Source organism: Crassostrea angulata, chromosome 2 (genome assembly GCF_025612915.1).
Source record: "Crassostrea angulata isolate pt1a10 chromosome 2, ASM2561291v2, whole genome shotgun sequence".
NCBI classification, from domain to species: Eukaryota; Metazoa; Mollusca; class Bivalvia; order Ostreida; family Ostreidae; genus Magallana; species Magallana angulata.
In genome coordinates this window covers 10,090,990-10,379,347 of record NC_069112.1, presented here as the reverse complement: position 1 = coordinate 10,379,347, position 288,358 = coordinate 10,090,990, and the positions used below count along the sequence as shown (strand labels likewise).

The 288,358-nt window shown below is 33.2% G+C and overlaps 15 protein-coding genes, 4 long non-coding RNA genes and 5 pseudogenes across 28 annotated transcripts in view; 17 read left to right on the top strand and 7 right to left on the bottom strand.

Moving 5' to 3' along the window:
• LOC128173883 (uncharacterized) overlaps positions 1-29,188 on the top strand; it is a 142,109-nt gene extending 112,921 nt beyond the window's left edge. Inside the window, exons 17-36 of the mRNA XM_052839560.1 lie at positions 18,829-18,969; positions 19,015-19,035; positions 19,649-19,763; positions 19,972-20,063; positions 20,924-21,096; positions 21,209-21,296; positions 21,401-21,474; positions 21,658-21,694; positions 21,873-21,970; positions 22,282-22,410; positions 24,356-24,504; positions 24,784-24,919; positions 25,880-26,038; positions 26,215-26,308; positions 26,487-26,557; positions 27,212-27,346; positions 27,535-27,668; positions 27,813-27,962; positions 28,323-28,458; positions 28,777-29,188. Coding sequence (XP_052695520.1) covers positions 18,829-18,969; positions 19,015-19,035; positions 19,649-19,763; positions 19,972-20,063; positions 20,924-21,096; positions 21,209-21,296; positions 21,401-21,474; positions 21,658-21,694; positions 21,873-21,970; positions 22,282-22,410; positions 24,356-24,504; positions 24,784-24,919; positions 25,880-26,038; positions 26,215-26,308; positions 26,487-26,557; positions 27,212-27,346; positions 27,535-27,668; positions 27,813-27,962; positions 28,323-28,458; positions 28,777-28,866 — 2,222 coding nt within the window. The 3' untranslated portion in view covers positions 28,867-29,188. The remainder of the gene's footprint in view (positions 1-18,828; positions 18,970-19,014; positions 19,036-19,648; positions 19,764-19,971; positions 20,064-20,923; positions 21,097-21,208; positions 21,297-21,400; positions 21,475-21,657; positions 21,695-21,872; positions 21,971-22,281; positions 22,411-24,355; positions 24,505-24,783; positions 24,920-25,879; positions 26,039-26,214; positions 26,309-26,486; positions 26,558-27,211; positions 27,347-27,534; positions 27,669-27,812; positions 27,963-28,322; positions 28,459-28,776) is intronic.
• Positions 29,189-30,364: 1,176 nt separating this feature from the next.
• LOC128172974 (putative leucine-rich repeat-containing protein DDB_G0290503) lies at positions 30,365-36,386 on the bottom strand. The gene is made up of 2 exons (XM_052838717.1): positions 34,524-36,386; positions 30,365-31,299 (listed from the first exon to the last, which is right to left on the bottom strand). Exons 1-2 carry the CDS (start codon positions 36,271-36,273, stop codon positions 30,878-30,880), a joined length of 2,172 nt encoding a protein of 723 aa, XP_052694677.1. The 5' UTR covers positions 36,274-36,386; the 3' UTR covers positions 30,365-30,877.
• A 2,768-nt stretch (positions 36,387-39,154) lies between these two features.
• On the top strand, positions 39,155-56,091 carry LOC128172971 (beta-hexosaminidase-like). 2 transcript variants are annotated; one of them, XM_052838712.1, is made up of 12 exons: positions 39,155-39,293; positions 41,360-41,550; positions 42,374-42,459; positions 43,248-43,803; positions 44,546-44,703; positions 45,418-45,869; positions 46,664-47,289; positions 47,940-48,024; positions 50,450-50,681; positions 51,453-51,705; positions 52,550-52,696; positions 53,988-56,091. In XM_052838712.1, the coding sequence occupies exons 2-12, from the start codon at positions 41,381-41,383 to the stop codon at positions 54,040-54,042; spliced, it is 2,820 nt and encodes a 939-aa protein (XP_052694672.1). In that variant the 5' UTR covers positions 39,155-39,293; positions 41,360-41,380; the 3' UTR covers positions 54,043-56,091. The 2 variants fall into 2 exon arrangements, with proteins under 2 accessions (XP_052694672.1, XP_052694673.1); XM_052838713.1 differs by lacking the exons at positions 51,453-51,705; positions 52,550-52,696; positions 53,988-56,091 and adding an exon at positions 51,355-51,443.
• A 1,386-nt stretch (positions 56,092-57,477) lies between these two features.
• LOC128173012 (calexcitin-2-like) lies at positions 57,478-64,329 on the bottom strand. 2 transcript variants are annotated; one of them, XM_052838762.1, is made up of 7 exons: positions 64,174-64,329; positions 63,652-63,791; positions 59,979-60,095; positions 59,745-59,797; positions 59,190-59,327; positions 58,853-59,086; positions 57,478-58,362 (listed from the first exon to the last, which is right to left on the bottom strand). In XM_052838762.1, the coding sequence occupies exons 2-7, from the start codon at positions 63,752-63,754 to the stop codon at positions 58,240-58,242; spliced, it is 768 nt and encodes a 255-aa protein (XP_052694722.1). In that variant the 5' UTR covers positions 63,755-63,791; positions 64,174-64,329; the 3' UTR covers positions 57,478-58,239. The 2 variants fall into 2 exon arrangements, with proteins under 2 accessions (XP_052694722.1, XP_052694723.1); XM_052838763.1 differs by lacking the exons at positions 63,652-63,791; positions 64,174-64,329 and adding an exon at positions 61,693-61,881 and having other exon boundaries at positions 57,480-58,362.
• LOC128173007 (uncharacterized) lies at positions 60,938-69,259 on the top strand. Of its 4 annotated transcripts, none has more exons than XM_052838757.1 (3): positions 60,938-61,071; positions 66,717-66,788; positions 67,795-69,259. In XM_052838757.1, exon 3 carries the CDS (start codon positions 67,798-67,800, stop codon positions 68,632-68,634), a length of 837 nt encoding a protein of 278 aa, XP_052694717.1. In that variant the 5' UTR covers positions 60,938-61,071; positions 66,717-66,788; positions 67,795-67,797; the 3' UTR covers positions 68,635-69,259. The 4 variants fall into 4 exon arrangements, with proteins under 4 accessions (XP_052694717.1, XP_052694716.1, XP_052694715.1 ...); XM_052838756.1 differs by having other exon boundaries at positions 67,792-69,259; XM_052838755.1 differs by lacking the exon at positions 60,938-61,071 and having other exon boundaries at positions 66,598-66,788.
• A 1,354-nt stretch (positions 69,260-70,613) lies between these two features.
• LOC128172999 (uncharacterized) lies at positions 70,614-76,225 on the top strand (annotated as a pseudogene).
• A 1,416-nt stretch (positions 76,226-77,641) lies between these two features.
• Positions 77,642-80,439, top strand: LOC128173004 (uncharacterized; annotated as a pseudogene).
• A 13,856-nt stretch (positions 80,440-94,295) lies between these two features.
• On the top strand, positions 94,296-101,415 carry LOC128173009 (uncharacterized). 2 transcript variants are annotated; one of them, XM_052838760.1, is made up of 3 exons: positions 94,296-94,371; positions 98,319-98,393; positions 100,467-101,415. In XM_052838760.1, the coding sequence occupies exons 2-3, from the start codon at positions 98,391-98,393 to the stop codon at positions 101,292-101,294; spliced, it is 831 nt and encodes a 276-aa protein (XP_052694720.1). In that variant the 5' UTR covers positions 94,296-94,371; positions 98,319-98,390; the 3' UTR covers positions 101,295-101,415. The 2 variants fall into 2 exon arrangements, with proteins under 2 accessions (XP_052694720.1, XP_052694718.1); XM_052838758.1 differs by lacking the exon at positions 94,296-94,371 and adding an exon at positions 95,051-95,180.
• Positions 101,416-107,223: 5,808 nt separating this feature from the next.
• Positions 107,224-110,112, bottom strand: LOC128173003 (uncharacterized; annotated as a pseudogene).
• A 13,936-nt stretch (positions 110,113-124,048) lies between these two features.
• Positions 124,049-127,565, top strand: LOC128173006 (uncharacterized). The gene is made up of 3 exons (XM_052838753.1): positions 124,049-124,187; positions 124,728-124,794; positions 125,406-127,565. Exons 2-3 carry the CDS (start codon positions 124,792-124,794, stop codon positions 126,249-126,251), a joined length of 849 nt encoding a protein of 282 aa, XP_052694713.1. The 5' UTR covers positions 124,049-124,187; positions 124,728-124,791; the 3' UTR covers positions 126,252-127,565.
• Positions 127,566-129,548: 1,983 nt separating this feature from the next.
• On the top strand, positions 129,549-141,416 carry LOC128172992 (uncharacterized). Its single transcript, XM_052838743.1, has 3 exons — positions 129,549-129,963; positions 136,733-136,942; positions 139,905-141,416. Exons 1-3 carry the CDS (start codon positions 129,588-129,590, stop codon positions 140,591-140,593), a joined length of 1,275 nt encoding a protein of 424 aa, XP_052694703.1. The 5' UTR covers positions 129,549-129,587; the 3' UTR covers positions 140,594-141,416.
• Positions 141,417-149,746: 8,330 nt separating this feature from the next.
• On the bottom strand, positions 149,747-150,547 carry LOC128173057 (uncharacterized). The gene is made up of 2 exons (XR_008242421.1): positions 150,392-150,547; positions 149,747-150,193 (listed from the first exon to the last, which is right to left on the bottom strand). It is a non-coding gene; the product is annotated as an uncharacterized LOC128173057 (long non-coding RNA).
• Positions 150,548-155,554: 5,007 nt separating this feature from the next.
• LOC128172972 (uncharacterized) lies at positions 155,555-197,221 on the top strand. Its single transcript, XM_052838714.1, has 5 exons — positions 155,555-155,682; positions 166,611-166,889; positions 190,782-191,670; positions 192,567-193,478; positions 196,588-197,221. The coding sequence occupies exons 1-5, from the start codon at positions 155,677-155,679 to the stop codon at positions 197,046-197,048; spliced, it is 2,547 nt and encodes an 848-aa protein (XP_052694674.1). The 5' UTR covers positions 155,555-155,676; the 3' UTR covers positions 197,049-197,221.
• LOC128173038 (uncharacterized) lies at positions 157,424-160,041 on the bottom strand (annotated as a pseudogene).
• LOC128173048 (uncharacterized) lies at positions 179,136-182,817 on the bottom strand. The gene is made up of 2 exons (XR_008242411.1): positions 182,551-182,817; positions 179,136-179,439 (listed from the first exon to the last, which is right to left on the bottom strand). It is a non-coding gene; the product is annotated as an uncharacterized LOC128173048 (long non-coding RNA).
• Positions 197,222-203,301: 6,080 nt separating the features above from the next.
• On the top strand, positions 203,302-204,755 carry LOC128173011 (tripartite motif-containing protein 3-like). Its single transcript, XM_052838761.1, has 2 exons — positions 203,302-203,550; positions 203,682-204,755. Exons 1-2 carry the CDS (start codon positions 203,548-203,550, stop codon positions 204,486-204,488), a joined length of 810 nt encoding a protein of 269 aa, XP_052694721.1. The 5' UTR covers positions 203,302-203,547; the 3' UTR covers positions 204,489-204,755.
• A 2,167-nt stretch (positions 204,756-206,922) lies between these two features.
• On the top strand, positions 206,923-211,021 carry LOC128173005 (uncharacterized). The gene is made up of 2 exons (XM_052838752.1): positions 206,923-207,164; positions 209,656-211,021. Exons 1-2 carry the CDS (start codon positions 207,162-207,164, stop codon positions 210,517-210,519), a joined length of 867 nt encoding a protein of 288 aa, XP_052694712.1. The 5' UTR covers positions 206,923-207,161; the 3' UTR covers positions 210,520-211,021.
• Positions 211,022-212,455: 1,434 nt separating this feature from the next.
• On the top strand, positions 212,456-223,112 carry LOC128173021 (cerebellin-3-like). Of its 2 annotated transcripts, none has more exons than XM_052838776.1 (4): positions 212,456-213,591; positions 213,914-213,992; positions 214,102-214,207; positions 222,215-223,112. In XM_052838776.1, the coding sequence occupies exons 1-4, from the start codon at positions 213,575-213,577 to the stop codon at positions 222,622-222,624; spliced, it is 612 nt and encodes a 203-aa protein (XP_052694736.1). In that variant the 5' UTR covers positions 212,456-213,574; the 3' UTR covers positions 222,625-223,112. The 2 variants fall into 2 exon arrangements, with proteins under 2 accessions (XP_052694736.1, XP_052694735.1); XM_052838775.1 differs by having other exon boundaries at positions 213,911-213,992; positions 222,215-222,927.
• A 3,848-nt stretch (positions 223,113-226,960) lies between these two features.
• On the top strand, positions 226,961-231,232 carry LOC128173022 (complement C1q tumor necrosis factor-related protein 4-like). Its single transcript, XM_052838777.1, has 4 exons — positions 226,961-227,046; positions 227,316-227,382; positions 229,756-229,858; positions 230,809-231,232. Exons 1-4 carry the CDS (start codon positions 227,030-227,032, stop codon positions 231,216-231,218), a joined length of 597 nt encoding a protein of 198 aa, XP_052694737.1. The 5' UTR covers positions 226,961-227,029; the 3' UTR covers positions 231,219-231,232.
• A 4,926-nt stretch (positions 231,233-236,158) lies between these two features.
• On the top strand, positions 236,159-266,191 carry LOC128172970 (cytoplasmic aconitate hydratase-like). 3 transcript variants are annotated; one of them, XM_052838709.1, is made up of 23 exons: positions 236,159-236,211; positions 240,502-240,600; positions 241,163-241,331; positions 241,980-242,117; positions 242,800-242,943; positions 243,968-244,037; positions 244,681-244,864; positions 245,550-245,689; positions 255,045-255,216; positions 255,612-255,712; positions 256,163-256,291; positions 256,680-256,827; positions 258,149-258,284; positions 258,693-258,777; positions 259,154-259,310; positions 259,460-259,524; positions 260,279-260,338; positions 260,804-260,908; positions 262,190-262,332; positions 262,633-262,780; positions 263,764-263,886; positions 264,439-264,624; positions 265,205-266,191. In XM_052838709.1, exons 1-23 carry the CDS (start codon positions 236,199-236,201, stop codon positions 265,313-265,315), a joined length of 2,826 nt encoding a protein of 941 aa, XP_052694669.1. In that variant the 5' UTR covers positions 236,159-236,198; the 3' UTR covers positions 265,316-266,191. The 3 variants fall into 3 exon arrangements, with proteins under 3 accessions (XP_052694669.1, XP_052694670.1, XP_052694671.1); XM_052838710.1 differs by lacking the exon at positions 242,800-242,943; XM_052838711.1 differs by lacking the exons at positions 236,159-236,211; positions 240,502-240,600; positions 241,163-241,331 and adding an exon at positions 241,420-241,447.
• Positions 246,333-249,620, top strand: LOC128173041 (uncharacterized). Its single transcript, XR_008242398.1, has 5 exons — positions 246,333-246,725; positions 248,319-248,361; positions 248,695-248,763; positions 249,115-249,189; positions 249,442-249,620. It is a non-coding gene; the product is annotated as an uncharacterized LOC128173041 (long non-coding RNA).
• A 676-nt stretch (positions 266,192-266,867) lies between the features above and the next one.
• On the bottom strand, positions 266,868-269,132 carry LOC128173040 (uncharacterized). The gene is made up of 2 exons (XR_008242397.1): positions 268,879-269,132; positions 266,868-267,290 (listed from the first exon to the last, which is right to left on the bottom strand). It is a non-coding gene; the product is annotated as an uncharacterized LOC128173040 (long non-coding RNA).
• A 5,607-nt stretch (positions 269,133-274,739) lies between these two features.
• LOC128173037 (multiple epidermal growth factor-like domains protein 10) lies at positions 274,740-280,491 on the top strand (annotated as a pseudogene).
• A 2,372-nt stretch (positions 280,492-282,863) lies between these two features.
• Positions 282,864-287,364, top strand: LOC128173882 (uncharacterized). Its single transcript, XM_052839559.1, has 6 exons — positions 282,864-282,966; positions 283,804-284,013; positions 284,487-284,726; positions 286,243-286,383; positions 287,153-287,217; positions 287,344-287,364. Exons 1-6 carry the CDS (start codon positions 282,900-282,902, stop codon positions 287,362-287,364), a joined length of 744 nt encoding a protein of 247 aa, XP_052695519.1. The 5' UTR covers positions 282,864-282,899.
• Positions 287,365-288,358: the final 994 nt, after the last annotated feature.

Below are 288,358 nucleotides of genomic sequence, written 5' to 3'. Positions count from 1 at the left end.
TTGGCCCCTTGAAACCCCTAATTACGTAATATATGACTTAGGTATGGTACTGTATAGTTGAACAACTGTACAATGAACATTTTTGCTTCTATAATAAATAACAAAATATTGTTCAGTAAAGAGTTTGGCCCCTAATTTGAGTGGACAGCCCCTTTTTCTTGATATCAAATTTAAGGTCTTGCAAATTTAAACATATTGCGTTCAACAAGTGTTCATGAAATGTTAACCGTTCTTGAGATATCTGTGCGAATGTGTTTTAGGGGCCGACCCTTTAACTCCTACATGGGGTCATAAACAAAAACATTTAAGGTAGCATATTGACAAGAACACCATTTTAAGCAACTTCTGTTCTACATTGCTTTTAAAAATATTTCTCCTTTTTCAGATATTAATGATCAAAGTTTTGAACTTCTGGCCCCTTGAAACCCCTAATTACGTAACATATGACTTAAGTATGGTACTGTATAGATAAACAGCTGTACAATGAACATTTTTGCTTATATAATTTATAACAAATTATTGTTCAGTAAAGAGTTAATGTGAGAAGACTTTAGAGCCCCCTTGGCCCCTAATTTGAGGGGTCGGCCCCTTTTTCTTGATATCAAAGGAAAGCTCGGGCAAATTGAAACAACTTTTGCATTACATGTTTTAACAAATTATGTGCACATAAAAAGGTATTACAGAAAATGTGCAAAAATTTCGTGAAAAAATTTTGTGCTAATTTTCAGGTTCAGGCGAGCTTCGAGGCCTTGAGCAATTTTCATAATTGGAAGCATGGGGGTACATCTACAGACATTCATCTACAACCCCTGAAAATTTTAAGCTTCTATCTTGATTAGTTTCGGAGGAGATGCGTGGACAAAATGACCCTTAAAAAATTACAAAATCGTCTATATCTGAAACCGGAAGTGACGTCATCAAGCAAAAATTTAATAATATGTAGCGTCGATGACGTTCTATCACCCCTAAAAATTTCGTGCAAATCGGTTGGGTAGTTTTTGAGAAATAACGCTCCAAAAAAGTCAGAAAAAGAAAAAAAAGAATAATAAGAACTAGAGCAAAGCTCGTTGCAAAGCAACGAGTGGGTCTTCCTTTAATGTCGAAAGTAAAGCTTTATGTTCCTGTAAGAAGCAAAGTTCTTGAACCAATAACAAGATCACCTAAAACGAAAAGAACAAAAATCGAATAATTCCTGGTACGACTTAACAAAATCCGAATAATTTTAAGTACGACTTAACAAAACCCTTTCCGATTTCAAGAACGACATAACAAAAAAAAAATCCGAATGTGTTCAAGTACGACTTAACAATTATTTTTGGTACGAGTTAATTTTACTTTTAACATTACGCTATTTTTTAAACCAATGACGCGGAATCAAAATTTCCGGAAAAATCAATTTTTAAACCCCGATATCTCTGTAATGCATCGTCCGATTTTCAAACGGCTTTCAGTGTTAGATTCAGCTTAATAAGCTCTACAAAATACATATTCATTTTTGATTTGATCAGAAAATTCATTTTTTAAGAAAAATTTGTTTCACTTCCGGTTTCGACCGGAAGTGATGGATTTTTATTTCCAGCCTTATTGCACATGTAAATTGCCAAATTCATAACCACAGAAAATTTCAAGACTCTATTTTAAAGCGTTTTTGAGAAATGTCGCGGACAAAATGACTTTTTTAAAAGTTTAAAAATGACGTAACGTCAAAACGGAAGTGACGTTGTTATGGACACTTTAATATCTTTAAGGCATTATAATTGCACATAATCCCTGAAAGTTTCCTTTAAATAAGTTCAAAACTTTTTGAGTTATGAAGCCAAGAAGGAGTCAGAAAAAAAAGAAAAAGAACTAGAGCAAAGCTCGTTGCAAAGCAACGAGTGGGTCTTCCGTTAATGTCGGAAGTAAAGCTAGAAGTTCCTGTAAGAAGCAGAGCTCTAAAACCGATAACAAGAGTAACTAAAATAAAAAGATGAAAAAATCGAATTATTCCTGGTACGACTTAACAAAATACGAATGATTTTAAGTACGACTTAACAAAAACCTTTCCGATTTCAAGAACGACTTAACAAAAAAATCCGAATGTGTTACTGTACGACTTAACAATTATTTTTGGTACGAGTTAATTTTACTTTGTACATTACGCTATTTTTTAAACCAAGGACGCGGAATCAAAATTTCCGGAAAAATCAATTTTTAAACCCCGATATCTCTGTAATGCATCGTCCGATTTTAATACGGCTTTCAGGTTTAGATTCAGATTAATAAGCTCTTCAAAACACATATTCATTTTTAATTTGATCAGAAAATTCATTTTTTCGAAAATTTTGTTTCATTTCCGGTTTCGACCGAAAGTGACAGATTTTTATTTCCGGCCTTATTACAGAGGTAAATCGACCAAATCATTACCATTGAAAATTTCAAGCCTCTATCTTAAAGCGTTTTTGAGAAAAGTCCGGGACAAAATGACTTTTTGAAATTTTTAAAAATGACGTTACGTCAAAACGGAGGTGACGTTCTCTTTAAAACTTAAACATTTTTGAGGGACGCCAACTCGCAAAAATCTCTGAAAATTTCATGAAAATCGGTTTAAAACCTTTTGAGTTATGAAGCAAAAAAGGAGTCAGAAGAAAAGAAAAAGAATAATAATAATAATAATAAAAAGAAACAATAGAATAACAAGAGGGTCTTCCGTTGGAAACGGAAGACCCTAAAAAAAATAATAATAACTAGAGCAAAGCTCGTTGCAAAGCAACGAGTGGGTCTTCCGTTAATGTCGGAAGTAAAGCTGGAAGTTCCTGTAAGAAGCACAGCTTGAACCAATAACAAGTGTAACTAAAATAAAAAGATGAAAAAATCGAATTATTCCTAGTACGACTTAACAAAATCCGAATGATTTTAAGTACGACTTAACAAAAACCTTCCTGATTTCAAGAACGACTTAACAAAAAAAATCCGAATGTGTTCAAGTACGACTTAACAATTATTTTTGGTACGAGTTAACTTTACTTTGAACATTACGCTATTTTTTAAACCAAAGACGCGGAAACAAAATTTCCGGAAAAATCAATTTTTAAACCCAGATATCTCTTTAATGCATTGACCGATTTTAAAACGGGTTTCAGTGTTAGATTCAGCTTGATAAGCTTTATAAAACACATATTCATTTTTGATTTGATCAGAAAATTTATTTTTTCGAAAAATTTGTTTCACTTCCGGTTTCGACCGGAAGTGATGGATTTTTTATTTCCAGCCTTATTGCACATGTAAATTGCCAAATTCATAACCACAGAAAATTTCAAGACTCTATCTTAAAGCGTTTTTGAGAAATGTCGCGGACAAAATGACTTTTTTAAAAGTTTAAAAATGACGTAACGTCAAAACGGAAGTGACGTTGCTATGGAAACTTTAATATCTTTAAGGCATTATAATTGCACATAATCCCTGAAAGTTTCCTTTAAATAAGTTGAAAACTTTTTGAGTTATGAAGCCAAGAAGGAGTCAGAAAAAAAAGAAAAAGAAAAAAAACTAGAGCAAAGCTCGTTGCAAAGCAACGAGTGGGTCTTCCGTTGATGTCGGAAGTAAAGCTTGAAGTTCCTGTAAGAAGCAGAGCTCTTAAACCAATAACAAGAGTAAATTAAATAAAAAGATGAAAAAAATCGAATTATTCCTGGTACGACTTAACAAAACCCGAATTATTTTAAGTACGACTTAATGAAAACCTTTTCGATTTTAAGAACGACTTACCAAAAAAAATCCGAATGTGTTTAAGTACGACTTAACAATTATTTTTGGAACGAGTTAATTTTACTTTCAACATTACGCTATTTTTTAAACCAAGGACGCGGAATCAAAATTTCCGGAAAAATCAATTTTTAAACCCCGATATCTCTTTAATGCATCGTCCGATTTTAAAACGGATTTCAGTGTTAGATTCAGCTTGATAAGCTTTATAAAACACATATTCATTTGTGATTTGATCAGAAAATTCATTTTTTCGAAAAATTTGTTTCACTTCCGGTTTCGACCGGAAGTGACGGATTTTTATTTCCAGCCTTATTGCACATGTAAATTGCCAAATTCATAATCCGAGAAAATTTCAAGACTCTATCCTAAAGCGTTTTTGAGAAATGTCGCGGACAAAATGACTTTTTTAAAAGTTTAAAAATGATGTAACGTCAAATCGGAAGTGACGTTGTTATGGAAACTTTAACATCTTTGAGGCATTATAATTGCACATAATCCCTGAAAGTTTCCTTTAAATAAGTTGAAAACTTTTTGAGTTATGAAGCCGAAAAGGAGTCAGAAAAAAAAGAAAAAGAAAAAAAATAATAATAACTAGAGCAAAGCTCGTTGCTAAGCAACGAGTGGGTCTTCCGTTAATGTCGGAAGTAAAGCTGGAAGTTCCTGTTAGAAGAAGACCTCTAAAACCAATAACAAAAGAAACTAAAATAAAAAGATGAAAAATATCGAATCATTCCTGGTACGAATTACCAAAATCCGAATGATTTTAAGTACGACTTAACAAAAACCTTTCCGATTTCAAGAACGACTTAACAAAAAAAATCCGAATGTATTCAAGTACGACTTAGCAATTATTTTTGGTACGAGTTAATTTTACTTTGAACATTATGCTATTTTTTAAACCAAGGACGCGGAATCAAAATTTCCGGAAAAATCAATTTTTAAACCCCGATATCTCTGTAATGCATTGTCCGATTTTAAAACGGATTTCAGTTTCGTATTCAGCATGACCAGCTTTACAAACCTCGTAAACATTTGAAATTAAAACGAAAAATTCGAAAATTCAAAAATTTTAAAACGCTTCCGGTTTGGTCTGGAAGTGACGGAAACTAAATTCCAACCTTATGTCCAAATAAAAACGATCAATGCTTCAACACAGAAAATTCCCAGTCTTTATCTTAAAGCGTTTTTGAAAAACGCCCTGGACAAAATCACTTTTTGAAAATTTAAAATTTGACGTAACGTAAAAACGGATGTGACGTTGTAAATAAAAATTTAACATCTTTGAGGCACAATAATGCTACATCATCCCTGAAAGTTTCATGTAAATCCGTTGAAAACTGTTGGAGATATTAAGCTTTAAAAAAGTCAGAAAAATAAAGAAAAAGAAAAAAAATAATAATAAAAGGAAACAATAGAATAACAAGAGGGTCTTCCGTTCAAAAACGGAAGACCCTAAAAAGAAACCGAAGAATAACAAGAGGGTCTTCCGTTGAAAACGGAAGACCCTAATAATAATAAAAAGACACCGAAGAATAACAAGAGGGTCTTCCGTTGGAAACGGAAGACCCTAAAAAGAAACCGAAGAATAACAAGAGGGTCTTCCGTTGGAAACGGAAGACCCTAATAAAGAAAAAGAAACCGTAGAATAACAAGAGGGTCTTCCGTTGGAAACGGAAGACCCTAAAAAGAAACAATAGAATAACAAGAGGGTCTTCCGTCGGAAACGGAAGACCCTAATAAAAAAAAAACAATAGAATAACAAGAGGGTATTCCGTTGAAAACGGAAGACCCTAATAAGAAATTTGAAAATTTTTCAGAATAATAGTAAGGTTTTCCGCTCCCAGCGGAAAACCTTAATAAAAAACAAACAGGTAAAAAAAATTATGTAGATATTGTATATAGTCAGACTATTGAATTTAAAAGTGGGAAATTACACACCTACAAACATGTACCTCCTCTCTCTCTCTCTCTCTCTCTCTCTCTCTCTCTCTCTCTCTCTCTCTCTCTCTCTCCTTCTCTCTGGGTAGGGGGTTGCGCTGTATGTATCATAACCATTAAAATTAGTACCTTTGACATACTTTTTGTAGAGCAATACTCTCTAAAAAATTCTTTGACGTTGGTTGATACCTAAATAAAACTATAAGTTGACAATGATGCAAGGTATGTGTAATTCTTGCTGCGCTCGCCAGAACGGTAGCACCGTAAAACATATTATTGCAAAAAAAAATTCTGATACACATATTAAAACTGTGCACAGTAGAATAGGCCCCTTCCCGCAAACAAATTTAATGTTGGATTGAAACTAAATTTAATAAGACACAATAATGTATTACATTTTTTTTAAAATCTTTATATATTGAGGATTTCTTCTGCATTATTATTTTTATAATGTAAATGCAATTCTATTTATACAGTTTATTTTTTTTTCATTTTATATGATTATTCTTTTAATTTACAGCAGCATTTTGCAAAAACGGGCTTTTGAAGTTATCAACGAGGTCAGAACTAGAACTGAACTAAAAATAGTGACCACACGCATTTATTGTGATTCGTTCTTCATCTGATTGGGAAAGGGGATGACTATAGGAGTAAAGAAAACAAATGAAGAATATTGAAGGGATGTGGAAGTATATAGCTCGACTATAAAAAAAACATTTGAATATTGATTATAGTTCTGTGAGAAAACAATAAAGATTATACCTACTGTTAATCTTTGTGAGATTGTTTTATAAGGACAAAGTTTGGGGAATATTGGTTGGAATAAATCGTTGCCCCAACATTCGGCCAACATTAAAACTGTCAATCTACTGACAATGGGCCAACGTCACGCCAGCGTGTTGGTGCAATGCTGCGCCGATGAGCAAAATTACATTGGGCCGATGTTATTTTCCGACATTGGGCCCACATAAATGATAACAACGGGCCAACGCTGGGCCAATATAAGCTTGCTATTTGGGTATAGAATATTTTGAACCTGTACAATGTACAATTTCATCACTATAAAACGTCAGCAAATTTAATTTTGAAATAAATTTGGGGAAAGCCGTTCGTAATCTCCTTGTCTAGTTTTATATTCTTAACGTAATTATTAAATGTTAATGTATCTTCTTCTTCTTCGGAATACTGAGAAGGGCTCTTCAAAGAGCATTAACACGTATACAAAGAAAGAGTTGTATTAAAAAAAATTAATGCGACTAAAAAACATTGAATGCCATCATAACTTGCTATTGAGGTCGCATTATAACATAACCTTCTTTATAAATCAAGCTGTCTTCCTAGCTACTATTATGCAACATCAATAGATCGAAGTCAGTTCATGGAGCATCTTCTTATGATTGAGGTCAGTTCATCGAGGTCAGCTGCATTACTGAATGAATCTTTCGATCGCAATTCCTACGCATGAGACAAAATGTGCATTCTTGAATTAACAGGTCGAACTGTATTTTATGTATGTTTGCACCTCTTAAGGTAAATGAATTGAAATAAAACTGAGTAAAATGTTATATAAATACTAAACCAAACTTCAAGTTTTTATAAGAACTACTTATGCAAGCGGAATGTGTGCGCACGTGGAAGCATTTGTCGGATGCCTCATATGGACACAACAGTGATCGGCCGAAGCCGATCACAAAAATTGTATGGTCAAAAGAGTTATGCAAGTTTTTTTTTATCATTTGAAACAAAATCAATTTTTTTAATAAACATGTATGTTTCTTAATAATGAAATAGTAACTAGTGTTTAGTTAGTATATAAAACATAAAAATATAAAACCTTAACATCTTGAAAGTTTATGGATAAATTATTTTGTACCAGAGTCTTGCACCTTTTCAATATCAGGTAACACACTCTTATATGATCTTTATGTTTTTTGCTAAAATAATAGGTTTCTTAGTCCTTTTTATAAGATTTCGGACAGGGGGGGTGGTCGTCACTGCGTTATTTTTAATCCAGAATGAAACTTAATGAAATGCATATTACAAACTCCTAGACAACTGTTTGTATGTGCTTTGGTACTCAGGAGACCGTTCAGGCCTATTGGCCTCTTGTTCTTGTCATAATCAGTTTAAACGTTTAGATAAAATTCAGTTTACCTTTAACAAGTTATGCGCTTTGTTATTAAAGGTACTCAGGTTGAACACTGTTAACAGTAAGCTTTGTTTTTTAAATTAAATTATATTGTTTTTGTAGTGCGGGAGTAGGACGAACTGGGACGTACATTGCGTTGGACGCCCTCTATCGAGAAGGGGAGAGAACTGGTAAAATCAACGTACCGATGTACGTCAGAACAATGAGGAAGGACAGGATGAACATGATTCAAGGAAATGTAGGATAAAATGTTACCATAGAAATATATCTTATTAAAGTGTTCTCTGTTATTCCTACAGCAGCATTTTATATAAAAAAGAAAAATGGAGGTTAAAAAAATATTTATTTTCTCTCCTTCTTGAAAAATTGTTCAGCTTAAGCTGTCAAACTGTGTTAAACTCTAAATCCTAAACATTATGCAGTTTATATTTGCCTTATATAATGAATTGCAGAGTTGGGTTTATGCGTAGATATAGTTGGGAGTACAATCAAAACACAAGTGAAATTTGATTAGAGCAATTTGTTTGTCAGTTGCGTCCTTATTAACTTAACAAAACATAATCAAAAAGGCTAAGACGTCCTCCTTATGTAAATCATCCGTCAGATAATATTTCCTACAATTCACATTGATTCTAATGAAAAAAAATATAAATTAAATGCCAACAGAGTATGGTCAATATACACAGTCTAATACTATAAATGATTAAGTATTATTATCATTCAGTTTTTTGTTAAATTGAATCAAAAATGGGTAGGGATTTTAGAATTGATAGAGGGAATTCGGACTAGAATATTTATAAAAATTGTGAATTAAAACTTAATGCTTTGTGTCTGTTTAGTGTAACTGCCATTCATAAAATGTATTTCATTCTTAAAAGAGTTTGACAATTTGTATTTTTTTCACAATTAAGAAAATCTCAATCATAGTGTAAATTTTCATTGACCTACTTTTTTAAAGTGAAAAAAGCACTACCATGATAGTTCTTTAACACACAATAGATGGTTTTACATTATCATCAGTGGATTTTTTTCCTTTCTGAGTAAATGTATACCTTAAGGAATTTATACTTGTCAATGAAGAAATGTTTCTGTACGTAAAAACTTTTTTGCTCCCATTAAAGCATTTCAAATACCACCAAATCGAATCCTATGTATGTTTAAACTAAGATTTGAATGAGATTAAAACATTTTTTACGATTCCAAATACTAAGTAATATAGCAAAATTTTCAATTTCTTTTCACTTCATTAATTATGTATATACGTATGCTGATGGAATCAAAAGAATATTTTGTTTATCAACGATCAGCAAAATGTTCTTTCTATACTAATTTTTGCAGCATGTGTACATTTAATAGTGAATGTAAAAACAGTATTTAAAAACGATTTCTGATATTTAAAAAAAATGCTTCCAGGAACAATATAAGCTACTCTACCTTGCACTTATGGAAGCATTCAGTGGTCCATCTCGATGTGTGACTTCGGAGAAGTTCCTAGGCGCCTATCAGGAACAAACATGTTATGCAAATTGTGGAGATGTTGTGCACAAGAGTTCTCAATCTTCTGAGTTTGAGGTGACTTTGAATGGTAGTAGAGACCAAAAAAGTTAGAAATTGAGTTCATCTAATAATGCTAATTTTTGGAATAATCTTTATATTGATGACAACATAAAACCATACCTTTATTGAAACCATATACTTTGGAAATAATGTGCGTGAGCCTAAAGTTTACAAAACTCATGTTTATTCTAATTTTATATGAATAAAGTAAATCTTAATTATTATCTCTTTAATCTAATATTCGTAACAACATTATATCTGACATTCTTTTTGAGGACATTTATTCTTAATAGGAGTTACTTTCTCTGAGAAAAGAGTATACACAGCACGATTACACATCTGGTCGTGCCCAAATATCGGCTAATTACACACAAAGTGTGCTGCCAGGTAACAAATAATCCTTCTAAGTCAAACATGCTCCAAAGATTATGAGTATGATATTGAAAAAGATTATATATTTGGTTTTGAAGTATATATTACCTAGTAATTATTAATACCATAATTTGCATTGATCTGAATCTAAATTTTAATCATCTTGGCAATGCTTCATTGTAAATGTCCCTTTCCTTTTATTTCAGTTGAAGAGTTCATGTGTCATCTGTCATATATAAAGGGACACAATACGTACTACAATGCTGTTCTATTCCAGGTTTATATATATATATATATATATATATATATATATATATATATATATATATATATATATATATATATATATATATATATATATATATGACATAGATATCGGATTTCAGTTTTGTTATTGAGCCAGCAGGAAATAATTTATGATTATCTGTTATATTTGTAAATACTGTAAACGTATTGTAATTGGCGTGTATGATATTTGCCGGGTACTAGTTTTTGAACAGATTGGCGTGAATTTTAATAAGTATTTCTGAATCTGACTATTCTGATACACGCTAAATGTCATGCAAATATTATATGCATGGGATAAAGCGACTTGACTGAGTGAAAGCCGGATTCCACCGAAAGCGCTAAATAGAATACACTACCAAATGTTGTTCGTTTACAATAATCTTTTTCAATAAAAATATATTAATTTTTCACAGTTGGATGTTCATGTGATTTATGTTTGAGACAATTATGTAATTGACAATTAGTCAGATCAATGCAATTCATAAGAATTGACGCTAAAAATAAATGTCTTTGATATAAAAATTTACACTGATGCATTCGTTCTAGTAGTAAACAGTTTCATTTATATAAAAAAAATCCACCCGAGTAAAAACTTAGTTTGTTTATTTAGTCGTACCTGGAGAAGGACTCGCTGATCAGTGCCCAGTACTCTCTACCAGACAATACCGAGGACTTGCTTAGACTGATCAAGGACTTTGACGCCCGTGTAGTCGTCTTCTTGTGTCCTCTAAAAGACATCGAATCCGTATGACAAGATATTTGCACTTATCATTTCCTACATTGTGACTGTATTAAGATATAGATACGATGTTCTTTGTATAATATAGATTATCAATTTGCATGATGCTTTACCAATATTTCTATATCATTGCTGTCTATTTATTTGCCTTTTTTCTATTCTATTGTCACTGTCATTTTTGCAGACAACAACATGGTTTCCGACAGATAAACAGAGCAAACTGAATGGATTTTTCTCTATTAAAAATATATCCACAACAAAAGCCCCTAACGTTACAAAGACCAAACTCAATATACAACCACAGGTTATCTTTCCTTATTTCCTTAAGCAAATTAATTTAAAGAAATCAACCTTTACACAACAATTTAAAATACTAAAATATAAATGTGTATATGTACCCACTGATTTTTTCTCTTAAAGTTTGTTTTTGCGGACGTTGTTTTAACGTTTATATTACATAATTTCCAGGGATTCAGTGAAATGAACATCACTGTAATCGAGTGTCCAACATGGAGAGAAGGAAAAGAGACAGCTGATAAGAGAGTTCTGTTGGACGTGATTAAAGCAGTCAAAACAGAGAAGTCTGACCAAGAGGGACGCATCATAGTACTCTCGAGGTAACATTTGTTAATTTATTCCACATTTATATGGAATCCTTCACCATGTGTTTATATGTACGAGGGTTGTCCCAAATTAGCTAGACAAGTGGCGTTATTCAATTTATCGAAGACACAGAAAGATGAAGTTTGTGTCAGAAAGGGTTCAAGTAATTTGCATTCAAATAATGTTTTAAAATTATATATTGTTTGATATTAGTTAGTTAAATAAAAGCATGGTAGATCAGAAATTCGATATGCGGCGCAATGTCAAAAACAAAAAGTTAAATTGAACATATTGAAAAGAAAATTGAGAGGAAAGGTACTTTTTGAATGAAAAATTAAAATAAAACATACATTTAATATTCAATAATTATTAAATCATTTACTGAAAAAATGTTTTGGATATAACAAAACTTTTAAATATTTTATAGCGCGTTTTGTAACAAGTTTAAGAGTTAACTCGTAATAAAATCACGACGTCAGCGTTTAAGGCGGCGCAGCAGTATCTGATCAAATTGTGCAAAGACCTTGAAACAAATCCTAATCGGCTTTTCTACTAAATAAAATTAACAAAATTGATTCGAAATGCGTTTTGTGAATAAGTAGTTTAACAACATTGAAAATATTGAGACGAATATGATGAGAAAAGGTGGAAAAGAGAAACACCGACCGATATATGGACGTCAAAAATGTTGAACAACACATTGCGGACGTTAGACAACAAGTCATAGAGGGCAATTTTGGAGTCGTCAGATCGTTAAGACATAAAATATTTTTTTAAAAATCGAAATGTATAATGAATGTGCACTCATGGTACACGTTCAAAGAAAATGTTTTTCCAAGACATTTTCGGAAATAAAACGCAAATGTTATAGTAAACGTTAACGATGTGGAGGGATTTAGCAACAATGTAAAGATTGGAAATTTCTGACGTCGCACATTGCGCCGCCTGACAAAACCTGTTGTTACTAATAATTCATTTTCTCAAAAATTCAATAAATTACAGATTTGAATATTTCAGTATTGTTTACCAATTGGTCATTGAACAAAACTAAAAAGTCTAATGAAATTGCAGTGAACAAATGTTCAGTTATGTGTCATGTCTACGCTATTCTTGGACAACCCTCGTATAATGCAATGTTAAAGGGAATTCTGAGATTTAGTTATGGTAATTGGACTGTATCAACACAAGAGTTATTACCTTTCAAACAGATTTGTTAAATTGCAGTATGCAAAATTAACGAATGAGCATGATTATAATAATATTTTTCTACCAATTTAATTTGCTTGCTTAAATTATCGCGGATATTCAAACATTTCTGTTTATACTGAGCATTGCATGATAATACCGTGTGCAAAATTAATTTCAAAATTATTCAAATTTAAAAGGGTTGGATGATTATGACAATTGTATTAAGTTCCACAACACTAAGATATCTATAAAGACATAGACAAAAATGCAAATTTTAGAGCTTTAAAATAGGGATTATTTTCATAACATAATGAAAAAAAAATATTGTATTAAAAATCTTATGAGTAATTTGGTGACCGCGTCCAATCTCTAAAGGGTTTTCTTTTTAATTTTTTTTGTTAGTGACGGAGCTACACGCTGTGGTCCATTCTGTGTTGTATACAACGTGTTAGAACAGATCTCCATGGACAGAGAGGTGGACATATTTACTACAACACGACAGCTCCAGGTCCGGAGGCCGGAGTTTGTGTCCACTCTGGTGAGTTCAGCATTTGAATGGTTAACAATAATTATTAAATCACTATGTAAAGATTCTAATTGAACGAAGTTTAAAAACACATGATCAGGTTTTTACATGGCCCATAACCGTTCTAGGTTCACACGATTTACGTTAATGATGACATGAACTAAACGACGCAAGACCATTGGTTTCATCCAATGTGTCTGATGTGTAAAGGAACATAATATAAATGGGTTAAAATATTTCAGTCAATATAGTGAAGATGAACTTACATTTTGCTACTAGCAAAAACATTAATTACGTTTTTATATATAATTTGTGTTTTTAGGAAGAGTACCAGCTTTGCCATGACACTGTAGCAGAATATCTCCTGAACGATTGTGTGTACGGAAATTGTTAAGGGGACATTAATGACACACACGTAGTAGACATCAAGTCAATTGAACAGTTATCGTTGTAATTTTCTTTTTCTTTTAAGTTGCTTTTCTATGTTTTTTATGTTTTATTTTATTGACTGTTTGTGTTCTTTGTTTTAAGTAGATGATATATTTGCTTATAAATTTATTGTATTTGATGTGATTTTATTTGCGATTGTTTTGTGACTAACTACATTAGATTGTTTCCCCAATTTATCTATATGTGATTTTTGTTATTTATTTAATTATGATTTGTTCTCTGTTTATGATGTCACTGATGTTATAAACATTCCTATCTCGTATATTTTCGCGTCTGAATTATTTTAGTCTAGTTCCAAGTTAAAACATTAAATTTATAGTTTTGTTTTGCTTAACATGCGTTTATGTTAATTTTTAATGCATTTATTTCAAGAATATGAATATCTTTCTATTCCATTCAAAATGTCAAAACATGCATTTTCCTAATATTTTGAAGGTTCTGGCACTTACATTTACAGTTTGATTAAGTAGACTGGAGGTCAACATATAAACCATCAAATACCTCAATTTTAGCATTTTCATAGATTTTTATAAAGACCTCTTTTCTAAAGGAAATTAAAATAGTCAATCAAATCTCATAACCATCGAACCTTCTTATAGAAAAGTGAAGTTCATTTAGTAATTACATATAAACACTGCTTCAAACAGCAAATTATGTTTCTAATTTTCTTTATAGTTTATAATTGCTAGACAAAAGTAACGCTGCTTTTTGTTTGTTTGGTTGGTTTTTTGGGTTGGTTTTTTTTTATTATTAACAACTTCATATTTACACATAATGAAAAGCGCGTAAACACGCTTATCTTTATTTGTCTATAAAATTAATGTAAAATTTGTTGTGCGTTTATTTAGCTGCTATTAAAACTTTTTTACAAAATATTTTGTATTATTTTGTTTAATTTATTAAGCAAAACCAAAGTAATATTTTCCTGTTTAAGAGCAGTCTTAGCCATTCTTCCTCTGCCTCCCTTTTTTATTGTTAAACTCTATAAAAAAAAAAATGTCATCTATAATGTTTATTCAAGGAAGAAGATAAAAATATACAGAATATGCTAATGTTAAATGTTCCTCTTACCTTATCTAGTAATGTCATCTATGTAGTACGTGTACTGAAAAGTGCAAATGGAAATCATTTGCTTACATCATTTATTTCTGATTACCGTCCATGTCAGTTAAGCACATAAGCAAGTTATGACATTTATAGAACCCAAATTTTAAACTTAAGAACACTTTGTGTCAAACAATGGTAGGAACTACTTAGAAAGTTTATTCAAGAATTTGTTTACTTAGTTGACACTATCTTTCATTCTACATAGTGATTTCGATCAAACAAAGTTGATTTTAAGTTAACAAATAAAATACATTTTATTCATATCACATAAAAAAGTGTTTTTTTTTCATATAAAGCATTTACTATCCATGAATATACCTATCTATCTATCCATCCATCTATCTGTCATTCAAAAACAACTATCCATTTATCTTTTAGCAAACACCCAAAATGTTTCAATCGAAAGTCCAATCAAAATTTGATGGAATGTTTTACATCAAGAAACTATCTAACACTAAAGACACAAACGTCACAAGACAAAGCTTAATTTGCAATCATCGGTTAATTTTATTGTAAATTGCAAAATCACTAACACATAATAGATGTAAAATAAAGGTATATGGATAGCATCAAGATGCACTATTAATACAGTTTAACATGTGCGCTTACTCATGTTAAATAAATTATTTGTTATTACAAGGGTAATAAAAATTGCAATGTTGGAATGTCTAACATGGAAAGAAAAAATAGACAGCAATTGAAAAAGAAATCTACTGAATGTAGTCAAGGCAGCTAAAACTGAAAACACAAATAAAAACGGCCTTCTAGTTTTGTCGAGGTAATATTTAATAATGAACTGATTCGTTTTAACAGGACTGAACTTTTTTTCGCAACTAGTTCGAGGACATACTTTATTGCATTTTATTTTCCAAAAATATACTATTGAAGCAACAAAAATAAATAATGTTTAGATTATGTATTTTTAACATATATTTGAAAAGCTAAAAAAATAGGATAGTTAAATGCAAACAATTTAAAAAACATGTATTCTTCTAAAAGCAATTATTATGGAATGTGACCTTTATTACGATACAATATGTTTCACAGACTTCGTTTGTTGGTTAGCCTTTCCGTATCATCTCAATAGCAGCCAAATCAATTATGAATAAATTGAATATTTAGAAAACTATTTTCATTAGATTTTTTTTTCAGGGATGGCTTATGAGGAGGGTCATGTCTAACGTAACAAAGCTGCATATTGACAAATGAGGTCATTTTATGTTCCAGGAAACGTGAGTCAGTAACAACACCTATAGATCTCTAGCAATGCATAGCAACACTAGATGACTTTTGCTATGTTTGTTGGGTTATAAGAAAATTAAGAGAACAACGGGAACAATTAAGGAAACTAAAGTAGCAGATACTTAGTGTTGTTGGAAATGCCATTGCCTATTTTAATTAATGGTTAATTGTTATCTTGTTCAAAATAATAAATGAAGCACACAAAAAAGGATATATTATGATATATATTGATCGTTGGGCAGTAGTGCTGACCATATGGATTTATTATGTGACAATAATACGTGATAACTATAAAACGAAAATAAATGTAAAATTATTAGTAGCAAAATATTTTGTCAAAAAACTTAAGGAGTATGTGTGTAATAACTTTCTTCTAAAGAGTTACTAGTACATCCTCTGTAAGAATAATAAAAAAAATATCAAAAGGCATTCTTCAGGTTCGTTTACACCAAGATACGATTAAAATATGAAATATAATATGACATTGATCGTTGTTGATGTTAATAAAAAGGAATGACATTAAATGCAACATATTTTTCGAAAATACAAAACTAATATCATGGTGTTCAATGGAATATGCATCATCTAAATTCTTGAGTTTTACTTTAAAGTTTTCATTATCATATTAATCATATTATCGGCATATAGTGAGAGTTAAAAAAAATTACATGCAATGCGAAGTATGCATAATACAGATTAAGTTCTTTCAGAAATATTTAAGGACAAACAATCATTCAAAAGTACATTTGTTTTGTATCCTCCTATAAAGTATGTACGGCGGAAAACATCCTTCTTTAATCAAGTTCTTTTCTATACTTATTGTATTATTTCAAACGAATAAGCGTTTTCGGACACACGTTCTTTTAAACCCAATTTACGTGTTAAAAATGAATGTCCGCAAAGTACCGTAAACGTGCAATGTGAAACTTTTGAAAAACGTTAAATACATTCCATGAAAAATACGGAATAAAAACGTTTTCGATTTTTGTTATGCCAGAGCATTGATCACTTACTTTGCTTATTCATGTTTTGCTTATATTTCTCTTTATAGATAGTTCACAGGGTGGTACAAATGTGTAAATACACAACTAACAAATGTCATCAAAGCCTAGGCTTTGCATTTATCATCTGAAATAAAATACATTTTATAAAGATGCTTAGGATTTATTTTACAGAGCGGACGGAAAAAAATCCCTAAAAATCCTTTCTTAGTATAACATTTATATATGAAATATTTTCAATAATACTTACCAAAAAAATCACTATTATTGATTGAAGCTTTCATTATGGCAAAATAAAACAAATTGATAGTCAGGCCAATAAGTGCATTATAGCCATATTAATCCAATACTGATCCTGAGCTTACTAGTGATTCTAAACAGGAATGAATTGTGAATGGGATACAGCGAATAAATGAAGATAAATTGTATCACATACAGGGTGTCCAAAAATACTGTAAACCGACTTTATACAAGAAATTTCTTTCCGAGGTTTCCAGTTTGCGAGAGCCGTACTGTCGCGGACCAGTATCTGCCATAGACTTGAAATGAAGACAAAATAGTACAAATTAATCATTGAATGCTTACTTTTGTATATCGTCTTATAGTTCTCCAGATCGTGTGGACAAGTTACCACACCGCGTTAACGAACTCCCTGGTATATTATAGGACTGCCAATATCCTAATACATGTATAAGCATTTATTGATTAAATAATACCATTTTCTCTTTGAATAACTTTTAATTAATTTTATTTCACAAAAACATTAGTCCATTTTAATTGATGTGAATGATGTAGCGGTTTACTTTGCGAGTTTCACATATATTTAATAGGTATTGATAATATGAGCAGTGTTTACAAAACACACCTAATTCAAACAGAATATTTGAAATGATGTTCTTTTTATCGATAAAAAATGTCACGCGAATGAATTAATTTCCTTGCAACAGCTACTGAAGGAATTTCATGTTCTTACAGTAGACCCCCCCCCCCACTATTCAACGAATGTAATGCTTGTTGGGTTGTTTTTCTTAATATCTTTTTTGTGGGTTCGTATTACTACTACTGGAAATTGTTTTGATTATGCACATTATAAATTGAAGCTAGCCTGTTCTTCTGTCAGATTCATAATGCCTAAGTATTATTTCTTTCAAATTGTAAAGGAAGAACCAGCTCTTTTTTAAAAATGATCAGAGCCAAAATAATTTACAGTAATGGCGCACCATATAACATAAATAACTTGAGATTATTTTACTTCCTAGTTTGCAATGTTTGTTTGTAAATATTGTGTCCAGTGTTGATAATAAGATGAGTTTACGTTCCTGTTTCCTAAGTGTTATTGGATTATCTTTAGCTTTTGAATATGGTAGAGTAGTTTTTTTCTTTATCAAAATGTCTTTAGAATACACTTTATCAGATATTTATACATATTTTGAACAAACCGGAAGAACCCCCTTAGGTACATTAAAAGCAATCCATGTTTTTCATACCTTTTTTCCGTAAAATTTGAATTGGATTTATCCGTGTTATATGAAGTATATTTTTATCTAATCACTATGCATCGACATTATATTATTAGTATATATTTCAAATGTGAACCTCATTAACAGAAAATTATGCACTTTGATAATCACTTGGATACGAATCTGTTACTAGTAAAACTATTAAAAGATATATTACTTCAAATTTAATTCCAATACTGAATGAAAATATTACAATCTGTCGAGAGAAAGATACTGTTGGTTGACTTCAAATTTCACGAATTTCTTTAAAAAAAGAAAAGAACGTCAAAATTCAAAACAATGAGGTTGCCAATTACTTTGTAAAACTTCACAGCAGTAAAAATAACATTGATACAGTATTGTTTAATGTTTTTGTTTGAACGATTATTACTACAATAACACTGGGTTTTTTTCCCCTGATGCAGAGTGTCCAACTGGATATTTTGGTAAAAGTTGTAGAGAACGTTGTAGTGGACACTGTATAAACAATGAACCATGTGATCATGTCAGCGGAGAGTGTTCTAATGGTTGTCAGGACGGGTATATTGGAACACACTGTGGAGACTGTAAGAAAATGAAATAAGCGAACAAATTTAAAATGTACTATATAATCAGCTATGACGATTGCCTTGGTAATCATTTTTGTATTACATTAGTATTTGTTTGCTTGTTTACATAGCTATTACAGCAAGACCAATTTTAAATCGCAAAACAATGACTAACACAAATTGAAAAGAATCAATTCAGGCAAATTTTGGGGCACGCGAAAAAATGGGATATAAGGTGGATTAACCATTGTTATTTCCCCGATCAAAAAATTTAAGTTGTTTGGTTACAGTTTTGACAACGGTAGGTATCGTGTTGAGCTAAACTTTTAGAAATCACAAATTCCTATGATAAATATCATGTATGTTTCAATTTGCTAAAGATTTATACTAAGTGAAAATACAATATTTAACATGTTTGTTATTATAATGAATGTTTTATTACTTTTCGGAAAAATGAAATATTCTTTGCAACTATTAATGTATTGATCAAATCTGTGATAAAAACTGAAGCTACATAAATAGATGTTAGAAATATATAAGGTTTAATCCGAGTAGCTTAGGCATATACTCCACTTGACAAAACACAGTATTCTATTCAGCTGGTTATGTTTTATTCAAACCACATATGATATATATGAGATAAAAAAAAAACGGGTTTTTTTTACAGTAAAAAACGCAATTATTACTATTTATCCAGCTTATGATGCAATTCCCACATCAACTGCAAATGTTTGCCGAGCTACAGTTGGAGTAGCAGTTGGCACCTGCGTACTTTTAATCATTGGAGTTGTGATCGCTGTTTATGCTACACGGTAGCCATTTTGTTTCATACTCAACATACATTAAAAATTGTATATTGCTATTATGATATATTTTAATCAACATATGTGGTCATTCCTATGAGAATTCTTTGAACAAGCATGAAGAAATTATTTCATTATACTGTTGTTCAGCTGTTTGGTAACTGTGTTATAAGTGTTTGCATATAACTATATACATATCTCAATTTTTGAATTGTAGAGGAAGAACAAAAAACGTTACCCAAAGAGTTGCAGTTGGCATGGAAACTAAATCCTCTTTTGCAAAAAACCAAGGTCCACCTTTTACAGTTGGTAAGGTTAAACCAGGAGTAAACTATTAACTCCGCTAAATAATAAGACCTATTTTTACCCGAAAGTGACCTACGAGGTGGAGATAACATTTAAATTCTTTCTTCAGTGCTAAGATTGGTTATCATCGTCCTTCTCGTCTCCATTGAAATTTTGCTTTTTCTCTTTGTTCAATTATACGTGTAATATAGACGACACAATTTCAAATAATGAGGTTTTCTTTGCCTGATAACACCCAGGTTGATATTTCTGTATTAAATTGTCACTAGATCATATAATAAAATTAACAAAGCTGAAGTTTTTTTCAACCAAAGCGATGATTAGAGATTCATTCTGACTCGATTAATATGGTACTTCTCGGGTTGCTTAATTATTGTATTTAGCGCAAAACCGCAAACTATTGCACAATGTTTTTACATTTCTAATATGCAATATCTCTTATACTTAATGAATTAAAATGAAAATAGTTTTTGATGTGTGCTAGTTTATAAAGTAAATGATATTCATACTGTCGAATTTCTTTATCAAAAGTTTTCTACTGAACCTCAAGTATATCTTGCGAACGAGAATTTTTGTTATCCCACGTGTTATGTCATATTTTCGTTGAAATGTGAAATTACATGAAAGTGTGGTTTTACAATTCAGAGAAAATTGCGATCTTTTACTTAATGTCTATTGACCAATGGGATTTATAATATTTGTATGAATTTAACACTTATATAGTATCAAAGTTAGAATTGTAATTTTGGTTTTGCAAAAGAAGGTTTATCTTTTATTTACAATGACTATTTAAGTCTGCAAAGTCTGATAGTAAAACCAAAGTCAGTTAAATAAATGCTAGTACGAGAGCTAATTATTTCTAGATGACCGATTTCGAAATGAACATGCTGATGTTTCCATCGTGTATGAACACGTTTCTTATGAAAAATCAGAAAGCAGCTCTCCTTCAAATAAAACTATATATGTTAGGAACATCAAAGATCAAATTGCAAACATGTCTTCTAATGAATGCGCTGGATTCAAGAGTGAGTATCAGGTAGGAGTTAGTATTCTAATCTTGTCTTTTTTTATGACTTGTATGCAATTGTGAACGCAAGTTACTGTATGATTTATAAATCATTAGGTTCTGTAAATTATATCATTGAAAGGGCATTCCTCGAGGTGAGCTCTATCCCAGTTTGGAATCAAGAAAACTTCAAAACAAGGTTAAAAATAAATACACCACCATTCACTCGTGTATGTATATGATTTTTTTTAAAATACAACTACATTTATGTTGATAGTAATGTAAAACACATAGCATTTCATTCCAGACATGATGATGCATTTTCTAATCATAGATGATCATTCACGAGTCATTTTAAAGACACCGTCGTCGGATGAAGGAGATTATATCAATGCAAACTACATAGAAGTAAGGACGAGCAACATGAAAAATCAGTTGTATAGTGCCTTTTCTGTTAATCTTATGACAATCAAAAGCAAAATCACAATATGATTTTACTTTCATTACGAATAATTAGAAGACTACTATTTCAATTAATTGAAACATAAACATTAACATTTTGTTTTTTTTTACTTTTTTTCATATTTATAGGATGCACGAGGGAAACGGGTTTATATTGCCACTCAAAGTAATATAATTATTTCAAAATATGTTAACGTTCTTATCATTCGCTCACAAGCATTGTAAAAAAGTATGAATTATATCGAGCTCCGCCCTTGTCCCATATGAAATTTGCTGACTACGTATAAATCATATTTGGTAAACTACAAATCATGCAACTATCAATATTGACTTATTATGGTCAGGTCCAAGGCCGAAGACAATTTTCGATTTCTGGAACATGATTTGGGTGGAAGAAGTCTGTAACATTGTCTGCTTGCAAAATTTAGAAGAAGGAAACACGGTATAAATAAAATATATTTACTTGTTGATTGTAATAAACAAGAAGACATAAGCCATTAAGAGACATTGGATATAAAATAATGATACACGTATAGTAATTTTATTTCTTCAATTTGCGTGAACAAACCATACCATTGGAAAATGAAATATACTCAGCAAAAAAAAATGCTAACGGAATTAAGCAAAACACTTTCTATTCAAATAAAATGGTTGAAAATTATCCTGTGGTATCGTTTGGTATGTTTTCATAAACATCCCTTTCGATATTTTTGTTCTTCTTTTTATTATAACCATCAATTTTATTTTCCCTAGAATAGGATCAATTATTACTGGCCAGATGTGAACGACAAATGTAAAGGAGGTCACTTGACCATCAGACATCTAGAGAATAAAACCTACGCCGATTACATCATCAGACGATTTAAAATACACAACAACACGGTATATGAAATAAGATCCTAACAATTGAATTAAGTCCACATTTTATCATGGTTGTCTAAATTTATAGTCTACATAATTTTGTAAAAACAAAACGCTTTCTTCTTACAGTTGTATAAAAATTGCCAAACAAAATATAGGAAATTATTTTTATTTTATTGGATTATTAGGAAGAAGGACATCTTGATTGTTTGCTTTTGTGGGTTTTTCGTTTTCATAGTGTTTCTGTGTTGTTTTTTTTTTGGGTTTTTTTCTTTCTTTTTTTTGGGGGGGGGGTTACGACATAAGAATATAATAAAATAAACTCCGCTATATGTAACGCAACATGATTCACTACATATGGAGAAATGGTGTACATTTTACTAATTTGCATAGCGGCCATATCGTTATCATAATGGCGATTTTCAGTACAATAGAATGTATAGAAGGGAATGAGAAAAATTACTAATTTAAAAAAAATAAGTATTTCAGAAATATTTTCTCCTCATTTGGTTTTGTCATTTACTTCATCCGGGATCGGAATGCGCTTGTTTTGTTTACATTAGAAATTGAGATGGCGGTTCCTTTTGAATCTGAAAAATCGAAGCGGTGCGTTGTAGGAATAAAGTGTGTTTTTTGCGATGAAAGGCGTCATGAAGGGATTTTGGAATTATTTCTAAAATACTTGCCATTCATGGGTAAAGTAGTTCCTCATATATATATATATATATATATATATATATATATATATATATATATATATATATATATATATACAAAGTTTACATTGCAAACTAAGTGTGTCAGAAATCTTGACTCAAATTAGAAAATTCTTGTCGGTTCCTTTTTGCTTTCAATTAGCATTTTTCAAGACTTTCTTAGTAAGCTATCGGACTTGCAACTAGGCATTTACGCTTTATATTGAATCATTAGGCATATTGCATATTTCTATTTAAGATTTATCATTAAAATTGAATGAGATTTTTCAGGTTATAATTCTATTCTTTTTCAAGCTGATATTTTTAGCTGTTTATTTATTTATTTATTTATTTACTCATTTTAGCCGGTATAGTCCTATTTTTAGATGATTTATAATGGTTGGATAGATAAGCATTCAAAGTGTGAATCATTGATTGTGGTGACAAAAACATACACTGATAATTTATGCATTGCCCCAACACATGTTCGATAAAAATGAAAGTTTTGAAGTAATCACACAAACTCCATACATAAAAGGTATGTAATTTTCATTCGTAAGGGAGACAGTTTGAAGACATGAATATTAATGAGAACAGTGTCACGTGTCATTTAGCTCATGAATAAAGTGTACGTAATTTCTCCATATGACTTAAATGCAAAAAAAGATATTACAGTTAAGAAAAATGCTTTCTCTGGTTGGATTTTCTCAAAGAGATCATACTAAAACGTAACGTCTATTCTTCTATAAATCTTCATTAAAATGAGTGTTTAAAGACGAAATCAATGATAACTCTTATCGATGAATAATTTCTTGATATACATTGATGGAGTATAGAATTTACATAATTATTTTTTCAGTACATGCCAAAAAAATCCACAAAAATATAAAGAATAAATTCACTACAGTAACTGTTATCATTCCGTTACATGGACACATTGCTGACTTATATGCATGCAGTGCAAAATATGTTCAATGCTGAGGTTTCGTGCATAAATTGATGCTGAAGTCCTTTTACAGATGTGATGGTCTAGAACAACTGAAAAGGTGGCTGACTGGGGTTGATCTAGAGTCAAATCTTTATTGTAAATCTGAACATATATTATGCTCACTTGATCCAAAGGCTACTAGTAACTAGAGTACAAAAGCATGGTGTTTCTGCTTTTGTTATGATAAATTATATCATTCAATTTACGTTAAGTATTTATTGTTGGGGTTTTTTTTTTGTTTTTTGGGGTTTTTAACGTTTACGTCGATATCATGTTTATGTAGACGACCACAAACCGTCACGTGACGATATTCAACTACACCACGTGGTCATATCACGGACTGGCTGATCCCCTTAGTCTGGTTGTGTTCCATCGTCACGTGATCAGAGCCACAGATAACTCTGTTGGAAAGTACACAGTGGTACACTGCAGGTAATAGTGTGGGAAATTCAAATCATAGCATGATAAAATTTCGTACATCCATAATACATTTTCATAACCAAACGCATTAAGCTATGAAATCCTTGTTATCCGTTACCAAATTTTATTTCGTTAGAATTATTTAAAACATTCAGGTGCAATTCACTGTTAGCTTATAACATATTAAAGTGTCATAAGTATAATGAACATGTTATCATATTCGGTACACTATGTAACTTTTGATTAGTCAATTTAATAAAAATATAATTTAAATATATTTTACTTTTGTAGTGCAGGTGTTGGTAGAACTGGAACATACATTGCGTTAGACGCCCTCTATAGGGAAGGGGAGAAAACTGGTATAATCAACGTACCGATGTACGTCAGAAGAATGACGAAGGACCGGATGAACATGATTCAGGGAGATGTAAGATAATATGTCACTATAGAAATATATATAATTAAAGTTCCAACAGCTGTACTTTACACTAAAAAAAGAAGGTATAAATGATAACTTTATCTACTTTTTTCTATTCATTTCCTCCTGAAAATTACTCCAGCTAAAAGCTGCCGCACTGTGCTCAATTTTAAATGATGAATAACATGTATTTTCACATTTTTGCCGTTAGCAGTAAATAGCCGAGTCAAGTATAGACGGACGCTGTGAATATGGTTTAGGAAAACGATGCAAACACGAGTAATATTTGCTTTGTAAAATTGCTTTGTCAATTTCTTTCTTGTGGACTTTACAAAACATAATTAAAACGACTCAAGAGTCATAGATATTTCTTCCCCCTTTATTTTCTCTTAGGTTTATGTCTTACAATTCCCATGACTGTCATTGTATCATTTTGATAAATATTTTCCTGAGAAAAAATTACTAAATTATGCTTTGTCTACGTTTGCTTACAAATGATATCAAACACTTCCCCTTCTTTATAATATTGAGTTACGTGATGTAATTTTTATCTAGATTTGAAGTAAATTCATTTCAAGCATTTTCAATGGAATAGACACAAAGTTAAAATTGCTTTTTTTTTATCAAGGAAATGACTTTAACCAATGAAAGTTTTTAAATGAACTCCTGTTGCCAATATTTTTTTCCTTTTACAAAAGATTGGTTATGACATTACATTAAGCTTTATTATTAAAAGCTTTTTTTTTCTCTCTCTCTTCACGTGTTTCGAACTCCTTAGTGTTCTATTGTTACAATTTTAAAAATAAACAAAAACATACGATTTATAATGACAACTGATTAAAGTTATGGTGTTTATCAATTATCAACAAAAGGTGCTCTTAATGCTAATTTTCAATCCATACAAACGATAACTATAACATGGTAAATTGTTTATATGAATTTATAAAATTAAAAGAATTTTGCTTCAAGGAACAATATAAATTACTCTACCTTTTACTGATGGAAGCATTTAGTGGTCCATCTAGATGTATGACTACTGAGAAGTTTGTGGGCGCCTACGAAGAAGAAACATGTTATGCAAATCGTGGAGATGTGGTGCAAATAAGTTCTCAGTCTACTGAGTTTGAGGTGATTGAGACTTGTGCGAAAGAAATATACGAAATGATGTGTTCAATTAATCAAACTGGAGATTGTGTGTATCTAAAATGTGTACATGTCGCTAATTACAACATTGCATGAAAATCAAAACTTTACAAATTACGTATTAATTAAAAAACATGAGTAAAAGTAACAACTCATTACAGGAGTTACTGTCCATGAGAAAAGAGTATACACAGCAATGTTACACTTCTGGCCGTGCACAGATATCGGCTAACTACACTCAAAGTGTGCTGTCCGGTAACAAAGCCTCTCATTAAGTGTCAACAAACAACATATTTTATTAGTTAATAATATATAACTGAAAATGAAGTGTAAAACATTTGATTTTTAATTGCATGACCTGCATCTACATCGAAATTTGTTTCATGTTGATCATGCTTCATTTCTAATCTAAAACATTTCTCTTTAATTTCAGTTGAGGAGTATATGTGCCATCTGTCCAATATTAAGGGACACAACACATACTACAATGCGATGCTTCTCCAGGTTTAAAAAATATTATTATCATTTTTGCTATCAAGCAAGCAAGAAAAATATTTCATTCCATATATCGATTGACAAAGGTTAAATACAAATTACACAATTTAAGGCATAATTTTATATTATTTGCGTTTCGAAAAATATTGCAATTTACAATTGGTCAGCTGCATATTCTGTGTTTTCTGGATATGCTAAAGAAGTTTTGGTTGCTAATACGAAAAACACTGACAGAGATACATGTTGTAATCAGTTGTATTATAAAGGTATAGCAAGGTGGATAAATACTCCCCGCACATGTATCTAGAATATAATCACAGTTTTATTATTCTGCGATATTTGAATATTAAATACATTCTAAAGATTCGTATAATTTTGATATATCTAAACCCATACGGGTTTCGAGCTAATGACCCGCTGACATGGAGCTGACGCTATAGCTCTTGAGACTTCAAATGAATAAACTCAATCGCTTACTTTGAAAAAAGTACTTCATAGTATAAAGATGGTGCATGTTTTTTTAATCAGTAACACGCATAAAAAATAAAAAAATAAATCTATATTTATTCCTTTATAGAGACTAACTCCCTCATTAACGCCCAGAACCCTCTACTAGAGTTCTGTGTTACTTATACTATATTTTTTTTTATTTATTTTTTACAGTCGTACCTGGAGAAGGACTCCCTGATCAGCGCCCAGTACCCTCTACCAGACAACACCGAGGACTTCCTCAGACTGGTCAAGGACTTTGATGCACGTGTTGTCGTCTTCTTGTGTCCATTAGAGGACATTGATTCGGTATTCAGAAAACATTTACCTTATTGTCACCTTCATTATGACTCTATAAAAACACAAATTTCATATCATCCTTTGCTTAATGCAGTGTATCAATTTGCATGAAATTAATGTTTTTTAATGTATCTGTGATGTCATTTTGTCGATTCGTGTGCCTATTATCTATTTTATTGTCAAAGTCATTTTTGCAGACACAAGCATGGTTTCCAACAGCAAACCACAGCAAATTAAATGGACTATTCGTCATTAAGAACATATTGTCAACACAAGCTTCCAACGTCAGAATAACCAACCTCAATATTCAAAAACAGGTTATTTTTCCATGGTCATGCAAAAGATAACGATTAAAGAAAATAGCAAAGCTTAACATTTAATGAACAGACATGTGTGTATGTAGCCAACGTCAATCGATTTTCAATGTCAACCAATCTTGACGCTATTTTTTATGTGTATCTTACATATTGTACAGGAATTCACTGAAAAAAAACATCACTGTAGTCGAGTGTCCGACATGGAAAGAAGGAAAAGGAACTACTGATAAGAGAGTTCTGCTGGACGTGATTAAAGCAATGAAAACCGAGAAATCTGACCAAGAGGGACGCATCATAGTACTATCGAGGTGAAATTTGATAATAATGCAACATTCCATAGATTTCTTTCGCATGTAGACATATATATTATGCAATTATAGAGGAAGATTCCAATATTCCATGATTTCCATGAGAATTTATCTACATTATGGTTAATATCATTCAATTTATTTTTTTCTTTTTATAGACAATAACATTTGGTTATTTAAAAATAATTATATCAATTATATTGTATAACAAATCTCTTTCGATTTTTTGTGGGGGGTGGGATGTTTGGGGGATTTCAGCATGTCATGTATATCACAGTTCTTAAATACTAACAAATTCATACACAGAAATTTGGCATTTCATCACACAAAAACTTTCAATGTTATATGTCATTCTTTAAGTGACGGAGCTACACGCTGTGGTCCATTCTTTGTTGTATACAACGTGTTAGAACATATCTCTGTGGACAGAGAGGTGGACATATTCACCTCAACACGTCAGCTCCAGGTCAGGAGGCCGGAGTTCGTGTCCACTTTGGTGAGTTAAGTATTAGCTAGGATGGTTTTTTCAATAGCTATATCCATTTAATCACTATTCAAAGATTCTACTTAAGCAAAGTTAAAGACACAAGATTATGGTTTTTTTCATGTTCTAAGTTTACTTAATCAACGTTCGTTGGGGCATGAACTAAACGATTTAAAGGCATTTGTTTGATCCTTTGTATCCGGATCCGATGTATAATGGAACATAATCATCGCAATGCATGAATACATTGATATCAACACATTAGAGATTAATATCTCAACACCAGCAAAACAATGTTTATATTACTATATCTATTTTAATGAATTTTAGGATGAGTACCAGCTTTGTCACGACGCCGTCGCAGAATATCTTATAAACGACAGAGTTATGGAAACTGTTACGTGTAAAGAGAAAAAATGAATAAACGATTACTGAGTAATAGATGGCCATGGTGTTGAACTATTTTTTTCATATGTTATATACATTTTCAGTTCATATTTTGTTGAAAAAACATTTCTGCTCTTTGATTTGAGTGGATGACTTTTGTTCATATTACTTTAGAATCGTGAATTTTATTATCAATTTCCTGTCAATAAAGGATCTCCTTTTTCGTGTATGTTTGCATCTAGATTATTTGCGTTTATATCAAATGCATAGTTTTGTTTTGCTTAAGATCTATGTATTTTTATTTCTATAAAATTATTTCCAGAACGTGAATTTGATTATTTTATATAATATATTTTGTAAATTTTAACATTGCGTTAACGGTTTTTTTAGCTTACCTGAACTGTAGGTTCAAATGAGCTATTCGGATCACCTGTTGTCCGTCGTCCGTCTGTCTGTCTGTTAAATCCAGCTGGATCAATACTAGGGCCTCAGAAGAGGTTCAAAGTTTAACAAATGAATGCAAAAAGAAAATGTTTAAAATCTTCTTCTCAAGAACTGCAATGTATCAGTGTGTAATATAAATATGCATGAATCATATATCATAGTTACATGTAAAGTGTATACATGTATTCTAAATTGTTATAAGAGTTTAATGCTTAACATAGAATATTTCAAGAACTATGGCCTGTCCCAAGATATTAGTGCTGCATATTTGGACGATTTCAAATAAAATACACATACCTGTGAAAAAAGTGCAAGACAACCGGAAAAATACCTAAGATAACTTCATTTACGCGTTATCATTTTTCACTTGAAAAAAATTCACAGAAACAAAACCTGATTACTTATGGAGATTTATAATGAGAGATTTTGACATTTTTTTTTTCCATTCGAAGGACACTAAGAACACAACGCATAATTTAGCAACGTTATTATCCGGGACTGCTGCAATACAAAATATACGTAGATATTACCTTTTTAGTCGTGTATTGAAACCTGATGCCTCAATGTCCCTTATATTGTAAACATATGCATTAAAGGAACAAAATTAATACAAATATCACGTGCTAGGGTAACTATTCCTGTAACTAAGCCAAGTAGCTGTGACACTTACTTAGGACGTGCTCTGAAGAGTGTAAATAAAACCATTAGCTTACGTTAACTTATTTTCTGCTGACCTTCCATATCAGTTTAGTGCATATGCAAGTTTTTGACATTTATAGAAACACAATTGTACATTTCATTACATGTGCCAGGCACCTGTTAGCACTGCTGAAAAAGTGTATTTAGCAAACGTTTAACTTGGTAAAATTGCCTTGACTTTCGGAAAATGTTCTGTGGTATATCTGATTAACGATAAATCCCCGGATGTTAGTTGTAGCAAGACTTAATTAAATTCTGAAAAATGTATATATCCGAAACTTACGACTACTTTTATTTTAAAATTGTCGTTAAAGACTTTTTTCTCTTAAAAAGTAAATGCAAAAGATCAACAATAACAAGTTTTTAATGGCGTCATATATGGGCTTAATTTTGACCATGATTCATAATAGCATATCCATGTATCAGATACTTATTTTAAACAAAACAAAGCATCTTTTACATACATGGCTTGTTTAAATAGAAATTATATTCATCCTTTTTGTCATTCAATCATCCATTCAATCTAAATGACTTTTGTTATTCAATTTGTATTTGTAATATGAATCATTGACTACGTATTACCAAAGCCAGAACAAATGAAGGCTTTATAATGTTGTTAAAATCAATACTGCCTGCATTTACTGAATTCAAGAGAATTGAACAATGTTAAAGGTAACACATTGATACAGCTATCATACAAACATTTCATCATTCTTTATTTCAATAAAATGACATCGTGAACATGATGCACTAATAACGCAAAATGTCTGAAATGAAATAATATATACAAGACAGTGTACACGATATGCAAAACAATAGATACAACTAAAATAAATATTGATGTAAAATAAAATGGTTGTAAATATTTATAAAATGTTTTTAAAAAAGAAGTCAATGCTTTTTAATCTGAATAGAGAAGGAAACCAGCAAAACTATTGGCAAAGCTGGACAGCATGACACCAGGGGGCGGATCCCGGCTCTTGTGGGCGCGGACCCAAACCTCGTCCCCTTGGTTCAAATGTACGACCACCATGTTACTTCCGTTCACACTGAAGTTAGGATCCGCGCCCGAGTACGCGCATGCGGATCTGGTCTCTCCGTTGATGGTTAGATCCACGCCTAACCTCATGTGAGGGCGGGTCAGGATGTTGAAAAAGAAGACGTAAGTCCCGGATACTTGAGCTTTGAATTTCCCGGTGGTCGGGTCGTAAGCCCCGCCCATATTGTATTCCACTAAATCGAACACGATCGTCTGGTTCCGCTTGACGTCAGACATTGCGCCCTCTAGGCTGATCTGTGACGTAAAAGCCACACGTGGTGTATCTAATGTACGAAAATAAAACCAAAATTGAGATTTCATTGCTATAAATACTTTTTTTTTCTGATTTAAAAACCCCTGGATTATACAATTATTCTTGGTAATAACTACACTTAAACTTTGATCATACCCTGGCAGGTTATACCAATTTAAAAAAAAAAGTAATAATCCTGGTGAGTAATTCAAAGCTAGCTAAAATACTGCACTATATATCACAAAGCTACTAGCTGCGTTCATAGTTCATACTAGTAATTACACTGTACATCCACCAAGTAAGATTCCCTTTACTTCTTACGGAAATGGGAATTAATAGAAATTCATAGCTCTGTAGAAACAAACAGGAATTAAATCTCGCGTCCCGTTTTTTGACTGGTAGAAACCTTCGTTAACTTAAGAAAAATCCCTGATTGCACCAAAACATCATGATGATGTCAGACTCAAGTCCCCATAGAAGACGATTCAGTCTTTTCTTTTATTCAGCGTACTGATGTACATCAAGAACAGTTTAGTTAATTTTTCGGGGGGGGGGGGGGGGGTGCGACCAGTATATTAATTTATTAATAAAAAGATCTAAATATAAACAATGAAATGATTTTTGATGATTCATGCCGGTTATGAAGGTAGAGGTCATTGCAGAGAAAAAATTACATAAACAGCTAACCGCGGGTTATGCATTTTTTCTGCAATGTTTCAACATTCATATCCCGCATGGATCAGCAAAAAAAAACATTTCATTTGCTGAAATGTATGCAAATATAACAATATTTGAAAATTCTTTAAAACTCAAATCTAAGAGAAAACAAAGAGTGGTCAACCTATTTTTGTTCTACACTAGGCATCAGTGGATTACACATGCAACTTTAGCAGTTCTAATGTGAAACAGATATGGTGCATGTACTTGTAACACTTAAAAACGTTATTTTCGCCGATCTGTTGAGTGCGTGTAGAATTCGTTGAATCGGCGTGGTAATACATGTATATGTAAATTGTAGATGAGTCCTGAAAATTACTCCAATTTCAGAAAATTATTAAAGGTAAAAACACACGCGTTTCAAAGTCCAAGCGTGTGGTTAACGTAAAAGAGGTTCCAAACTGTAATTTTTACTTATAAAAATTAATTATACAGATTTTCAATGATGATGTAATATTTCCTTTTCGAAATAAGATTTGGATGCGTTAAAATGTATGATACACCATTCTTCAGGAACCATGGAAGGATTATTTTGATGTCGCATTATTTTAGTCTTCTTAAAATAATGTAACTGAATACATCTTCTTATTATCACTGACCCTAAAAGCCATAAAAAATTGGGCCCTATTTACATTCTCAACAGTCAAAAATATGAAGGCAGAGCGAAATGTGTAAAGGAAAACGTTCTATTACTTTAGTAAGAGTTATGTAATTAATTACATCTTATTAATACAGATACGGGGCGTTCTGCCCTAAGTTGACAATGCATTTCTCACAACAAGATAAACTTCTTCTTATTTGCATAAAATGTGTAAACGTGATTTAATTACTACCTTAATTATAGTCCTTAGTCGCTATAAACAGTCCCTTAGCCTCGCGTTGGTTTGTAATTAATGCTGAGGTTAAAATTAGTATAGGGAATAGTAAGTATTTAAGGATTATATATTATTATTATGACTGTTTTATATATATGTACTTATGAAAACTTAAGTGTGTATGGAAATAGTGATTGTGGCAAGCTAGGGAAAATAAGTCAGAAAATATACATAGCATCAAAAATTACCAATTCAGTAAAATCCAGTCGAAATGAAGATAAAAAAAAAACTTTCTGTATTTTTTCTAAAAAAGTGTTGTAATCTGTAGGTGAATTAATCAAATGGATACTCAATGACATTACTTAGTCATCTGTTTTTAGTTTAATTTTACTTAAGTTTCATCATCCTGCCATTTACAGGTACACGAATGTCATTCTATTCTTATTCAACTTCCTGTAAAAACATTAACATACTTTCGACTTCGCACAGTACCTATAAAACTTTCTTTAATTTCTCATAATTTAGAGATTTGCATTATAGAAAAGCAGGAAACCTGACACACTTTTTTTCTTAATTTCTAGAAAGTTAATTCTTTGTCCCTCTCTGCTCTGTAAGCAATCCCCATTTGTCACACCTTGACACACAATTACATATTTACAAGTCAATTAACAACAATGTCGACAGGTGTTCCTTCTTCTAATTTGTTCTCCTGCCAACAGCTGGAATTAAATCGGCTTCATCTCCTTGATCAGGTATTAAAACTTTCACAAGAAAAAGAAAGGTGATGAATTTTCTCCGTAAAGTCTGCACTATTTACTTCTATATCTGAACAAACAGGTGCCGAAAGCATTTGTTTACGGGAAAATTAAAAATAAAAAAATAAAAAATTCAGAAGTTTTGGAATATATCAAAGATGTGATTCGTGTCGTCGGACCGTACGATTGTTGTACCACATTTAAGTGCCTTTGTGTAGGTGGAGGGGGTAAAAGGGTGGGGTGGGGGGGGGGGGTCATTGAACAAGGAGGTTTTTTTATCATTAAAACATTATTACGATCAGTTACGGAATTAATGAAACACTGTCATTCTGTTATATAAACAGGGAGTGTTCTAGGCTATGAAAATGTAATATCAACAGTACAAACGTTGTGTATTCGTTCATATTCTCGCTGCAATATTAAGCATTGAAAGTCTCATAACTGCAGCGGTGTGTGCATACAAATTTGTATGCGCACACCGCTGCAGTTATGAGACTATATCTTTCAAAAAATAATGATTTACTGCTTATATTTACATTTTGTTCAACTTCTTGCCTTGTCTGAAAATGTGATTTATACGCAAAATTTCTGTTTTATACTAAGGGTAAGTTCAAATTAATGGAAAAGCCACTGTAACAGCCAAAGCGTGAACTTTGATTCTCGCTTGTGACGTTGCATTTTACAGCGTTCAACGTTTGTGACGTCATAATGAAACTAGTCATTCTAAACTTTGAGTACCCGGTGTGTGTTACAGTCTTATAACTGCGGGTGGCTTTTCACACACTTTACATGCAAAAAATATTTGGAATGTAAATATATGGCAGTATACAGTCGCATCACGTTATAATTCCTCTGCATATGCATTTCTACTGAACGAAATGGGGTATTGTAGTGTTTAAGTGTTTAAGCGTTGTGCGGTTTTTTTGCTATCGATAATAATGTTCTGTATTAGTTTGTGTTCTACTTACTTGCGTTCCTCGGCAGCGCCACCTGTGTGGTGGTAGGGCGTGGTCTGACATCTCCCACGCTCTCCTTCTGCTTCTGTAGGGACTTCACGTTGTGACTCAGCTGATCTATTGCGTCATCAAGCAGTCCGTTCCCTCGTTCTATTGACGTCACGTTATGCATCAGGTTCTCAATGACGCCGCTCAGTGCGTCAAATCGCTGCTGAATGGTTGTGACGTTGTTCTCAATTCCAGTCAATGAGTCGGCGAGCTTCTTGCTTCGGTCGTCGTAAACGAAAAGAGAGTTTTTAAGGTCGAAGAGTTCTTCGTCGAATTTGTTGCTCTGTCTGTAGACGGAGAGGAGTTTCTGTGAGATGTGATCAACCTTGTCATCCGTGTTTCTGTTCTTCTCGCTGAGTGACGTCACATTCTCTTTGAGGTTCCTGACTTCACCTCTGAGAATGTTTTCCTCTTCGTTCAGCTGTGTGACGTTATGATATATCTTAAATAGCGCCTGTTCGAGTTTCTCGTCCTTCTCCCTTAATGACGTCAGATTGTTCGTCAGCCTGAAAATAACCACCGCCATTCCCTCGCTGCTATCTTTCTGAGAGATGAGATATTTTCTCATTTTGAAGATATCGCTCTCAATGGCGTTCTGAACATCTTTGATAATGGAGACGTTTCTCTTTATGTTCCTCAGAGAGTCGTCATGACGTTCACTGTCCAGTTGGAGTGACGTCACGTTACTTTCCACTCCGGTGATGGTGTCTGTTAGTGTTACCGTATTCGTTTGCAGAAACATCATATCGTTCGTAAGTCTCAAAACGATTTCTCCCAGGTCCGCGCTACTCTTCTGCACTAAACTCAGATCGCCTTGCATTTCGGAAATAACTGTGGTCATTCCTTTAGTACTTGAATCAAATGACGTCATATCGTCCGTCATGTTAATAATACCTGATTCTAATTTGTCGCTTCTTCTTTGCAAGGTTTGCACTTTTTGGTTAAGATATAACAGATTGTTGTCATGCTTGGTTTGATTGAAAGTTATGGTGTCCATCTCATCTTCTATCTCACTTATAGCGATACTATTGTTGACACCATGCTCTCTGACGTAATCAAGTTCTTCCTCCAACAGCGAGTACTTTTCATTGAAATCGTCATTGCTAACCTTGGACAATTTGACCTTGTTGACCTCCTGTTGTAGCTCCTCTATAACGAGACTGTTCATACCGTTAGCTGTCTTAATCTCGCCCATTTCTTGTGAAATCGACGACACTTTGTCAACGAAGACCCTGTCATCCACTGTCGACCGCTGTAGCTGCTTCAGATCCACCTGAAGTACTTCTATATCGTTATTCTGACGTGAAATCTCTTTCCTAACGTCTCCTACATCCCTGGCGAGTGACCCAGACTTTTCCTCTGCTTTGTCGTCATTCTGGTCAATCATGTCCTTAAGTCTCTGGTTAGATTCAGTCAAGTTCTGTTTCACTTTGTTTAACTCGAAATTCAACTGGGTGTTCAGTTTGGACAGAGCCGCCACCTGCTGCATCAGCAGCTTAATGTCGTCGTTCTGTTGTTTCTGCTCCGTGATCATGGTCGACAGCTCCAGCTGCACGACGTTCACGCTGTTCATAATGGTCGTCGTGATCATCGACTCACGCGAAACACGCTGTCTCAGCCTCTCATAATCACTGATGCTGTCGCTCCCCATGGCTGCTGCGTTCAGCGCCAGAGGAAATTCGAAAGTAACGAGAAGTAACACTAGAGTCCACATCGTCTTTAGAATTCACTTAATTTTTTTTTCTGATGGAGTAAAATAATTTTTCATGAAAATCCGGAGCAGACGTGGCTCTCGTTCATAATGCAGACGACCAAGTGAGGAATGAAGTCGCGCGCAAACTGTGAAGAATGCTCGCTTTCATTTTTTATAACTCAGGCTCCAAATTTAGTTTTAATTTTATGCGCGGAAATTTTAAGTTAAATTAGTTTCGTGTTGCAGCGTAATTATTTCAGATGTGTATTGTATTGTTTTCGTTCTATATGGATGGAGAAAATCTTAACTGCAAGTTTAATTAATTAATCTGCTGTCAAAAAGTCTAAAATGTCTCTGTGTAGACTTTTACATAACGTGGGCATCTTCTCTGTTCGCCTAAAAAAAATATGTTTGTTAGTGACATAACTGTCATTGCAGAGAGCGAAGAACATCAGTAGGAAACGTTTTCCGTCCCCTTTATAATATGTTTTAGGTGTATATTTTTTGCATGATAATAGATTATATGACTTTTTGTTGAAAATCAGCTGTACGCTTTAACAGAACTGTGAACTGTAAGCTGGAGATGACATCAGTATACACGTCAGGTTTCCTTCCATGATGAATTCTATGTAGCCTTTTTATGTAAAAATAGATTATGTAGCTTTTTTTAAAAAAATTCAGCTGTATATATCAGTTTATCAAAACGTGGCCATTTTCTCCATGCGTAAAATACATAAAAAAATAATTGTTGTTTGCTAATGACAGAACTGTCATTTCAGACTGCAGAGGGAATCAGTAAACTGCCTGTGTTACGGCTGTGATACAGTGTACTACAGAATGGTCTAGAATATTGAAAAGTAGATTACATACAGTAACTTATTTTATTCTTTTTTTATTCAATTGGGCACTAATTTTTACACAACTGCCGTAAATTGAGCAAACCTCGTTAAACATTGTTTCACCAAGTGACGGCATTAAAAAAATTGCTTATCTGATAAAAAGGAACTTCTTGTCTTTATGTTCATTATTCATAGGTATTATGATAGCTATTACTCAGATTATATAGCTATCCTCGGTGAGTGGCAGACCTTTGACTAATACTGCTAATCATACTGTGGTTATACGGTGATTCAGTCTCAAAGATATGTCGTTATCATATATAACTCTCTAAGCTATGGAATATTCATTTGTGGATTTCCGAAAGATAAGAAATATAAAAATCGTAAAAATAGACGGATAAATAGTGAATGTACTAATTGGGTGTACTAAATTGTCCTTAAATGTCCTGTGTACAGATTTTTTTCACAATAATATTGTAAATTTGATATTTCAGGGCTTCCCAACCCTGACATCAAATGTTCAAGTTATCTGAGACAATACAATATCTAAATAAAAAAAAAAGAAGAATTTTCCATAAATGATTTACAAGAATAGGGTTTCTTTGAAAAATAATGATTACATATTGTTTACATGGGCGTCGGAAGCAAATTGAAAATGGGGGGGGGGGGGGGCAGACTTATCCGAAATCTTGTCACGCAGAGAAAACAAAACTTTCATTTATCCAGAATGTTACTGTTTAGTAGTTATTTAGGAACTATTATTTTCCGATTAAAACACTTAGTGCTGATTTCTAGGTTAAAGGTTATTGGCACATTAAAGACAAGCAATGTCAATCATCCGATAAACCACCATATGAACGACCACATAAAGATAGGGACTTAAGATGTTCAATGATTTTTTTTTTTACCCATGTCACATGCAATTTAAAAAATATATATATATGGGGCCACAAACAGAAATGATAAATCTATTTCCTGAAATAATTTGCCATGGAAATTGATTGTTTGAAGGAATTAAACAAGTACATGTATTTAGTTTGAACTATGTAATGGAAGTATATAAAAGTGATATTTAAGTCAAAATTTTAATGGACCCGCCTAGTTATCGCTTTTAAATGCCAAAGATTAATTAATAAACGGGAAAGAATATGTTAAGATTAATTGCTACACTACACAATATTGAAGTAGTCAAAATTTAATGCAAATAAAAAAAAGGGTTATTCTCTTCAAACTAAAACAAATGATAAGAACAGGAAAAAACACGCCTTAACGTCCCTGTCTGTCAAGTATTCTTTTTCAAGCGTGCCTACAGGAATTAAAAAAAAACATCACTTGGAAAGAGTCCCTGAGACATATTTGGACACTGTTTAAACAAATAGAAAGGGTTGCACGACTTTAACAAGACATCCCCCCCTTCCTCCCTCTCTTTACTTTCCCAAAGAAATCACCTGCATGACATTATAGATTTTTCTCATAATAAAAATATATGTCATATGCCTATCAATACACTATTATTGGGTAAAGGACGTTTTTTTACGGTGAGAAAAATATATAACGTCAGGTGCCTGTGGCCCCCCCCCCTCCCCCATATTTTTTGTCGTAGCAAACATTTTTCTTTTTACACATACAGTTTAGAAAATTAAATTACCTTGGAATTGCCCCCTTCCATACAAACACTTCTTGAGGAAAGTTATAAGAAATCATGAATTAGCTATAAGTCTCTCTCTCTCTCTCTCTCTCTCTCTCTCTCTCTCTCTCTCTCTCTCTCTCTCTGATTGTCATTATTTGCTTTTTTTAATTAATTATTTAATCGTTGATTTTTTTATTTTGCTCTGCTAAGTTTTTTTAATGAGTACCACACTTTCCACACACGCACGGCACTTGAAAAAACGATGCTATGTTCGTGTATTCACTGGTCAGGTGAATGAATTTGGTTTCACTTAGGACATACAATAAACTTTGTGCAGAATTAGATCTAATGATAAGCGTATAAGACCGTTAAGACATAACTTCAATGTTGGGTGATGTAACGTTACGCGCGGCTTTGTTATCAAGGACGAGATTAGACATGTTATTTATATAATAGAAACCGGACCCGGGAACTAAAATAATTAACGATAAAGAACGATAACTCTGGTCGCTTCGATAGCAAAAAACCTGACTTCTTCGTTTGATGTTAACACACACATGGAACCAAAATGTGTAAGTGAGGAAGCACATGTTTGTAAGAATTCATGAATGTTATTTCAATTCGTGAATTTTCTGTCACAATGCAACATGCCAGTGTGCGGAATGTCTAAAAAAAATGTTTGCATTGTTAGCTCGAATTTTCTCGGCGACAGTGCCACATGTTAGTTTATTCTTTATAAGCTGTTATCACTGTAAATGGCTACGTGTTTATATCCATACCAGGTCAGGACGCGCTAGAGTTAGAGTGGTATCCACTGGGCTATTCTTTTCTCGTATGTTTTTTGGTAGAATTATGTTTTACCTAAATGTTTGCAGTTGGGAAGTGTTGATACGTTATTTTTTCCAGGAAGCTGGCATTACCTACGCTCTTAATGAATGCAGGACAAAATGCATGCAAAATAATTTACTGTTTTGGCACTGGACCAGTTATTGGCTAAGATTTGTGGGTTATGTATTTTTGCAATGTCGCTGCACCTTCTCTATATTCCACATGAATCATAAAGGAAAGCATTTTATTGTTTAAATAAATTAAAATGCATATCATAACATGTTTCACAGAGATTCTGAAAACCTGAAAATTCTGTCAGTCATTCGATGTGATGACTTAGCATGTTCTGCCAGTCCAGAGCAAATTTAATCAGTCCGAATAAAACTTACAGTAACATGTATTAGTGTTATAGTCTGTCCCAAGAAATTTATGCAGCACATTTGGACGATTTTTAATAAAAATACACATACCTGTGAAAGAAGTGCAATTGAAATACTTGAAAGGGATATTTTCCAAGATAATTTCATTGACACATTATCATCTTTCACTTGGAAAAATTCACAGGAACGAAAACAGATTCCTTACTGAGATTTGTAATGGGATATGTTTACATCTTTTCTCCATTCGGAATACACTCGGAATGCATCGCGCAATTTTTCAACGTTATCATCCGGGCTTCCTGCAATACAAAATCTTTGTAGACATCACATTTTTTAGTATTGTATTGAAACCTGATAAGCTAACAGGGGCGTTTCGACTAAGAAATCTTGGAAATTTTTCATACTTTTGAATGAACATCGTTTGAACCATGAGGTATTTATGAATATCAAGCAATTAGCCAAATGTAAATCCAAAATATCTTGGGACAGAGTATAGCTGTTGTTCGGTGTTGTGTAATTACTAGACAAAATATAAAGAGCTTTCAATGATTGCAAAAATCTCCAAAATATATGATAATTTAAAGAATTAATTTCTGTTGTGATTTTAAATAATTAACTCCAAAATATGTATTATTTGATTTATTTATGTTCTGTCTCCATTGATGACTCTTTTACAATTTCTTTTATTCATTTTTAAATCTACTCCATGTCAGATAAGCATATGAGTAGTGTTTGTGCTACAAACTCATAATTTTTAGCCGCTGTGCTGGACCGGGTAATTTTCATTAAATCTAATCAAACATTTCATGATCATATACTGATTACAATCGAAAATTTATGGAATCAAAAGTGATCGAGAGTTGATTGATGAAACAGCCATGATTGACCAAAGGTTCTCTATTTTACTAACAAGTCATGCCATTAACCTCGCTACATTTCAATCATTCCCTGCCGTTCTGGTTTGTTTAAACTATCTTCATACTTTTTTTTTTATTCTTAATCCTCGAATAGCTTTTAGCCTCGTACAAACAGAATAGTGATTGACTGCAACCACGACATAATGCTATATCAGTGCTCAAAAGCAATGGAAATTAAACACTCCCTTAAGCGTTTTAGAGATTAATAAAGACTAAAAGACAAAACAGTGCTTGGAAACAGAAAATTTCTGGATTGTGAAAGTGGAACTTACCGGTCACACAGACCGATAATGTATCAAATGTTAACGGACTTTCCGAATTTCTATTAGTTTTGTCGGTAGGACCGATAGTTTTCGGAAACTCTGGTTTCATGGTGCGACCGTTAGAATATATATATATATTAATAAATAAATCAAAAAGTAATATATACTATATGGTCCAGAACAAGTAGAATAAATTTTTAAAAATGGAAAACCTTAATACCAAGATCACTTTCATACTCTGTATTAACAGGAATTACTGGTAACGTAATGAATGCGGAGGAAAGTCATCTATTCACCAGAAAACCAACCAACGCCAGGGACTAACCCCATAACAAGGATGACCAAATTGAAGCTGTGTCTCCGCCTGCTGTGGCACAGGAAGCTCACTCTGTGTGTCTGTGGGGCCATACTATTTATAGTGCTAAACTGGTACATGCAGAGGTAAGGGGCCAACTATTTGTGGGGTTGTTATATTTTTACTGCTCAACTGGTACATGTACATGCAGAAGTAAGGGGCCAACTATAAATGTCATCAGGCGTTTTGATTATATTTATCATTGTAAGATTAAATGAAATATTCAAACTTACATATTACCGTAACCTATTTGATGTGCACTAATGGAAAAAAATCGTTGAATTAAATCAATTCTTCCATAAAAAAAAATTTTTTTGGACAAAGTTTCTGGCACTATATTTTGTCTTTATGTTTAGTTGAGGAAGCAAACTGAATAACATGTCAATATGGCTGTTCTTAATATGTTTCATATCCCTGACTAAGAGTGTATAAAATGGCTTCAAAACGACCATTCACAAATATTTTATGCAAATTAATAGACATCAGTATGAATATAAAGATAAGTGAATGCCTTTTTTTGGATGTAGTTGGTCCTATAACCCTATGAACCGCTTGGTCTATTATAGATACGACGACATCCAAAAATAAGCATGCTGAATTAATCATGTATATTCCATTTTCCATATGACACTCTGTATCATCCCTCGACCAATATCAGCCCTCGGGACTTTGGGCTTCAGGCTGATATTGGTGTCTCGTGCTGATACAGAGTATACAATGGAAAGGGCATGTATTATTCTCTATACATTCAGCATGTATATGCCAGTAATAATGCTGTATTTTCAACTTTGACTCTATGAGATCCATTAGTAGCTGATAGAGAAATAAATCAACAGAATAAACTAGAACAAGCTTTCATCACTCCGTCAATCTTCCCCTATGTAATATTATTTTCTTTTTTTCTTTAAGTGAGTCTTTCCTGATAGAAGAATTTAAATTCCCAGTTCCACCAACGACGATGTCACGCCAAGAAAAGGGAAAGTTCTCCCCAGAAGGTATGTACATGTATATTGTATGTGGAATCATTACTTTAAATAGTCTAGAATTTGTTGTGGCTGGTTTTCACGGTATGTGTGGGTATCTCTACAAAAATGAAATTTGAAAGAGTTTTCTGACTGAAACCAAAGATCAACGCATTCATGAAATTACGTCTCAACAAAGAAGCAAAAAATTCACAATCCACAAATTTTAAATACTCCACAGTATGTGGAATTTTTTATTGACAATGAATTCATCCTGTGTGATTATGTCAGTTATTGTGTTACATCACAGGGGCATCGTATCCACTCTACACTCTATGACATATATATAAATAACACACAAGGGAAGAATCGAAAGTAGGACACGATTTGTAAACAATGTCAAAAAACAACTTGTTTGACAAAAGTTACGCAAAAGTTGTGTATTATTTATAAATATGTCATAGAATGTAGAGCGGATACGATGCCCCTGTGGTTACATACTAAACTTTCCATATAGTGAACAAAATTAAGATGTTCATGTATGATAAAAAGTCATGTTTTGAAAAAATTGCAATAATTGTACCAAAAATTTAAAATCAAGTTATGTAGTACTGGATTCATATTGCATTTTTCAAAAGACATAATTATCAAGTTTGAGTTCTTTTACGGAATTCTTTTAAAGAACTTGTACCGGTAATTATTTTTGTTGAATCCAAGATTAATTATAAAAAGAACTTTGTCAATGAGCATTTTTATGTTAAAAAAAGGACCATATATTCGAGTGATTTTGTTGTCATGAGTATTGAATGTTTATTTTGTAGAAATAGAAGTCATGAGGAAGAAATCTCTATCCAAGCAGGAATCCCAGGTCTATGTGAACTACATGGCCGACAACTTTGTCATTAATTTCACAGTGATTCAGAACAGTGCCAGAACTTGTATCAAGAAATTCTCCATTTATAACGCCGGCCAAAGCAACATCCCCAGCTTCTTCTGGGCCATCTATTTCTATGACAACGGCAAGGTTGGACACAACAGCTTCCCCTACCCCCGGGGCTTGCCCGTCGATAACTCGGAACTTCTGATTTTTCACGAGGCGGGAAACCTCTATCGTCTCAGTCCCACCGAAAAGTTTTCTCCGTACATTAATTCTCGGGACACCATCGAGGTGCCATACGAGTCCTATGGTCCTCACGTTTCCCGCCATTATAGTTTCCCGAACTGGTTTGTGTCGTGTGACATCTGCTCCCCTCGCATACTAAAGAGTACCGCCGGAGAGGACCTGAGCTTTGTGGAGACGTTCAGTAAGCCCCAGCAGTTGAAGCGAGGCTCCAGGGACTTATATAGGGCTTTTACAGCAAAAGACAGGTTCTCAAGGTATTTCATTTTAATACTTTTCTAATTTGAATACCCCCAAAAAGTAATGTATAGACTAGTTTCTCAGGCCAACAATTTTGAAGTTTTATTGGAAGGTACATCTTTTGATATTGAAATATATCTAAATTTTACCAACAACAAAAAAATGAGTTATTCCCCTTTTCTTGTGCAATTTATAATTTTATTTCTGCCTTTTGAGAGCTTAACTTGTTTACTCATATATATGTATAATTTGAAAATATTTGATATACAATATTCGCCATATTCATGATATTGGTGCCAATATTGAAAGAGTTTAATGATAAACTGTTTTAACTGTTAGAAACATGAAACTGAATCTTTCGCATTGTCCTTGTAATAATAGATTATACGTTTACTTCTTTCAAACATCATTCTCAATGGAGCCAAAAAAAACCCAGTATTTGAGATATGAAGTTTGAAATACAAAAACTGTTGTTGAGACTTCCAACTCTATAAAACATGTTCAAGATTATTAAGATACTGAGGTTCTAAATGACCAGCTCTAACACTGTATAGTATGCTCTCTTACAGTGTAGTTAATTAATGGAAATTAGGCATGCAAAAAATTGAACTTCAAATTCATCTATTAGTTGATCAGAATATAGATTTAGGTAGAATAGTTAGTTTATATAAATGATATATGGTAACAAGTTGAATTTCGAGTTGATATATCAGTTGGTCAGAATTTAGACTTAGTCTGTAAACCAATTATTTATTACAGAAATTCAGCAGCAGCCAAAGCCCCTAAACCGTCCGTGCACTCAGTGATTCCCACCCCCCTGCGGGTAGATGCTGGGGGAGAGGAATCTCTGGTAGTGACCCCCTCAGACTGGGTGGTCAGTACCAAGGACTTTGTGGAGGAAGCATCTCTTCTTGCAGGTAAACACCTCCTCTTACAGATCACACAGACAACTACTGTAAACGTAGTACATTTGGCGTGTACGATATTTGGCGAAAAATAGTTTTTTAATAAGTTGACGTGGATATGAATTAGCGTATTCCTGAATGTGACTATTCTTATACATATATGCATGACTTTTAGCGATGTACTTGATTTAGCAGAAGCCGCATTCCGCCAAAAACGCTAAATAGAGTAGACAGCCAAATGTAATACGTTTACAGTATGTTGTTAATGTGTACATGTACTCTGGTGGAGCAGGTGGTTTAGTTTAGAAGTTTGTAAATATTGTGGGATCAAATCCTGCCGTGAGCGCCTGATTCTTTGTATTGTGTACATGGACAAGGCCCTTTCTCTGCAATGTGTCAGTTCATTGAGTCCACTTCAGATTTGCATTAGCAAATGCTGGCATACAATCCAGAGCGAGTTCAAAGAAAAGGTGTATATGGGCTATTGTTAATGTATGGGTTTCATGATCAGACAGAATAGAACTTATAAGTAAAAAATTAAAAGGGGTATTTTTGTTGATTTTTTTTATTACAATACATGTACATATAATATGATTAATCTACTGTACAGAAATATTTTATCAGTGATTAATCATACATACATGGAAAAGATAAAGTGAAATGCATATTATTATAGTTTTAAAAGCTCATGTATAAAAGAACAATCATGTATTTTTTTTTTTTTAGAAAAACTTCACCTAAAGCTTGCTAAGTCTGCAACATCAAAAGTCATCACTTTTAGTCAAGGAAAGGTGAACCTTCCCAAGAACTCCAGTCTCTCCGTCTCTGAAGCATACCACATTTACATCAATCCAAGCAAGAATACCATTGAAGTTACGGCCAACGAAGCATCGGGGGCGTTCTATGCCACGCAGACACTTCTCTCTCTCACGGAGAAAGACAGGTCAGACACCAGTAAGGAGAAGGGTCACAGATTTCCCGGGATGAACATCACGGATGCCCCCCGCTTTGAGTACCGGGGACTGATGTTAGATGTGAGCCGTAACTTTGTACAGAAGGCGACGGTTCTGAAACTGTTGGATCTTATGGCGACGTACAAGGTCAATAAGTTTCACTTCCACCTGACAGATGACGACGCGTGGAGGCTGGAAATCCCAGAATTCCCTGAGTTGACAAAGGTACATAGCACTCATTAGTATTGTAGTATAGAGTACTCTATACAGGGAATTATTTTTATTGTCTCCCTTTTCGCCCTCGTTGTCAGAGGGCAAATTTTAGACTGGGCAAACTCTATATTACAAATAATATCTTTGTTAACACAACTGCATCTGGGCGATTTCAAGACAGGGCGAAACTGTTTGCAAGCGTAAAAGGGCGAAAATTACACGGGCGAAAATAACCCTGAATACAGTATAAATATATCCCAGAATTCTCTAAGGTGACAGCTACACAGCATATAGTATTGTTGAAAGTTTATTTATAGCTTATAGAAAAGTTTCGTGTATTGCCTCTGTGATAAATCCCAGAATTCCCCTGAGTTGACACAGGTACTGAAGAGTATACTGTAGGGGTATGTTAACTGCCTTAGGTGCTAGAGATTTAGCAGAGTGACACAGGTAAAAACTTATTGTATGGTACACACAGTATATGTTTGACTTGTTGATAAAAATTATAAAAGGGAGGTTTTCTCCATTATTCTTGTTTGGACTTTTCATTTGAAATGAGAAAAATAAAAAAAAATGTTTAATTTGAAATTATAGTGGCAGTATGCATGCATTTTTTAATTGAAAGAAAATGGTCATCATTACTCTCTTCTTATGTTAAAATTACCTAGTTACATCATATCTTCTTATTTACTCATTTGTTAGGAATTATGTCTAAAACACAAGGGATGTGACTGACAATTTCTTTACGTCAGATTAATTGCTGCAGTATTTTCTAATTATCTAATGAATCATTCAATCTTTCCCAGTATGCCTCCAATCGCTGTCTGGATCCATCCCATGAAGTCTGTCTTCCACCTTCGCTAGGATCTGGCCCCTTTGTCAACACATCCGGATCTGGATTCTACACTGTCAGCGACTACAAAGAAATCCTGAGGTACGCAAAATCCAGGCACATAGAGGTCATTCCAGAAATAGACGTTCCAGGCCATGCCAGATCCGCTATCCAGGCGATGGAACTGAGATATAGGAGAACTAAAAACTCCATGTATAGGCTGATAGATCCAGATGACAGATCCAGATATCTCTCTGCTCAATCTTATACGGATGACGCAGTCAATCCATGTGTTGATGGAACATACCAATTCTTCAAAGTCATTCTACGTAACCTTCAGGAATTACACAAGGATATTCAACCTTTGACCTTTTACATGTTGGGTGGTGACGAAGTTGCAGGAGGGGCTTGGGAAAAATCCCCGGCGTGTGCAGACTTGAAGCAGAAACACGAGTTAAGGGATTATCATGATTTGAAGAAGTTTTTCTTTAAGAGGATGATGGAGGAACTGAGACAGGAGGACTTGACCTTTGGATTATGGGGAGATGCTGTCTTGGATAAGTCACTGAATCCGAATCCTCTGGAGGAAGGCATGAAGGGGTGAGTTCTGTAGAGGCAGGGCTCTTCATTGTCTAAATCTGGGGCTGTTGAAAGGCCCCTTCTCAATTTAAAATAATTATATTCCAACTTTGTTATCTCAAACTAGATGGGATGGTTTAAAAACTTCGAGATATTCAAGTTTTTGAGATATTGAGGGTAAAAAAACAATAAAAAATACAGTCTGTAAGTTGTTGAAACTTACAAATCACTTGGACATATGCATTGCATTCAAGTGATCAAGATATCGAAGTTAAACTGTATATACTATTGTTTCCAAATTAATTTGTTAATTTTTCAAAAAAAACCTTACTCCTCAAAATTGAGACCACATGTACATGTATGTATATATAAAAGACAACTAAATTAAGGGGAGTAGTTCAGGGTTATTATGAATCCCTAAATCAAAAATAAAATCATGAAGGGCATTGAAGTAGACATTGTTCATGTAAGTCATATTTGTGACACATGGATTTGCTAAAGTAAAGGAAGAGATGGTTTAAGTTTTTGTTATGTCTATTTGCTGTCCAAGTTAATCCAGAAACTGTGTCTTATTGAGTAACCTTTAACTGTTTCATTACTAAAAATCTACATTTTTAACTTTAAATTTGTATTCTCTGAACTATCTGAACGATTTATTTTTCTCTGAACAGAAAGGTCTATACATATAGTTGGTCCAACGTCTGGGAGTGGAAGAGAGGCTCACTGGCTTACAAACTGGCTAATGCTGGCTACAAAGTAAGTACATGTAACTTAAACCTGGCTAATGCAGCATGGATACATACTGTAGCATCTAATTGGGTTCATTTGTCCAACTAATGGTGGATTCAGATCAAAGATTGAAACATTTTTTTTTTATTGAACTTTCACATACCCGGTATTCACATACCAAAGTTTAAGTATTGCACATAAACATAGATATTGTTGCAATATATGCATAGTATTTGTGTGATACATTGTAGGATTGTAAATTTTGTCAAAAGCTTGATACAGATTTCACATATACATAAACCTGGTTAATGATAGCTGTAAAGGATGCTTCTGTACTAAAAACATGCTGCCCCTTATAAGTCTTGGTTTGTCAAATGGTTTGGAGGGTTAACCTCAAACCCAGTTAACAAGAATCATTTTAACAAGACCCTCAACTTTTGTTAGAATGTAGCTATTTCTTGCATCAAAACAGGTTAAAAAAGAAACTGGTTTTGAATGAAATAGGCACTGGATGCTTAGTCTTAACTTAAAAATCAGAGAAATTTTTGATTTCAAAGAGCCATGGCCGAGTGCCCAGAAGGCTTTGGGCAAATTACATTGCTACATTGAAGTAATAATACATTACATAATCATTACTTCATGAATTAGGGCATTGAATTACCATAACCATTACTTAATTTTGTTGAATTAACACATGACATTAGCATTACATGATTAAAGTAATGCGTTACCATTACCATTATTTTGTGAAAAAGTTTTTAAAATGTAGAGCTAAATAAAGGGGCATAGTTCTAACTGGGTTTACTCTCTGTGTCCACTCAGGGTTTACTTTGGGTTTACTCTAGGTCCACTCTAGCAAACTCGAAGTAAACCCAGAGTAAACCCAGAAAGTAAACCCAGGGTTTAGTTGGGGTTTACTTTCTGTTAGGTTGGGTCTGATAGGTACTGTACTTTTAGTCAGATGTAGGTAAGATACATTTAAGATTGTCATGATATGATTTCAGTATTCTCTTTTGTCTCAAATTTTACGTGTTGTGAATGGTAAGCAGTCAGATTTAGCTCTGAGGATCTTAAGTAATCTTACCCTCACATGGTGTAGTCTTACCGTCACATGGTGTAGTCTTACCGTCACATGGTGTAATCTTACCCTCACATGGTGTAGTCTTACCGTCACATGGTGTAATCTTACTCTCACATGGTGTAATCTTAATGTCACATGGTGTAGTCTTACCCTCACATGGTGTAATCTTACCCTCACGTGGTGTAGTCTTACCGTCACATGGTGTAATCTTACTCTCACATGGTGTAATCTTAATGTCACATGGTGTAATCTTACCCTCACATGGTGTAATCATACCCTCACATGGTGTAATCTTACCCTCACATGGTGTAATCATACCCTCACATGGTGTAATCATACCCTCACATGGTGTAATCTTACTCTCACATGGTGTAGTCTTACTGTCACATGGTGTAATCTTACCCTCACATGGTGTAATCTTACCCTCACATGGTGTAATCTTACCCTCACATTTTGTAATCTTACCCTCACATGGTGTAATCTTACCCTAACATTTTGTAATCTTACCCTCACATGGTGTAATCTTACTGTCACATGGTGTAGTCTTACCCTCACAAGGATGTAAAATCTTACAACCACATAGTGTAATCTTACTGTCACATGGTGTAATCTTACCCTCACATGGTGTAGTCTTACCGTCACATGGTGTAATCTTACCCTCACATAGTGTAGTCTTACCCTCACATGGTGTAATCTTACCCTCACATGGTGTTATCTTACCATCACATGGTGTAGTCTAACCCTCACATGGTGTAATCTTACCCTCACATGGTGTTATCTTACCATCACATGGTGTAGTCTAACCCTCACATGGTGTAATCTTACTGTCACATGGTGTAATCTTACCCTCACATGGTGTAATCTTACCCTCACATGGTGTTATCTTACCGTCACATGGTGTAATCCCGTAATCTTACCCTCACATGGTGAAATCTTACTGTCACATGGATGTGTAATCTTACCTGCACATGGTGTAATCTTACCAGCACATGGTGTAATCTTACCAGTATATACCATCATATAATGTTATCTTACCCACACATGGTGTAGTCTTACCATTACATGGTGTAATCTTACTAATCTTCATAAAGTTGTCAATGAGATCATTTAATTCTTTATTCATAATTTAATATAGATACAATATAAATAATTACATTTTCCATTTTCCAGGGGATTATGTCCCCTGCGACCTATTACTGATATTGTTATTTTTATACACATTAATTTCTGTCCCCAGGTGGTGATGTCTCCTGCGACTTATTACTTATATTGTTATTTTTATACATATTAATTTTTGTCCCCAGGGGATTATGTCCCCTGCTACCTATTACTGATAATGTTATTTTTATACATATTAATTTCTGTCCCCAGGTGGTGATGTCCCCTGCGACCTACTTTTACTTTGACCAGCCCTATGAGCCGGACTTTGAGGAGCGGGGCCTTTACTGGGCCACGCGGTCCCTCGATTCTCGCACCGCCTTCAGCTTTGTGCCGGACCACCTGTACTGGAATCGTGGACGGACTCAGGATGGAGGCGAGATGACGGACGAGATACTGTGCACTGGGGGGTGTCCCCCACTCACCCAGCCCCAGAATATACGCGGTCAGTACTCTGTCTTATGTTGACAGTATGAGCGATTTTAAATCAGAAGGTTCACAAAAACATTTCTTGTCACAAAAACTTTCTCAAAGCAAACCAGTCCTTTGATACAACTTCTGTATATAAAATTTTATGACCTACACAGGATGTATTGCAAATCTTTATCATCATGAATAAGTTTATCACTAGTGAATTGCAAATTAAAGTTACAGCTAATAAAAATTTGTTTCAGTATTGTACCTAAATGTATATTAATAATTGGACCTTTGTATACATTGTAGATATTGATATCCTTGATTATATTCAGAGCAAATACTGTGGAATCACATTTTTCGTAGGTGACCAATGTTACATCTTACATGAATTTACATCCCTACGAGCATTATTTTAAACTTGATTAGAATTTTCCTAAATACGCTACCAACAAAATTAAATCCCCACAAAGCAGTAAAACTAACTTAAAAGGCTATACCCACAAACATTGGCCACCATGAATAAAATTGATTCCACAGTAATGGTTTGAATGTGCTATGATTGCCTGTAAAGTACTTACAGGAATATTATCAGTGGAAACATTATATACATACAAGTTTAATACTCTTATACTTATGTCCACCTGTACCGTACTGACAGGTACCAAGGCCGACCGTACTTATGTACTGTACTGTAACTGTAGGTATCCAGGCCGACCTATGTTATACTTTAGTACTGTACTGTAACTGTAGGTATCCGGGCTGACCTGTGTTATACTTTTGTACTGTACTGTAACTGTAGGTATCCAGGCCGACCTGTGGACGGAGACCATTAGGACCCCCCAACACCTCCACTACATGCTCTTCCCAAGATTCTTGGCATTTGCCGAGAGGGCGTGGCACAAAGCATCATGGGAAGATCTGACAGACGTGGCCCAGCGGGACAAGGAACAGCAGAAGGACTGGGAGAGATTTGCAGCCATATTGGGGCAGGGGGAGTTAAAGAGGCTGGAGAGCGAGGGGGTGGAGTATCGACTGGACCCCCCGGGGGCAAGGTAGGGAAGTTAAAGAAAGTCGTCCATGTTTGATCATCGGTCTGTGATTGCTATATCAGCTGTGTATGTAAAAGCAGGCATTCTCTGTAATATCAGTCACTGTGGTGCATTACAAACAAAATCCCAACAGTGTCTTTTATACGTGTCACGTACTATTTAACATTTGTGCATTTATATTATTTAAATTCTGAGGGGCTGGGTAATAGGTTTATTACCTATAGAAGCTGTCCTTGGGTAAAAATACAGCAATACTTGTAATATCATTGGTACATTACAATTCAATATCCCCAACAATTTCTTTATGCATTTCTGTAATTGTTCCTACTTTGCTGTTGTGTATTGCTGTCATTTTAATACAAGAGGACAGGTACATTAGACTAAGTAGTCTTGAAAAAGGTGTCCATGTTATAAAATCAGGCATTGTTAGTTATATCAGTGATACATTACATGTAAGGTTCCAACGATCACTTAGTTCTTTGTAATTACATGTATTTAAACAATATGTATTCTTTTAATAGTTATAAAAATAATTTCAGTCTGAATCTATTGGTCCACGATTTGATTTTAAACAATTATTTCTGTTTTTTGAGTTAAAACTATTATAAGATACAATCATTGCTTTGTTGAAGTTAATTCTTTGACAATGATTTAGTTACTCTCAAAGTCTTGGTGAGGCCTTATACAATGTAGGCAAGGTGAATGTTGTATTTTGAGGCTTGCTAAATCACTGTGTCGATCTAAAACAGCAATAACTTCTTCGACCATTTATCTCAGAAATAAAGATGCACAAAAGTTTGATTCATTATTGAATATTTGATGATCTCTTCTTACTTATTTTTCACAGATTCAGTAATTCTATTCTGGAAATAAACACCATATTTCCTGGACTTCCAACGGAATACAGTCTAAACCAAGGTGCATCCTGGGAAAAATACAACCCCAAAATCACAACCAAACTCTCCAATGCCGGCAAAATCCTGGTCCGATCTTCGTAAGTTCAACAAAATTTAGGTTTTGTTTATCAGGAAATCTGATATGATGTTGTAGAACCATAAATGTAAAGTCTTGTTTGAGCCTTTTCAATGAAAGGAAAATTTAAAAATTTGCATCCTCATTTTCCTTTTGTTGCATCTTTATATTTACACAGAGTTCTGTCTTCAGTTATATATTATAATTAAAACTTAAACATACTCAGCATAGTTTTAATTTAGTTTGTTATCATAAAAATAAGATGGAAGCATTCATGAAAAAATCCAGCTATTTAATTTTTAGGTTTATTATTTTTTCCATTCCAAGAAACGTGCATGTATTTTGCGTAAAAAAGATTACCATGTACGTTTGTTTTTAATTTTGTGTTTTTCACAACTTAATTTTTATGGAGTTAGGTCAGAACTATAGTTTTGCCCACACTGGTAACCTAAAATTTCAGTGTAGTTAATACTTATAATCATATGAATATAACATTTGACATTGTAGAAGCTTTCATTTACATGACATTGTATAACACATACAAGGGACTTGTCTTATGCCATACACACACACGTCCTGCTGAAGGTATCCCACTCCTCAATGTTTTTGTATTGGTACCCATCTTGTATCAAGAATTTGTTGAGAAGTATATCATTGAAATCTGTAGACAAAACATACTTGAAAAATGCAAAGATAATGGGAAGTCAGTGTTCATCCCTCTGAGATATGGCCAATTTGATTTGACCTTTATGCACCTAAAATGCGACTTCAGTGTGAACAGGATTTTTTTTGTCAGTATTTTTGATTAGGCAAACTTTTTCCTTGAAATATCGTTTTATTTATGCACAATGGTAACCCTGAATAAAGGGATTATGACAAAAATTTGTAAGAAGCTGCATACATTTTTGTGTGACCTTTTTGCACTTAAATGGACAATTTTTGTAATAGTTACAATTTGATTTGAAATAACATTTTATGACATACCTCCTATCAAAATAGACAATAAAATCAAGTTTGATTTATAGATAACTTCTTTCACAAAATTGTTACCTACATGTAATAGCATAGCACAATGGGTAAGAGCATCAATTACAAAACTGTAAGTCATGAGTTTAAATCCCACTCAGGATTTTATAACATTTACCTTTCCAATATTGTTTTGTCAAATATTTTACAATTAGAAAATTCTAAACTGGTGAAATTATTTTGATTACAATGTACTTTTATCCAATAGGTCTCCCATACTAGCTTTTAGAAAAGGTACTTGCTCCTTCCCACCTAACCTTACTGAACTTTTATTTACTGCTTTGTAGGTCCTTTGATGGAAAAAGAAAGAGTCGAGTGGTTTCTGTGGAGAATTCCAACTGATTCGCGATGGTGCCTGATGTAGCGTACCAGTGTGTGAACTAAGTGCTATGATCTCATGACTAACAAAGTGTGAGAGGTAGGAATCGTCTGATGTCTGTCTATTTGTCTACATGCATCAGGGTATCTGTCTTACTTGTAACTGAAGAAGAAACTGTAACATTAGAGGGTCATATCTGGTGCAAAAAGGTCATGCATGACTTGGGCACCATTTTGTGACCTTAACCAGAGGGGTAATTTCACAGAAGTCATGATCACATTATTTTTATTGACACAGAAAAGAAAACGAAGTGGTAGTATTCCTTGTTGGACCATCATGTTAATTGTGTTGATTAAATGAATAAGGAATCATTCTTTGAGTATTATGAGGTGATAATTTCGGTTGGGCTGTGGTCAAATCCAATAAAGCCCGAATGGCTTTATGAGAGATTTGATCACGCCCCAACCGAAATTATCATCTCACGATATTCAAAGAATGATTCCTCATTACTTATATTTATATTATTTCCAATTTGTACACTTTAAAACAACATTTTAAAACCACTACTTTTTTATGTAGCACATGTATGTATTACTACGTGGCGCAGCCAATACCATTTTTCGTTCTTGCAATAAGACACACCCATTTTGTGTCACTCATTTTTTATGGGTTATAGGCTTCAAATTGATTCTTTATGTTATCACAGGCAAAGAGGTTGAAAATGTAAATATTTTATAGTAAGTGAAGTTTATGTCTTTTGATTTGTCATACTCTGATATCCAATGAATTTTGATTTTAGTAGGGAAAACTTTTTTGGCTATATCTTATTGTGAAGGAAATAAAATTGATTTTCTAGAATAAAAGAGCAATAAAATTTATAGAGAAAAATCTCCTGTCTTCAGATGATTGTATATTTGGTATATTCTTGACCTGAGCATGTACGTGCAGAAAACTTCATTCATTCCTTGATATTCGTTATATAATTAATCTATGTATACTTATATATTTTTGGTGTATTTTTTTTAATGATTTTTCTATATACAGTGGCATACTATATTATCATTTATTATTATATTACATGTTTAGATAGTACCATAAGTTAGAGGAGATACAGGAATATTGGTTAAATTAAAAATGTGCCAGATTTTCCCCATTTTCGCAAATTTTTAGACACGCGAAAAAAAAATGGATATTCGGTATAAACAGGTTGGGTTACATAATGAGTATATCATAAACTATTTTATACTTCGTTCTCTTTGTAATGTAGATTATCATGAAAAGTAATCCTTTGATCTTTATTTTGATGAGTCTTCATTTTGAAAAAAATACTCTAAGACTTAGTCTTTCAAACTCACAAAGTCCATGAATTAAATCAAAGATACTGTGTACAGGAATGAATATGTCAGCCATGTTTTACATTGCAAATTACATTCAACAGATTTTGCCAGCCGAAAACACCATCAAATTTCCACTTCCACTGCTATGCTTACTTTAAATGTTTTGGGTTTTTTTTGTTTTGTTTTTTTCATCTGTTTGTCTTCTGATATGTTTATTTTTGCAATTTTTATTTTTCATTTGCTTTTTGTTTTTCTATATCCTAGCCATATTCATGTATAGTGATAACCACTTTAGGTTGGTGAGAGTTATGAATATTCATGTATAGTGATAACCATTTTAGGTTGGTTTGAGAGTTATGAATATTCATGTATATTGATAACCATGTTATGTAGATTTGAAAGTTTTGAATATTATTCAATACATATGTTTGATTTGCAGTGAAACTGTATATGAGGGATATTAGTGTTAAATACTGTGTTTGACACGGTAATTATTTATTTTGTTTTGAAAAATTTGAGAAGAAATATAAGCTTGATTCATTTTAATTATATTTTTCTACTGTAAGAGAGAGAGAGAGAGAGAGAGAGAGAGAGAGATGTGCAAAATTAAATAATAATGTGTGCAAGTTAGCAAGACTTTAAGTCTTAAAATAAAGATACATACAATGTGTATTATTTATACATGTGAATGAAAAATGTGTACTTTGTGTACATGAAATAAATGCATAATTTACACGTCAAGTGTATTGTTTTCTTTGCAAAATTTTAGTTTTAGTAAATGTTCGTCAGTTGAAGTATTACTGCAGCAAAGTCTATTTGGCAAACATTTCTTCACTTAAAATGAGAAGCTTTCCAAATGTTGATGATTTCTTTGATTTTGTTTTACTTGGATTAAAGAATGCTTTTATTAAATGCCATGAAAATCCATAGAACCCTAATACCCTATAAAAGATAGGGTGGATGGAAGAATTGTCCTAAAGAAAGGTTGTCCAATAGAAGGATTGATAAATACGAGTGTTGTACATGGAAAGGAATATCCAATACAAGGTTTGTCCAATACATAGGTTGTCCAATAGAAGGATTGATAAATACGAGTGTTGTACATGGAAAGAAATATCCAATACAAGGTTTGTCCAATACATAGGTTGTCCAATAGAAGGATTGATAAATACGAGTGTTGTACATGGAAAGAAATATCCAATACAAGGTTTGTCCAATACATAGGTTGTCCAATAGAAGGATTGATAAATACGAGTGTTGTACATGGAAAGAAATATCCAATACAAGGTTTGTCCAATACATAGGTTGTCCAATAGAAGGATTGATAAATACGAGTGTTGTACATGGAAAGAAATATCCAATACAAGGTTTGTCCAATACATAGGTTGTCCAATACATAGGTTGTCCAATAGAAGGATTGTCAAATACGAGTGTTGTCCATGGAAAGAAATATCCAATACAAGGTTTGTCCAATACATAGGTTGTCCAATAGAAGGATTGTCAAATACGAGTGTTGTCCATGGAAAGAAATATCCAATACAAGGTTTGTCCAATACATAGGTTGTCCAATAGAAGGATTGTCAAATACAAGTGTTGTCCATGGAAAGAAATATCCAATACAAGGTTTGTCCAATACATAGGTTGTCCAATAGAAGGATTGTCAAATACGAGTGTTGTCCATGGAAAGAAATATCCAATACAAGGTTTGTCCAATACATAGGTTGTCCAATAGAAGGATTGTCAAATACGAGTGTTGTCCATGGAAAGAAATATCCAATACAAGGTTTGTCCAATACATAGGTTGTCCAATAGAAGGATTGTCAAATACGAGTGTTGTCCATGGAAAGAAATATCCAATACAAGGTTTGTCCAATACATAGGTTGTCCAATACATAGGTTGTCCAATTAAGGAGATGTCCAATACATAGGTTGTCCAATTAAGGAGATGTCCAATACATAGGTTGTCCAATACAAGTGATGTTCGATAAATGGGTTGTTCAATAGAAATATTGTCCAATACAAGGATTGTTCAATAGAAATATTGTCCAATACAAGGATTGTTCAATAGAAAAATTGTCCATTACAATGGTTGTCCAATAGAAGAAATGCTCAATTAGATAGAGAGCAAAAAAAACAACTATCTCAAATGCTCAAAACTCAAATTATTTGATAATGTTGTATTAAAAATATAAATTTACACATTATCTATATAATTTACACATTTTAACAACATTAATTTGAATTGTTGATCAGTCATTTTTAGCAATGCGTTTTATTAGCGATCAGCTCCTTTAATTCAGTTCAAAGGAGATATGTATGTTCATTGAACTTAAAAAGATAAAAGCTGTATTGTGAATAGTACTATGATGTCTAGACCAAATTTATCACTTATAGCAGTGTTTCTTGAGTACCACGACGTTCTCAAGAAAACCATTTCTAACAACAAAAAGTCAATAGTAGGGAGAGCTTTATTATTTCTATACTTCATAGGGGCAGATACTCACCATCCCAAGTAAAATAAAACAAAGCAGCTTCACAAACTGCATACATGGTATGAACATTGTGTTAAGATAAGCAGGCTTTACAAGCAATAATATCGTGCATTAACTATAGCATTTCAGCATGAATTTTTTTCTTTAAGAAAATAACATTTGTCCAAAATCAATCTCCCCTAACCACATAAAACGAAACATTATCCTGTAGATTTCAACACGTGAAATTGGTTCACATCGTGTATTAAGTCTATGTTGTAAATTCATCCGAACTTTCAGAATCACATGACTGTCAATATGACGTCATCATAATCATTTTCCTCGCATCATCACCCAAGTAAGTGTTCTTGGAGTACATTTCATCAGGATTTCGGTTCCAGAATCATGAGAATCATGTATCGCTGAACACTAGTTTGCCCGTTATAAAATTCCCAAGTGCACTAGGGTCATTTGACCGGAAGTAGTCAGTACATAGGTCTTTATAGTATTCAAAGTCCACTTTCTTCTCATTATTCTGCAAATATGATTGAAAAAAAAGTAATAGAAATTTTTTTTAAGTTTTCTTAGTGTACACTTCTGCAAATCTGATATCACAATTAGAAATATTATGTATTGACTATATCTTGTTTCGATAAACTTGTTTAACAAATACATGGTATTTAATGGATGGTTATTATATTATTTTCAATATCTAATGAAACCGCACTGAAATGCGGGGTTTCAACCAGGTTCCCTAGTAGATTACAAATACCTATGACCAAATGATGACGTTGATTTGTGAACAAATGTATGTGCATCTGTAGTACAGCTTTGTGAAAACCTTTAAGAAACCTGGGATTCACCATTATTTCACTATACTATGAATAGCTCTGATATCAATAGATGTATGAACTGACCTGCGATATCAAAACTTTGTGAAAGTTACTTGAAAACGTGGGGTTCTCTGCTGTTTCACTATAAATGCACTATAAATAGTTGTTAAGTTGATTGGCATATGAACTGACCTGTGATATCATCAGGAAGGCGGAGCGTGCATCTCTGGCGGGAACTCCGAAATCTCCAAGTACATACTCAAACTCATCACAGTCCAGATACCCGTCCCCCGTGCGGTCAAAAAGGTCAAACTTGTACCGGATGTACTTCTCTAGCCAGTCCGGAAGTTTCCGTTCGTAGGAGACCTCGTCGGCCTTGCTGGCCTGCTTCAGGCATTGCTCGTTGAATTTTTGCCACATTCGAAGCTAGAGTATGGATTAAAAGTTGATGATTCATTTATGGCCGCGGAGCTTGAAAACCAGTAAAACTAATTTGAAATGACCTAGATATTTGATCACGTGACATTACCCACTCCTCCGCTGTGATGAGTCCATCGTTGTTCTCGTCACCTTCGTCCTGTAACTTCCGCCATATTGTTACGAACAGCTCGTGTGTTTGGATGAACTTGTCTGTCCCCGGCTTCCAACCGCTCATTTCACAAATTTTCTACGAACAAGAACAATATGTATAAAGGCGCCAATGTTTATAGTCTTAATTATAGAATGATTTCTTTCGCATAACCATACAGATGGATTGCCCGACAATTTGAGCAAGTCAGTTGCATAACAATGTGCATTATGAATAATAATTTTTGTAGAATATTGTATAACGTAATACTAGTAGTGACGTGTGCTTTGCTTAGATAGAGTGTATATATACTGTTTATAATTCATATGAATTTTAGCAAATAAACAATATAACAAATGATTTAGAGTCTAGAAATAACAACATTGTTCATAATCATATTGTAAATAGACAAGACTTATGTTTACATAACCATATGACGCTTAGTCGAACACGTGAACGAGTCAGTTACTCATAAAATTATTAAAAGTTACATAAATATTGTGAAGCAATAATTACCTCTCTAGCCATATCAAAATCCTTCCATTCAAGCTTCCCATCCTTATTCAAATCTAGAAAAGTAATGATGGGTAAAAAGCAAGATAACACACTAAATTTAAAAGATGAGCGTACTTGCTTGAAAATAATTCATATAAATATTATACAGTTCATGATCACGTTACATTAATATGCACGTTAATTAAAATACTCGTGATAATATATGTTCTCCGAGAGATGGAACGTGAGCTTTACCAAAGAACACCGTAAATTCGTGGAGAAGTTTCTTTTTCTGGAAGGGAGTCAGTTTTGTGTCGACCAATCCTAACACAGCGCCCATCTTCTTCCCGCGAAATCGTAAAGAGTCCAATACTGGAACATAGTAAAAGGGGAAACATCGTAAAGAGTTCAATACTTGAACATAATGAAAGCGGCAAAAAGGTAAATTGTCCAATGCTGGAACATAATACCGGGGGTAAAATCGTAGGAGAACTATTTTAACAGGGTCTTGGACTTTCAGTAGGACGTAACTATTTATTTCTTGCGTCAAAACAAGTTAAGCACGACGCTGTTTTCAAGTGATATATGCACCGATTGCTTATTCTTCGCTCAAAGCCTGATTTCAGAGAGCCATGGCTGAGCGGCCAGCATTGAAATAGACAGACCTACGTCACATTGCAAATTGACACAATTACCCAGAGTGTAAGCTCTTGGAAAAAATGGTTCTAAAGAGTCTCATACTGGAACATAAGAAAAAAGATAAACTCATAAATTGGCTAATACTGCAACATACTTTGTTTCACGTGACTTATGTAAACTAAGTGATCGATCCAGAAATAAAAATTGCGGAAGATGGTGGGAAAAGTCCCTTATGATGTAGAAAAAAATGTTAGCAGCAATATGTGGACAGTTAGTCGTGCAGACTGCTTCCCTGCCCAGTTGAATCATCAACACTGCAGATGTTGCAACGATCTGAAAACTTTGCAATTATTACATACACGCTTCACTGCATGTGTGTTTAAATCATCTTTTTACACAAACCACACCTCCTTTCAGTTTTAACATTATACACGTATATCCTTCATACTAGATGAAGTACATTCGGTATCTGCCTAAATGACTGTTAATGGTATACTAGTATATGTGTCCATTAAACATAAACATTTTAGCTATAGATAAGATAACAATTATACAAACATACATGTACTTGTAAAATAAGGTGTGACTAATGCATGCATGTACCTATCTCTGATTGTAGAGAGGTATAGATTGCTCGTGACTAGTACATGTATTTATCAATCACTGATTCTATAAAGATAGAGAGTGCTCGGGCTACACACATCATCAGGTGAGTAATGGGGAATAATTGATTTGTAATTTTTAAACGGATGATTTCAGTAGGTAACATATGGCGTTGACTCTTTAACGTGATTCCATTTCTTTAATTTTAACTTTGCAAGCTGTAGTGCTAAATCAAAATTAACTTGCATAAGGCGCCCACCAATGCACATCCGTTTCAGGTGAAAAATGATGACAATACTTTCTCTCTCTCTCTCTCTCTCTCTCTCTTTCTCTCTCTCTCCCTCTCTCTCTCTCTCTCTCTCTCTCTCTCTCTCTCTCTCTCTCTCTCTCTCTCTCTCTCTCTCTCTCTCTCTTAATATTGCCCTTTTTACAGTTAGTTAACCTTACATGATATTGCATGACCTTCCTTTATCCTTATATTTGGTAAAATTGAGCTTGTCAAACAGAGCACAACTTTAACATACAAGTTTATATAAATATTTTTACCTATATGTTAATACATGAATTAAGCTGCGAAATAAGATATCTTAAAGGTTTGCATAGACGTATTTCACAATATTACAAAACATTGTTTCATCAGGAAGATTAACAGTGTGAAATGAATCTAATCTACAATTAACATTGTTGTACATGTATTACGTCACATTATACAATTTCACTAAGGTACCTTTAAAAACGCATTCGGCGTTATCGTAACGTGTCACACAATCATAGACACTTCCCCACGATTAAAGTTAATCCTGACACCACAAACAATTAACAAACTGTCCACGTGTAATTCCTGACCCCACAAAGAACACACTGGTCGTGGCGTACGGTGCGCGTGCAGTGTCGTCTGCTTCCTCCTTGATAGGGAAAGACCAGCTGTTACAGTGAAGAAGTGTCAAAAAATCAATGCACGCTAGATTTACCGAATTACAATAAACAGATGTACCTAAGTTCAGTGAGGTGTCGGTCGCTATAAGATCTTAATTACAATAGGACGAGTTCACGACGACCGAACGATCGGTGGCAGTACAGATATGAAGATGATACGAGATTCAGTCAGTATCTTGTCACTATAATCTCTCTTAGGGTGGTCCGTCTCTCCGTGACGTCCGACAACTCTTGTAATCAAGAAATTGTTTAGAGGTTTATTATATATCATATTTAAGATATGTGTATAAAACCTTAAAACGCAACATGTAGAAGGGAAGGGGGTTATCAAAAATCCCCTCCACCCCCACTCCCTAAAAAATAAACCTCTATCAATTTCAAATCTTACGCATGCTAGAATTCTAGAATTCTAGGTTATATTTCTAAAGAATATAGGAATTCGGACTTGCATGTGGAACGTGTCACAAAGGTCATGAGGAGCCTCAACAATTATGTATCCTTTCCAACGTATCTCCGATGCTGGAGTCCTTTTGGTTTGGCTAATACATTTTTTTAAACATTACATTCGTTTTGGTATAAACGATTGAAAATTACCGTTAGTAGTAAATTAGGTATGAATCACCAGCCTATATCAGATGATATATTATTACATTACGGTACAACAGCTGTTTATAATCAGTCTACACGAGACTGTAAAAACCCGATCGAACATTTGTGACAATTTTACTTAATGACACCTACTTTTGATAACAATGTCGGGAAAACTATTGTCTCGCCTCGAGTACACACACATACACACAAAATTAGCACCACGTGCAAAGTAGGACCTTAGTGTAAAGTGAGACCTAAGTGTAAAAAAGACCTTAGTGTAAAGTTAGACCTTGGTGTAAAGTAAGACCTTAGTGTAAAGTAATACTTAGTGTAAAGTTAGATCTTAGTGTAAAGTAAGGCCTTTATGTATAGTAGGACCTTAGTGTAAAGTAAGACCTTAGTAAAAAGTTGGATCTTAGTACTAAATAAGACCTTAGTACAAGGTAATTAAGATCGGTTTGAGAGGCGACTTATAAATCAAAATATTTTACTCGTATGTCTTATGTATTGAACGATTAAAAACACTTGAGTTTTTTTTTACTAAGGATGATAATAAACATACAGGAGAGAGTGTTAGAAGTTTTCAGAAGTTTATGTATATGATCCAGACTTGTCTTGATGGGACATTCTTTTTCGGTATCGAGGGAAGAAGGTGGGTCTGAAAGAGATCCAAAGCTTTACTATTTGAAACTGATGTCTGAATTTGCCAGGAAGGATCTGAACCTTGCTCCTTTTCCAAATCACTCTCTAGATCTTCGCATGGTGTATAATAAACGCAAATGGCGATCGACCTTTATTTCTTTATCAAATTTTCCAAAAAAAACGTTTTTACCAAATCTGAAAAACACTCTACGCTTCCATAATCATACATATATACTCTCTCATATGTTAGATAAGATCATGTGGTTTTTCTACATGTATGAAACATGAAAATAGAATAATGTATTCTTATTTATCAACACATCATCAAATTTGTTTTCCAAATCGACAAAGTACATTTAATTCAAATCTAGGTGATAAAATCACAATCCCGGATGACATGTAACAGAGCGTAAACGCACAAAAAATCTTAATAACATGATAACTTAAGTAAATGATGAATGAGAGAGAGAGAGAGAGAGAGAGAGAGAGAGAGAGAGAGAGAGAGAGAAAGACTTACAGTTCCGGAAAATTCCTCCCTGCTTTTGTTCTTCCTGATACTTCTTCTTTCTTACATTCCGAGCAGACTGCGTGTCACTCATTTTAAGAAAATCCCAGCACATGTTTTATTAATTTACATCAGATTATACTCCAGACCACCTGTTAAAAGAATCGATTGGTGTTTCTATTTATGAAACTACATATATCATAGCAAGTGTGGACATGGAAATTTATGTTTATTTTATTTAAAAGCAAATGTGGTTTTATTGTCGAATTAATGAACAAACACGGGTTCAGAGAGAGAGAGAGAGAGAGAGAGAGAGAGAGAGAGAGAGAGAGAGAGAGAGAGAGAGAGAGAGAGAGAGAGAGAGAGAGACACACACACACACAGACAGACAGACAGACAGACAGACAGACAGAAGGAGACATATCATTGTGCTTTCTAATGGTATTCACTTATACTAGTATACGAATGTATTTTTACTAGACGTTTTGCAGTTATTCATTACATTTTCAGACTATTAAAAAGGCATTTACTTACCAAACGTGTGCACGTACATGTAATTGCTACTCCAAAACAGAAATAGTGTCCCCAACATTGTCAATTACATTTATTTGATACATAATGCTGTTATTCAAGATTCCCTAATGTTTGTTTACATATTCACAGTTTTCGATAGACTGTGTCCTTCAGAATGGAGACCTTTAAATTTGGTCACGGTTCATTTGTAAACTATAGGTGTGCAGTCTGTGTAAACAAACAGTGTACCATGTGTGTGCCTAGCTGAATCACTTTCAATGACAAACAATTACATTAATCAATTTGTTTAGTGTTCTCTCTCTCTCTCTCTCTCTCTCTCTCTCTCTCTCTCTCTCTCTCTCTCTCTCTCTCTCTCTCGTTTACCAGTAGACTTCTGTTCAATTGTAACTCTTAGACCGGATGACAACCTACTTGTCGATTCCAATTATGCGGTGTGTTCTATCTGGTCAATATAAAAATAGAAAAAAAATTGTTCAAATTTCAAAGCTTATGTATTTGGACTTATTTAACTCAATATTGCTTTAATAGCCAACATGATAATATTTAAGAATTTAAGGTAAATGTGATGTGTTTTGTGGCTGCCATGTATGCATGGTGGTATATTTCTACATGCAAGCTAAATTATGTCAACATGCACGATAACTATCTCAACATGCAAGCTAATTATACATACATGGGAGATAATCATGTTGAGTTTTAATTAAGTTATAAATCTTTTTAATGATTTGGTTTTTATATGGGTAAAATGACTTACTTTTACCTGACTCTGACATCATAGATGCACTTGATGCAACATAATTATGACAACATTCTACTTATTTATGTCTACATGCGAGATAATTATGTAAGCATGCAATATATTTATGTTGACATGCGAGTTAATTATGTCGATATGTATGGTGTTCCGATGGGGCCACTTCGACCTTCGCACTTTCGCCTTTAGGTCGAGGTGCGAGAGTGCGAAGTTGCGACGGCGAAAGTGCGAAGGTGCGACGGCGAAGGAGCGAAAGTGCGAAGATGCGACGGCGAAAGTGCGAAGTTGCGAAGGCGAAGAAGCGATACTACTATCGTACCTTCGCCATCGCAACTTCGCACTCTCGCCTTCGCATCTTCGCTCTTTCGCCTTCGCCTTTTATATTTGTGGAGCTCTCTTTCGTTTAAAGACAATTTTAGCTGTATAAAAGGACATCTAAGGCAGACGATTAACTTTTTAGAATTTATTTTCAACAGCCTGCGCAGATCCATAACTTTTTCTAGGGGGGGATGGATATTTATGTTCCGAGACATATTTTGGAGATTTTATTATATATAATTAATAAAATTAAATTTTCCGGGGGAATGAAATCCGGACCCTCTCCCCCTTTACTGCATGTGTGAAGTTATTTATATTGAATTCTCCGGGGGGGGGGGACCCCTCTCCCCCTTTAGATCCATACATCAGCAAGCAGTGTCGCATAATGAAATTAGAATGTTACTGTGTTTGATCCACGGTAAACAGACAGCTGGTAAGTGACAGGAGTCTGGAAGTGCATATGTATGCATTATGGCGCGGACATTACATTTTTTATTGAGTATATGTATATAATGATTAGGCATAGCCAGCACTGGTAAACATATATATATATATATATATATATATATATATATATATATATATATATATATATATATATATATATATATATATATATATATATATATATATATATATGTCACATATACACATTAAAATATTTATAAACATTCATAGTAAGCACAATGGCCTAGCGCATGCGTACCAATGATATCATGGATTAATCGGAAAACCTTGGCGAGTACGGTGCCTGCATCAAATTCTATGTAATCGACCGAGACTTTCTGAATGCTATCAAAAAGGCGAAGGCGAAAGTGCGAAGGTGCGAAGGCGAGAGTGCGAAGGTGCGACGGCGAAGGAGCGATAGTAGTATCGCTCCTTCGCCGTCGCACCTTCGCACTTTCGCCGTCGCACCTTCGCGCTTCGCCGTCGCATCTTCGCACTTTCGCTCCTTCGCCGTCGCACTCTCGCACTTTCGCCTTCGCAACTTCGCACTCTCGCATCTTCGACCTAAAGGCGAAAGTGCGAAGGTCGAAGTGGCCCCATCGGAACACCATAGATATGCGACTTATTTATGTCAACGTGCGAGTCAATTATGTATATACATGCAAGTTATCTCGCATGTTGTTATAAAAAAAACTTGCATGTAAACATAATTATCCCGTATTTTTACATAAATATGTCGCATGTCAACATAAATAAGTCGCATGTTTCATGGTAATGTTGCATTTTTGATATGTCAGATGCGGGCGTAAGTAAGTGATTTTATAAGGAATAAGGAATCATTCTTTTAGTATTATGAGGTGATAATTTCGGTCGGGGTGTGATCAAATCCAATAACGCCCGAAGGGATTTGAGATTAAACTTATGTAAAAATTTAAGTCTTTTTTGTGAAATCGGAGCCTGAGCATTTAAAGTGCACAAAGACGAGGCCAACTGATAATGCGTACTTTCGTTTTGTTGTTCTCAGAAATTGAAAAAGGAAAAACCATCACAGTGTCTGAAAATAAAAACAAGGGACAACATTGAAGTAGTTTGACAGGTAAGCATCTATTTGAATTTTTTTTTAACATGTATTTAATTAACCTGTGTTGATCCCATTGATAAAAGACGTTCTAAAGGATAGTTGAAGGAATGCTTAAAATATCGTGCATACAAATTGTTGTCACAAGATCTAATTAGGTATGTTCATTTACAGTGTTTGTAAGCTAAGCTGATAGAGAAAAAAAAAACTCATAAGCGATCCCAATCTTCAAAATTTTGAAAATTTGCAGCTCTTTACTTTTATAAAAACAAGTTTTATAAGTTGTGTAGTGCTAATTTTACATGCAAGGAGTCAACAAATTGCTTAGCTCAGTAGCTGGGTGGCTTCTAGTAGAACTTCTACACACTGTGAAAGGGGTTCAACCCGCCGATGCACCGGTGCAACCAATTTTTTAAATAATTTGATCTGAACTTGTATACATGTATCTATTCCATTATATCTATCGTGGGCGAAATTGCAATAACTTGAGGCTGGGGATCAGAGAACCTTAATACCAAAATTATTATGTTTAAGAATTTCAGGTAAATCTGACACCCAACCTTTTAAATTCGTAAATTTGAATGTTAAGCGTATAATGAATGTGATCGATATAAACATGTAAATATAGAATAAAAACACAATTTGATAGATAGATAGATAGATAGATAGATAGATAGATAGATAGATAGATAGATAGATAGATAGATAGATAGATAGATAGATAGATAGATAGATAGATAGATAGATAGATAGATAACTTCACAGTATGATAAAAGCTCCTCTCGACGCTCATAATTTCAGGAGCAAGTCTTTGTTATTTTTTATTTTTTTTTGCACTTAATACCCAAAGTTATCAGTATTTGGTTGAAAATAACTAGTTGCCACTGATAAATCTAGATATAGTACTGTAAAATAATGTAGTAAATATGCGGCAAATAATTATTTTTCTGGTTGCAAATAAAAACCTGGTGTCAACAGTCAATGTGGTAGGTAATATAATGTTAACATGTATTTGTTTTAGCAGGCAATGAATCAAGCTCAAGCCTTGTCATCGGTGGATTATAGGATTCTGAGAACAATTTCCTTGAATCAGCACTTCTACATAATTGATATTGCGTACAGCGATAGAGACACAGTCTGCTTGTCTGTATGTGCTGAGATATACGGATCTACTGAAATTACAAAAAAACACCCTGTTAGATTTGTCCTACCGACTGGATCTTATATAAACTATGGGCATTCGACATTTTATTATATAAATGATAATATTGTAAATGCCTGTTCCTGTACTGACAGTTATCTAAGTATAAATCGTCCAAACCTACTTCAAAATAAAGCAGATGTAAACTTCTTTCAAACCCATGGCATTGCGGTTTGCGAATCAGGCTACATCCTCGTCTGTCAGTGGAACCGAAAGTTCAAAGAAAAGAGCGCTGGGAAAATTGTTAAAATACAGTACATTAATGCTGGCAACAGGAATGATATAGTTATGGAAATTGAGTCAGACAAGAACCAACCCCTGTATATTTGTCCCACCTACATTGTAGAGAACGCCGATGGAGACATATGTGTCTCTGACGTCAGAACCGTGGTTGTCACGGACGCCGGCGGTATGCTGAGATTCCGTTACCACGGAAATTCCCGTGACTTTGATCCATACGGTATATGTTGCAATTCATCGTGCAACATTATCGTTGCTGATATGAAAAACGACAAAATTCACGTGATTGATAAAGATGGCGCATTTCTCCATCACGTGACTTATGATGGAATTAAAATGCCCCGTGCTATATGTATTGACGAAAACGACAATCTCTACGTGGGGGAATGGCATACAGATACCATCAAAGTCATTGCAGGGTAAATATGTCAGACACAGCCACTTATTTGATCAAGAACTTTTAAAGTTATTGCTTCCATCAATTTTTGATGATTTTTAATAAAAATACACATTCCTGTGAAAGAAATACAATTGAAATCGATGAAAGGGAATATATCCAAGATATCTTCATTGAACAATTATCCCTTTTCACTCATAATTTCACAGGAACGAAAACAAATTTCTTTCGGAAATTTATAATGGGAAATGTTTACACCTTTTCTCCATTCGGAAGTACTCGGGATACATCGTGCAATTTTTTAACGTTATCATCCGGGCTCATGTATGGCTGATACAATGCAAAATCTCCGTAGACTTTCAATTTTTGGATGTGTATTGAAACCCGAAGCGGTAAAGGGGGGCGTTTCAACACATATAATCTGGACATTTTTCATATTAGTGAATGAACGTAGTTTGAGATCAAATGTATTTACTATTATTGAAATATCAAGCAAAAAGTGGTGGAAGCAAAAACTTGGGACAGAGTAGTATAGTCAATATTCTTTAAAAGCTGAAGTGTACAACTAAGTGTGTAAATCTGATGAGAACCGCATCAAATGTACAATATAAATGTATTAACATAAAATAAAGCAGACTTATATTAATCAAACAGGTTGTTTTCTATCAACTGGCCGTACTGGCAATGTGATCAAGTATTTTTATGCACTTTTTATCAACTATTTCACACTTAATTATGCGTTTAGATTTATCGTATAAACTGAATACCGCTTGTGAAACATGTTGTCGCCACCACTTGAAAGAAATTCCTTCATTTGTCGATACTCTCTGTTTTGTTCGATGTCCTTAGGATTTCTCAATTCAATTCAATTTTTCTTTGATGAAGTTCAAGAATCCCATATGTTTTGTGCATTTAATCTTAACGTCGTTACCTTACTTTAAAAGTTTGCATCTATGTTATCAACATTATAAATAGAAAAATGTCAAAGACGAGAGTATATACAGGTATAAATACAATGTTACATTTCATGCGTGTAGTGTGTGTTGATTTAAAGTTAATATCAATATTAGTTGCATTTACGAAAAATGCAATTTAAAACAAGTATTCTTTTTAAAGGTATGATCGGCAATAATGATATATAGATAGCTAGAAGCAATCAACATGATCAGTAGAATAATTGAATAAGTACTGTATTTTTACAAAATATAGAATATTTTGAATCTGTACAACATAATTTCGTCATTATAAACCGTCAATAAATTTATTTTTGAAATAAATTTGGGGAAAGCCGTCCGTAAACTCCTTGTCTAGTTTTATATTTTTAATGTATAATTATAAAATGTTAATATATCTTCTTCTTCTTCAGAATACTAGATAGGGCTCTTCAAAGACCATTAACACGTATGCAAAGAAAGAGTTGTATTAAAATAATTTAATGCGACTGAAAAACATTGAATGCCATCATAACTTGCTATTGAGGCCGCATTGTAACGGAACCTTGTTTATAAATCAAGCCGTCTTCCTATTATGCAACCTCAATACATAGGCGGTGGCGGAAGAACGTTTGACCTAACCATTAGGCACATAGCATTATAGGGGCTTCAGCCCCCCCCCCCCCCCCCCCACACACACACACACACTTTTTCTCGAAGTAAACATAATTGATCTGAAATTCTGAAATTGACCTTGAATACATATAGAAATATTGAGAAGTTGGAGTTATAGGTATACCCCCCCCACCCCCCCCCCCACCCCCCTCCCCCCCCCCCACGGATTAGGAATGTCATGATTTGGGGAAAAAAATTGGTAGCTAGTTAAGAAATTTATTTTGGAACTATAGGTATCCTCCTCCCACACCCTCCCCCACCCCCCCCCCCCCCCCCCTGGATTAGGATATTCATGATTTTGGTTGTGGGAATTGGGTTTTGTCAATATTTATGAGGATTAGTCTAGCCCCCCCCCCCCCCCCCCCCCACTTTCAATTTGCTTCCGACGCCACTGCAATAGATCGAGGTGAGTTCATGGAGCATCTTCTTATGTTCGAGGTCAGTTCATCGAGGTCAACTGCATTACTGAATGAATCTTTCGATCGAAATTCTTACGCGTGAGACAAAATGTGCATTCTCGAATTAACAGGTCTAACTGTATTTAATGTATTTTGCATCTCTTAAGGTAAATGAATTGAAATAAAAATGTTATATAAATACTAAACCAAAGCTTCAAATTTTTATAAGAACTACATATGCAAGCGGAATGTGTGCGCACGTGGAAGCATTTGCCGGATGCCTCATATGGACACAACAGTGTGCCGAAGCCGATCACAAAAAGCATTTCAAAAACTTCTTTTAATGCAAAATCTAGTAAGTTTTGTTTAAAACTCTCACAAAATAATATACATGTTTAACTTTAAAGTATATTGCAACTTAAAAGTAAACTTATAACACAGGTAGAATGCAAAATTTACCAAGTAAAGACAAATATATAATCTATCTAATGAAAGTCACTTCAACTTGAATATTTGTTTGAAATTTCGATCTAACAAGGCAAATGATAACAGAATTAGTTTGATATTGATTAGCATGTATTTTTATAAATGCAGAAAAATAACGTATTCGATTTATTTACAACTATCAATTTAGTAATGAATTTTCATCACAAAACACAACACTGTTTTATTTTTTAGTAATGAATGTATATATGACTGCAATAGTAATAAAACATTGATGTTTTGAATTTTTTCACTGATATACTATCTCTATAATAAAAACCAACGTTTAAGTTTTAAAAACATGCATTAAGATATTAAAAAATTTTCTTCTCTGTTGAACAACTTAACGTTCATACTCTACCATAATCATTAATCATTTTACCCGTTTCTGTATTGACAGTTAACCTTTAGCCATACACTTCATATGATATAAAATATCAAAAATCAATAAGAGTGTACTTTGAACTAATCTTTCGTTTTAAATACAACAAATCCCAGGGAAAGAGAGCATCAGCTACGTCTTCGTGCATTACCTCATGTAAGATGCTTACATGTTATTGACTAATCAAAACAACTAGCAAGAGACTTTGACAAATTCTATTGTTATACTTTCATGTTAAATACTGAAATCTGATTGGTTAAGACGCAGTTCATAATCCTTTCTATTACCCTCAGCGTTAGCAACGCACTAAGCAACGGGTAACATTAAAAAATGTTACATGCGCGAAAATTATGCGCGTACGGTTCGCTGTAGAATTCACGTTATTCCTATATAAAAGAAGTGAAATTTTCTTAAAAATTAAGACATTCAGTATAACAAAATAAATAGTGCCTGTTTGGAAGGATAACAGTTGAAATTGACACCCCTCGAAAACCATTGTCAACCTCCGCTTCGCGTCGGTTGACAATGGTTTTTCTCGGGGTGTCAATTTCAACTGTTACCCTCCCAAACAGGCACTATTTATGTAATATCAACCGAATGCTACATGTACTGTTTTACACTTTAATCAATCAGCAACAACAATGTTTATTTTGTTATTTAAATTACAGAAAACGAATTGTGGAGTGATCATTCAATCCAAGCTGATCATTCAGGACATGGTTAGTTCATATTGTGTTTGAGTGATATTGGTTTTATTTCTGCAAAAGAGTGGGTGAATATTATTATGACTACAAATTATATGTACATTTTGGTAGTTATTGTTGGCAGTACTATCCGTAAAAATTGTTATGTAATCTAACCATAATTGAAATGATAACAGAAGGACGGTACTACCAAACATTTCCGCCATAGACATTACTTCGATGAAACGTGAAAATGCTGAACATTGTGTATTTGATGCGGCGGTATTAAGGGTTACTTTTTGTTTGTTTGTTTGTTTTTTTTTATTGTTGTTTTTTTTTGGGGGGGGGGGGGGAGGGGGTATTTTTTTTTACACAAATCCATAGTGTGGCCGGCCAATTGCAATGTTTATTTCAAAATAGCGATGCTCAGTAAACCAACTTAATTTAGCAAGCTATAAATAAGAAGTGTCATTTTACCCAAATCTAAGACTAGGATCATGGAATATATAAGACAAAAGTAGAAAAGTACATACACCGAATGCTTATTCATCATAGACTGAGTTGTATAGGTAGCATCACGAGAGGGAAAGCTATTTTTTATATTTCAAATTTAAATGTATTTATAAAACTTTTCATACACGCACAGTTCGATGTACACATTTTGACTTAAGATGAAGACATACTAAGGGATCTCAAATTCTTAACTCAACTCAATTCTATATGTTAAAACTTCTAAACGTTATCTATACGAACATTAAAAACTGTGTGGCATATAACTAATCACAGGTGTCTTTTTGTACGGTGCACAAGATTAAAACATCTATAAATCAAACCGAATTAAATAACGTTGACAAATTATTACTGTTAACAATTTATTTTTTGTAGTTAATTGACTCATTATTCATTGGTTCTCAAACTGGTTTGGGCAACCTGTCAAAATTAATGTGGACACACCTATATTATTATCAATACTTTTTTGGAATAGTAAAAATTATTATAGCCCCAGCGGGATTCGAAGTCAATGCGCTACGCTTTTAGGTAACTATTTCGGGGAAAAAAATAGTTTATAAAATTATTCTTGGCTTTATTGATTATTTCGATCGGAAATAAATGTACGTTATAACTTCGTGGTGTCCAATACCACCATAAGCTCCAAGAATAGCGGGGTTTACGCCGGTCAGAAATATTTGCTTTTGGTTTATAAATACAATGGATCGTGCGAGCCTATACTATAATAATTATTCATATCAAAACAGTAAAGGCTGGACAGGACTCTTTTAAAAATCCAGATGATATAATATACTGGGTATCGTCAAAATCTCCGCGTTTGAGTCAGAACCAACAATCATGAATAGCGGCGTGGCATTGTGACATGAAAAAAAAATAAACTAGTATTTGCACACCTGAAAATTACAAATTGGTACAAATGATATAACAATTTTATAACAATAAATCATTTTGTTTTATTCCATAAAATAACGAAATCCATTCTTACATATTTGATAATTCTAAAATATATGAAATTCAAAAATGCAAAATTGCAATGAGGTTATTGAATAAAAACAATGCACCATCCCCATATAATGTCATTAATAATGATGATGATGATGATGATGATGATGATGAATGAATGAATTGGACATATAACATCCGAAAAAAAAAATTAATATTATTTTTGAATGGTACACGTAACATGTGATTAACACGTTGTCTTGCATACTTTTACAGGCAATAATACAAGCGCAAGCACTATCCTCATTGGTGTATAGAAAAGAGAAGACCATATCTCTCGGTCAACGATTATATGTATTTGATATTGATTGTGGTAGAAATGGAAACCTGTGCATTTCTGCATCAAACAATTCTTCTGATATTTTTAATAATCCAAATAACTCAGATTCTTTTATTTTTAAATCTTCTTCTGGATCTTACATAGCACTGCAGGAACAAAACAATGATCATTTTAATTTCATATATGGAACGTATCATTCCATTTAAAGACAATCTGCAACTTTAACAACGCAACATTAATTCAACTTCGCCAAAAACTAGTGGATTTTCTGAAGACAGAAAACAATGGGTACTAAGCAGTCCTAGAACACTGTGGGGAGAAGATGAAGATTTTTTAACACCGTGGATGTGGACCAAAATTTAGATTTACAGCACACGGAATAACAGCCACTAAATCTGGTGGCATCTTGCTTTGTTTATGGATCAATGAATTTGGAGAACGGAGTTTAGGAAAAGTGATTTCGATAGATGGAAAACTCCAGATTTCCATGGATAAAAATCAACCTCTGTACATTTGTCCAACTTATATAGCAGAGAATGGCAATGGAGACATATGTGTCTCTGACGTCAAAGCTGTGGTTGTCACGGACGCCGGCGGGATGTTGAGATTCCGTTACGAAGGGAACTTCAGAGAAAGCAACTTTGATCCATATGGCATATGCTGCGACTCAAAGTAAAACATTATCGTTGCTGATATGAAAAACGACAAATTACACGTTATTGACAAAGACGGTGATTTTCTGCATCAAGTGATCTATGATGGAATAAAAATGCCCCGTGCTGTATGCATTGACGAAAACGACAGAGTTTTTGTTGGAGAATGGGATTCAGACGCCATTAAAGTCATTGCACTCAATGTTAGCGTTAGCAATCGGTCAATACTTTATAAGAGCTGTACAATTTACTAAATCTATTGAATAACAATTATATCATAGGCAAATGCATAATGTTTAATTCAAGCTTACCAAATGATTATTTCATATTTAGGCAACGGAATTTCCTTTGTCTTAATGTTCTTATATATCGTTGTACAAGTGCAATGATTAATTGTCACGCTTCTGCATCAACTCGTATTGCCGGTATTTCAAAAAGCTGGTAATATTTTTTCCCATAAAAAATAGAATATTCCTATAGAAAAATCATTTCCGATAGGATGTAATAAAATCCTATAGGAAATTAGAATTTCCTATTAAAAAAACTACCAGTCTTAATCAAATTCTTATAGAAAATACCATTCTCCTATAGGAAATACAATTCCTATAGAGTTACTAGAAAATCCAACAGGATTATGATTATTTCTTGTAGGAGAACTATTTCTCATTTGGGAATTGTCATTTTCCTTTAGAATATTAATTTCTAAAAGTTAATATCTCATCATGTAGGTAAAACACAATAAAAACAAAGAGCGGTCATTTATTCTCTTGACAATAATCTTTCATTTTGTATATATGGATTTTTCCAAAACTGCACCTTCAGCGGATGCAAAAATACCACCTTGCCACTGGCATAATTATCTTGCACAGTGTTTACAGTGTATGGTATATGTACAATGTGTGCCCCTTTAGCGTGTCAATAATGTTTAACACAATGACATTTATGCCAAATCCTTATATCTAGTGTACACTATTGTGATCGTTTTCTAGAATGTCTTTAGTAATGAGGGTATTTACAAAACTTCAATTATGCATCTTTGCATAAAATGCAAGCTGTTCAAACTCTACCAGTAACAAAATCGACAACTGAACTTTCTTGAGGAATTATAGAGTTTTAATTTTTTTTCACTTTTTAAAAGCATGATTATTGGCATGAGTACGACTATATTTTACTCATATTTTTTTTCTATTGTAGGCAACAAAATTATTGTACTTAAAACTTTTTTTTACCATAGAATATTTAAACCCAATGTCATTTTTTTAAAATTTGAAATAAATGGTTTTTAATATCATCAAAGAGCTTTCGGCAGCATTTCCAGCACCTTATTTTTCATACGTTATTTTGCTTCAAAACTTCATGTCTCATGTGTTCAGCTAGCAACTGATCAAGGTATTCAATGCTGTAAACATTAAAATTCCAATATCAGCATAGCGCTTCGTTATTTACAAAGTAGTGCTATAAAGATTAAACATTCGTCATGCACAGCTACGAAAGTATGTAAAGGGCACCTGTTTAGAAATTCGTTGGGTTCTAATCAGTCATTCTTTTTTTTACGCACTTCAAAATTAAAGAAACGCCTGTGTATTACGGGTGATACTCTTTTTACCTATTACGGTAAGATCTTATTTGAAGCCATCCTTACAATTTTTTTTCGGATTAATAAAATTTTAATCATATTGTCTATTCTTTGATTTGTGTCGGTTATATGATATAAAACATTTAGATGCATGTGTAATGTTTGCGTTATTATAAAAAAAATTAAAGGGTTCTGTTTTGATTTTATAGCTCATTTAAATTTTTTTCTTATCCATTTCAAAATTTGAAGTAATGCAAGTGACCAATATTAAGTTTTGTAAATTCCTTTGGTACTAAAGAAGTTCTGGAAAATGACCTGAATAGTGTACCAGATATACTGATAAGATTAGAAACGTTAAAGTGTTAATCTTCAACTTAAATTAACGAAAATAAAAGCATCAGGAGGAAATTTCCACACCAATACAAATACATAGTGTATGATGTCAACCCCAAGTGTATATGCTATAAATGCATTAGTAGATTACAAAAATCTACACATATGTTTCTCTTACCCATTGTTATGAGTGTCTTCTTTAAAAAGACACACCTTCCTTTACATAATATAGTCGATATTCGACTCTTTGTAAATAAATTAAATGTATTATCTTATACAGATCCTCTAGAAAACAAAATTTTTCTAGGCGAATAGACAATTCATGCTGCAGATAAAAAAAACTCTAAGCTCATTTCGAAGGCTTTTGATGTTCGGTTTTGAGGTCACCTTAGCTTAAAGCTCGAGTGAGCTTTTCTGATCACATTTTGTCTGACGTCTGTCTGCCTCTAAAAACTTTTCACATCATTAGCATCTTCGAACTAGAACTAGAATTAGAACTACGAGACCAATTAAAGGCAAACTTAGCATAACGCACCCATTGGCTAAGGGAATTCACAGTTGTGGAAATGAAGAACCACCTCCTTTTTCAAGAGGAGATAATTATGAACTATTGAATATCGTATGTTAAAGATTAGCAAACTTTAAGATGACCCCTTGATGATTTGAATTTCTTCACTGATAACATATCTCTACAATGAAAACCAACGTTTAAGTTTAAATAACATGCATTAACATGTAAAACTCAAACATTTTCATATTTCATATTGCTAACTCAAATTGTGTCTTCTTTGTTAAATAATTCAACGTTCATACTCTACAGTAATCAGTATCCATGTTACGTGTTTCTTTATTTCGCAGTTAGCCCTTAGCCATACACTCATAGGAAATTTATCAAAAATCAATCAAAGTGTACTTTAAACTAATCTTTCGTTTTAAATACTACAAATCCCAGGGAAAACAAGCATGAGAGCTCTACGTCTTCGTGCATTATCCAAGGTAAGATACTGACATTTTATAGACTTATCAAAACTACAAGCAAGAGACATTGCGAAATACCAATTTCAATCGAATGTTACACGTACTGTTTTACACTTTAATCAATCAGCAACGACACTGTTTATTTTGTTAGCGATAGAAAGAACTGTGGAGTGAGCATTCAATCCAAGCTGATTATTCAGGACATGGTTAGTTTATATTGTATTTGAGTGATATTAGTTTTATTTCTGCAAACAAGTAGGTGAATGTTATTCACAATTAAATATTTCAATTATGACTACACATTATATGTACATTTTGTTATTTTTGACAGAACTATCTGTAAAAATTGTCATGTATACTAACCATAATTGAAATGACAACTGAAGGACGGTATACTGCCAAAATTTTCAGACATAGACATAGACTTCGATGAAACGTGAAAATGCTGAACATTTTGTATTTGATGCGGCGGTATTTAGGGTTCCTTTTTGTTTTTGGGGAGGGGGGGGGGTATTATTTCATTTTTACAAATCCACAGTGTGTTTAATTTAAAATAGCGATGCTCAGTAAACCAACTTAATTTAGAGAACCATAAATGAGAAGTATCATTTTATCCAAATCTAAGACTATGATAATGAAATATGAGTTGTATAGGTAGCGACATGATAAGGAAAGTGGGTTTATATTTCAAATTACATTTTGTTTGCATTTACATATATTTATAAAACTTTTTTTTATACACGCAGTGTTCGATGTACACATTCTGACTTGAGGTGAAGACAGATTAAGGGACCTCAAATCCTGAACTGAACTCAATTCAGTCTGTTATAGTGTCTAAACGTTAACAATACGAACATTAAACATTGTGTGACACATAACTAATGACAGATGTCTTTTTGTACGGTGCACGAGTTTAAAACATCTATAAATTTTCAAACCAAATTGAAAACCCTTGACAAATTATGATTGTTAGCAATTCATTTTTTGTAGTTGATTGACTCATTATTCATTGGTTCTTAAACTTGTATGGGCAACCTTTAATATTAATGTGGCCAAAAGTACATTATAATCAATACTGTCACCTTTTTAAATCTTTAAATTTTACAATTTTTGACTGAAAATATGTTTTAATTTTTTTTGGAATGGTAAAAATTAATAAAGCCCCAGCGGGATTCGAAGTCATGACGGTCATGACGTTCAGATTAGTATCTAACGCTCTAACCCATGGGTATCTATTTCGGAAAAGAAATAGTTTATAAAATTATTCTTGATTTTATTGATTATTCGATCGGAAATACATGTACGTCCTAACTTGGTGGTGTCCATTACCACCTTAAGATCCATGAATAGCGGTGTTCACGCCGGTCATAGATTTTCGCTTTTGGTTTATAGAGGGACCTTACATATATATATATATAATCATTATGCATATTAAAACAGTAAACAGACTGGACAGGACTAGTTAAAAATCAAAATGATATAATGTACTGGTTATCGTCAAAATCTCCTCATTTGAGACAAAACTAGTATTCGCATACCTGAAAATGACAAATTGGTACAAAAGATATTACAATTTAATAACTATAAATCATTTTGTTTTAATTCATAAAATAACGAAATCCATTCTTATATATTTGATAATTCTAAAATATATGAAATTCAAAACTGCAAAATTGCAGAAATGTTATCAAAACAAAAAACAATGCACCATATAATGGCATTAATAATTATAATAATGATGATGATGATAATGATGATGATGATGAATGAATTGGACATGTAAATGGTTTTTTTTCACATGTAGCATGTGGTTTTCACGTTGTCTTGCATACTTTTACAGGCATTAATACAAGCGCAAGCACTGTCCTCATTGGTGTATAGAAAAGAGAAAACCATATCTCTCGGTCAACGATTATATGTATTTGATATTGATTGTGGTAGAAATGGAAACCTGTGCATTTCTGCATCAAACAATTCTTCTGATATTTTTAATAATCCAAATAACTCAGATTCTGTTCTTTTTAAATCGTCTTCTGGATCTTACATAGCACTGCAGGAACAAAACAATGATCATTTTAATGTCTTATATGGAACGTATCATTCCATTAAAAGACAATCTGCAACTTTAAAACACAACTATATACAACTTCGCCAAAAACTAGTGGATTTTCTGAAGACAGAAAACAATGGGTACTTAGCAGTACGATTATACTGTGGGGAGAAGATGAAGATTTTTTACACCGTGGATGTGGACCAAAATTTAGATTTACAGCACACGGAATAACAGCCACTAAATCTGGGGGCATCTTGCTTTGTTTATGGAACAATAAATTTGGAGAACGGAGTTTAGGAAAAGTGATTTCGATTGATGGAAAACTCCAGATTTTTATGGATAAAAATCAACCTCTGTATATTTGTCCAACTTATATAGCAGAGAACGGCAATGGAGACATTTGTGTCTCTGACGTCAGAGCCGTGGTTGTAACCGACGCAGGCGGGATGTTGAGATTCCGCTACCAAGGGAACTTCAGAGAAAGCAACTTTGATCCATATGGCATATGCTGCGACTCAAAGTACAACATTATCGTTGCTGATATGAAAAACGACAAAATACACGTTATTGACAAAGACGGTGATTTTCTGCATCAAGTGACCTATGATGGAATCAAAATGCCCCGTGCTGTATGCATTGACGAAAACGACAGAGTTTTTGTTGGAGAATGGGATTCAGACGCCATCAAAGTCATTGCACGTTAATGGTAGCGTTAATAATCGGTCAATACTTTATATGCACAATGTTTATCTCAAGTTTACAAACTGATTATTTCATATTTAGGCAACGGAATTTCCTTTGTCCTAATGTTCTTATATATCGTTGTACAATGATTAATTGTTACGCTTCTGCCTCAACTCGTATTGCCGGTATATCGAAAAGCGGGAAATAATTTTTCCCATGCGAAACATAATATTCCTATAGAAAAAAAAATTCTGATAGGATGTAATAAAATCCGATGGGAAGTTAGAATTTCCTATAAGAAAACTACCTGTCTTAATCAACTTCCAATAGAAAATACCATTCCCTATAGGAAATACAGCTCCTATAGAGTTATTAGAAAATCCTACAGGATAATGAATATTTCTTGTAGGAGAATCATTTCTCATTTAGGAATTGTCATTTTCCTTTAGGATATTAATTTCTAAAGTTAAAATATCATCACGCAGGTAAAACACAATAAAAACAAAAAGCGGTCATGTACTCTCTTGACAATAATCTTTCATTTTGTATATATGGATTTTTCCAAAACTGCACCTTCAGCGGATGCAAAAATACCACTGGCATAATTATCCTGCACAGTGTTTACAGTGTATGGTATATGTACAATGTGTGCCTCTTTAGAGTGTCAATAAGGTTTAACACAATGACATTTATGCCAAATCCTTATATCTAGTGTACACTATTGTGATCGTTTTCTAGAATGTCTTTAGTAATGAGGGTATTTACAAAACTTCAGTTATGTGTCTTTGCATAAAATGCAAGCTGTTCAAACTCTACCAGTAACAAAATCGACAACTGAACTTTCTTGAGGAATTATAGAGTTTTAATTTTTTTCTCACTTTTTAAAAGCATGATTATTGGCATGAGTACAACTATATTTTACTCATATTTTTTCTTTTGTAGGCAACAAAATTATTGTACTTAAAACTTTTTTTTACCATAGAATATTTAAACCCAATATCATTTTTTTAATTTGAAAATTAAATGGTTTTTAATAGTATCAAAGAGCTTTCGGCAGCATTTCATTTTTCATACGTAATTTTGCTTCAAAACTTCATGTCTCATGTGTTCAGCTAGCAATTGATCAAGGTATTCAATGCTGTAATCATTAAAATTCCAATATCAGCATAGCGCTTCGTTATTTACAAAGAAGCGCTATAAAGATTAAACATTCGTCATGCACAGCTACGAAAGTATGTAAAGGGCACCTGTTTAGAAATTCGTTGGGTTCTAATCAGTCATTCTTTTTTTACGCACTTCAAAATTAAAGAAACGCCTGTGTATTACGGGTGATACTATTTTTACCTATTACGGTAAGATCTTATTTGAAGCCATCCTTACAACTTTTTTTCGGATTGATAAAATTCTAATCATATTGTCTATTCTTTGATTTGTGTCGGTTATATGATATAAAACATTTAGAAGCATGTGTAATGATTGCGTTATTATAAAAAAAAAATTAAAGTGTTCTGTTTTGATTTTTTATAGCTCATATCAAAAATGTTCTTATCCATTTCAAAATTTGAAGTGATGCAAGTGACCAATAATAAGTTTTGTAAATTCCTTTGGTACTAAAGAAGTTCTGGAAAATGACCAGAATAGTGTACCAGATATACGGATAAGATTAGAAACGTTAAAGTGTTAATCTTCAACTTAAATTAACGAAAATAAAAGCATCAGGAGGAAATTAAATACATAGTGCATGATGTCAACCCCAAGTGTATATGCTATAAATGCATTAGTAGATTACAAAAATATACACATATGTTTCTCTTACCCATTGTTATGAGTGTCTTCTTTAATAAGACACACCTTCATTTACATTAATATAGTCGATATTCGACTCTTTGTAAATAAATTAAATGTATTATCTTATACAGATCCTCTAGAAAACAAATTTTTTCTAGGCGAATAGACAATTCATGCTGCAGATAAAAAAAACTCTAAGCTCATATCGAAGGCTTTTGATGTTCGGTTTTGAGGTCACCTTAGCTTAAAGCACGAGTGAGCTTTTCTGATCACATTTTGTCTGACGTCCGTCTGCCTCTAAAAACTTATCACATTATTAGCATCTTCTTTAGAACTACGAGACCAATTTAAGGCAAACTAAGCATAACGCACCCATTGGCTAAGGGAATTCACAGTTTTGGAAATGAAGAACCACCTCCTTTTTCAAGAGGAGATAATTATGAATTATTGAATATTTTTTAGAAATCAAAACAAAATCTTTTTTCAAGAACTATCTGATCAGGAAAGATGAAACTTGTGTCGTAGCATCCTCAGGTAGTGGAAATACAAAATTGTGAAAATCATGACCCCGGAGTTAGGGTGGGGCAACAATGGGGGATTAACTTTTACCTAGGAATATTTAGAGTAACTTTTGTTGGAACAATCTTTTATAAGGTACATTCATTGTCGTGAACATTATGACCCCCGGGGGTATGATGGGACCACAATGAGAGGTTGAACTTTCACATAGGAATAGTTAGAGTTAATCTTTAAAAATCTTCTCAACAACTTATCAGCCAGAAATGTTGAAACTTTTGTTGAAACATTCTCATGTGGTGTACATTTTGAGAAGGTTAATTCCCCATTTAAAATCTTTTTTGAGAACTGCAATTCTCAAATAAACTAAATATAAGAATGACAAATTTTTCCAATACATATGCTAGTATGGCTCTTCAAACAGCAATGCTAATTTTAAATCATTATCTAGCTGCAATACTAGTGATGTAGCCTTCTCCGATATTTCTATGTCTGATGTTTACTTAAAAGGGCTACAGTACCATAGGATCTTCGTGAAACTAAACGATTGATGAACTATACGTGATTTTTTTGGATTTATTTAGGTCCTTTACAACTACAGGTTTTAGTTTCATTAAGAAATACATGTGTTATTTTTATTTATAAACAATTCGAGCCGAAAATGTTACTCCCACACTTGCACCATTACGGAGATCCTATGCAATTGTAACCCCCTCCCCCCCCCCCCCCAAAAAAAATATATGTATATATATATATATATATATATATATATATATATATATATATATATATATATATATATATATATATATATATATATATATATATATATAAACAAATAATAAAAGAAGGGTGATGATTTCATTGATATAGCTAATCATCGAATATCGAAACACCGATATATAGTTGTATGTTTCATAGTTGACCTTGAATATATTTTTACGTGGTCAGTAGATTCGTTATGTGGAATGAGCAGAATTCGAACTGCGTATATATATCTACTATAATACGTCAACAACAAAATAAACCATGCAACACTAACTAAATGAACAATAGTCGAAAACATGTAGGGGTAATTTATTGTACGAATGTTCTACGGTGGCGTGGAAGGGCCAGATGAAAAAAATATATAATTTTTATTTGTTCGGACGAATAAGTTATTTTTTCGGGCAAATTTACAATTTGTTCGACAAAATACGATTTGTTCGGACAAATAAGTTATACGTTTGGACCTATAAGCTTTTTGTTCGGATGAATTACGATGTTAAAGAGCTAAAGGCATACTACGCACCTCCAATAACTCATCTCGGATTAGAATTTTCCTGATATTGAGAATTTGTTTTGCGGGTGAAAAGTTTTTAAGTAAGGCTGCCACGCCCCCTTTTAAAACGTTCCTTGAAACTACCGTAAATAAAGTGAATAAAATATCTGTGAGCATTCATCCAAATAAAAGCAAGCTAAACCTCTGAAAAAATCTTACCATTCGTTTGCTCTGCAAGATTTTGAGAAGATTTTGGTATTTATATTTCAGCAAATTTACAATAACAAGTTAGAGTAATTTCCCTTTATTGTGACGTCAAAGTTCACGTCTCTCAAATTCGGCTGTCTATTTGAAAACTACCCTGAAAAAAAAAAAACTACGCTAAATATACTGTTTTATTTACTTTAAAAGCATGATGTTCTTGAAATAACATATTTTATCTGATTCTTAAAAGTTTTACTTTAACTTGATTCTCGCGAGAAGGTGAGAACGCCATAATTTTTGGAATTGCATTGTGGATCAAAAGAATCTGGTGGAATTAGCCGAGGGAAAAAAACCACATAGGTCCATTAAAAAACCTAACATTTTTTTTTCTAACAAATTTCACTTTTGTTACATTTATTAAACATATGTAATCATATACATTCAGTGCTGCAATAACCCACAAAAAGTAACTTCACATTTAATTGTTATTAAGATAACAAAATAGTAATATGCTAATTTGGCAACAAAATGATATAGAAATCGGATATTCAAATTATATTTTTTCATAGAGTGGGTCATCGTACCATTTTTTTAAAGAACGAATATTGATAACACATATTAACGTCTATCTTTTTCGATTTTCCAAAAATGGTACGAAAACCCACTCTATGGTAAAAAGTAAGTTTTCTTCTTTTAATTTTTAAGATTGGTCTTGAATTGGCTAAGTCCAGTTGTTTGCGTAATACTGATAACAATACAATCAGCTATATTATACCCTCTAAACAAGCGAATCGGTGGTGTAGTGGTAAGCGAGGTGTTCTTCGAACAAATGCCACTGTAAAAGCGGGTGTTCGAGTCGTACGCGTTTTGGGTTTTTTGTTTATCTTTTTGTTTACATTGTTAAAATGTAAATTTCTTTTTATACTTAATGATATATATTGTTAAAATGTATTTTTCTTTTCTTTTCTTAATAATTAAAAATTTGCTAATAATAACTTGAAATTATTTGATATACGTTTTCTTCTTCTTTTATAAAATATAAAATGTATGTTATTCTCTTAAAGATTGCACGATTTCTTATTGTAAACAGATGGTTGGTGTGCATGCAAGAAACTATTAAATGGCAAGATGAAACGTTCCATCTCTGAATCCTTGAGAGTCTTGTTTACACAAGGACATACGCTGAACAAAAGCATGTAGTTGTGCTCAAAATGTGCTCAAAATGCAGAATACAAGCTTAGTCAAACGTACAGTGTGCGCCTAATGAAAATTCAACGATTAACTAGGCATGCATTTCACTTCCAATTGCATCGGCAGGAAAATCAAATTACAAATGCGTGTTTTGTTGTGAAAGAAAAAGCATAGAAGTTGTACCAGAAGACACATAGACCACTCGGACCAATGACCAACACAAAGTATGACCAGTGACGAATAACAAGTCCCCTTGTTATACGTTAGTGGTTTGACTACCGCTGTCTTCCGTTTGGTATATATCAAATGCGTCGGAACCCGGGGGTGGGGGTGGGGGGCGCTAACTTTTTTTTGCAAATTTATACATTCCAAAGACACTTTTTTGCTTGTCAATATTTTGTACAAGTCTAGCCCCCCCCCCCCCCACTTTCCGACGCCACTCATTTATTTTTTTTGAAAAAACTTGTTTTAAATACCTACAAAAGGTGTTTCCTAAATTCCTCCTGTTTCCGAAGCGGAACAAATCGACTTCTACAAATGGTGGAATCGACTCCCCCATACTCTTTGTCGACTCCCCTGCGATAGGGGTTATATATGTATATGATGACTGAGGTAAATTAGTAAATAAAATATGTTTAGAAAGTAATCAACATTTTTGTATCTAAACTCTTTAAATGAGTACGCAATTGTCATTTTAAATTTGCCAGTTTAAAGTATATGTAAATACTATAGAATTAAAGCACAGTTACGCCTTTTTGGACATTTTCATTTGGACAATACTTTCCATCGTTTAAATGCCCAGTTAACTCGTACGTTTATTACTTCTTATTAGAGGTATGAGGAGGTCGTGGGCATTTGCAACGGCTTATTCCCCCAGATTCTTTACTGACGCAGAAAAATTCTGTCGGATCAACGTGTAAGAAATCCATTGTGACGTCACTCGAAAGGACGATAACTCCGTAAGTCTTATGTAATGGAATTACGTTGTGTTAGCAGTATATTTACAATGCATGTACCTCTATACTACTTAATTAAAAAAAGAGACTCGAAAACTTTTTTAGGCTTTAATGCCGAGAAATCGGAAGAGTACGGTCTTTTGTTTTATATATTTTAAACATCACTGGTCCTTGAAGATTACCAATTTGTTTTTATTTTTTCTCAATCAAGATTTGCTAATTAATAATCAACGAAAATTCCTTTAAAAAATCCGGAAATCATCATGATTTATTGAATTTTTACAATCTTGCGCATGTGCATTACATTTACGCTAAATCACGGGAGGCTCTTTAGTTTATGTTTCGACAATATCACTTTTGCATGGACAAACTCAGAAGCGATATTACAAATACATGTAAATTTTTATTGAAAATTTGTCATATATTCTGTTAATCAAAGTAAATACGGGAGATAACTCTAACTCAGTGCATTTAATATGAAAAAATCCCGAGAGTTTCGAATGTCAACCTGGTGTGTAAATTCGAATAAAAAACGTTGGTGAGAAATTGTTGCATTTTTCATTAATTCATAAATATGAATTACATTTTTCGATGAAAGACATTTACAGCCTCAAAATGGTTTGTTTTGATTAATTGAACTTTTATGTTCAATGCATTTTCTGAGCGATTCTGCAATTTTTTGCTACATTACGGGTATGTATGGGAGGCATTTTAACTGTGGCAATGGCCTGTCCCGAGACAGAGTTAGATTATTCAAACTAAGCAGAGTGTAGTGAAATTAATAGCATTATTGTAGGCTTAAAGTTTGGTTATGTAAATGTCAACAATTCAGTGTGTTGATGTATCTAGTTCGTAAATGTCCGATACCATATGCAAATGAATGTCACCCGTGCAAGCATGGGTCAAAGTCTAGTAGTCTTTAATTATTTTTATCTTGTTTTCGGGAGAGTGTGAAATGGGAAACAAGATTTACAAGAAACTGCTTGTCAAAAAAAATGTTGGTCTTGTTCTAGGGCCTGATTCTCTGACCAAGGGAAAATAAATTTCACAATTTTGAACTTATTGGCCAATATGATATAACCATTCATGTTTTCCCCCACATATGCGGTAGCAGAGAAGATGTTTTGATATCTGTTTTTATAGTTGGTTATCCCTGGTAGGTAAGTCGTACATTTTATAATTTCATGATTCCTCTTTCCATAGAAAAGCTGCAAACAAAAAAGTTAAACCTTGGCCTTGTAGTTTTCAAAAAGTTACAAATGTAAAATGATTTTAAAATATCGAATATAAATATGGATATTATTTGCAAACAAAAAGCAACCAAGTTAATTTTGATGTGCCAAATTCAAAAATGGCAGTGCACTACTAGTATTTGAAACCGGTATACCACACATACACACTTTAAAGAAAAGAAGCAGAATTATCCGCGTTTTATAAAATATAGAAAGAAACTAGATACGATCTCGTTACGAGTAACGAGTAGGTCTTCCGTTCAATTTTTTAAACGATACCTTTAAAATATCAATAAAACTTCAGAATTTCCACTCAACCCCTCCCTTTCAGATAATGTTTACGATTGTCAATATCCTTTAAAATGCTTGACAAAGAGTTTTGCTTTTTCACATACAGCACATTAAAGATTTAAGATTTTAGTCCCCTAAAATCCCTAATGACGTCATCAGTGGGTGTGGCAATGAGTTTTACAAACTAATATTGCTACGATCAACAACTTTGCTTCTATAATGCATTACAGAATCTTAATCGTTTTTAAGGTATTTGTAAGAGATTTTACGAGTCTCTTGGCCCCTAATTTAAGTGGCCAGCCCCTTTCCCTAGAGTTCATTCAAAAGGTCTCACGAATACCAACATGTTTTGTTCTTACAACCACCTAAAATTGTTCTTCATTTTTGAGATACAAATAATTGAATATTTTAGGGGCCAGCCCTCTAGATCTTTAATGGGGACATACATTGGTGCATTAATTAATGTATTCGATTAGAATCATCAATGCAAACATTTTCTCTTCTTCAATGCTTAACAAAATATGGGCCTGGCCATAATTTTTTCTGATAGATATTGTTACGATCAACAACTTTGCTTCTATAATGCATTATAAAATCTTTATTGTTTTAAGTTATTTGTAATAGAGTTTACGATGACTTGGCCCCTAACTAAAGGGGCCAGCCCCTTTTTCTTAATTTTTTTGAAAAGGTCTTAAGAATACAAACATTTTTTGTTCTTACACCTATCTTAAATTGTTGTTAATTTTTGAGATATAAATGTTTGAATATTTTAGGGGCCCGCCCTGTAGATCCCTAATGGGGACAGATATTGGTATTTTGTTTAATGGAATGGATTTAAATGATAAATGCAAACATTTTCTCTTTTATGATGTCTAACAAAATATTTCTACTTCTCTAGATAGATTGCGTCAAAGTTTAAGTACTTTGGCCCCTAAAAATCCCTAATTACGTAATAAAGGGGCGTGGCATTGATTTTTTCTGATAGATATTGTTACGATCAACAACTTTGCTTCTAAAACGCATTGAACAATCTTTATCATTTTTAAGTTATTTGTATTAGAGTTTACGAGTGTCTTGGCCCCTAATTTAAGGGGCCAGTGCCTTTTTCTTAAATTCAATCGAAAGGTCTCACAAATTCTAACACTTTTTGCTCTTACGTCTATCTAAAATTGTTGATAATTTTTTAGATATAAATTATTGAATATTTTAGGGGCCAGCCCTCTAGATCCTTAATGGGGACATACATTGGTGTTTTGATTGATGGAATCGATTAGAATCATCAACGCAAGCATTTTCTCTTCTACAAAGCTTAACAAAATATGTCTCCTTCTCTAGATATATTGCGTCAAAGTTTCAGTACTTTGGCCCCTAAGAATCCCTAATTACGTAATAAATGCGCGTGGCCATGATTTTTTCCTGATAGATATTGTTACGATCAACAACTTTGGTTCTTTAATGCATTACAAAATCTGTATCATTTTTAAGTTATCTATAATAGAGTTTACGAGTGTCTTGGCCCCAAATTTAAGGGGCCAGCCCCTTTTTTTTTAATTCAGTCCAAAGGTCTAACGAATACGAACATTTTTTGTTCTTACACCTATCTAAAATTGTTGTTCATTTTTGAGATACAAATTATTGAATATTTTAGGGGCCAGCCCCTAGATCCTTAATGGGGACAGAAATTGGTGTTTTGATTGATGGAATCGATTAAAATCATCAATGCAAGCATTTTCTCTTCTACAAAGCTAAACAAAATATGTCTCCTTCTCTAGATATATTGCGTTAAAGTTTCAGTACTTTGGCCCCTAAAAATCCCTATTTACGTAATAAATGCGCGTGGCCATGATTTTTCCTGATATATATTGTTACGATCAACAACTTTGCTTCTATAATTCATTACAAAATCTTTATCGTTTTTAAGTTATTTGTATTAGAGTTTACGAGTGTCTTGGCCCCTAAATAAAGGGGCCAGCCCCTATTTCTTGGTTTTGTTGGAAAGAACTTTAAATTATCTACCACTTTTATTATATATGTCTTAACAAAATATTAACTGATTAAAAGATACAGATCAAAATGTATGAAATTTTTGATGCAAAATTCGTATCCAATTTTCGAGCCTAGGCGAGCTCAAAGAAATGGCGCCACTGGCGCAAAAAAACTACGTTCTGCACATCTTCAAACTATGGTCTACCTATCCTGAAAATTTCATATTTATATCTCTTATAGTCTCTGAGCTTATGTCTGCACAAAATAGGTCGTAAAAACTGACAAAATCGGCCGTAAATCGGAACCGGAAGTGACGATTTCAAAATTTCAAAAAACTTCTAGAATTATGACCACTGGCAATCATCTGAGAAAAAATGGTCGAAATCGGCCGAATAGTTTTCGAGAAATCGCGTGCACAAAATTCGTGGAAAAAAATAATAATAATAATAATAATAATAAGAAACAGTACGAAAACAATAAGGTCTTCCGTTGGAAACGGAAGACCTTAATAACAAAACTCTTTGATGATTTTTTTCAGACTCTTTTTCGAAAGATGCAAATAATTGTGATTAAATTAATACCAGTCATGCAAGTACTGACTAAAGCTCATTCTTAAATCAATCTTGTTTGTTAGATTGAGGAAGAAATTGTTTTTTAATTGTTTAAAATTGTTTAATTGTTTTTTAATAAGGATCGAAGAACTGTGTCGTTTGAGGAGTAGCACCCGATGAAGGCGAAATTCATAGTCGGTAATTTAAATTAAATAGTGTAACACTTAATTATGTCATTTTTTGCAGCTCTCCGCTTTGCGCGTATCTTTATTAGGGTCTTCCGTCTTCAGCGGAAGACCCTTCTATTATTCTTCGGTTTCTTTTTCACTTTTCTTATTATTATTATTATTATTATTATTAGGGTCTTCCGTCTTCAGCGGAAGACCCTTCTATTATTCTATTGTTTCTTTTTCACTTTTCTTCTTATTATTCTTTTTTTTTCTTACCGATTTTGTGCAGACGATTTCTCGGAGATGGCTGGGTCGATTTCGCTCAAATTTTCAATATAAACGTGTTTTTATCTAAAGCTGATACATTTTTTTTCATTTTTGAAAAAACACTTCCGGTCAGAAGTTATCGTCCGTTTACGATTTTAAAAAGTCAATTTTGTCTGTCGGGTTTCTCATTAACGAGTAAAGATAAAAGGCTGAAATTTTCAGAGATGATAGATCTACCGTTTTTCTAATGTACCTCGGTATAGAGAATGTCCGCCGTCACTTCCAGTCGTCACCGGAAGGAAATTTCAAAAATTGAATTTTTCGACTTTTTTATTTTTTTATATTTTTCTTTGAAATTTTTACACCTTATAGTGACCCTTTTACTGATTAAGAATATGTAATTAGTTTTAAAATCGATCAAGGCATTCTCGAGAAATTAAGCGTCAAAGTTCTGAAGCGGAGTCCGAGTAGCTCAGTCGTTATAGTCGTGGACATGGCCCAGGCGACCCGGGTTCAAGCCTCGAGTGCCGCAAATTTTTTTTTCTCTTTTTTTCGCTTAGATCTACGATTTTATCTTTGAATTGATAAGTTTAATCTTATCTTTTCAAAAATTGGACGGAAGACCCACTCGTTGCTCGCAACGAGATCGAATCTAGTTATTATTATTATTCTTTTTTTGTCTTACAAATTTTGTGCAGGCGATTTCTCAGAGATGGCACACTCGATTTCTTTCAAATTTTCAGGACTTAAGCCTCGTTATCTGAAATTTATACCGCTGCAACAAATTTTGAAAATTCAATTCCGGTCGGAAGTTATCGTCGTTTTACGATTTTTAAAAATCAATTTTGTCTGTCACGTTTCTCAAAAACGAGCAAAGATAGAGATCTGAACTTTTCAGAGATGATAGATCTAGCAATATCCGCGTGTACCTCGGTCACGAGAATGTTGGCCGTCACTTCCGCTCGTCACCGGAAGCAAAATTAAAAAAAGAAAATTTTCAACTTTTTATTTTTATATATTTTTTCCAATAAGATGATAGTGACCCTTTTACTGATTCAGAATATGTAATTTGTTTCAAAATCGATAAAGGCGTTCTCGAGAAATTAAGCGTCAAAGTTCTGAAGCGGAGTCCGAGTAGCTCAGTCGTTATAGTCGTGGACATGGCCCAGGCGACCCGGGTTCAAGCCTCGAGTGCCGCAAAATTTTTTTCTCTTTTTTTCGCTCAGATCTACGATTTTATCTTTGAATTGATAAGTTTAATCTTATCTATTCAAAAATTGGACGGAAGACCCACTCGTTGCTCGCAACGAGATCGAATCTAGTTATTTTACTTTTCATACAAAAAGAGATAACAGCTATTTAACATGTTTTTTTTAAAAGCCGATTGGCTTTAATTTAATAATCTTAACTTGTTCTGTATAGACAATCACTGTATAATACATCAATTTTCATTTAAATACACCGAAATTGTCATAATTTCCAACGGAAGACCTTGTACTGATTCTGATGGTAATTCTTCATTATTGTTATCATTCTTCTAGACTATTTTAAAACCTCAATAACTTATTTGTTTCTCACTTGATTTCATTCAAATTTTTATGGTATATTGTAAATTGAATTAAATTTTTAGAGCACAAAACAATTTGAAATTTAAACTTCTGGTTTTGAGTTATTCCCCTTTTTTTTTAATTTTAGGGGCATTCCTTTCCAAAAAAAGGCTCCGAAATGGTCCATAGCAAATAATTTAAAGCTAAAAATCTTTATTATTGACACAGTGAATTATTGTCCTCTGATTTTTGAATTTTAGTTTTTTCCAATTTTACCAATGAAATCGAAATCTATGTTTAAATCAAAGTACTGAAGTACTGACGGGAGTTGATTTTATCTATTGTTAAATTTTAAAATTAACGATATGTTATTTTGCATGGCAAGTACATTCCTAAAAGTATTTGAATTACGCACATTTTTATAATATCAATACTACAGGAATATCGTAAAAACCTACTGTTGTGTAATATTCAAAGAATTATCCCATCAAACTACGTATCAGTAATCAAAATAGTTATGAGAAATTGTATGGATCCAAGCAAAATTGAACTCTAGTCTCGTTCAACTAGACTCTCAGCTGTATCCGTTAATTTCCGACATGCAAGAGAGACTCTATTTTTGTCATAGATTTACGGAGACAGCCGAGCGTTTGGTTGAACGAGACTATATTGAATTCTGGCGTAGGAATACATAAAATGTACGACTTCAAAAAATATCTAAATTGTGCGTACCATTTAAAATCTGACTTTTTACAAGGTACCTGAAAATGAGTTTCCTTGAAGAACAATGCTTAAGAACTCATTACATCGAATTTATTTATTAGAACTAAATTTTGTCAGCGGTGTTGATTGTACTTAGGTCGAAACACTGTTTCACCTTCGGTTTGCCTGAGTTACTGCATAGGAGAGTTGATTAAAATTAACTCCCAAAAATAGCTAAAGTTTTCTCATGTTTTAGCTTCATAACAGTTTAGTTTAAAATATTTCTAAAATACATATAGAACAAAAATTGTGCATAATTTTAAGGGCTTTCATTTTAGACCATACAAAAGGGCCTGACCCCTTCAAAAGGGGATATATGCACCTGGAAAGTCCTTGCTTTGTAACTAAAAATCGGTAAATATTTCGATAATGCTGTCGCTGGAAAAGTTGTTCTTCATTATCTTATCAATCCACATGTAATTTAGTATCTTTTGGATATTCCATAATATGAGAGTTAATAACCTTCACATAAAAACATGTATATCAGCTTTCATTTTGCAAATAGACAATAACTCCATGTGCATAATTGTGTTTTAAAGTCGCATTAAATATTTTCTTGTTAACATTGAAATCAACAAATTTATCAAAATACTTAGTGTCTTGTGCTTTTATCATAACTAGTTTTGGGATATGTCATGTTCTTATAAAAATAAAAACAAATTAGGGAGCGGTTAATTAAATAAAATTGAAAAATTTTTGGTTTTCTTTTTTATTAATTTAGCACAGGAAGTAAAAGAAAACGATTGGGTATATAATTATATCATAAATAAGCATACAATTACTGCAACATTTTAGAACGTACGCTTTGTGTAATGTATTTACCTAACTCATTCTCCGCACTTGGCCGTGGAGAGTTATCATTCCTTAAATGGTTAGTGGTTAGTTTGTACTGACGCTTAGCACGCTCAACCTTCCTTTCGATAGATGCACGCGAATTTATGTGTGTCGCCGTAAGACGTCAATGATTAAGCACTGTCACAGATTGGCCGTGCTGGTTGTCAAAAAATATGTGCTCTGGGCCATCAAGTGATATAGACTTTACTATGGTTTTTTTTCTCTTCGTTCCTTCCACCACATACTGCTTCAGTACCATTGAGGTTAAACATATTACTGTGTACGGATTCTATCTCTCACAGAACTTTATATTACAGCGAGTACCGCGGAAGTTTAGAATTTGTATATCTCTTATCTAAATCATTTATGAACACAATTTTGGGAGGGACTGGATTTTTCTAATTTCATTTTTGATTTCGCCAATGAATATCATCAGCTCTACAAGAAGGGGAGGAGTGTGGTACCACAGCCCGACTCTTCCGTGTACGATCTATCTAGTGTGATATTCTACCCTGACCACCATCTTGCCAGACGTGTGCTGCGACACATCCTGTCACTTAGCCTATATCTGTAGAGGTTTGTCAGGTAACTTCATCGTCCATTACGACACTATGTAAACAAATGTTGTTTTACATGTTGAATGTAGGAGTGAAGATTCCAGTTTTAGACCTAAAATGAATGTGTTAAACCTATCATAGGGTTTTAAAGTCATCAGATTACACATATTCTTTGATACGTTTTCCCTGAAATTGGTAGACTCAGAAAGATTCAAATAAGATGTTTTCATTTATATAATAATTAATTAATAAAAATGAATCATGATATAAATAGTGACATCATTTTCGAACATTTTAAGTATAAATATCCCCCATAATAGTCACATATAAGATGTACATATTTCCATGAAATTGTTAACATTTCATCAACATGAAAATTGGAAATCATGAACTTTGACCTTTTGTAGTTATAAAATGGGACGGGCAAAATCATTTGAGTTTCATGAGAAAAAAGACTTTAGTATAGTAAACAAAATGGTGTGTGACTTTGATTCAACTTAAAATGCAAGCTGCAAACCTTACTTCAATTCTTATGATCGTCGATGAATATTTCGCCCTTTAACACCACAAAACGAATTCAATAACAGATATCGATTTACAGATTCCACAATTTAAAAAAAATATGCATTATACAGGTTATGTCTGTGGTGCTTTAAATGATTTCTCTGTTTCTTTCTCGATTCAACAGTAAATACAACCGCCCAACTGTAACCTGAATATACGCAGTTAAAAGGGTGATCCGAATATGTGTATTTTCGTTTTCTTGTTTTGAGATATTAAAAAGGAAAAACTGTCATATTTTGGAAAATCCACGGCACCATTTTTTCCGTTCGTCAGGTAACATACCGACATAAACATCAATGTTTTGAAATTGTTGTATATGATATCCAGTTACTATTACTTTCTTGTTTCGCATTTGCAAATATCGAACAGTTTTAGAAACACATTTTTTACAAAAAGTTTGCATAAAATGGTCAACAATTCCTTTTTGATACATTGATTTATTTAGTATTTTTGTATGAATAAGACATACATGTGATCGAATTTAGCTGCAGGTAATGGCTATATATTTGCATCCCTTAATGAGATAAAAGCTAACAAGAATGCATATTATGTTCTTAATAAGTACAATATATAATTTAGAACGAAATGTGATGTATAATCGCACACTATTTTGAAATTATACAATGATACCGTGTTATGAATTACAACACTAGTAATTTAGATAAGTTTTTAAAATGATGGGACGGGGGTATTTCTATTCACAATCATAACATTCGTTTTGAAAACGTCAATGTGTAATTAAATTCTTGCGCGAAAAAGTTAATTTACTTCGGTCCAATCAATTGGATTATAAAAAGGAAAAAAACTTTTCAAGTTGATGGATATTACAAGTTAAGCAGGTCTAATCAAAGGAATTTTCCAATACGGGAATTTTATTCGGGCTGTATCCATACAACCATCGACCTGATCTGAAAGGTGTATGCACTACAATTACTACCGGAGTAAATCTTCAAACACTTCATTGGACCTTACTAACGATTTTATTTCGAATGTAAACCATAAAATCCGTTTCACATGTCCAATTAAGGGTGTATTATGTGATATTTTCGGATTTTTTTTTAAGTTTAACTATAGCAGGTTTTTCGAATATCTCTTTGTTTATTGCACAAGTGTATAAATATGACAGTGGATCGGCCGTAGGTTGCTTAGTTGAAAATCAGCAGAAGACAGAAAAAAGGGTGACAATTCAATAAAAAGGTACTTTGTCAATACAGAGCTTGCATGTTTGTAACTGTGCCAGATGATTTTTATAGCCGTAGAGAGGTTTTCTTCTTAGTATTGTAAGTATAGTATTGCAGTCATGTTGGCTTGTCACAGAAGGCTTTCCTCGGAGAGAGGATAACCCTTGTTATCGTCTTAGTGGATGATCAGTCTGTCGCCCAGACCGCTGTGCTCATTGTATAAAATATATCATTTGCGTACTCGCATCGCAGCGTGTCACCATACTCTTCAAAACATGAGATAGATATGTGAGCTGTACTTCAAAATTAAAGTAACGATGTCAAGTTTAAAGAATCTGGGGGAATAAGCCGAGGCAAAAACCCACATAGGTTCATTAAAAAAATAATATTTTATTTCTAGCAAATTTCACTTTCGTTACATTTATTAAACATATGTGATCATATACATTCAGTGCTGGCATAACCCACAAAAAGTAACTTCACATTTAATTGATATTCAGACAACAAAATAGTTATATGCTAATTTGGCAACAAAATGATATAGAAATCGGATGTTCAGATTATATTTTTTCATAGAGTGGGTCATCGTACCATTTTTTAAATTACGAATATTGTTAACACATATTAACGTCTATCTTTTTCAATTTTCCTAAAAAAAACCCACTCTACGGTAAAAAGTAAGTTTTCTTCTTTTAATTTTTAAGATTGGTCTTTAACTGACTTTTAATCTTTAAGATTGGTCTTTAAATTACTAAGTCCAGTCGTTTGCGTAAAACTGTTAACAAAAGAATCAGCTATATTATAGCATCTAAACATTGTCAAGCGAATCGGTGGTGTAGTGGTAAGCGAGGAGTTCTTTAAACAAATGTAACTGTAAAAGTGGGTGTTCGAAACGTACGCGTTATGGGTTTTTTGTTTTTTTACTTTTTGTTTACATTGTTAGAATGTAATTTTGTTACTTTATAATATACATTGTAAAAATGTAATTTTCTTTTTTTTCTTAATAATAAAGATTTGCTTATAATAACTTGAAATTATTTGATATGCGTTTTCTACTACTAATGTATGTTATTCTCTTTGAGATTGCACGATTTCATATTGTAAACAAATGGTAGTGGTGCATGCAAGAATCAATTAAATGGCAAGATAAAACGTTCCATCTTTTAATCCTTGAGAGTCTTGTTAACACAACAAGGACATACGCTGGACAAAAGCATGTAATTGTGCACAAAATGCAAAATACAAGCCAAGTCAAATGTACAGTATGCGCCTATAGAAAATTCAACGATTATCTAGGCATGTATTTCACTTCCAATTGTATCGGCAGGAAAATCACATTACAAATACGTGTTTTGTTGTGAAAGAAAAAGCATAGTAGTTCTACCAAAAGACACAAAGACCACTAGGACCAGTGACCAACACAAAGTTTGCCCAGTGACCTATAACAAGTCCCCTTGTTATGCGTTACTGGTTTGACTATCGCTGTCTTCCGTGTGGTATATATCAACCGAGAAGGAAGGGGGGGGGGGCTAAGGGGGACTAAGGACTAAGGGCAAATTTATACATAGCAAAAACCTTTTTTTTTGCTTGTCAATATTTTTTTATAAGTCTAGTCCCCCCCCCACCCCCCACTTTCAATTTGCTTCCGACGCCACTGTGTATTTTTTTTTAAAAATACTTGTTTTGAATACCTACAAAAGAAGTTAACTAGATTCTTTCTGTCTCCGAAGCGGAAAAATCGACTCCCCAATACTCTTTGTCGACTCCCCTGCGTTAGGGGTTGTATACGATGACTGAGGTAAATAAGTAAATTAAATATTGTTAGAAATTCATCAACATTTTTGTATTTAACTCTTTAAATGAGTATGTGATTGTCATTCTAAATTCGCCAGTTTAAAGTATATGTAAATACTACACACTTTAAGCGCATTTACGCCTTTCAAATGTCGATTGCCCCTTTCTTGCATTTTTTGTACAATACTGTCCACCGTTTAAATGCCCAGTTAACTCGTACGTTTATTACTTCCTTTAAGACGTATGAGAGGGTCGTGGGCATTTGCAACGGCTTTTCCCCCAGATTATTTAACCGACATCTGTAATCAAGTAAGGTGTAAGGTTCACCGGCTTATTAACCAATCAAACTTCGTGTTACAATCTATGTAAGAATTAAGTCGTCTAACTAGCATTGTGTCAAATATGATTTAGGAGTAAAATTCACTCTTTATTGCAGATTATAAGTACGAGCGACTTTTATTTATTCAGAGAGATAAACACGAAGACACAGATACGGACTGAGAAAATAATGGTATTTTTTTCTTTTGATATTTTTTACGTAGATGTTTATCGATAATATATAACTTATTTATGAAGCATGAAATGACGTTTCTTGTCAAGCTGTCAAGTTGAACGGTACATGATATCTGATCATTTCGTAGATTTTGATCACAAATGTAATATTATTTAAATAGCATTAACATAAGGTCAGATCATTAAGTAGTTAGAGAAAATCTACTTTTCAGTTTTATCCTCATTCAGTTTTTTATGAAATTGAATCTAAAATAGGCAGACTTTTAAATTGACACAGGGAATTGGACTTTTTTTTTTAAATGTTCCTTAACGAAACTAACCACTTTTATTCAATTTGATACACTGTCCCTTTTAAGATCGGTCATTCTCCCTGCATTTGAAATTTTAAAAATAACACACCAACCAGGCTCGATAGAATTCAATAAAAAATCTTTCATTATAAACAGTGACTATTTTTGTTTCCATTTTGAGCAAACATCATCTCTAAATTGCATCAGCGCAGGTGATTTTTGACTAAATGTGAATGAATTAAATTGATTTTTTTTATGTGTAACCAGGGTTATGTCATCAAATATGTACTTGCGCTATAGCATTTGTTTTGAGAGTGTTCGTGTGCGTGTGAGTGTTTATTTTTAGCCCAGTGATGACAGAATTCATCTATAAATAAATGTCACATGATATCTAAAACCTGTTCTACCTGTTCCCGCCAATATTCTGCACTAAATGCTATATGTGAAATACCTGGACACTTTCCACTTCGATGTCCAGACAGACACATCGTTTGAAAATTCTGATGATATGTATATTGTCAGTCTTGGGAGAAGCTGTCCCGGTAAGGCTTTTTAAAGGGACTAAGACACGATTAAAGATCAAAAATTTTATTTTTATTTTTTATGCATAAAATGGTTAACTAGTGCATTTTAAATGATTGACCAAAATATTGAATGTTAAATTCAAGTTACAAGCAAGATACAGAGGTAAGAATTGGTTGTTGTGTAAACAAAGCTGGAGTCTTATAGTTGTTTACAAAAAATGTAATGTAGAAAATTACCATTTCTTAGACAAAATGACATGCATAAACAATTTAAACTAATTCAATATCTTCATAAATACTATTATCAACAAAAGAAAGAGAAATTTGATTGAAACTTACACCAATACAACACATATGTAAAAAAAGACAATATTGAGCTTTGTTTACAAACAAACAATTATGAACTATGTATCTTGCTTATAATTTGATATTTGACTTTCAAATTTTGATATGGCATTATAAACTTCTATATTTATCAGTATAAATATTGAAAATGAAAAAATAAAATTTGACAATTTTAAGTCAAATCGTGTCCAAGTCCCTTTAATAAGTGTAATTGCTTATGTGAAATTATTATATGTTTAAATATTATAATGAAATATTACAGGTTTTTGTACAACTTATAATTCTACTAAATTAAGTGAACCTTAAATGACCAAATCACATTGTCTGAGTTATTTCTACCGACACCGGCTACATATGAAACATTCTTTGATAATTTGTATATTTTTCAGTTCTTATTGGGGTTTAACTTAAACTCAAAACATATCGTTGAAAGTTTCGCCGAATCTTCCTGATCAGGCAAATTTTTTTTATTGAAAAAAGATAGGGAAAAATGTTCAGGTCCATTGGTAAGTTTCACCAGCGTAATTCAACTCCTTATTTGACAATTTTAAGAAAAGTAATCAAATATCTATTTCAGTGTTTTCTTGCATTAAGTTTTTTTGGAAATATGCATCGACATTTTCTCATTCCGTTGTTTTGATGTAGAAGGGAGTGTATCCATTAGTTTACTGAAATGTATTTTTTTATATAAAGCTGTATTTACATTTAAAATTTTGATTTCTAATATGAGCTTTAAGAATAACAAAAACGCTCAATTCTGTGTGATCTTTTTATGATTACCACACGACCTTATTGTCTGACTGCAACATTATTGTTTAACCTAGAAGCACGGTTAATTAAGTCATTGATTCTGAAAGATTTGCAGGATATGAACTGGATTGTTACGTGAACTAATTATTTTTTTTTAAATAGGCATCAACAGAAGCTCAAGTATTGTCATCACTGGTGTACAGAATCAAAAAAACGATTCCTTTGGGTTGCCGTCTTTATGTTTTTGATGTTGATTGCAGTCCTGATGGTTTCCTGTGTTTATCAGCAATAAACATAGGGGACTATAAAACGAAATCGGAATCTATTTTATTTACATCTCCGTATGGAAGGTATATGGCAGCAGGTAGCAGTACAGATTATTATTGTACTTCCGTAAACTCAGTCTTTAAAGTCATCGTGCCAAGCATTTTTCCGAAAATAAAAATTTGGCCTGTCCATGATAAAAAGCCAAATCCAGAATGCATAACAAATGATGGTTACACTCCGCAAGGTATAACGGTCCGTAAAACCGGTGACGTTCTTATTTGTCTGTGGAATAATGAGATCGGTGAAAAAAGTTTAGGAAAAGTTATATCAACAAATGGCATTCTCAACATTTTCACAGATAAAAACCACCCTCTCTACGTCTGCCCCACCTACATTGCAGAGAATGGCAATGGAGACATCTGTGTCTCTGACGTCAGAGCCGTGGTTGTTACGGACGCCGGCGGGATGTTGAGATTCCGTTACCAAGGAAACTCCAGTAGCAGCAACTTTGATCCGTATGGTATATGTTGCGATTCGTCGTGCAACATTATCGTTGCTGATACGAAAAACGACAAAATTCACGTGGTTGATAAGGACGGTCAATTTCTTTATCATGTGATCTATCATGGAATCAAAATGCCGAGGGTTCTTTGCATTGACAGAAAAAACAATTTACATGTTGGAGAATGGCATACTGATACCATTAACGTCATTGAACGTTAGTTTGCCAGTCACAGTTAATTACTCACACACAAACTTTTATTCTTTATTCTATGAGATCTGAAATGCACAGCATTAGCTGTTTCGTACTTTGCTATGTACTTAGCTATAAAGTATTTTTTTGTCCAAAAAAAATAAAACATGTTAGATTCAAAATCTGTCTTTTTGAAAATACATAACTCTTCTTTCTAAAAAAATGATTGTCCGTAAATTACCACGACCTCCCGACCCTATGTCGTCAATAGACTTTCAGGAGCTTAAATCAATATTCTTCTTATTTCCGATGCCAGTTGTAAGTAATGTAAATAAAGCTAGATGCTGTCATTGGACAGTAATACCCGCACCAAGTGTTTGCCTCTAAATAACACTGTTTAGTATTAGTTTATATAAAAATGGTGGCCACATACAAGTTACGGTAATATATTTAAAAATTCTAATTTTCAAAAAGGATGAGATCCCTTTGCCATATGAAAATACGCATGAGGGACACTTTATGTACAATTTGGAGTTGAACTGTTGGCATGTGAATTTTAAGTTAATCAATAATCTTAACATTTCATGTAATTGAATGGTCTATATGATTATTACAATCAAAGTTGAAATATGCCCCCTCCTCTCGGCGGTTGACTGCATTAGATTTGCTTATGTGTGCCTACATGAACATCATCATGCGCACAGATTTATAGAAGGGGTTAAAATGAGTCCCCCCCCCCCAATGAAAATTCATTTATATGAATACATAATGTAGTAAAATTACCAAAAACACACCTCGGATACCAATGCCTTCACAGACATGTAAACGCTCAAACCCATTGCGCTTCACTGTTAGGAAACTTTATTTGGTTGGGGGGGGGGGGGATTATATTTATACTTAATTGTTTATTTCTATAGGAAGTATACATCACAATATGCAGGTGTCCTATACCACCTTAAAGCTGAACTATGTGCTTTACATAGTTATTTACCTAATAAAATAGTGCAAGGGGTTTTGAAGAATAGGTCATAAAAATAAATGCTTGCTACAAGTAACCGTTAATGATCTGAAGTTACGTACACAACACAGGTCTGCAGGTTGCATTATCGTTTTACCAAGCTCTTTGGTCAGATGCGTTTCACATATGCAGTAATGGATTAGTTAATATGCATAAACGTTTCTTTTGTGATGATCAGCGAAAGGGATTTATATTGTGCTCTAACTGGATTATCATTTTGAAGCTGACCAATTATATAGATAAGCATAATACATGTATAGTAGAACAATATTATGAGACACCGGTATGTACACAAGTATAACACTCCCTTTGCCAGCATTCTGGAACATCATCTTTTGACATTTAAATAAGCTGTACATTTTCCGCATTTTAATTGCAAAAGTTATTTTTTTCATTTGTCAGTCTTACACTATTGAGTTAACCCCATATTGACCCTGTGACAATGTTGTATTAAATTTGTATATTACATGTAAATTAGTGTAGAGACTTATCATGTTTATATGAAATATCATAGGAAGGGAGGGGTCTTTCTTTCTTAATGTCTTATAATGCATCAAATACAATGTAGGCCCGGACCCTATGGGATTGTTCTGACCCCATGAAAAAGGAAAATGCAAAAATATTTTCTTATGTCATTATGATGCATCAAAAAGTGTAAAGTACATGACCCCCAGGCGTTGTTTTTAAAGCACCCCCCCCCCCCTTCTGGAACAGGAAATGATGATACACTTTATATTTTGATAACTTTTGAGATCCCAATCCCTAGACCGTTTTTATTCTTGCTCTTTGAATTGTGTTATATATATATACGCTCTTTGTGTCATTATGCATCAAATGGTGTATAGGTTACACCCCCTTGGATACACCCTTATAGTCTAGAACTTTTTAATAATAAAGTGTTTTATCTTATTCATATGTACTGCTACATATTTCTCGCCGAGTACCATTTTTCGCCAGTGCATTGGTGCGTTATTTTATCAACACATTAAATTATATCGAAAAATGACGTAACAATGTACTGGCGAGAAATGGTACTTGGCAAGAACTGGTCGCACGCCAGTAGTGTTTGACCCATGTTGGTAATTTCTCGCCTAATGATGACCCTACTTTGTGTAGGAGGCTTTGCAATTGTCCAAAATAGGCGAACACATGCATATAACATGTTTATCTTAAAAATTAAATTCAGCAATTTCCAAAATGTAAATGTGCATTGGGAGAAAAAGAGCAGTCAAGAAATGATTTAAAATCTGCTTCTGTACACACGTAAGAATGTGAGAAGACTGAATCTTAAGAATCACGTTTGGTTTTGGAGGGGGGGGGGGGGGTTGATGTGGAGTATAAACATTTAATTTGAATCAATTATTGTTATTTGCGTTAATTCTAACATGATAATTAGTTATTGATCCCCAGGTAGAAATATGACTTTTGATCATATCTCAATAGATCATTTGTCAGTTATGCAACGTGTTGTTGTGTTTTTTAAAGAAAAACATTGTTTTTCCAGTTTCTAAAACTTTTAAGATCCTAAATTATATCTTGTATAATAAATCATTCTAAAATAGTCCATTGCCGGAATACGGTAACTCGAAAATTACCGTATTCCGGCAAGATTTTAACATTTAGTTTGTACTAGATGCGGGCAGATTAACATCCGGTTTCCCAAAAATCCTTTTAAAAGTTTCAAAGTGCCACAATTAAAGCGGTTTTTACAGAATCGCGAAGTTACCTGTCACTTTTACAGATGAGATCACCCTTTAAGGCTGTGCAAGCTTGCTGAGGAATTAAAATTGGAAATTTTAAACGACGAATTAGATAATGCATTGGAATTTAAGAAATGCGGTCACTTTGAACATGTTGAAATCGGCACACTAAATACAATACATAAACTTTACGATTTAACCCTTCAAATGTAAAATGGTAAGGTCTATAATGAACTTCATTACATCATATTTATTGATGTTTATTTCAATATCAAGCCAATATGCACGTTACGCACAGGGGCTCATCACGAAGTTTTTCTACCTTTTTACAATATATTTTACAATGTATTTTATTGTAAAGAGATGGTAGATATAAAAGGTTGAAAAACTGCGTGACGAGCCTCCTGTGCGTTACGTTAATGAAATTTGAAAACAGTACTAGTATGTTCTTGAATTCAGTGTTTATTTCTTATTTGTAAATCCTCTATTAAGAGCGTAATAAACCTAAGTTATCACAAACATTATTATTAAACAGGATAAATTTAATATTATTCGATTTGATTATCTTTAAATTCCTAGACGAGTTGCAAAGTGCAAATACTGAGAAGGATATTTTGCCAATAGGGGATGTTACTAAGTGGTCAGTAAATTTGGCAACATTACCATCAGTTGAGTCATGTGACGTCATGGTGTATCTCTTGAATGATTGCGGTTGGGAAGCTTTTAATCAAAATGTGGAACCCTTAGAGGCCTGTAAAGATGACCATTACCATCTTTACATTGATGAGAACAATGATGTTCGGTTAAAGCATACTTCACCATGGTATATTCAAATTCAGCGGCAAATGGGAATTTACAAATCCTTATGGCGTGACTTTGTTTTCTTTACAAGAAGAGGAATTGTTATTTACATTTCTAATTCACTAATGCATTTTCCATAGGCGGTAATGTTAACGTTATGGTTCATAGCTCCGGCCCTTATTTTCGTTCACCAACGAAGGACTTCTTCAATGAAAGATCATCAAATTGTCTCTTTCCTGTTAAAATTTCGTGGTGTGAAGTCAGATTCGTTTTCCGGCAAAATGCGTCTGTATTGAAAAACTCTGAAAATGAAAGTAAAAGTAGGGAATATCAAAGTTTTGGAAAGGGTGTACATCAAACATTTTCATTCTTTTCTTTAAATGATAATTCATTTTTGACACTTGCTTTTAAAATTGCAAATCCTCTTTTCTGACATGTGTCAAGCATTTTGATTTTAAATGTCCCAATAAATGTATATACACTCTGCAAGTATAGGAACTATTTTGCTTAAAAGCACTACTTTGTTGTCCTACCGATTCTATAAATAGTTAGAGGGATATATCCATATGGGCAAGGAAAAATACTAGATTATGTAAAGAAGTACTAGGAAAATTTATATGCAAGTGTGGACACAAATTTAGTAAGGATTGATTAAGATAATATTATTTTTTAATTACAATTCACCTAAGTTAGAAAATGAGTTGTCAAGTGGTCTAGAAAAAGTTCTTTTATAAAAAGAGGTATTAAATGTCATAAAACATATGAAGAACAACAAATCTCCTGGAGGTGATGGGTACACTGCTGAATTGTTTTAATTCTTTTGGAAAGATATTAAAAATTTTGTTGTACGTGCCATTAACTGTATATTTTTGAAGGAACTATCCATCTCACAGAGACTTGGAATTATCTCATATCTACCTTAAGGTGACAAGCCTAGACAGTTTTTAAAAAAAACTCTTTTAAATGTTTTGTACAAGATTATTTCAGGGTGTGTTAGTTTTAGAATCAAGAAAGTATTAGATTATCTTGTATCCGATACACAGTCTGGATTTATTAAGGGAAGATACATTGGAGAGATTACTAGATTTATATATGACCTGCTATCTTACTCTGAGTTCAAAAACATACCTGGTCTTTTAGTGCTTATAGATTTTTAAAAGGCTTTTGATTCCAAGTCCTTAAATATTTTGGCTTTGGAGACTATATTATTCAGTGGATTAAGATTTTAAATACAAACTTCCATGCTGCTATTTTACAGTGCGGCCATTTATCACAACAGTTTGTTGTAAAAAGGGGATGCAGGCAAGGAGACCCTGTTGCTCCATATTTATTTATCATGTGTGCAGAAATTTTAGCAATAATGATTAAACAAAACAAATATATTAAAGGTATTCTTATTAATGATGACACTTCACTAGTCCTTGATTGTTCCCCAAAATCTCTTTTTACAGCTCTAGAAACCATAGTGGGGCCTCAGATATCCGGACGCCAGATAACCGGACGCTTCAGTTTACGGACGATTTTATTTGGGAACAGATTTTTGATACGTTATTTTGTCTCATTTATCCGGAATTTCGCGTTCCGGATCCGGACAGTCTGTTTTTACCACAAAACACTTATTTACTACTAATTTTGCTTCATTTAACCGGACGGTAAAATTTGATGATACCCTACTCAGTACAAAAGATTACCCCTGTCAATTAAGTTTCACACCTTTTTTACGTGCTAGACCCTCATGCTTGTATAAATACACTGACTTCCCAAATCACTTTCAAAAATTGGAAAATTGCGAACAACAGTGTATCACACACATATCACACTTGGACAGAAAGAATTCAGCTAGATTCGGTTATCATTATTGTCCGGTTAATATTTCATGACAAAATAATAAAATAAAGCAGAGTTCTTTGTCTCTTGAAAACGTTCACTCTAGCATGTGTTGCTATATGGTATGAAAGGCAAGAAAAAACTAGTATCAACACTGGGAGCCATTACATACAAATACATTATCATTCATAACAACAATAGACACATTTCAGATACGCTTCACCTATCCGGACGATTCAACTTGGGAACGAAAGCGTCCGGATAACTGAGGCTCCACTGTATATTTTTTTCTAGTTTTTCTGGTATCAAAATAAATACATCTAAGAGAAAGATTTTTTATATTGGATCAAAAAATTTCAGATCAGTTTTATCATCACAGAAGATGGAAATTGGATTGGGGGTCAACAACATTTAACCATTTAGGAATACAGTTCTCAGTAAATCTTCACAATATTGCCGGTATGAATTATAATTTGCAAATTCCAAATTTGCTCTGGTTGAGCAATTGAAACGACGAATTCTCACTCCCATTACTGTTATTAAAAGTTTGCTCCTTCCAAAACTAAATCATTTATTTCACTACCAAATCCAAAGAGAGAAACAATTTTATACCTTAATTTTTTATAGAATTTCTGTGGAAATCAAAGATTGATAAAGTTAAGAGGTCAGTCATTGCCCAGGACTATTCATCAGGAGGGTTGAAAATGGTTGATATTAACAATTTTATCATATCTCTCAAATGTTCATGGATTAAAAGGCTTACAAAATCAAACAAACAATGAATGGATTTTTTATTTACCATTTATGGAAATGAATTTTTACAGTAATGGTTTGATTTTGGTGATAGCTTTGTTACTGAATGTTAACACAAGGTAAGCAATGATTTTTGGAAAGATGTGTTTAATTCATGGTTATGTTTTATTATTACCTATAATGATCACCCAAAGGCAAAAGATAATCTTTTAAATACTCCGGTGTGGTACAATTCAAAAATACTCATAGCAAAGACATTTGTTTTCATAAAAACCTGGTACAAGAATGGTGTAAAGGTCATACAAGTTGTTTATGATGAAAATTGAATTTTTTTAAGTTATGAAGAATTTAAATGTAAATAAAATCTCAAGAATATATGCACAATGCAATACAACAGTGTTAAATCAGCAATTTTTAATTTTTTTTAAAATGTCTAACATTGACAGGACTTCTGTTAAAAGTTCACAACATAACATAACCTTTTAGATGTTCTGGTATTAGGTCTAATGCAATTATATTGGAAATTTAGTTGTTAAGATCAAAAGATACTTGTTACAACAGTTTGCACTCTTGATTGCATCCCCCCCCCCCAAAAAAAAAGAATAAAGAAAAAAAAGAAAACTCCATTTAACGTGAAATAACTTTAATCACATCCGTATGCCATTCTCCCACATACACGTCATCATTCTTGTCAATGCATAGAGCCCGAGGCATCCTGATCTCTTCATAGGTCACGTGGTAAAGAAAGGCACCGTCCTTGTCAACCATGTGAATTTTGTCATTTTTCATATCAGCAACGATAATGTTGCACGACGAATCGCAACAAATGCCATATGGATCAAAGTTGCTGTCACTGGAGTTTCCTTGGTAACGGAATCTCAACATGCCGCCGGCGTCCGGGACAACCACGGCTCTGACGTCAGAGACACAGATATCGCTATTGCCGTTCTCTGCAATGTAGGTGGGGCAGACGTAGATTGGGACATTTTTATCTGTGAAAATTTCGATTTTTTTTGTTAATGATATCACTGTCCCTAAACTTTCTGTACCAACTTTACTATTCCAAAGACAAACCCAAATATGCCCTGATTTACCTACTGCTAATCCTTGAGGGCTGTAGCCGAATATTGGAGAGCACCCCGGCTGTACATCGGTACATATATTTGTATTTTTCCCCCATAAAACCACGGGTTCAATGCATAGCTGAGACTTTACACATTGTTTAAGTACTGAGTTTTTATTTCCATAAATGAACTGAAGTTGTCCATTCATTTCCCCTTGAAAAGCAACGTATCCTCCTGAAGGAGACTGACATTGTATATTTTTATACCACAGTTCAACGGATGAACTAGTTGAAAGACACATGACACCATCTCTGTTGCCATCAATATCAATTATACAAACTAAAGGACCAAGTTGAATTGTTCTGTTGACTTTGTACTTGTACAATGATATATCCTGAGCTTGCTTCAATGTCTGAAAAAAAAACGTTTAGTTTATTTATGTTCTAACAAACATGTGGCGTTCAATGTTTAATATCACATGTCAACGGCGTATGAGCTCAAGTGAAGAACATCATGATCAGGTGCAATGAAGAGATCTAACACAGTCTGTTTTAGTGAAACGTTCATACCCTACCTGACCAATTCCATATGTCTTTTAAAAAATCGAATAATGATATATAGTTTATTTTTAAAAACAAAATGCTGAATGCCATGTTTAATTTATTTCAATCTGTTATTCATATTAAGAGCAAAAATACATTGGCTATATAGCATGAACTTTTTTTTAAATAGATGACAAGTAGAGTTTGACCATAATAGTTTCACGTTCGTACCGGTCGACGGGCAAACCATTTTAATTTTCATATTGCATTGTTAATAATTGACCTATTTATAGTATGATGTTTACAGGACCATAATGAATTTGTTGAACACAAACTTATCATATATACAAAGCTATACATATCTAAAACTTGTGTATTAAAGTTTCTAAATTCTTTATATTAAGTGGTTACGGTATTCTTCTGTAATACTTAACCCTTAAATAAGGCCAGAATGATGGTCAAGACAATTTTGTATATGCATTTATAATATATTGGATAATCGGTATTCGGAATCAATGCCGAATCAAGTTCACACGCACACACACAAAAACACACTCGCACGTACGCACGCCTACACGCATTGGTTTGTGCGCGTGCATGCCTGTTCACATTTAAAATTCTATCATAAGATTACGCATAAATCAAAATAATTGCCAGAATGTTTGAAGAGAAGATATAAGGTTATTCCCGTACATTGATGATATGTAAAAATGGTTTCAGATGTCCCATTATCCATAAAATTTTATTTTAGCTGTTGTTACTCATTTAAAAAGAAAAACAAGAGAAGTAGATCTTACCATGTTGTCATACAAGGTAACGCACCACTTTACCGAAGATGGCGTCTTTAAATATCTGTTTTGGTCAAAACATAAAGCTATGAATTACATACCAATATGTAAATAGTAGAGAGAGAGAGAGAGAGAGAGAGAGAGAGAGAGAGAGAGAGAGAGAGAGAGAGAGAGAGAGAGAGAGAGAGAGAGATTTTAACAATGTTACACGTATAATCTTAGTTTATATTTTATTTTATATTTTAGTTTCAATCAAAAACAAGAACAAGGGTGCCTACTTACCTTGTACAAAAGGTTCTGCCATACAGATTAACAGATATATACACATTTAGGTTTAAATCTTTTGAGTATCATTAGTTGTGTTGGTACAGATTTCCGTTTGACTGCACTTCTAATACAGGACTTTAAATCTTGGTACCCCTCTTTTGTAAATGGGTCGTTCAAGATGTGTCTATATGTGTTTTCAGATCAAACAGATACAACTACGTATCATTGTACAGTAAAACTCGGTTACAGGAAGTCCCAGGATTTACTTTGTTATATACGTACAACCATTCTTTTTCCGTCACATGGAAACAGGATAATATGTATAAATTCCAGACTTGTTAAGCTTTCATCGGACAAACGGAGGTCCTGTTCTTTGGTCAGGATCTGTTCCTCGAATTTGATTTTATCCTAATTTCAAAACAGGTTTATGTGTTTCATTATTAGCTCTACTATGTGGATATTTTCATTTTAGGGACAGAAAGAGAGACAGGCAGTGAGATAGGAGATATGATATGAGTTAGGTGGTAAATAGAAAATAATTTTTAGAGTAAGACAGATTAAAAGAACATACAATTAAATAACAATGAAAAGATTAAATGTTAAAAAAACCCAAAAGAAACGCGGCTATGTTAAGGCTGTCCGAAGATAAATATATATCGAAGAATACTTTTATCGAGCGAGTTTCTTTAAACTTTTATTACATAAATAAACAGTGACATCCAACACTATATTTGATGTATTTTTGTAACGTCATATTATTACTTGTTTTACCTCGGACTGAAATGTCACATTTTCATTGGATTAAACATGGCACGTGATTGCCTCATATATCTCTATGTAGGTTCTTTGAGGATTAATATTAGGCAATATGGCCGTCCTTGGCCGCCGCCTCACCTACTCATCTCGATATTTCATGTTATTTAACACAGAAATCGTGTTCAGTAAGTCCTTAAAATATTTAGAGTAGTGGCCCTTTGGAATTATTTTTAAATTAGAGTATTTGGCCTTTAAATATTGACGTCACATTGTTGTGTCTGGAGCAGAACAAAATGGCAGCGTGTAAATTTGCTCAAATCTCTGCAGAGGTTTAAAATTGAAAAGCAACAAAACATTGTAAGTAATATTATTAGGTTAGTTACTGACTCACTACGGAAATATATTGGGTTGATCAATCTCATAGATGGCGAGGCGAAGCCGAGCCTTCTATGAGATTGATCAACCCAATATATTTCCGTAGTGAGTCAGTAACTAACCTAATAAGTGTTTTGTTTTCTCGAGGACTATCAAGCGACATATTTATTCACAAATAGCGATGATCTACGCAAAGCCTTGTACAAGATGCCTAACATCTCGTTTAATTTAACTCATTTAAACACTTCAAAATTTTCAATCTCACCTTTCAAATACTCTTTCAAAATTTTTGCTTCACCCATGTTTACTTACAATGTTTTGTTGCTATTCAATTTTAGATGTTTTCTCCCTTTCCTCTGCAGAGATTTGAGCAAAAATTCGACGCTGCCATTTTGTTCTGCTCCAGACAAAACAATGTGACGTCAATATTCTAAGGGCAACTACTCTAATTTCAAAGAATTACAAAGGGCAACTACTCCAAATACTTTAAGAAATTACGGCATGCAGTTTATGTATAAAATACTATGAAATGTATAATGAGTAAAAATGAGTAAGCGAAGCGTCGACCATTGACGGCCATATTGCCTAATATTACTTATCACAGAACAAATATAGAGATATATGAGGCAATCACGTGCTTTGGTTAAACCAATGAAAATGTGACATTTCAGTCCAAGGGAAAACAAATTTTTCTTAAGCACTCGACGGGTGTATTCTAACACGGTAAATAAAAAAAATGGCATCAGCGCAAGTGAATAATGATAACAAATCAAAACTATTTTTATGAAAAATCCTTCGATATATAATGTATTTTGCGGTTCTTGCTGGGGGTTCATAAAAATATTCCGTTTATTTGAAATATTGTCAAGACATTTCGTACCGCCATCGAAATTAGGCACATTTTTAACCTTTTAGGCTCGATTTACACAAAATCGGGTCAATCGGTAGGTTTCCCCCAGCAAGATTCATAATGATACTTATTTTCTCTCCCGATTTCACGTAAAATATACTAAGATTGTTTTATCTTTACTTGCGCCAAGCCGTTTTTATATGCATATACATATCACCATTCATTAGATTACACGTAGCAGGGGAGTTCTCAAAACCATTAGTTGATGAATAGTTATTTACCTATTACGAAGCTTAAAAACTTTAGATTTTTTTATACTCCATATCGGTGATATTGAATTTAGTATCACTAGTACTTACAACAGTGTCTATATAGAGGAATGAAGCGGTTTTATTATGCACAATGAATATCACTTATTTAGTTACGATACATTCCCTAAGAACTATCGAAAGGAATGCAGATCGTGACGTCAAAGTTAACTATGACGTCATATCTTATGAAGTACAGACAAGTGACTTTCTACATATCGCTGTGAAATTAATCGAGCAGCCCTAACATAGCCGCGTCTAGCTGCTTGCTAAAATAACCCTGAAATTGAGATTTGTGTTGACTATCGAAACACACTATCTCATAAACATATCATGAATAAGGGGCGGGGCTCATGCCAATTTTCCTAAATCACAGGTGGTAGCGTTATTTTACCTTCAAAAAATATAATGCAAAGACAGAAAGGTACTTTAAAAGACGAGTAATAAGTAGAAAAAGAACAGCCTTTTGACTTTGTCATTTAAACATGTTAAAATTTCTACACGAGTCTTACATGGAAATTGAACTATATTAGCCAATTTTATGTTGTTTAATATTTTTTTTAAAAATAACCAATTAAAACCATTATTTGATCTTACAATTTTTAATCTTAGCAATCATTAAGATCGAGTTAAAAAAAACAGAGTCCCTTTTTATGCTTGAACCATTATGGTTTTCATAACTGATCTGATATTAATTTTTTCTTCTAGCTCGTGACTATAAGAGAATCATGTCAATGAAAGTGTGCCATTTCAGTTCAAGTGAAAACAATGTGTAAAATGTAACAAAGTGTAAATGTATTACATTCGAAACATAGACTTAATCTCTTCAAGTCTCATTTTTACTACACTATGAATTGACGTTGTAACACCTATGAAGTCCGCCTGAGGTGGTAAGAGGGATGAAAGCAAAAGACTATACAGCAGGAAAGCACACTATATCCCCTTTTCTTCGCCTTTAAAGTATAAGGGAAAGATGTTTTGGAGATTATGTTTAGTAGAAAGGGCATCGTTTGTACAATTTTTGAATTATCTCTTTTAACAAACTATGGATCAAGTTATATCAACCTATTATAGTTATATAGTGATGCATAAATGAACTAGTACTACAAAAACAATTAAAATAAAAACGAAAAAAAAATTCTTATAGTTTAATTGAGTTCCAATTTCACATAAATCGGGTTTAGCAGCATTAATACAAATCCGCTTTTTGAAGCATAGAACGCTATAGATGTTCCAGAACTTGTCACTTTCGAAGGCAAGTAAGGAAGCGGGCTACCGTCCTCTGCAACCCAAGGTGAGGAGGCGTCTTGTCTGTTGCCCTGTATAAACGCGGTCAATATTGCAGGGACTGGATTCAGACCTTCGTCTAATAAACAAATGAAAGGAAAATGACCTTCAAAATGACCGAATGTTAGTAATATTAATGTACTAGACTTTTACTACTAGTGGTGCACTAGCCTGTTTGTGATCCTGTTTTACTAGCCTGTTTGTAATCCTGTTTTACTAGCCTGTTTGTGATCCTGTTTTACTAGCCTGTTTGTAATCTTGTTTTACTAGCCTGTTTGTAATCTTGTTTTACTAGCCTGTTTGTGATCCTGTTTTACTAGCCTGTTTGTGATTCTGTTTTACTAGCCTGTTTGTAATCCTGTTTTACTAGCCTGTTTGTAATCCTGTTTTACTAGCCTGTTTGTAATCCTGTTTTACTAGCCTGTTTGTGATCCTGTTTTACTAGCCTGTTTGTAATCTTGATTTACTAGCCTGTTTGTAATCTTGTTTTACTAGCCTGTTTGTAATCCTGTTTCACTAGCCTGTTTGTGATCCTGTTTTACTAGCCTGTTTGTAATCCTGTTTTACTAGCCTGTTTGTAATCTTGTTTTACTAGCCTGTTTGTGATCCTGTTTTACTAGCCTGTTTGTAATCCTGTTTTACTAGCCTGTGTGTAATCTTGTTTTACTAGCCTGTTTGTAATCCTGTTTCACTAGCCTGTTTGTGATCCTGTTTTACTAGCCTGTGTGTAATCCTGTTTTACTAGCCTGTTTGTAAACTTGTTTGACTAGCCTGTTTGTGATCCTGTTTTACTAGCCTGTTTGTAATCCTGTTTTACTAGCCTGTTTGTAATCTTGTTTTACTAGCCTGTTTGTAATTCTGTTTTACTAGCCTGTTTGTAATCCTGTTTTACTAGCCTGTTTGTAATCTTGTTTTTCTAGCCTGTTTGTAATCCTGTTTCACTAGCCTGTTTGTAATCTTGATTTACTAGCCTGTTTGTAATCTTGTTTTACTAGCCTGTTTGTAATTCTGTTTGACTAGCCTGTTTGTGATCCTGTTTGACTAGCCTGTTTGTGATCCTGTTTTACTAGCCTGTTTGTAATTCTGTTTTACTAGCCTGTTTGTGATCCTGTTTTACTAGCCTGTTAGTAATCCTGTTTTACAAGCCAGTTAGTAATCCTGTTTTACTAACCTGTTAGTAATCCTGTTTTACTAGCCTGTTTGTAATCTTGTTTTACTAGCCTGTTAGGAATCCTGTTTTACTAGCCTGTTAGTAATCTTGTTTTGCTAGCCTATTTGTAATCCTGTTTCACTAGCCTGTTTGTGATCCTGTTTTACTAACCTGTTTGTAATCCTGTTTTACTAGCCTGTTTGTGATTCTGTTTTACTAGCCTGTCAGTAATCCTGTTTTACTAGCCTGTTAGTAATCTTGTTTTACTAGCCTGTTTGTAATCCTGTTTCGCTAGCCTGTTTGTGATCCTGTTTTACTAGCCTGTTTGTAATCCTGTTTTACTAGCCAGTTTGTAATCTTGTTTTACTAGCCTGTTTGTAATCCTGTTTCACTAGCCTGTTTGTAATCCTGTTTTACTAGCCTGTTTGTAATTCTGTTTTACTAGCCTGTTAGTAATCCTGTTTTACTAGCCTGTTTGTGATCCTGTTTTACTAGCCTGTTTGTAAACCTGTTTTATCAGCCTGTTTGTAATTCTGTTTTACTAGCCTGTTTGTGATCCTGTTAGTAATCCTGTTTTACTAGCCTGTTAGTAATCCTGTTTTACTAGCCTGTTAGTAATCCTGTTTTACTAGCCTGTTAGTAATCCTGTTTTACTAGCCTGTTAGTAATCCTGTTTTACTAGCCTGTTAGTAATCCTGTTGCACTAAACTGTTAACAATGGATAATTTTCGTGTACTATTCAATTACCGTGCTGAATAAAAACCATCAAAATATTTAATTACAATGACCGGTAAACTTTCAATTCATGAATATCAAAAAAGGTGTTCTATCACATTAGTGATTTAAACACAAAATTGAATAAATAGATATTAAAATGAAATTACATAGTTTATTCCGTAGTTCGTTGGCCTCTGCCTCTGAGTTAATCAATAACAGTCTTCCGCCATCGATTGCACACTGTTGTTTCGCCTGGTCCTTAGTTACCCTACGCGTAGTATCAAACCGTATAATACGGTAACAACCCAGCAATGGATCAACGGTGTAACCCAGCGCCGAACAAGGGTCTGAAAAAAGAATAACCCAATTACGAAAAAGTACTTTATTTGAAAGAAAGTTAAATGTCCTGTATTTTTAATGAAAAAAAATCTAATCGAGTAAGAACACTGTCTTCTTGCCAATGTCGATATGTCTCTTTTTCATCTTACATGTCATTCAATATGTCATTTTCGAGTGTTACATTTCACTCCATACGTCTCTTTCTCGTGATACATTGCACTCCTTACGTCTCTTTCTCGTGTTACATTTTACTCCATACGTCTCTTTTTCGTGTTACATTTCACTCCTTACGTCTCTCTCTTGTGTTACATTTCACTCCATACGTCTCTTTCTCGTGTTACATTTTACTCCATACGTCTCTTTCTCGTGTAAAATTTATTCAATATGTCCATTCCTAATGATACGTTTCACTCCATACGTCTCTTTCTCGTGTTACATTTTACTCCATACGTCTCTTTTTCGTGTTACATTTCACTCCTTACGTCTCTCTCTTGTGTTACATTTCACTCCATACGTCTCTTTCTCGTGTTACATTTTACTCCATACGTCTCTTTCTCGTGTTACATTTCACTCCTTACGTCTCTCTCTCGTGTTACATTTCACTCCTTACGTCTCTTTCTCGTGTTACATTTCACTCTATACGTCTCTTTTTCCATGTTACATTTTATTCAATATGTCCATTCCTAATGGTACATTTCACTCCATACGTCTCTTTCTCGTGTTACATTTTACTCCATACGTCTCTTTTTCCATGTTACATTTCATTCAATATGTCTATTTCGTATATTCAATTTCACTCCATACGTCTCTTTCCGTGTTACATTTCACTCCATACGTCTCTTTCTCGTGTTACAATTCATTCAATTTGTCTATTTCTCACGTTACATTTTACTCAATATATCTATTTTCCATGTTAAATTGCACTGAATAGGTCTATTCCTAATGTTATTTTTGACTCAGTTTAACTAATCCTTATGTTAAATTTCACTCAATATGCGTCTTCCTTGTGTGACACTTTACTCAATATGTGTCTTTAAAATGTTACATTTCATTCAATATGTCTATTCCTCATGTTACATTTCACTCAATTTATTACTTCTCTATAGTACATTTCACTCAATATGTCTATTCCTCATGTTAAATTTCACTCAATATGTCGCCTCCTCATGTTATATTTACTCAATACTATGTGACTATTCTTTATGTAACATTTGACTTAATATGTCTATTCCTATTGCTATTTTTTACTCATGTGTCTATTCTTTATGTTGCATTTCACTCAATATGTCTATTCTTTATGTAACGTTAAGGGAATCAAAATTAAGTGATCTCAACAATTAATTCATTAAGCATTCAATCATCTTTACAATCCAATCAATCAACATTAAGGTACTTCACTACACCGAGACTTATACTTTTTAAGACACTACGTCACAAGATGGCGATATAAAAGTTTCGGGCTTTATTGGATTTGATCACACCCCGACCAAAATTATCACCTCATAATATTCAAAGAATAATTCCTTATTCCTTATTTAACTACATTTATCAGGTTTATCAGAGAAGTGCACAGTTCACTCTGCACATATATTATTCACGGTAAATGCGGTAATGCTCTTTTACATGACAAAATAACATGACTAAGACATCAAATTTTACGCAGCTTAGGATTCTGGCTTAAACCATATGTAGAAATAAATTGACAATAGACTTTCAATGGAAGAAAAAGGATTTTAAGGAAACGGATCCGCCAAATTCAATGATATCCACCGATATCCGCCAAAGTTTTGTCCCGCTAAATAGACGGCTATATGAAACTTTCCCTAACGTAGTCGTATTATTTTGCACAAATTCATGTTATGCTGTCCTACTTAGCGTGCATATCAAACACGTGTGTCGTTGATAAAGAGGCCGTAGTGTCTTCACAATGTGTTTACATCCAGGCTGCACTACATCCAACATAGCACATTAGTGATTGTAAATCTAAAAAAGCTACAAGGTACCATTATTTTTACATGTATCTATTTCTACAAAAACACTCTGGATTTTTAAAGCCATCCTGTTACTGTGCGATCTGTGACAGTGTGTGGTAAGCGCGTGCGCGAAGACATATGATACTAAACAGAAAAAATCTACAATATAATGCATCGAAGCTCACCTAAACTGAATGATTAAGTTTATGTCCGGCGTCCGTCTGTCTGTCTGCTTGTAAGTAAACTTTTTACATTTTAGACTTTTAATCCAGAACCACGGTGCAAATTTCAACTAAACTTGGCACAAAGCATCATTGGGTAAAGGAAATTCAGATTGTTTTAAAATATAGGGCCACGCCCTTTTCCAAGTGGAGATAATAAGGATTTATTGAAAATTTGTTGATATCTATCAAAAAACTTCTTAAAAATTACTTGGCCAGACATGCTGAAAAATTGTGTGAATGCATCTGCATGTAGTGTAGAATTAAGTTTGCTCAAATTAGGAGTTCATAGGAATTCAAATTTTTACATAAGAATAAAAAGAGTTCTCATAACACGATTGGTCAGAAAAGCTGTAACTTATGTTAAGCATCATCAGGTAGGATTAATTTAAGTTTGTTCAAATCATGACCCCCAAGGGTAAGTTCAAATTAATGGAAGAGCCACTGTAACAGCCGCAAGCATGAACTTTGATTCTCGCTTGTGACGTTCATTTTACAGCGTTCAACGTTTGTGACGTCATAATAAAACTCGTCATTTTAACCTTTGAGTACCTTGTGTGTGTTACAGTCCTATAACTGCAGTATCTTTTCGCACACTTTACATGCTAAAAATATTCGGAATGTAAATATACTACATTGTCCAGATATTTTATATATAACTACGTAAATCTGATTTTATTGTGTCTATTTTTGATCATGCGAGCAATGTGGCCCATGGGCCTCTTGTCTTTAATGGACCTCCCAGTCTTATATTGGGGTGTTTAGCGATCAGCGTAACAATAGTTATTGACAACTAATATTGCGGCAGTCAGATATGAAAGGGACCTACTACGTATTTATGATAAAGTGTCAGCTTGAACTGTATTATCCAGTTTTCGAAAGAAACTAAGTAACTCAATAAACAGTAGTCAATCATACTAAACGACAATTATCGTTTTATTTATCAATGAAGAAAACTTGATTATATTTAACAATAACTGTCATTACAATAATGAAATATTGAGGAATAAACGTAACTAACATTTTAAATTTATTATTATTTCAATAATGAAGAATCAAACAAGTAAAATCCATTGAAATAACATTTTGAATTATTATTATTTCAATTATTAAGAATAATTTTAACCAAGTAAAATCCATTCAGATAAGAAAGAAAACAACAAAGACAAGGTAAAGCGAATCCTACCTTGGTGTTCTGCCAGATATCTTTCCAATACATCAGTACCATAGTTACGTGTAATATGACAGCATGTGTGGAAGATTGACACGCACCAGGGGCGGGCTATACATGCAGTACAGGAATAAGTTACCAATCAGAGAACTGAATTTTCCAAAGATGTCTTTATATCCTATTAAGTATACAATTTGAATGTTTTAGCCTCTTTAGTGGCAGATATTTTCCAAAGTGGCATTCTTCTAAGACAAATACAAAATAAAAATTTCAACTAAAATGATATATTCCTCGAATATATGAACGCAAATTTCTAAATGTGTGCATTGAGTTTGAAAACTGATAAAAACGAGAGGCCAATTGGACTTAACGGTCACCTCAGTAGCATATTACCCATACAAAAACTTGTCGGGGAGTCTCATATATGCATTTAATTAATTAGGTTTCATTCTTCAGTAGAAAAATTATAAATTTGTAATGACGACCACCTCCCTGCCTGAAATCTTTCAAAAAGAACTATGAAATCTATAATTTTTGCCAAAAACTTAAAGATCTGGTCTCCAAAATCATGAATTCAGTTTTCCTTTCAGGTGTGTGGGAGTAAAGAAGACATTTTTTAACATTATATGCATTAACAACTATACATCCATTTTGGCCCTGCCCTAGAGTCAAAACCCATACTCCAGGAGAAATGAACAAATTTCATTAGAGGACTTGCTGGACAACATAGTTTTAACAACTTTAAACATTATATGCATTAACACTATATTGCCCCCCCCCCCCATGTCCTGAACCCCTGACCCAGAGGCCATGAATTTAACAATTTAGGTTGTGGAGTTAGTGCCCATATGTGTGGGAGTAGAGAAGAAGATTTTTTAAGAATTAAAACATTTTTACAATATGGCCATATTGGCCCCACCCTAGAGCCTAGAACCCCTAACAAAGGGGTTAAGAATTTTACAAATTTGGTAGAGGGCTTCATGGACACTATAACCAGGCATTTAGTTTTTAACAAATATATATGGGAGTAAAGAAGATTTTCTTTGATTTAATACATTTTTACTATATGACCATATTGGCCCCACCCTAAAGTCTGAACGCCTGCCCCAGGGGTCATGAATTTCACAATTTTAGTAGAGGGCCAAATGGACATCATAATCATGCATTTAGTTTTTAACAAATATAAATGGGAGTACAGAATAAGATTTTCTAAGATTTAATACATTTTAACTATAGGCCACATTGGCCCCACCCTAGAGCCAGAACTCCTGACCCAGGGGCCATGAATTTCAGTATTTTTGGTTGAGGGCTTCATGAACATTATAACTATGCAACCAGTTTTTCCTCACATGTGTCGGAGTATAGAAGAATATTTTTGAAAATTCGGCTTTTTTTTTTTTTGCATATTTGGCCCAACATGTAGCGCCCCCGGGGATGGTAGAGCCATGAATTTCACAATTTAGATTCCTCTTACCATAATAATGCCTCACACCAAAATTGGTAACAATCAGCCTTGTACTTTTTAAGAAGTAGTTAAAAATGTAAATTGTTAACGCACGTCGCACAACGACGGACGAAAACGGATACTAGTACTGAGTTTACTCAGGTGACCTAAAAACAAAACATCTGTGAGCCACTGCTTACTAGTGCTTCCACCGCTCTGATGTGAATATTTAAAATAAGCAAAGTGAACATTTAACACAAAGTTTGCATCCAATTGATACAAAAATATATCCTACAATATGGCATGCCTAAAAAAGTGTGTTGAAATTTTTAGCATCTGCAATAAATAGTTGCTGAGAAATCTTTGACGAAAAGGACTTGACATGGTTTAATATATGCCCCGAATTTTAACTTATTTTTAAATAGTGTCATATAAATAAAAATCTCCAAGAATCAGTCTACAGAGGATGCCAATCACTTAAATCTTGATTTTAGTCATCATTACTCATTTGTTGTTTATCTATGACGTCACCAAAATGACCTAATTTCCGCAATTTTGCAAAAAATAAAAATATTGTCATTTATTTCTTTATATTTTGCATTTGGAAGTATAGAGCGCAGGTTTAGGATTTTAACGTATGTTTTTCTTCCTATAACTATACACATTATACTAAAAAGTGTTACTTGTGCAAGCCTGCGCTCGATGTTTTCCAGTCGAAAAACCATCGGACAACACCCATATTTGCTACAAAACATCAATTTATCAAAGTAAGACCAATTTCATGACGTCATTTCTACATTATGACGTCACTATGGTGATATCCTTTTACACATATATTTTCAATATGAATTCAACTATCTGCCACCTATTTTTATTTATTTGGGGGGGGGGGTGCATAATACCGCATATAGTCCTTTGTTTGAAAATTTACCTGAAAATTAAAAATAAACAGTCGTCATTTAACAACGTTGACATAATCTGTCTAACAGAAGCATGGCTCAGGTCGGATTCCGATCAAGTTGTAGTTGACACCAAATGGATATACATATGTAGTGTATTTCAGAGACCTCGACAAGATCAACGAGGAGGTGGCATTGCCATCCTAGAAAGAGATGATAAGATTAATGTTAAAAACAAAGAATATGGCAAACATTTCACACATTTTGAAAACCTTGAATGTAGTGTAAATGACCGATGCCGTGGGGCACTGTCAGTTTTTGAATGTTTTAGCCTGTTTAGCGGCGGAATTTTTCCAAAGTGGCATTCTTATAAGAAATAAAACAGAATAAAAATTTCAACTATAATGGTTTATTCTTCTAATATATGAACACAATTTTCGAAATGTGTGCATAGATGTTAAATACTTATAGAAAAAATATAAACAACTTGACAGAAATACCCCCCCCCCCCCCCCCCCATGTAAAGTTAAACGGTCCTGGCAGTATAGTGTTAAAATATTATAGAAAATATAATTTAAAGTACTATAGTTGATTCAAATTTTACGTCGAAACACAGACTTGTACATATCAAGTAAATGCTATTAGAAAGGGGTAAAAAAAGAGTGGCATGAACAGTTATGTAATGATAATATCAAACCAAATGGTAACAAATAAAGAACACATTGATTGTATATAAATAGTTTAGGCACGTGTCATTATGCTGAAAATGTATATTGTAGAAATAAGAGATGGATACTATTAAACTTTCGCAATGGTTCATGACCTCTAGTGATACAGAAAAAGGTAGATATTCCAAGCCAGAAACTCCACTTTTAAAACATGTAAATATTGTGCAGGTACTGTTTTAAAGGATAAAAAAAAACCAGTTTAATACATTGTGAATGTTATAGTGATATGTGCTTTTATCTATTTGCACAGTCTAAAAACATTGAGGTAAACTTTGAAGATTTTACCGAAAATGATAAGTTATACCTTTTAATGAATAACTCAAATGTAGAAGACATTTTAGCCAAAAACGCTTGTTTTAATGTATAGAAGAAGGAAACATGCTGATACTTTATAATTTTGCTGTATTTTGTACTTCTGATGCAAAGGGGCATAACCTGTCTTATTTTTAGTGTCTCGTATGTCTTTTAAGACAGGAAGCCAGTATTTAATGTCTTGTAACTATATGAAATTTTACGTGTAATATTGCCATGTGACACTGAAATAAACAATTAATTACTTATTTTTACTTACTTGTTTCGCAATTTTGTAAACAAGGAAAATCTGAAATAACAAAATTAAATTCGATACGGAAAATTCCGGAAATAAAAGTTCATAAGTGTTACTCCCATTTGATTATAAAAAAGATTAAGGTGACATCGTTTCATTGTCTCCAACAAAATTTCGAAGTTTTGAGGCGACGCTTATTATTATGCGCCATTAATAAATAATCACCTTTTATTGGAACTTTGCTTATATGTGCCTAGATTTCTGTCTTTTTTTTTTTGTTTCTTTTTTCATGAATCTTCAGATTTTATTAAAAACATCGGATATTATTGATGTATGATAAATATTATCGGCGATATATTTTAGATTCAGTCATGGAAATGTTCGAATGATTGTACTTGACTTACATGTCTGTCTATGATTGTGAAATACTGTAATTTTACCAGACCTAATGTTGCCCATAGAATTCACAAGCGCAACAAGTAAATGCAATTTACAAAATAATGAGACATTTAAAAAACTGATTTCTTGATATGATGTCTATGAAGTAGGATTCTGAATAGAAATGTGGTTTTTGTTAGATATAACAAAACATTAAATGCCTAAGAATTGTACATTAAATATTTGCTGTTTTTAACACGTAATTTTTTTGGGCACTCAGATAGTAAATATATTGAAATCAAATCTTAAGATAATGAAATAATTTTGAACCCAGGAACATTGAATAATACTCAAGCATTAATTTTTTTAGAAAAGTGTTTAAAGTTGCTTAAATATTAAACATATGACAAAGACAAGTTTCATCATCCACCACAAAATACTGGTTTAAAAAGTGTACAAGTGCATGTTTATTCTGTTTAATAATAGCGTCTGTGATAAATTCTTTACATAACAAAAATCTAAACCAACAACAGTACGTTTTTATTCGGTTGTCCGTTCTTATGGACAAATCGTTCCGATAATCTTTAAGATTAAATAACGAAAAGAAACAGGAAAATATCATTCGATTTTTTTTTCATAACTAGGCATTTAAATTTGTTTTAATATTATAAATCGATGCTGCAATTTTTTGGTATGTATTTGATATATTGTCGGTGCATACAACATTCTCGTGTAGTTCATATGATAAAATATGTGTACACAATATCTACAAATAAATAATGTTATATTTGTTTAAACGATCAAAACTAGGTGATAAATGCATATTCCTATCAATTGCATTTGCCAACAGTAAATATGTCCGCATATTTGTCATCTGAGCAAACAAGATGCGCTGTGAATCAAGACAATCTGATTACGTGTACTTTTGTTTTAATGTTTTCAGAAATTGAGAGGAAAACCTCTACACAATATTTAAAAAATACACACTAGTGTTCCGTTCCATTCATTTGTTTTGTCAGGTAAGATACAAACATTAATAAGATTAGATAAAATTTATTTCTTTTTTGCGTTTATTGAGTCTGTTCTATGTTAAATTTATACCATACACATGCATGCATAAACATTTTAACGATTGACGTTTTTTCTAAAAATAGAATTTATGTATGGTGTCATTCTACATGTATGTGGATCCCTTTTTTTAATTAGTTTCGTGCATCGTTATAAAAAATGTAAAGCATAAGAAATGAACATTCTTTTAAATTAATCCGGACATTAATTGTTTAAATTTTGAAACTGTCTGTTTTTTTAAGAAATGCATGTTATTGGATTAGACAACATGCTTTTTCTGTATGTAATTCAATTAAATGGAACCAAAATATAATGCATAATATATGTGCACGTGTCATTTATTGCATTTAAAATAACAAATAGAATTAAAAGCAATGCATTATTGCATTTTGTATGATTACATAACTGTGGTAGTTCTCATAAATGGAATTTAGATAAATTTTAAAATGTGCAAACTGCGATTCAGAAGTCTAATTTACTCTTTAATGCAGATCAAAAGCGCAGCAAGATTTATTGATTCTGAACGAAAAACAAAGATACAAACTGAGACAAACAATGGTATGTTTTTTAAAGAGCCCCATATCATTTATTTCTTGTCAATACAAATGTTTAATTTCGGTCATTAGATTTCTATTAGCAAGTGAACACACCATCCCTTCATCTCTCTCTCTCTCTCTCTCTCTCTCTCTCTCTCTCTCTCTCTCTCTCTCTCTCTCTCTTTAAAATTATGTTTTATATTTAATACATAAGTTGGGTTTGATAGAAAATACAAGATTAATGTATTTTAATATCTTTCCGTCCCAACTTCCATTGCTCCTGTAGAACGCTTATTTAATATACTTGGGAAGATTTTCAAACTCGGCACAGGATGCAGGTAAAAATGAAACTTTTAAAACTTTGATGACCATAGAGCAGATATTGTAATGGTAATGCATTACTTTACTCATGTAATGGTAATGTAATGCATTACTTCAAGAAAATTTAGTAATCTTATTGTTAATTTTATGCCCAAATTCATGAAGTAATGATAATGCAATTCATTGCTTTACAGTATTATTCGCCCAAAGCCTGCTGTTAAGTGAACATGGATAAATAATTACATTGTTATCTCAAAAGGCAAACGTCATTTTCTTTTCTATGAATGCTAAAAAATATATCTATTCTTTTAGGCAAACTGGCAAGCTCAAAACCTATATGCATTAGTATTTAAAATCGAGAGAACCATTCCTTTAGGTCGACGTTTATATACAGTTGATATTTGCTGCAGTGAGAACGATGAAGTATGTATTTCGGCTGTGAATAGCGATGGAAGATGTAAAGTAGACAGAGTGAAAATGTTCTCTCCGTCTGGATTGTACATAGCAATTAAAACTAATAATTGGTTCACTGATTTTATATATGGAACCGAGGATTCGGTATTTAGCCAAAGAACAGACGATAATAGATGTTATAAAATCTGGCCTGAAGCATGCGTACAAGAAGAAGACCCTACAGCGTTCGGGAGCTTACCTAAGCAAGGTTTTTCGCCTCAAGGTCTTGCATTCCGGAAATTAGGTGGCTTTCTGATTTGTCTTTGGAACAATAAAGTTGGTCAACGAAGTTATGGGAAGGTAATAGTGTTGGACGGAAACCCTAATTTTCAAATTTTCAGGGATAAGAGCACCCCTCTGTACGTCTGTCCCACCTATATAGCCGAGAACGGCAATGGAGACATCTGTGTCTCTGACGTCAGAGCCGTTGTTGTCACGGACGCCGGCGGCATGTTAAGATTTCGTTACCACGGATTGTCCAGCGACATTTTTGATCCGTATGGCATATGTTGCGATTCATCGTGTAACATAATCGTTGCAGATATGAAAAACAACAAAATCAGTTTAATCGACAAAGATGGTGCCTTCCTTTATCATGTGACCTATGAGGGAATGAATATGCCGCGAGCTCTATGCATCGATGAAGATGACAACATGTATGTTGGAGAATGGGATTCAGATGCAGTCAAAGTGATTAAACGCTAACCTAGCAAGTTATTTTAGTATAAACAATAAGGCTTTGTTTCAACAAATGCTTGCGTTGTTATAGCCGTTTAAATGTTTAAGTGGAACCATTGCTTGGTGTACTGCATATTATCTCCAAAAATCACGTCTTTTGATCATATTGTTTTATTATTTTCTAAGAAGATATGATTCTGCTCGTTTCAAATGGAGAAAAAAACGGTGCTCTTGAAAGATATAAACGTTTAAACAATAATAAATGTTTATAATTAGGTATCTAAATTTGATTTAAATGTTGAAACACGTCAATATTATTTGCTTTGATAAGAAATCTTCATGGAATTTGTTTTGATATCCTAGCTACTTCAGATAACAAAAACACATTCCAATATAGTTATGGATGTAGACGAGGAATGTTTCCTTGAATGAAATGATATTTAAAAAGTAAATTGTAATTTGTTTGACATTTCTAAACATATATATTTATTTGTCAAACTTACACTTTAACCCAGTATTGTGAAATGAGAACGTATTGCGCACTTTAAATGTAGACGCATTTAGCACACCTGTCCCTGGACGCTGGAATTAATAGTGCACAAACATTTTCCAATATGTTTTCATTTTTCTTGTTTTTAAATGTTTTGTTGGCTTCAATCTTTTTTTTAATTATACAATTATAGCCTTTTTGATGAGGTCATTACATGGTTTTATAGACCTGATGAGAGTATATCGACCAAGAGCGAAGCCTATAATGACCGATATCAAAAGGCTATAACTTTACTTTTATCATAAAAAATAAAAAAAACTCATTCTCTTCAAGTGTGAAATATTTTGTTCCTTATGAAAAGGTGATGATTTTGCTATTATGACGTCATAATGTGCGTGCCGTAGTATTTTGTCATGAAAAGCTATGTATAGTATAGTGAGGTTTATTAATTTTCTTTTTTCTAGCATAGTAAGATCTGTAACAGATTTATAGCACGGTCATGTGACAGTAATCTACCAATGATATGCTTGGGAAAAAAAAGATATGATAATTATACTTCAAGTGTGCGCTTACGTAATTTTGGATGATCGATTTTATTATTTGTTAATATATTAGCATTGGTAAACATCGCGAATAATAAATTTTGTTATCAAAGACGTTGAACAATTATTCAATTTTATTGAATACCTTTCATCAGCACTTTCAAAAGAGAGATTTTCCCCATGCCACGTCTTTTAAGATCATCGATGTGAAAAGGGGATCAACTGTAGCGGTCTTCAACGATTAAATCTAATGGTTGTATAATTTCGTTTCGTCTGGTTTGCAGACATTTTTTGAAATAATAAAATTCTTCATTATTACCATTTGTTTTGATTTTTATTTCAATGAAATAAACCAGCTGTTTAAAAAAAGTGAAAAATGAGTCAGTGCTGTTTGCTCGTAATGCTTGAAACTAATTCATGTATTTACTGATAGCATTATATTTCACTAACGTTTAATCTCAAAACATTTTTCGTGTTATCGCATTTGTTATGTAATGTTTAAAGTCTGATAGCTCAAACAGTTTTATCAACCACAAATACAGCATTGCTGACGAATGAAGATTTCGTATCTATCTGCTAATGTTTCTCATATTACACTTTCTTAATGTAGGAATAAAATAATGTTACGGTTTTAACAAAAGCTTGGAGCAGTACATGACAAACCCCGAATCAATGAAGACTGCATCTTCTTATCGTTAAATGTCCAGTCATTAATATGAACACATTGAACGCAATAACACTTGTCCAATTTAACTCATTTGTGTAAAAAAAAACCGCAAAAAAACATTTACTTTATTCACACTAACATGGCCCTTTATAGCATACAATATCTTGTCCTCAATACAGGTAATAAAATATGGTCACGTGATGATATTTTTCATCTTATTTTGAATTGACTTGCTCAGGTAAATCAATTGGAGTCGATGTGGTTATACAATACAATTTTACAACCGGTTTTCAATTAATATATTTTTCAAAAAAAAATCTCATTACTAAACTGTAAAAGGTCGCTTTAGAATCGCAATTTTCACTAAAAAAATAATTGTAAATCGGACGTACTTTAGATTTCATTGCACAACTTAGTTTGTAACTAAAATGAAAACATATCATAATTATGTTCTAAAAGAACTTATATTGTACGTTGTCATACATGTACAAACGATTATATATTACCATATTTACATTGATTTGCTGTTTTTTTACTGCACTTTGAATAACTTTATTAGCCTATCTTTTTTTTAAAAAAATTCTGATTAAAAAAAAAGATTATTTATTTATTACAGGTATTAATAAAAGCAAAGCAAGCAAGAACAAAAGTCCGCATTGGTAGCTACTAATTTTCTGTTTGTTTCCTATACTTTCTGTAGGTTATTTGTCGTCCATGCGTAAATGTTCAGTGAATATATCAATCTACCTCTAATTGTTAATACAATTTCATTTAATTAAGAAATCAAACAAGACTCTTTCTAGATAGCATTATACTTAAAAAAATTAAAAAATTATACACGTAAATAATTATTTGAAATGAAACATATTAACATTTAGGTGCAACAAAGTGGGCTTTTTAAATATTATGTGTGACTAAGGTCACGAACTACTGGGCTTGTATTATTTTTTCAAAACGTTCAGTTGTTGGGATACAAAATGATATTTTTAATGTATAGTGGGTCATCTCTCCACGTTTTTGTTATTGAAATCGGTTTGTTTCCCAATAGACCTTAATTAGACTATGAGAAAAATATGGAGCACAGACCCACTCTATAAAAGAAAATGCCTTGAAGTTCTGAAAAATGACAGTATTTGCAGGTTTTGATACGTATACGCCTGTTTGAGTCAACATATTCCAAGTATTGAACATACCTATAGGTTAAAAATCAATGATTCGTTAAATATATATTGTTTTAAATGATTAAAAAAAACCCCATCAGATTTATTGATACTTTAATTATTCAGTAGCCTGTCCGATCGCGTGTGGGCATTTTACACGCCTTATCCACCCATCTTCTTTGGATACGTTTTATTTTATGGTATTCTTTTTTTGTTTTTCTACCGAGGGGCCATATGGCACAATATCCTTTGAACACCCATATAAAGCCATTGTTATTCAGGTGAGCGATGTGGTCCCATGGGCCTCTTGTTAGTTAATCTCTTCATAATGTTAAATTGAGCAGGAAACAAAGATATATAAATACATTAATCCTATATAAAAATAAGGCAAACAGACCTAGGGCAAACGGCGTCAAGGGCGAACGGACCTGTATACGAATTGCTCGTTGTACGACTTCACTTGACGTACTGTGACGTCACGATGTGGAAAAGTGTGTGAAGAAAATGTCAGTTTCCAGAGAGTTGAAGACATTCGAAGGTTCTGTTGAAGAGGCAATTTTAAAGACAGCATTGACGGATCTTGTAACCTATGACTTTGCAAATCTTGTCATAGAGGCATGTAACGCATTGAAACCGGTCTCCTTTGTAAATGCGGATGTACTTATACAGTCAGTGTATTTGGAAGAATCCAAAGAAAAGATTTATGGTGCGGATAGTTTAGAGGACCTGAAACCAGACAGCACCAATGTTGAATACACCTTTGTTGCATACGACCAACTATTTAATACAGGGATGGTGAAAGAACTAATCGATCATGGGATAGGCGTACTTCGTGAAGAGTGGAAACCAGCTGTTTTAGCAATATTGAAATTTCTTCGCGGTGAGTTATTTCTTTCTTTGTTGGTTGGTCAGTTCAACGATGAAGGTCTTGGATATTATACTGTACCCCCCTCCCCCCATCACCCTCAGTATTTGATATTATACTGTACCCCCCTCCCCCCATCACCCTCATTATTTGATATTATACTGTACCCCCTCCCCCCATCACCCTCATTATTTGATATTATACTGTACCCCCTCCCCATCACCCAAAGTATTTGATATTACATGTATACTGTACCCCCCCCCCCCCCCCATCACCCCCGGTAATTTTGTTAAGCAGCTTTCTAATTCTTTATAGGACTGGTGTCATATGATGAAAGGTCCGTCCCGTAAAATGGTCTGGTGTCATATTGTAATAGCCAGTGAGGGGTGAGGTTAGATAGAATGTTCTATCGTTAAAATGACAGATATACTACAGACCCAGTTTAACGATTGAATTCGTCCCATATACTCGCTTCGTAGCAAATAAAAAAATTATATTGTGCTGTATCTCGCCTAAATTTGCATATGATTGGACTCAAATACCTACAATTTTGCTCTTTTGTAATCCCTTATTACCACATTAACTGTTTTTGCAACAAAATCGCTGCCACATTTAACATCCAGTTTGAAAATTCGCTGTTTATGGTCACCCCGTAAAGGATAAAATCCGAAACATTCCGAGTGCGATTTTCCAACCAAATGGCAGACAAATTTAAACACATATTTTTAAAAAATACCTTGGTACAACTCATTAAATGAATATTTTGAGGACTAAATTACATATGCATGTTCAAAAGTTTTTTAATGTATAAAAACGTGTTTTTCCTCTGCAGATTATTTTTAACAGACTTAAAATCGACGCGAAGCCGATTTGCTTCGCGGCTGCTACATTGCAAGTACATGGGACGAATTCTTACTGTGACCTGAGCGTAGCCTGGTCACGGTAAGATTATTCTTTCTAAGGGTGAGGCTGAAATCCATCATATTTAAATATAATTGATTATTGTCATTTCTATTTTAAAAATACAAAATGTACACATCTTCCTTATTTTTGTAAATATGACTTGTTTTTATCATATTTCATTTCCAAAATTAATTCTTCCAACCTATTTAGGCCTAAATAAAATAATGGTTTCAGAGTTGCTGAAAACCAGAAAATTCTGTCAGTCATTCGTCGTGATAACTCAGCATGTTCTGCCAGTTCAGAGCAAATTTTATCAGTCTGAGTAAAACAGATATTAGAGATACAGTAGTTGTTCAGTGTTTTGTAATTTCTAAGCAAATTAAAAATAGCTTTCAATTATTGCCATGAAAAATCCAAAATATATAATCAAGAATTAATTTCTTTTTTTGTTTTTTGAGTCGGCTCGCGAGTCCTTGTTATCAAAGCCGTTTCTGCAAAAATTTTGCACTCCATTATTCATGCGCTAAGGAAAATAGTGCATGCCATTAACAGCATTTGTTTGCGTGATTGCCAGTTTGAAATGGTTAAACAATCTCATCTTTATTTTCACATATATTTTTAAAGTTTTTTTATGTTTAAAAAATAAAACAAATCAAAGTAGTTTTTTGTTCAATCTCTGCCCATGAATTTGACAACTTGCGTAAAATCTATTTTTAGAAAAAAAACAGTTTGTTTATCAATTGAGCTCGCGAAGCAAGAAGACCATTGCTGTTTTTGGGTCTCTTGGAGAGGATTTTGAGCACAAACGTGAAATGATAACGTGCGATATAATGCAAATAGTTCTTATATCTTCGTCATTGAAATATTCTGGTCCTATCACAGGGGTCCTATGTCTTTATCATACGATATGTGTATCGCTCGCGCATATCAGACAGGCATTGCCAGTCTGGTAGGCATTGTCAGTCTATCATTGAAATAGCAACAGGATGTGTTAAATCATAGTACTGAGAGTACTGACACGAGTTGATGATTCAGGAATCAGACATTTATTGACCCTTTTCTGCTCTCAACAATTGAAATAAATCATGAATTAAGTACCGGTATATAAGTATCTTATAATTATTATACCCCCGCAAACGAAGTTTAGGGGGGTATATTGGTTTCACCCTGTCCGTCTGTCTGTCTGTAGATGCAACTTTGTCCCGATATTAATCGAAAATTAATGGAATCAAAAGAAAGAGTTGATGAATGAAATGGCCATGATTGTCCCTTTTCAATTTTATGGAACAATTAAGTCATGTCAATAACTTCACTACATTTCAACAATTCCCAGCCATTCTGGTTAAAACTATCGATCATACTTGAGTGGACCCAAAGTAAACCCAAAGTGGACACAGAGAGCAAACCCTAATCAAAAGTATACCACTGAAAGAAGTTTTCCCTGAAAGCAGATGCTACATGTGTTTTTGGAATATACAAGGGGCAGGAATTACAGGCAGCAAGATGGTAAAAAAAAAAGACAGGTCTGCTTCACACTTCAGTGCATACAGTGGACCCCAAAAGCAAATCCTAAGTAAACCCAAAGTAAACCCCAAGTATACCCTTACAGAATTGCAGCATATATGCAGTACATATGCAGCACATTATCAGTATAAAATCCCAGTAGACTATCAGTAGAGCTACAGTAGTGCTGTAAATGTACTGCAGAGCTTTTAAATGGAAAAATACAATGAAGCAGCAGACTTGCAGTATGTTTCAAATATGTTAATTAAGACTGCAATTGTACTGCAAATAAAACTGCCAGGCAGTATATGCTGCCCTGCAGTAGAATTCTTGAATATCTCTACAGTCTACTGGCCTGCAGTACTAAATAGCGCTGCTAAGCAGTAGACCTGTTGCAGTGGGTTTCAAATATCTACTGCACAGCAGTACTGTACACCCAAATATGGAGGCTTTGGTTGGCAGTAGAGTTGCAGCATGTTTCAAATATTTAAATTAGTACTGCACTGCAGTACTGTATACCCAAATATGGAAGCTTTGGTTGGCAGTAGAGTTGCAGCATGTTTCAAATATTTAAATTAGTACTGCACAGCAGCATTGTGTATCCAAATATGGAAGCTTTGGTTGGCAGTAGAGATGCAGCTTGCTTCAGACATTTCATGTACCCTGGCCGGTAGGACAGCAAAACTACTGACATATAGTGATATACCGTGAATATGGTTGGCAGCCTTTGTAGAATACAACAACTATTCATAACAACTAAAGTAATATCTTCAGGTTTAATTACTCTAGATACATGTACACTTAATTACAAATAATTTGCAAATATATTTATATTCGCAATACTCATGATAATTGTATAAACGTTACAAAACTTTCAGATTATTTCAGTTACTACAGTTATTACAGTTAATCTATCTATAGTATAAGCAGTAATTTATAATGTGTAATAGTCAGTATATACACAAGCCTTTATGAACTTTCATTGCTGTGCTGCACAGTTAGCTTTCCCGCTTTTGGGCCTTTGGTCAATCTCACCGCCACTGCTTGGTGAAGGCCCCCTTTTGTAGCGCAAGACTTCTCAGTTCTGCGCTGAAAAGTCTGCAAACAAATTAATGAAAATAATATATCTAAATTAAAACATCATTAATTTAGAAAATGTTCAGTCTAAGGTGTTTCTTAAAATGAATGCAGGCCATTAAAAAATTGTATTTATACAGAGAGATTAAAAAAATGATAAAGACAGATGAAACTCTTTAATAAATGCATATTGAAGGAGGTATAAAAAGCGTTAGATTTACATTTACATACACGTCTACTGATATCCAGTGATACGACAGAAGAAACAGTCTTTTATAATTCCATAGATTCTTTAAAACCAATAGAATTTTAATACCCGGTAACTATAAAATGAAAGTTATGAAAAAAAAATAAGGTGCACAATTTTAATATTTAAAATGAACAGGTCAAAACTTAAAAAACCCTGAAAAAAAATGTATTTTAAATAATTTATATTAACTTAACTTTGACTTGTACAATTTATAGAAAAAATTTGCATTGATATACAATTTGAAATGATTAATCTATTAACTTACTGCATTTTAGAATGTCATTTTCTTTAATCCATTCTGCATATTTCACCTCCAGTTGTCTCGCAGGGCTTTTTGAGCCAGGTATTCTGCCCTTTAGCTAAGGAGCATTCACTTGTTGAACTGGCAAGTCCCTATGGATACAATTTCATACTTTGCTACAGAAGCATAAAAAAATTTCAATTTGAATTAAGCCTTTGATACTAAGGATAAATTACAATTATTACTCAAATTCAATGTAATGGATTTTTTATTATCTTTTGTTAGAATAATAACATCATATTAAAATAGCACTCATTATTTAGGCGATTTAATATGACTCAACCCTCTTTTGATGCAAACTCAGATTTTGAACAAAGCTTAAATCTAATACAAATGTGAAATAATTTATTTTGCTTACCTTAAAACAATCAATATTCAGCATCAAGTGCATCTTCGGAAGTTCCTCATGATCATGCAGAGTCATTAGTTCTAAAGAAAAAAAAGAAGAGAATGATTTTACTTATTGTGTTTACTTTCTTTTCTTTTTGTACACATGTATCCATCCATCTTTGTAGTTATTTGTAACTTTATACAATAGGCCTATCAAAGAATTTTACTGCCATAAATCTAACTTAAAAATTCAAAATCGCCATTTTGAAATGTTTGACAAAAACTGTTCATTTGTTCCATTAAAGTAACTACATTTATCTCATATACACTCAATGTGATTTCAACATAAATATTTTACCTTTCTTCGCTACAACTGCTGCAACATTGTGATTTTTTAATGTTCCATAACACATGTTGAAAATCCGTCTGCTTCCTTTAAAAGTGCGTAGTCATAGGCGGAAATGACGTAACAGAATCAAACAACACGGTGACAATATATTCTGATAAATTGGGACTTTTCGATTCGGTTTGATATGAACATATATAAAACAAACAAAACATTGATTGATCATAATGAATTGATTCTTTTTAATTAGACTGAATTTAAGGTACTAACGATGTCATTAATAAATATTCAGAATCTAGCCATAAGAATTGAAGGAACATACGAGTTGTTTAGTACGCAGCTTACACAAGTCGTGTCCGTATAATTTTAACCCCTTCATGTTTTGAACTTGCAGTCTTTGAAAACTATCAAATGATTGGAACTCAAATAAATATGATATCGTACTTTGTTTCTTAAACTATGCACTAATTTTTGTAAGTAGTATCTTCATTTTAAATTTAACTTTAAATTTAAAAATTAAGTTTTTTCCATCTTAAAGATCGTATTCATTTTGTATTGGCGACGAATTTACTTGACACCTTATAAACAATGGCGGACTCTTCAAATTAGAGTGTAACTGCTGGACCGGAGTTTCAATCGCTTCTAAGCTAATGCATTCGTGACAGTGCATGGTCATAGAAATATTCTCGAAACAGATTGATAACGTCTTTGAGATGAATTGTGCGCTACATATATAAATAATATTTCGCGACAGAGTTCAAATTCTAACGGAATGCATCTTTCGATCTCGAAGGTTGTACATAAGCTACTGACTAACCATGTTTTAACTAACGTGTTAATATGAACTTAAAAATTTATAAAAATTTATTATTATTGAAACATCGATCATGTCTATTAGTATATTTTTTCAATGTTGGAACAAACAGTTTTTTTACACATGTATTTTGCATTTCCCACAAACCATCAGATCATAGTGAGTTGTAATATTTGCAGAATATGGTATACCTTCAGGATCTAAGTGATAAAGTCAATGCAGTACAAATGCAGTACCTTTGATGCCTGTATCTAAATGATAAAGATATTGCAGTACAAATGCAGCACCTTTGATGCCTGTATCTAAATGATAAAGATAATTTATGCAGTACACCTATGGCAGTCATATGTGAATGATAATGATAAGGCAGCAGAAATGCAGTATACCTTTAATACCAGTATCTCTTAATAAAGATAAAACAGTAGAAATGCAGCCTATTGGCAGTACAAAAGCAGCATATGTAATTGTGTGTCACTAACAGAAAGTTTTTGCAGCACATTTTTCAGTATATTTACAGTAGATAATCAGCATATACTGGTGCGCAGCACATTATGCTAATAAGTACTGCAAATATACTTCATTTTTGCAGTAGATATTAAGTATAATTGCAGCACTGTTGCAGCATATACTGCCTTTGCAGTATCTGCTGCAATTCTGTAAGGGTAACCCAAAGTAAACCCCAAGTAACCCAAAGTAAACCCCGAGTAAACCCAAAGTAAACCCTGAGTAAACGCAAAGTAAACCCAATTTGAACCATGAGTGGACCCAAATTTTTAAAAAGCAGACCCAGAGTTAACCCCAAGTAAACCCCAAAATCATAAATACTTTTAATCTTTAATGATAAGTTGAACAATACCTGAGTTCTTTAATATTTATTTTCATTTCGATACATGCTAATAACCTGTACATGCAACAAACACTTGCATTGATGTTCTAACAAAGTTTATTACAGGAAGCCATTGTCTATTTTCACTTTTAAAAAATAACCAGAATTATCTTGCTTAAAAGAGAGTGTCATTGTAAGGTGATTCTGTGGAAAAAAAATCAAAGGTGTGATCATGTATAATTTGATCAAATCATAAAAGATGTCAACATACATATCCTAAATGTTGCACATCAAAATCAATACTTATTTAAAGAAATTGAGCTAGGGGTTACCATTGTAAAGTGATTCAGTTATACTAGATAGAGCCACTTATGCCAGTAACGGAATCTACTAGTTCTTTATCCAAAACGTTCAGTTGACCTCTTTTTTGATAGATAGAAAGTATCACCAGGAAGCTCTGTCTACAATGAAAGGAGTAGGAGATGAGGCAAAAATGACAGCTGTAATGGTGCAACATCTGTTCTCTCACTTGACAGCAGGCAATGATTATGTGATTGACAACAGATCAAAAAACCTCCAAAAATATTGCCCTTGTGAAATGGAAAATTGCAAAGCATTGATAAAGAATGGATGTACAGCATTAGGTAGGTTTATGTTTTTATTTTCCTTAATTCTACTTTTTAGCTAACCTGAGCCATAGCTCAAGTGAGATGTGTCCATTGTCCGTCATCATATTTTTTATCGTCATGGTAAACTTTTAACATTTTCATCTTCTTCCCCAGAACCACTAGGCCAATTTCAAACAAACTTGGCACAATGCATTCCTGGGGATGATTTGAAAAATATATGGGCGGGTGGGCGGATTTTATTCATTATTTTTTTTAAATCACCTTTTTCACTGTTTATGTTCTAAAAATAACAACTGCTCTATTCTTTTAAGTTGTTAATGCTATAAATATGAGTACACAAACCCACTTGTAATCTTTTAATTCCATTTTAATTTGACTCAACTGTCAATGCATGAAGATATTTGTATGCTTATGATTAAGAATCATGACTGGAATCCACATGTTTAGGCAGCCATTAAAATGTTTTAGAATTTTCTGTATACCGAGCCCGATTTTTTTTCCCGAAAATTTTTTCTACACAATTTTTTTTTCAAAATAAAATGCATCGGGGCGGCCCATTTTCAGAGGGGTGAGTGGGGATGAGAATCTAAAAATTAGTTTAGGATTCGGAATTAATTTCTTTACAACTTTGCTTCAATAATGCATTAAATTTTTTTTTCCTTTACAAGTTATTGACAAAAAACTTTTGATGCCTCAAAAATAATGAATAAAATCCACCCACCCGCCCATATTTTTTTCAAATCAGGATGAGAATCTAAATATTAATTTTATATGGCCAAAGGTATTTTTATTTTAAGCCTCAATTAGCAAAAATTATAGTCTGGTGGAAGAAAACATGTATATAGTGAATTTGCTGTAGTTATTATTACGAATTTGTTATACGGATATAACAAAGTTAATCCATTGGTCCTTAGGACTTTGCTATAACTGTAATGTTTAAATATTATCCTGTTTACTCTCACACCCCTGCAAGAAAAACTGAATTCATTATTTTGTAGACCAGGAAGCCTTGTTCCAAAATTACAAATTTCATGTTCCCCAAGATAGAAGTTCTGTCTCTAGGGTGGGGCCAAAATGATCATGTACTGTAGACATGGAAAACATTATGGTGTTTTTAATTTCACTACGGTCAGACAATTTTCCTTGAATATTGAGCTTATGCATTCACCATTTCCATGCTAAGGCTGCCATATTACAGATGCATGTTTGCTTAAGTGGGGCCGAAGTTACCACTTAATTATCATAATCGTAGTATATTTAAAATTTATTAAAAATACCAAGCATGAGTATTACGTTAATTTAATACAATTGATATAATAATTTAAAAACTACATGTATTTATAATGGAAGATTCGTTTCACCTTTTGATATCTCTGTGGCCCTTTTGAAGCCACTGTGAATACGGGTGCTATTGTCACTTATCATCACTGACATTTCCTTAGGTCAAAAGCTCCTGTACAACCATGACATTGTCTTTGATCGGCATTCATATTGAGCAGTTCATTTTAAGATTAATTGATTAACATAAAGGTGTACTTCTTTTTAACAGATTACATGTACATTTTCCCTATAATTTTCATGCCCGAATATCAAATGCGCATTTTACACCACTGCTTATTACATTTTACACAAACTTGTTTTATTATTCTCATAGCACTTAACATGAAGAAGGCTTTAATTTTGCGATGTTCAAAAGAAAATAATATTAATACACAATCAGGATTTTACCTTCCTAGGATTTTTTTAAAGAAATTGATTGTCCGTGAAATTAAAAACAACATGAAAGGTACTTACACAGGAAATTTTAGGCAAGTGGAATTAAAGAAGATTTTACAGAAGTGTTAAAGTTTAATGTTTAAGAAAATTGTCTTCTTTACTTCTGCTGATACGGAACATACTGAATAAAAACTGACTGCATATAGAGAAAGACTTCCAATGTAGGGATTTTAATCTAGGGCGGGGCCAAAACACTAATATATTGTATAAGGGAGCTTTAATAATATTCCATGTCACGTACATGTAAGGCAAGGGTAATGGCTGGGGGAGGGGGGGGGGGGGGTAAATATTTGTCTTATTATTTTATCTGCTCAGGAATTTCAACGAAAAAAAATGAGTAAATTCACATATTTAAAACAGGGAAAGAATGAAGCTGTCTATCAAAGTTCAGATATTGTGAAACCATTTGGAAGGAGTTCAGGGGGAAGGGTTGTAATAGTAATTGGAATTATCTTCCCTTGCTCCTTCATAATGGAGTTATCTTCCTAAGCGTATACCTGTTAAATGATTTTGATTTAAATGCCAGATGGTGGTAAAAAAATTTAAAGGATTTTTATATGCAAAATCTGTCTTGCATCTTTTCAATATCAAGTCATGCACTCTATTACGATCTTTAAGCTCTTCATTAAATTTTAGGTTTCTTAGTCCTTGTTTGAACGATTTTAGACAGCAAGGTGTTCATCATTACAACATTATAAATTTTCTACTCCAGAATATATATGAGACCCTCAACAAGTTTGTATCATAATGGTCTATGGTACTCAGGTGACCGTTAATGCCTGATGGCCTCTTGTTTATCATACAATTAAGGTGGTATGGGACACTTTCATGTTTGACGTACCTCCGATCAAATGTGTTTTCTTTCCTGAAATTCTTATCTAAATGTGTAGAAACCAGGTTAAAAGCATTAGCTACAAAACGATTAGTCGTGAGTTAGAATCCTGCTGGGGCTTATATAACTTATCTTTTCCAAAAATATTAAAAATATATATTTTGGGCAAATATTATGTAAAATTTGAAAATTCTAAACTGGTAAGAGTATTTTGGTAATAATAAATTTTATTTACATCAATATCAATAGGTGTCCCATAGCACCTTAATTTTGTTTGGTAATTTTCATAACAATCATGTTTCTGCCTATCAGTACTTGCAGTACTTTGATTATTGTTATTTATTATTTTCTTTTTTTTACATTTAACAGGTTCTCTTCAGACTTGGCATGGTTATGCAGATATTATTTTGAATCAGAACATAGCAGTTTCACTCATAGAATGTCCATCAAAAGAGAAAAACCTGTGCATTGAGACTGATGACAAGTTTGAGGAGGAAAACCTATCAGATCCCATTCAAATAGATAAAGATGAGGAGGCAGGCCCATCGAGTCCAAAGAGAATTTGTAAGGATGATAATGACAATGAAGAAAAAGAAACCCAATCACAGCAGATGATTGATCAGGTTATTGCACAAACAATCACTAATGCCTTCTCCCAAGTCAATAAGACCCCAGCTTTATCTGGGTGGCTTATACCAACTTTTGGTTGTGCTCTTGATCATGTGATAGCACTATTATATGACCCCAAAAATGATGTGCTGCTTCAATGTGTTGATAAAATCCCAATATGGGGATTTAATGGTCTCTATTTACCATCCATTGTCCAAATCTGGATGTTTTTGAACTTCACAGTTTTTACGTTTAAAGATCTTGCAGATGACTATGAGCTGAAAAGATCTAACTTTCATGTGCTTGCTAAATATAGATTGGAGGACTACCGACAAATGAAATCTGGAGAAGCATTTTACCCTACTTATGACTGTGATTATTATAGTGATGTCTTGATACGGATGAGAAAGAAAGGGAAGAAAGCTCATAAAAAGCTTGCAGAACATTGAAATTTGAGATCAACATTTGTCATTTGTGGAGCTTTTCTAAGTAATATGTTCATTTTATGAGTATTTTTTCTACATGAGAAAGGCACTATAGTATATTGAGTCATATCAGTCACATCTTTTGTAATGCTAGAATGCATTAAGATAAAAGAAGAATGATAAATTGCAAAAAAATTAGTTACTTTGTTCTATTTTTGATAAACATCTTCACATTGTAAGAGAACTGACTGACAACGTTTTGATGACCCTATACCTTATAACATCAAAAATTTGTTTTTGCCTAAAACAACTATAAGTACATTTTGGTGTTTAAGATGTAAAAACTGTTAAGGTTTGTTAATCCTTCAAGTGAATGCTTAAATAGAGAGGTCATAAAATTTGGAATATAGGTTCCACAGTGGCACACTGTTGACACATGCACGTGTATGGCTAAAATATACAAGAACAGAAAAGATTTGATGGTATCTAAAGAATTTACTTATAATGCTTGTAAAATAAAAAGCTATAAAATTCAGAAATGGCTACTGTGACCTATTTTTTTTTGTAAAACCCTGATTCTCCAAGATGCCTTGCTTGAAAAAATTGTTGATTTTAGACCCCAAGTTTTCTCTAGAAATTTATCTAAAACAATTTCTAAAAACCCACAAAAGGCTTATGGGAAATTATTGCTCCCCAGAACAATTCTTGAGTTTTCAGCTCTTGTAAGCTAAAAAGGTGACAGTGACCTATTTATGGGTTAGTTTATATCAGATGCACCAACTGACAAAATTTGATGATTACCCTTTATAACATGCTCAAAGTGGACAAATATTTTCTTATATCCAAATGTAATTTTAGTAAAATTTCACTTAAATATATATAAATATATCACTAAATTGACTAAAAGGAGCTAATGTCGAAATCCCCGACACCTTGGCTAAAATTTTTTATAATTTTGGTAGAGGTCTCTATATATGACCCCCTTCGAAAAAGGGAGGGCATTATATAAATAGTGCCTGTTTGGGAGGGTAACAGTTGAAATTGACACCCCGAGAAAACCATTGTCAACCGACGTGAAGCGGAGGTTGACAATGGTTTTCGAGGGGTGTCAATTTCAACTGTTATCCTCCCATACAGGCATTATTTATTTTGTTATACTGAATGTCTTAATTTTTAAGAAAATTTCACTTCTTTTATATAGGAATAACGTGAATTCTACAGCGAACCGTACGCGCATGTAACAATTTTTAATGTTACCCGTTGCTAAGTGCGTTGCTAACGCTGAGGGTAATAGAAAGGATTATGAACTGTGTCTTAACCAATCAGATTTTAGTATTTAACATGAAAGTATTACAAATTGCTTTGCTGCTGTCTGTCAGTTGGTCCACTAACAGTTTCCATTCATTTTCTTCGCAGAGGATGAACATATTGAAATGAAATTTGGTATACAGGATTATCATGATAATATCTAGGTCAAGTTTGATATTGGGTACGATCAAGCAATTTTCGACGAGTTATGGCCCTTGGACGTAGAAAATTCCAGTCATTTGCAGTTTCCGCTCATTTTCTTCGCAAAGGATCAACATATTGGAATGAAATTTTGTATACAGGTTTATCATGATAATAACAAGGTCAAGTTCGATACTGGGTACGATCGAGCAATTTTCGACAGAGTAATGGGCCATGGACGTAGGAAAATTCTAGTTATTTGCAGTTTCCGCTCATTTTCTTTGCAGAGGATCAACATATTAGAATGAAATTTTGTATACAGGTTTATCATGATAATATCTAGGTCAAATTCGATACTGGGTACGATCGAGCAATTTTTGACAGAGTTATGGCCCTTGGGCCTAGAAAAATTCCAGTCAATTGCAGTTTCGGCTCATTTTTTTCGCAGAGGACCAACGAATTCAAATGAAATTTGGTATACAGGATTATCATGATAATATCTAGGTCAAGTTTGATATTGGGTACGATCAAGCAATTTTCGACGAGTTATGGCCATTGGACGTAGAAAAATTCCAGTTATTTGCAGTTTCCGCTTATTTTCTTCGCAGAGGATCAACATATTGGAATGAAATTTTGTATACAGGTTTATCATGATAATATCTAGGTCAAGTTCGATACTGGGTACGATCGAGCAATTTTCGACAGAGTTATACCCCTTGCACATAGAAAAATTCCAGTTATTTGCATTTTCCGTTCATTTTCTTTGTCGATGTTTTCAAGGGAGGGGGGCATAAGTGTTTTACAAACATCTCTAGATCTTGTTTCTACTATCGATACACACCAAATTTAGTCATTACGATTATTAAACTAGTTTTTTAGAAACTTAAAATGTGATAAACTATGTGATTATCAGAAAATATTATGTGTTTTTAAAAATGAGTGTCTATGATTTGAGTTTACATTTGCTTTTGTCAGGTCGAGTCCGTGTATATGGAAATAATTTCAGCAGAATTGTAGCCATTGGATATTTTATTTTTTAATGTACTAAGTTTAATTTTCCTTTACATCTCGCCTATCAAAGTAGAAATAAAAAAAAAATAACTCCAATTTTTGCCTGAAATTAGCTTATATTATGCCATATCCCAAAATTTTGAGATGTGGCCCCTCCTTTTTCACTTTTACATGAGACATTAAATGTATGTCTATTTGTATACAAAGTTTTGGAAAGATGGCATTACTAATATTTTTTTAATTTGCGTTATAGTTTGATAACTCTAAAATTATGTAACAATCTTAACATTTGCTGTTGTATTCAGTATATTCTGGCATTTGAAGCTAGGTTTTTTAAACTTTGACTTAAATATTACTTTAATAGTCACTACATGTGTTCAACTTCATACTTTATTGAAATCATAATTAAATAATAGTTCAAACTAAAAAAAATTGTTTTTTTTTTCAAATAATCAATGTCTATGCCAAGGACTTTTTGCGGTATTATGCATTGTTTGCCCCCAAAATTAAAGTTTTATAACGAGCTTTAAAAATAAGGTGGAAGATAGTGAAAATCATATTAAAAATAAGGGTGTAAAAGGTTATCACCACAGTGGCGTCATAATATAGAAATGACGTCATGAAGATTGCCTTATTTTGATAAATTGATGTTTTGTAGCAAAATGTGGGTATTTTCCGATGGTATTTCGACTGGGAAACGTCGAGCGCAGACTTGCTCAAGTGCCATTTTTAGTATAATGTGTATATTAATTATCTAAAGAGAAACATATGTTAAAATCGTACTTGAGCAGGCCTGAGTTCTATATTTCCGAATGCAAAATATAAAGCGGGAATATTTTCATTTGTTTGCAAATTTGCAGGAATTAGGTCACTTGGATGACGTCATACGTGTAGATACACAGCGAATGAGCAATGATGACTAAAATCAAGATCAAAGTGATAGGCGTCCACTGTACAATGATTTTTGAGGATTTGATTTTTATACGATGCAATTTAAAAATTAGCTAAAATTGGGGGCAGATATTTGACCATACCGCACATAGTCCTTTTAGCAATAATTTCAGGAAAATTATCATTTCTGTTTGGAGCCCCATATTTCCAAAAAATGGCTTGTGACATGGTTCACAAATGAAAAAAATTAACATTTTAGGTCCCCATCTTTATATCCAAGTGATTTTCGAATGATTGACATTACTAGTATTTCAGGTGCCAACCTCCTTATGGTAGAGTTTTTAAGACGTGTTTGCTGATTCTAAAGTAAAGTTATATTTATAGATGTACGTGGCGCGCATTGAACCCCATAGACCGTTAAATACCACATTATGTTTATCATAAAGTATGCAGTCCTTAAATATGTATATTTATACAATAAAAGAAATTAAACCAATGCATATGTTGTCTTTAATCAACGTTCTAAAACTGTAGACTACGAGGCGAACAATGAAGTAGGACCTGTGGAAGACTGAAAATGTATATGAAAAATGACAATAACAAACTGTCAACCATCTCAAAAAAACATAAAGCGAAGTACGAATTTAAAGCAAAGCAACACGGGCCTCTAAAAAAGATAGTGGTAGGATCCGGTGATTAGGTAAAGCAAGCATTTCCTGTTGACCGGTCGCACCCGCCGTGTGCTCATTGTCACAATGGGCATGTCATGATCAAGGTCAAGGTCAAAATCGGGAAAAACTTTTAATATTTAAAATATTTCTTGTGTTCTTTAATATTAGTTTTTGTAAAATTAAAGATTTGTTTCATTTATATTTAACAAAGCTAGTGTATATTAATTTTATTTTTATTAAAAATAGGAAAAAGTTCCAGATTAAGTGACCGTGTAGTTTCTGGCGGTACTAAGGATTTCGTTTGGAATTGCATCCGTCGTGCGCTGAACGAACGGGGTCAAGGAATCCAAATTGGACACCCCCTCTGGAAAAAAAAGTCCTTTCTGGATCCGCGCTTGAGCAGCCCTTGGCGTTCAGTTTTACTCATTGACTTTGTCCACCATGCAATTGTGATCGAGTGAGTAGAAATTGACTGTACTGTAGATTTCGTCTGGAACTGCGTGTGCTAAACAAACAGGGTGAGGAATTGTTGGTGTATTGAATTCAAAAATTAAATACCAATGTAATTTGTGCATGTTTTGTTTGTAAATAATGTATTCATATTCTACTGGCTTGAAAAAAAGTGCTTTTAATTTGATGATATCATCGCTACCGATTAAATGTTAGAATGCAGCTGAATAGAAAATGAAATGCTTTGTAAAGTTGTTCATGTATGGTGTCCGGATAGGGCCATTTGCGTTAGCGCGACATCGCGTTCAGGTAAACGAGACATCGCGCTAACACACAACACGCCGTCGCGCTAACGCAACTTTGCATAACACGCCGTCGCGCTAACACACAACACGCCGTCGCGCTGACGCAACTTTGCACAACACGCCGTCGCGCTAACACACAACACGCCGTCGCGCTGACGCAACTTTGCATAACACGCCGTCGCGCTAACACACAACACGCCGTCGCGCTAACGCAACTTTGCACAACACGCCGTCGCGCTAACGCAACTTTGCACAACACGCCGTCGCGCTAACACACAACACGCCGTCGCGCTAACACACAACACGCCGTCGCGCTAACACAACTTTGCATAACACGCCGTCGCGCTAACACACAACACGCCGTCGCGCTAACACAACTTTGCACAACACGCCGTCGCGCTAACGCAACTTTGCAAGTTTCACAGTCTAGTAGGAAGTCGTGTCCGGAAATATCAGACTGCGCATGCTTAAATATGTAGGCATGCACGCAAGCATGGATGAAAAATAAATAAAATGTACTTTGAAATATATATATTATTTTCATTTATTATCAATGCATATGAATAAAAATATTGTTACTAGTGTGTCACTGTATAAGGATATGAATTATTATAAAATCTACCAATTGATACATTTACCTTAAATATTTAATAAAATTCATTAAATCAACAATAATATATTCATGACACATAGGCGTCGGAACCGGGGGGGGGGAGGGGGGAGCCCCCTCTTTTTTTTTTATAAGTTATACCTAACCATTAGGAACATAGCAGAATATAGGGTTCAGGCCCCCCCCCCCCCCCCACACTTTTTATCGCAGGAAACATAATTGCTCCGTAACGTACGTTTGAAATATTCAGAAGTTGGAGTAAAAGGCATAACCCCCCACCCCCACGGATTAGGATTTTCATGATTTTGGGAATTAGGTTTTTCTCTCTCAATATTTCTGAGGATCAGTCTAGCCCCCCACTTTCAATTTGCTTCCGACGACAGTGTGACATGTTATATACCTGTAATTTTACATTTTAAAATTTCTTTGCTTTGGTAATATACAGAGCACCTAATATGAATTTGTGACATGTACATGTTATAAATTTATCATTGCTAAATTAATTACATCAAATATTTAAGCTAAATTTATCAATTGGTAGATTTATTAATAATTTATATGCACTCTAGCATATCCTTATACGGTGACATACTAGTAACTATATTTTTATTCATATGTATTGATAATAATTGAAAATAATATATGTGCATATGTATTTCAAAGTACATTTTATTTATTTTTCATCCATGCTTGCGTGCATGCCTACATATTTAAGCATGCGCAGTCTGATATTTCCGGACACGACTTCCTACTAGACTGTGAAACTTGCAAAGTTGCGTTAGCGCGACGGCGTGTTGTGCAAAGTTGTGTTAGCGCGACGGCGTGTTGTGTGTTAGCGCGACGGCGTGTTATGCAAAGTTGTGTTAGCGCGACGGCGTGTTGTGTGTTAGCGCGACGGCGTGTTGTGCAAAGTTGCGTTAGCGCGACGGCGTGTTGTGCAAAGTTGCGTTAGCGCGACGGCGTGTTGTGTGTTAGCGCGACGGCGTGTTATGCAAAGTTGCGTTAGCGCGACGGCGTGTTGTGTGTTAGCGCGATGTCTCGTTTACCTGAACGCGATGTCGCGCTAACGCAAATGGCCCTATCCGGACACCATATTCATGGCAATTCATGTGCATTGAATGTGTGCCCAAAATGCATTCTCTCGTTTATTAAAACACGCAATTAATAAGAATAGAAAAGAAACACTCCCCGTTGAATTTATTCGCCAACCAAAAAATATATTTATTTGACAAAACATGGCTCTGTGTAACTTTTGGATCAGTGGAATTTTTTTTGTTGGGGGGGGGGGGGGGGGTAGTAGCAATTTTAAATCATATTCCATATTTTTTTTTTACTGAATGAAATTGAAAATAATTCAAATGAATCAAAAATCGAATCACGGCATTGAATTGCGATGCATTCTCATTGAGATGCATTATTTAACTTGTAGTTGACTATATAGCTATTAGCTAGTAAGTAATGAAATCTAGAGAGGGTGGAATCAGTTAACGATCAACGCGTGCCAATCTACACGTACATGTAATCACCAACTTGTACACTGGAATACTACCAAAACAGATGATATAATGCACATATTTTATGGAGAAATTCCTTTCAATGTAAGTATATACATGTCTACATGCACAGACCTTGGTTAGCTAAACCTTCTTATTAATAGCTAAACATTTCCAACATATTCTGAAAAATAATTTTTTGCAGTGCATTTATGCTTTCAAAGCGATAAAATCTGAAGAAAAAAAATTATAAGGTTATAGGAGAACGTGTAACTTTACATAACACCAACTCTCCGTCTCTAGGACGGTGACTTTGCTACACAATCAACATTTGATTCAGACGAGCTGCTCATGGAACATACATGCAGAAGCAAGGCTTTCTTCATCAGTCCCTTCCTGGCCGGGGTTCCTCCAAATATAATGGCAGCAAATCTATGCCAAACATTTTTATGTTCTAAAAATACCAAGATAACGTACCGTCAAAAACTGCTTTACAGTTGTTTCTCTTGTTGACAACAGATTGTAGCATATACAGATGTATGAGTAGTTTAGATTCTTGTCTTTTTATACTGAGTTAATAATTGAAATATGTGGAGTATTATGAAATATAATGTTAATGTTGGCTCAGTGGTCATTATAGTGTTAGACCAGTGACCAAAAGGTCGTTGGTTCGAACCCTGCTATAGGCACTTGGCCTCATGCGTTGTGTCCTAGTGTAGACAGGGTATTTCTTATCTACATTGTACATCAGCTAAAGATCCAAGTAACTTATGTCCTATACAGGGGGATTCAATAACTCTTATATGATTATCTCCATATGGTTTATTTCGTTCAAATAATTTTTCCAGTCTATAGTCTATTGAAATTCATACTACGAGAATGTTCCCGTTTGAACATCCATTGTACATTGCTCCATTGTGGCTGTGTTGACCTGTATTCAAAAGAAACACATAAATGTACTAATGTTTGACATTAAGAAAATTTCAACATGAAAATCCTGTACCTAAAACATATTAAAAAATTTTTAACTTTATAAACTTAATTAGATCATTATAAGTAGGTTGGTAGGCATCTACAATCTAAAACTGTTATAATCCCTGGGGATGTGGATTTCTAGCATGCATTCAACTTGAAAATGACAAGCATTAAAAAGGTTTCAATTTTTAAAAAAAAACTTTAAAACTATTTATCGCTATAAACGCTATTCATCAATCTTTATAGCAATGAAAAATACCCCGCAGTGTATATATTCGAAATACAGGACATGCGTGTAAGTAAACACACATAGTATAATCATTTATTTAACTCGCTAACGCGGGTTATGTATTTTTCAGCAATGTCGCCGCCTTCATATCCCGCATAAATCACTAAAGAAAGCATTTAATTGTTTAGATATATGCTCACGTTTAAAGAAAATTGAAACGAACTCTGATTCAATCATAAACCACCATTTTAAACCAAAATATGTTTTTCAGTCAGTTGAATAAGGCTCTCAGACTACTCTCTACAGTAAGATGGATTTTTTTTAGAACCTCAGAACACTAACCCGGAATTCATATAAAATCCAAACAGGAATCAACACAGGTGTAGCTGGATTTTATTAACATGAAATACGTTTAATCTCACTTAAATACATGTATTTAATGGCATATACCACCCGGGTTCCAAAGGAATAAGAGACGCGCGAAGGCCACTTCTCAATTTCGCCTGCAGTCCGACTTAAGGACATATGTCGATAATAATGTGGATTAAAGTACATTATAACTATATAAAATACTTTCACTGTTTTTATAATTTTCAAATTTCACAATTTTTAAACAAACATAAAAAATCGTCCCAGTGCTTAAGGTTTGAATTATTTTATAATAGAACATTTTTAGCACACTCCAATAGTTGTTCTGTTTTATAAATCAACCTCGAAATGATCAATGTACATAACCTTTTAAACTTTGCGCATTACTTCTCGTGAAAAAAACCCAAAACCACGACATACCATACCGCACTTTAGCATGTGGTCTCATAAAAAAAGTCGATGACATTGCCATTTTTAAATGACATTAAGTCCAAATCGTTAAATAAGTATCATCTTTTTATTTTCAACATGGAAAAAAAATCTATTGCTGAGATTTTTCCCATTATGTTTAATTGAAAAAGAGACATAATACAAACATGTTTTGAAAAAGTCCCTTCTAAAAATCTAATTCGATCTTTTTTGATTGATTTTGATATTTCTATAGTTGTAACCCGGGGTATTTGGGTCGGTCTTAAGTCCGTTGTGGATATAAAGTTGAGATGTATTCAGTTTACTTCTTTATTTGATGTAATCAATTACAAAATAGGTATAAATAAACCCTGCAATGAAATAAATGCGAGTTAGGAAAGATAACTCTTACAAGCATGTAGTTTTGACAAAATATGAAAATATTCCTCTTTACAAACTAGACTCAAAAATATTTGTGTCTATATTTAAATTATCTGCTTATTACATAAATAAACAATAATAATCACATCTGTTTAAATAGAACTGTACGTTATCATGTCAAACTTATTTCACATGAGTTTATAATTAAATTGTAGAAATATTAATCAGTTTCATAATGCTACGAATACTATGATATATATTTATATATAACTATACATGAACTAAGCTTAAACCATGTTTAAACAATGCTTACCTCACATGAGGTGTAAAGGTTGATTAGGAAAAATATTCAGGGTGTACAAATAATACTGTAGTTGATAATCTAAATTTAAGAAAAGAAAATAACACTTACAATGCTTTGTACTCACTGATCAGACTGAATTTTACTATTAAACAAACTTTCTGATATTTAGTCATTTCATTTCTAAGCCAATTATATAATATCTTAGATATCTTTATAAATAATCTCACAATAAAACTGTATTTAAATATAAGGTAGTATAAAAAAAAATTAACTGACCTGATAAAGAATGTAAATTTCAAGTAAACACAAGTAGACTTCCAAATAGGAACTGGTTTAACAAAGAAATTTCCCACTAAAATTGTCACATGACCAATAAAGTAACAGCTGACCAATTTTATCCAATAGAAATACAGGAATACAGGAAAAAGGGTATTCCTTCTTAATATAGATTTTGCATTGCTAGAGTTAAAAATAACAAATAATAGGACTCTTACATTAAGGTTAGATAACTGTATTAAATATTTTTGTTAAATATTGCATTGACTAAATAATAATAATATAAAAATAAAACACCTTACCAATATTCAAATATTTTCATGTTAGAAAAAGATTTGAACATAATCTCCAAAATTATGCAATAATACATATAATACTAGAGCAGAGCTCGTGGCAAAGCCCCGAGTAGGTCTTCCGTTGTTGCTGCGAGTTGAAAATATATGTTACGATTATAATGACTATACTTTCAGTTCTGCTTTTGTTATTAAAATGTGTTGTAATTGAAAGTCTGTATATAAAACGTGTTTTGAAAAAAGAAAGAAAATATTTTAGGAAAACTATTTGTCGAGCAGAGTTTATGTAATCGTTTCAAACATTGTTTAAAAAATGAGATCATGTTTAATGGCGAGTTAAATTTTCAAAGTTATAAACATTAAACAGTATGTACTCATGATTCATGTCAGGAATTGTATTTCTTTTTTAAACTGAACTCGCCTACAAAACACGTAAACTTTTCTCAAAGATAACTTCTATATTAAAATATTTCTAAATTTTAGAAGACTATGTGCAAGTTTAGAATTGCGTGCTGACAAAATTTACAGACCCTAAAACGTACTACTAAACCAAAAAAGCGTGCGGCCAACGTGCGAGAAACGTTTCGTGTAAACCTTTTAGAGTTTCATGTAAACCGTTTAGCGTTTCGGGCAAAGCGTGTAAATCGTTTCGAGCAAAGCGTGCGAGAACCGTTTGAAACGTTCATCAGATTTCATTCGGAACTCTCTGACAAGTTAATTGTTTCAAAATGGCGCGCGTGTTTTACATTACTTTAACAAAATTGAACGAATTTTTAACAAACAAAAGAAAGGTTTATGTATTAAAAGACGACTAGTTACAGAGTACATGTATATTTAACGTTTTCATGCGATGTTTCAGTACTGAAACAATATCAAAATTCGCTATACATAAAAAATATTAAATACAGTTAGCGAAACATGATTTCTATTGGAACAAACCTAAATCAACTTTAACTTGCACGATCATGTTTTGATAAGCATGTATTTTTATTATCTATTTACATCGATAACTCTTACTGAGACCATTCGGCTGTGTACATGCAGCACACATAACCTCGGACATCGGGCGAGACCTGCACCTGGCTGAACCTGTCAATCAAACTCTGTGTATTTGTTTTCATTGGATGGTCAGGCGTCTCTCTTTTGTCAAAAGCCAATGGAAAATTAATGAATTCAAGGTAATCGGAATCAGAATTTGATAAAGCACACAATTTAAATGATAGAACATTTATTAATTATTTGAACAAAATTAAATGTAAACATTGAAAGGAAATAAAAAAAATTAATTATTATGGGAATTTATACGCATGGTACTCAATTAAAATAGATTATATTATGATTTTTTTATTATTTTATGTAGTAAAATCACCCTTCCAACTGTTACTCAATTACATAACAATTTATTAATTTTAATAAATATAATTGTATAAGAAAACCATACGATCAGTTGGAATGTGGAATGTAAAGGCAGCCATTACATGATGACAATTAATTGAGTTCGTTTTCCATGGAGTGACGTTTTCGTGCAACAAGTTCCAGTTGAGTATATTACCAGTAAATACAGCTTAAGTAGCTCAGAAGAGTGTATGTGCTTTGGAGCTGCTCATGCATCTTCATAGAATTTATTAGATCATATGCATTCAACATGATTGAAATATAAATTGCGTATTTTCAACTACTGAATAATTATTTTTCATAAACAATGTTAATACTGGTAATGTTAAAAATTCAATTTTTAATCCCCCTTTTAATACGTTACGGAAGATATCAAAGATAACGTTGTTAATTGCTAGTAAACAGAAATCCGCGGACCTGGCAAGATCACGCTCGGACGATCACGTCAATCAAACTGGGTGCTATTGTTTCAAACTTGATTGACAAGCGGCATCTTTTTGAAGTTTGTACAGGTAAAAAAGGGGGCGTTTGTAAAATGTTCGGCCTTTAACCACTCGCGCCGGATCTCCTCAGCCATGCGCGAGGGATGATCATTATTTAAAGGTTTAATATTTGAGGGGGTGGGGTGGGGGGTGTTGATTTAAAACATTAATTGTACAGTTTTTAAAGTAGTTTACATAAACCAACCAACCATTAGTTTATGTCTAACGATTTTTCCGATATGGAGTAACATCGTTCATTAATATTCATTTACACTCAAATATTTAATTAAATATATACAAGTAGGACAAACCTTTATAACATAAAATTAAAACAGTTCTTGTGTATACGGCTATATTAACTCAAACACGTTCATATGCATGCAAGTGTAAGTCGCGGTGTGCGAATCTTGTGTATTAAATAACCGCTTACCGCTAGGTAATGCAGCCGTGGCTTATCTCCTCGGCCGTGGGCGAAGGATAGATTACGTAAAGGTACAACGCACAGAAACGCACAGCTCAGAACCAAGGAAGATTTGAAAAGTTTGCAGTATAATGACCTTACTCTATCAAATAGAAGTTCTTTATTTTAAACTAAAAACCCACAATTGATCTATGTCTATTATTGCTTTAGAGAATGACATTGCTTTTATTAATTAAATGAACTACATGTATTTCTTACTTGACATCCAATCGTTTAATCCACAAAAGATTTTGTGTAATCAAAACTAAAACAATTCTTGAGTTCGCGGCTAAATAAATTCATATATGAGAGACGCAACTCTCGTGTATTAGATAACCACTGACCGCTAGGTAGTCCAGCCGCGACCACGGTGACCGACTTTCTCGGCCGCGGGCGAGGGAGAGCTTACGTAATGGTACACACACAGCTCTGATTCAAGGTAGATTTTGAATGCATGATGTTTATATTAAAAAGGTAATGCATATATTTTTTCATTCCATATTTTGTGTTTTACTAGAAAAGAAAAAGAATGTTTTGTTTTCCAATTCCCGTTTTTAAGGATTGTGCACTATAAGAACTTAACAACGACTTAAACTCCTAAAAAAAAGCATGTATTCTAAAAAAAAAAAAATTCTTATGAATTAATGCCTCCTGTATAAACCAGCATACTTTCTGCGGTAACTTCATGCCAGTTGTACGCACAAAGTCTTTCGTTAACTTGTCAAATAAAAACAGGTACATGCTAACATGTAAAGCTTTTTACACTCATACTACACAAACCACTTACAAAATAACATTGAAACGACCTTCATGAGATCCCAACAAACAACTTTTCCAGCGACAGCCATATCAAAATCCTAACCGTTTTTGAGTTATTAAGCAAAATTTTTTAGGGGCCATTGGCCCTTAATTTAAGGGGCCAGCCCCTTTTTATTGGTGTCAAATGAAAGCCCTTGTTATTTTGCACAACTTTTATTCTACATGTCTTTACAAAATTTTTTTCGTTCAAAAGATATAAAGGAAAACATGTCTAAATTTTTGCACTTTTTTGAATCCTGTTTTTTGACCCCCTACCTTTTCCTAAATAAAAAACGTAATCTAAAAACATAAACAGATGTGCACAACTACAATGTCTCTGTTATTCAAATTCGTTCGATTCCCATTCCCTGCTATCATAGTCTCGGAGCCTTTGTCTGGAAACAAAAGGCCCTAAAAAAATTTAAAAGGGGAATAACTCTTTAACGGAAAGGGAATTCTACATTTTATGAATTGCTTAAGATAGTGTTTTGTAAAGTACATTAGCCCTGAAAATTTGAGCAAAAACCGTTTAGAAATGAGCAAGATATGAAGCCTCAAAGTTCGCGTCTAGGAAACAAAAAAAAAAAAAGAAAAATAAGAATAATCTTAATTTTTTTTCCCGCACAATAATAGAAAGGTCTTCCGTTGGAAACGGAAGACCTTAATAATAAACATATTTAATTCATGAAATTTCGCTCTACCACATAGTAACTCTAACTAACATAAAATTTTCATGAAAGTGTCTTAAAAGTGATTCGGGTCCGTCGTCCTTAAATTCATTAAATTTAAGAATTTTGGACACATCGTACAATATCTCCATTTTAAGTCCCCCCTCCCCACCCCGTCACCTTGATCTTATTCGCCGCCCCAAAAAGAAATGTCTTTCGATGCCCCTGCATGGTTTATTCAGTTTCTTTTCTTTTCTTTTTTCCTGTAAATATTCTTTTCTTTTATTCTATTAACTATTTAGTACTTGAAATAGATTAAATTTAGACTGGAAATATATTACTATAGATAATGAAACTACAATTATTTTCAAAATTTAAAAAGATAAAAATCAATAATTAAAATCGTTTTTTTTTCCATAAAAAATATTTTTTTTTATTCAATATTTATTTTGGATGAGTCCGTCCCTCCTCCAACTTTCATAAACGCTGCTACGTGCCTGACTTATGATTGAATTACTCTTCAACGCATGTTTACCGTTGTCTATCAGGCATTTAAGCACGGTGGAATCAATAAATGCCACATAGAACCTTATTTAATAAATATAAATTTACAAAATAATTCGTTTGAAATGTAGAAAAAAAACCATTAACAAATTGATTACGAAATAAAAATGTCACTGAGAAAACCTAAAACTATTTATTTTGCAAAATATGTCCTATCAAGTCATTAAAAAAGATCGGGTCATTATACTTTCCCACGCACCACTACATCCGGAATATACTCGGTCCTTTCCGATAAAAATCATCAAAATCCCCGAGGCGTTCCATATCCGGTACTTCGTTAATTCGCCACCTGAAAAATTGGTTTTGATATTGGTTTAACATCATTTGAAAAATAAATATCTGTGTTATATTCTTTTTTGTTCTTTACTACGTAAACATGATTTAAAATTATAGATGTCGTATTATAATAAAAGATTGTAATATATATTTTTCATATACATGTATTTGGTTACAAATGTCCGGGAGTGAAACCTCCCAGTGCTAAAATATATCTCTTGGGTGCGAAAGCATTTGATGCGAACCGTTCATTCACCGGAACGTTGTTTTTGTTTGTGTGTCAACATTGTCACGTTTTACGGTATATTTACCTATAACTGAGAGCGTCGGGAAAGGCAGTTCCCCAAAGATGGAGGTATGTTAATACTGGATTAAGTTGGATATACATGTACCTTGATGTATAAGCGATTTTTTTTATATTACATAACAAATCTCTGCTTATAATACACACCAATTTGTATCACAGGTGCTTGGGTTATACAGATATTTATAGTCCAATCCACACTTTGCAAAAGTTGTTCCCCTTTGCGGGGTCAACCCAAAGGTCAAAAGGGAAAAAACAACTTTTCCCTTCTTTAAGCAACCAAATATTTGGGCGTCCTCTGAAGAAATCTCTTGGAATTTGATTTATTCCTTCGATGTGTGGGTTGCCCCAACTTGGTGCGATTAAAATTCACAGCGGAAATGGATTTTTAATGTGAAATGACGAAGTTACAACCTTTTAAACTACAAAGGCTACTGTGAGAAATATATGGGTTTCCCCCCAAAGATGGCAGCCAAGGGACATAATTTTGTAAAGTGTGGATTGGTCTATAGTAGAGATCTTATTTGCATTATGTAGCCTAATTGTATTTCAGACTAAGATTTTGTATAAAGACCCAAGGCACGTCAAATATACCAATGAAAATAAACTAAACATAGTTTTACAGTCGATAAAATAGGTTTTTGACCGTTAACAATAGTTTACGAACCCCAAACGAATGCTGGTGAATCCGGCACCTGGTGAACTTGGCACAGAGAATAGTGAACTCGGCATCCGGTAAACTCAGCACCTGGTAAACTTGGCACCTGGTAAACTCGGCATCTGGTGAATTCGGCATTTGCATAGTATTCATTTATCTCTTTGTTTCTAGACACACATTTTAAAAAAAAAATTGATTACACAATGTATACGACTGTATCTTTATCATGGAAATGTCTGTTTATGAAGAAAGGTGAGTTTTTCCATGTAACTTATTACTTACGACCACATTTATCAACAGATTTGCATAGTATTCATTTATCTCTTTGTTTCTAGACACACATTTTAAAAAAAAAATTGATTACACAATGTATACGACTGTATCTTTATCATGGAAATGTCTGTTTATGAAGAAAGGTGAGTTTTTCAATGTAACTTATTACTTACGACCACATTTATCAACAGATACGAAATAATTCACTAGCTACTGGCTTAACATATATTTAAAATTGATATAATTTATGTAAGAATTTATCTTTCTAAACATGAAAATTTTTTGAACATTTGCACATTTGGTTGTTATATGACCAGTTTAGTTTCATCTTGGCGCGATGTTCTTCACATTCATCAATGAGAATATCAGAGGCTGCACCCAAGCTAATTACGGTCGGAGAGAATAGGCCTAGTTAAAAGATGAATTGAAACAATTAATCCATATAACCATATTATTGCTAAATGTAGTAAAAATACTTACTATAATTACTATTGGCAGAAATAATTAAAGGAGACAGATTGAATATCAGAAATGATTATTTTGTGGTTTTTTAAATCATTTACTTATCATGTCCTTAATTTCTTGCATTGTAGTATGTTTACTACATTTTTTTTTACCATTAAAGAGCAAATTTTTCACTTGCCACTGAAATTATTGATACTGTGTGAACTATAATATTGCTTGTAGTTGTATATTCAATTAACTCATTTTGCAATCAAGAACAACAACGATTATTATATTCTTAGCTACATCCATCTTTTTATTCATTATGAACATAGGCCCAACGAATAACAAAAACAGTTATAGCAATTTTGAGTGAAAAAAAACTCAATAAAACAAAACAAGATATTTTATTTTATAAGTTAAAGACATTTTTACATTACAAGATGCACATTTCACGAAGGGGGGCACAGCTGTCGATATCACGATATCTGAACGAATCACATGTTCAAAGCTGGTGGTCCATAAATAGAAGCACAGCCTGTTAACAGTTCACTCGCATTGATCGATCTTTCACAGTAGTTGTTCCAAAGCTTGAAGACACGACCTTCCACCTGTAATGTCCTCTTCCTTTGGAACCTCTGCATCTTCCCTTCAGATACCATCTTCATCTGCACTGTGATGTTTGTCGCTTCCCGATGCAGAACAAGAAGAAGATGGTAAAAGGGACCGATCCCCTGGTGACAACACTGGTGTTTAGGCGGTTGTGCCATCCCCCCCACATCATTGTTCGTCTGGATGGACGTCATGAACACACTCCAGCGATGGATCTTGAAGATTGAAGAACAGATCCACGTCCTGTAGACATAGTCCATCACTGGAGCAAGAACCTCTGGTGCACGCCCATCCAGACGTAGGAAGGTCTCCTCAAACTACAATTGCATGAAAATAAATACTTTTTTTCTAATTTATATTCAAGATACTGGCAGATTTGAATAGTCACAAATCTAATTATTTTTGTTGAAAACATTTTGCTTATTTTTATTTATTTTATATATCTAGTTCATCCTTGCATTCATGTAATACTACATGTAATATTAGATAACATTAACTTTCTTAAAATTACTACATTTATCAAATATCTACATACTGGTGTAATTTAAGCCTGAATGTCACTACACTTGCTAAAATTCTATACATACAACTATATATATATACACTATAAATGTGATTATTTAGAAAGAAAGAAGCATTTGTACACTTGTTTTTAAGAAAGACACAAAAAAATTATATAAACTATACTTATGATATGAACTGCCAGTTTTTCTTTCAGGGAAAATATCCAATCATGGAAATCATTTGCAGGCAATTAAAGGATATGTTGTTTGGTACTTACGTTGGATAACTTGTAATTTAAAAATGCTTTTTCAGGTGTAAACAGAATTCAATATGGTATCTTATTATTACAGTACATTTTCAGGAATTTAAACAATAGCCTTTGTGAATTTACGTTTTAACTTAATGCCACATTCTATATGTGTTTTCATTTATAATTATCAGAGAGAGAGAGGGGGGGGGGGGGGGGGGGGGAGAGAGCGAGAGTTCAAAGCAGTCTTGCACTAATCAGAGATAAAATACATTCTTAGAATTTATACTTTGACAAGTGTTTTTGTGTTGCAGCACAAGTATCAAGACAAAGGTTAACTTCCTAGATAGAAGATTGAGAATCAGTTGTTTTCAACATATTTTCATTGATTGTTGAATAGTTTTGAAATTTCATGTATTTTTCCAAAAGTGTAATTGATTGTAGAAAGTTAACGTATTACAAGACATGTAAATTCAGTAGCATTGAAAGTTGGGTTATACAGTGTAAATTTATATATTTTCCTATTTTTAGTGATCTTAAACTAGTTATATTGCATAGTGCCTTGATCATATAATTAAAATATTTAAATATTTCATAAATACTCAATAAATAGTAAGAATCTATTGGTGATGTCTTAATAAGTCTCATATTAATCATACATGTAGATATGGGAATCAAGTATAAACTTTATATTTAAAATTGTATATATTTAAAGTATAGAAACTCTTTTTTATTTAATATACTCTATTTTAATAAATGTCATCTATTTAAAAATAATCAATTGATGTGGTGCCTTGATCATAAGATTAAAATATTTCTTAAATATTCCATAAATAGTCAGAGTCTAATGGTAATATCTTAATTAGTTTCATGATTATACATGTAGATATTATTTTATAGGGGATTCAAGTGAACTTTATAAATCTACAAACAATTAATATATGCATAGTTATTACATATTTACTTTCTTTTCAAATTTGTTATTTTAAATATATGTGGTTATAGTGTTTATAATGTAAAATATATATTTTACTTACCACCAGTTGCTTTTGTCTTGAAGTCGCAAGAAAAGGTGACATTGGGAAGCCCATGTGTTGACAGGGTCTCTTCATTAACCTCCTCATAATTAGTATCTCACCCCTTCTATGTGTACGGGTAATACACCGTCTAATAGCACCTGGTAGCCCCTTCCATGTATACTAGGAATACCCCGCTGTCATCTTGTTGTTTTAGCAATTTAAACAAGGTACACACTGGATAACACATGCTTAAGTACAGTACCTTTGATGTGGTGTATACGTAATTATATTACTGTTCTATATAGGAAATAAATTAATATGTTTACAAATCTACCTTATTTCTTCGTTTTTATATTTAATTATTATATTAATCATATATATCCTCTTTGTAGTTAGTTGTTTTTAACTGCTTTTATTCACGGAATACGTGAAATTTTTATTTGTCACAATTGCATCATGGTTTTGTGTTTCTTCGTTGTTGTTTTTTATATCTGAGTTATGATAACAAAAAAATAACGAGGTTTTGTATTTCTTCTATGTTTATTTAAAGTTATGATAAGAAAAAAATATCGAGGTGCCGAGTTCACCAGATTCCTGATGCCGAGTTTACCAGATGCCGACTCCACTATTTACGCAGGTGCCAAATTCACCAGGTGCCGAGTTCACTTGTTACCCCCCAAACTATCGTAAACGACTCATTAACTACTCAGAATAGTTTTCATCTGTAAAACTATATTTAACGGTTATAAACTATTGTTAACGAATATAACATTAACGATAGATTTTGCTGATAAATATAATTTCACATCTGTAAACTATGATTTATATTCGTTAACTATAGTTAAGCGTTTTTAATCATAGTTTAACACTCGTGAAACTGTATTTATCAGATAAAATATATTTTGCAATCGCAATGGTTGTTTTCAGTATTACATTCTAGTTTTACACTTCTGAACCATAGATGATCAGGTTAACTATGGTTTACAGATGTGAAATATAAATTGTCGTTGTTAACTATAGTTCTTTGCCTGTAAACTACTGTCGTGCAGCCAGTTCTCGCCAAGTACCATTTCTCGCCAGTACATTGTGACGTCATTTTTCGTCTTTAACGTAGCTCGCGGGTTTGCTGACGTCACAATAGGAATCGACGTAAAGAGTTGACCGTCATAGTAAACTCATACATTGACAAATGAGATATTAGAAGCATAAAAGGAAATATTTCAAAAAGCTTAAATGCAGTTTATTACTGTTCATACAAACATTTATAATTATCAAGTGCTGAAAATTTAAAGATGTCACATACATTGTCATATTTTGTTCTATAAAGTATGAGTGTGCGTTGGAATTCTTCCATTTAAAATCATATTTTAAAATAGACAAGTAAATTAATTGCACGTAAGCATTAACTTTGCTTTTTTTTTTTTACAATTATAACTTCCGTAATTTTAACTACCGATCAAATTTTACTAAAATTCTTTTAGCTTGAGCTAATTATTTTATACGATTACAAACTTATTATGTCGGTAGTTGCCTGGCATTTTCTTTTTCATTTATTGACACGGAGTCTCATGAAAACAAAAATAGCAATTTTCTGTATCTTTACAGCCTTACATTAATTGCATTTGTGCATTTGATAACATTCACAATAATGTATAATTAGTATTTACATGCTCTAAAATGTGTTAATCAGCTAGTCTTGTCAATAAATGCATTTCAATTTTTGGGTTTTCAGACGTTTACAAGGAAATGATGACGTCGGACTAACGTCGTAATGAAAATATAAGGTTTTGAGAAATCTTATAAATCTTTAAAGTTGTTTTGCAAAACATTGGCCGAGAACACATACTGATTATTTTTTATGAATCGATTCATAATTATCTCCTCTGTTATTGTGTTGAGTAAAATTAATTTCGTCTGAATCGTTTAAAAGTTTTGAGTATGGTTTTGTAATGAGTTTTTCGAGTAAGATGTGCATTTTACTATATATTTCATTGAAATGGCGTTGCTTGATTTTATCAATGACACTGTATTTGAAGCACGATAACATTATTACCGCGCAGACGAATCTCAAATAAATTTTAGAAATAAAACTCTGAAACCTATAGATCACGTGGACAAATTTTCAAGGTAGGTTTTCTCACAAGCAGGTAAACCCGCGAGCTGAGTTTATCGACTGTAAAGCTATGATTAGCTAATTTTTGTGAATTTGGCATGCATGTAGGTACACATATATATATGCAATTGCAAGTACCGGTACATGACTGTTTTTATTGAATGTGCATGTATACATTGTATAGTTTAATGGGGTTGAGGGCAGCGTTGATTATATGAGCCTGCAGGTGCCCCCCCCCCACACACACACACACACACATATACACTACACACACATGCTATAAATCCTGGGTCTATATCGTTTAATAAATTGTTCTGAGGAAAAAAAACTCAAAACAACTGTAGCACAGAGAGTTTATGGTAATTAAAATTTCTCCTTGCTCTTTTTAGGAGGCCAACTTTAGTTTTCATTGTGTATGTTTTTGCGCATTCTAGTATAATACAGTTGATTTATACTTCTCATGAAATTTTTCTTGTATTATATAAAATTGAACACAATAAATAAAATACAGATAAAAATATTTATTTTTAGCTCACCTGAGCTGAAAGCTCAAGTGAGCTATTCTGATCACATTTTGTCCGTCGTCCGTCTGTCCGTCTGTCTGTCCGTCCGTCCGTCCGTCCGTCCGTCCGTCTGTAAACTTTTTACATTTTGAACTTCTTCTCTAAAACCGCTTATCCAATTTCAACCAAATTTGGCACAAAGCATCCTTATGGGATGGCGAATATGAATTGCAGAAATAAAAGTACGATCTGTATTCAAAGCGGAGAAAACCTTGAAACTGTAGAAAAAGGGGGGTGCATTTTTAAAAATCTTCTTCTCAAGAACTACCGAGGCAAATTCAACGTAGTTTAGCATAAATTATCCTTATGGGAAGGAAAATATAAATTGCAAAAATTAAGGTCTAATTCAGTTTCAAATCTGAGTTATTACGAAAATAATGATAAAGGAAAGGCGTGTTTCAGCTTCGGTTCGGTTCGGCATCCGGTAAAATGGGTAGGCAAGACTTGGCCTGGTCAAAACAAAAGATTGGCAGTTATTAATCTGCCAATCTCATTAAAATTTCAGGATATTTGATTGACCAGCTATATTTGTATTCGCTGTAAATATTGCCGCAAAATAATGCGTATTTGGAATTGACGATTGCCGATCTACCCCGGCTTTTATTTTGCCACGGCCCAGGTTTGCATACCCATTTTACCAAGACTCGTATTCCATACTTCTAAAACGAGGTTCTTTGTTTAAAGCAGCCATGACATTATACGAAAAAGGGTCGATCTGACTATAATGAATTTGCTTGTTTATGCAACAGTTCGTGTATGAAGGGAAATTTTTGAAACATGCAAAATATATTGGTGCCGATTTTGTGAAGTAAATTGAGGCTAAATATTTCAATGCGTTGACAGATTTCACACATGACGTTGGTGTTAGCTAGGACTGATTTTCGTTTCGTATTCATTATTTATGCTTTGTAATTTAACCTGGGAACTCTCGTATTTCGTGATTTTTACGTATCAATTCAAACAGAGACTTCGGTAGATCAAACAGTTAACTCTTTACCTGCGCAAATTAAGCAAAATCTGATGTATCAAAAAAGTACTGAAATACAATTCATTCTATCGGTAATTCGGCATTATCTTTTGCGTAATGGTAGATTAATGCAATAGGTTTTGTTGAGATCGATGCTCGGCATTTTCTAAAGTTTATTCAGTTTAAATAGAGTTTGATATCGCTGAAAGAAATATGTAGGTATATATACATGTGTATATATGATTCATTTCGAAAAAATAAATTGTGTTCTTTATTTGTTATAGTGCATGCATGTTTCTTGTGTTTAATTGTTTACAATTTCTATTTACTAACCATATTTTAGTGTTAAGCTTCGAATTATAAGCAATTAAGATACAGAGATTTGCTCACAATTCTATGTTTGTACACAGATCTTAAAAACTAAAGATTAAAAAAGTAAAAAATTTGTCAATATTTATTAAGAAAATTTTCAAAGTCTGTTCTTCCAGAAACCAATTTTAACAACTTATTGTATTGTAAACTTAACCTTTTTTCGTCATTATTACTCCTACTGTACATGTGATCCTTGACTATGTTTGTGTATCAATGAACTGGTCTTGAGTGAATAAAAGAATTGAAAATCTTAGGCCATTCTTTTTTTCCATTTTAAATGCTGAATAGGAAATACCAAGTTAAAAATCTTAAGCTGAATGTAATAAAGTCATGTCAACAAAATATGACTCAAACCTAGGGAAACTGTGAGCTCTGTATCTTGCTTATAATTCTACGATTGACGCTGAAATTTTGGTTGAACATTAGAAATTCTATATGAATTAGAGTATGTTAAATACTTGTACAAAAAAATAAAAGAATGATATTCTGTATATACCTACTCTCTGGGGTCCCCTCATTATACAATAAATAATGTGAAATCTACATCAATTTTGATAGTTTTTCAGACACGAGTAAATAAAAACGACATCTTTAAAACAGTTTCCATAGTTTTGACACATTTCTGTTATGGGGATAAAATAATTATCGCTATTCCTAAGAAAATATCCCAGCGGAAAATTATCCTGGTTTGTACGCGAGGTAAATAACAGTCATTTAATTATAATGGAAAACAAATTAAATTTTTGAATGTTTTAATTTGAGGAATTGAGCACATTGAGGTACAATTTTCTTCTTCACATCTATTCATGAAGGATTTTTTAAATAAAATACAATAACTATTATATATTTTTTTTAAATACAATAACAAGTAAGTAGTTGATGAAACAAATGTACCTATATGCTCTCATATATTTTGATCGCTTTACAAAGTGTGTGTGTGTGTGTGTGGGGGGGGGGGGGCAGAACGAAAATATAGGGAATTGGAAGTTAACAACTTAACAGTGTACCCCTACCAAATGTTTAGTTTTATATCTTGCGTAGGATTTTCTTATTCTGGTAAAAAATAGTATTTCATGAAGGTACAATGTCAAAGATTACGTGTATGCAAAAATAATTGTAAAATTCGAATACTTGACAATATTTATTTTTTGTTATTCTACCGAGGGACCATATGGCACAATATCTTTTGAACGCCAATTGTTGCTCAGGTGAGCGATGTGGCCCCATGGGCCTCTTGTTTTTAAGAAATTTTTATTTTTAAGCGATTTTTCTGTTGTGGGGTAGGGGAGCGTTGCCATTGCACTTTTATGACATTATGTTAAAATGAATCTTTATAGGAGTACGTTTTAAGAAATAACATAAAAGAAAAAGTAAAAATTGTATGCCCTTGAGTTTTTACATATACAGAATGATACTATCCTCGAGGACATTTTCCTTATTTTATTTGAATGAATCCATTTTACCAATCTTCTTTCATAATGATCGATCCAAATATATAGCAAAATTTGGTGCATTTTAATATTTTGTGGTGGCCCCCACGAAAAACCAAACAGTGGAATTTGGTATTTTTCACATATAAGGTAGGAAATGATTTTAATAATCATATATAGCCTATAACAAATTGAGAAAAAAAGCTATTGAGTATTTTTTAAATCAGCTTAGGGTAGATGGATATGGAAGCAATGTGCCACAGCAGGGCAGGGAGTTGGGCCGCCCTGAGACCCCAAATGATCCAGGGTAGAAGCTGATGCATTTTTCACAATTAATATCGGGTGTTTTTAATTTCTTTTATACATTTTTCTTCAATTGTAAATATATTTTTTGTGCAAAATTCAAGCTTTTCATGCGATATTTTTCTTGATAATTTCTTTAGACTTAAGCCAATAAATGTTTTTTTTTTTTTCATTTCACGAAACCAAAAAAAATTGTACATGATAAAATTTATTGTTTCATTTAATTATCTTTATCAAAGAGGAGGCCCAGTCTTCGTGTTTTCTTTAACGCAAAAGAGTCAATGACTTTGTCTGTGTCTATAGACCACTGTTTGTACGCATACATGTAGTACCGAGAGACTTGAAAGTCTCATAGAAAGCATTGTTGATCGACCTGACATGATTTTTCACTCTTCTCATTACACTTAAACTGCGTTTTGAAATTATTCAAATTTACCAATTTTATTTACATTGTATGTTAATTTATTTGAGTTCAACTTATATTATTTTAAGTACGTATTTTTTTATTTGCCTTAAATTTTTTTGTACAAAACAATGTGGAAGCACATGCTTCCGTGCTTCAATGAAAGCTACGCCACTGGTTTCCTATTAAATAAATTCCTAAAGTACTTTGAGATGGTCCCTAAAAGAACCAGACATTCGATTTTCTTGACTTTTCGCAAATAAACTAGAGTTGGTTTAAAATACATATGGTTAAAAAATAAAGAGTTTGTTGCTGAAGTTTTTCCGCAAAAAAACCCACAAATCGACATTCTTAAATTATCGCTAGCAAAGATGTGAAATCTGGCTGGGACCTGGGGGGGGGGGGGGTCACTTGGGAATACATTTACATGTACTTCCATTGTCAGCCGATATGAGACGGAAGTTGATAATAAAAAGTTGAATGCCTAGTTGGTGGTTGTGGCCATTCTTTTAGGTTATATTTGCCTCCTTTAGATGAAGAGCTCTGTACAGAGGTAGATAGTGTACACAATTACGGCAAAACCATAACTTTTTATCAGTGTGCTATGTGCGTGATGAAGTTTTCTGGTATTTTTTTCCTGTGATCCGTTAATCAAAAGAAAATTTATTGCTTATAAGTAATCATCATTCTTAATTCGATAGAATGTACAAAATATAATTCCAATATGATATTTACATTTACAGTAATAATAATTTATGTCCCTGCAGATAAATTTTTAGGAGATGCTTAAATATGACATTTCAAACGCATACATTAAGTTTCAAAGTTCCAACTTGTAGGTAGTGTATGCATTATTTATTTTAGGAAGAAAAACAATTGCTAAATTTTTATTTTATTTTTAATTTAAAAAAAGAGCTCTCTGTATCTAAATAACACTGAAGGAATGAATATATTAATGCAGGGTTATTTTATTTTTCCACATGAACATGCACTAGTTGTATTACATCTTGTAATTTGTTCAATGTTCCTCTAGGTTTTTCAAATTTTTTTTTTTATTTTTTTATTTTACAGAAAATGGACAGAGGATTGATCTCTGATGAGCTGAGGAAACTGCTTCTGTCATTTAGTGTCGACATTCCAGATGATGCCTCAGGAAATTCATTTGTTCGTGATGTACTAGACGACTTCTTTGTACATAACTTTGTTTCGGACACAAGATCTCTTTCACATGGAGTTGTGCTAACCAGGGACTTGTTTCCAAAAGAAGAAACTTTTAAAAGATTTCCACCAACCGTTCATGTGCTTGAAGTAAATATTGATAGTGATCCTGAAACATGGGAGGAGAAAAGGGTAATTTCTAATTAATATTTAATGACTAATTATTCAGCTATACTATCATTATATATTACTTGAATCATAGCTCATTATACAATGTTATACATCAAGACTTTATTTAAGCACTGAATCATTATTTTTTGAAAGATATAGTCTCATAACTGCAGGGTTGTATGCATAAAAGTTGAGTAACATGCCTTATATAATGATTCAGTACTTACTTTTACATTCATTAAACTTGTTGCCTTTTCTGCAAATGTGATTTATACGTTTAAAATCACATTAAAGGTTAAGTTCATATAAAAAGGAAGCCACTAAACAGCCACAAGCATCAATTTTGATTTTCGCTTGTGATGCTGCATTTTACAGCATTGAACATTTGTGAAATCTTAATTAAACTTGACATTTTAACCTTTCAGTACCCTGTATGTATTATGGTGTTATAACTCCAGTAGCTTTCCACACAATTTACATGCAACGAATATGTCAAATGTAAATATATTCTTTTTAGCTCACCTGAGCTGAAAGCTCAAGTGAGCTTCTCTGATCACCTTTTGTCCGTCGTCCGTCTGTCTGTCCGTCTGTAAACTTTTCACATTTTGAACTTCTTCTCTAAAACCACTTAAACAAATTCGACCAAATTTGGCTCAAATCATCCTTATGGGAGGGCGAATATAAATTGCAGAAATAAAAGTCCGATCTGTATTCAAAGCGGAGAAAACTTTGAAACTGTAGAAAAAGGGGGGTGCATTTTTAAGAATCTTCTTCTCCAGAACTACTGATTCCAATTCAACATAGTTTAGCATAAATTATAGAAATATAAATTGCAAAATTTAAGGTCTATTTCTGTTTCAAATCTGAGTTATTATGAAAATAATAATAAAGGAAAGGCGTGTTTCAATCAGGTTCGGCATCCGGTAAAATGGGTAGACAAGACTTGGCCTGGGCAAAACAAAAAATTGGCAGTTATTAATCTGCCAATCTCATTAAAATTTCAGGATATTTGATGGACCAGTATATTAGGGTCATTATCAAAATATGCAGACTTTTGAAAAAAGTAAAACATGAGAAAATTATTGCTGAAAAAATTACTTTGATTGCAAAAAACACATTTAACAAACAATGAAGTATAACATCTAAAAATTTGCAATCATTGGAATCTACCATTTAGTTGATAATTAGACTAAAATATAATGAACTGTGGAAATTTTGTCAGTGGTGTAACAGGCATATAGTATAGGAAAAAATTCTTAAATAAAATAAAATAATTCTTTTAAAATGATGGACATAAAGTTTATATCAACAAACTTCATTTAAAGTTATCAGAATTAGATAACAGAAAATATTTGACACATTTACATAGTGACCAACATAACATTTGAGACAAAGTCTTGATGTTACTCAACAAATTTTTAATTTGAGCATTAAAAAGAACACAACTGGATTTTTCTTTTAATGGAGCATAAAAAAGACATTACTATAAATGCACTGGTGTTTTCAAATATACATGTATCATTGCCAGTTAACTTTATTTGGAGAAAAATGTACATGTTACACCACTGATTATTATGTTTTACCACTGACTTAAAGTTACACCACTGACCTAGCGATAATAAATAAGAGATAAGTGTATTAAATTTTGTAAAATAAACTAATCTCTATTTCTGATTGCATTTAAAACATGATAAATTTGATCTTAAATAAAAGTTTTCGAACCTCATTCTTTCATAATCTGAAGATAGACACACTGTTACACCACTTATAATCAGTGTTACACCACTGACACAAAAATGGCATGTAGATGTTTTTTTACATGAATTCACTCATTCTTTGATGTTATATTTCATACTATTAGCATCCACACACTTTTATCCACCTTGTACCGAGTTCGAACTTTCTTTGGCTCATCAATCTCACAAACAACATCGTCAATACTATACCAGCTCATATCAATCATACATTTTGGATTATAAAATTGAAATTTCTCCAATTTTCTCCAAAATCTATGCATACAACTCATATACACTTCCTCTTTGTTTATATATGTTTTTTGAAGCTCAGCTAGCATTTGTTACCTTTTAGCATTTGAAAGATTTTAGTATAACATAATAGGGAACGTGAAATGTCAGTGGAATAACATATCTTATAATACACTATAAGTCAATAAAAAAATTGATTTTTTGATAAAATATAAAATACGGATTATTTCATTTCTTTATTAGAATAAATTTCTTTTACTTCTATTTTTTAATCAAGTATTTAAATGGGTAAAACATAATTAGAGCATACAAAATGTCAATGGTGTTTCAAATAATGTCAATGGTGTAACAGGTCTCATTTTCCAGATTAAGAAAACACAATTGCAATTAAATAGTCAAGCTTTCTTTATTGTGACAGTGTCTTACTTGCAAAATTGATAAATAGCAATTGTTCAAAATGCTCAAAATATAAATGAAATGGAAGAAAAAGTAAAATAACTAGATCAAAGCTCGTTGCAAAGCAACGAGTGGGTTTTCTGCTTATGTCGAAAGTAATGCTAGAAGTACCCCTAAGAAGCAGTGTTCTTAATCTAATGACAAAAGTAACTTAAGTACAGAAAGATTTTAAAAATCGAATGATTCTTGGTATGACTTAACAAAATCCGAATGGTTTTAAGTACAAATTAACAAAAAAACATAACCATTTCAAGACCGAGTTAACAAAAAAATCCGAATGTGTTTAAGTACGACTTAACAAATTTGACTTCTAAGGTAGCAAGGGACAGTTTCGAATAAAGTACCCGTCAATATTTTGGTAAAATTGAAAATTGCTGTACTTGAAGGCTTATGAGTGTTGCTAAAATTCATGAAATGATTTTTAATGATTATCATTAGTTAGAGGGGTGTCTCTTGTTGAAATTGATATGCAATATGTAGGCCCCTTATGTTAGGTACATGAGAATCAGAAGTAAAATGCGAAACCTGCGGCTATGACTGTTGTGCTGACTTTACACAGTGAAATTGCAAGTTACAGATGGGAGGTAAAATAACATGAAAAGTAGGTGGATGGGACATTGTAAACTATACACCGGTAAGTTTCTGACATGTGATAGTGCAACATGCACGCGGTACAGAAGGTCAACCCTCTGCAGGGAATTAGCTGGGGGAGGTCTAAAAAGCTGAAAAATCATGAAAAATTAGCAAAATATGAAAGGGTCAAAATCTCATAAAAACCAGTATGTAGAGAATTTTACAGGTTTTGACTAGTAATTTTCTTCAGAAATTGGTGATTGGCCTTATGAAGTGTGAATTAAAGGTATTTGTGCTGAATGGGAACTGAGGAAATTCTAGTTACAGAGTTCCGAAGACATGCATCCCTTGGCTACAATGAACCGTATCAAAAAAACTGTCCCCTGCCACCTTCAAGACTACATGGTATTTTCATATTTCTCCTTTAAGTGTAATTTTGAGTGGATTTTGTACCATAAGTAATACATTTTGTGAAAATGGATGATTTTCTTTGCTATAGATGTCATTACATGATTTATTAACTAAAATATTCAAGGGGGGTAACTCCCTCTTAAATGTGTAGAATGACCACCACTAGAGTAAATTGGCTAAGAGAGTAGGTATTTCCTATCCTGATGACAATTAATAGGCTTAAGTTAATTACTGAGATAAGAATAAATACTTTAAAACAGTTTTTATCAATTAAATCATTAAATTTATGAATTTGCAGCCATTTTGCTGTCTGATTTTATGAAATAACATTAAGCCCCCTGACTTATATCACCCAATATTTTTAAAACAGCATATATTTATTTCAAATGAACTTTACATGTAGACAAATCCAGTTATCAAAGTATATAATACCGTATTTTTCCGACGATTAGTCGGTATTTTTTTCCTCTGAAGCAGAGCACCCGACTTATCGTCTTGTTCGACTTGTCGTAGGCTCGTAGTCAGAAATTTTTTAAAAATAGCATTAAAAATCTTGGTTTTAATCATCTTGAGTTGGCTGTGTGATTGAAAATTACGTTGTTGAATTCACTGTTCATCTTTAATAATTATCATTTTCACTCATCTGTCACCACTTAAATACATAATAATAAAAACAGTTATTAAAAAATGTTACATTGTCTTTAATCAATTAAAAGTTTTACCGTTCCGTTTTTATAAACACATCGTCACATGGTTCTATGTATCACTAGTAGGAAGATAACATTGCGCAGTAAAAATGAAACCAAGTTTGAATGGAAGAAAATATTGCAGTAGGTCCGGGGGATGTTTTTTAAAATTTAATAATTTTATTTGTAAAGAGTTGTTTGTGGAAAGTATAAATCAGAAATATTTAATGGTCAAATTCAATCTTAAAATACGTAATCGGCAATTATCAATACTACTGTTTATACAATAGGCTGACACCGGTTGTGTTAATAATCTTGCCCTAAGGCTGAGATCTTTACGGCAATTTCACTCCCTGTGTACATAAAGAGTACCGTTATAAGAGTGATTATAGTTCATTGATTAATTATTGTCCAATTCTTTGATTATTGTTAGATAATTTTTTTAGGAAACGTATGTATGTCGTATATCGTCATTATCAAGTCGTACAAATGATCGATTTATTTCTAACAGTGTCCATCTAAAACAATAGCGTGTAACTGCATTACTGGATACAAAGTAAACAAGTTTCATCAAATCATAGTAATTGCTAAGCTTTCTGCACTTGAGATCCCCCTTTGAAGTCCGACACGAGACAGGTGCATGCCTATGACACCGGAAATTGTTAAACAAACATTGACCACGCGCCGAGTCAACAGGTGGCTGGTTACGTAATGGCGAATACACTGGCGATAGTCAGAGTGGATACTTATTTTAATGCTTGGGAATAAAATATTTCTGACAAAGTAAGTTTAGTTTTGCATAACACGCGATATCGGGAATTGTTTACAATGCAAGCGACTTTGTAGAAGTTGCCGGTATTTGAAAATTTGATGCACAAGTATAAAGCGTAATTGTTTAAATGTTAATCATTAATAATAATTGGTAGCAATATCGGTGACATCGTGGCATCATACACTGATGTTACTGCAGTTTTATAGGCCATTTTGAAGTGATAAGATCGACGTATGGTCTGAGATCGACGTATCGTAGGATTTTGTTAAAAATTTGGCTAAAAATGGGCAATTCGACGAGTCGTCCGCATCGACGAGTCGTCGGGAAAATACGGTATGTCAAAAACTCAAGTTTTTGCTCCTTCCTATCAAAAAATGGTATTTTAGATGTATTTACAGAATTGAAAAAGCCACCCCCTCTTTCCAGTGGACTCCATTACCATTACATGTAGGATATGTAAATGTACATTTGACTTTGAAATAACATCTGCTATGATAATTACTCTTGAAATGAACAAAAAACAACATATTTTTACCCTTTTATTGTATAAATGCATCAAAAATGTAGAAAAACATGAAAAATTTGAACATTTTTCATGGAATTCTCATCCGTCCCCAGGTACCCGGATGTGTTTGAATTTCATTTTAATTAAACGCACACATCACACTTGTGGGTCTTACTAATTTAGCAAAGTTTAAAGGAGACTAGAAACCAGAATATATAAGATATCCACTAAATATGATTATAGGTTTAGTTTTTCATGAAAACAAGAAATCACATGTAGGGCGACATGACTTTTTGTGAATAAAAATGCTACAAATCATCCATTTACCAAAAAAAGATCAATTTTAAATATCAGTGATGGTTGTTTTCAAATATGTGTAAGAAATGACTCAAGGAAACTGCCACAAGTTTCATAATATTAGGTTAAAGTGTTCAAACTAATACTTCTTGTGAAAATCAAAAGATAGGGGGAGGGTATACATGTAAGGGTATTTCTAAGTGATGTGATGCTTTTATCATGATAATATCAAGCAGATGTATGTAGTATTGAATAAGGTTTCTTATTTAAGGAGGTTGAACAACAGTTGACCTCTAAAAGATTAGGTAAAGATGCTTTATTTATGGAGAGCCCTGTGAATCTGTGTTAAATAGAGGAAAGTGGAAATGGTGGGTTCACTTAAATAGCCATATTTTTCTTAAACCTCAATGGAATTGGCAAAATGTGGTGTACTTTTTTTCAGAATAGCATAAGCTTTTTAAATTTAAGACAAGATGACTTTTCAGAGAATGTTAGTGTATGTTAAAGGTAGCAAGGGACAGTTTCGAATAAAGTACCCGTCAATCTATACTACTATATTAAAATAATAGACTCGAATTTTTGGTCTTTAATACCGAGAAATCGGAAGAATACTGTCTTTTGTTTTATATATTTTAAACATTATTGGTACTTGAAGATTACCAATTTGTTTTTATTTTTGCTCAGTTAAGCTTCGCTAATTAATAATCAACGAAAATTCCTCAAAAAATCCCGGAAATCACCTGGATTTTTTGGATTTTACAATCTTGCGCTTGCGCGATACATTCACGTTAACGGGATCTTTAGTTTATGTTTCCACAATATCACATCTGCATGAATAAATTCAGAAATGATAATACAGATACGGGTAAATTTTCATTGGACTTTTGCTATTTATTCTGTTCATATATATATATATATATATATATATATATATATATGAATGATTTCTTATGAGAGAAAGTATAAAATAACAAAATTAATATACATTTCAACTAAGTACTTACTTTTGTCTTCATGATAACAAAAAATATTTGATTTGACTGTTATTTTCAAGGCGACTTCATTAACTTTCTCCAAAATCGTTCTGGGGCGATTCCACAATTTTCTGCTACATTACGGGTATAAGGGAGGCATTTTAACTGTGGTGAGGGCCTTTCCCGAGACACAGATTATTCAAACTAAGGAAAGAGTAGTGAAATTAATAGCATAATTGTAGGCTTATAGCTTTGTTATGTAAATGTCAATAATAAGGTGTGTCGATGTACCTATTTCGTTAATGTCCGATATGCAATGTCAAGCCGTGCACGCACGGGTCAAAGTCTAGTATTTTTGTAAAATTGAGAATTGCTGTACTTGAAGGCTTATGAGTGTTGCTAAAATTCATGAAATGATTTTTAATGATTATCATTAGTTAGAGGGGTGTCTCTTGTTGAAATTGATATGCAATATGTAGGCCCCTTATGTTAGGTACATGAGAATCAGAAGTAAAATGCGAAACCTGCGGCTATGACTGTTGTGCTGACTTTACACAGTGAAATTGCAAGTTACAGACGGGAGGTAAAATAACATGAAAAGTAGGTGGATGGGACATTGTAAACTATACACCGGTAAGTTTCTGACATGTGATAGTGCAACATGCACGCGGTACGGAAGGTCAACCCTCTGCAGGGAATTAGCTGGGGGAGGTCTAAAAAGCTGAAAAATCATGAAAAATTAGCAAAATATGAAAGGGTCAAAATCTCATAAAAACCAGTATGTAGAGAATTTTACAGATTTTGACTAGTAATTTTCTTCAGAAATTGGTGATTGGCCTTATGAAGTGTGAATTAAAGGTATTTGTGCTGAATGGGAACTGAGGAAATTCTAGTTACAGAGTTCCGAAGACATGCATTCCTTGGCTACAATGAACCGTATCAAAAAAACTGTCCCCTGCCACCTAATTTCTTAACCCAGAATGCAAAATTAAAAGAATGTGGGCGCTTAAGATGTAGATTCGGCAGGAATCTGGGCGCACAAGGAGAGTGAAAAGGACTATATATGATAAGGGCCTAAAATGGCCCCCTTAAATGTACATCATCATTTCACTATCATTCTTTGTTTTCTTTGTACAGATATGTATGTGATGTGTTTGCATAATATTCATTTTGGTTCAAGTGCCCACAGTTTAGAAATATGGCATTGTAAAGCCAACCTTTTCCCGCCATTTTTGCATTTTTAGCGTAAAACAGCTTGTTTTCAAGCAGTTTTTCCTTCCGAAAACATAGAGCGCATTCTTGAACAAATAAAATATTCTAATCAGAGATGTATCAGGGCAAGAATAATAAGTTACAAAAAATTTTTACTTGTTCAAGCATGCGCTTTATATTTCCCATTCGTAAATAGATAAGAAAAATGTCAATTTTTGGCTGATTTTGATTGAATTATAGAAATGGCGTCACTTCTGACGTCATATACTGCCAGTGAGTGCGAATAAATCAAATAAATAGATGAAAAATATATTTTGTATCAACTCTTCTAAAAAATTAGCTAACATTTTATTGTACCCGAAACACTTAAAAAATTGCGAATTATTGGGGGCCAAATTTAACTCTTATCATATATAGTTCTTTCATCAATTAATTTTGAATATTTTTCGAATTATAACCGTTATTTGGTTTCTGTTGGATGTGGAATGAGTGGAAAAATATTTGAAATGCTAAAGGTTTTATTATAATATGGGTCTAAATATAGCAACACAATGCAATTTATGCAAAATCCTACTTATTTACAACTGTTTTTAAATGATTTTGTTGTCTCTGGGTCTTCTCTCCACAAATTTGAAACGTGTAAAGGTAACATATTTCAACATTAAAAATGTCGCATTTTAAAAAAAGATGGAGAGATGACCCAGAGATGACTAATTATGTACTTTTCAAATTATTTTTTGAAGGATAAAAAACAAAGTCCATTGATATGACAGTGGTGTTTCAAACAGTACTTTATAGAGCATATATTGACAAGTCTCCGTGGCTCAGTGGTTTCGTCCTGGATTTAGTGAATACATACATTCAGTGTTTTGGGTTCAAATCCAACTGGTGGTCTTTTTAAAAAAAAATTAAACTTTTTTGTTTTAAATGTATGTATTATAACATGATGTTGAATTATAATATACCGGTATATTTTAATTTGTTTTTATTGATTTCTAGATCTGCTGTATGAACACTATAAAAAAATTCTTTTCTTATTACTAGTTTTTTAGGATAACACAATATAACTTCATTAAATAATGTTTTCATTAACATTTCCAACTAGTTATCGGTTTACCTCTCATTGCCATTTTTTGAAAGCTTTGTGAGTTTTTTAATAACCGGAATAGCCATGTACTTCGACTCTCAACATAATATATTTTTGTTGAAACCTGTACATAGCCTTTCGAGGTTATAGACATTTAAATCCCAATTGATTCGTGTCGAGGATTCCTGCAAACTTACAATCTTGTGCGCTCACTTTCTTTCCGTAAAAAATCAATTTTGTTTAAAACATAAATCTGAGCAACATTTCCACTACACTGCTTTTCAAAGGGTTGACCTTTCGTACTATGTGCTTGTTGCATCATCAATTGTCAGAAACTTATCGATGTATAGTTTACTTAATTTTATTATTCCTCTGTGAATATTTTTATTTAAAATTACTATGAACCAGACAACATTGAAATGGTGAACATTTCAAAGGGCCCCGCTGATGTTATTTTAGAGAATTTTGTTTGACCTTGACCTATAACTTGAAATTTTTCCAGCTGGCATAGAACTTCTAATTCAATTTCATTGCCCCTAACATATAGGCATTTTTGTTCAATCTGACCAAGATTGAGCATATCCGGGAAATAATCTACTGTCTAAAACTAATTTTATTAAGATCTGCTATGACCTTCACATTGACACGGTTCAAGGTCACTGCACGCCATTAACCAATAAGCTCTGTTTAGGCAAAATATTAGCCAATTAGGGGCTAAAAGGAGAGTATATATATGCTCTTAAAATATGGATTTTTGTGTGATCTGATATGACCTTGACACTTGATCTACAAATATCATTCGAGGTCATTGCATATCCTTTGATCAAAGGCATCATGTGGGTGAAGTATGAGCCTGATTGGAGCAAAGGGAGAGAAGATGTACTCCAGACAAGGATTTTTTTAATATAATTCTGCTATGACCTTCACAGTTTACCTTGAAAATAGGTTCAAGGTCACTACACACCCTTTACTCAAAAGCTCTGCTTATGTGAAGTCTGAGCCAAATAGGGGTTAGTAGAAAGTATATATGCTCTGAAAAAAGGATTTTTGCATGATCCGATATGATATTTCGCCCTTTACCTAGAAATATCATGCAAGGTCACTGCACATCGATTAACGATAGAGACAGTCTGTGAGTATTAGCCAGATTGGACCAAAGGGAGAGAAGATATGCCCCAGACAAGGATTTTATATATGTAATTCTACTATGACCTTAACCTTATACCTAACAACATGGTTCATGGTCACTGCACATCCTTAACCCAAAGGAACCCTGTGGATGAGGTATGAGCCAGATTGGGCCAAGGGGAGAGAAGCTATGCTCCGGTCAAGCGATCTCGGATGGACAGACGGACAAACTGATCACTAGAAGGCGCCCACACAAACTTGCTTTTCTATCTAATTTGAAATAGTATCCATGCTATCTGCCCATGGTGAATAGTCATCAAAACCATTCATCAGCAGAATTTGATTTCCCTCCTTTTTAAACTCGGAACACCTCTGACCTAATCAGATCACCGCATTAAATACAAAGTTTGATAACTCTAATTTGTTTATCATTAAGAAATCCTGCATCGCTGACAAATAAAGTTTTTTTCGGTATAATAATAACCAATTAACTGACTATCTGGACAATAGCAAGTTTATTGTCCCACCCCACAGCAACTATTTCCCTTGGCTTTGCGTCATGAAATAGTTGCTGTTTTGGGGGACAATAAACTTGCTATTGTCCTCATACCCAGTAGATACTAAATAGGCATATAATATCCCATCCACCTCCATTTCATGTTATATAACCTCCCATTTGTAACCTTCAATTTCACTGTGTAAAGTCAACACAACAGTCAAAGCCCCAAGTTTCGCAATTTATTACTGCTTCTCATGTACTTAAAATTAGGGGCCTTAATATTGCTTAGGCCTAAAAAAAAAAAGTTGTGAGTTTCGGGTAACCCGACCTAACCTACAAAAATGGCCCGATCCTACCATTTTTAGATGCCTGATTTTATCCGACTGTGAATTTTATCTTATTTCCAATAAAAAATACGTTTTTAAATATGAAACAAACAAACATTCTTAGGATTCAGGCAAAAAAATAGATAAAATAAAAAAAAATCCCCACCTACCTAACCTAATTTTTTCCTTAGTGTTACCCTAAACACACTATTTTTTTTTAGGCCTTACCAATTCCAACAAGAGACATCCCATTAACTATTGATAAACATTAAAATTCATTTCATGAATCTACGCAACACTGGTAAATCTTCAAGTACAGTCACTATCAATTTTACAAAAATATTGACGGTTCTTTATCCGAAACTGTTCCTTGTACCTTTAACTGCAATTAGTACACTAACATTTTATGAAAAGACGGTTTGTCTTAGAATGAGAAAGCTAATGCAATTCTGAGAAAAAGAATACCACATATTGCAAATTCCATTGAGGTTTAATAAAAATATGGCCATTTAAGTGAACCCCCCATTTCCAATTTCCATTAGTAAACACAGATTTACAGGGTTCTCCATAGTAAAACATCTTTACCTGACCTTTTAGAGGTCAATTGTTATTCAACCACCTTTGAAAAGAAACCTTATTCAATACAACATGCATCTACATTATATAATCATGATAAAAACTTCACATCACTTAGATATATCCTTACATGTATACCCCCCCCCCCATCTTTTGATTTTCATAAAAAGTCATGGTTAAAAATGTTTTTCCTAATTTTATGAAACTTATGGCAATTTCCTTGAGTCATTTCTCACACATTTGAAAACAATCATCAATGATTCTAAAATTTGATCCTAATTATTTGTTTATTTTATGATTTACATCATTTTAATTAACAAATAGACAGCTGTCCTGCTTGTGATTTCTTGTTTTTATGAAAAAAAAGTAAGCTAACAATCATATTTAGTGAATATCTAATCTATTTTGATTTCTAGTCTCCTTCTAACCATGCTAAAACAGTAAGATACAACCTACAAGTTAGACATCTGCCTTAAATTAAAATAAAATTCAAACACCCAGGTACCTGGGGACAGAGTTGATTTCCATGAAAAATGTTCAAAATTTAAATTATTTTTCTCCTTTTTTTATGCATATATACCTTAGAAAGGTAGAAATAGGTTGTTTCTTGTTCATTTCAAAAGTAATTATCATAGCAGATGTTATTTCAAAGTCAAATGTAGATTTACATATCCTACATGTAATCTTAATGCAGGCAATTGGATTGGGGGGGGGGGGGGGGAGGGGGTTCAATTATGTAAACACATCTAAATACCTTTATAAAATAAAAAATAAAGGAAACATAATTGCATACTTTTATTGAAAAACAAATTTTCACAACAATTATGAATTTCTTTAAATAGCCTTAATTTTGTTTTTCATAATTTCTTATCAAACACAAACCACAACATGGGATGATGCTTTCATAAAGTTCCATTATTGTTCATGCATTATCCGATTTAATTTGAATTACCGGTAAAAAGTCTGTAGAACACAAGGAATATGCATGTGGATAGAGGTGACAGGTTAATCTCAAGAGCTGACCCACAAGAATCAACAGGTAAAAGCAATGTGGTGCCATGTCGGAACAAGAGTCCGTTTTGAGCTGAAATAAAAAAAAATAATTAGCTGTGTTTACATACATGTACTAGTAATAGCTGTGTTTACATTAACATGTGCATATTATTTCTGGAAAAAATACACTGACCATGCAGTGTAATAAGTATTACATATCCCAATACATGACATAACATTTAGGCAGTACAAGATAAAAAATTTGCATATCAAGTCATAATATCACATTAAAAAAATTTCTTAGGTATAGACACTTATCAGATTGAGAGAGAGTTTGAGAGAGAGAGAGCTAGAGTTTATTTCTTGTAGTGCAACAGTCAAAAATTTCAATTCGAAAATTACAAAGGAATATTACCCATCTGAACAGCGTCAAAGTACATGTATTTCCTTCTGGTATACCCGCATGTTTTATCAATTCTACCGGGGTTTTTTTTGGCAAATAAATTTGGCGAGGGTTTTGGTTTCTTTTCTTTTAAATTACATGTTTTAAAAACAATACTATGTGTAATAAGCATAAAACATGTATGAGTAAACTTAATGAAGAATTTATAATAGATTATTTTTCACAGAATGTGTTACATTACATGTATGTCAATCTTTATAAAAGTAGCGTATATTTCGTGCGTCATAAATTGGAAGTTTTAGTAAATATCATTTACTTGCATGGTAGCTATATATGTCTAACCCAAATTTTCTTCAAAAAGCTACAGCTGTATGTACCACATAATTATATGTTTTGTCACAAGTATACATTTTTAAAAAATACCCAAATTCCAACAGTTGAAAGTAACTCGATGAATTTTTCATTCTCTGATAAGTTCATTGTGTTTTGTGCGTGCATATATTATAAGTCTGCTGCAACAGCAGCCAATCAGCGGTAAGCTGAATCCACTAATAAGAAAGTTTGTGGTTTAGGAGCGGGTAAAATTGTTTATGCATAATGTAGCTAACACTGACTTGAATGCGATGCTGTCAAGAACACCACACCAAATAATATCAAGAGACATAAATATTCACTTAAATGTATTGTGTTGTAAAGTAAAGGTTTTAATACAATTATTGCATCTTGCAAAACATGTGATGACTCTTATAATCATCTGTAATATATCTGATATATATGTACAAGATGGGAAAAATAATGACAGAACAGACTGGGATTCGAACCTTGCCCTCTGAATCTCTAGTCAAGTGCTCTACCAACTGAGCTACATGTATCTGGCACCGGTATTCAAACCAGTCTGACCGTCACATCCCCCCCCCCCTTAAATGATCTTCACCCTCAAAGATCACCCCTGGCTCTTCCCCTGGCAGGAGTAAACCTGTCAGTTCCAGGGGTTGGTTACAATACCAATATTGTATAGGAATGGAACGATTCACCGGTGCATCACGGTATTCATTTTGACGATATTTGGATCGTTACATTTACCATTAATACATTACGATACCTATGCGGACTTTGTTTTATTTTCCAAAAATATCTGAGCTTCATATATCGGCTATTTCTAGTCTGCGCGCCTAATATGAAAGTACAAAGATGGCGGAAAACCTCGTAAAGTTGTCAAACCTGTTAGGAAGCTAAATCTGGAGTGTGGACAACTTTTGGATTACTTGTTAATGAAAAAGTAGTGTATATGAGACTTAAGTAATTTGTAAATTGTGCAACGCTCATTTTAAATATATCAAAATAACTTTGGACATGCGGTAATACATCGACAGATTGAATAAATTGTTAACCCTTATTCATGTTTTCATTTACTAGTTGCAATGTATCGTGATAGGTATCGTATCGCATCTCATGTATCGTGATATGTACCGAATCGGCTAAGTACAGAATCGTCCAAGCCTTAATATTGTAACAGGATGGGAGAAATAATGAAGGACCAAACCAGGAATTAAACCTGGGCCCCCTGAATCTCTAGTCAGGTGCTCTACCAACTGCACACTGGTATTTAAACCGGTCTGACCGTCACATAAAATAAAAAATAACACTTGCAACCTTCAGTTTTTGTCTGTAATTAATCAATATTGGCGTGCGATCAGTTATCGTTGAGTACCATGTTTCATCAGTGCATTGTTACGTCGTTTTATCAACACATAAAATCATATACGAAAATATGATGTAACATTGCACCAGCGAGAAATGGTCCTCGACAAGAACTGCTGGCATGCCAGTACTGCCAGTAGTCAGATTAAAAAAAGAGAATATAAATGAAAAATTACATTTAAAACATTAACAAGGACAATTCAAGTACACATCAAAACTGCTAAACAAGAAAAATTATGTGAACTGGTAGAGTGGTACGCATAGTTCTAACTTGTAACCTACATGTACAAGTACATGTATCGGGTACCCGTTGGTCTGCTAAACCTCTCTAATGATACATTGATCGGCATCATAAAAATATAAAAGACTTTTTAGTCATGTTTTAACTCTGAAGTCTGAAGTATACAATTTTATTTACTTTATGTTACATGTATGTCTACAGGGTATTTATGTCTACATTTGGAGTCTTCCGCACAAGAATATGATCATATGTTTCTAATTAGACCCTGCTTTGAATTTTGAGTTGAAAATTCACAATCTGATTTTTTTTAAAATAGATAAATTCGGTCATCCTTTCCAGTCACCCATGAACCTCGAGCAAGTCTAAACATCCAGTAAACAATGTAAAAATTACACGTTAGTAAACAAACACCCACACCCACACCATAACAAATACATCTAACTCTGTAATTCTTATAAAATTCTTAACCCAGCAGATGTTAAATCATCAAGATATATTTGTAAATTCATACGTGATGCACATAACATAAGAAAATCTATGTACAGTACCAACTACCGGTACATGTATATTTGTATACTGTATGTATGACTTTTGCCACATGTGGATTTTGTCAATAAATTGAATTGTAATTTACACAAAATTCTGGTAAAAAGGAGAAAAAAACAAGTGAAAGGTAAAACATTTGGGATTCAATTTTGTTAAAAGGATTTATATTGTCTGGACTAGAAAAATAACATACATAAGTGACAGTGTGCACGTACTTACATGTACATCTATAGACTAAATGTTAACCAGTTAACATGCTGACATTTTAACCACTATACACAAGAAACTTTAAAAGGAATAAAAAGCCTCACCTTCTTCAGTAACATCCACATAGATCACACACTTTAATGTCCATCTTTTCCACTTTATTACTCGTAGCTTATCAACGGCTGATCAATGGAAACATAAACATCCGTCGACATGGTCGACAGAAGTGTGGCTGTCAGAATTTCCTCGTAAACGATTCACACGAGAATATATCCCTCCTTACACAAATATGTAGTATTGTTCCCTGTGCATGTTCATATGTTTCACAGTAACTTGAAAATGCTTGTGTACACCGAAAAATGCACAACTTATCTTCTGCATAACGCTCTCTCTTTTCTACAATGCCGTTCGTTACTGTTTACATTCGCGGGTCCGCGACAAACATTACAAACATTTGTTCTGCGTGGCCAATTAGAACGTGTTAAATAAGTAGTTGAATTCATAAATGATATAGCCTAGATGAAAAAAAAATGAAATTGAATCACAACGGCATTTGTTCGCTTGTGTGTCTATGTAGACAAATTAACTCGTTCATGTAACGTTACGATTTACACATATTTGTTTTATGAAATTTAAAAAAAATAGGGCACAGAACTTTTTTAATTTGATACCAAATGACATTATTTAATATATTAACAATAACTGAATTATTTTTTTTTCATAAAATGATAACGATTTTTGATTTCTTAATTTTAAATGAAAGCTCTCGTTATTCTAAACAACTTTTGTTCTATATGTATTAACAAATTATTTTTAGTTTAAAGGTTATTATACAAAAAGCAGCAAAATTTCAGCCCCCCCCCCAAAAAAAAACCTTAAACTTTACCGGCAAATAGCTTAAAAACTAAAAATCATTTTGCCAAAATTTTCATGCCAGCAAAACTATAAAATGTTACCAACAATTCTGCTAAATTTCATGCAACTATCTTTTGTAGTTCCCGAGATCAACTCTGGACAAAAGACCCCCCAATTTTCAATTAAAGGGCAATAACTCATAACCGGAAGTAAATTTTAAAAATTTGAAAAAAGCGTCTCGAGATATTAACATTGTCTAAACACCCTGAAAGTTTCATAACAATCAGACAACAAATGTACGAGAAATGGCCTGCACAAAATTTGCGGATAAAAAAAAAAATAATAAGAAGAAACAGTAGAATAACAGAAGGGTTTTCCGTTGAAAAACGGAAAACCCTAATTAAATAATGTCATGTGGTGTAACAGTTTTGTCAGTGGTGTAACAACAATTTTTGGTTACACCACTGACCGTTATACCACTGATGTATCCATAGTAAATGTAGCAGTATGACCCAAGAGAACAAATACTACATAAAGCTACATAGCCTATGTTATAATGTGATAAACATTCATCATTTAGGTAGCAAGGGACAGTTTCGAATAAAGTACCCGTCAATATTTTTGTAAAATTGGGAGTTGCTGTACTTGAAGGCTTATGAGTGTTGCTAAAATTCATGAAATGATTTTTAATGATTATCATTAGTTAGAGGGGTGTCTCTTGTTGAAATTGATATGCAATATGTAGGCCCCTTATGTTAGGTACACCGGAATCAGAAGTAAAATGCGAAACCTGCGGCTTTGACTGTTGTGCTGACTTTTACACAGTGAAATTGCAAGTTACAGACGGGAGGTAAAATAACACGAAAAGTAGGTGGATGGGACATTGTAAACTATACACCGGTAAGTTTCTGACATGTGATAGTGCAGCATGCACGCGGTACGGAAGGTCAACCCTCTGCAGGGAATTAGCTGGGGGAGGTCTAAAAAGCTGAAAAATCATGAAAAATAAGCAAAATATGAAAGGGTCAAAATCTCATAAAAACCAGTATGTAGAGAATTTTACAGGTTTTGATTAGCAATTTTCTTCAGAAAATGGTGATTGGCATTATAAAGAGTGAATTAAAGGTATTTGTGCTGAATGGGAACTGAGGAAATTCTAGTTACAGAGTTCCGAAGACATGCATCCCTTGGCTACAATGAATTGGATAAAAAAAACTGTCCCCTGCCACCTTCATGTGAAAAACTTTTTTGTTCTTTCATAATAGAAAACCTTAAATAGCACGTTATCCCACTGACACAGTTTACATTGTATTTTTCTGAGCATACTAACATTTTCTGCCATATTTTTATTACAATGATGTCATCACTGATACATTTATCTTTTTAGTAGCAGGGAATGATGTCACTATGATCTGAGGAATTCCAATTGTAGTACAATATTATTTACTTGATGTATTTTAAGATATTTTTATTTAATTTGCCTTATTAATGACAACATAAATTCACTTAAATCTCATAACAAATAATATTTTTTTTATACTTTAAGCAGTAAAATTGTCAATTTCTTTGTTCAACGATATAGGTTTAAGTTTCTAAAATCCAATGGTACTGTATATATTCCCCAGAACATTATTTTTCCCCCTTGAAATTGACACTGACGCAAAAGGCTGCATATTTTGATAATGACCCATAATTTGTATTTGCTGTAAATATTGCTGCAAAATAATGCGTATTTGGAATTGACGATTGCCGATCTGCCCCGGCTTTCATTTTGCCAAGGCCCGGGTTTGCATGCCCATTTTACCAAAACTCGTATTCCATACTTCTAAAACGAGGTTCTTTGTTTAAAGCAGCCATGACATTATACGAAAAAGGGTCGATCTGACTATGATGAATTTGCTTGTTGTGCAGCAGTTCGCAAATGAAGGGAAATTTTTGAAACATGCAAAATATATTGGTGCCGATTTTGTGAAGTAAATTGAGGCTAAATATTTCAATGCGTTGACAGTTTTCATACATGACGTTGGTGTTAGCTTGTTCTGATTTTCGTTTCGTTTTCATTATTTATGCTTTGTACCCTGGGAACTATCGTCTGTATTTCGTGATTTTTACGTATCAAATCAAACAGAGACTTCGGTAAATCAAACAGTTAACTGCTTACCTGCGCAAATTAAGCAAAATCTGATGTATCAAAAAAGTACTGAAATACAATTCATTCTATTAGGAATTCGGCATTATCTTTTGCGTAATGGTAGATTAATGCAATAGGTTTTGTTGAGATGCTCGGCATTTTTTCGAGTTTATTCAGTTTAAATATAGTTTGATATCGCTGTCGGAAATATGTAGGTATATACATGTATATATATGATTCATTTCGAAAAAATAAATTGTGTTCTTTATTTGTTATAGTGCATGTTTCTTGTGTTTAATTGTTTACGATTTCTATTTACTAACCATATTTGAGTGTAAAGCTTCGAATTATAAGCAAGATACAGAGATTTGCTCACAATTCTATGTTTGTTCACAGATCTTAAAAACTAAAGATTAAAAAAGTAAAAAAAAATGTCAATATTTATTAAGAAAATTTTTAAAGTCTGCTCTTCCAGAAACCAACTTTAACAACTTATTGTTTTGTAAACTTAACCTTTTTTCGTCATTATTACTCCTACTGTACATGTGATCCTTGACTGGGTTTGTGTACATTTGTATAAACTGATTTTGAACCTCAAATACCAGTGAACTGGTCTTGAGTGAATAAAAAAATTGAAAATCTTAGGCCAATCTTTTTTCCCATTTTAAATGCTGAATAGGAAATACCAAGTTAAAAATCTTAAGCTGAATGTAATAAACTCATGTGAACAAAATATGACTCAAACCTAGGCGAACTGTGAGGTCTGTATCTTGCTTATAATTCTCTGATTGGGAAAAAAATATTGTTTGCCTCAGACTTTCATCGAAACACGCTACCAACCTCGGAAAATCAAGTATGTTGAATTTACATAGAGATCGAGAGTCGCCATTTTTACATGTAAACAAAGTGCACCACATGAATTTACGGGACTGGTGATGGTATTTAAAAGACTATCCGAGGCAAGTGAACAGACGATATCAGTAGTAAATTGCATGAAGAATTTAATGGTACTAATTGTTTTCACAGAATTTGGCAATGCGTATAAATAAGGCAAATCAGTCGAAAACTAGCGCACGTTTTTCTGCGCAATAAATATACAATTTTTTCAATGGGTGGCCCTGTAGCTCTCCGGTCTGTCAATATTTTTTTTCCCGGAGAGCTACAGTTCTGCAGCTACCGAGGGACCATACGGCACACTATCTTTTGAACACCCATTGTTGCTCAGGTGAGCAATGTGGCCCCATGGGCCTCTTGTTTTGACATGTCACAGGATGGCAATTATTTAGATATTTTGAGAAACATTGTTTGTTTTGAATGATTTGACTGAACATCATTGTAGCTCAGATATTAAAACTTGATGCTTTTGAACCGAGTTCAAACCCACCTGAGGTTTTTTTGTTCATATTTACCAAATTCATTTCTTTTTAAATTAGATTTTTGGAAAGCATATAACTGCCTTATTGGTATGCCTATTTGACTTATATATACTAAGTATCATTCATCAGTCATGCTAAGTATTATGCATCAATCTTTCATAATCAAGTGTTTTCTGCTGATTTAAAAAACTATTTATTAATAAGATCAATTCTATATCAGAATCAAAATATGGTGGCTAAATAACGCAGTCACAGATTTCTTTATAAAAGGTCCTGTTACTATGATAACAGAGCGTAAAGATGTAAAAATGGCATTTTAATGCCTATTTGAGAACATTTTGTGAGTATATAATGGCAACAATTAAAGACGAAGGACCCAATTCATTTCCAGTACGATAGATTTTTTATTCAAATTTTTATATACATTTTAATGTTAATCAGTTAATGGCAAGTGAAATTTAGTAAATGAATTACATGATCATCAATTTCTTTATTTTACTAGGGGCGTTTCAAAATTTGGGTATGAATATCCTAAGATACAATAGATAGTACAGTAAAACTCGGTTATAGAGAATTCTGAGGGTCCAATGAAATTACTTCGTTATATCCATAATTCGTTATATCCGTATAGCGAATTCGTAATATTATCTATAGCCAATTCAATATATAACATGTTTTCTTTCACCAGACTATAAATTTCGCTAAATGATGCTTATATAAAAATTCATTACTCTGATACCTTTAATAATCGAATTATGAATTGAAAAAATTCTATGAAAATAAATTCTTTTAAAATATTTTATTAATTGATAGTGCTTACTTTTTTAAACTATAAAGACATTCGTTATAAAGGTGTTAAATTTCGTTATATTTCATCTCTACGGGACTCAAAATCAGTTTGCTATATCGAAATTCATTATAACCGTAAAATTTGCAAAGAATTGTTAAGATTTTTACCGGGAATTCCAAAAAAATTCGCTACTTCCGAAAATTCGTTATATTCGTGTTCGTACTAAACGAGTTTTACTGTAATTGGAATTTTATGGGGTGTGGTATAAAAATTGATATTTTAAAAATTCTGCAATAGATTTTCTACTCTAATATAATTCTAATATTAAGAAGACAATTACTTTACCGATGAACAGGCTAAGAATGTAGGTCATCAGCCTACACTGTTTGAGGGGTTGTGTCAAAGTTCACTGCATGGTTCATTTTCCTTAAGAAATATCATTGAAAAAGGACATTATATAAAAAGTGCCTGTTTGGGAGGGTAACAGTTGAAATTGACACCTCGAGAAAACCATTGTCAACCGACGCGAAGCGGAGGTTGACAACGGTTTTCGAGGGGTGTCAATTTCAACTGTTATCCTACCAAGCAGGCACTATTTATTTTGTTATACTGAATGTCTTAATTTTAAAGAAAACTTAACTGCTTTTACATAGGAATAACGTGAATTCTTATATTTTTCTTGAATTTTTATATGAAAAAACATTTATGAAGAAACAAATATTATTTCCATGGAAGCAAAACAGAAATTTCAAAATATGATTTCTTCATTTTTATTTGAATTAAAAAGGCAAATCTTGATTTTTTTTGTACACAATATCATAATTGTGCAATTAAGAATTTAGAAATGAAAATTGAGAACTGTTGCCATGGTAACAATCTCAAATAAAAGGTAAATTCTAATATATTGAGGCATCTCTGAAAGGGTATTCTTTACATATAAAGGAAAAATGTTTGAAATCAATAAGGAAAAAAAATCAAGCATGTCCTGAATTCAAAAGCAACTTGAAAAAATCTAAAGTTTTCTAAAATCATGCATTGCTATAAACGTTTCAAAATGTTAGAATTTCTGTGTGATATTTTTGCAATTATAATTTCCATTGCAACAACACTTCTGTGTTGCATAGCAACGTTTTTGTGGTACACGGTAAATAATGAAGATATAGGCATATGATTACAAGTTCAATTACAAAAAATGCTAAAATAAATTTTAAAATCAGGATTTACAACCCCTTCAGTTTTTTTTCAATAATTCTTGGTCTTGTTACCATTGCAATGTCTGTAAATTTTCATGAAAAATGTATATTGCATAGACATTGGTAGCAATGTAAAAATTTGATAATTTCACATTTCAACTTTTAAGAAAAAAAAAAGAAAAAAACATATTTCAAACATCTTTAACGGTTTCCATGGTAACATTTTAAAAGTTTTGGTTTGTCCATCAATTTTCATCCATATAATTAGAATTGACAATAGGACAAAGGTTATTTTATGTCTTTGATAGTTTATATTAGTTGGCAATTTCCAAATAATGACTTCAAAGAAGGTAAGTTTGTTATTTTCCCATTTTTGCAACAGTTACCATGGCAACGGTTATCCCCTGTAACCAACATTTTGTATCTTTTTGTGTTTTACAACTAGGTGTGTCCATATATGAAATATAAAAAAAAAACTGGTGACAATGCATGCCCTTACCCTTAAATAAATCTTTGTTTTTAGCTCACCTGAGCTGAAAGCTCAAGTGGGCTTTTCTGATCACATTTTGTCTATCATCCGTCTGTCCTTCAGTCTGTCCATAAGCTTTTCACATTTTCAACATCTTATCAAGAACTACTAAGCTAATTTTAAGCAAACTTGGCTCAAATTATCCTTAGGCAAAGGGGGTTCAAAGTAGTGAAAATTAGGGGTCACACCCTTTTTCAAGGGGGAATAATTAGAAAGAATAATTTGAGAAATTTTCAAAAATCTTCTTCTCAAGAACCATTAAGCCAGAAAAGCTAAAACTTGTGTGGAAGCATCCTCAGGTAGTGTAGATTCAAAGTTGTGAAAATGATGACCCCCAGGGGTAGGGTGGGGCCACAATGGGGGGGGGGTCAAAGTTTTTCATAGGAATATATAGAGTGAATCTTTAAAAATCTTCTTCCCAAAAACTAATCAGCAGGAAAGCTGAAACTTGTGTTGAAGCATCCTCAGGTAGTGTAGATTCATTGTTGTGAAAATCATGACCCCCAGGGGGTAGGGTGGGGCCACAATGGGGGGGGGGGGTCGAAGTTTTACATAGAAATATATAGAGTAAATCTTTAAAAATCTTCTTCTTAGAAACTGATCAGCCAGGAAAGCTGAAACTTGTGTAGACGTATCCTCAGGTAGTGTAGATTCAAAATTGTGAAAATCATGATCCCTGGGGGTAGAGTGGGGCCACAATGGGGGGGGGGGGGGTGTTTAAGTTTTACATAGGAATACATAAAGTAAATCTTTAAAAATCTTCTCAGAAACTAATCTGCCAGATGATTCTTTATAATTGTTAAGACTTTGGCTCTAGGACAATTCTTCGGCCTCACAAGAAGGTTCAGAGTTTGATGTAGCTTTATATCTCATATATAAACAATTATTAAGGATCTTTTTGATAACTGCAATACTCAACATGTGATATGACTATAAAACCATCCTGTTAGAAAAGGGACTAATGATTATAAACATAAGAATATCCAGGGGGGAAATGGATTTCATTTTTACAAGATCTACATGTATTATTGTACATTGTCCAGATAGTTTGTATTATGACTCCATTAAGCTGATTTAATCATACCTATTGTTCCTCAGGTGAGCGATGTGGCCCATGGGCCTCTTGTTTACATAAAAGATGCATAATTAACTTTCATATGGTATTTTATAATTTTGAAATAAGAAGTCAGTGTTGAATGTCAATTGCTGTCTACACAATTTTGTAAACCATACTTTTTCATTGAATTTTTTGTATAATAGAATACAATCATTATGCTAAGTTTGATTTTTTGAATTTTGAATATTAAATTGTGGTCAGGAGGTTATTCAACATATCAAATAAAATTATTTAGCATTAATTGAGTGAAAGAGAATTCTGAAGACTTAAAAGCTAGGGTTTGGGGTCTACTGAGAACTGTTCAATTTACATTTGTCTTAACAATATATAACATTTTATTGCAGGATAGTTTGAAACTATTTCTCCTTTTGTTGGAAAAAGAAAACCTGGTAAAATTGATTTTGGTACATAGCGATTCCATGGGAATTATTGATGCGAAGCTGAGAGTGTACCAAAAATACCGCGGCTATATCGAAGCCTACAATATTTATTTACAACATGTCTATGAAGAATTCGATGAAATTGTCCAGTCAATTGCCTATAAAAATGTGTCATATTTTGAAGAATTTGTTGGAGCAATGATTGAAGCTTTTTCTAAAGAAAGTCTTGAAGCAGTCATAATTGAAGCAATTGACATGTCACTGATAGAAGATAATATTGCAAAACTGTGTTATGAAGTATCTATTGAATATAAGAACGACATTGTGGGAACTGTGAAAACTGGATCATATAATTGCTATTCTGCATTTACTGTTCGGGCAATCAAACAGATTTTGGTGAAGGAAACTTTAAAGAAAACGGCAAAATCATTAGCAGCTGCAATACGCCCTGGAATCGTACATCACATTGAAAGTGTTGTCCAGAAAACACTTGTCCAGAAACTAGGAGATGTTGTATGTGACATGTCTGGTATTGGTTTGGTATATAATCGAATGCAATTTCCATTTACAACCACCTTCAGATTTCTCTTAAACATTCTTTCTGGTTGGATTGAGAATATCGTAATATTCGTTATTAGAATTTTTCACCCTGTGGACATTAATTCAAAAGAATGGAGAGGTAAAGTTGCTGAGGAAATTTACCAGAAAATATTGGAGAGGAGACAAAAAATCTTAGCTCTTGCATTGGAAGAAATTTTGAATATCTGTTGGCAAACAACAGAAGATTTAAAAGATATTCAACATAGACTAAAAGAATTCAAAAGAAAGGTGTTACCAAGTGATCAAAAACAAAGTAAGTATATATTTATTTTACTAGGATAATATTAGAGAATATGGCACATTATAACACATTACATTGTTTGAGTAATAATTTAATTAGAATAGTCTTAATTATTATGTTCTCAGTTTGACACATTAATAATGAACACATTGTTTTGGGAAGTAGACTAGACGGGTATTAACTATTAAGATAATAATCAATGCGAAATTTTCATAAACCAACTGGAAGTTAGTTTTTTAAATTGATTTTTAGGCATTTTCCTGTATCAATAATTAAACTTTGGTTTGGTTATATTATAAATGTTGGAAAATTAAATTATATCGAATTAAAAGATTACAAATGCCGGATTGTGTACTTATATTAGCATTAACAATTTAAAAGAATAAAACAGTTGTTATTATACTCCCGCTCCGAAGGAGAAGGGGGTATACTGTTTTACCCTTGTGTGTCTGTCTGTCTGTCTGGAACAAATATTTCTGTCACATTTTTCTCAGCAACTACTCATTGCAGGTGCTTGAAATTTTGACACATTATTTGTTTAGGCATGCCATATCGTGGGATTTTTTTTTGTACCTATCGGATGTCAACTTCCTGTTAAATGAGGACTTTGTTTATTCTTAGCCTAAATTTTTTAAACAAATTTTCGTCAAAGATTTCTCAGCAACTACTTATGCTTAAAATGAATTTAACCCACTATTTGATTAGACATGCCATATCGTGGAATATATTTTGTATCAATCAGATGCCAACTTCCTGTTAAATGTCGACTTTGCTTATTTTGTATATTCACATCAGAGCGTGGGTATTAAAAGTGACCATTTGCTCACAGATTGTTTTCTGGGTATAGAACATGAACATTGAAAAAAATGTTCAGATTGTCATATTTTAAGGAGTTTTTTTCATTACAGTCATTAAAGAATGGTTGAAAAGGGACGTCTTACAAGACAAAAAAGCTTTGGAGAATCATCCATCTATAATGCAGTATATAGCAGGACATAGGTTGGATGGACAGCCAGTTGTGAAAGTTTTTCTTCGTGATAATGACAAAGATGCACAAATCGATTTTAAAAATGCATGCTATGACTTGGAGGACACAGAATTAGAATTTGTGAACGTTGCAGAAAAATCAATGGAAATACAGAGGCAAGCTGAGAAAATGAAACTATGTGAAAGAAATGCACCTGCTATTGACAAAAAGACCAGAAATGAAATAAAACAAGTCATTCAAGAACATGGAGGAAAGATTTATGCAACATACTCAAATGTAGTTGGTATGCGAATAGGTAAGGTCAGAAGTGTTGGAGATGAAATAGAGGATAACCCCTGCATTGTTTTGTATTGCCTTGACAAAAATCTTATTCCATTTGGGGAAAAACCTTTACCAAAGACCATTGCAGGATGTCCATGTGATATAAGGGAAGACTATGTAATGTTTGGACATTGTCCTAATAGATGTCCCGCCTCTAGACAAAACCTTCCAGAGCCTGGCTGTAGCATTGGTATACCGTCAGTCGATTCATCAGGGAGTGTTGGATTCTTAGTTGAACCAAAGAACCCAACTGAACAATTTCGATGTGGTTTTCTCACGGCATCACATGTTGCAGTCAAACGTTTCAAAGAACTAAACCACCATAAATCGCTGCTGTCTATGAGCCATCTGTCTCTCGAAGAACATCCTATAGTGCATCCTTCATGGCAAGATAACGGTCACATGGATAACGCAGTAGGACAAGTTGTTGAATCTTTCTGTGGAAATTATGGACTTTGTCAAACGGGCCTGGATTTCGCTCTAGTTAGAATCCATGGATGTCGTGAAGAAGGTATCTTTTTATTTGGTATATTTCATGTTTTACTTAATTTTGTCCAACTTTAAAAAAAAAGAGAAATATTTATAAGCAAAGGATGTGGGGAAGAGATTATGTTTTTTTGCAGTTGCATGAATTATAAATGATTAAGCAGTTTTATATTAGGAGTGTTCACCTCACCGTGAAATACCGGTATTTTCTCAAATCAGCAGAAGAATTACTTGATGATAGACCGCATGATGCATAAGAAGTATAGTCATAAAAATAAAGTTTTTGATTAAAAAAACAATGATTTTCAAAATCAATTTAGTTAATGCGAACAATAGCTCCAGTGGTTAAAAAAGTGGTTTTTAAATTGGTAATCTGCAGTTCTCAAGCCCAATAAGTTGACAAAGAAGAAACAAGTATAATTTAGCTATTTCATTATGTAACCTAATTGATTGATGTTAAAAATTTAGATATCCATCTTGTGATAGAGTGTCTTAAACATTATACTGGTAAGTCTTGATGAAGTGAGGTTCCTTAATGTTTCAGTTTTTTTTAATTGAATGAAAAACCTTTCTGTTTTTTTAGCTCACCTGAACTGAAGGTTCAAGTGAGCTTTTCTGATCACCTGTTGTCCATTTGTCAGTCTGTAAACTTTTCACTTTTTTGACGTCTTCTCAAAAACCACTTGGCCAATTTGAACCATACTTGATACAAAGCATCCTTATGGAAATGGAATTCGAAATTTTTAGAGTAAAGGGCTAAACCCTTTTTAAAAGGAAGATAATTGCGAAAAGTGAGAATAATGTGTGTGTCTTTAAAAATCTGAATCTCAGGAACCATTGCACCAGAAATGACAATATTTACACCAAAGTCAGCATATATAGTTAGGATTCTAAATGGTAAAAATCTTGACCCCCTGATTAAAACTCGGGCCCCAGGCGGGGTTCAACGTTTTACACAGAAATACATAGGAAACATGTTTTAAAATCTTCCACTCAAGAACAAACTGCACCAGAAACGCCATTATTTACACAAAAGCTTGTAAATATAGTGATATTTCTAAATTTTTAAAATTGTGACCCCAGACAAAAACTGGGGCCCCAGGCAAGGTTCAAAGTTTAACAAAGAAATGCATAGGGAAGATGTTTAAAAATCTGCTTCTCAAGAACCACTGCACCAGAAATGACAATATTTACACCAAAGCCATCATATATAGTTAGGAATCTAAATGGTAAAAATCATGACCCCCTGACCAAAACTCGGCCCCAGGAGGGGTTCAAAGTTTTACATAGAAATACATAGGAAAAATGTTTTAAAATCTGCTTCTCAAGAACTACTGCGCCAGAAATGCCAATATTTACAAAAGTGCTTGTATATGTAGTGGAAATTTTAATTTAAAAAATCGTGACCCGTACCAAAACTGGGGCCCCAGGCAAGGTTCAAAGTTTAATATAGAAACATATGAGAAACATGTTTAAAAATTTTCTTCTCGAGAACTACAATGTTACAGTTTGTGAGATTACTCTGCAAGGATCCTCAAATAACGAAAATTCTTAATTGTAAATGCCATGACCCCAGACCAACACGGGGGCCTCAGAATGGGATCAAAGGTTAACCTAGAAGTACATCGTAGAAATGTTAAAAAATCTTCTTCTGAAGAACTACATTGCTACAACTCTAGCGATGATTAAAAACGTCTTTTTGGTATTTAAAAAATAGGATTGGTTGTTTGAAAGCCCAGAAAATGAAACAAATTGTCATTCTAGATACAATAACTCTTTAAATTAAACAGATAATTATCATCAAAACAATTATAATCGCTCGCGGCATTTGCGATGTTAGGAAGCCATGTTAAATACATAATTATTCAAGATAATTGAATAATTTAGCATGAAAAAGATTAAAATGAGACTATACTTTTAACAAACAATGAGAAATAAACATATCCAAGCGTTAAATTTATTTCAAAACAGTTATAGTTGTTCGTGATTGAAGTTTTGGGTGAATTTTTCATTTTAAAAATTAATCTTACATAATACAAGTAAACGGTTATTAACATATGACATTAATATAACACATACACGTTCAGGAATGTTCTTGCAAGTTTAGAATTAATTTTTCTCGTGTTTTTGGCCAATTTTAGAGATTTATTTAGAAATAAGGGGCATAACTCGCACGTTGTTTACATTAGAAACGCCATTTTACCGCAATGCATGATGGAGCCAAAGACTCCGTTTTGGGAGTTAACTCCGTTTTGGGAGTCCCGTCTAGACTGTACAGTTTGTGAGATTACTACGCAAACATCCACAAATAGTGTAGATTCTAAATTGTTAAAGCCAACCCCCGGACCAATACTGGGGCCCTAGAAATGGGTCAAAGTTTAAAATAGAAATAGCATATGCTATGAAATAGAATTTACAAGGAACTGTTGTTCAGTGAGCGATGTGGCCCATGGGCCTCTTGTTACATTCTACTGCTACCTGTTGAAAATATGTATGACTCAATTGGAGAGTTTTCATTTTATTTTTATTAACCACTACTTGTTTTCATACATGATATGTATATTGTTGTATGTTTATAATTTTATGCAGATCAACATATCCACTGATTATGACATACATAGTGTCACATATTTATATTAATTACGAATTTTTTTTTACATTTCAAGCATCTTCTTAATCAAATTAAATTTTAAATAGATTGACTAGGGTTACTGAAAATTTGTATAAATCTGTTAAAAACATGTTTCTAAATATACAGGAAATGCGTTCATTTTTTTAATTCCTTCATGTAATATACATATAGTAATAATTTCATACGTTATGTGCTCTCAATTATAATGTTTTGTTGTGTTCTGTCGTAACTTTAAAAGAAATGAATGCTACACAAAGAGAAAACATGTTAACCTGTATATGGTTTATTGAAAAAGAAAATGGTTTATTGAAAAAGAAAATGGTTTATTGAAAAAAAATGGTTTATTGAAAAAAAGGTTTATTGAAAAAAAAATATGGTTTATGGTAAAGAATATGGTTTATTGAAAAAAAAATGGTTTATTGGGGAAAAAATATGGTTTGTTGGAAAAAAAATATGGCTTATTGGGGAAAAAATGCAGATGTATCTTTTGGATTATTTGCAGAGAAAGAGGCATTACCAATTGTCAATGACGAAGAATTGGACTTTGATGGAGAAACAAAGGTAACGAAGTCAGGAAGAACCACAGGGACAACTATTGGTGACCTGACGGACGACAGCCTGACCGTTAGAGTGGACACGTCTTTCTTGTCGAGGGGATACATTGCTTTCTTCAACTGCTATGCTGTCGAAAACATAACAGAACAGAATGCCTTCTTCAGGCAGGGTGACTCTGGCTCAGGTGTTTATGTAATGGAGAAGGACGAAACATTAAAACCCTTGGGAATCGCCTTTGCTTCTCTGTTTTCACAAACGGCTGTTTGTAAAATTGACTCAATCATCCAAAAGCTTGATTTGAAGATAGTCAGATATCTTGACAACAAGCAGACACAATTGCTTATGTCTCAGACAGGAAACGTTACCGAGGAAAAATTGCCGGAGCAAGAGCCAATGGACTGTGTCTAAAACGTATCTCGCACATGCATCTTCTCAAAGTTTAACACAACTGAAACTAGATTGTCATAAAGACTTTAATTGTTCATTCAATTGCTAAAAAATCAAATCTGATCTTTATTTACTTATGTAATGATCTATTGAAAACGAAGACTCTATAATAAAATTATTTATATATTTTAAAATTGTTTGTAATGACTTTATTCCATTCTGCTTATAGTTTGCTAAAACATTGTATTCAGAAATTTAGAAAAATTTATATTCGTTTAATTCGTTTATTCATAGACTGTTAACGTAATTAAACACGTGTAGCAAAGCAATTAATGGATAAAAGGGGTGTGTAGATTTCAGTCTGTCAGTTTCTTTAGAGCTATGGATTACAATCAGTTTCCATAAGAAATGGAGGGAATCATACTTAGTGGATGTAAATATAATACTGTAGCCTTTTTTTAAATGTATAAACAAAAAGGAGACACATTACAGTCCGATGTTTCATTGGCCATTTTTTTTTCTGCCATGCACTGACTTAATTGCACAATATCATTGTGAAGGCAGTTTAGGTGAAGAGACAGTTCGATTTTTTTATGATAATTGATAACACAATTTTCATAATGTCACATAGCTATTTGTAAACATATTTTTACAAAACTTTACGGTATTGGGAGCAAAACAGTATTTTTACATATATTTGACAACTACATGTAGCTACGTTAAAAACGTAAGACTATACAATGAAATAAAATACATCAAAAATTATGTTACAAGTACATACACTACAAAACGTTCTTTGCTCACTTTTTCACCATTTTACATCTACAGGAAGGTACAAATTAGGTAGCGTTCACATTCAAATCTTTTTTAAATCTTTCTCTGTAAAACCCCTGATATCATAGTTATGTACTAGAAAGCTCGATCAAAATGGAAAATTGTGTGTGTTCCCGGGGTTGGGGTTTTGACTCTAGGGCGGGACCAAAATGGTCATATAGTGTTAATGTATATTTAAACAATATCATTGGTTGTTTGTAATTTTTGTCTGCAATGATCGCTACAGTCATAACCAGCGTAAATCAAAGCAAACATTTATTGTTTATACTTGCATCTTTCTTTTAACAAATCATTTAGGAGGTTGGCACTTGAGATACTAGTAATGTGAATTATCCAAAAACATCTTAAATATAAAGATGGGGACCTTAGCAGTTCATTTATTTTATCTGTGCCCAATGTCACATGCCATTAAAAATGCGGGGTTCCAAACAAAAATGGCAATTTTTAACTAATCAAATTATAACGCAAATATGAAAAAATAATCGTCATGTCTTTTCTAAACTTTGCATACAAATACACATAAAAAGGAAAGAAAGTAGGGGTACCATCTCAAAATATTGAGATATGACCTGCAATAAGCAAATTTTAGGCAAAAATTGGAGTTAATTTTTTCTTGACTTCTATGAAATATAAGCTAAATATGCCAAAGTATATCTATGAAAATATCAAAATATTGTTCAAAAATATTTCTCAAAACAACATGAATATATCGTAATACACAAACTATCTGGAAGTTTAGTTTGCGCTGAAAATTAGGAAGCTAAAGTAACAGTACTCTTAAACTATCGAGTTATGAAAATTGTTCATTTTCTTCTTGGAAACCTTCCGCCACAAAATATAGTCCCTTAATAAAATAATGATTTATTTTTCATAAATTTTATTCAGTATGGTTTATATGGCATTGTTAAAATATGAATATACAAATAGAGTCAATATATGGTGCAAAATTTTTAGATAAGGCCAAAATTAAAAATATTTATGTTTCCCCGAACGCGATAGACCCAATTAAATCCCGCCGACTGAATTGGGGGTTTTTTTTCACCACATTGAATATACATTTTTATGGCGTCGAGCGAAGCTCGAAAGCCATCTAGGGATCGTACGTCCGGAAGTTTGCAAATTTTTTAAGGAGCCAAACAACTCAAATGAGTGCAAAGTTTTCTTATGTGTTTGAAGAAAAATAGATGACATACTTCAACTTCGAGCAGAGCTGTACGTCAACAAAACGAGTTGGCAGATACGAAATGGTTGATGTCTTTGAAAATGTTCATATTTTATTGTAAACAATATGTCTGGGTTTCAGCGGACGAATACACTTGCACGGAGACTCATGCGATAGTTGGCCTACATAACGTGCGAGTACCCATTATTGCCGAGTACCCATTATTGCCGATCGCTTATAAATAACGAAAAATCCGCTATTTATTCGTTTTTGTTGAATTAAGAACCATGATTATTGATTAACACGATTTTTTAAAGACACTTGAAATTGAGAAGAAATAAAAAATACGCTAAACATTTCGGAACTGACCATGAAAAAGGTAAGCCTATGAAAACGTATCCATCCCTATCCGTGCGAAGTCACATGCCACTGAATATACGACTTGTAATCCACTTTGATGACAGGGGCATATTGTGTTGAGGTCTAAATTCAAATTATATTTACCTCCTTGGAATAATATTTGACCAAAACATTCAAGATTATACTTATATTAAATAATATTCATCGAGGAACACCAAGCGTCTGCTTGCTTGCGAGACGCCATTTTTTCCGCTACCGGAAGCGGATCAAAGATTTTCCCCCGCGCACCTGCTGTGAAATAAAAAGGAGTTTTGCATGTGAACCTCACCTATATTTGTTTTTTTTTACTTGACAACACTAAAATTTACCAACTAAATAAAACATTTAACACGTTCAATGCATTTCTAATCTTTTTGATTTTTATTAATTATTATCATGGTGAAAAAAAAATTAGTATGGAAAGGAAATTTTTTTTTTACAAATAGAAAAAAAAATATTTATTTTAGAATAGATGAATATTTGTGCAGTCACCAAAAACATTTTTTAAAAATTTTGATTGTTGAAATTTGTTTTTAAAAATTGTATAAAATAAAATTATAATTGCTTTCATGTCATAAATTAACCAATATTTTAATTACTCTCTAAAAAACGGCCTTCGTGTAACTGCATATATCTATGGAACAAGAAAATAAGATTTTTAATTTTTGTTAAAGTTCATATTGACTTATCAAGGCCATGGCATAGGTATAATAGTTCCTTACTAAGTGATAGAGAATTCTTTTCATTTATCTTTTTTTAATCCAACTGTGAACCTATTGAAAAAAGCCAAAAAGGCAGGCAGGTTTTGGCACACAAATAATATTGTTTCTTTGTCATTTCATGACCAATGCCATATAAAGTATCAGTACCTACTACCTAGACTGAAGATATTTTTATAAATAACCATAGCATATATTCACTTACAAATCCACTTGATTACAGATCAAATTTCTATCTGACATTCAGGCAACTTTTGAGGAAAAAAAAATTCATTTAATACCTCGTTTACCCAAACTGTGTCAAATTTGTAAATGTTATATAAAACAAAGCATTTCAGTAAGTAATCTAATTCTTAAAAGAAAACAACATGTAATTAATTTGTGTAAGCTAAAGGGCTTTTAATTGAAAGAAAACAAACATACAAGATTTATAAAATTTCCAAAATCATACACTTGCATTTAAAGCAATATGGGCTGTATTTTTAGAAATTTATTTTGCTGCAAAAACCTGCTAGTATGATAAGTCTGCCTGTAACTTAAACTTTTAAGATAAAATTGAAAAAAATCATTAATTTTTGTCAGGAGAAAGATTTCCCTTATAAGGAACATATATATAGCAGATCAATTTTTTGTACAGGATGACAATAATTTAATTTTGCTCCAATTAAGGCTTCTTAATGGCTTTTCCCACAAAAACAGAGCTAACAAAATTTTAAGACCATGATATTTTTTGTCATTTTAGTTCAAAATAACATTTTCTTGAAAAAAAATTTCAACATGAAAATTGCAGCTCATATTGCTTTAAATTGCCAACATCTATCATGGCAAATATACATGTATATATACAAGTTTACCTACATTCCAAATGAAAATACTTTTCCAAGTGGAAGTTACAAAAATGTCCAACCAAATTTGATATAGACCATAACAGTTTAACTTTGAAAAAAAAAAATAAAACTAGCACACAGGTAATTTGCAAATGGCAACATAAATCTACTCAATTGACAAATACATGGAAAAAATATAAATTACAATTCAAATATTTACGAATTCACTTTCAACATTTACAACATTCTGCTATTCTCTACAAAAATATTTTTTTGAATAATGAAAGAAGTAACTGAAAATCTGAAGTATTTACCATCTATCTGCTTAAAAATTCTTTTATAATTGTTGCATGTAATTCCTTTTTAAAATTTACAACAGATGTACGTGCGAGTACCCATTATTGCCGAACGATACACATTTTTTATATATCACTCTCTTAATATAAGCTGTCATGTGAAAATTTCAATGCAAATTTCTGCATTGTTCATTCATATAACTTGAGTGGAGTTTTTTATTTCAAAGCCATCTAAAACGACTTACTTTTGACTAAAAATAAACCCTGTCCATGACCTTCGATAAACAGGAAGTCGAGTACCCATTATTGCCGCTTATATCTTTTCGTCATTATTCAGTAATTAGCGGTAAATAAGCCAAAATTTACTCAATTTGGTTATGAAATATACCAGCCTGCAAAACAGATTATTTTGTATCCATATCGAATATTGACAATGCACAAAAGTTTGATCTTTTAGAAACAAAACTTCCTACATTGAGCGATAAGTATATCTATAACCAAAAACTAGTGAAGTACTTTCACTTTGTTAACAACGTGAATGGGTGTCTTTCTTTTATCTACCCCTGATCTTTTCGGCCCGTGTCAGTTGGACCCATGTGAATTTTAAATCAAATTGATAGTAAGAGAAAGTGTGTTTATCAGCAGTATACAAATTACAATATATAGAATGAAACACAATCATAATTTAAATAATTCATTTAATTCTATATGAATAAAGAGAAACAAATCTATAAAAAAGATTTAACTCCTAAGATATTTCTAAACTTAGTTTTTTAATTAACATTCAATTTTTTTTTAGGAATTAGGTGAGTCAATTTGTAATGAATTGTAATTTGATTAGTTATGTGATAAAAAACATAATTTTTTAAAATTATTTTTGAAAGTTGACTAATGTATTTGTCTTTATATTTGTTTTTAAAAAGTAAGTATAATTGATACCAATTTCTAAATGAATGGTCAATAACCAAATCAGAATGATTTTTGAAAATATTAAAAAAAATCACACTCAATTTTAATATTTCTATTATTTTAGTTGACTGCGTAAAATCTATATTAAATTTCATTTTTGTTAAATTGACCGTCCAACTCAATTTTTATAAAAATAATCTCCAGCAAACAACAAGAAAAGTTGGTCTCATTATAAGTACACACATTACTAAGAGTTACAAAATCATACTTTGTTTTCAGGATTTTTTTTAAATCTACAGTACCTAAGTGTACATTTGATCAATGAAGGAGAACCATAAATAACACAAATAAAAAATATATGCATTTTTGTTATAGTCGAGATTATTTTGACTTTTAAAAAAAATTATTTAGATTTTTATTCTGCAAATTAACTTTAACTCGACGCCATTGTGGCCCTTCAGGCCTTTGATTTTTCCTTTCTGCGCGGGATTTATGGATGGGTGCAAACCAAGGATATTTTGACCATGCCGTGGTGGTCATAAATGAACATTTGGTGCTATATACACCATTTAGGTTTTATGGATGGGTGTACAAACACCTGATGACAACACATATAAACAATTGTTAAGGATTTTTTTTTTTTTAGAAATGATATACTCAACATGTGATATGACTATAAATCATCCTGTTTGAGAAGGGACGAATGATTATAAACATAAGAATATTCGGGGGGGGGGGGGTGGGGGTGGATTGTATTTATACATGATCTACATGTACTATTGTAAATTGTACAGATTGTGTGTATTATGGCTCCATTAAGATGATTTTATCATACCTATTGTTCCTCAGGTGGGCGATGTGGCCCATGGGTACGTTGTTTATATCTCATCTTATAACCGTGTATCTTTTGATCCGACACTTTAGATAACGTGTGTTGTTGGTTTGTTAGTGCTTCTTATATATATATATATATATATATATATATATATATATATATATATATATATATATATATATATATATATATATATATATATATATATATAATGTTACCCTTTAAACACACACCCTGATAACTGAAATAGATCAGTTTTAAATGTGTTGAATTCTCGTAAAGTTTGGATACTGTATTTTGTAAAGTGGTGTGTGCGTGATCCTGTCCCTTTAAAAGGTATCATTTATAAATATATTCCAGAATATATGATATCCATCAGTGAAAGGAAGTTTGGGGTTTTATTTAGTTTTACTTTCGTTTTGACGTTTTCTAAAATTGAAGGAAGGGAGCTTTTCCTCAAGAAAGTAACCATTAAACCGATTCTGTTTTGAATAATTGCTGAAAACTAATTACCTGGCACATTTCGTTATCTTCGAGCAATGGTAAGACACTATTTTTTTATTTACATGACGTATATTAAAAATAAATTAAGTTGTGCATTTGACAATTATCTAAGAGTTTCTTTTTCTATTAATACTTTGTGGATGAATTGTATGTTTATTTGCATTCACAGTCATCCCGGCAAGCAAAGGTATCGAGATCTTTGAGGTATACAGTTCTGAAAACAATTCCATTAAAACAACGTGTATATGTCTTTGATATTTCACTAAATCAAAAAAGGGATGTCGGTATTTCGGTCGTGAAAAATGGACAATCTCTTCCAGTCAGATTTTATTCGCCTTATGGATTATACATTGCACTTCAGGACGAAACTTTAATATGTGCAACAAAGGATTCCGTTTTAAAAGGTGGCGCAATATTCTGGCCTGTTCTACGAACATATAACAATCCTTTGATACTTGCCGCTGGATGTTCACCTGTATTAGGTTACACTCCACAAGGTATAACTGTGTGCAAATCGGGGGACATTCTAGTATGTCTGTGGAACAATGATATTGGTGATAGGAGTTTAGGTAAAGTGATATCAATAATTGAAGATTTTCAGATTTCCACGGATAAGAACCGCCCACTCTACATTTGTCCAACCTATATAGCAGAGAACGGCAATGGAGACATCTGTGTCTCTGACGTCAGAGCCGTGGTTGTCACGGACGCCGGCGGGATGTTAAGATTCCGTTACCAAGGAAACTCTAGTGCCAGCAACTTTGATCCATATGGCATATGTTGCGATTCAAAATGCAACAGTATTGTTGCTGATATGAAAAATTACACAATACACATGGTTGACAAAGATGGCACCTTTCTTTACCACGTGACATATAATGGAATTAAAATGCCCCGAGCAATTTGCATTGACCAAAGTGACAACGTGTACGTTGGTGAATGGGATACAGATGTCATTAAAGTAATTTCACGTTAAATCGTAACATCTGCTGTACATAGGTTTTGTTGAACCATTTTTAAAAATATTTGTTGGATTGTATGCTTTGCAGTAGAATTACAGCAATTATTTTAATTTTTAACGTGTCAGTTTTTGGGTTTCGAATGAAAACAACAACATTCTGTTCTTGGCATTTTTACTCGTATTTTACAGTGTATTTTATCAATGCTTCCGGTGGTTTTTCAAGGTGATATGCGACAATCCGTAATGTGATGCCTTACATGTAGATGTTTGCATAAATAAAAGAAATCATATCAATTATTATCCCAAGGCGTTCGTTTTCATTTAGATTTACTCGTTTATTTGGCATAGGATAATGACTTAGCATGAAACAAGACAGGATTGATCTCTCCTTTATGATATGTAGCTAAATTACGTGTAATCATAACAAGAAAAAAGAAGGCATTGCATTTGCTATCGGGTATTAAGATAAAATAGTTTTCGGTTTATATTTCAAATCAAATATTTTGTTCAAGCATATATAATTATAATCCTTTAAATGAATTTGAGGTTAAATACTGGGTATGTGACAATAGCAAACTTTCATTTGAAATAAACCAACGAGTACGCATTTTCGCTATCAACACCCCTCCCCCCCCCCCTCCCACCCTGAATCCTTGGAAGATCTCTTAGCGTAAAACTCATAGACAAGCTATATCTTATGATTGGCTGCAGCTGCGAGTAGCTGATCCAAGGTTTAAAACACGTGATTTGTAAATATGTCGAGTCTGTTGTGTGACCAACACGTGTGGTCTTTGATGGTAAGTTCGGTGCTGTTAGCAAGTTGGCACAAATGCTCGATTACGATACATCTTCAACGCTATGGGATTTGCTTCATTGAGAAGGTCAATACACCGTGTAATTCTTTTTTTTTCTTCACTTTTAGTCGGGCGTCACTCTGTTTGTCTGTCTGTCCGAAAATAGATTCATTTTTTTTTCCTTCTAATATGATCCCTTGGGGTAGGACAAGGCTACAACGGGGTATCAATTTTTACAGAGGAAAACATAGAGAAAAATCTTTAAAATATCTTCTCCAAAACCAATCAGCCAATAAAGCTGTAACTTTAATTAAAACAACCTCCTATAATTAAGATTCAAATTTGTCATAATCATGATCTTCGACGGTAAGGTAGAGCCACATTAGGCGGTCCAATTCTACCTATGACAATTATTTTAATTATTTTTAAAACTTAAATGAGATGTTTTATGGTATTATTTATATACAAACATCTTGACATGTTGTTGTTTCCTAATTGATAAGACTGTGACCCCTGGAAATTCTTGAACCCGCAAGAGGTTCAAAGTTTGGCGCTCATGTGTGATATAACTATGATATCATCCTGTTACAAAAGAGGCTTGATGCTAGTTCACAAGAGAATATTCAGAGAAAAACTCGATTTTTGATATACAAGATTTTTTGTACTACATTGTGTTGATATTTTGTATATGAAATTATAAAACTGAATTAAATATGGCTATTGTTGCTAAGGTGATCGATGTGGCCGATGAATCTTGTTTAATTTCTTGCTACCGCAATTTTCACGTCGAAACCCATCCGTATAACGAATTCGTTATCTATAATTAATTCACTATATTCATGTTTTCTTTCACCAGACTATAAATTTCGCTAATTGAGGCTTACAATAAGAATTCATTACTTTTATACCTCTAATAATTGGATTGTGAATTGAAAAAATTACATAAAAATAAATTCATTCAAACTACTTTATTAATTGGTAGTGAAAACTTTTTTAAACTGTAAAAAAAATCGTTATAAAGGTGTTACATTTCATTATATTTTATCTCTACTGGACTCTCTATATCCGTAAATTCGTTATAGCCGAATTCGTTATAACTAAAATTTTGCAAGGATTTGTTAAGATTTTTACCGGGGATTACAAAAAAGGTCGGTGTATCCGACAATTCGATATATTCGTGTTCGTACTAAACGAGTATTAATGTATTTCTGGTGTGATTCACCAATTTTCAGGCCATAGTAACAAAAATATCTCATTTGTGACATAACGAGAAAACTTATTCAAAAATGTTCTATAACCAGTTATTTCATCGGATGAAAATGTTGTATTATAGGGGGTGCAACACCAAGCTATATGGGAAGATAGCGCCACCGCATCACCGAGGTTTTGTAATAAAATTTGCCAATGGAGTGGACAAGCGAAGTTGTTGAGTATTGGACTATTGCTCGACTAAATCACCGATTAATGTACTAGTATCTTAGAGTCAATTTGACGTCCCTAAAATATACCATGATAAATCACGAAATCTTATATAAAATTAAATGTGAGGTGGTTTACATGTAATATTTCCTTTAAAGGACAAATATATACGACAAAAACTGAACTATTCTACATTTACCTGTGCATTTTATATGCATCAGTGACAATAACGTGGTTTTTAAAAAAGGTACTTTCGTTTTGCGGTTTTCTGAAAATTAAATGGAAAATTCACATTTTTCGCAAGAAAAACGCAATTAGCAGCTTTCAAAACGGTGATCTTAGTGTGCTCACTCCATGTAAGATAACTTGCCGTAAACAAACCTGTTGATGGTGATAAATTTAGTGCTTTTCTTCGATCTTGGAAGTCTGTCATCTTGGTCAAAGACTTTACATCGTTAAGATCAAATATTTAGCAATGGTAAGACTATATTTTTAGCTTTCATTTAATTACTATTGTTTGTCTCAAGATATTTATGCATCACATTTGGTCGATTTTAAATATATATATATATATATATATATATATATATATATATATATATATATATATATATATATATATATATATATATATATATATATATATATATATAAAACTTAAATGAATAAAAACACAAAGTCCGAGTAAAACATAAGCGCTTTCATTGAAAATGAAAGCGCTTATGTTTTACTCGGACTTTGTGTTTTTATTCATTTAAGTTTTCTATATCTTATCCGACCACTGTGAATTTTTTCTGGATTTACCTATATATATATATATATACATACCTGTGAAAGAAAAGCAAATAAATTCGATGAAAGGGAAAATGTTCAAGATATTTTCATTGACACATTATCATTTTTCACTCGAAAAAAATCACACGATCGAAAATAAAGTCACTCGGAATACCTCGAGCAATTTTTCAATTTTATCATCCGGGCTAACCGCAATACAAAATCCAAATAGACATCACATTTTTTAGCCTTGTGTTGAAACCTGATAAGCTTACTGGGGCGTTTAAACTGAGACATCTTGGACATTTTTCATACTTTTGAATAAACATCATTTGAACCCTGAGCTTTTGATAAATAATAAGAAATCGCGTCGGAACGGGGGGGGGGTGTGCTAGCCCCCCTTTTTTGCAAAGTTAGACCTAACCATTATGCACATAGCATCCGGGAGGGGCCAGCCTTTTTTGTCATGTCAAGATCTCTGATAATTAGTCTACCCCCCCCCCCCCAACACACACACACACTTTCTATTTGCCCTCAACGCCACTGGTAATTAAGCAAGATATTAATCGAGGATATCTTGGGACTGAGTATTTATAGTATTCGTCAACAGACGCAGTAACACTCCGGTATCTCGAAGTGATTAAAAATAAATCGTTCTGTAGACCAACGAACCTCGAATACCCTGATTAAAGTTTACATGTACATTTATTTGCACACAATTGCAAAATGTATTTCTATGATACACTTAGAAAGACTGTTATTTCTGGAGAAAAAAAAATAATAAACACGCTACAAATTGTAAATTACGGTCATAAGACTTTTTTTCTTCTAAAAGATACCTTTATGATTTTTTTTAAAATGCAGAATTCAGGTAAAAAAAAATACCTATATATTTTCCTACTAGGATATCTCCTTTTGATTATCATTCTACCAATGGACTTCGGCAGCCTTTTTAGACAAATATACAAAATGAATGAAGAGTCAATACCTCCATAATTCCTTTATTGTTTCAAAAGAGAAATGATACAATTTCTTTCTTAAGGAAATTTAAATCAAATTCATTCCTTAAGTATACATGAATATACTGTATATGATTATTTAAAGAATTCGTAAGCTGTTCGAACTTGTTTCTTATTCTTTTGTATACATGTATGTTGTATGCAATAATAATGTTCGATTCAATTCATATAAACACATTTATTACATATTTAGTCAATATATGTTGGATATCACTCATGTAATAAATCTTTGATAATACACTGTGTATTCTAACAACGAATCTGTGACTTAGTAAAAAGATAATTTTATCGTTAAGGTCACTTGGGTGCGTAGGTTTATACATATATATGAACTTGCTGCTTTGAATAAACAAGCAAAACCGTACCTCCAGTTTGAATTTACTTTTTGCAACTGAAATACTGAAATTTGTTGCATTGTGAAATACCTTTGGCACGATATGGATTGTTTTATGGATACTTTGGCACAATATGAATGGTTTTATGGATACTCAATGGAGTTGTATTTATAACTTAAAGACAATTAAGCAGCTGTAGTCTGTACATTGAATACTTAATGTAATCATATTAATGTAAATTAATAAAGATATAACTCGTGTAAATTTTTTGTTTGTTTTAATTTTATTGCCCTCCCTCATAGGTTTAGTATTTTTAAGGTTATGTTAATCGTAAATCGGATAATAAACCTTGGTGAGCCTTACAGTGAACAATGTAACAAAATTATACTGCTCAAATGTTAAGATTTAAAGTTGTAAATCGTTTAAATTTTAATAGTTTGTTTGGGTTTTTTTTCATATATATTAATGTTTTTGGAAAGAATTAATAAATGACGTAGTAAAATATGCACAAAAAAAAAACAACAATACATCATGGTTTGCAATGGTATTTGATTGACTTAGATCGAAAAGGTAACAAAAACACTTTTCAAACATGTAATGTTATAATTGTGAAACAATTAACAATGATCTAAAGTATTGATACATGTACGTTTCCCACATGTTAATGTATATCTTCATTCTATCATAGAATTCCCGTTTTGTTTTCAATATGTTAATTAATTTTATTGCATGCACAATTCTGTTGCACCTTGAGGGCACCTAATTGGTCTATAAATATTCAACTGTAATGTTAAAGTTTGTATTTTAATACAGCACAAAATAAATATTTCTTTATTTCCAGGCGTTAACTCAAGCTCAATCTTTATCGTCGGAAGTTTACAGAACAGTAGATACCATTTCTTTGGGTCAGCGACGTTACATTTTTGATATGATTACCCATGCACCAGGGCACGTGAGTTTATCAATGATCAACCCAGATTTATACGACGATAGCAATCTTTCCTATAAGCAGAAAAAAGTAATTATTGCATTACCAACTGGATGCTATATAGCATATTCAGGATTATTATTTTATGGGTTCGAAAATATGATCGTTACTTGTGGTTCTTATGATGAATTCAAAATGGGAATAACCGTGAATAATATATTATGGACACAAAACACCCCAGAAGCAAACACATATTCATGGAAACCACACGAAATAGCTGTAAGCAAACATCATCTGCTAGTTTGCCTATGGAACCAGAAATTCAGACAACAAAGCATTGGAAAAGTTATGAAAATAAGAACACAGAAAAATAAAGTGCCAAATAATCGTACATGCATTGAAATACAGTCGGATAAAAACACCCCCCTGTACGTTTGTCCGACCTACATTGTAGAGAACGGTAATGGAGACATCTGTGTCTCTGACGTCAGAGCCGTGGTTGTCACGGACGCCGGCGGCATGTTGAGATTCCGTTACCAAGGGAACTCCAGTAAAAGCAATTTTGATCCGTATGGCATATGTTGCGATTCGTTGTGCAACATTATCGTTGCTGATATGAAGAACGGAAACATTCACATGGTTGACAAAGACGGTGAATTTCTTCACCATGTGACCTACGAAGGAATCAGAATGCCTCGGGCTCTTTCCATTGACAGTAATGACCATCTGTACGTAGGAGAATGGGACTCAGATTCCATCAAAATCATTTCACGTTAAATGGGATATGTTTTATTAACATGTTTTGTGAACCTAGTAGTTTAGTTATGATTCTCTGTGTTTCATAGTAGTTTGTTGACTTTAGCAATATGATAATTTTGTAAAGTCTTTTATTCTTTATCTATGTAATGTATCAATCTTATTAAAATTCGACCTGTTCCCCGTTTTTGACTCGTCGCTCGACAGGTACACGTATCGATAATAGGGGAGCTGGTGAGAGTTTTAATTCTAAAAAAACATTGGCATAATTTAATCTAATTTAGATAACTATTTCTTTTTTCGTGAAAGAGCTGTTTGACGTTTATCCTAAACACATATTTTTAAAATATCGGTCTGTCAAAAATCTTTGTATTTTAACCTAAACAGTAGATAAACACCATATATTCAATTTATTTAGTACATAGAAAAGTAACTAAAATATACGACATGTTGCAACATTGACTCATCAACTATTTCCACACAATACCAAACAAATATTTAGTACCAGTACTTCATAAAATTTAGACAATTTAGACAAAGTGTGATTCATGTAGGTTCTCCGGTTATTATGATATTTTACGCACTATAGTTTTTTATGGTATATGTAAAATTAAAATTGAATTTATGAAAGGTTACTACAGAAAACAGTTAAAGATAATCTGTTTTAGCATACGTATACACATTTCTTTAGATACGTAATAAGATATACCCGATAAGTTTATAGTTTTTAATGAAATATTGATCATTTGATGTAAACATGCAGCTCTTCATTGTATGTTTGTGTTTTAGCATGGGCAAACTTTTTAACCCAGCGATATGTTCACATGACCCACTTACTGATTGAATTATTTTCCTGTACAGCCAACATGGTGACACCCTCTGTGTGTCCGATTGGTTGGGTGTGTGAACTGACAGTTTTTATCAAACTGTTGTTATATTATCCCCTAGCACCCATTGGCAAGATACATGTCATTTACATGTCAAAAAATTAAAAAAATGTAAAAAAAATCACATAACTGTTGTACACGGAATATGGAATACACTGTTACATATATGAAAGTTATAGTAATCTTTGGAAGAGTAAACAAATAGTTAATTATAATTGGATAATTAAAAGTTTTAATTAAATAACCCCTTCTCCACAAACTACTGTAGATTGGCAAATAATCACGATGGTTTTAATTTTACTATGTTTGCGATTTAATATTTCCCCGCGAAATTAAACCCATTGTAAATACCACCATTAGTTTTCAAAAACGTTTCAATGCTAATAATCTAATCAATTGATTTTTAAGCAGCGTTAAATTAAAACCATCGCGATTGGTACTTTAATAGTAATCGTGAAATTTCAACTCCGTAGAATTAAAACGATTTACATTATCTGAGCTTATTGAGCAAACTATGGCTTCATTTTTTCTATAGTCAACTTTTCTTACATGTGTAGCAATATACCTTTTTTACCTGCATATGGAGTTTTTTTCTCAATTAATTTCACGCAAGGGCATGCTCTACGTTTGAACAGTTTATAAGGCGAGACAAGCTACTGCCAACAAGTTAATAAAAAAATCTATCAACGACTATCAACTGTTTCGAATGAAATCATCTTTTCGTAGGTTCTGTGGTGGACCTTGTCAGCAAATACAATCTACACGACGCGGTTTCACACTTCTTGTTAGACAATAATTAATCAGCCAATTGTCTTCTGGTTTTTCCGTCTTTCCCAATTACGACAGAGTACACGTTCTCTCTCTGTCTCTCTCTCTGTCTCTCTCTCTCTCTCTCTCTCTCTCTCTCTCTCTCTCTTTCTCTCTCTCCCTCTCTCTCTAAGAATATCGTAATGTTAAAGACTAGTATGTATACACTATTTAAAACATTTCATATTTACAATCAAAATAATACCACCAAGTTTAAGAAATCGGCCATGAAAGGTTTTTTGATAACCAAAGGATTGAAGAAGGTCTATGAATTGGAAAATAGATCAAACAATTATTTGTAATGGTTTTACTACAAAAAATTAACACCGCTAAATTTAAGTATACATTATTTAGTCCACTACTAAAAATCAAGCATAGTAATGAACTTATCTGGTCAGCAACAATCTCCGCCCGTCCCCATCAAGCGACAGTGGTCAATTGAGCCTTACGTATAGAGGTCGCACGTGTAGTATCACGTTTTAGGGTCTGTATAATGTGTCGTCGGTATATAGAGTTATAGAGTCATTAGACAGCTCGTCTTACAAACTCTCGCCTCCTCTTGGGACAATAACATCTTCTCGTTCTCAAAAGTCCGTAGTAAAGTTCAGTAAATTTATTATTAAAAAAAACGAGAACATTTTTTGATTCATGATCGGTTTCTTTTCAATTTTGTGATGGACATCTGACCAGTCAAGTTATTGTTTCAATTTTGGATCTAAAATCTATCACACGTATGAACAAAGTAGGTTTTTCTAATTTTCAAACTAAAAATATTTTATTTATTGCATTGTGAATGAGGTATTGAATTCTTCATGAACATGTTTTGATCTACTGCACTTTAATACATGTTTTACTGTTGGTATGTTCCCAACGATACCTTAAATAGTTATTGGTTATATAAATTGTAAACGCACAGAAACAATTCATTAAGTTAAAACATATCTTATTTCTAATCAATTTGGCACACGCTTCTAAAACTATAGTCGCCTCTTTCCTACTTATATTGATGATAAAAAGAATGTCGCATGCAAAATGGCGTGCCGGAGAAATAATAAAATACATTGTATGTTCATGTAACAAAATATATAGTTTCAAGTAACATAAAACAAGTTGAAAAAATTATATCAATTTTTAAAAAAATTACGCAATGTTTAAGCGTCATTCTAACGATTGCGCTTAATGTCAATATTCTATATTATTCAGACATGGCTGGTATCTTTTTGTCATATTAAAACTTTTGTTATATTTTATGTAAAACTTTGCAACATTTGGCATCAACATCTGCAGGGGGAAACAATTGAAGTATCTTTGTGCAATGGTATATAAGTTACCGTTCTTTGCTGAATTGGTGTAGTGAAGTTGTAAGTCCTCACCGGATAACAATGATGAAAACTTTTGGGTAAGTACATGTATGATTGTTGAGTGCTTCCTGCTATATAATGTTAAAAAGATGTTGAGTAAATGTATATGTTGGGAACCACGTGTTATTGTAATTTTGTTTTATTTGATCCTTTTTTGGAAAGTAAAGTATCAGCAATTGTTATACTACATGTATATACTATTATAATAATCCACTTACCTTTATTTGTTTTTTTATAATAAATGTTTTTTGGCGATTTGTGAGAAATCCTTTTTTATTTTAAGTTTTGGATTTTTTTTATTAACCAACTATTGAAATACATTAACGCGGTTTAAACTGATTAATTTTTTTTTTTCAGAAGAATCGTTACCATTTTCTGCTTTGCTTGTGTGGTGTGTATGGTATCAGGTAACCACGGAGGGAGATCAGATGAAACTAAGGTATTGATTTCAAACTTGATCGACTAAACTTGCTATCATAAGATATATCTTTAAGATTTCAAAACAAAAAAATCTGAAAGTTAAGTTTATGAATGATTTTTTCTTCTAGGTTGTACAACGCAAAAGACGTGATTATGACTATCATCTGCTTCATATGATGACAAACCTCCAAAGACAAATTTCAGCTGTTGAAAAAGAGATGAAAAAGAGACAGAGTAAGATAAATTGACACTGCCAGTTTGTTTTTGTTTTTTCTTGGTATTGTGTGTGGTTTTTTGGAGGTGGTCGTTCTGGTTTTTTTTTTTTGGGGGGGGGGGGGGGGTTGTTATTGGTTTTGTTTTGTAAAAATTGTTTGTTTGGTTTTTTTTTTCTTTTTTGGTTTTGTTTTGTCTTGGTTTTTTGTTTTGTTTTGCTTTGTTTTGTTTGTTTTTAGCTCACCTGAGCCAAAGGCTCAAGTGAGCTTTTCTGATCACAATTTGTCCGTTGTCTGTCGTTGTCGGCGTTGTCGTCGTCGTTGTAAACTTTTCACATTTTCATCTTCTTCTCAAGAACCACTGGGCAGATTTCAACCAAATTTGGCACAAAGCACCACTAGGTGAAGGGGATTCAAGTTTGTTCAAATGAAAGGCCACGCCCTCTTTAAAGGGGAGATGATTGAGAATTATTGAAAATTTGATGGTATTTTTCAAAAATCTTCTTCTCAAAAAATATTCGGCTTGAAAAGCTTAAAATTGTGTGGAGGCATCCTCAGGTAGTGTAGATTCAAGCTTGTTCAAATCATGGTCCCCGGGGGTAGGGTGGGGCCACAATAGGGGGTTCATGTTTTACATAGTAATATATAGAGAAAATCTTTAAAAATCTTCTTCTCAAAAACTATCAGGCCAGAAAAGCTCAAATTAAAATGGGAGCATCCTCAGATAGTGTAGATTCAAGTTTGCTCAAATCATGGTCCCCAGGGGTAGGGTGGGGCCAGAATTGGGGGATCAAGTTTTAAATAGGAATATATAGAGAAAATGTTTAAAAATCGTCTTCTTAAAAACTATTAGGGCAGAAAAGCTCAAATTAAAGTGGATGCATCGTCAGGTAGTGTAGATTCAAGTTTGTTTAAATCATAGTCCCGGGTGGTATGGTGAGGCCACAATGGGGGAATGGATTTTTACAAAGGAATATATAGAGACAATCTTTAAAAATCTTCTTCTTAAAAACTATTAGGCCAGGAAAGCTCAAATTTAAATGGAAGCATCCTCAGGTAGTGTAGAATCAAGTTTCTTCAAATCATGGTCCCTGTGGGTAGGGTGGGGCCACAATAGGGGGATCAAGTTTTACAAAGGAATATATAGAGACAATCTTTAAAAATCTTCTTCTCAAAAACCATAAGGCCAGAAAAGCTCAAATAAAAATGGAAGCATCCTCAGGTAGTGTAAATTCAAGTCTGTTCAAATCATGGTCTCCAGGGTTAGGGTGGGGCCAGAATTGGGGGATCAAGTTTTACATAGGAATATATAGAGAAAATCTTCTTCTCAAAAACTATTAGGCCAGAAAAGCTCAGATTAAGATGGACGTATCCTCAGGTAGTGTAGATTCAAGTTTGTTCAAATCATAGTCCCTGGGGGTAGGATGGGGCCACAATAGGGGGATCAAGTTTTACATAGGAATATATAGAGAATATCTTTAAAAATCTTCTTCTTAAAAACTATTAGGCCAGGAAAGCTCAAATTTAAATGGAAGCATCCTCAGGTAGTGTAGAATCAAGTTTCTTCAAATCATGGTCCCTGTGGGTAGGGTGGGGCCACAATAGGGGGATCAAGTTTTACAAAGGAATATATAGAGACAATCTTTAAAAATCTTCTTCTCAAAAACCATAAGGCCAGAAAAGCTCAAATAAAAATGGAAGCATCCTCAGGTAGTGTAAATTCAAGTCTATTCAAATCATGGTCTCCAGGGTTAGGGTGGGGCCAGAATTGGGGGATCAAGTTTTACATAGGAATATATAGAGAAAATCTTCTTCTCAAAAACTATTAGGCCAGAAAAGCTCAGATTAAGATGGACGTATCCTCAGGTAGTGTAGATTCAAGTTTGTTCAAATCATAGTCCCTGGGGGTAGGGTGGGGCCACAATAGGGGGATCAAGTTTTACATAGGAATATATAGAGAAAATCTTTAAAAATCGTCTTCTTAAAAACTATTAGGCCAGGAAAGCTCAAATTTAAATGGAAGCATCCTCAGGTAGTGTAGAATCAAGTTTCTTCAAATCATGGTCCCTGTGGGTAGGGTGGGGCCACAATAGGGGGATCAAGTTTTACAAAGGAATATATAGAGACAATCTTTAAAAATCTTCTTCTCAAAAACCATAAGGCCAGAAAAGCTCAAATAAAAATGGAAGCATCCTCAGGTAGTGTAAATTCAAGTCTGTTCAAATCATGGTCTCCAGGGTTAGGTTGGGGCCAGAATTGGGGGATCAAGTTTTACATAGGAATATATAGAGAACATCTTCTTCTCAAAAACTATTAGGCCAGAAAAGCTCAGATTAAGATGGACGTATCCTCAGGTAGTGTAGATTCAAGTTTGTTCAAATCATGGTCTCCAGGGTTAGGGTGGGGCCACAATAGGGGGATCAAGTTTTACATAGGAATACATAGAGAAAATCTTTAAAAATCTTCTTCTCAAAAACTATGAGGCCAGGAAAGCTCAAATTTAAGTGGAAGCATCCTCAGATAGTGTAGATTCAATTTTGTTCAAATCATGGTCCCCGAGGGTAGGATGGGGCCACAATTAGGGGATAAATTTTTATACAGGAATATATAGAGAAACTTTTTTTAAAAAAAGTTCTTTTAAAAACTATTTGGCCAAGAAAGCTCAAATTGGCATGTAACTATCTTCAGATAATATAGATTCAAATTTGTTCAAATCATGGTCCCTGGGGGTAGGGCGGGGCCACAATGGGGTATACATTTTTATATGTAGAATCTTTAAAAATTTTCTTCTCAGAACTATTAGGCCAGGAAAGCCCAAATTTGAGTGAAAGCATCCCCAGATCGTATAGATTCAAGTTTGTTTAAACAATAGTCCAGGGGTATGATGAGGCCACAATGGGGGATGAATTTTTACATAGAGAAAATCTTTAAAAATCTTCTTTTTAAAGACTGTTTAGCCAGAAAAAGTTTAAACTTGTGTAAAGGCATCCTTGGGTAGTGTGAATTCAAGTTTGCAAAATCACAGTCCCTAGTGACAGGGCAGGGCCATGATGGCGGTTTGAATTTTTACATAGGAATATATAGAGAAAATCTTTAAAAATATTCTGGGAAAGTATTTGGTCCAAAACTCAGTACTTAGTGTGAAAGCAGAGGTTATGCAGATTTAAGTTTGATGAAACCATGATTCCCAAGAGAAAAGTGGGGCCACGAAATGGGGGGGGGGGGGTATATAGGAATAAAGAAAAATCTTCTTACAGGTACAACAACGAAAAGGGCTTGGTATTTACCAAAAAAAGGGATGGATAAAAATTGGCAGATTTTCAATTTTTTTTAGCAAGATCTATTGTACTTAGTTGTCAAGATATTTTGATACTGTAATGCTAATTTGATCAGAATTAAGGCAATTGTTGCTCAGGTGAGTGATGTGGCCCCTGGGCCTCTGTTTTTTTTTTTTTTGTTTTTTGTTTGCTTTTGTTTGCACTTGAATGTACTTATATACTGAATCGAAACGGTACATTCCATGTACTAAAATTCGGGATGTTTATAACCTGGAGTTAGCGTTCGTAACACGAGTTATCTCTCCATTAGAATAGGTATAGTGCTTTGTAACCAGCATAAACAAATGGTTGAAACGAACCATTTTCGTCTTGTTTAATCGGTTATTGGTGTAAACTGTCAATGTAGAAAGACGATTGTGCAATTAAAGGATGCTGTTATACTACAATACTAGTAAAACAATCAGTAGGAAATTTGACCAGTGCGATTAATTGTACCATATCCAGACACATACCATGGCCCGGTTTTTTGATTGGGAGGGTAGGACTCATATAAAGAACTAGACAAACCCCCCAAAAAAGAGAAAGTTACAACTCCTCAAATCGTGAAAATCCTAATCCGTGTGTGTGTGTGTGTGGGGGGGGGGGGGGGGGGTAGTGTACTTTTCTGTACTGCATACCTTAAATCAAAACATCATTTCCTTCATTTCATAGATTCACAATATATTTACTTGCTCCGAAAAAGTAAAGGGGGGAGCAAATTCATGTTTATTCACTTTTTTTATATGTCAATTCATGAAAAATATCTGCTGCAAGAAGAAGTTGGGAGGGTAGTCCCCCCCCCCCCCCCCATTTATGCCACGCGCCTGCCATCTACCAATTAATAATGTAGTTGCTGGCGGTGAAGTGCGTGGTTTCAGGAGAGCGCTGTTGATACATGTACATTGTATATATACAGAGACTCAGATAGTGATTCATGCATGTGATGATTAAGTATAATTATGTTGTAAGGAACGATATGAATATAAAAGAAAGAAGTAAGAATTTACACGGAAAAGAAGAGAGTATTTCAACATAGAATTTAGTTTGATATATCTTAAGTTTTCCTGGCTTTTTAACGATTTTGATATTTTACATGCCAGGAAAAAGTCAGAAACGACGCCAATACACAACTGGAAAGTCACTGCCCCCGAGTGGATATCTCTTAAGATATTTAGTGAGCAGTTCCTGTATTAGGATAAACAGGGAAGAGTTTAATTCAAAAATAGAAACATATTCTTGGGAAAATCACAAAAATACTGAGGAGATCCGTTTTTTTCACACTCATAAAGTATACACTAAGGAAATTATATGGGTATTCGAATTTAAATGCAACATACTATATTTGCCTTAATTCTTGTGAGAAAAAAAACCATATAATATCTTGAAGGGGTGGGGTTGGGGTTGGGGTTGGAATTGCATTAATGAACATATGCCAAAAGCCAAGGACACACGTAAAGTTTCTCATTTCAATATTTTTGGGAATGTGCACGAGAGTTTAAGAAAATTCACTAATTGAAATATTTTTGAAATTTCCAATATGAGGACCACGATAAACTGAAACAACGTGTTCAAGGAAACTGTGTACTAAAGTTGCTGTAACCCTTTTTGTGGGGTTTTATTGATGGTTCAAGTTTTTCTCACTTAGTCAAGGCTTGAAAATGTGTGTTTAGAATTTATACATACACGTACTATGTCATTTTTAATCTTAAGTAACGTCATTTGATATTTTTGAGCAAGCCTTTTCCTATTCATCTTTAAAATTCGAAATACATGTGTTAATTTTGATGCATTTGACATAGATATTTGGTTACTTTAGATAAAAAAGGAATAACTATATGAATCAGTGGCGTCGGAAGCAAATTGAAAGTGTGGGGGCTAGAATAATCCTCAGAAATTTTGACAAGCAAAAGAAAAAAAAACCTATTTCCCAAAATCATGAAACTCATAATCCGTGAGGAGGAGGGGGGGGGGGGGGGTAAACCTTTACTTCCAAAAAAGTTCATACCTACCAAATTTTTTCCCCCCAAATCATGAAATTCCTAATCCGGGCGGGTGGGGGGGGGGGGGGCAGTATACTTAGGTCTAGGACAACTTCTCAAAATTCCCACATCTTTTCAAGGTAACTGTTAATTTTGAAACAATTATCATTGCTGTGATAAAAAGTGGGGGGGGGGGGGGGGCTGAACCGTCTATAATGCTGTGTGCCTAATGTTTAGGTCTACCTTTGCAAAAAAAAGATGAATATTCCGACAGCTTAGCTATATAAAGAAAAATCACATGAAAATGCGAAGAAGCTATTTTATCACAAGTAGTACATGTATTTTCAATAGATTGCATAGAATAACAATAATCCCCTTCATAATTCTCTCTCTCTCTCTCTCTCTGATAAATTCTAGCTTCTATCATGCGGGTTATGATTAATTAAAGTGTTATCTTTTTTACATAAACAAGCTTTTAATTAACTGTAAATTACCCGAATTCTCAAGCAGAATATATACATGTACGTCGATCATACTTAATGTTTTTCCATAAGTGTGTATTTAAGAATAAATTTTGATGTCATAACACCAAATTTTATTTTTAGATATTCATTTGTAGAAAGATACTAATATAATTCTTAAGACTATGGGGTCACCAGGATCCACCATCCTTATATTCGAGCGTTTATAATCAAATGTTAAGCCAAACAATGCATTTCACCTTACGTATTCTTAGACATGTCTATGCTCTCGATGTTTTAATTTGAAATAAATAATAAAGATTGTAAGTTAGGTGATGTTCCATGGTTAAATTTCTTTGATAAAATAATTTACAATTATTAAATTATTTACAATTATTAAAGGTTTGTAGATTTAAGACCTACAGTCATCAAATATCTTTGTCTTGTAGAAATCCAAGAAACATATCCTTTTATTATTTTTTCTTTCGAATGACTGTAAATTAATCAGTTTAAAAATCAAGTTCAATGGGACAATGTAAATTTATGAAGTTTTAATAAAAGATAACTATATATACCAGCTTATATTATGATAACAATGGAAGAGTCGTTAAAACACTAGTATAACCAATTTCTTAAAGGTGGGTGTATGGGTGACTGGTCATATTTGAACACAAGGACAGCTAACCAAAACGTGTTTTTCTGGGGTTGTTTAGTTACACCATTGAACACACGCGTTTTCTTCATATTGCACCATTGAAATCAGTCTAATGTAGAGAAATCCCCCAAGTTAAAAAATACTGTGGTTTCATCAATATTCGTTGAATACCAATTTTCGTGGATTTCGTTGTTAAGTTGATCCCCGAAATTAGATGTTCATTGAATTTCAATTTCAACAAACATTTTGTATTGATAGGATCATTGGCCACGAAATTACGTATCCTTGAAACTGTGTTTTTCAGAAAATCCACGAAAATTGATACCCACGAAAATTAATGAAACCACAGTAAAAGATAATTAAGACTCGCAAGTTTTACATTCATTTGCCAGAAGGAGTATGATTTAACTTTTTTTTTGGACAATTGTTTTTAGGGCTTTGGGGGGGGGGGGGGGGGGGCGCCGGGTGCGACCTCCTTTACACCGCCACTGATTTACCGCTTATTCTATAAAATGTTTCCCTTTCCAAGTTTTGTGGCATGCAACAAAAATGATAATTGATTAATAAGTAAGTAATAGAAAGTGTTAGACTTTTATGCATCCCCCATCCTTTGTAATGTTTAGAACTAACCTATATTTTTACTATAATCAAAAAAGGGACCCAGCAAGTACATCTAAATGACATTGATTAAAAACGATACAAGTATATTGATTTCTTTGTTTTAAATGATGGGTCGTATTTGACTAAAAACAGAATTCTTAAAAAGTCGAGCTATTCCACGATAGTATTTTGTACGTAGATTTACATGTATATGTACATTAATTAATGAAGCAAACTATCTAAAAGTTATTTTGATAATCTTGGTTGCAGTTCACCCTTACTCTTAAATTCACCTCCATTATATCTAGATATGTCATAAATAAAATGGTAAAAACTTTCCCTTTTAATTCATATACATATAAATATGATTAAATTATAGCATATAATACAGCAACGTTACAATATGAACAATATTATATGTTTGTACTGCATTTTATGTAGATTAAATGTCTTGAGTACGACTTTGAGAAAACTCCAAAGCTTACTCAGAAAATCGCATTTTTGTACTCAGTCGGAGTAGGAGTATGAGTATGAAAAAGTTTTATAACCTTGATACCTTGAATACGAGTACGATTTGGAGCACGGAGTACGATTTGGAGTACGCGAGAGCGTACTCAAGAAAGTTTTATAACCTCGGGGCCAGAAGTACTGCATACCTGAGGGGAATATAACTCTTTCAGTAACGATAACTCTAGTTTATGAGAAGACCGAATAGTGTTTTAAAGACAACACCTAGGATGAATTTGATTTAGTTGATATACAAATGTATACGATCATTCATTTTTTATGATTTTTTGCTAAATTTATTGTTGAATTGAAATGACCATATTTTATTATTGACTCTAAATATGTTTAAAGTTCTTATAACTCCTCTCCTTAATACATTTAGTATATATAGTGCCAAACAAATTAACATTTTGTTGACAGTACAAACAAGCACACAATTTGATTGTTATACATGTATTTCATGATCCAGGCTATTTTATTTGCTCACCTCCTGACTCCCTGTATTTACAGAAGAGGTAGCGTTCACTGTTGTACACGATGGAACCGGTCAACGAATAACACACCAATCACAGGTCGTGAAATACAACCAGGTCAAATTCAACATAGGCGGTGGGTACCACAAGTACAGCGGCTGTTTTGTTGCCCCTGTCAAAGGAACATACGTGTTCTTTTTTTCATTGGAACCATATCCAGGCACCAAATCTTCATTTGTGATCACTGTTAACGACCGGGAAATGCTAGAAGGAGTTTCAGGAGCAATCCATAATGAGTATAACATGAGTAGTAATATGGTTGTAGTATCCCTCCGCAAAGGAGACCATGTGAATGTCATGACTCACCCTACCTGGAGTGTCGATCCACGACAACGTTTAAGGTATAGCGGAAACAGCTTCTCGGGATTTCTTCTCTATCCGAGATAATTTTAAAGCCCGAGAATATCTTCTCTATGTCAGAGTTAATTTCATTGCTAAAAATTATGTATAATTAAAGATTTTAGCAATTACCATTGATTGGTTGAATTTTATTTTTCATTATATATTTCGGCTAAGCATTGATTAAGGACAACACGACTCAGTGGAAGTACCGTACCGTTCAAAGTCCTATGGACGGGGATATCTATTTTGATGTGTTACTATGCATAGTAATAAGACAGGCAGACATCTCTCTCTCTCTCTCTCTCTCTCTCTCTCTCTCTCTCTCTCTCTCTCTCTCTCCACTGTACACATATTAATGCAATTCTAATTCATTATTGTTTAGGTGTGATTTTGAAGTCGGTAAAACATTAAAATGTAATTAATTTTTGAGCGACTATCAAAACGACGTCTGTCCAGTGGAAAAATTCATTAGTATATTGAATTTTGAAACAAGATACATAAAGTCAATCTCCAACTTCATCGATATGCCGCCGTTAACCATAAACTAGTGTCTTTACTAATTAACAATTTTTTATTGTCAATGATTCCTGGACTCATTGAAAATAAAAAATTGTTAATTAGTAAAAGACACTAGTTTAAGGAATATCATGCCCTTGGTGTGTATAATCTTGTCTTTAAAACATATATCGAATTAAAATACGAAAACAAAAATATTTGCAAATCAATTCGCTAACAAAATCTTAATTACTATGACTAATTATGTCAATGCCTATTTGTTATAGCGAAAGCTTTTTCTTTGACGCCATTCGATTAATGCTTTACTTACCTCTTGCCCTTTATTTATTGTGTTGGTTTAACTCTTTTACAAACTTCCTTTTAAGCAATTTTTTTATCATCATTAATACTTTCTATATCATGCCATGTGTCTCAATTAAATAATATATAGAGGTAACTCCATCACACAGTCAAAATCCCATGAACATCGGGCTTTCAAATAATGACAAACGTAATGGATGAGAATTCAAAAAGGATATTTCATAGTGTAAATCTGAAATAGCAAGTTTTAGGAATAGTATAAAAGCAAGGCAACTGGCCTTTATAGTTTGAATCATTATTTAATTATGATTTCAATACAGTAATTGGTTGAACATCTGTAGTGACTATAACAGTAATATTTAAGTCAAAGTTTAGAAAATCTTGCTTTACTAATGGCTTTAATTAAATGCCAGTACATAATGAACGCAACAGCAGATTTTAAGGTTGTTACAAAATGTTGGAGTAATCGAATTATAACGCAAATAAAAAAAAATATTAGTCATGCCATCTTTTCAAAACTTTGCATACAAATAGACATACATTCGATGTCTCAAATAAATTTAAAAAAAAAGTAGGGGTTACATCCATTAAAAAAATTGAGATACGGCGTGAAATAAGCTAAGAGCAATAAGGCAACAGTTGGGGTTATTTTTTTACTCCTATAAAATATAAGCTAAACATCCCAAAATATCAGTATGAATATCAAAATATTGTTCAAATACGTTTTTCAGATCAACTTAAATATATCGTAATACACAGATTATCTGGAAGTTTGGTCTGCGCTAAAAATTAGGAAGCTAAAGTAACAGTACTCTAATGCAATTGAGTTATAAAAATTGTTCATTTTCTTCTTGAAAACTTGCCGCCACAAAATATAGTCCCTTACTAATCTTTGTAAATATGTAATTTTTTCTTCAAATTTCATTCAATATGGTTTTTGCCTTGTAAAATAAAAAATACACAAATACATGTAGAGTTGATATATGATGCAGAATGTTTAGATTAGAGGTGACATAAAATAGTTACCCAAACAGAGAGGAACGAACCACTTTAAACGGCAAAGTAAAGATGTAAAGTAAAGACGTAAAGCCACACAGGTTAGACCTCTACAGCGAAATACTGCTAAACTGATAGGAGGTCTGTGGCTTAGATAGGGGTTGTAGGTATAGCGACAATGAAATAGAATTATGACGTGCAATGCCTTTTACGAGTACTGCTCCGCTTTAATTGGACTGCATGCTTTGCAATAGGCATGTAAACTTCGAATTCGTTTTTCATTTACCGGTGTAATATGAATGGTTTTTGGAATAACGCATTCAAATACAATTGTGATGACTTTGTAAATTTAAAGGTTTTTTTAACTTCTTTATACTTTTATTAAAAATTTGTCCAAATGGGATGGAAACTATAACTTGAGAGAGAAAATAAGTATGCATTTAAAATGTTTATTATGTCAATATCCGTCATCTTTTAAAGAAGCATATAATTTGAATAATGATTATACAAAAGGATCCTACAGTTTGCTATAGTATGTGATTACTTATAAATGATGTATAGAAAAGTGTTTCGCTCAGGCAGAGGATAATCATGTGTGTAATATTAGACCTAGTATGGTATAAAGTTTCAATTAATTTAATTTCGATTTGATTAGCATTTTCAAAATGCGTAGGCTGTACAAAGACATCTGCTCTAATCTATATACTTGCTGATGTAGACTCCAAGTATTAGATTACGAATTGATATTGCTAAGTTGATTTTGACAATTTATAAATTTATTATTAAATTTCTTATTTCTTATTCGTTTAATGAACTCGATTTCATGTCCTTTTTTGGGATGAAGATTTTTTTAGACTTAACTATACTCAATTGATCATCTTTGAAAAATTTTAAATGGGTTTACTCTTTTTTACAATTCATTTACTCTGAACCCTCCTTTCTAGCCTATTTTTTAAAATAGAATTGAAACACAAAATGTATGCCACATTCACGTTTGGGTATAGTTTGTGTATTTAGGAAATGCAAACGCATTGGAGCTCACTAAAAAACAATACATATACCCATACACAACACGTATACCTTCAATTAGAAATAATTAAGAAAATTCAACTTTTTGTTTACAGTCATGTATATCGTGTTAAATGTAAATCAGAAAACAAACAAACAAAACAAACAAACAAAACAGTACAAAAATAAATAAATTAAAAAAACAGGTTGTTAATTATACACCTCGTGCGCTGCAAATTCACCTTAAGTAGGACAAAACGAATATACACCAGGGCTGCGTTTTACAAAAGAACTTACGACAAAGTCGTAACTATTTATAGTCTCATGGAGTGCCCTTTGGGTAACAAAATTTATATTGTACCATTAATTTACCCTTATATCAATTTCTATAATTATTTTTACAGCCATTAAATTCAAATAATGATTAATTTGTGATTAATAAGCACTCATTAATTTGGTCGTAAGTCGTAAGTTCTTTTGTAAAACGCAGCCCAGAATTCCAACAATCAAAAAGTATTTTTTAATAAAAATATAGAACTTAAATAGCATTCATTTAGCTTGACCTGATTTTATAATAATATAAATAACAGAGATATCACTGTTCTCATATCATTAAAGCTTAACATTTACTGTATACAGAGTGGTTTATAATTCTTGATTTTATACTCTCTCAAACAGTTTCGCCCCGCCCTGAATTTGCCAAGACACTGTTGTGTTAAACGAAAAATAATTTAAGACTGTAAATCGCCCAGTCCTAGATTCGCTCGCTGACAACAAAAGCGAAAGGGGCGAATATATACCTGTATATAGTACGTTTTAGTCTTAAGATATCAAATAAATCAAATTTTAACTTTTAGTTTGGTCGTTTGGTTGATGTAGATCTAAATGTCTCATGATATTTTGAACTTATAATGTGTTTTGCAATTTAAACGTTGGAGAGATGTCATTGGTTTACATCTATATTATTTTTGTTATCATACGAGTATGTTTGATATCAATCCTGCATACTAACAGACAGTCTCATAAACGCTTACCATGTTCTCCGCGACAGCACACTGAACTTTTCTCATTTTCGTGAATAATTCATGTCTTATTCTGATTGGGTCCTTTCCACCTCTTTGAAGAACATTACATCTATAGCAATAGTGTTTACGCTTTCATTTATAAGCAACAACATGTTTTAACGAAATGCATTTCCTTTTTCATAACCCTAGATACGGAAAGTTTCGCTCTTTTTGTGTTGAAATGAGGATGATAAGTACACATACAAACATAAACAAATGTGACATTTGGCGGCGTGGGTTTTTGACCATGCCTTGAGTGCAATTCATAGGCTAGGTTAACTGTGATTTTACATATGCTCTCAGTAGATAAACCATTGTTAAAATTATGAAGTATCAACGTATTTGAACGGTTGTCCTTTTTGGTCAACATTTGATATTATTCAAACATAACTATAATGTATTTCTAATATGTTTACATTTATTGTATTTACTCAGAATCTTGATGTGCTGTAAATCATTGCAACATATTGCATCGTTGAAGTTGAAGTCTCCTTGTGTAATGGTATATAGTTAACCGTCCTTTGCTAAATTGGTACACTGAAGTTGTTATACCTCACTGCATAACAATGACAAAAACAATTGGGTAAGTATGAATTCTTCAATTTTTAATAATTAAAATTACCCGGTTCCTTTCAAAACACTTGCAGCTGTAAGATCACTTAATATGTTCGCATTTCGTATTCCACAATCAATACAAATATTATACAAGATATAATTCATGACTTGTTTGTGTGTGTGTGTGTTTTTTTTTAAATCAATGTATTTGGGTTTGGTGATGTGTATAGTTTTGTGCTGTAACCAGATTTGTTAAGCATATGCTACCTAAAATTTGTTACTGTTGTTTTTCTTTAGAATCTTTACCTTTTTCTGCTTTTTGTTGGTGGTATCCAGTAACCTTGGAAAACAAATGAAAAGTGAGGTAATGAAATAGAAAAGTGGGGTAATGAAATAGAAAAGTGAGGTAATGAAATAGAAAAGTGAGGTAATGAAATGGAAAAGTGAGGTAATGAAATAGAAAAGTGAGGTAATGAAATGGAAAAGTGAGGTAATGAAATAGAAAAGTGAGGTAATGAAATAGAAAAGTGAGGTAATGAAATAGAAAAGTGAGGTAATGAATTAGAAAAGTGAGATTAATATAATCATTCAATATATACTCGTGTGGGATAATAGAAAAGTGAGGTAATGAAATAGAAAAGTGAGGTAATGAATTAGAAAAGTGAGGTAATGAAATGGAAAAGTGAGGTAATGAAATGGAAAAGTGAGGTAATGAAATAGAAAAGTGAGGTAATGAATTAGAAAAGTGAGGTTATGAATTAGAAAAGTGAGGTAATGAATTGGAAAAGTGAGGTTATGAATTAGAAAAGTGAGGTTATGAATTAGAAAAGTGAGGTAATGAATCAGAAAAGTGAGGTAATGAAATAAAAAAGTGAGGTAATGAATTAGAAAAGTGAGGTAATGAATTAGAAAAGTGAGGTAATGAAATGGAAAAGTGAGGTAATGAAATGGAAAAGTGAGGTAATGAAATAGAAAAGTGAGGTAATGAATTAGAAAAGTGAGGTTATGAATTAGAAAAGTGAGGTAATGAATTAGAAAAGTGAGGTTATGAATTAGAAAAGTGAGGTTATGAATTAGAAAAGTGAGGTTATGAATTAGAAAAGTGAGGTAATGAAATAGAAAAGTGAGGTAATGAATTAGAAAAGTGAGGTAATGAAACAGAAAAGTGAGGTAAGAAATAGAAAAGTTAGGTAATGAAATAGAAAAGTGAGGTAATGAAATAGAAAAGTGAGGTAATGAAAAATAAAAGTGAGGTAATGAAATAGAAATGTAAGATAATGAATTAGAAAAAGTGAGGTAATGAATTAGAAAAACAAGGTAATGAAATAGAAAAGTGGGGTAATGAATTAGAAAAACAAAGTAATGAATTAGAAAAGTGAGGTAATGAATTAGAAAAGTGAGGTAATGAATTAGAAAAGTAAGGTAATGAATTAGAAAAGTGAAGTAATGAATTAGAAAAACAAGGTAATGAAATAGAAAAGTGAGGTAATGAATTAGAAAAACAAGGTAATGAATTAGAAAAGTGAGGTAATGAATTAGAAAAGTGAGGTAATGAATTAGAAAAGTAAGGTAAAGAATTAGAAAAGTGAAGTAATGAATTAGAAAAACAAAGTAATGAAATATAAAAGTGAGGTAATGAATTAGAAAAAAAAGGTAATGAATTAGAAAAGTGAGATTAATAGAATCATTCATTATATACTCGTGTGGGATGGAATTTCACTATCCCACACGAGTATATAATGAATGCTTATTTTTCTGGCATTATATTATTGTAAAAAAATTATGTTTGACAACTTTCTGTTATGACGTTCAAAAGATTACTTTCGGTTTATCCCTCCGCGTGCTTCGAATAGTGCAAGTCAAAATGAGAGCATACAATAGTTTTTTAGATTAAAAATATTATAAATTGTAATTAATTAAGGAAACAATTACTTAATTGATAGTCTCAATCTACAATTTTGCCTTTCCCTTCAGCAGACAACATTTGTTAACGTTTTAAAACGGCGTAGTAAAACACAGTGTAAGACAGAAAAATCTCACACTCCTGTCTCACACCGGACAAACCGATCTCACACCGGTGATAATGCGAAAAAATGAATTAGAAAAGTTAGGTAATGAAATAGAAAAGTGAGGTAAAGAAATTGAAAAACAAAGTAATGAAATAGAAAAGTGAGGTTATGAAATAGAAAAGTGAGGTAATAAAAAAAAGTGAGGTACTGAAAAAGAAAAGTGAGGTAATGAATTAGAAAATTGAGGTAATGAATTAGAAAAGTGAGGAAATGAATTAGAAAAGTGAGGTAATGAAAAAGAAAAGTGAGATAATGAATTAGAAAAGTGAGGTAATGAAATAGAAAAGTGAGGTAATGAAATAGAAAAGTGAGGTAATGAATTAGAAAAGTGAGGTAATGAATTAGAAAAACAAGGTAATGAAATAGAAAAGTGAGGTAATGAAATTGAAAAGTGAGGTAATGAAATAGAAAAGTGAGGTAATGAAAAAGAAAAGTGAGGTAATGAATTAGAAAATTGAGGTAATGAATTAGAAAAGTGAAGTAATGAATTAGAAAAGTAAGGCAATGAATTAGAAAAGTGATGTAATGAATTAGAAAAGTGAGGTAATGAATTAGAAAAGTAAGATAATGAACAAGATTTGCAGAAAATTATGAATTTCGATATCAATGTGATACTAATCAGATTAAAAGATAAACTAATTTCAGTCATTTGTTTGAAAATGTTTTAGGACAAATCATTGGATTTTACACTTCCTTTGCTTAAAATGATCTCAAACCTCCAAAAAGAAATGAAAGATGTTCGACGGGAGATGAAAGATGTGCAGCTAAAGAGTGAGATACATTGACATTGTTATTTAATTATGCGTTATATTTCTAAATAAATGAAAGCTCTCTCAAGTTATAACCTAAAATCATTTTTATTAATAATATTTATCAAAATTATATTCATGTATTGATCTTCGTAGTTATTTAAAAACATATTCTTGACAATATCTTGAATATAGATATACCATGTGCTTGTTACATATGGATAAGCCATGCGATTCTAATCTTAATTGTGTTATTTTTGCTAATCTGAGCCGAATGCTCAAGTGAGCTTTTCTGATCAAAATCTGTCCGTTGCCTGTCATCGCCAACGTTGTTGTCCTATTTATTTATTTTTTTGGCATTTTTATCTGCAAATTCATCGGTCAAATTTTAACAAAATTTGGCATAAAATAATTTTTGGTGAAGGGAATTCAAGTTTGTCAATTATGAAAGGCTAAGTTCTCTTAAAAGAAAGATTGTCTTAAATTAATGAAAATATGTCGATATTTTTTCAAACATCTGTTTAGAAAAACTGAAACTTCTCTAAAAGCATCAACAGGTAGTGTATATTCAAAATTTGTTCAAAAACTGTAACTTGAGTTAAAGCACTCTCAGGTAATGTAGATTCAAAATTCTTCAAATCATGATCCCCAGGGATAAGTTGGGGCCTTAGAGGGACGGGGGGGGGGGGGGTACATTGAAATATATAAAGAACAATGTGGCGACAATGTGGGTGAATTAATTAAAACAGATCTTTAAAAAAAAAAACAAAAGGAGACCGTTGTTTAACTTAAGAATATGTTAATGAAAATTTAAAAGTCTTTTATAATAAAGAATATATATATAGTATACTCTACTTATAGTCTATAGATTTTGAATTTAATATTCTAAAGACAGTTTCAACTGCTTTTGTTGGTTATTGTTGCTTTGGTGAGCAATGCGGCCCATGGGCATCGTATTTATTGTATTTACAGAACATATTGCGTTCACTGTCACACACGATGGAACCGGTCAACGAATAACACATAAATCACAGGTCGTGAAATATAACCAGGTCCAGTTTAACATTGGCGGTGGATACCGGAAATACAGCGGCCATTTTGTTTCTCCCGTTAATGGAACATTCGTCTTCTTTCTTTCTTTGCAACCATTCCCAGGCTCGAAAGCCTCGTTTTTGATTACTGTAAACAACCGGGGGATGGTAGAAGCAGTTTCAGGGAAAATCCCGCATGAGTACAACATGAGCAGTAACATGGTCATTGTATCTCTCCGCCAAGGGGACCACGTGTGGGTCATGTCTCACCCTACCTGGAGTGTTGATCCACGACACCATTTAAAGAACCGGGGAAACAGCTTCTCTGGATTTCTTCTTTACCAGAGATAATTTCACTGCTTTAAATATGCATAATAAAAAGTTTATGCAATTAACTATCAACTGGTTGATTTTCAGATTGCTATTTTTCATTTTTATTTTACGCTATAAAAAATCAAAGACTCAAAATCAAAGTCAAAGACTCCAAAAAAAAAAAACAACAAAAAAAAAAACAAAAACAAAAAAAACAAAAACAAAACTAAAAAAAAAAAAAACCCACACACACAAACATACCCAACACAAACATACCCAATACAAACATACCCTTCAAAAAATACATATATTTATGTTTAGTTTATGTTGGGTCAATAATAAATATACAAGGCAAAAATCACAGGGGCATCGTATCCGCTCTACACTCTATGACATATATAAATGATACACGTGTATTACTTATACATGTCATAGGGTGCACGTGTAGAGCGGATACGATGCCCCTGTGCAAAAATACAGTAAGTTATGCACGGATGAAAAGGAAGTGTTAGTTTAAAAACTAATCAAGTGATGAAAATAATCAAAATGCAGTCGCTTTCTTTTATGCATGGATGGAAAGGAACATCAAAGGGTTGGATTGATTAAGGTGGTTCACCTCACCCACTACACCTTGAAATAGGTTTCTATCAGCAGAAAATCATTTAGTTGTGATAGATGACCTGATGCACAAGACATACATACGACGGCTGTTTGGAACTGTTTGAGACATTGAACAGGAGGAAGGATCATAACTAGACTCGATCTCGGGACCCTTCAATTTAAAAACCCAACGCTCTACCGACTGAGCTAACGCGGGTCAACCCACTATATAGCTACTAGAAGCGTTGCAGTACTGAGTCTGTATATACACACTACTAAGTATTACAAATTTTACTCTTTCTCCCTTTGGACAAAAGATAAATCATTGAAATTTCACCAAAAAAAATAAACCAGAGTACCATTTATTAGCGTGATTTGTATAGTCAATGACCACTCGGCACACCTCGGCCGATTCGTAGGATACGGAATCGGCCGAGGTTTGCCGAATGAGTCAATGACATCATTAGACCATTCGATTCCTAGTAAGTTGACACACTTTCCTACGTCCACTAACCTGACGCAGCCACAAACTCATTACAACGTCATATTGACGAGTCTCCTTGCTTCCGTGTTTAAACATCTTGCAAACGAACGGAAAACATGGATTCTTCTTCATTCCATGTACATGTTAACTGAAACTAGTTTTAAAAAGTTGTCATCTCGAAAATACATAAATCCAGTTAATGCATCATTACGAATTTTCGTAATATTATTTTTCACAATGAAGTGTTCAAAAATAAGCATGATTATGCATGACTTATATAAACCAGTGTAGATTTAATCTTTAGCCAAGGACACTTGAATAATATTGGCCAATGATCAAAAGCAATCGAGGTTATTAACTAACTTAGTGTGGTAATAGATAATAAGTGAAAGTGAATAAATTTTAATTTTCGCCAAACAGAGACATATTTGGGAAGAATAAAAAATCGTATTTGTCTGCTGTTAGGCAGGCATGTTGCAACGGAGAATGCATGGGAAGAGTCCGGCGTCCCTCTCCATTTATGTGAAAAGAAATAAAGTTGGTAATATAATAGAATAAAATATTTGAGTATGCTTCCCTCACAGATAAGCTTAAGGAATTTTAGGTTTATCGGGATTGCTGCAACTGTAGAAAATATTTCTTTATTCTATCGGGCTTGAGAAAAAGAAAACATCCCATGAAAGACCTTATGATGGTCTTAGGACAAGGTAAGCGATGTCCTAAAGTTTAGACAAATTAGCGATGGCGGGTCAAAAATTTGGGAAACCTCCGGGAGACAGACTTGAGACGAAGACATATCCTAAGTCGCGCCTAAAAGTAGTCCTATGGATGTGGCTTCTTCAACATGCTTGCCGTCCCAAAGTTTGTCAGTATTATGAGCGGAAAAGCGTACATGTATGTTCGCTGGAAAAGTAATCGAGAGAAACATTATAAAGGAAGAAAACGTCCCGGAGCCTACGAAAAAAATTCGTGTGAAATATACTTTTTAGGACGTTGATAAAATATGTATTTCTTTAGAAATTCCACAAAGAACAAAAAAAATATTAATAACATTTCTTTTATTTTTATTTGATTTGATTTAGTTTATTTCACCTTCTTATATCGTATATATATATACTTAATTGAAATCATAATTTCACAAAACATTTTATACTGTTAGGAGAAGAAAAGTAATCTGTATCTTAATTAAAACTGACTTTGCAAATTACATATTGCCTTTCATGCTAAAATAAATTGAAACTCATCGGCAATTGGGATACCATGCATTACACAAATTACAATAACCACTGGCGGATTTAAGGGGGGGCGTGGAGGGCGCACGCCCCCCCCCCCCCCTAAAATTTTCAAAGTATGCATGACTGTAGATGATTTGATTAATTTTACATAGAAAAATTATCATTTTGTGTTTCACTTTATTTATAATCATGCCTGACTCAATGTTACACCTCATTGATACACCAGCTGTGGTATGCTGACTGTAATTCTGCTGCTCTATAAGCATCTATAAACATCTGATCCTGATCCTAGTGCATGTTGACAGGTTCTGATAACAAACCAATTAAACCAATTAAACTGTGTTTAAAACAAGCAGTGTTGGTAATTTCATTATGGTGGCTGCATCAAATTCCCCAGGGCCCTGAACTTGGGGCTTCGACCAAGAATCGACTGGAAATACCGGCAGTTTAGTTTCAAGTGTAGACTGCGCTGTCATTTCCCTATTGCGATGCAAGCAAAAATTTCTGATTATTTAAAAGCTGGTCGAAGGTAAATATATAATTATATTTAAAACCAGATGGTGTATACATGTGCTATCATTAATTAATTACTGTATATTTTTTGAATTTTTTTCTAGGTAAATAGACTATTTTGATATAAGAATATTGAAGATTTGATGCATCAGATATTTCTAACAGCTAATAGGGGGTCGGATACCGTAACCTAAAATATTTTGTTTTTAATCCAATACGTGTATTAGGTATAAGTAACAATATGTGTCAAATTGTTATATACATGTTATAGGCTTTTGTGTAAAGTGTACATAACTAAAAAAATAAAACTTTTACCTTCAAAATACACGAAAACCCTGGACCCACAGGGGGCCTCAAGGCGGCCCCCAGACCCCCTGCCTCAATAATTTTATCCACCCCCCCCCCCAACTACAAATCCTGTATCTGCCCCTGATAACGTTCACTCCTTTGAACACTACTCCACCTTCCTACTTCCACAGGAAGGTGATGATTTGTAGTTCTAAATTTTACTAATATTTTCTCTTAATTTACCGAGTAATAAAAATAAGTAGCGTTCACATTAAGAACTTGTTTTATAAATTTTCTGTCTATCCCCTCTAAGTCGATTCCTGAATATCATTATGCCATTTTTTGTAAAAAATGTTCTCTTTACCTTTGGTTAATAGTTTGTCTTACCATACATTTGACAGCCTGCATTTGTCTAGAATGTTTTTTTATGCAGGCACATATATATAGTGTCGTTTTTGAAAGTATAAAGGAATAGGGGCAGACTCATCCAAAAAAACAACTCTTGATAAGAATAGAAAAAAAACCCAAAATGATTAATAGTTGAATTGTTTTTCAATTCAAAAAATAGGAGGGGGCTATTCTGCCTGGCGCAGGCAGATAGCTAATCACGCACAACATGTTAAACAAAAGTCATTGTTGAAACTGTCCTGGAGACAAAACGCAAGGTGCTTTGGGGTCAGTGGATACTGGTACTCTATGGCAATTCAGTTTTTGAGAGAAAAGTTTCTTGCGAGTTGACAGAAAAAGCCCCCACCCCTCGATGATCACGAAAGGCATTTAAATTTACACAACACCACACCCCCCCCCCAAAAAAAAAAAAGAAAAGAAAAAAAAAGAAAGAAAGAAAAAAAAAGAAAGCCAAAAAAATAAATGCTTAAGGATGACATTTACTCAGAATGATGAAAAATTCCACTGATGATAATGAAACCCCATCTATTGTATGTTATAGACCTTTGATTGTAGTGTTATTTTTCACTTTCAAAAAAGTAGGTCAATGACCTACTTTTTGAGTAAATGGCCATTGAATATTTTTTGAAAAATCAAGAAAAATCCCATAAAATTTTACACTACAATTGAAATTTTCTTAATTGTAAATATATTTCAAAAAATAAAGCACTTTAAAAAGTGTAATACATTTTATGAATGGCAGTGGCACTAAATAGGTACAAAACATTAAGATTTCAGCTACAATTTGAAAAAATATTCCAGTCCGAATTTCCTCTATCAGTTTTCAAATTCCTACCCATTTTTGATCTAAGTTTACAAAAAATTGAATGATGATAATACAAAAACACTTATAGCATTGAACTACTTATATTGACCTTATTCTGTTGGCATAAAATTTATATGAGGTCAATGATCAAAATTTTGAGATATGGTGTCTTTTATCGTTTTTAAGCATTTTTTAATATTTTCGCAATTCGTGCCATACAATTATTTTAATGAATAAGTGAGGTAAAACCAGCAGAAAATATGAAAAATAATATAGACTAAAATATAAAATCTTAACTTTCAATATTAGAGTACTGCCAAAAATGTTTTAGAGGAAAACAAAATCTGCAAAATTTAGTCCGAATTTCCTCTGTTTGACTAAAAGTCTATTTTTGTTTGAGCCTAATTACGTAGTAAAGTAAAAATATCAAATGTTTTGTCAATAATAATTCATTTTATTAATACTTTTTTTGTTTAGAACAAATTTTACTCATTACAGTGAACTTTATAACAATCCGAATTTGAGAACCCAAACCCTGAGTAAACAACACCCTTAAACAAAACATACCTATTACTAAAAGCTTCAATAAAATAGAAAAATTAAAGTTATATTGATGCGGCAGATGGAATATATTGTGGTACGACTTATTATACTTTTTTGTGTGCGTGACTTCCGCTAGCTGGAAAATGGCGACCGAAGGTACAGTATCTAAAACTTTCTGCTTATATTCGTTGTGTCTGTACCTCATGTCTCTGGTTAGGGCTCCGAACTACAACTTCTGTAAGCCTGACATAGATTTCTTTTGTTTGCTTCCACTGGTCGGATAAATCCAAATGAAAATCAATATTTTCTCACACTTTTTTATTCTTGCGTAATGACACTTGCACTTTGACCATCCACACGGACAGTTAAACAGAACCAAAATTTTTGACAATGCAATTCAGTTTTTTTTTGGTATTAGATACAGGTTCATAGCAGTTGCAGTCAATCATTAATCAAACTAAAAACCGACATAGTTTTTAAATGCGACATTGTTAACGTGGTCGAAATATGGGACTGATCCATCCGGATAAAAGTTGCATGATCTGACGGAATTGACGTGGCTAGTTTTGCTCATAATGTATGGCTGACAAAGAAGTTGTCGTAATCAAACGAAGCTGAATTACTTGACTTTAAACACCAAATAACTACCACTAGAACATGTAGAACTTTGGCATAGGGATAAAAAAGATATTATGAATTCAAAGTGGTTTTAAAAAGATAAATACTTTTGTCATATTTACTCTGATCTAAGCTATTTGTGTATATATATATGCTTTAATTTTCCACAATACCCTCCTCAAATGACAATTACATGTATATATACCTACTTAGTAAATAATGCATTTTCTCTCACAACATAACATGTCATGATTCTCCCTAGCTGTATACTTGTTTTTCTTTTGTTTTTGTTTTTTTAATTCAAAAACAAAGATGAGACAATTTGAGAGGGGCGGGCAAGGATGAGAATTTAAAAATTAATTTTATGCATGTTATCACGGTTATGTGACCTAACCAAAAAGTCTTCAACACTCTTGATGATTATTGTGGTCACAGCACTTTTAGAAAGCTGTTGCTATTTTAGCAAACCGTCAGATAAAAATAGTTAGTTACATTTAAACATTTTAAATAGAAGTCTTATGTTTTTGTTATTATTAGTCCCCTACCGGTTTCACCGGAGGGGACTATTAATAGCTTTCCTCTGCGTCCGTCAGTCCGTCTGTCTGTCTGTCCGTCCGTCTGTCTGTCCCACTTCAGTTTTCCGTTGTTTTTTTCTGCATGCGTTTGACGAATGATGTGAAACTTGCTAAGCAGCTTCAAAATATCAAACAGCAGACCAAGTTTATACTTTTGTAGCGTCTAGTCAACACAATTTCCAGAAATTTAATTTTTTTTCACTCCAAATTTTTTAATGATCGGGTTCGTTATCGGGCTCGGTGTGTACTAAATGAACGAGGACATTATGTGGTCAGTAAAATAATAAATAATATCATGCATTATTTGTTTTATTACATTTATCATTTCTAATAACAAACAAATAAGTTCTGTAAAATGGTGTCAAGTATTGTATAAATTTTAACGGCAGGGTTTTATCATTATTATTATTACAATCGGGTTCATTATCGGGTTTGGGCTGTTGAATAATAGACTAGACTTCTGTGTTTGCTTTGCTTCAAATTTGTACTTTTTTTAATGGATTTCTGAGATTGTTTGCTGTTAATTATACCCCCGCAAACGAAGTTTAGGGGGGTATATTGGTTTCACCCTGTCCGTCTGTCTGTCCGTCCGTCTGTCTGTAGACGCAACTTTGTCCCCCCTATAGAATTTTTTATTACTGCATGGAACAGTTTGAAAATTTTTACATATGTTGAACACCATCTGAAGATGTGCACCTGCAATTTTTTTTAAGATCAGACAAGATTTAATGATTTTATGACAGCTTTCATTTTCCTTATTCTATATATTGTACACTAATGTTGTAAAGTAGGGGAGGTAATCCTTACAGATTTTATTAATTAATTAATAGAAAACACTCTAAAATATATTTATATAAATACATCCAGATGGAGTTTTTTGTCTTTATGTCTTAATTAATAAAAAGAAAATTTTTTTTAAATATTCTATCAACTGACAATGCAAAGTTTTTGTTTGTCAATGATAAATTCTTAGGAGCTAATAAGAACATCAAAGACAAGTGTGGCTGAATTCATTTGTCCCAAGGGAGCCATTATCTGAGCCATGGTTCAGATGGAGCATGTGTTTAGGGGAAATTGATAATCTGTAAAATGGGTGATGGTTTTGGGGCTATTTTAAAACTGTTTCATGTAAACCAAAAGGTCTATCATTATAATGAAATATATAATATAATTATTAATAAAGAAGTTAAACTATTTTTAGAGGTTGTTTAAATTTATTTGTCAAGTAAATTGATGAAGTGACCCTATTGGGCATTAATTTAAATGAAATTCAAAATTACTGATATGATTGTAGTGTTTTGGCAATTTTAAAATTGTTTGTAATATTAAATTTTCTTTTTTTTTACATATTTTTACATAGTATGGTAATTATGGTAATGTTTTGGGAGTTTATTAAATTTAACAAGTTCATCAAAGAAAATCATAGTCCTATGGGATCAATTTTCTGATATGGAGTTCCATTGTGCCATAGGAGAAAGTGAGGAAAATTTGAAACAACTAATTGCATCTGTCAAGACTCTTATTAGAAAGATATTGAAAGTTTTATCAACAGAAGAGCATTGCTTGGCTACCGGTATTTCTATTCACTGCAAAGGGAGGGATTATTGTCATTTTGTTGGTTTTTCTTTAAATCAATTAAATTAAAAAAATATATCATCAAATACATACATTTGTAAATGTATTACTGTTATAGATATGTATTTACAGTGAAATTCTAACAATTTTAAATTTAATTTTTTTCTTTGTTAACTAAATTTTTTTTTTTTACAATTCTAGAAATTTTTTTTTGTATGTGTTCTAAACCTTTATTAATCAATTCAATTATATGTCCCATTTGAAATTAGCCTAGCGGGGGTATTAGTCCCATTATGACATTTCTAGTTATAATCATTTTTCATAATTTCATACTTTACAATTACTACATTTATGATAGGGGAAATTTAATATACAGGGTCTCAAACTTTTGTCATTCTCAATCAAAGGGGTTACCGGTAGGGGGCGTGTATTGCTTATGCAATACTCTCAGAATGCTTGTTTCATTTTAAATTAATTGACGCTAATGGAAATATGAATTTGCAAGAGGCAATTAACAAAGATGTTAGCATTCCTTATACATGTTTAAAGTGATGTTGCCAGCAGGTAGTATATGTAGCTGATCGACTTTCAGATTATTATCTTGATAGTGAGGTTTCTACTGTCACATGTTGACTTTAGTTGCTACAGAGATCAAGATAAATGTGTTTTTCTGATTGATTGCTATGAAACATATGTTTATTGCTGCATTGATTTATTAATTTAAAAATTCTGTCTGCATGCATACATGTATTTTATTTCAGGGTTGCATACAGTTTTAATTCTGCTTTGCAGAATAAAGATAAAAACTGGGGCATCATTAAGAGCTTAAACATATAAAAACTCTGTTTATGCCACTTATTTAAACAGATGTAATATCCAATGATAGGGATATATTTCCTGCATATCTATCACATTTTTTTGCGTTTTGAAAGTGAGCACAAGAGAGCTAAAATTATATCATTGCCAAAATAACTGGATCTGTGGTTCAAGGATCCTGGGTCCAGAGATGAAACTTATGAAGTTGAAAGCAGTCAGACGTGTCTGGGTTGATGTATCATCGGTTACCATGGCTACTGTAAACAGCGGTGCTTGTGTTCATTGTTCTGTTGCTTGATGATGGAATTGAACATCCTTTCTTAGTACAGCGTTGGTTTAATTTTTGTGTATATTTTCTTATTAATACTTTCTAGTTATACATGATTGTATTAACTGGTAACACAAAAGGAAATTTGAAAAATGACTGTACATATGTATGGCATTTTCCAGCCTTTAAGGTGGTATGGGACAACTCTATGTTGTGACATATTATTTATTGAAATAAACTACAGTAAAATCAAGTGTGATTTTAAATAGTTTCATTCCCAGTTTTGTCACCTTACAGCATAGCACAGTGGGTTAGAGGGTTCACTACGAATCATTCTGTAAATCATGAGTTGAACCCTTCAGTAGATTTTAAACTTTTTACCTTTCCATGAATTTTAAAAAATTGATTTTTGGTTAAATATTGTAAAATTTGAAAATTCTAAATAGGTGAAAGTATTTAAATTATGATGTACTATTATCCAATATTAATATTGACAGCTAGATGTCCTGTACCACCTTTAGTTTGTGTGTTTTGTCAGCACTGCACACTATACTAAGACCTTATGTTCATGGATACATATTATTTATTTACAAGGATCTTCCAACCCATTTGAGGGCATCAAGAAAACGACGGAGATAGATGGGAAGACCTACAGCTTCTTTAACCTCGCGGAACTAAAGGACGCCAGATATGGTAAGGTTTGAACAGCGGTTCCTGTGTGGACAGGCGAAGCCCTGCATTGCATCATCGTTCTTGATGTATTGCCCCAAAAATTAGATTATTTACTTCATTGTAAATATGCCTTCAGAGAAAATACCAGTCCATAATACTCATTATACTATGTTGACAGTAAAATGATGTCTATCATTTGCATTTCAACTATTAAACATGTTTAAACATATAGATACAGGTTTATCATGGTTATACAGGCATACAGGGTTGTCTCTAAGACCCGGGAGGCAGGGAATTCCCCCACCTATAATGCCTTAATTACCTGGCTATTACTGCATTTCAACACAGTCTAGCTATAAGCAAAACCCCCAGAGCCCCCTTCTTTTTTATTTCTTCCTTCTACTTCAATTTTTAGAGAGAACCCTGGGCATCATATATCTTAATAATACCGCATTTTATGTTTTGTATACCGCAAAGCAATATATAACAAAAATTAAGTTATTTTTCATTTCATTCAGTTCGACATCTGATTCCTAGAAAAGCTGCCTTACTCTATCCAATATTTGTTGTCTTTTAAATGTAGATAAGTTGCCCTACTCTATCCGGGTGGTTCTGGAGTCTGCCATCCGGAACTGTGATGAGTTCCAGGTCCAGAAGAAAGACGTGGAGAACATCCTGAACTGGGAGAAGAACCAGAGTCAGAGTGTGGAGATTCCGTTCAAACCAGCCCGCGTCATCCTACAGGACTTCACGTAAGTTTTCCTACAGGACTTCACGTAAGTCTTCATTGTTTTAACTGGTAGAAGTACCAGGGACAGGGTGTAGTGACTCCAATCAAACAAGCCGGCGTCATCCTACAGGACTTCACGTAAGTCCTAATTAATTTAACTGGGAGAGGTACCAGGGACAGACTGTGGAGATTCTATTCAATCTGGGCCCTGTCATACTACAGGGCTTCACTTCAGGAGGTGGTCATTTGCCTTAAATTGCCTTCCTCACGACATTTAATTTTAAAGTTATGATCATTTATTGGGGTTAATAAGGATGTTGGAACATGCTTTAAATGCTCATTTTTCAACCTCTATCTCATGCAATTGTTTTTTCAAATATGATTGAGTCAGGAAATCAGAATGTGGTAATGGATGAGGGAATTGGAGGCTCCCACTTTAAAAGATGATTTTTAAATCGAGGCACACTATTAAATTGATAGAATATAAAATCTTAACATAAATTTATGCTTGATCTTTACAATTAAAATAAAACAGTCAAATACTTTAATTTGATTTATCATGGTACTGTTGAACTTTTTGAATGAATGAAGATTTTATCATTAAATGAAATTTAAAATCATGTATAAAATGAAATTTAAAATCATATATATGTTGTGTTGTTTCTTGCAGTGGTGTGCCAGCGGTAGTAGATTTCGCTGCCATGAGAGATGCTGTCAAACGACTCGGGGGAGATCCAGAGAAAATCAACCCCATCTGTCCGGCCGACCTGGTGATAGATCACTCTATCCAGGTGGATGTGTCTAGAAGGTAAAGAAGGTGGTCCTTAAAGACTTGTTATAGCACCATGTATTTTGGTGCCATGACACCAGGATTTTTACGGGGTTAGTTCTACATAATCGACACTGTTCTTATGTAACCCTGAATACCACACAGTAGCACACGTGGTAATGAGTGGCTAGTTTATTTTATATAACCCACACTCAGGTTATACGTCAGCAGATTCATTATATATAGACGCTAAAAAACCATCAAAATTAACCTCAGACATTTGATCTAAAGCTTTTGAAACATTTAGGGGAAAATTGAAATATTGAAGGAAGTTTGAAAATATCATTAATTATATCTCATGAACTGAGTATTTGAGTATTTAAGAACATGTTGTGATCAGGTGTATTAATGGAGTCAGATGAATATTCTGCACTTGTCTTCCTTCTACACCATCAGTCATGTGTTTAGTGGGAAAAAATGGAAACCAGTTTCTAAAATGTAAAACTTTCTTGAACAAACAAACAAAAAATAGATTATGATTGATGAATTTTTTTATTCTAAATGCCCACTTTACTCCATTCAGATACACTGTCCTTTTTTTCTCCATTCTTTCATGAGCTTCCTCTGATTTTAACCCTTTTTCCCACTTCTACACGAGACTTGATGGTGCATTAGAAACCCTCCACACACATGTAACCTCTGTCCTGTACTTCTGTTTCAGTATATTGAAATATTCTCCCAACCCTGGAGGAGGTCAAAGTTCAGAGGTTAAGGGGTCACAGAGGTCATCCTGTAACCTGTGCGTTGACCCTCGCTCTCCTATCTCCGATCAAATCTGTCCCTTCCACAAGCGGAAGACGCAGGGGTTGGTAGTCTATTTTGATATATTTGACCACAGGCTTCGCATGCTCAGTTCTCTGCACTTTTGATTTGTTTACATATGTTTTTCTCTGTTTTCTTTGTGTTTTGTGTTTCATTTCAGTTTTGAATTTTTTGATGATTCCTTGTTTTGTCAACTTTAAAAAGAGTACATGTATGATAATATATTGTTAAAAAATTCCTGTAAACATGGCTAAGTAAATCGATTGAAGACTGAAGTTTGAAAGACGAAAAAAAAAAAAACAACTTTAACAAATAAATTTATATTTCTTGCATGTACACATGTTGCTCTCTCTTTGTCTGTCTGTCTATCTGTCTCTCTTTCTCAGCTCAGCTTTCAAGTTAAAAAATATATTTTTTTAAATATTAAATAGGTACCAGTAATGTACACACTTAACATACAAAGCTTGGTTTGTGTTTGGTAAGTGTAGAAAACTGAGTAATGCTAGCGTTTTATACATGATCTGTGATAACTGTTTTTAATTAACATTAATTTCATTTCAGTTTTATTTGTTTTGTATTTGCATGGATTATGGGTAGATTCCTTACAAAGAGTGAATTTTGAACAGTGGGGAAAGTAGTGATCAATGGTTTTGATTATTTTATGAACTGTAACAGGTACTCCACAAATTTCAAAAATACTTTATAGTTAACCAGTAATTCAGGAGCAAATTTAGGAAAAAAGAATTTGAAAATTGTAAAAAGTAAAACGGACATCAAAATTAAATCTACCGCTGAAGGAATGTGGTCATGACTGTCACATTGCTTTTGATGTGAAAATGCAATCTCTACTCAAACCCGCACACTGCCTGAAGCATTTAACTCTGCCTCGACTGAACCCTTTCTTCATTTTTACAAAATCTGAATAGATTATGATATACTCTCTCCTTGTGGTACAGTTTTTCTCTGTATGGTGGAATATAATTGAAAATGTTGTCCTTCCACTACGACACAGCTGCATGACTTGGAATGTTTGTCTATAATTGTACATGTATTTATTGTTATTCCAGTGCTGATGCTCTGGAGCAGAACCAAGAACTGGAGTTTGAGAGGAACAAGGAGAGATTTGTATTCCTTAAGGTACTGTACATTTTGTAATTGATACTGTAAATTCCTAATTAAACGCGAGGAATTAATATCCGCGTAAAATCGCGAGAAGCCCGTCTCGTGAATTCTAAAATCTCGCTTTTAATTTTGGGAGACATGTAATTTACATGAAACTATGATGAAATTTTGGCATTCATGATTTTATGTTCTCCCAATTTGATGGTAAATCGTTGAATCGTGGAATAAAATACTCGCGTAAAATAAGGAATCTACAGTATTATTTCTATTTTAATTCTAGTCTGTAACATGTAAACAATTTATAGACAATATGAGGGAATCATAAAGGATACATATGACTTTGCTATGATATATTGAAAATGTAGTTTTAATTAGAGCTTATTTTGTAATTGCCCCATCAAGATGTACATAGTTTGAGATGAAGTCAATCAAACTTTGATTATTTATAATTGGGCAATAGGCTTGATCAACTCCACTAGGGTCAGGCATCTGTCTCTCTGTCTCACTCTGTCTCTTTTGTTCTCTCTCTCTCTCTCTCTCTTATATTTTACATTCTAACTATTGTATTGGGGGCAGCGGCTGCCCAGAAGAATGTGCTGATCTTTCCTCCTGGGGTCAGGCATCTTTCTTTTTCTCATTTTACACTGTTTTATTATAGTGGGGAGCCACTGCCCTGAAGAACATGCTGATCGTCCCCCCGGGGTCAGGCATAGTCCATCAGGTCAACCTGGAGTACCTGGCGCGGGTCGTCTTCAATGACGGGGGTCTCCTCTACCCCGACAGTCTGGTGGGCACCGACTCTCACACCACCATGATCAATGGACTCGGGGTGGTGGGATGGGGTAAGTACTCAACAAGGATATTTATATCTCAGAGAGAGAGAGAGAGAGAGAGAGAGAGAGAGAGAGAGAGAGAGTGATGATATACTAATATAATGTATTTGATTAATTTGAGATAAGTATTTCATGTTGGTGGTTTGTTTGTCACAGTTTGTGATGGAGAGTGGTACAGCAAAACTCGGTAATAACGAAGTCACTGGGACCTAAGAAATTACTTCGTTATATCCGTAATTCGTTATAACCTATAAGAAATTCATTAAATTTACATAGCTAGGGATCCAAGATGACTTCGCTATATCCATGAATTTGTAATATCCGTGTTCGTACTAAAGAGTTTTACTGTATATATATATATATGGAAAATAATACAGTAAAACAGGGTTATGTTGATTTTCATTTCCGTGACTTTCTTACATGTTGTAAACGACGGATATAATGAATTATCCTTATAACGAATTAAAATCGCCTGACCCTTGCACTTCATTATAAGCGTGTTTGTATTGTAAGAGAAGGAAATGTAACCATTCATCTGTCATATAATGCATTTGAAAACAATTTTTTTTGTTACATCATTATTACCACTGTTAGGTATTTTACGTTTATTAATTTTTCTGCTATATAAATAAGATTTACATTGAACACTGGGTATTTTACATATATCATGTGAGTTATCCCTCTTGCTATGTAGGTGTAGGTGGTATCGAGGCTGAGGCAGTGATGCTGGGTCAGGCTATCTCCATGGTGCTGCCGGAGGTCGTAGGTTACAAACTGACCGGGAAGGTCGACCAACTGGTGACCTCTACAGATGTCGTCCTCACCGTAACCAAGGTAACCCCCTAGCTGTTTGTTAATTGGATGCCTAACTGTTCCGTTTGAAATATTATAGTTAGAGGCTACAAGCTAGTGGATACTTGTTGTAACCTGGGGAAAATTTATTTCTGTAAAAATTAAGCATAATATTTATATATGCCATATGATTTTTTCATTTTTTGGTGGTGAATGTTTTATTTTTCATTACAAAAAGGTAGATTTATTTCTTGCAATTTCAGAATTAATGAAGGATGATTTAAGTACATTTTAATTTAAATTCTTCTGTTTGAGATGCTGCTGTGACATAAGAAAAAAATTAGCACCCCACTGAAAACAATTAAGTTGTACAGAATACTGTAGATTCCTTTAATTATTTTTTAGATGTATTTTATTAAATGTAAGGAATTAATATCTGCATAAAATCAAGTGAAACACAATTTGTAGATTTTAATATCTCTATTTTACTTTTGGGAACAGATGTTAACTGAAAAAAAAAATTAAAATTTGGTGTTCTGGATTTTCAGTTGTACTCAGTCACAGCTACGGTACTCTATATCACATGTATAAAGTTGATGGCTTTTTAGCTCACCTGAGCTGAAAGCTCAAGTGAGCTATTCTGATCACATTTTGTCCGTCGTCCGTCTGTCCGTCTGTCCGTCCGTCCGTGTTTACGAGAGTGCATGTATTGGGTTCTTTTTATACTTAATTGGTACTAATTGGGTACTTTTTTCTTATTGGGTATACCCAAGAGGAAGTGTCGCTTAATCTACTTAAAATGCCTTAATTGGGTACATGAAAGTTAGTACCCAACAAAACTTGGACACTGCGACTTGTCCAATAAAGTGTCTGAAAAAGTTGCTTCTATGGACGCACCATGTATTCACTTCTATATCATACTTTCGGAACACTAAATTTTGCTAAGCTGCGGTCATAGTAACTCCCGAGAGTTCCGAAAAGCAACCTCCGTTAATCTTGTTCTTTCAAGCGTTTGATGTCACACACAACAACAATGGCGTCTGCAAGGCATAGTGAGCACGAGGTCAAGATCCAAAAAGTAAGTTTCTTGATTTATTCACACTTTAAAAATAAGTCTTGCTTTGATACATTTTGTCAAACATAAGGATATTTTACTTTATTAATCAATTTTGAACTACATTCGGATAATTATAGTAATAAAAGGACTTATGTGTATTTCGAATTTCCTCTGTCTTGATCGTCTTAACATACATTGAATAGCGGATGCCCTTTTTATTGAAAGTAAATTCAATTCAAAACCACCATTGTCCTAGCCTCTGTTTTTTGCAAAGTTAAACCCGAACTTGCTGGACTTCACGCACGAGTGACCTGAGACAATAGACAATACAGTTAAACACTATAGAGAGGCCCAAGCTGAGGGGGTATACACAGCTGTCCTGTTAAATTGGTGATTTGACACCTAATTACTGATGCAATAATTTGATAAATAACAACTGTATTATCTCTTTGAAATTAGTAGGCTAATTGTACAAGTTAGATTAACACTGAGACATCGTAGGGTTATCTAAAAAATAGAATTAACACAAAAGAATATATTTTATGGAGATAATTTGAAATTTCAACACCGAGGCATCTAAAACCATGATTTGACTAAAGAAACATTTTAATAAAAAACTAGATGTGAAGTTTTCCTATTCTTTTCTAAGCTTTTAAGCTATCGTCAGATTAACCAGAATTTTCTCTGTTTCCCAAAAAACGTAACTACACTTCTTGAAGAATGCAGAAACTTAATTCATAATAAAAGATTGCAATATTGTTTTGCAGATTTTAATGCCACTTGATTTTTAAAAAGCCTAAAATAACAATTTCAATATCCAAATTTCTGTGGTAAAAAGGGTTTAATAATTTTGCCATCAGTTGTCTACTTATTTTCTTTTGATTGAAAAGTGGACAGGCATAGTCTACACTCATGCTATGCCTGTCTACTTCTCAAAAGAGAATATTGTCTACATTATACATGTCCTATGATTCATTACTGGATACAGATGTGTTCAAGTTTACATATAGCCTAAATGAAATAAAGAATTTTTAATGCATTATACTTTAAAACTAGTCAGACTGTTCTAAGGGATGAAAATAAATGTAAATCAATTTAAGAGAGAAAAAAAATGAAAAAAAAATATTGAATAACACTTAATATGTGAATGCAAAAGCAAATCATTTTTTGTACAATAATATTGTTTCATTACAGATCTTGAGGTCACATTTGATTACGATGCAAAATTTTCCTTAAAATACGCTTGTTTCCAAGGATTAATGATTTATAATATTACCGCAAAAAAAGGTGCCTCTTTCAAGGTGTTATAATATTTACCGCAGAGAAAAGTGCCCTTTTCACCATTATTTAACATGCCCTTTTCAAATCCTAGATTTAACACTATACCAGGCTATATATTAAAAACTATATTATTTATGAAAGTGAGAAATCGTAAATGTGGATTATAAATTTTTATACTATGCTAACATCTTGTATATTTTTGACGATGAATACATTGTTGGGTAGAATAATATTAATAAATCGCTTGTCCAATTTTTTTGTTGGATATCGTGAATCAGTAAGTCCATTAAAAGTATAAATATAGAGATATATTTGCATTTTTATTATGCACAGGTGGATCAACTACCAAGAGAACAAAAGATGTGCTAATTTTAAGGTAAGAGCATATAATGATACGTGCCACATTAAATATTTTACTTTCTGTAGTAAATTGAAGGTATAGAACATGGCGGTAGCGTGTTGTGAGGACCAAGCTGCTATGATTGTTGGTATCTTACACTTGTAAATTCATGTGTATTTGTGTGTTTGCATTTTAAACTCTAGATTAAATGGCCATAAAGAAACAAGAAGTTTGGTTTCTATGGTTAGAACACTGACAGGTGTACATCAAATAAATAGTGAATGTAACCTTGGCTTGAATTTAAGCAGAAGCATGACACAATGATCAAGCCTTATGAAATTTTTTTTAATCGATTTCCTTGTATTTCAGGAGATGCTGTAGCTCTTCTCCTGGATGGGGGTGTTTGGTGGCCAGGAGCATGTTCCTTGACGGAAAAAAGTAAGTGTATGTAATATTTTTTGTGCTTTTTTTCTTTTCTTAGAAACATCTTAATGCATGTTATCTTCAAGTGAAAAGCACATTAATTTGCTATTTCAAAAATTTTGAGAAATGGATTCCTGTATTTAATTTTCTCAATATTTCAGTGTGAATGCAGACAAAGGATAAAAATTGTAATGAACATTTTTTTACTGCTTCCTTGTTTACACCATCATAATTATATTCCTTTGATGAACAGTTAGATGTAAACCGTTTGTTGTAAAGGTGTTTGAAAATTTGGTTTCTGGAATTTGATAAATTGGGAAAAAAGCACTTTTCAGTTGCAATTAATTGAATAAAACTTTCTTGTAGTGATAGAAGAAGAAGACATACAGGAAGATGAATAAGAGGATACATCACTTCGAGGAAAGAAAACCTCCTAATCTAGTAAATATTTTTTTTCTTCATATCATACCACATGACTGATTTGAGTTAATCTATTATTTCAATTAACTTTTCTAATTTCAAACTCCATCCAAGCAGGATATTATCAGTCAAACTTTGTGTGCAAAGTAATTAATTGTAAATGAGGCCAAGTGTGTGTTTCAGTCCTTGTTAAGATATGATTTGAGTTATTTTATTTTCTATCTTTATTTAATTAACATATTTTATGTGACGTACAAATTTGTTTCATTGCAGCATGAATGAAATGGACGGAGGCTGAACTGGAGGAGGTTAAGGAATATTTCAGAGAATGTCTGATCTCGAACACCACTCCAGGAAGAATAACTTGCAATATGTGGATAGAGGAAAGCAGAGCTAATATAATAAGCTATGGGAAACTCTAAAGAAGAAAGTGTGGAGTCTGCCCCCCCCCCCCCCCCCCCAAAAAAAAAAAAAATAAAAAATAAAACCACCTTGACAGTTTTTGGATCTAAAACCTACAGCAAAACTTAATAATGTAAGGATGTTTGTTTTCATCTTCCTCCTTGCTCTTATTACAGTGAATTTTTATTTTTTTAGTTTTGAGACAATTTTTTTTCATTTTCATCACTGTTTACCATACTTTTCACTGAAATTGAATCAATTGTAATTTCTTTTATTGTGAGAAAGACATGCATTGTATCTTTTTAGAAAGGATGTAATCAGTTTGAGAATGTTATCATTCAAAAGTACATTTTCATTTTATTGGACATTTGATGAGAATTTTGTTTGATCAAGTCAAATTATTGCAAGATTGCAATTTATTTAGCAGTATGGTAGTATAAAATTATTTGTAGTATTTTCATGGATTTTCTTCATTTGATGAGAACTTCTTTTATTAAAGGACTGATTGCCAATTTTTGTAACTAAGGACTTGATTTATTTAAGACACCGTTTGCCCTTTGTCATAAATATATCTTTGTATCAAAGCCTAGATTATTATCTTTCTGTGTTTTGAAGATAAAAACAAAAGAAAGTTGACACCTCTTAGTTTGGTAATTACATATACTTTGTGGTAGATGAATTGAAGGTTTGTGGACAAAATATTTTCATTATATTGCTTGAATTTTCTTGAACTGTGGCCATGTTGCAATTATTTAAGATCCATGCTTAGAAAAATTGTTAATTGCTAAATTGTCATTTGCATAACAGCCAGGTAGTTGCAAAATGATGGTACATGTACCTTGACCTATCATAAATTGATATTTGTAAAGGTTTCTAGACCAGATATGTAGTGTTCAAAAAATATTTGAACTATTTATTTAATGCTTATAATGCTTATGAATGCCAATTTTTTTTTGAAAAATAAAAACGAAATGTTAAAATCTCGTGAGATTTGCTTCTTGTGATTCAATGTGGTTATAAATTCCTCGTATTTAATTAGGAATCTTCAGTACAAAACAAGGGCTATATAAATGCCCTCTACTGATTGGGTTGTATTCTAATGCAGGAGAACAGATATTGAAGAAAAATGCCGACAGATGTTCCAAATATCTGTTAAGTTATATATCAGTTAAGGAAGATAGGTAACAAAGAGGATTTGGAGAGCCAGGTGTCCAGATCTTGTTGGGTTGTATTTCAATTAGAGAAAAATAGGTTACCTAGAGGATTTGGACCGTGTCCAATTCTTGTTGAGTTGTATTATAGTTAAGGAAGGAAGGTAACCAAGAGGATTTGGACAGGTGTCCAACTTTTAGTGGGTTATATTCCAGTAAAGGAAGAAAGGTAACCAAGAGGATTTGGACAAGTGTCCAACTTTTATTGGGTTGTATTCTAGTATTAAAGGAAGAAAGGTAACCAAGAGGATTTGGACAAGTGTCCGACTTTTGTTGGGTTATATTCCAGTAAAGGAAGAAAGGTAACCAAGAAGATTTGGACAAGTGTCCAACTTTTATTGGGTTGTATTCTAGTAAAGGAAGAAAGGTAACCAAGAAGATTTGGACAAGTGTCCAACTTTTATTGGGTTGTATTCTAGTAAAGGAAGAAAGGTAACCAAGAAGATTTGGACAAGTGTCCAACTTTTATTGGGTTGTATTCTAGTAAAGGAAGAAAGGTAACCAAGAAGATTTGGACAGGTGTCCGACTTTTGTTGGGTTATATTCCAGTAAAGGAAGAAAGGTAACCAAGAAGATTTAGACAGGTGTCCAACTTTTATTTGGTTGTATTCCAGTAAAGGAAGAAAAAGTAACCAAGAGGATTTGGACAGGTTTCTTATTTCTATTGGTTTGTATTCCATTGAAGGAAGACAGGTAACCAAGAGGATTTGGACAGGTGTCCGATTTTCATTGGGTCGTATTCCAGTTAAGAAAGAAAGATAGCCAGGAGGATTTGGACAGGTGTCCAATATTTATTAGGTTGCATTCCATTTAAGGAAAATAAGTAATCAAGAAGAGTTGGACAGGTTTCTAATTCTTGTTGGGTTGTATTTACATTGATAGGATACAGGTAACCAAGAGAAGCTGGACAGGAGTAGAATACCTGTTGGCTACTTGTTTGTATCAAATATGAATGGGACTTTATCATAAGACTTGCTTTGTTTTCTTGTAATGAATAACATGCTTTTCAGTAGGAAGCACTTTAAGGTAAATTGTAGAAGGAAATAATATTTTTTTATCTTAGCAAAACAACTTCACAAAAAAATAGTTTGCCTCACACAAAACATTTGCAGTTTTGTCACAATATACCTACAAACAATAAAACAAGCATTAATTTGGAATGAATAAAGAAAAATAAAAAATAAATTCAATAAATGTGGACACTTAAATATATTTACCCAATTAGATTAAAACAGTTACAACCCAAAAACTACACTCTCGTATGTACGCCTTTTTCATATCCAATAAGCAATATCCAACAGAACTTGGACTTGACGAACCCAATAAATAGCCTAATGTGTGTCCGTCCGTCTGTCCGTCTGTCCGTCTGTAAACTTTTTACATTTTGCACTTCTTCTCTAAAACTGCTTATCCAATTTCAACCAAATTTGGCACAAAGCATCCTTATGGAAGGGCGAATATAAATTGCAAAAATTAAAGTCCGATCTGTATTCAAAGCGGAGAAAACCTTGAAACTGTAGAAAAAGGGGGGTGCATTTTTAAAAATCTTCTTCTCAAGAACTACCGAGGCAAATTCAACGTAGTTTAGCATAAATTATCCTTATGGGAAGGAAAATATAAATTGCAAAAATTAAGTGGTAATTTTGTTTCAAATCGAAGTTATTACGAAAATAATAATAAAGGAAAGGCGTATTTCAATCGGGCTCGGCATCCGGTAAAATGGGTAGGCAAGACTTGGCCTAGACAAAACAAAAGATTGGCAGTTATTAATCTGCCAATCTCATTAAAATTTCAGGATATTTGATGGACTAGTATATTTGTATTCGCTGTAGATATTGCTGCAAAATAATGGGTATTTGGAATTGACAATTGCCGATCTGCCCTGGCATTTATTTTGCCACGGCCCGGGTTTGCATTACCCATTTTACCAAGACTCGTACTCCATACTTCTAAAACGAGGTTCTTTGTTTAAAGCAGCCATGACATTATACGAAAAAGGGTCGATCTGACTATGAATTTGCTTGTTGTGCAACAGTTAGCGTATGAAGGGAAGTTTTGAAACATGAAAAATATATTGGTGCCGATTTTGTGAAGTAAATTGAGGCTAAATATTTCAATGCGTTGACAGTTTTCACACATGACGTTGGTGTTAGCTTGTTCTGATTTTCGTTTCGTTTTCATTATTTATGCTTTGTAACCTGGAAACTATCGTCTGTATTTCGTGATTTTTCGTATCAAATCAATCAGAGACTTCGGTAAATCAAACAGTTACGTTAACTGTTTACCTGCGCATATTAAGCAAAGTCTGATGTAGGGGTACTGAAATACAATTCATTCTATCGGTAATTCGGCATTATCTTTTGCGTAATGGTAGATTAATGCTATAGGTTTTGTTGAGATGCTCGGCATTTTCTCTAGTTTATTCAGTTTAAATAGAGTTTAATATCGCTTACGGAAATATGTAGGTATATCCATGTATATATATATGATTCATTTCGAAAAAATAAATTGTTTTCTTTATTTGTTATACATGTAGTGCATGTTGTTTACAATTTCTATTTACTAACCATATTTGAGTGTTAAGCTTCGAATTATAAGCAAGATACAGAGATTTGCTCACAATTCTATGTTTGTACACAGATCTTAAAAGCTAAAGATTAAAAAAGTATAAAAAATAGTCAATATTTATTACGAAAATTTTCAAAATCTGTTCTTCCAGAAACCCACTTATTGAATTGTAAACTTAACCTTTTTAGCTCACCTGAGGATGGGACCACAATGGGGGGTCGAAGTTTAACATGAATATATAGAGTAACTCTTAAGAAATCTTCTTCTCAGAAACTAATCGGCCAGGAAAGCTGAAACTTGTGTGGAAGCATCTTCAGGTAGTGTAGATTCAAAGATGTGAAAATCATGACCCCTGGGGGTAGGGTGGGGCCACAATGGAGGGTCGAAGTTTAACATAAGAATATAAAAAGTAAATCTTTAAAAATCTTCTTCTCAGAAACTAATCGGCCAGGAAAGCTGACACTTGTGTGGATGCATCCTTAGGTAGTGAAGATTCAAATTTGTGAAAATCATGACCCCCGAGGGTAGGGAGGGGCCACAATAGGGGATCGACGTTTTACATAGGAATATATACAGTAAATCTTTAAAAATCTTCTTCTCAGAAAATAATCAGACAGGAAAGCTGAGACTTGTGTGGATGCATCCTCAGGTAGTGTACATTTTAAAGTTGTGAAAATCATGACCCCCGGGGGTAGGGTGGGGCCACAATGGGGGATCAAAGTTTAACATAGGAATATATACAGTAAATCTTTAAAAATCTTCTTCTCAGAAACTAATTCGCCGGCAAAGCTGGAACTTGTGTGGAAGCATCCTCAGGTAGTGTAGATTCAAAGTTGTGAAAATCATGACCCCTGGGGGTAGGTTGGGGCCACAATGGGGGATCGAAGTTTAACATGTGATTATATACAGTAAATCTTCTTCTCAGAAACTAATTAGCCAGGAAAGCTAAAACTTGTGTGGAAGCATACTCAGGTAGTGTAGATTCAAATTTGTGAAAATCATGACCCCTGGGGGTAGGTTTGGGCCACAATGGGAGGTCAATGTTTTACATATGAATAAACAGAGTTATTCTTTAAAAATCTTCTTCTCAGAAACTAATCAGCCAGGAAAGCTGAAACTTGTGTGAAAGCATCCTCAGGTAGTGTAGATTCAAAGTTGTGAAAATAATGATCCCCAGGGGTAGGGTGGGGCCACAATGGGGGGGTCAAAGTTTAACAAAGGAATATATAGGGTAAATCTTTAAAAATCTTCTCAAAAACTAATCAGCCAGATGATTCTTTATACATGTAATTGTTAAGACTTTGGCCCCAGGACAATTCTTTGGCCTCACGAGAAGGTTCAGAGTTTGATGTACGTTTATATCCCATATATAAACTATTGTTAGGGATCTTTTTTAGATCTGCAATACTCAACATATGATATGACTATAAAATCATCCTGTTAGAAAAGGGACTAATGATTATAAACATAAGAATATCCAGGGGAAAATGGATCTAATTTATACAGGATTTACATGAATTATTGTACATTGTCCAGATAGTTTGTATTATAACTCCATTGAGCTGATTTTATCATACCTCTTGTTCCTCAGGTGAGCGATGTGGCCCATGGGCCTCTTGTTCTCTCTATGTTCGGTAGCACCTGTTTTATCATTATTTTGTGAATGAGCTAACATTACTAACTGTCTTATTGTAGCACCTGCGACAGATCGGGGTGGTGGGGAAGTTTGTGGAGTTTTTCGGCCCGGGGGTTTCCCAACTCTCCATCGCTGACCGGGCCACCATTTCCAATATGTGCCCCGAGTATGGAGCCACTGTTGGGTTCTTCCCTGTGGACGAGAAAAGTCTGGAGTACCTCCGACAAACAGGTGAGTACTGCTTGGTATTTTGGGGCTCAAGAAATATGTACAGCCAAATTATATAGGATCAATAAAATCTGGAATTTTGCTAATGCATTTTGAAGAATGAATGCCCTTTTTAATGATATAATATAATATATTATGATAAAATTGTTTAATAAGAATTTATGAATATTGTATATCATAAAATGCAAAATAAACATTTGTTTAAAAGTACTTTCAATTTTAATTTAAAGTAAATCAGAACGATAAAGGTTATGAGATAGTTTTAATGTCTTTTAACTCCTTCTTGAGAAATCATGAATTGATTTTATCAAATAAAAATAAAATATAGTAATATGGTATTTACAGAATATTCTATTTTCTGCATTGAGAGACAATTTATGAATTTTGTTTTGCTGCAGGACGATCAGAGGAAAGGATAAAGTTTGTGGAAAAATTCTTGAGGGAAATTCGACTGTTCAGAAACTACAACGATCCCCAGGAGGATCCAGTGTTTTCCCAGGTATAGGGTGTTGATTCTTAACTTGGGCTCCAAAACATTTTCAGTTTGGTTTCAATGTGTTCCACCATAGTATTTTTAATATGGATTGACTTGCCAGTTTAAAATTTAAAACAAAACTATGAAATAAGTGGTAATAAAATAATTCTGCTTGTAGATTTTTTTTTTCAAAAAATTTTTGCCAGAGAAAATCTTTGTTTTATCTATCAAATATCAATAGAAAAATGTTCAAAGGGTTTTCAACAATTGTAAAATTTAATATGCAATAAAAATGACAGATCACATTAAATAAATCTAAATTGCATAGTTTGGTCTTGTTATGGCAACTTCTTTTGTTTTGTTAGCAAAAGCTTTATCATACTAAAATGGAAACAATTTGTTTTGAAGGTTTTTCACTCTTTAGAAAAAGAGATAGGAATAGTGTTTCAGTAATGAGCCTCCTTAATTCTGTAGGTGGTAGAGCTGGACCTCAGTACGGTCACTTCCTGCTGCTCAGGACCCAAGCGTCCGCACGACAAAGTCCCCGTGTCTGAGATGAAGGTGGACTTCAACACCTGTCTCAACAACAAGATAGGGTTCAAGGTGAGATACATCTCAACAAGGTAGGGTTTAAGGTGAGATACATCTCAACAAGATAGGGTTCAAGGTAAGATATCTCAACAAGGTAGGGCTCAAGGTGAGATATATCTCAACAACATAACAGGGTTCAAGGTTAAGATATATCTCAACAACAAGATAAGGTTTAAGGTGAGATATCTCTCAACAAGGTAGGGTTCAAGGTGATATTAATCTCAACAAGAGAGGGTTCAAGGTAAGATATATCTCAGCAACATGATAGGGTTCAAGGTGGTATATCTCAACAACAAGATGAGACTTCTCAGTTTGCGTTGTATGAGTTTCAAGACATTTCTAACCTCAGTATCAAAGTATGATATGAAATACATGTACTAGTAACGGTGTCTCTTTACAGGGCTTTGCCATCCCCCCCGACAAACAATCGACCAAGGTCCCCATCGTCTTCGACAACCAGGAGTATGTCCTGTCACATGGTTCCGTCGTCATAGCAGCCATCACAAGCTGTACCAACACCAGTAATCCCAGCGTCATGCTTGGAGCAGGTCAGTACACAGGGGCCACTACTCCAGTACTCGCAGTTCATGCTGTCAGTACACAGGGGCCACTACTCATGTACTTATGGTTTATGTGGTCAGAAATATTATTGCAGCAGTAAATACATGAAACAAGAAGTATACATATACATATATAGTCGGAAATCTATTGAGCATTAGAAGCATAATGCTACCATATTTTACTTTGATGTAACACAATATGAAAGCATGGTCATGTTTTGCTTATGCTATGAGAGCATGGTGAATCTAATTAACGAGGCCGAGTACAGAATGAGTACGCACGCTTTCGCGCAGCGTTTCATTTGTATTGTGACATCATCTTGTTGCTTGGTTGACGCCATGGCGTGATAGTTTCTACTGCAGATATTCAGCGAAAATTGTTGAAAATATCTCGTTTGATGCGTAAAAATAATGTTATATTGTGAAATAAACATAAATGTCTCGAAGTATAAGCTATATTTGGGCTCGGGTCGAAAACGTGAAGAGGGTTCAGCAAGCCTAGCCCTCTGTCCCGTTTTCTTAACCCGCCTAAATATAGCTTAATTCATATATTTCAAGAAAATAACCATGTATTTTATATTAATGACCCTTAATATGTGATGTTATTATATTTTTTTATTACTTAAATATGTCTGAATGTTTTAATAATACTATAGAGATCATCTTTTCCGCCTTTGTCAAATAAAAAATAGCCATTATCTGACTAATCTGGGAAATTGGGCATACAAAAATCAACTTTGATAAGACCCCTGGAACAAACCAGGAGGTAAAAGGTTTTTTTTATTTGACCATTTGATGCCTTTTAGCAATAACTTTAATATGTAGAACAGAAAAAGAAATCCCTAGGGCAGAAGTTTTGAAAAAATGTAAAAAAAAAAATAGGCAAAATTGATACATTTCAAGCAAAATCCCATAGGGTCCTATGTTAATGATTAACAAACTTTGAGATGACCCCCTAAACAAACAGTGTGGTAAATGTCTTATTTTTTAATCGTAAAATAATAATTATATCAGTAGAAATTCATGTAAAGAGTTTCATCCAAAAATCTAGCCTGGGCAGAACAAATTAGACCTGGCCTCGTTAAAGTCAGAATGATACAGTCTGTTTCAGCTTTGATTAGCAATGATATAAAATTCCATAGGCATGGGTTGTTTGTGCAGATTTTACCAGAAATATGGTGTAAAAATAAAAAAAATATTTATGTTGCTTATTTGATATTTAGAAAATATGTCCAAAAAAGTTGCAAGATGTAGTTTGCATTATGGATTTGTTTTATAGTTGTAATTTGCATATTTTGTGACTCTGCAGGTGTATTGGCTAAGAAGGCAGTGGAGGCGGGGCTAAGTGTCAAACCTTACATCAAGACCAGCCTCTCCCCGGGGAGTGGAGTGGTCACTTACTACCTCAGAGACAGCGGGGTCACCCCTTACCTAGAGAAACTAGGGTAGGTAGTCACAGTTATGAAAAAAACTCTAGATTTAATCATTAAAACCAGAATGAGATACTGATAGCGATTTATGTGTAGCTGACTTTGATGGTATACTTGTGGTTTGATCATTGTGTTCATGGCTATATGAATTACATATCATTCAGTGGTCCCCTATATCTATAGCTTGCTTTGTATTAATACTTGCTGTAAATTTCTGTGATAAATTTGAATGTGGGTTTAGGCTGTATCATAATGTGATGCTATCTATAGGCTGTGTATATTTGAAATAACTAATTGGTGTTGGTTTCTATGACAGGTTTTGCATCATGTGTTAGTCTGTATGAACTACATATCATACACTGGCCCTTTATCTATAGCCTGTATTTTGTATTTATGACTAATTAATGCTATTTTCTTTGATAGATTTGACATTGTGGGTTACGGCTGTATGACCTGCATTGGAAACAGTGGACCTTTACCAGAACCTGTCTCAGAAGCCATAGAGAAGGTAAACACTACAAGCACTACAGCAGATTCATGTTCACTTCTTGTGTAATTTTTGAGGTTATTCAGTGCAGTGTAACAGTCATTTTATAACATTACATGTATAATCAGAACCTCAGGAATATGTTTCCCCTTACTTGTAATAGTAACGTTGAATACTTCTGTTTTTCTCTGCGTCATTTTCAAATTTTCTCAAGAAATACTGTAATACAAGTGAGGACTTGTGTAATTTCACTTTTAAGAGGTGACTAAGTTGAATTTGTATTGTGACTTTGTACAATTTAGATAGTACATTAGTTTTATTTTTTTTGGACCTGAGAAATGCAGTTAAACTATTAAGGACATGCACAGTAACATACTACTTTCACTTTCATTTTCAGGGTGACCTTGTTGCTTGTGGGGTCTTGTCTGGTAACCGTAACTTTGAGGGTCGTATCCACCCCCTGACACGGGCCAACTACCTGGCCTCTCCCCCCCTCGTCATCGCGTATGCCCTCGCTGGAACCGTCCTGATCGACTTTGAGAAAGACCCACTGGGTAAGTGGGGATAGCTAGATTTTCTTTAACATTTATGTTTGTAAAGCAAGTTTAATTTCTGAAATTTCCTACCCGTTCTATAAATGAAATTACAGATAAAAGGTTAATGAACATGACAATCTATGTATAAGTATTACATTGTCTTCCAGGTACGAACCCCGAGGGTAAGCCAGTTTACCTGAGGGACATCTGGCCGACACGGGAGGAGATTCAGGTACAGCCTCCTCTTCTTATCAACTTTCAGAAAATAGATGATGCCGCAAATACATTGTAGTCTTTACTTTAAGATGGTCATTTTTATTGATGACCTTGAAAAGAAGAGCTCTAAATGTATATGTATGCTGTAGGAACAGATTCAAATTTAAAAGTTTGGAATATTTCTTCACTAAAAGATGGTTTATGATTAATAATATCATACCTTTAAGGTAGATGTAATGGGTAATTTGTTTACCACCAACATCCTGTAAGAGATATTTCTCAGCTAGTTCATATATGCACGAATACATGTGCTGGTGCATGAGACGAAGCTCGCTGATTAAAATGAGTTGATATTTCATTTTAATACTTCTGACTCAAATTGTTAATTGATTGTAAATTTTTTAACACATTAAAATAATTAGTGTTCATTTTAATATTATTGTAATGGGATAAAAATTGAACTCTAATTATTGTAATGTGATAAAAAATTTACAATTATTGGAAAAAAAAACCATTTTAAAATGTTGCTCAATATGCACTGTGCTACTAAGCTTGAAAAAGCTTGAAAAACAATGTTGATATAAACAAATTGTCGAGGCAGTTAACATACTGTCATAGGTTGTAAAAGTCATGTAGTGTGTCAGGACCCTTAATGAGCTGGTAATACATTGATAAGCATGTGATAAATTAACATTCATTATTTTTGTCGTTCATTAATTTGGTTGTAAGTTCTTTTGTAAAACACAGCCCTGGTTTTTATCGTTGTGCAGGCTGTAGAGAAGGAGATTGTGGTCCCCGCCATGTTTACAGACGTCTACTCCAGGATCCAGGTCAGCCATTATATCATTGTAGCAACAAATCGGTAAAAGCAAATTTACGTGAAATAAAAAATGATAATTATTTCCACATTGATACTGCAAAGGAAACAGGCTTACTTTTGCTTCACACAACAGGGGTGGGTGAGAGGAAGATGAATTGTACAGTGTAAATTAGGGTAAATTAGGGAAATATCAAAGAAAATATATTAAAACCGCAGATATAAATGGGGGGGGGGGGGGTAGGGACAGACTCACAAAAAGTGTTAAAACTTGCATGTGACAGAAAAAAGTATTCTGTAAAGTGTAAAAATTGAAAATTTTATTTCTGATCTTGGTTTTATAAGCCTTGGTTTTTATCTATGTTAACAGCAAGTCAATGAGTGCTAGAAAGTGCTTGTATGTGAGAAAAGTAATATTTTGTGTTTTCATAATGAAAATGTACTTATTTCATATTTATTTATGTTTTTCTTTTCACAGCAAGGCAACAAGCGCTGGAACTCGCTGGTGGCGCCGGAGGGACAGCTGTACCCCTGGGACGACAAGTCAACCTACATCAAGTCTCCCCCCTTCTTTGAGAAAATGGTGAGGACCGACATGTGTAAAAAGTTATTGGGTACCAAAGTCAAAAATCTGATGTGTATGATTCTTGATTTCCAATGCTGAATGAAGTTCAACACTATATAAATAGTGCCTGTTTGGGAGGGTAACAGTTGAAATTGACACCCCGAGAAAACCATTGTCAACCGACGCGAAGCGGAGGTTGACAATGGTTTTCGAGGGGTGTCAATTTCAACTGTTATCCTCCCAAACAGGCACTATTTATTTTGTTATACTGAATGTCTTTTTTAAAATTTTTAAGAAAATTTTACTGCTTTTAAATAGGAATAACGTGAATTCTACAGCGAACCGTACGCGCATAATTTTCGCGCATGTAACATTTTTTATTGTTATACTTTCATGTTAAATACTGATATCTGATTGGTTAAGACGCAGTTCATAATCCTTTCTATTACCCTCAGCGTTAGCAACGCACTTAGCAACGGGTAACATTAAAAAATGTTACATGCGCGAAAATTATGCGCTTACGGTTCGCTGTAGAATTCACGTTATTCCTATATAAAAGCAGTAAAATTTTCTTAAAAATTAAGACATTCAGTATAACAAAATAAATAGTGCCTGTTTGGGAGGATAACAGTTGAAATTGACACCCCTCGAAAACCATTGTCAACCTCCGCTTCGCGTCGGTTGACATTGGTTTTCTCGGGATGTCAATTTCAACTGTTACCCTCCCAAACAGGCACTATTTATATAATGTTACCTGTTGCCAAGTGCGTTGCTAACGCTGAGGGTAATAGTAAATATTATTAACTGCGTCTTAACCAATCAGATTTCAGTATTTAACATGAAAGTATAACAAATAAAAATATCACCTTTTGAAAAATTACTTTTTACACAAGCATATTTCATGAATTGCAGTTACTGTATTATTTTCTTTTTATTGATTTACAGTTTTAAAATGAATTTATTAAAATTTACTGTGTATTAAGTTGTGTAATTTCATTCATGCTCTGGAATACTCCAGATGATAAAGCGTATTTTTTTTTTACCGGTACCTTATTTGGACCAGCTAAACTGTGTACTTATGCATGAGATTATAGATAAATATACTGCTTACTGTAAATATTTCTCAAAAGAATTCCTGAGTTTGAATGGATTGATGTGGCATTCCTCCAGCTTTATCATTTAACTGTTTTATGATGTTGAACCCCTCTGGCTTTATCATTTAACTGTTGAATAATGTGAAACCTCTCTGGCTTTACCATGTAAATGTTGAATAAATTGGAACTGCTCTTGCTTTTTCAGGGTAAAGATGTGTCCAAACCAGAGAGCATCAAGGATGCCCACGTCCTGTTGAACCTGGGGGACTCTGTGACCACAGACCACATATCCCCCGCGGGGAGTATCGCTAGGAATAGCCCCGCAGCTCGTTACCTAGGCAACAGAGGGTAAGTCCCAGTCTGATAATATATATATATATATATGCTGATTAAAAATTGTGGGGATGGATTATTTCTCTGTACAGATAGATAAAAATGTTAGATATATGACTGATCATCAACATTTTGAGATTCAAATTTTTTTTAAAAACCTATTAGATCAGAAACAAATGAGAAAAGGGACCCTTCACAATTGAATGTTACAGTGCGCATACAGTATTGAACCTGACTTGAATAATCTGGCTTAACAGCTAAAATTGATTCCTGTTATTGTACTCTCAGTATAAATAATGTTTAATGATTTTCCAGGCTGACCCCTCGTGAGTTTAACTCGTACGGTTCTCGTCGAGGTAACGATGCTGTGATGGCGCGAGGAACATTCGCCAACATTCGACTAGTCAACAAATTCCTGAGTAAAGCTGGTCCACGGACCAGACACATTCTGTCCGGAGACGAGGTTTGTGGATAAGTGGAATATCAATAATCTGTTTAAGCTCCATACTCGTAAAATTCTCTGAGGAAAGTTGAAAAACCGAACTGATTTCGACTTACTAGACTTAAATGTCATCAATTGTTAGAAAAAATATACATGTCATCACACTTTTCGAGATGCCAGATAAACATAAACTAAAGCATATTTTAGCATTAGAAAAATGTATTTTTTTTCTGTTAGAAGTAAAATCTTGTAGGCAGAAATTTGTTTTTCTTGTTTAATTTTAATGTCTTTAATGTTAACTTTATCAGAAAACTAAAATTACAAAAATATTTTAAAATTAATCGTTGGAATAAGAAAAACTATAGCATTTAGACATACAACTGAGAGAAAAGTCAGAAAAAGAGTTATTTCCCCTTTGCATAGATAAAATATATAAAAATTTGGAAATTTAGTATAAAATTAAGTGCGAAAATATCTTTAACCGACCAATAATTCTAATTACATCCATGTGATTATATTCACATAAAACAAATAAAACTATCTTGCACAGTTTTTAAAGAATTCAAAGTTTTACAAAAAAGTGTGACGTCACAGAACACTGGATCTACTTTAACTGTCATCTTCAATGGTCAAGGGTTTAGAGCCCACTTTGCTCCTCAGGACCAGAATGTACCGAAAACCCTCTGCTAGCAAAGATGTTAATATTTACATGAATTTCACATAAAAGTTTCTCTTCAATTTCAATTGGTTTTTTTTTGTAAGTGTTAGATGATGCAATATCAAATCATACATTTCACAAACTTTTCTCAATAGTTATTTATGAGAATGACTCTCTTCTCCTTACAAATTGTTTAGTTAGATAGATATTAAAGCTATAGAATAATATGGAATGTAGAATAAATGTAAACCCCCATGTAAAGCAATTACTGAAGAAAGCTTTGGAGCCAGTGTTTTATATATATTTATATATATACGTAGAGACTTCACTCACATTAATATTATAGATGGACATATTTGATGCGGCGGAGCGTTACCAGAAGGAGGGTCGTCAGGTCATCATCCTGGCCGGTAAGGAGTACGGGTCGGGGTCGTCCCGAGATTGGGCCGCCAAGGGGCCGTGGATACTGGTGAGTCATGTGATGTATATTATTAGGGATGGCAATGAATTAATGAATTGCAGAATTGTTAATCAGTTAATCATAGTTAGTACGAACTGATTATCAGGTGGCTTGTGTATATTGACTATTGTACATTGACTATTTTACATAGATTATTGTACATGGTATAGTGTATGTCGTCTATTTTACATTGACTATGAGGTACAGTGACTATTGTATATTGACTATTTGTTCATTGACTATTGAACATTGACTATTGAACATTGACACTAAAGTACAGGGACTATTGAATGTTGACTATTGTACATAGATTATTGTACATATATTATTGTACATATATTATTGTATGTTGACTATTGTACATTCACTATTGTACATGAACATATTTATGTTGACTATTTTACATATACTATTGTACATTGACTTGTTATGCATAGATTAATGTACATTTTGTATGTTGACTACTGTACATTGACTATTGAGTACAGTGACTATTGTATATCGACTATTTTACATTGACTATATAAATGTTCATGTAATATATATCTATACAACTGACAGGGCATCAAGGCAGTGATCGCGGAGAGCTACGAGCGAATCCACCGTAGTAACCTGGTGGGGATGGGCATTATTCCGTTCCAGTACGTGGGGGGACAGACCGCCGACTCCCTGGGACTGACCGGGACAGAGACCTTCTCCATCGACGTCCCCGACGACCTCAAGGCTGGCCAGGAGCTGCAAGTCAAGGTCAGTGAGCAAGGTCATTTTGAATGTCATAATGAGTGTACAGATAACTGGAACATTTTACCAAATTATTTCTGCCAATGAAATACATGTAATTTACAGAAATGTAACATCAAGTATGAGACCTGAAGGTGTAGGAAAAAAATGAAGTGTAATATCTGTGAAATATTTCTAATAATTTCTTTCAATGAAAGTTTGGACACAACTGTAACACAAACTTGTTACAAAGAATGAAGTTTGAATAAATTAACAATGGGAGGTAACTCTGAAAATTACAAATAGCTGGAAATTTCTACCAATGATTTCTTCTTGGATACTTATTTGATTCATTCATTTAATGATTTTAAGTGAAATTGAGGCATTTGACTTTTCAAATGACAATAAATTGTACAAAATTAAATTTCCCATCAGGCTGATTGATTTGTCATTTGTTTTTAATGTTCGTCGAGTTACTGTTACATTTTGAACATTCGATAAGCAATATAAACCAATTATTTTAGCCCAATGTTTTATGGCAGAAATTAAATTAGGGTCAGTTAACTGAGAGAGATATTAAACATGCCGGTTTCTGTCTCCATTGTAGCTGAGTGACGGGAGAACATTCCAAGTGAAGACCCGCTTTGACACGGAGGTAGAGCTGACCTACTTCCGACACGGCGGAATCCTCAACTACATGATCCGACGGATGTTATGATCAAGTCAATCCGCGACAAATCCAACAAATCCGCAATACGTCCGGACTATACCTTTGTAATGGTGTCTTAATTAAGGTGTTATAAAAGTGATTCGTGAATGGAAAATTAGCGAGTTTGATTTGTGTTAGTGGTGATTTAGGACTGATTTCATTTTCTGTGATGTATTTTGAAAGGGAACAGTTGAAGAGTGAGTATAATTATGTGGAACTAAGGACAGGGGCAGAAGTCGACAGCACATGTTTCACAGGCTCAATTCTAAAAGATGTCTTTCATTGGTAGTGATTAAGATTTTTTTCCTTGAAATACTATGGTAATGCTTCTGATGTTTTTAAAGGGTCAAATAACTTGAATTATTCTGTATTCTTTGCCAGCATATTACATATATTCTATTCTATATTAAGAAAGTTTCTGCCAATATACGCATTTAAAATATGCATTTTGATAAAAAATTGACTACTTTTTGCATTACTTTTTTTTTCAATGAAAACAGGCCAATTCTTTGCATTATATTATTGGTTAATTTTTAAGTTTTCTTATATATAATCTTTTAATGAGTTGAAATATTAGATTTTAAAATGGATGGCAAATAGTGTGTTATTTTAAGATATGAATACAAACAATTATGACATAACTACACATGTACATGTATATGTATTTACATGATTAAAGCAAGAATTGTGAAGATATCATTTTGCCAATTTGATTTGGTACATACACAGTTTCATGTATTATAATTGTGATATGTACAAGAGGTATTGATGTGAATTTTGCATTTTTGACATTAATCTGTGACAAATTCTTCTTGTCATTGTAATGGGTACACCAGCTGTGACAGCAATATATAAAACTCTGGTAATTAAAACAAGATAATTATGTATGATTTGTTGTTCTTGATTATAAATGATTTACACTTTAACCCCCCCCCCCTCCAACCCCCCAAAACCTATGTCAAGAGAGATAATCCATACCACAAGCAAGAAGGCAGTAAGTCTTCTCTTCATTTTAAAGGAAACTTCCAAAACAATGCCTGGATAGTGTATGTTACAGTAGTGAAATGTACATTGTTATGTACCTATTTAATACAATGTATATGCAAATGACCTCTGACCCTTGTCACTGCCCACCCCAGTACCTGGAGCTCCAGAGTAGTCAGTCCAGTCCCGTCCGCATACCAGTATGTACCTATTTGTTTTGTCCTTGTATTGTGTGATGTACCATGATCCATATTTGTTCATCATAAGGTAAGGCTTATTGCCTTATGTATATGTACTGTGTAATGTTTACATAGTATGGGTTTCACAACATGTATTTTCCGGTGGAATTCTATATGAATGGGTGATCTTTTTACGTCAAGAATTGCTTCATAATTTGAAAATTAAGATTTTTTTTTGTCCATACAACTTGCATATAAATGTTGTAAATGTAGTTACTTAACTACATTTACCACATTTATATACATGCATTTATTCATACCGATATGATGAAGTTCTATGACAAAATTATAATTATTTCTGTTCTGTTCCGCCATTTGTAAATGATAATCAAGATCGATTTTTGTTTAATGTTTAATCGATTAGTATAAGAATACAAAAATCACTCTACAAAACAAAATACAATTTAAAATTTTTCACATCAAATACAAATGTATACATAGATTATATACAAAAATGCTATATGAAACACATATCTGATGCTGCCTCAACAGTACGCGTGCGTACAAATTTTAAAATATTTTAGCAGAGTGGTTTCATAGCAATCATGTTTTCTGCGCATGTCAGAGGTAGTTGGACCACGCCCAGTATGTGTTGATTGACGTCTTTGATCGGAGCGATACACGCCCCAAACGGCAGTAAGAGGACGTAAAGCCAGGCGATGAAGAATCCGATTGGCCAGCCAAGGAATATTAAAATCAGGAACCACAGGAACGCCCACAGAATTCCGGCACCTCCTTCACCCTTGCCCATCTTGATTTATCTGGAATAAGAAGAATAATGTTGAAAAACTCAAAAACACGAAATACATTTACTGCTATTTTGTACATACAAGTTTAAGCGCTTTCAAAAATACTTATTTAGTGAAATAAAATATCTCACCTTGTACGGATGCAAGTAAAAATATTATACATGTAATTCTGATGCTTATTGCTTGCTATCAACCATCGTCGGAAACCCACGGTCGGTCTCGCTTCTCTGAGGTAAGAGAAGCTAGACCGACCGTGGGTTTCCGACGATGGCTATCAACAGGCCTGATCTAGTTCGGAGAGCAATAACAGTTTCACATGTCGGTATATTCAGACAATAATGACTTTACATGTACATGCCCCTGCTTGGTTTATATAAGTATATGTCGACAGTGTAATACATTTACTTAGGAAAACAGTAGGCAACATTCTTAGTCACCATGTTTTGTGTAATCGCTAAGCTAACTGACACATCAAATCAGATCAGAACATAACGTAAATAATACCAGTAATAGTTATGATACAAAACAATGAAATATTTGTAGACATAGTATAGACACAGTATAAAATAAAACGGAAATGCATCAGAACATAACTCTACTATCTAATACACTACTGTAGTAATTGTTTCTGCGCTCTGTATAATTACCCCAAGTTACCGCCCGGTACTTAATTCACTGCATTCTAAGTTACGTCAGTTTATATACGACATGCGTACGTAGGGGGTTTAGTACTGGTAGCGGACTCCTCTAGGGACGATATTATACAACACCCACCCTTCCACCCCCGCTCGTTCTGTGATCGAGACCCGGTAAGAGAAAAAAATGAATTACGTACTTTACGGGCCCATTACACGGCGGTGATTAGGGAAAAAAATAGATTGACATTTACAGGACCTCCGAAATGAAATTGTTACGTAATTATTTGTTTTTCTTTATATGCACATGGGTATATATTATATAAAATTTTCATCTCTCTCTCTCTCTGAGAGATTCATTTTCCAAAGTATGAATGCTCGTAGTATTCATTATACTATACGTGGACACCCCCCCCCCCCCCACACACACACACACACACACAAACACTCACCAATTCTTCTACGCCCGCGGCTTTAATTTTCATGTCCGCGCCACAAGCTAATTGATTGAATTAAAACCCACTCCACAGCGCAAACACGTTGGTATTTCAGTTTACCGACTAATTGTAACACAATATTTAGCGCCGAGTGAATGGACTTCGAAAGGCTACCGCTGTTTGTTTACATTATCAGGAACGAAATGAGGTCGACGCAAACGGTAACTGCGATGTATATCGTTTGCAATGTTAACCCCCCAATTCAATCAATGTATGGCTATACACACTGGTCATTCAACTGCGATCGCAAATTAAAGGCCGCACATGATGTATACATATTAAACTTACGTTAAAAAACAGGAAAAGTTTATAAATATACGCACCATAACTTTAATGCAAAAACACATGTAGTATCCCTGATATATGCTGCAATTTATCGTTGAATCAACAGACGGTAACTTGAATAAAGCTTCCTTATTCTGTTACAGAAAAAGGATAGATATATATACACATAGATAAGATAATTACCTGAAGTTTGGCGATATTAGGTGATGGATGCTCCCGCTGTATAAAATCACGAGACTTTTCCTGTGTGTAGTGAGTGTGCTGTTATCCCTTCGTCACGTGCAGTGTATGCGTGCGTGTGAATTCCTTATCATGTGAAAGATGATACATACATGCATGTAGTACGTTAGCCCGGAAAGAAACACACTTAAAAACTCGGGCTATTTATAGGACATCCAGGTGCATTCCAGGCGCGGATCTTTAAAGCAACGATTATATCATTTTTCGATCATTGGTTCTATCGTTAGCCATTTTATTTATTTAAAAATCTATCTAGTGAAAAAACCTTGCAAATATTTAGACAGTTTTAAACGATATTAAGGAAAACAGTGTGTGTGTGTGGGGGGGGGGGGGGGATGGGAGGGGGGGGGGGTTCAGAGTTTTGACCTTTTTGCGCTTAACATTCAAATTTGCCCAATTATATCTCACAAATTGAAACACACTTGATATACTGTGGTTTCATCAATATTCGTTGAATACCAATTTTCATGGATTTCGTTGTTAAATTTATCCATGAAATTAAATGTTCATCGAAGTGCAATTTCTACTATTTATTTGTATTGAAAGGATCATTGGTCACGAATTTACGTTTCCTTGAAACTGTGATTTTCACTTTATCCACCAAAATTGATACCCTTGAATATTAATGAAACCACAGTACATGTAATTACATCAATAGTGTTTCAAAGTATCCACAATGATCAGCACTAAACGTTGCCTCAATTATTGTCTCTATATAATCAAATTGTAAAACCTCAAACGTAGCATCAACAATCCAAATCAAATGTTTCCGATAGTATGATTCATTAACACATTTCTTCACTGAATTAACATAAAACACTGTGCGGGATACTCAAACAGTAATTTTATATATGCCAGTGCCAAGGTGGCATTTTCGCACCAGTCTAATTAGCTGCATGTATCAAAATATTCAAATATGCTATATGATAGACTTCTGTGAAATCAGTGAAATTCGTGGGGTCAATTTTCGTGGATTGCTTAAAATTTACAGGTTTGTGGGGACGTAAATTCGTGTATTTTCTTATACATACGAACGGAAATATGACTTTAAGACCCTAATTCACTAATTCGTGGAGGATGTTAATTCGTGGATGAGAGATACCCACGAATTCCACGAAAATTTAGCCACCACGAAATTGAATGATTCCACAGTATTGCGTAAAGAGTTTTCAACCACCTTTGTTTTATTGTATCTCACTTGAGGTGAGGTATTTACCATTCAAAAAATAAATTCCCACAAGAGAATAATATTTTCCCATGGGAAAAACGATATTCCAATGGGGAATTTGAAATTTCCTATCGGAATAAAAGAAATTCCTATGGGAATTTCAATTCCAATAGGATTTGATGAAATCCGATAGGAAATTTATATGTACTTGTCTGAATCAAATTTCTACAGAAAGAAAACTTTCTCCTATGTATAGGAAATAAAATTCCTATAGGATTTATTGGAAAAAAAAGATTGTCAATATTTTCTGTAGGAGAATCGTTTATCCTATGGGAATTATCATTTTACTATGGAATATTAATTTTTAAAGGTAAATATCTCACCTGTCAGGTGAAACACATTAAAAACAAAAGGGGTTATACATCTTATCATTAATTTTGGTATATATGGATTTTTCCGAAACTGCGGGTGCAGATATGCCACCTTTGGCACTTGCAAAATTATCCTGCACAGTGTATGTGATTTACTACATTTCATCACCTAATTACACAATACAATACTATGATTTTTGTTTAATTATCGATTATAGTTATGTTTTTATCTGAGAAAAAGCTCATTTTATAGCTCTTTAATGTTTCGATAAGTATGAAAAACTTTAAAAAGTCAAATGGTACTTTAAGCATGAAAATATGTCGTTAGAAGTATATTTTACCAGACGATAAGCACGTTTAGATACTGTGATATTATAGTTAAAAGGCAATTTTGATGACTTTAATAATGAAAAAATTAGTGCAATTTTTTTATTACTTCAGTAATCGTGAGATTTTATAATTATCTTTTGCATACAGCGTAAATTGAGAGGTGTAGATGTATAAAAAAGTAAAATGAGAATCCTTACCTCCAGTGTAGTAAGTAATTAAGAAAATGATGTCATTTTAGGGTATTTGATATTGTTTATTACCAAGCACCATACGATTCATAGGTATAACATAAATACATAAGTAAAATGAACAAACATATGTAAAAATAAAAAACCCCCAAAAAACAAACCCCAGAAAACAAAAAAAGAAAGACCATCATAATCTTATATTAGACTGCGTGTGCACATAGCAGTCTGCAAAATGTACATGACAGAAGTAAACAGGCCGGATAATGAAGAGTATATTCTCAAAACAAAAACAATAGTTATAATTTTATCGTAATTTTGAGCATTTATATAGGTATTTTCCCAAATACATTCATACATGTACGACTGAAATCGACTATCGGAAACATTTCGGTGCGATGCTTTTTGTTTTTAATCGTAGCAGTTTAAATTAAAACAAAAACGCTTTTTTGTATATACCTGTATAATCGATTTTCATATATTTACAGAATATGTTCCGAATATTTTGCAAGAAAAAAATGTTTCTGCATTACTGAATTACATCAAATGTAAATATATAATAAGTCAAAATCTGAATGTTGTATTATATACTGGTATAGGAGTACCTACAATGTACCCTATCTATTCTCACCTACCTGAAATTATGATTTTACACCTGAGTGATAACCAGTGTATATATCATATGTTTTAGACTTATTACCTGTATTTATCACCTGGGATGATTGTATTATTTCAAATGCAACAAATGAATAAACAAATAGATTTATAATTCAGTAATTATTTTTAATCATGATTTTTGAAATAAAGTCAGCATAGAGGACAAAAATTTATACACTATACATGTATATAATCTTTTTACAGATGTGGTTAATATCTATATATATAATTTTAATAAATAATCAATCATTTAATTACTAATCAAAACAAACAAGAGGCCCAGGGGCCACATCGCTCACCTGAACAACAATTGCCTTAATTCTGATCAAATTAGCATTACAGTATCAAAATATCTTGACAACTGAGTACAGTAGATCTTGCTAAAAAAAAATTGAAAATCTGCCAATTTTTATCAACCTCTTATTTTTTGGTAAATACCAAGCCCCTTTTGTTGTTGTACCTGTAAGAAGATTTGTCTCTATTCCTTTATACCCCCCCCCCATTTCATGGCCCCATTTTTCTCTAGGGAATCATGGTTTCATCAGACTTAAATCTGCATAACCTTTGCTTTCACACTAAGTACTGAGTTTTGAACCGAATACTTTCCCAGAATAGTTTTAAATATTTTCTCTTTATATTCCTATGTAAAAATTCAAACCGCCATCACGGTCCCGCCCTACCACTAGGGACTGTGATTTTGCAAACTTGAATTTACACTACCCGAGGATGCCTCTACACAAGTTTAAACTCTTTCTGGCCAAAAATTCTTTAAAAAGAAAATTTTTAATGATTTTCTCTATATATTCCTAAGTAAAAATTCATCCCCCATTGTGGCCTCACCCTACCCCTGGACTATTATTTAAACAAACTTGAATCTATATGATCTGGGGATGCTTCCACTCAAATTTGGGCTTTCCTGGCCTAATAATTTTGAGAAGAAGACTTTTAAAGATTTTCTCTATCTATAAAAATTCATCCCCCATTGTGACCCCGCCCTACCCCCAGGGACCATGATTTGAACAAACTTGAATCTACACTTCCTAAGGATGGTTACATGCCAATTTGAGATTTCTTGGCCAAATATTTTTGAGAAGAAGATTTTTAAAAGATTTTCTCAATATATTCCTATGTAAAACTTGATCACCCAATTGTGGCCCCACCCTACCCCCGGGGATCATAATTTGAACAAACTTGAATCTACACTACCTGAGGATGCTTCCATTTGAATTTGAGTTTTTCTGGCCTAATAGTTTTTGAGAAGATTTTTAAAAATTTTCTCTATATATTCTTATGTAAAACATGATCCCCCTATTGTGGCCTCACCCTACCCCCGGGGACAATGATTTGAACAAACTTGAATCTACACTATCTGAGGATGCTTCCACTCAAATTTGAGCTTTCCTGGCCTAAGAGTTTTTGAGAAGACTTTGGCTCAGGTGAGCTAAAAAAGGTTAAGTTTACAATACAATAAGTTGTTAAAGTTGGTTTCTGGAAGAAGAGACTTTGAAAATGTTCTTAATTAATATTGAAATTTTTTTTAGTTTTTTAATCTTTAGTTTTTAAGATCTGTGTACAAACATAGAATTGTGAGCAAATCTCTGTATCTTGCTTATAATTCGAAGCTTAACACTCAAATATGGTTAGTAAATAGAAATTGTAAACAATTAAAACACAAGAAACATGCACTATAACAAATAAAGAACACAATTTATTTTTTCGAAATGAATCATATATATATATACATGTACATGTATATACCTACATATTTCCGACAGCGATATCAAACTCTATTTAAACTGAATAAACTCGAGAAAATGCCGAGCATCTCAACAAAACCTATTGCATTAATATACTATTACGCAAAATATAATGCCGAATTACCGATAGAATGAATTGTATTTCAGTACTTTTTTGATACATCAGATTTTGCTTAATTTGCGCAGGTCAACAGTTAACTGTTTGATTTACCGAAGTCTCTGTTTGATTTGATACGTTAAAATCACGAAATACAGACGATAGTTCCCAGGTTACAAAGCATAAATAATGAAAACGAAACGAAAATCAGAACAAGCTAACACCAACGTCATGTGTGAAAACTGTCAACGCATTGAAATATTTAGCCTCAATTTACTTCACAAAATCGGCACCAATATATTTTGCATGTTTCAAAAATTTCCCTTCATTCGCGAACTGTTGCACAACAAGCAAATTCATCATAGTCAGATCGACCCTTTTTCGTATAATGTCATGGCTGCTTTAAACAAAGAACCTCGTTTCAGATGTATGGAATACGAGTCATGGTAAAATGGGTACGCAAACCCGGGCCGTGGCAAAATAAAAGCTGGGGCAGATCGGCAATCGTCAATTCCAAATACGCATTATTTTGCAGCAATATTTACAGCAAATACAAATATACTGGTCCATCAAATATCCTGAAATTTTAATGAGATTGGCAGATTAATAACTGCCAATCTTTTGTTTTGCCCAGGCCAAGTCTTGTCTACCCATTTTACCGGATGCCGAATCCGAAGCTATTAAACTGATTGAAACACGCCTTTCCTTTATTATTATTTTCGTAATAACTCAGATTTGAAACAGAATTAGACCTTAATTTTTGCAATTTATATTTTCCTTCCCATAAGGATAATTTATGCTAAACTACGTTGAATTGGAATCAGTAGTTCTTGAGAAGAAGATTTTTTAAAATGCACCCCCCTTTTTCTACAGTTTCAAGGTTTTTTCCGCTTTGAATACAGATCGGACTTTTATTTCTGCAATTTATATTCGCCCTCCCATAAGGATGCTTTGTGCCAAATTTGGTTGAAATTGGATAAGCGGTTTTAGAGAAGAAGTTCAAAATGTAAAAAGTTTACAGACGGACAGACAGACAGACAGACGGACAGACAGACAGACGGACGGACGGACGGACGGACGACGGACAAAAAGTGATCAGAATAGCTCACTTGAGCTTTCAGCTCAGGTGAGCTAAAAATGCACGACACACTGCCTGAAATATCGGCTGCCGCGGCGATTATGCAATTCTAAGTTCTATTTTTAGAATACTGCACAGTCCGCTTACACTGGAGATGCAATGCCACTGTGTGTGAAGTCATGTAACATGGGATGAAAATGGCGGCAATACTCAATGTATTCCTTTTATCTCTATTTGTTTCCAAGACTGTGACGTACAGTGAGTAATTTAAATTAACTCTTTACTCTGTGGACTTGATATAATTGAATAAGTCAAGTAAAAGTTTTACTCCGTGTCATCTGTCACTCATGCCTATATTGCTAATAACTATTGTTTGCTATTCTTATTTATATCGATCATTTGTTCATTATTATCATTAGTCAAGAATTAGGCTTCGAATTATTCGGGTGTAGTTTTTGCATTCCCAGAAATCGCCCATACCGACCTAAAGTTGAAATAAAATGCATTTTTACCATCTTGAGCATTTTAGTCTTATTGTCGCCTGATATAAAGAAACACCTTATTAACCCCGATGAAAGTTTGAACAGCATTTGTAATAAGAATACAGGCACGTAGCATCGTTTTTTAAAATGGGGGAGGGGGGGGGGGTAGACATATCCACAAAAATGTGGACAAGCCCCCCCCCCCTCCCCCAAAAGTTACTTTCCGAAATCCTGGAAATCTTAATCCGGGATGGGGGTGGGGGCTGCCCCCCGCCCCACCCCCTGATGCTACGTGCCTGGTATTATAAGACTAACCTAAAAATTGTCGAGTCGCTCATTATTTGGATAAAATTTTAAACTGGTATTTATTTGTTTTCTATCGGCAGAAAAAGGTTAACTAGATCTTACAAAACTAGTGAGGCCTTTGATTGTTTTTATATGGAAAACAAGCACACCATTAAAATTGGTAGATGTAAAAAATAATCCTATGATTGTTAAATGTACAAAGTTATAACCATTGTTATATTTCAACAGATTCCTAACATGATACTCATGTTTCAATCTTTTTTTATTCATTCACCAACCCTGAAGTTTTGGGTTTTTCGTTTGGCTAAAAAAAATAATATTGCAAAAGTTAAGTACCCGACTACAAGATACAATCCCCCCCCCCCCCCCCAAAAAAAAAACCCATCAAAATTAACACCCCCTTCATAAAGAATATCTTAAAAGCCCAGATTAACAGTATCCAAATCTACTAATGCAAGAGGATTGATTAAATATTAGATGATAATACCATGATTAAGACAATACAATATACTAAGTAAATATAAAATTTAATGTTATATGACGTTAATTTAATGACAATCTTTTCCTAGCCCAACTTGTCAATTCCAACACAATCGCTGTTAGCAGTTCAACCTTCTTAAGTTACGTGGCATCACGGACTGTGGACGGTAATACCGACCAGAATGTCACAAGTTGTTCTCATACCGATGCAAGGAGTTATATCACAGAGGCGTGGTTACGTATTGACCTTGGTACAGTCTACAGTGTCAAATCAGTCAGGTTCTGGTACAGAGGGGACAGTAAGTATTATGTTGTAGTATTTATTCAGATAATGATGAAATATAAGTAATAATATTTGTTTTAATGACCATATATTAAACTGTAATTTAGTGTGAATATTTTAATAATAATGACCAAACTTGATTACGTGTTTGAATATATATTTTTTTATTCAAATAAGTTGAAAATAACATAATAAACTATTTCAAACATTCTACGTGTTAAATATATATCAAAAATTACCTTCATACTTATTTACATAATTACTTACCTCATAAAATTTACTGCATAGTGGTCATTATCATATACTGATATATGTAATCGTATTTCGAGGAAATATAATTTACTTAAAGAAAAAATTTATCATGTCTTATGGTTTTCTTTTGTGACGTAATTATAAACAGATTTAATTAAAATGTTCATGACTTGAATATTTACCCAGGAGCGTCCTTAAAAAAATCATAAAACTTAAATTCTTTTCATAAAATCATTACATAGGGGAATCAGCTTACTACAACACAATACGACTCCGTGGCTACTCTCTCCGTGTGTCCAATGATACCAATGTACCACCTCCAGAGTCCTCGTGTTACACAGATCCAGGAATCGTCACACTACCCACCATTATAGAGGAGGACTGTGAGACAACAGCTCGTTACATCTGGATTTATCAGAACAAGATTTCATATTACATTGACATTTGTCCTATTCTTGCTATCTGTGAAGTTCAGGTTTTCGGTATGTAACGATTTTCTATAACATGCTAATGTATAGCTATATAATAATACTTAGTTAAATTATAGCTCATAAATGTTAGTATAAACAAGTGAAGTAACAAAAAATAGGTCGGTGATGTGGATTCTTGGATTCATGTATATCCTTAAACAGGTAAAACTAATCATAGATAAATTTTATTACACACTTTTGGATTTCTGTAGTATAATTACATGCGGTTATATATTAATCAAATGACAACTTTTGGTTTTAATTTTACTTTACAGTAATGAAACAACGAGTTAATTACAAACCAAATTGCTTTAAGAGATGAATTTTTCAGGATGTGAGACTGGAATTTATGGAGAGGACTGCTCAAAGAAATGTGACCACTGTAGGAACAACGCTACCTGTGGGATACAGAATGGAAAATGTGATGATAATGGTTGTGCTAGCCCTGTATACCAGCCTCCGCTTTGTAAAGGTAAACCTGAACCTTAAGACACTATGTTTCAGCCCTTTCCGCGATATTTATAACTTATATCAAGGTAGAGGTACCCACCTACATAACTATACTGACACGCTTCGACAAAATATCTATTTTCAGTTTATATCAGATAACCGACATTAGTTGATATTTTCACAAGTTATTTATCCTAGAATGTTATACTGGATATTATGGTGAGGACTGCTCCAAGAAATGCGACCATTGTAAAACAGTACTTCTTGTGAAAAACAGTATGGGGAATGTGATATCCTTGGCTGTGCTTATTCTGGGTATCAGCCTCCTCTATGTAAAGGTAAGATGATAAACAACTTAAGGAAAATAAACTAGATTGCTTTTGAAACGAGTTTTGATAAGCAAGACATTTTGTTTTATTTGTAGTGCTTGTTAAAAATTTGGTCAAAGTATATATGAAATAAAATCTAAATATTATTTATATAATTTCCATGGAAAACACAGCATTTCCTATACATTAAGTCAAAGTCACAAAGATAAACAAATAAAATACCTGGGTATACGACAGACTTATAAAGACATCTTTTATTTTGTAAGGACTACATAAACAATAATTGTATTAACAGGTTGTATTCTTGGGATGTACGGTCTTCATTGTGAAAGGAACTGTAGCCGATACTGTAGGTTCGTTGACTGTGACAGAAAAACGGGCACCTGCTTAGACGGCTGTAAGAGTGGATACATCGGGAGTTTCTGCAACCAAAGTAAGGCCCACTGAAGAAAGAGCACACATTCCTAAGACCATTTATTGTTTATTAGTTTACAAATGTCTTAATGTATACACATGTACACTGTCTGCCTATCTGCCGGTCGGTCGCTCCGTCCGTCCATCCATTTATGCATCCATTACTCCATCTACTCTGACATCATACCATTTATATATAAATGATTTTCAGCTTGTCCTATTGGTAAATACGGACCAAACTGCAGAGAAATATGTGGACATTGTTACAACAACTCAGACTGTTACCATGGTAACGGGACATGTCTGGAGGGATGTGATCCCGGTTATTGGAACCATGAATGTAAAACACGTACGTTTTTTTACTATCAATCTCTAAAACACATGTGTGCTTTTTATGATAATTCAGTTAAATTTTTGGGTGATTTTTTTTACAAAAACAATGCCGAAACTTGTGCATAATTAAACGCTTAAAATAACCAAACTTGTTTGAATTATGATAATTTTTTTTTCATTGATCAGAGTACATTTATATTAAATATAAATATTGCTTAGTAGCGGGGACAGATCGTATTTATGTTAAACTTTCTTCAGATAAAATTATTTTCAATTCAACAAAATAACCGTATATAATTCAAAACCAAATAGAACAGACAAACATGTTTTTCAGTCGTCTTCTATAACAGCCATGACAGTTTTCGTGCGGTTTATGAGATTTAAGCTTTAGAGTTTTGACTGACTTGATAACGCTAATCCTATTGAAAATAAGCAATGTTTTATCGTTCCACTCTAAAACATCAATTACGAAAAGGGTACATAACAAAAAATCATATATACCCGTTTTCTGGTCTAAATTGAGGAATGTTTATATTCAATTCAGAATTCCCTCCTAAATTCTCATTGGCTGTCCCAAAATAAAACCGATCATGGTCAGAAAACATGGCGGACAAATTCAACTTGTGTTGTTGACATACAAGAAAATAACAAATACTAGACTATGGACTATACTCTTTATTTGTGGATTATTTCCTGCCATACACAACTACAATGTTTGAACTTAGGTAAGAAACGCAAATTTTATTGTCATTTATACGCGATTTAATATATTTAATTCTAGCCTGCAGCGACGGCAGATATGGTCAGAATTGTCAGTACACATGCAGCGGAAACTGTGTAAATGGAGAGGCGTGTGATAAAGCAAACGGAAGTTGTAGGTCCTGTGTCGATGGATTCCAGGGATCTAAATGTGACAGAGGTAGATCATTGAGTTAAAAAAACAACAGAGATTATAATTCTTTTCTGTTCTTATATATACAGTAGATATCATCTAGTTACTCTGTATCAACGCAATTTATCCTCATGTTATAACACTGTTTAAAGTATATTTTAATTGTAAATGATGTATATGCAGACTTGTCACCTGTCATAGTAAGTTATTCAAGTAAAGCACACAACCAAACCAATCTGCTATTTATCACTAGGATTAATGTTGAAAACTTTTTCATCTGATCTAATTTGTATGTTTGAATTTACTGCATTGTTCAACGGATAATTAGCATTTAAGTATGCATTGCTTTTATTTTTAATATAGAATATTTTTAATGCTTAACATATAAATGATGTTAATTGTAGATATTCGCCAGTCACCAACAGATTTAAAGAAGGAAATGGATATAGATCATCTGAAGATGGAAAGAATGATGCTAGAAAATCAGAAAACAGAAAAAGAAATCAAGAGGCTGGAGGCAGAGACAGAGGTTCTACGTGTTAGAAAGAACGTTTTACTAAGACTGCAAGGAATACTAAGCGAACTCTCTGAAGTTGTTGTTCAGTTGCTAAATGACAGTAAAATTTGACCGGTTTATATCTTTCATACTAAATTTATTACATTAGTTAATAATTTTTGTGTCTGTTTACGCGTCTGTTAATGCAGGATATGACATGTTATGATTTAATAGAATTTAATTCATTATAATGGCAGATCAAGTAGTGAAAACGAATCAATGCATTTATTGCTACTCAATATATCTCCAAAATATGTATTTCAGAGCCCTTGCATTTCATATTCACCTCTGAAATCAACTTATTACGCAGATTAAAATGAGTGACCATTTTCCATATAACATTCTTCGTTAAAATGTAAAGGATTTCTTAAGGAACTTATTTGTTATTAGGAGCTGCTGATTAGGATGGTCTTGAACACACACAATTCGATACCTCGCATGGTTTGGTATCACGGCTTGATAGATTTTGTCATTCTTCGCATTTATCTTATTTATAAGAATAAAAAATCAAACGACTCAGCTATAAAATACTCCCTGGTGTTTTAATTTCTTTGATTAGAATATATGCTCCTGTGTGTTAGGAAAATGACACTATAATCCACACAATTTGTCTACCATGTAACTGTGATATGATGTATCGTAAAGCATGCTTTATTTTTTTTGAGTTATCTGAAAAAGTCATGTATTTACCTACATTTTTATACTTCATTCTATCGTCCACATTTTTAACAGCGTCATGTCTTTCAGGATATACAGTGTTAAAGTATTGCATACTTTTAAAATGATGCATGCTATTTTGTTGTATTTTACAGTTATCTTAAAAGAGAATGCAATTACTGACATTGTTACCATTCATTTTGTCGCCCACGTCTATAACAGCACTATGTCGTTTAAGATGTAGAGTGGGTAAAGTACTGCGCACGTTGAACACTCAGTGTCCACTTTAACGGGGATCTTATAAGATGTAATTGAAACAAATTTAGATAAGTGACCGTGTTTTGCACTAGTTTACAGAAACAAAAACTAAACACTGGGCAACATTTGAAAGTTCATTCTTATTTAAATTTGATGAGGTTGTGAATCCTAATGGAAGTATTAACTAATGATTAATTAAAGAAATTGCATGATGAAAAATGTTATATCTTTGACATAAACCATCCAGTTACTCCCCGTTTAATTTATTCCATCTGAAAAATATGGGTTTTTTTAATTCATGACCACTCAGTTTTTCTTAATGAAGACAAACTATTTGTTTCAACTATTGATGGCTATATTGAGATATCGTTTATCATAATATTAGAGATAAAAAAGCAACACGAACATATAATTATAAACCTTTTGATATATATTATAAATAAAAAAACCATGTTAATTGCCACATTATACATTTTAATTCTTTTTGATATTTATCATACTGTTCAGATGTAACTCTCATTTATTAAGACTGTGTCATGCAGGTTTTCATATGCATACAGTGTATGGCTCACATAGGATTAATGACCATCGTTAAGCTCTTCTTAAAATTGCATAAAGGTGCTTAAAGGTAGCTTAAGTACGATATATAAGCCACATTTAAGCTATATATGATGCTTTAAGGGGGACTTAAAGGGGGCTTAAAGAAAGCGTAAAGATGGCTTAAAGGTGGCTTTAAGCAGCTTTAAGACTATCGTTAAGTCAATTTTATGCTACTTTCAAGCCATTTAATAATGAATAGAGTCTTTATTTAATTTTTATTCATACAATTTTATGATTATAAACAAAATTCAATTTGACACCTTATAAAATGACTGATTTTTGTATTTCTAGTATATGAGATTCACAAAATTCTATCTAGTACCAAAAATTGATTTAAAATGAATTTTGTTGAAGATTAAAGGAGAACTGGACACTGATCACTTGACTATCATTGCAATGATGCTTTGATGTGCTTACTCTCGTATGACGTCACAATTGATTTGATTGTATGATGGTATGATGTTATATAAACATTAGAACATCATACAGGATTTAATAGATCTTTTCCCTTTACTTAACAGCTCTAAAATAGTCATCGTCACAATATGAGCTGGGGGACATTGAACATTTTAATTCTAGATAACGTAAATGTATAATATCATATACTGTTAATATAATCAGATATATATAATCTGATAATTATCGGTTCATGTTAATTGATAAATCTAAATGTTGCATTACTTTTTTGATAGTGCAAAACAGAATTTGTCACAAAAAGGTCATAATTCCAAAATAAGGGTTAGTATTGATTCCTATTGTTGCATCTCTTTTAAATGTCAAGGGAGTATCCTTGACAATTTTATAAGTAATAAAGCACGTTGACAAATTTTTATGTGCTATCACATTTTTTTAAAATTAAGAATCAGAAACTTAAGAAAATTGAAGGGCTGATTTCAGCAAAATATTGATTAAATTAAGATATTGCTTTGTAAAAGAGCCAATTTTTTTTTTTTTTTAAGTCAAATTTTTCTTTTCTCAAAAGTAATGAATGTAATTTAAAAATAAGTTCCATCAAATAAACAATTATTGCAGAAAATTGAAAGCCTTAAAAAATTCATATAGCCAAAAAAAAAAAGGGGGGGGGGGTAAGTCCTATCAATATATCTTTCTTGCAAGGTAGGCAAGTAGTCATGAGAACAAGATATGTTGTAGTGGACATCTTACTGTAAATATTTTTTAAAAACCCCCCATAAAAATAAATTCATCGACAAATAAATTCACACTGCAACGTTCTGATCCCCCTTAAATTACAAATATGAAGGAAAACAAGAATCACATTAGCTATCAAGGAGTTCACCCTGGCAATTCGATATAACATTTCAAACAAACACATATATCTATGATTTAATAGTTATTTTTTTAATCATGAATATCAGTTATTAAAGTAAAAAAAATATTGATCATTTAATTACTGATCAAAACAAAAATAGCAAGACACACTGCCTGGAATATCGGCTGCTGTGGCTATTATGCAATTTTTAGTTCTATTTTTAGAATACTGCACAGTCTGCTTACAATGGAGATGCAATGCCACTGTGTGTGAAGTCATGTAACAGGGGATGAAAATGGCCGCAATACTCAATGTATTCCTTTTATCTCTATTTGTTTCCAGGACTGTGACGTACAGTGAGTAACTTAAATTAACTCTTTACTTTGTGGACTTGATATAATTGAATCAGTCAAGTTAAAGTTTTACTCCGTGTCATCTGCCACTCATGCCTATATTGCTAATAACTATTGTTTGCTATTCTTATTTATATCGATCATTTGTTCATTAATACCATTTGTCAAGAATTAGGCTTCGGATTGTTCGGGTGTAGTTTTTGGATTCCCAGAAATCGCCCATACCGACCTAAAGTTATTTATAAAATAAAGTGCATTTTTACCATCTTGAGCATTTTAGTCTTATTGTCGCCGGATATGAAGAAACACCTTATTATCCCCGATGATATTTTAATAAGTATACAGGCACGTAGCATCGTTTTTGAAAGTGGGGGGGGGGTAGACTTATCAAAAAAAAATCTTGACAAGCACCCCCCCCCCACCAAAAAAGGTTACTTTCCGAAATCCTGGAAATCTTAATCTTTGAATATATTTTCTTTGATATTTCCCTAATTTACCCTAATTTACACTGTCAACAGATTCCTAACATGATACTCATGTTTCAATCTTTTTTTATTCATTCACCAACCATGAAGATTTGGGTTTTTGGTTTGGTTAAAAAAAATAATAGTGCAAAAGTTAAGTTCATGACTACAAGATAAAATCAGAAAAAAAAAATCAAAATTAACACCCCCTTCATAAAAGATATCTTAAAAGCCCAGATTAACAGTATCCAATTTACTAGTGCAAGAGGATTGATTAAATTTAGATGATAATAACATGATTAAGACAATACAATATACCAAGTAAATATAAAATTAAATGTTATATGACCTTTATTTAATGACAATCTTTTCTTAGACCAACTTGTCAATTCCAACACAATCGCTGTTAGTAGTACAACCTTCCCAAGTTACGTGGCATCACGGACTGTGGACGGTAATACCGACCAGAATGTCACAAGTTGTTCTCACACCGGTTATCGGAGTAGTATTACAGAGGCGTGGCTACGTATTGACCTTGGTACAGTCTACAGTGTCAAATCAGTCAAGTTCTGGTACAGAGGGGACAGTAAGTATTATGTTGTAGTATTTATTCAGATAATGATGAAATATAAGTAATAATATTGACCATATATTAAACTGTAATTTAGAAATGTAATTATTCTAATAATAATGACCAAACTTGATTACGTGTTTAAATATATATATTTTTTTATTCAATAAGTTGAAAATAACATAATAAACTATTTCAAACATTCTACGTGTTAAATATATATCAAAAATTACCTTCATACTTATTTACATAATTACTTACCTCATAAAATTTACTGCATAGTGGTCATTATCATATACTGATATATGTAATCGTATTTCGAGGAAATATAATTTACTTAAAGAAAAAATTTATCATGTCTTATGGTTTTCTTTTGTGACGTAATTATAAACAGATTTAATTAAAATGTTCATGACTTGAATATTTACCCAGGAGCGTCCTTAAAAAAATCATAAAACTTAAATTCTTTTCATAAAATCATTACATAGGGGAATCAGCTTACTACAACACAATACGACTCCGTGGCTACTCTCTCCGTGTGTCCAATGATACCAATGTACCACCTCCAGAGTCCTCGTGTTACACAGATCCAGGAATCGTCACACTACCCACCATTATAGAGGAGGACTGTGAGACAACAGCTCGTTACATCTGGATTTATCAGAACAAGATTTCATATTACATTGACACTTGTCCCATTCTTGCTATCTGTGAAGTTCAGGTTTTCGGTATGTATCGATTTTCCATTACATGCTGATGTTAATGATATCGTTTGCTTTAAGAAGGTATTTCAAATATTTTTCTGCTAAAAAAAAAGATTTGTGATATATGCATGTATGATCACAATAGAAGTTCAATTGGTATTTTTAAGTCACTAGCAAAAAGACATAAGCTTAGCATTAATATGTTTTACGTTGCGACCGTTGGGGCGAGCGCAGCATGTGAAAAAATAATGAACTATGATAAGTCAATAAAAAAAAAGTAGCAACGTAACGTAAATGAATTTGAATGCAAAATAAAATATAAACATACCCATTTTTTTCTAGTAAATTTTCGTTATTCATGATTCAATTTTTTTTTAATTTATTTATAAATAAAATTTATCGCAGATACAATGTTGTTGAAAAATAAAGATTTTAACATAATGTTGTTTGCAGTTTATTTCCTCTTTTCTTGCAGCATACATTTTTCTTAAACTAAGATATAAAAAAATGACTTATCATAGGGCCCCCTCGTTAAAACGTATGAAAAAGGTGCTGATCATATAAGGAAAATGGACCCCCCCCCCTTCCGGGAGTATGTAATAAATGGAAGTGAAAATAAAGATACCATTGAGCAGCTAAAGAGCTATATGCATACTACGCACTCTCCATTCCTCGTCCGGATTAGAATTTTCCTGATTTCGAGAATTTCTCTTTGCTTTTGAAGATTATTTGAATGATGCTGCCACGCCCCTTTAAAAAACAGTTCCTGGAAATAACGGTAAATATAGTGAATAAAATAATTGTGAGCATTCATACAAATGAGAGCAATTTAAGTTACAACTGTTTTCTATCTCTGAAGAAATGTCCCCATTCGCTAGCTCTGCAACATTTTGAGAAGATTTTGGTATTTATATTTCAGCAGATTTACAATACTAGTAACTACTTAGAGTGATTTCCCCTTATTTTGACGTCAAAGTTCACGTCGGTCAAATGTCGTCTGTCTCTTTGAAAACACCCTGAAAAAAAAACTACGCGAAATATACTGTTTTGTTTACTAAAAAAGTATGATGTTCTTGAAATTACACAACTTATCTATTTCTCAAAAGTTTTACTTTGTCTCGCGAGACGGTGATCTGTCTAGTGAGATCGACCGACATTGATGAATTGCATTGTGGGTCGAAATTTACTGACACCAAAAAGTTTTGTCGGATCAATGTGCAAGAAATCCATTGTGACCTCACTCGAAAGTGCGATAACTCCGAAAGTCTTATGTAATGGATTTTACGTTGTGTCAGCAGTATATCTACAATGCATGTACAGTCTTTAATCTTGTTCTCGTGAGAGTGTGAAATGGGAAACCATATTAACAGGGAACTACTGGGACGATTTAAACAAGGCATTAATGGTCTGATTTACTGACGCCAAAAAAATCCGTTGAATGAATGTGCAACTAGTCCTTTTGTTTCATGAATGAAAATATAGTTAAAGAATATCTGTTCTTTATATACTTTGAACACTGTGTTCTGTATTTTTGATCTAGGGTGTAACGTAGGATATTATGGCGAGAACTGCTCCAAGAAATGTGACCGTTGTAGTAACAACACTACTTGTGGAATAGAAAACGGAGAATGTGACGCTCTAGGCTGTTCAAACAATGGATACCAACCTCCATTATGTCAACGTAAGACTAACTGCAGTATAACTAGTATATAAATTTCTAAATATAATATCAGATATATCTAAGTCATGCATGTAGTATAGGTACTTATCTAGCAACTGATATAAGAATGAAGTTCTTAACCATAAGTTGATTGTAATTTATTCAAAACGTTAACACGCTAGGCATGGACATATTTGTACAAAACAGTGCAACCATATTGTATGAACAATGACTGCCACACAAGCGATGAAACTTTTTTCGAGGGCTGTCTGAGATTACAGAGGATATTTCTGCAATAAAAGCGTTCATCTATCTATCTATCTATCTATCTATCTATCTATCTATCTATCTATCTATCTATCTATCTATCTATCTATCTATCTATCTATCTATCTATCTATCTATCTATCTATCCATTCATCCATCCATCCATCCATCCATCCGTCCATATCTCTCTAAGTGCATTTAACTTATTTAATTTAGGTATACGCACTTAAAGTTTGCTATATTCATACTTAGCATGTCAGAATGGATCATATGGACTAAACTGCTCTAAAACTTGCGGAAACTGTTTAAAAGATACTATATGCCATCATGTTACCGGGACTTGTCTTGAAGGATGTGCCGCTGGTTTTCAGCCTCCACTATGTAGAGGTAAGAAATGCTATTTTAAGATAATAAAATTGCTCCCATGTGACGTAAACAGTCATCGAAGTCTTCTGTTTTTTTCCAATATTTATACTTACTCAATAATAGTAGTTTATCTGATAATGTTTATATTTAATATCAGCTTGCAACAATGGGACATACGGACACAACTGCCAGTTCAAATGTAGCGGTAACTGTTTGAGAGAGGTATGTGATAAAACAGACGGAAGCTGCATCTCTTGTGTAGATGGACACCAAACTGACTTGATATTATTGATTATAAGTGCTTGTTATGCAATTTATATGCTGTATTAAGATTGTTTTATTATTCAGGTTATTACTAAAATGACATGATTAAAATGAAACTGCATAATGTGCTATACTTTGGATGTGTTTGTAAATCGTCAACAAGGTAAATGAAAATGTCTACCAGATTATCGAAAAAGTAGAAATAGACAAGATTATGTGACCATCTTTGCTTTGAAAAGTCATTTACACTATAGAAGAAAATGTAAGGTACAAGTTGTACAGAAGAGTACTCTTACAGCGATTACTTAGTGTTCTTAAAAACAACCTATTGTAATTTGTAGTTTTTCAAACATTTGACTGTGAAACACCTTTACCGATATTTTTATACTTGTATTTGAAGATATGCTCAGGCGTCAATTTAAAGATAAACATACTTCTTGTTTGAATCATGGTTTTTTGTTGTATTTGCTTTTGACTTTTCACTTTGTCATATAATTATAACTAGCTCTTTGATTGCTCGACAGTCTGTAAAAACAAAACGTTATATTCAGCTGCACGTGATATACGAGTTGAGGTGAATATTTAGTTCTTTTGATTTTTTTCTACATTCGCGTAAATAAGGATAATGACTTTTCATTTTGATACTTTTATACAATATGTAGCTGAGCCATGAAATAACACAATTATTTCTTCTTCTTTTCTTCGCAAAATACGATGATTAAGATGCTCTCAGATTTAATTTGGCTCAGTTTTTAGTGTACTTCTCGGGAATCTGCAATAATTCTTCAAAAGGTGTTATACATATATATATAAGTTGTTTACTAATTTAGATTTTAGATGCCAACCGTATGTTAATTGTAATTTAAAACAATATGAGCTGTATTTTAGAATTTGATTTGGCTGCAAAAACCTAATAGTATGAAAAGTCTGCATATAATTTAAACTTTTATGATAAATAAAATTCGGAAAAATCATTAAATTTTGTCAGAAAAAAGAATGATCTTCTAAGGTGTATATAGCAGATCAATTTTTGTACAGGACGACAATAATTGAATTTAACTTCAATTGAGGCTTCTAAACTGATTTTTCCACCAAAAAA

Excerpts from the sequence above, each read along its gene's own strand:
- LOC128173882 (XM_052839559.1), top strand. The coding sequence starts at position 282,900 with ATGAAAATGGCCGCAATACTCAATGTATTCCTTTTATCTCTATTTGTT. Across the intron at positions 284,014-284,486 it reads GTTCTGGTACAGAGGGGACA|GGGAATCAGCTTACTACAAC; the intron begins GTAAGTATTATG and ends ATCATTACATAG. Across the intron at positions 284,727-286,242 it reads CTGTGAAGTTCAGGTTTTCG|GGTGTAACGTAGGATATTAT; the intron begins GTATGTATCGAT and ends TTTTTGATCTAG.
- LOC128172974 (XM_052838717.1), bottom strand. The coding sequence starts at position 36,273 with ATGTGGACTCTAGTGTTACTTCTCGTTACTTTCGAATTTCCTCTGGCG. Across the intron at positions 31,300-34,523 it reads GGCGCTGCCGAGGAACGCAA|ATACACCACGTGTGGCTTTT; the intron begins GTAAGTAGAACA and ends TTCGTACATTAG.
- LOC128172970 (XM_052838709.1), top strand. Across the intron at positions 255,713-256,162 it reads AGGATCCAGTGTTTTCCCAG|GTGGTAGAGCTGGACCTCAG; the intron begins GTATAGGGTGTT and ends TTAATTCTGTAG. Across the intron at positions 258,285-258,692 it reads CCTTACCTAGAGAAACTAGG|ATTTGACATTGTGGGTTACG; the intron begins GTAGGTAGTCAC and ends TTTCTTTGATAG.
- LOC128172971 (XM_052838712.1), top strand. The coding sequence starts at position 41,381 with ATGCGGAGGAAAGTCATCTATTCACCAGAAAACCAACCAACGCCAGGG. Across the intron at positions 43,804-44,545 it reads GCAAAAGACAGGTTCTCAAG|AAATTCAGCAGCAGCCAAAG; the intron begins GTATTTCATTTT and ends TATTTATTACAG. Across the intron at positions 45,870-46,663 it reads AATTCCCTGAGTTGACAAAG|TATGCCTCCAATCGCTGTCT; the intron begins GTACATAGCACT and ends AATCTTTCCCAG.
- LOC128173022 (XM_052838777.1), top strand. Across the intron at positions 227,383-229,755 it reads GAAAACAAATGAAAAGTGAG|GACAAATCATTGGATTTTAC; the intron begins GTAATGAAATAG and ends AAAATGTTTTAG. Across the intron at positions 229,859-230,808 it reads GAAAGATGTGCAGCTAAAGA|AACATATTGCGTTCACTGTC; the intron begins GTGAGATACATT and ends TTGTATTTACAG.
- LOC128172972 (XM_052838714.1), top strand. Across the intron at positions 166,890-190,781 it reads AAACATGGGAGGAGAAAAGG|GATAGTTTGAAACTATTTCT; the intron begins GTAATTTCTAAT and ends ATTTTATTGCAG. Across the intron at positions 191,671-192,566 it reads ACCAAGTGATCAAAAACAAA|TCATTAAAGAATGGTTGAAA; the intron begins GTAAGTATATAT and ends TTTTCATTACAG.
- LOC128173007 (XM_052838757.1), top strand. The coding sequence starts at position 67,798 with ATGAATCAAGCTCAAGCCTTGTCATCGGTGGATTATAGGATTCTGAGA.
- LOC128173021 (XM_052838775.1), top strand. Across the intron at positions 213,993-214,101 it reads GGAGATCAGATGAAACTAAG|GTTGTACAACGCAAAAGACG; the intron begins GTATTGATTTCA and ends TTTTTCTTCTAG. Across the intron at positions 214,208-222,214 it reads AGAGATGAAAAAGAGACAGA|AAGAGGTAGCGTTCACTGTT; the intron begins GTAAGATAAATT and ends CTGTATTTACAG.
- LOC128173012 (XM_052838762.1), bottom strand. The coding sequence starts at position 63,754 with ATGTGCTGGGATTTTCTTAAAATGAGTGACACGCAGTCTGCTCGGAAT. Across the intron at positions 59,798-59,978 it reads CGAATTTACGGTGTTCTTTG|ATTTGAATAAGGATGGGAAG; the intron begins GTAAAGCTCACG and ends TTACTTTTCTAG. Across the intron at positions 59,328-59,744 it reads ATTTTGATATGGCTAGAGAG|AAAATTTGTGAAATGAGCGG; the intron begins GTAATTATTGCT and ends TCTTGTTCGTAG.
- LOC128172992 (XM_052838743.1), top strand. The coding sequence starts at position 129,588 with ATGTCAGTTTCCAGAGAGTTGAAGACATTCGAAGGTTCTGTTGAAGAG. Across the intron at positions 129,964-136,732 it reads AATATTGAAATTTCTTCGCG|ATAGAAAGTATCACCAGGAA; the intron begins GTGAGTTATTTC and ends CTTTTTTGATAG. Across the intron at positions 136,943-139,904 it reads GAATGGATGTACAGCATTAG|GTTCTCTTCAGACTTGGCAT; the intron begins GTAGGTTTATGT and ends TACATTTAACAG.